Here is a 288,358-nt window from a genome sequence, read left to right as displayed (position 1 = left end):
GTTAGTATCAAATGGCATTGTCTGACCCTCATAGAGAGTCTGGTTTCCATTGGGAACAGTCATTTGACTACTAGAGTAGGTCTGATTAGCACTGACAATTTTCATGTTATCTTTGTAGACATTCTGGTCACTCTAGGTTTTCCCCTGATTTCTATAGATTGTCTGGTCACCAATGGCAGTAGTCACCTGAATTCTATTGACATTCTGCTCACTATTGAAGGTCATCTTCTGATGCCCATATTAAGTCTGATCAGCATTCGAAGTCACCATCTGACCCCCAGTAATGACTGAACATTTTTCCAATGAGGAATGGTCACCACTGAGGCTCACCACAGGGCCCTCTTTAAGATTTGCTAGGTGATTATCACAAAGGGTGTTTATCTGGCTGTCTTCAATAGGGACTGTCACCTTGGTTCCAGTGGCTGCTGTGTTCTGGTATGCAGTGGATAAGGACTTGGTGTTATCCCTGACATAGGTCAGCTGGGCGCTTGCTGTGGATAGCATGAGGTCAACAGGCACAGCTTGTTGGTTTACAGGAAGAGCCTTAGCTGGCTCTGCGGGGTAGGTGTGCTAGGCCTTTTCTAGGGAGAGTTACTGGGACTGCCTGGGGAAGAGGAGAGTAGACACAGGTCATCACAGAGGAACGGCAGGAAGTCATGACTCTGGGCTGCCTTGCATGGCCGTCCTGTACAGGGGCTCAGAGAGGCTGGAAGGAAGACCTGAAGCTAAGCTGGAGCTCTGCCCTGTCCTGCCACGGCAGGAAGACTTGGAGAAACTCAAGAGCCTCAGATGTTTGGAGGATGGAGGTAAGCTGTTGTGGAACTGGATTTTCAGTTGTAAGAACCTAGGAAGAAAAATCAGAAGGCCAATCAAGGGAACCTTAATTCCTAGACCTCCCTCTGCCTTCTCCCAAATGCCAAACTAAACCACTCACCATCTTCCATTACTCAAAAGCACCTTTTAGATATTTTAGTAGAGAAATTGTTATAAGAGTAATTCAAGTTTTTGTGGAATTTTATACCATTTCACCCCATGACACCAGGACACAGGAGTCATGGCTGTCCCTAATTTAAGGAGAAACAGATCCATAGGAAGTACACTCTACTATAAAGCTACAAACACATGGAAAGACTGGAAACACAAAACAAAGAGCTAACATTATTTACAATGGGTGGGCGGGTTCTATGAATAAAATAACTGAAAGATGGTAAGGTGCTCGGGTCCATCCTCGTCACAGGATCGGGGTTCTCACTGGAAGCAGGGATCTCTGGAAGCCGCCTGATAAATAATACACAGACTGGTTTTGGGGTACAAACTGACAGCCAATTTCAAGGCTAAAGTCAGTCTCTCTCTCTCTCTCTCTCTCTCTCTCTCTCTCTCTCTCTCTCTCTCTCTTTCTCTGTCTTTCTCTTTCTCTGTGTCTTTCTCTTTCTCTTGCAACTTGAGGGTACTCGAACTGCATTCTCTTGCGCACTCTGCTTTTTTATTATGGTTTTCTTTTCTGGACTCCCACACTCATGCACACCTCTGTTCATTACCCTTTCATTCTCACACACACTCTTCATCCACACCTCACAGTCTCTCCTCACTCACTCTTCCCATCTTCTCCTCATGCTCTCTCTCTCACTCTCACATTTGTTCTCAGACTCTCTCTCTCATCGCTCCCTCATGCCCTCTCTCATTCACTCTTCAGTCAGTCTTCACATGCTCTTCCCATGCTCTCTCACTCGCTCTCACATTTTCTCCCTCATGTGCTCTCTCATTTACTCTCTCATTCACTCCCTCATGCCCTCTCTCATTCAGTCTTCACATGCTCTCATTTACTGTTCACATGTTCTGTAGCCTTTCTCTTGCCCCAGCCTTTTATTGATAATCCAAAAGCAGGTAGAAAAATACATTGTATAATCATTACCAAATCAAGTTCAAAAGAATACCTACATCCCACAAAGAACTAAGAATTACAATGGTTCCCCAAAGTTTCAAGCTTCCCCTATTCCCAGGCCTGTTGCCAAAATAATAATAATTGTAAACTTATCATTATTTAAACTTTAACTTTAACTTATTATACTTCAGAGCTCAGAGCTCAGAGCTCCGAGGTCAGCTACTTGCATTTTCCTGTGAAGCTCTAATGATAAATGACATGGGCAAAGCTGCCAGGCAGTGGCCAGAAAGAATCAAGTTAACCCTTAGCTCAGTGGTTCCGCTAGCTTTCTGTTCCTTACACACAATGACTCTTGTAAGAGTCCCAGCATTTTGACTTCATTTACTAGTATATAATTTTACATATTCTATACTTCCTTACCCAAGGAACCACTCTCAAATGTTATATAAAACTTAATTCCTAAATTGTATCTGGAGGTCCTTGATCCACTTGGACTTAAGCTTTGTACAGGGTGATAAGCATGGATAGATCTGCATTCTTCTACATGCTGACCTCCAGTTGAACCAGCACCATTTGCTGAAAATGCTATCTTTTTTCAATTGGATGGTTTTGGAGCTTTTGTCAAAAATCAAGTGGCCATAGGTGTGTGGGTTCATTTCTGGGTGTTCAATTCTATTCCACTGGTCTATCTGCCGGTCTCTGTGCCAATACCATGCAGTTTTTACCACTATTGCTCTGTAATACTGCTTGAGTTCTAGGATAGCGATTCCCCCAGAAGTCCTTTTTATTGTTGAGGATAGTTTTAGCTATCCTGGGTTTTTTGTTATTCCAGATGAATCTGCAAATTGTTCTGTCTAACTCTCTGAAGAATTGGATTGGAATTTTGATGGGGATTGCATTGAATCTGCTGATCGCTTTTGGTAAAGTGGCCATTCTTAGTATATTAACCCTGCCAATCCATAAGCATGGGAGATCTTTCCATCTTCTGAGATCTTCAATTTCTTTCTTCGGAGGCTTGAAGTTCTTATCATACAGATCTTCCACTTGCTTGGTTAAAGTCACACCGAGGTACGTTATATTATTTGGGACTATTATGAAGGGTGTCGTTTCCCTAATTTCTTTCTCCGCTTGTTTCTCTTTTGTGTAGAGGAAGGCTACTGATTTATCTGAGTTAATTTTATACCCAGCCACTTTGCTGAAGTTGTTTATCAGGTTTAGTAGTTCTCTGGTGGAACTTTTGGGATCACTTAAATATACTATCATATCATCTGCAAATAGTGATATTTTGACTTCTTCTTTTCCCATCTGTATCCCTTTGATCCTTTTGTTGTCTGATTGCTCTGGCTAGGACTTCGAGAACTATATTGAATAAGTAGGGAGAGAGTGGGCAGCCTTGTCTAGTCCCTGATTTTAGTGGGATTGCTTCGAGGTTCTCTCCATTTAATTTAATGTGAGCTACTGGTTTGCTGTATATGTCTTTTACTATGTTTAGGTATGGGCCTTCAATTCCTAATCTTTCCAGGACTTTTATCATGAAGGGGTGTTGAATTTTGTCAAATGCTTTCTCAGCATCTAATGAAATGATCGTGTCTTCTTATCTTTGAGTTTGTTAATATAGTGGATTAGGTTGATGGATTTTCGTATATTAAACCATCCCTGCATCCCTGGGATGAAGCCTACTTGATCACGATGGATGTTTGTTTTGATGTGCTCTCAGATTCGGTTTGCAAGGATTTTATTGAGTATTTTTGTGACGATATTCATAAGGGAAATTAGTCTGAAGTTCTCTTTCTTAGATGGGTCTTTGTGTGGTTTAGGTAGAAGAGTAATTGTGGCTTCATAGGAGGAATTCGGTAGTGATCCATCTGTTTCAATTTTGTGGAATAGTTTGGATAATATTGGTATGAGGTCTTCTATGAAGGTCTGATAGAATTCTGCACTGAACCCATCTGGACCTGGGCTCTTTTTGGTTGGGAGACCTTTAATGACTGCTTCTATTTCCTTAGGAGTTATGGGGTTGTTTAAATGGTTTATCTGTTCCTGATTCAACTTTGGTACCTGGTATCTGTCTAGGAAATTGTCCATTTCTCCAGATTTTCAAGTTTTCTTGAATATAGGTTTTGTAGTAGGACTTGATGATATTTTGAATTTCCTCTGACTCTGTTGTTATGTCTCCCTTTTCATTTCTGATTTTGTTAATTTGTACACACTCTCCGTATCCTCTGGTTAGTCTGGCTAAGGGTTTATGTATTGTGTTGATTTTCTCAAAGAACCAGCTTTTGTTTCTGTTGATTCTTTGTATAGTCCTTTTTGTTTGTACTTGGTTGATTTCAGCTCTGAGTTTGATTATTTCCTGCCTTCTACTCCTCCTGGGTGTGTTTGCTTCTTTTTGTTCTAGAGCTTTTGGGTGTGCCGTCAAGCTGCTGATGTATGCTCTCTCCTGTTTCTTTCTGCAGGCACTCAGAACTATGAGTTTTCCTCTTAGCACAGCTTTCATTGTGTCCCATAAGTTTGGGTATGCTGTACCTTTATTTTCAATAAATTCTAAGAAGTCTTTAATTTCTTTCTTTATTTCTTCCTTGACCAGGTTATCATTGAGTAGAGCATTGTTCAACTTCCATGTATATGTGGGCGTTCCCTTCTTGTTATTGAAGACCAGCTTTAGCCTGTGGTGGTGTGATAGGACGCATGGGATTATTTCTATCTTTCTGTATCTATTGAGGCCTGTTTTATTACCAATTATATGGTTAATTTTGGAGAAAGTACCATGAGGTGGTGAGAAGAAGGTATATCCTTTTGTTTTAGGATAGAATGTTCTATAAATATCTGTTAAGTCCATTTGGTTCATGACTTCTCTAAGTCTGTCTATGTCTCTGTTTAATTTCTTATTCCATGATCTGCCCATTGATGAGAGTGGGGTGTTGAAATCTCCTATTATTATTGTGTGAGGTGCAATGTGTGCTTTGAGCTTTAGTGAGGTTTCTTTTACGTATGTAGGTGTCCTTGTATTTGGGGCATAGATATTTAGGATTGTGAGTTCAGTTTGGTGGATTTTTCCTTTGATGAATATCAAGTGTCCTTCCTTATCTTTTTTGATGACTTTTGGTTGAAAATCGATTTCATTGTATATTAGAATGGCTACTCCAGCTTGCTTCTTCAGACCATTTGCTTGGAAAGTTGTTTTCCAGCCTTTCACTCTGAGGTAGTGTCTGTCTTTGTCTCTGAGGTGTGTTTCCCTATTGGCAGCATAATGCAGGGTCCTCATTGCCTATCCAGTTTGATAATCTGTCTTTTTTTCTTTTTTTTTTTTGGTTCTTTTTTTCGGAGCTGGGGACTGAACCCAGAGCCTTGCGCTTCCAAGGCAAGCGCTCTACCACTGAGCTAAATCCCCAACCCCAATCTGTGTCTTTTTATTGGGGAATTGAGTCCACTGATGTTGAGAGATATTAAGGAATAATGATTATTGCTTCTGTTATATTCATATTTGGATGTGAGATTATGTTTGTGTGCTTTTCTTCTCTTGGTTTTGTTGCCAAGACGATTAGTTTCTTGCTTTTTCTATGGTGTGGCTTGCCTCCTTGTGTTGGGCTTTACCATTTATTATCCTTTGTAGGGCTGGAGTTGTAGAAAGATATTGTGTAAATTTGATTTTGTCATGGATTATCTTGGTTTCTCCATCTATGTTGAGAGTTTTGCTGGAAACAGTTACCTGGGCTGGCATTTGTATTCTCTTAGGGTCTGTATGACATCTGTCCAGGTTCTTTTGGCTTTCATAATCTCTGGTGCGAAGTCTGGTGTAATTCTGATAGGTTTGCCTTTATTTGTTACTTTACTTTTTTCCCTTACTGCTTTTAATATTTTTTTCTTTGTCTTGTGCATTTGGTGCTTTGACTATTATGCGACGGGAGGTGTTTCTTTTCTGGTCCAATCTATTTGGAGTTCTGTAGACTTCTTGTATGTTTATGGGCATCTCTTCCTTTAGGTTAGGGAAGTTTTCTTCTATGATTTTGTTGAAGATATTTACTGGTCCTTTGAGTTGGGAGTCTTCACTCTCTTCTATACCAATTATCCTTAGGGTTGATCTCCTCCTTGTGTCCTGGATTTTCTGTATGTTTTGGGCCAGTAGCTTTTTCCGTTTTACATTGTCTTTGACAGTTGTGTTAATGATTTCTATGGAATCTTCCGCTCCTGGGATTCTTTCTTCTATCTCTTGCATTCTGTTGTTGATGCCTGTATCTACCTTGTCACTTCCTTTGGTTTTCTATATCCAGGGCTGTCTCCCTTTGTGCTTTCTTTATTGCTTCTATTTACATTTTTAATTCCTTCATTGGTTTGATTGTGTTTTCCTGTAATTCTTTCAGGGGTTTTTGTGTTTCCTCTCTATAGGCTTCTACTTGTTTACTTGTGTTTTCCTGCATTTCTCTAAGGGAGTTCTTTATGTCTTTCTTGAAGTCTCCATCATCATGGTCAAATGTGATTTTAAATCTAGATCTTGCTTTTCTGGTGTGTTTGGATATTCAGTGTTTGCTTTGGTGGAAGAATTGGGCTCTGATGATGCCATGTAGTCTTGGTTTCTGTTGCTTGGGCTCCTGGGCTTGCCTCTTGCCATCAGGTTGTCTCTGGTGTTACCATGTTCTACTATTTCTGACAGTGGCTAGACCGTCTTATAGGCCTGTCTGTCAGGAGTGCTGTAGATCTATTTTCCCGTTTTCTTTCAGCCACTTATGGGATCAGAGTGTTCTCCTTTCACGCATGTTCTCGTTCCTGTCTACTGGTTTTCAGCCTCTCTCCTGAGTCCACCAGGCAGGTCACTTCGAGAAGAAAAGTTCCTCCCACCTCTGGTCTTGGGCCTGAAATCACTCCTCAGGGATGGGTTCCAGCTCTCCATGAGTGCAGTAACCAGAATGGCCTGCCCCTCCTTCTCTGGGGTCACTATGCACAGGGTCCCAGATGGCACTAGGTGTTTTCCTCTAGAGTAAGAAATATGGCCAGAGTGTAGTCTCTTCTGGTTTCCCAGGTGTGTCTGTCCCTCAGAAGTTCTAGCTCTCCCTCCCACGGAATTTGTGTGCAGGGAGCTGTTTGACCGGGTCCCTTCAGATCCAGGCACAGTCTAGATCACAGGGTTCCTGCAGCTTGAGTGCTCCTATCTTCCTGTTCCCAGAGGCCCCATATAGTTTCCTCTTGGGCCTGGGATGTGGGCAAAGGTGGGCAGTCCTAACGGTCTCTCCTGCCCTGCAGTCTTAGGAGTGCCCCCACTTCTAGGCAATGAATTCTCTCTCCCACAGGGTTTGGGAGCAGGGAACAGTGGGCCATCCTATGGCTATTTTCCTCCCTTTTAAGAACAGTGGGACCATCTGCATTTTCTCGTCCTTCTTCTTGAGCTTCCTGTGGTCTGAGGATTACATTTTGGATAATTCTAGCTTTTAGGCTAATATCCATTTATCAATGATTGCATACCATGTGTGTTTTTCTGTGATTGAGTAACCACACTCAGGATGATATTTCTAGTTCATTCCATTGGCCGATGAATTTCATGAAGTCGTTGTTTTTGCTAGCTGAATAGTACACTATTGTGTAGATGTACCACATTTTTTGAATCCTTTCCTCTGTTGAAGGGCATCTGGGTTCTTTCCAGCTTCTGGCTATTATAAATAAGGCTGCTAGGTACATAGTGGAGCATGTTTCTTTGTTATAAGTTGGAGCATCTTTTGGGTATATGCCAAAGAGAGGTATAGCTGGGTCCTCAGGTTGCGCAATGTTCAATTTTCTGAGTAACCTCCAGACTGATTTCCAGAGTGATTGTACCACTTTGCAATCCCACCAAGAATGGAGGACTTTTCCTCTTTGTCGACATCCTCACCAGCATCTGTTGTCACCTGAGTTTTTTATCTTAGCCATTCTGACTGTTGTGAGTTAGAATCTCAGGGTTGTTTTGATTTGTACTTCCCTGATGACTAAGGATGTTGAACACATCTTTAGGTGCTTTTTGGCCATTCTGTACCAAGTGAACCGCTGTGTGTGTTCAAGACACACAAACCCAGGAGCAATCTGGAACAGGACACACTGGTCTCTGCCTGCGCCTGGAAATCATAGGACCCATCGCTCTCTATACCCAATTCTCCTGGGGTAGAGACCTGAACTCAGAAGTGCAAAAAATCCTGTTAGTTCAGGGGAGACCTCCACTTCTGCTCACATTCCTGGTCCAAGAGGACCCTCCCTAGTGCTTCTGAATACAGGAATCTAGGTTCAGTCTGTGGCAGGATCTTTCTGCATTCTGCCTGCACCCAGAGCTGACAGCCAGTCACCATAGAGCTGACACACCTGAAACCAGAGGTAAGAACACCAATTCTGCTCCTAGGGACTCACCTGGAGCCCTCAGGCAAAGGAACCCAAGAGCACTCTAGGACAACACCCTTCTGCCTCCTGCCTGTTCTTGGACTTCACCCGATCTGACAGCTCTCTACACCCAGAACCGACTGAGAGAAACAAGTCCACAGTTGTGCTGACATACAGGCTCACAAGAGTGTCAAACAACTGTCAGAAAGAGCAAGACCAGGTAACTCCAGAGACATCCTATGGCGAGAATCACGGCCAGGAACCTAAGCAACAGAAACCAAGACTACTTGGCATCTTCAGAGCCCAGTTCTTTCACCAAATAAAATACTAGATATCCCAGCACACCGGAAAAGCAAGGTCTGGGATTAAAATCACATGTCTTGATGATGATAGAAGACATAAATAACTCCCTTAAAGAAATACAGGACAAAACCTGTAAACAAGTAGAAGGCCTTAAAGAAGAACTCAAAAATGCCTTAAGAAAATGCAGGAAAACACAAGCAAATAGGTGAAAGAATTGAACAAAATCATCCAGGAGTTAAAAATGGAAATAGAAACAATAAAGAAATCACAAAGACAGGAAACCCTGGAGATAGGAAACCTATGAAAGAGATCAGGGGACATAGATGAAAGCATCACCAATAGAATATAACAGATAGAAGAGAGAATCTCAGGGGCAAAAGATACCATAGAAAACATTGACACAAGCATCAGCACCAGCATACAAATCCATTCCAACTCTCACTAAATACCTAGTACTCTTCATTCCCATGGAGCTCAAGTCTTCCTGGACAGCTACCAACACCACTAGCATTTCTCCAGGTTGACTGTTTACCCATCCTTTTGATACAAAGAGGAAGAAGGAGAATCCAGAACCACACATGTGAGTCCCAGTAATCCTAGCACTTCGGAGAAAGTAGGTGACCATGGGAAGGCTAGCTGAGGAAGCTGGATCTTGACTTCGAGGCTTGCTTAGGCCAAACACTTAGCAAAACCTCATCTCAAAAAGAAGCAAGGAAACACTATGTAGGATATCATGTAAGTTATGAGTGACACTTTTCCTATTTTACCGGGGGGAAGAAAACACAACTGAAATCCACACTGTATTCTTACAACAGAAACTTAATATTTTAGCTGCTGTTTCAGCCTGGCTCAGGAGAGTAAACTCAAGCTTGGGTCTTTGTCACTGAAATCCCAGATGCACCCCTCAATCCTCAGGCCCTTCTGACAAATTGAGAGGGGCCCACATGTAAGGATACTGAGTCAGGGAACCCCAGGGACAGATACCTGCATAGCCTGTCACCTGTATACCTGCAATAATGTGACTGACAGGATTGTCATGAGTGAGCCCTGCAGTTACAAACAGGACATGTGTCTGTGTTTGTCCTTAAAAGAGGGGAAATACGTATGTATCTACTGTCCCTATGTGATTTAAGGTGGTTGGAAACAGCATTGTTTTTAAAAGATTTGCAAATGCTACACCAAAAGACCAGGTTAAAGGTGGTGAGCTTGGTCATGAACACTTTAGATTCTATAAAGGGTCCAGGAAAAGCCTAAGGTAGCCTAAAGGATGGAAACAAGGAAGTAATTCGTCATTTTGTTACTAAGCTTTAAGTATCTTCAAAAAGAACTGTCTCACAATGGCAGTGAAAGTCTGTAAAGAGTTCAACGTCTTAAAATTTTCTGCATCATTCAGGTTTCCTTTCAATGTTTTCCTTATACCCTCACTAAAAAAGCAGAAATGTTTTTTAAATTTACTTTTCGTTAGCATATATTCAGTGTACAAAATGGCTTCAGTATGACCTTTTCACTCAATGTTTACAATGTAGTTCTATGAGGCCCGAGTTGAACCTCTTCCAGGACCTCATGAATGAGACACACGGAGGCAGTGATCGATGTCAAAGCAAGAGGAGTTTAATTCCGACATGTGACCATAGCCCTATAATGAAACCCAAAAGATAAAGCAGTGTTCAGGAGGAGGTTGAGAGCTAAGATATGAAAGGGCCTGGGGGACTGTTAAATGTAAAATCACAATGGGCCGATCTGGGAGATAGGACATTGGGCAGCAGATTCTGTGGATTCCACTTTCAGGTCTGGGTGTAAAGGCAGTGACCTTAACAACCATCAGAGTAGGGAACCACCGTAGGGTCCTTTCTATGCAGGTCCCAGTGCGCCTCTGAATTTCTGACACAGATATCATCGGGCTCCAGTAAGGTGAAATATGGCAGAATTGTAGGTCGGCTGGGTCTCTAGGATAGTCTGATGAACAGCCTTGATGGGGACTAGCAAGACTGGAGGGAGGAATGGTTAGCGTTCTGCCACCTGCTGGTCTCCAATCCTGGGAAGCAATGAGCAAGGTCTTCCTAACCTAACCCCACAGTGGGCAAATCCCTCCCAAAGTGGGTTTCAGCACACCCCAAGGAAAGCAAAGGAAGGCGGTCAATCCACTCTTTGCTGGCCTCTTGTGTCAGCTTTGGTTTCTTTTTAAGTTTAGTACATTTTTTTTCTAGCTGCCCAGAACCCTGTATGTGTAACGAAGTTTGCAATCTCTGTGTAAATGTTTAACTATTATTTGAGAGCTTGTAGCTATGAAACTTAGGTCATTGTGAGACCTGATTGCTACGGGGAAGCTTCGAATCAGGAGGAGCTGTGAAGCTACTATGTGAGCAACTTCAGTGTCGGTGCAGAATGCTTCCACCCACCTGGAGAAAACATCTATAAAAACTAGCGAGTCCACGTAGCCTTCCCGGCCAGGCTGGTCTGGAGGAGGTCTGTTTCCCCAGGTTTCTCAGTGAGTTGGTCTCTCATTTGGACTCCTTCCTGGGTAAGGGCTCTCTGTTTAGGATTAGCTTGAGCACAATCCTGGTGTCCAGCTGAAACATCCCACATTAGACATCCAGACTTGTTATAGACACCTTAGTTTTAGCAACTCAGAAGGTTTGATGAACCCCAGAGGAGTATCCTGGTAAAGGTCAGTTAACAAGGTCCTTCCAGTTGGTTATGGGAGAGATTTGTGTCCCTAGTGACCTCCCTCAACCTGTAGGTCTGAGCTGTGTTTCTTCTTCAAAATGGAGTCTCATGCAGAACCAGGTAGGGGTGCCTCATCAGTTATCAATGGCCATCCATGGTCTTAGGGTCAACTGTTGGTCAGCCAGGTCACTGGCCCAGGAATGAAGGACAGCAATTTGTAGGGGCAGATAAATAGTCCCTTCGAGGGATAAGAGTTTTCTCTTTACTTTTTTCTTTTAAACGTCCTTTCCCAATGTAGTTGAGAAGCCCTCTTTTTCTATAGATCATACTGAGGACCTGGGTGTAAGTAAATGCACGACAAATGTCCCTGAATGGGTGGTGGGCTTTCCTTCCCTCATCTGAGAACCGGGGTCAGAGTGATCAATACTGTCCTCCCTGCTGAAGTACCAAGCATGAAGTCAAATCATAGCTTCCACATCCTGGATTTTATCTTTTATCTCGTGACAGTTATAGATGAACATCTGAGTGTTGTCATCAGGCAAGAGGGGAGCAGAATTGAGGACAGTTTTTGAAACTAGATTCTTGGGTGGGCCAGGTGTGGGGCATATTACTGGGTCACACAGGCATTAAACAGTCAGTGTTCTGGTTGTCTAGGAGAAGAGTCTCAACTATATTTTAGGACGTTGTCTGTGAGTATAAGGCCCTTTCACACATGTTATTGCCACTCTGTTTCTTCCTACCTGTCTCCTCACCTTGCATGCTCAAGATCTCTTTCCCACATCGCCTATCTGCCTCAGACTGTCTCCATTCCTGTCTGTGACTCTCTATCTGCTTTCTTCCAAGGGTAATGGGATCAGTTCTCCTCTATGCCTCATTTGGCTTCTGTGGGTAAGAAGCCTTGAGATTCTACTCTTTTGCCCTCTCCTAACTCTGTGGAGAGAATCAAAGGCTGTTGTTCTGAGTGGCCATTTCTACGCCTGATTGCATGATCCTGGGCAATGGGATTATATATTTGTTCAAAAATACTCACAACCTAGTGTATAATTCCATGCTTTGAGGAGAATAGTAATGCCACTGTGGTTGTGTATTGGGAAGCAGTAAAAGGCAGGTTTCTGAGTTTAGGGACAACCTGGTCTACAGACCGAGTTCCAGGACAGCCAAGACTCTAATTCTGGTGCCTCTGTATTGAGAGTGAGTTTGTCAGGATTCTCAATTGCTGCTCAGGGCAACTATAGTGCTAGGTGTCTGTAGTCTGCCTCTCTCTTTAGGGTTCTGAGTGGAAAATACATTCAAAGTATCCCACACAAATGAGTAATAGGCACCAGACAGTGGAATGAACCCAGATATTTAAAGAAAGAAAAAGCATTTGTGCTGCTCCTATATTAATTGGAGCACAACCAAAATGTGAGAGACCAAGCCATGAAAAGAAAGTGAGACTTTCCCCAACCCAACATTCCTGTCACACTTTTTAAGGAGAAGCCTCACTCCACTAGTTGGGGACCCCATGAAAACCAAGCTACAGGTATGCCACGTCTGGGCTGGGAGGTGGAGAAGGTTCCGTCCATGTCTGCTCTGTGATTGTTTTATTCAATCCTTACCTTTTACAGTCAGCTACAACATGGACCACGGATGTCTCCATGGCCTTCAGTATCAGCAGGGACCACAGAGCCCAGCATGACCCAGACCTTTTCTTCAGGAAATACTTCAGGGGCAAATGAATGTGAAGCTCTCAGGGCTCTCAGGGCTACACAAAGAAAACCTGCTACCCACTTCTCCTCCCAACAAAAAAAAAAATTTACAGAGAAAGGAAAAGAAAAAGTTCAAAGATGGGCTGGAAATATGACTCAGTGTACACAGCCCCCAAGTCCTACCCCTTGATGAATAGGGTGGAAATATAGGACTGACCTCCTGGCCTCAAACTCAGAGATCCTCTGTCTCCTAGGTGCTGAGAAAGGCTAACACGCCTGGTCTTTACAGAAGACCAGGGTGTTCACAGTGTATCCACAGTAAGAATTTATATGAATTTACTCGCACAGTGTGTGTACAAGGATGTCACAGACATGTGAATGTAAGGATGTCCAGAGACTCTGTGTAATCTTCCCAGTTAGTAGGAGTGTTTTACAACTGTGCACACGTCCTTACAGACTGAAGGGTTTCAGCGCTGGCCGGAAGTATGAGGAACTTCTTTTTTTTTTTAAAGCCAGATTTCTCTTTTTTTTTTTTAAGGCTCATTGATTTTATTTATATAAGTACACTGTAGCTGTCTTCAGATACACCAGAAGAGGGCATCAGATTCCGTTACACACTGTTGTGACCTAGATAAACAAGTTTTGGGAAATTGAACTCAGGAAGTCTGGACGACTACTCTGTTCTATTAACCACTGAGCCATCTCTAAAACCCAGGGGTGGTGTTTCTTTACATGCTCGTTTAGGTTATCTGATCGTGGATAGGTTGTGTAGCAGATCTGACACTGGTGGGGCCGATCCCCATTGTGCTTTCTCATGTGGCGTGCAAGCTCATCTGAGCGAGAGAACGTCCATGTGCATCTGGAGCATTTGTAGGGCTTCTCCCCTGGATAAGAGAGAAAGAGATGCTTGTTACACTCAGGGGAAGATGGGACGGCATCCTGACAGTGATGGAGCACAAGGTTCAACAAGGTGGATGGAGAGGACACTGAGGTATGCAAAGGAGTAGCTGGACAGGAAGAGGAGTGGGACAGCTGAGGAGAACATGGAGAGACAGGGAGAAAGAAGGAGCCACAATAAGAGGATAAGGAAGGGATAAATAAGGAAGGCAATGGAGGACTGAGTGAGAAGGAAGAGGGTACAAGGAGAAAATCCCACAGAGAGAGAGTCTAGAGTCTGAAATGGACATAAGTCAATAGTCCTAGCACCTTCACGGCTCAGGTGGCAGCATTTCTTGTACCTGAGTGTTCAAGAACAGTGTGGACAACATGGTGAGAACTCACCTATGTGAAGGGGAGACCAGGAACCTCCACAAGGCAACAAACTAATACCCCACTTATCCCATCATGCAGTGCAAAGACATCACAGAAGACTGTAGCACAGCACACACTACCCTACCGCCTGGAGGATCAAGAAAACTCCATACCCAATTTCAAACTTGCCAGCCTTCCCCACGTTATCCTCTGGGACAGAGCTCCAGGACAAGGCAATAGTTTAAATAGCCAACTGTATGCAGGCAGATGTGTGGCCACTTATCCCCCAAACCCCATATCCAGACAGATCCTCACTCACCAGTGTGTTTGCGAATATGGCCTGTGAGGTGGGAAGACTTTGAAAAAGAATGTCCACAGTAATGGCAGATGTAGGCCTTCCCTGTGTTTTGGGTTGGGGTCCTGAGGCCATTCTTCCTGTGTGGGAGATTTCCTGGCACCACAGGGAAGTCTGAAGAGCATTCTGATGTTTGACCCTGGACCATGTGGGAGATTGAAAAATCTAACACTGTGTCTCCATGGGGTATCTGACTACTAACAAGGGACATCATCCATCCTGTATTACAGGTCTGGTCACCATTGGTGGTGGTTGTCTGATCCCCATCGAAGGTTGGGTTACCCTCCGGGGCTGTCATATAATATCTGTAGAAGTTCTGATGATCATCACTGGGGGTCGTTTTCTGACTTCCACAGAGAGTCTGGAAACCAGTTATCTGAGCCCCGTCGTAATGACTGCTGGGATTCATTGGCTGACCCTTAAAGAGAGTTTGATCGCCGAAGCGGCTTGCTGTTTGTTCTCCATAGAGAATTGGGTTACCATCAGAGGGTACTGCCTGCTTTCTATAGAAGGTGGTCTCATCGCTGGCAGTGTTTTTCTGATTTCTATGGAGAACCTGGTTAGAATCAAAAGACATTGTCTGATACCCAGAGTGAGTTTGTTTAGATTTGTGGGCCATTGTTTGACCTCTATAGAGACTCTGGTTATTGTCAAAAGGCATTGTCTGAACCCCAGAGACAGTATGGTTAGGATCACGGAGCATGGGTTGACCCCTATAGAGAGTCTGGTTAGTATCAAACGGCAATGGCTGACCCCCAAAGAGTGTCTGGTTAGTATCAAAAGGGACTGTCTGACCCCCATAGAGATTCTGGTTAGTATCAGAAGGCATCTGGTGACCCCCATAGAGAGTTTGGTTAGAATCATGGGGAATTGTTTGACTCCCATAAAGAATCTGGTTATAATCATGGGCCATTGCTTGACCTTCACAGAGAGTCTGGTTAGTATCAAAAGACATTGTCTGATACCCAGAGTGAGTTTGTTTAGATTTGTGGGCCATTGTTTGACCCCTATAGAGACTCTGATTATTGTCAAAAGGCATTGTCTGACCCCCAGAGACAGTATGGTTAGGATCCTGGGGCATTGGTTGACCCCTATAGAGAGTCTGGTTAGTATCAAACGGCAATGGCTGACCCACATAGAGAGTCTGGTTTCCATTGGGAACCGTCATTTGATTATTATAGTAGGCCTGATTAGCACTGAGGATTTTCACCTTATCTCTGTATACATTCTGGTCATTGTACGTTTTCACCTGATTTCTATAGACTGTCTGGTCACCAACAGCAGTTGTCACCTGATTTCTATTGACTTTCTGCTCACTATTGAAGGTCATCATCTGGTGCCCATGGTAAGTCTGATTGGCATTGGGAGTCACCACCTGACCCCAATCAGAGGCTTGGTTACCCTCAGAAATGACTGAACAGTCTTCAAATGAGGATTGGTAACCACTGAAGCTCACCACGGGGCCCTCTGTAAGAGTTGCTAGCTGATTATCATAAATGGTATTTATCTGGTTGTCTTCAATAGGGCTTGTCACCTTGGTTCCAGTGGCTGCTGTCTTCTGGTATGCAGTGAGTAAGGACTTGGAGCTGTCCTGGCCCTGGGTCAGCTGGGTGCTTGCTGTGGAGAGCATGATGTCAACAGGCACCATTCCTTGGCTCATAGGAACAGCCTTATGTGGCTGTGCAGGGGGTTTACCAAGGGCTGTTGCAGGGTGCATTGTTGTGACTGTGTGAGGGACAGAAGAAGATTCAGAGGTCATCACAGTGGAACTGCAGGAAGTCATGACTCTGGGCTGACTTGTGCTGGCCGTCCTGTAGAGGAGCTCTGAGAGACTGGGATGAAGACCTGAAGCTAAGCTGGAGCTCTGTCCTGGTTCTTCTGTGGCAGGAAGACTTGGAGAAACTCAAGAGCCCCAGATGTTTGGAGGATGGAGGTAAGCTGTTTATAGAACTGGATTTTCAGTTGTAAGAACCTAGGAAGTAAAATCAGAAGGTCACTCAACAGAACCTTAAGACCTGGTCCTCATCCTGCCTTCTCACCAATGCCAAGCTAAACCATCCACCATCTTTTCTTAGTCAAAAGGGCCTCTGCAGACATTGCCATAGACAACCAGTTAGAAGAGAGAGTCAGGTCTCATAGAATTACATAAGATTTGCACCAATGACACCAGGACACAGGAGTCATGGCTGTCCCTGTTTTAAGGAGAAAACAGCTCCATAGGGAGCACACTCTACTGCAAAGATACAAATGCATGGAAAGACTGGAAATACAAAACAATGAGCTAACATTATTTACAATTTCGTGTTCTAAGCTTAAAATAAACTCAAACATGACAAAGAAGAACATTAGAGCAGAGCTAATACAGAAAAGTCAGCTGAAATAAAAATTGATCAAATTTTTTAAAGATCAACAAACTTGATGAACCTATTTGTAATCAAAAAGGGAGGAAGAGGCTGGCAAGATTGCTCTGTGGGTAAAGGTGCTGTCACCCAGACCTGAAACCCACAGAGTGAAAGGAGAGAACCTGTTCTTGTAAGGTCTCCTGAGCCCTACACGGATGCACTGTGGCACACGACAGCACACGTGCCTGCACACAGGAAACATACCACCTCGTGTGACAGTCTTCTAAGTCCAGCTACGTGGAAGGTTGAGGCAGAAGGATTGTAAAATCAAAGTGTGCTTGGACATTTAGGGGAAAAGTCATTTGTAGAAGCTGGAGACATGAGTCATTAGGTAAGAGCATTGTCTGCTCTTCAGGGGACCCAATTCAATTCCCCGCACCCACGTGGCTGTTCACAACTGTCTGTGTAACTCCAGCTCCAGACGATCTGATGCAATGCCCTAGTCCAGGATCAACTGGGAATGCATGTGTGTGGTGCACGGACATAATGGTGGGGAAAATACACTAAGGAAGTAGAAACCAAACATATCCTTTAAAGGAGATGGGGGTGTGGAGTTGGCTCGGCCATTGAACGGGAGGGTCACACCCAAAATAAAGAGATTGTGTTCCCAGCCAGGTCCAGTTTGCAGAGTGAGTACCAAGTCAGGCAAGATAACCACTAAACCGTTCTTGAAAAACCAAAGGATAAAATCATATCAATAACTGATTGTGTTTAAAACAAATAAATAGCTGGGCAGAGGTGGCAACTGGGAAAGCAGGTAGGTTAGGGCATGACATACACCAGGGCAGTGCACATCTTTATCCCTACACTAGGGAGGCAGAGGCAAGCCAAGACGCTTGAGTTCCAGGAAATTCTGGTCTACAGAGAACGATGCAGGCCAGTCTGGTCTATACAGAGTCCAAATACTAAATCTAAACAAGAATGGAAGAGAGAAGGAAGGAAGAAGAGAGAGAGAGAGAGATAGAGAGAGAGGAAGAAAGTGTTTAAAAAGAAATAACCAGGGTCCCACTGGCTGTGTCTGGTGCATACGTATGTGACATTCCTTAGTAACCAGTGACTCTTCCTGTGAGGAAGGCGGGATGTGCATTGCTGCTCTGGCTGGGTGGGAAAGTGGCCAGAGCAGATTCTTGGTTTCCAGTGCCCCACAGTTACAGCTGCAGAGAACATCTGGACAGAGGCAGAGCTGCCCTGGGGTAAGAAGGGCATCAGTTCGGGGCCATCAGGGCCGGGAGGTATGCAGAGACGCAGCAGGTGTGTGCTCTTGCACTGGAGTCTGCACACACATCAGACTTAGAAAACAAGCGTGCAAGGGGGTAACTGAGCCAGCGTGACAGTGGGAGAAGGTCAAGGCCGACTGCCTTCACGGTGTACACTTTGGCTCCACTGCTGACGCCTTCCTTCCCTGGAAGAACAGTAAGGGGCAGAGAGGCTGGCTGGAAAATGATACAAATTCACTGAACATCGTCACTTTCAGCAAACAGAGTCCCATGAACTGATGAGTGTGGTGAAGTCCATGCTGAAATTACCAGAAGAGTCAGGAAGCAGGACTAGGGCCCTGCATCAGATCCTCTGCAGCTGGAGTTACACAGACACTTGTGAACAGTCACGTGAGTGCTGGGAATTCAACCTGGGTCCCCTGCAGAGCAGACAATGCACTTAACTGATGACACATCTCTCCAGCCTCTCCAAACAACCTTTTTAAAAATTGCCCAAGCAGACTCTGATCCTACAATCCTTCTGCCTCAACCTTCCATGTCTGTCACTGTAGGACTGTCATACCACGTGATATGTTTCATGTGTGCAGGCACCTGTGCTGGCCTGTGCCACAGTGCACCTGTGTAGGGCACAGGACAACTTATAAGAACGGGTCCTCTCCTTTGACTTTGTGGGTTTCAGGTTTGGGTGACAGTGCCTTTACCCACTGAGCCATCTTGCCAGCCTAGACCCTCCCTTTCCACTCACAAATAGGTTCACCAAGGTTGCTGATCTTTAAGGCAGAGAATTATAATAGAATTCATTACCACACAGCATTGCACAGGAAGCACCCACCTAAGCTGTAATGGAACTCAAATTCCATTACAAATCCATTTCACTCTCACTAAATTCCTTCCTTCCCCTGGAGCTCAAGTCTTCCCGAACAGCTACCAAACCCACTAGTATTTCCCCGGTTTATAAGGGACGTGGAGGGACTTTGTTTACCCATCCTGAGATCCACAGAGAGTAACTCAGAAGGAGAATCCAGAACCACACATTTAGGGCCCTGAAATCCTAGAATTCAGAGAAAGCAGGTGGTCATGGGAAGGCCAGCCTGACTCTGTCTCAGAAAAGGACTCAAGGAATGGTCCTGGGCCTCCTGCCTCAACTGAAATGATGACGCAATGGCTTCAACCAGCTCTGCTCCAGTCCTGAGTCTCCAGCACTCAGAGAGCTGAGGAAGCTGCATCTTGATGTTGAGGTTTGCTCAGTCCCTATACTTTGCAAAACCTGATTTCAAAAACAACAGAGAAACAAACAAATAAGCAAAAACTATGCAGGATTTTGTGGAAGACCCGAGTGACACTTTTCATATTTGAAATGAAGTGTTCCTATTTTACTGGGGTAGGAAAGCACAACTGAAATCCCCAATGTTGTCCTAAAACTAAAACCTAAAATATTATCTGCTGTTTCAGCCTGGCTCAGGAGAGTAAACTCAGACTTGGGGCTTTGTCAGCGAAATCCCCGATGCCCCCCTCAATCCTCAGGCCCTTCTGACAGATTGAGAAGGGCCAACATGTAAGGATGCTGAGTCAGGGAACCCCAGGTGATGGATACCTGCATAGCCTGTCACCTGTATACCTGCATTGATGTGACTGACAGGATGGTCCTGAGTAAGCAGCACAGGTCACAAACAGGACAAGTGTCCATGTTAGTCCTAAAAAGCTGGGGAAATACATATGTCTCTACTGCACCTGTGTGATTTACGGTGGTTGGAAACAGCATTGTTTTAAAAAGATTTGCAAATGCTACACCACAAAGACCAGGTCATCGACTTGTCAGCTTGGTCATTAACACTTTAGATTCTCTAAAAAGTCCAGGAAAAGCGTAAGGTAACCTAAACGATGGAAAACGAGAGAGCAATTCGACATTTTGACACTAAGTTTTTAGTATCTTCAAAAGGAACTTTCCCAGGTAAAGTCTGTAAAGAGTTCAACCACTTACAAATTTCTGGATCCTTCAAGCATCATTCCAAGGTTTTCCTTATATACTCACTCAAAAAGTAGCAACGATTTTTTAAAAGTGTTCTTGTCATTAGCGTGTATGTTCAGGGTACAAAGTGGCTTCTGCGTGACATTTTTGGTCATGTTTATAATGTCCTCGGACCAGATATAAAAATAAAACTTTCATTTCCCAGAAGATAAAGAGACAGGCAGGGCTGGCACCTACGGTTAACTTCAGAGCTCAGATTCAAGGGATGGGAAACCCTGAACATGAGTCCAGTCTGGTCAGCACAATGTGTTCCAGAACACAGAGGACCACCGAGAAACCCTTTCTCCAACCAACCAACCAACCAACCAACCAACCAACCAACCAACCAACCAACCAAGTAAATAGTAAGAAAATTCAAAAGATTGTGCCTAAAAGATAAATAGCTGGGCGTTGTCTCCACATGCCACGGGGTCCCAACACTCGGGCTGTAGATATGGGTGAGTTTGAGGCCAGTCTGGTCTGCAAAGTGTGTTCCAGGACAGCCAGGGCTACACAGAGAACCCCCTGAAAAAAACAAAACAATAACAACCATCATAAGTAGATATAAAGGTGGGAGATTGTAGATAGTCGTAGACCAACATTTCCTACATCACTCCCAAAGCCCTGTATTCAACCCCACCACATCAAAAGAGTGGGAGGCAAGGGAAAGAAACACAGCTTGTGAGCAGAAGCCCGAGATTCCACCTCTAACAGCACAAACACAGAGAGACCAAGGACCCCAAAACATATCACTGAAGATACACGAATGAGTACCAAGCCAGGGACGATGCCCAATGTCAGCGTAGGAAATGAAAGGAGACAGAGCAGACAATTATTGGCATGGATAATATTTAAAGAGAAGCCCCACACACTAATAACTAGAGATGTTGAGCTATGAAGAATAGGAATTCTTGCCTACTGCTGGCACTGAAAAATGAAGGCCGGGACATGGTGATGGTGATGCTTGCCTTTGATTCCAGCACTCTGGAGGCAGAGGCAGGAGATCTGAATTCTAGGTCAGCCTGGAGTTCCAGGAAAGCCTGGCTATAGAGAAAGCATCTTGAAAATCCAAAAGAAAAGCAGAAAGGTGAACCTCACAACTGCTGTAGAGAATGGGGTTGACACACAGGGGCTGGTTTTGCTGTACAACCCCAGCAATCCATTTCTCGGCCCGTATCTCAAGAAAATTGGAAAGATAATTGTGTGTACATATTTATGTACATATTTATACATATTATGGTACCCACACCATGTAGTGTCTAGGAGTCTGTCTATCATCAGACAAATGGGTGATTAAAATTCAGGATTTACTGTGGAAGACTCACTCCGCCATGCTACAGACATGATCACTGAAAGACAGAAGTGGAAGAGATAGTTCTGAGATCTGTCCTCTCCACAGTCAGACAGGGTAGTTGGGGTTGCTCGAGGGGTTGTGAGGAAGGGGAAGCCTGAAGTGTTATTACCTAGGATAGGCCTAGCAGAGTTTGATAGGGAGATCTTTTTAAAAAAAGATTCTTTTTTTTTTAATTATATAAGTGCACTGCAGCTGTCTTCATACCAGAAGAGGGCATCGGATCCCATTACAGATGGTTGCTGGGAATTGAACTCATGATCTCTGGAAGAGCAGTCAGTGCTCTTAACCCCTGAGACATCTCTCCAGCCCCACAGGGAGATCTTGACTCAAAAATCCACAGCAGGCTGAGAGTGGAGGGGCATGCCGTGGACAAAACAGAGAAAATTAATGAAATAGAGAAATCCTGTCACCAACCAATCAACCATCCAAACAAACAAAACCCAATGTACAACAAAGGTTCCATCCCATATTATCAGTTTATTTGAGACAGGGTTCCTCTGTGTAGCCCAGGCTGTCCTGAAACTCCCTCTGTAGTTCAGGACGGCCTCGAACTCATAGATCTGTGTGCCTCTGCCTCCTGCATACTCGGTGAGTGAAAGAATGGACCACCAACCCCTGGCTCTTTATTTCACAAAGAATCTTTTCAGTTTTTGTTTACTATTTTCAATTAATTCATTATTAATATTTGTCTGTTTTGTTTTTGAGGCCAGGGTGTCTCTGTAGCCCTGGCTATCCTGGAAGTCCCTCTGTTGACCACTCCACGCTCCAATTCAGGGATCGGCTTTGTTTGCCTCTGCCTCCCTCGTGCTGGGATTAAAGGTTTCGTCACCACTGCCAACTGAAATTGTGTGAATAAGATAAAGTTTTGTGAGAAGCCCTGTGGGTGGGGCAGCAGGTCCTGTGGGTGGGGGCAGGTTGCATGATGGGATTAACTTAAACCTAGTGGTGGTGGCTCCGACTTCTAACCCCACCCACACGAGGCAGATGCTGGTGGTCTGTGGATTTGAGCCACCCTGGCCTAAAGACTAAATTCCAGATGGCCTGGGAGTCATTGAGATGCCTGCCTCGAGAAAAACAACAAACACAAAAATGAAACAAACACACACACAGCTTAACCAACCAAACACCAGAGCATAACTATTCCAAACCAATAGATCTCAAGAGCCATCTTCTGTGGCTAATGAAAGACTCCAGTTCAAGCGGACCCAACTCTCTCTTTTCTCCCTCAGAGACACATACACTCATTTTCATCAACTAGGAAACATGGTATTTTAATTATACAATATATAAAAAATATAATACTTAATATTCATATATAATATTATATATACTATGTATTCTATTATACATACTATATTTTAAAAATGAATATATATTAAAAACAAAAGATAAATATTTTAAAATAGAGACCCAGAAGAGCATCTTAAACTTCCTCTCTCATGACTCCAACTCACATTCCCAGACAGTCAGGCTGGGACTACTAGGGTGACAACACTAATTTGTACAAAGTGGACCTGCGAGATCTGGATGAGTATCTGAGAAAATGGAAGCAGGGAAGGAATTCTGGTGCACACAACAGCACAGGCTCTGGTCTGTAACCTTCAGGCCCTCAGGATGCACATGGTTCTGACCTCCTGTACCTGAGGGACCATTAACACAAGTACTTTCCTAGGCCAGACCTGGTGGCCCACAGCTTTAATCTCAGTCCGTGGGAGACAGTGGAAGATGTGTCTCTGTGTCTGAGGCTATCCTGGTTTACATAGCGAATTGCTATAGAGGAGAATTCTATCCCCAAAATGACTATGTGAATTTGTATTTATTTTTGAGACTGTGTGTCTACAAAGCCCCGGTTGACATGAAATTTACTCGGTGGATCAGGCTGGCCTTGATCCATCTGCCTCTGACTCCTCTCCGTACTTCAGAAATTAACGACATTGGCCACCGTGCCTGGCTTCATTTTATTATTTTAAAAATTATCATTTCAAAACTCCGTGTGCAGACCAGGCCAGCATGAAAATCATAATCTTCCTGCTTCTGTCTCAAGTGCTGGGACTTGAGTTGTGGTCACCACACTCGCAGCCTGGTCTCTTTCTGGATCATGAGTCCTGGCATTGTGGGCACCTTTGAGGCCTGCTGAAGGGCTGAGCTGGCACTGCATCTTGCAAAGACAGTTGTGATGATTACAATTGTTTTGATTACAATTCCACAGCACAGGCTCCAACACAGGCTGCGTTTTTCTCGTGCATAACACCCCCCTGGCTCTCAGCACACCTGCCCCTGACCTCTGCAGAGACTTCTCTCTGCCTCACTACTGGCAATTCTGACCTCCCCTTCTTTAGAAGTTCCAGCCCAGGTTGGTCACTTTGCCAATGAGAATGGAGACTTACCGAAGCCGATCCAGAGAGTGGTCTCCGATGGTAACCACGAGCTCAAGTGATCTAGGTGGATGGGAGAAACCCCTTCAGAAGGCTTTGACTTTTATGGGGTCTTGCGTGGACCACCCCCTTTGTGGGAGGAGCCTAGTGAAGTCCGTGTCTACCTATCAACGGGTCGGGGCCATGACATTTTTGAATTTGCTAGCAAGAAGCCTTGGGGCAGTGGTTTTTAACAGGTTTATGCAGTCGCTTTTGCAGGGCTGAACCGCCCTTTCACAAGGATCGCATATTTGATATCCTACATATTAGCTGCATTACAATTCATATCAGTAGGAAAAATTATACTCACGAACCGAAATAATCTTATGGCTGCTGGTCACCGCCGAAGAACTGTATTAAAGTTTTGCAGCCTGACGAAGGCTAACAGCCATGGCGTCTCTTTCCCGGATTGCACTGCAAACAGTTCGGCACATTGCCCGTTCCATCCCTCCTTGTGGGTTTTAAAGAAGTCATCCTGTGACGGGAAAGTTCAGAATGAAGGTCCTAAAGAACTGCCTATGAGTCAAGCACGATGGTGCAGGCCTTTAATTAGAGCTCTCCAGAGGCAGAGAGGCAGGGGGATCTCTGTAAGTTCAAGTCCAGCCTGATCTGCAAGACGAGTCCAGAGCAGCCAGGGATACACAGAAAAACCCGGCTCGAAAAACAAAAACCAAACCCAAGCAAAAATAACCTATTGGTTGTAGAGTTGAACCCAAGTAACTTTGTTCTCATGGGTTGAGTGTTTAGGTGAACCTATGACCCGAATTTCTAGTGTTCCTTCTACCGCTCAAAGAAGATTTCATCTCGAGGATCGTTGGTCTGGTAATCAAAACAGTTTCTAGTGAGAAATAAGGAGAATCCGGCTAGGTCCCCTCAATAATAACGCAGGTTCTCGGTTGTTTGTTAATTGATTCGTGTTTGCTTTTCTTTGTTTCTTTGCTTGGTTGATTGGCTGGTTTTTCTACACAGGATTTCTTTCTATAGCCCTGGCCTGCCTGGAGTTCGCTCTGAAGAATTCGCTGGTGGTGAACTCAAGAGATTCCCCCCTGCCTCTGCCCTTCTGGTGGCCGCACACCCACCAATAAAACCCTTCTGTTCTACTGTTTTCTTGTGTGGTTCAAACCCTCTTTTTCCGTGTCTATCGGGTTTGTTCTAGCCAGAATCGAGGGGGTACATAGTAGTCTCCCACTGCTGCAATAGACTTGTCTGTTTCCCCTTCAGTTCTGCCAGGATTTCTTCCAGTATTTTTCATACATTTTGTTGTTCATTAGATGCACGACTGTCTAGAACTGTTTTCATTTCTCTCCAGCACCTTTCATATAATCACTGGGGCTCAGAGGGTGGTGGCTCATGTGGTTAAAAGTGCTGTCTGTTGGGGTTGGGGATTTAGCTTAGTGGTAGAGGGCTTGCCTAGGGTGGTGAAGGTTAGACCACAGACTCAAACCCAAACGACAAAGCACAAGATTCAGGAGGAGGTTGAGATGCAAGGAGTAAAAGGGGCTCGGGTGCAAGTAAACCTTAATTTCAATGGTCCGTAATCTGTGACATTGACAGCAGATTCTGTGGCATTCCTCTTTCAGGCCTGGGTGTAAGGCCAGCGACCTTCATGGCCATCGGAGTAGAGAACCACTGTGGGGTCCTTTCTGTGCCTGTCCCAGTGCACCTTTGAGTGACTTTTTGGCACAGATATCATTGGGCTCCAGTAAGGTGAAATGTGGCAGAATTGGACATATGCTGGGTCTCTTGGATAGTCTGATGAACAGCCTTGATGGGGACTGGAGGGACTTGAGGAAGAAATGGTTAGAGTTCTGCCACCTGCTGGTCTCTAATCCTGGGAAGCAATGAGCAAGGTCTTCCTAACCTAACCTCAGAGTGGGCGAATCCCTCCCAAGGTGGGTTTCAGCACACCCCAAGGAAAACAAAGGAAGGCGGTCTATCCACTCTTTGATGGTCTCTTGTGTCAGCTTCGTTAGTTTCTTTTTATGTTTAGTTGATTTTTATTACCTGCCCTGAACTCTTTATGCACAGTGAAGTTTTCAGTCTATGTCTAAATTAAGTGAGCAGTTTTGCTATGGAACCTTGGCCATCGTAGGACTCCACTGCTAGGAGAGAGTATAAAGAAGGAGGAGCTTCGAAACTGCTGTATGAGTAATCTCAGTCTCGGTGCAGGATGCTTCCACCCTCCTGGAGAACGCATCTATAACAGCTACCAAGTCCACTTAGCCTTTCCGCACAGGCTGATCTCCATGAGGTGTGTTATCGCAGGGATTGCCAGTGTGTTGGTCTCTCATTCACACCCCTTCCTGGCTAAGGCTCTCTGTTAAAAATTTGCTTGAGCAGAAACCTGATGTCTGGCTGTGACATCCCACATTAGACATCCAGACTTGTTATAGCACGTTAGTTTGAGCAACTCAGAAAGTTTGATGGACCCCAGAAGAGTAGTCTGGTGAAGGTCAATTACTAAGGTCCTGCCAGTTGTTTCTGGGAGAGATTTGTGTCTCTAGTGTCCTCCATCAACCTGTAGGTCTGTGCTGTGTGTTTCTTCCTTAATATGGAGTCTCATTCAGCACCACTTAGGGGTGTCTCATCAATTATCATTGGGCCCCAGAGGTCTTAGTGTGAATTGTTAGTCAGCCAGGTCAGGGGCCCAGGAATGGAGGACAGCAATTTGTATGGGAAGCTAAATAGTCCTTTGGAGGGATGAGATTTTTCTTTCTTTTTCCTTTTCCATATCCTTTCCCACAGTAGTTGCAAAGCCCTGACTTTCTATAGATCATACTGAGGACATGGGTGTAGTAAATGCATAACAACTGTCCCTGCATAGGGTGGTGGACTTTCCTTTCATCATCTGAGAACCTGGGTCAGATTCATCAATACTGTCCTCCTTGCTGAAGCACCTGGCTTGAGTCTAATCATAGTTTCCACATCCCGGGTTTCATCTTTTATCTTGTGACAGTTGTGGATGAGCACCCAAGGGCAGGAGGGCAGTAGAATTGATGATAGTGAGTTTTTTAAACCAGATTCATGGGTGGCCCAGGAACGGGGCCTGATACTGTGTCACACAAGCATTAAACAGCCAGTGTTCTGGTTGTCTAGGAGCCTCAACTGTGTCTCAGGGTCTTGTTTGTGAGTATAATTTCCTGACCTAGTGCTAACTTGGTTTTTGTTTTTGTGGTCCATTACCCCAACTATCAGTCACAGCTCTTAGACAGGTGGGTCTGTCCTTGGCTCCATGGTCCAATCAATTCGTTGGGTGTTTTATCACTGGGCTTATCCATGTCCCCCGTGATTTGGAAAAAACTCTTTCCTGTTATGTTTCATGAATAATCAGATGAAAAGATTGAGAGACATCTGGAAGGGCTAGGGCTAGAGCCCAAGTCAGAGTTGTTTTTCAATCTTCAAATGCCTTTTCTTTCAGTCTCAGTCCAGATTAGCAGCTCAGTGTGACCCTTTCTGCTGGTTTAGAGGTCGTGCAATTTTCCAAACACGACTCCTAGGACATGGATATGAGTCAATGGAAAGTCTTGTCAGCCAGCCTGCAACTGCACTGGGTACTCAGTGGTGTTGCATGCATCCTTTCTCCAGATGAGATTTAAAGAACAAACCGTATTCTGGGTTGACACACTTGAGATTCTAAAAACAATCATCTAGGAACCTAACTGTAGAAGCCAACATGAGGGTTAGAACATTTAAAGATGTCCTAGAAATTATGGATGTTATGGATTAGGCATTTGTTTTCCTGGCAGCAGGTGGTGCTAGCTCTATGCTACGATGCATGGCCTGAATGGTGTCAGTTGTGCTAAGGTCTGTGGCCCTGTTACAGAAACAAGCCTGGATTGTTTTGCCCCAAACCCTGTTATCCAGATGCTGCATGGCAGACACTCTAATCATGATGCTGAGAAAGCGGGGACAACCAGGATCTGTTCAAGTCCATCAGAGAACTGTCTTGAACTAGCCACAAGCTAATCCCTTTCATAGATGGTGTCCCAGGCTGTCTGTCTTCCCACATGTCTTCTTACCATGCATGCTCAAGATCTCTTCCCCTCACTGCCTGTCTGCCTCAGACAGTCTCCATGCTTGTTTGTGGCTCTGTATGTTGTTCTTTTCAGAAGTACTGAGAGAAGTCCTCCTTGCTGCTTAATTTGGCTTCTGTGAGGGGAAAAATCATTGAGATTGTACTGTTTTGCCCTTCCCTTAAATCTGTGCAGAGAATCCAAGGCTGTTGTCCTGGGTGTTCTTGTTTAATCCTGATTGCATGACCCTGGGCAATGGGGTTGTATAGATGTTAACCTTGAAAAACAATCTAGTATATTATTCCATGCTTCAAAGCATGGAATATACCCAAGGAGAGTAGTTGAATAATGCCATCCTGTTTGTGTATTGAGAAGTAGTAGCAGGCAGATCTCTGTAAGGCTCAAAATGAGTCTTACTTACCTGGAAACCCTCCAAAGGAGAAAGGAGAGTGGAGTTTGCTGCAAATGCAAGAGTTTTATTTGCCAGCAGGTTAGGGGTCAGCTTTTTATGAATCCTTCATGGCAAGTGATTAGCGGGACACCCTGAATCTCTACAACACGTAGTTTTTATACTTTTTAGGGGTACAGGATACATCAGCAAGGTTATAGTTTAAACTTATTGGCTAAGCATATTGATGTTTGAATCTATTGACTAACAAGCATATGACATTCCTTTGAACTTTTATCTGGCACCAGAGAGTCAGGTGACTATCAGAACATTCTGTGGTTTTTTTTTTTTTTAAGACATTCCCTGCTCCTCCTGAGAACTCTGGGTGGAGAAAGGAACTTGTCCTAGCCTTGACTTGGGGGAGGAAGCTGCTACTAGACCTAATCTTGACCTGAGGCAGTGGCAGTGAGGCTTTCACACCCATAGGGTACTTCACTTGAGCCCTATAATCTACCAACTTTCTACCACGCCATGCCTCTTATTAGCTCTTATAATTCAGTAAGAACTAGGGTCCTCGAGGCCTAATTCCAGTGCTTCTGCATTGAGTGTGAGTTAGTCAGGATCCCCAAATGCTGCTCTGTGCAACTGTAGAATTAGGCATCAGTGGTCTGCTATTCTCTTAAGGACCTTGAGTGGAAAATACATTCAAAGTACCCCAAATAAATGAGTAAGTGAGACTACACACTGGACTCAACCATATCTTTAAGAGAGAAAAAGCATTTGTGCTGCTCATATACTAACTGAAGTAAAACTGAACTCTCAGTAGCCAAACCATTAAAGGAAACTGAGACCTTCCCCAACCCAACATCCCTGTAACACCCTTTAAGCATGAACCTCCCTCCACTTGTTGGGAACCCCATGAAAACCAAGCTACAGGTATGCCACATCTTGACTTGGGTGTGGAGCAGGTCCAGCCAATGTCTGCTCTCTGGTTGTTTCATTCAATCCTTACCTTTTACAGTCAGTTGCAACATGGATCCCGGACATGCACATGGCCTTCAGCATCAGCAGGGACCACAGACCTCAGCATGGCCCAGACGTTTTCTTTAGGAACTACTTCAGGAGTGAATGAATGTGAAAGACACCTCTCACGGAGAATGACCATATGTTTTGTGAAATTTTGCTCTACCCACCTTTGCTCTGGGAACGGGCCATGATACCAGCCTCCACCCAGCTTCCCTTGAATCCCACAATAGAAGACAAACACACAGAGTGGATCATTTACACCTTGTCTTCTAGCAGAATTTCTGGGCACCACTAACTCCCATCTGGAAATCTCACTCTTTATCAGTGCTTTGAGCTCTCCTCCTTCCCTAACTGAGTTGGTCAATTGAATCTAGTTCCTGCCAGACATTTCTGACCTCCCACCTAGAGGAGAACCTAGCCCACTGCGTCTCCTGAGCCCTCACACAGCTACCTGGGTACACGCTGTAGAGCATGGGGAACTCCATCTTTGCTTCCTGGTGTCCCCTTTTCCTCCCAGGAACCAGAAGTTCCATGAGTATCTTCAGACCAGCAATTGGCCCATGGCTTTTTTTATTTACAGATCAAGAATCAAATGGGGAATAGGACCTTAAAAAAAGAACAGCCCCACATGCCCAATTTTTTTAAGAAATCCATGTAGATGGAGATGTTCTCCCTGGGGTATAATAAGCAAGCCAGGCCCATCCAAGGACAGATGAGCGTCAAAGCCGTGAGAAAGATGTCATTATGGGTAGACATTAGTCAGTAAATGCAGTTGGCGAAAGAAACAATACCAAGAGTTGCTCTCCGATAACCACACTTGTACCTGCAGACATGGAGACATGCTAATGATAATTAAGAAAGGCCCAAAATAGCAGTGTCCATTCCCAGACACTGAGTTGAAGCATAAATAAATAGTAAACCTAATAATGCTCAATGAATAGCTAACCATACTTCTAAGGTATAGAGCATCTTACCTGACCCTAACTCTTTGTCTCTAGCCAGGCTGTCAGCCAGCAGGCCTCTAGTTTATGAGGTACCCTAACAGGGCTGGGGTAATGAGAAGTGAGAAGACCATGGCCACCTCTTTCCATGGTTGCTAGGTTCTGAACTCATGTTCTGCTTGCAGGGCAATCAGTTTTAACCACTGAGCCATCGCTTATCATTTCCCAGCATGGAAGGTCATTCTTTTGAATGCAAAAAGTAATTCATACAAGCTGTCTTAGAAGAATGGTCATGAGTCTGGGTGGTGTGGGCACAGGGTTTCAATCTCCAGCATTAGGAAAGCAGATGCAGGTGGATCTCTATGAGTTCAAGGTCAGCCTGCTCTACAGAATATGATTCATGACTGTCCTGGGTAAACAAAGACAGCCTGCAACCCCACCCCCATGCCCCACAGAGAGAAAGAGAGAGAGAGAGAGAGAGAGAGAGAGAGAGAGAGAGAGAGAGAGAGAGAGAGCACAAAGAAAAGAAAAAGATCAGGAGATGGGCTGGAAAGATGGCTCAGTGTGTACACAGCCCTCCAAGTCCTACCCCTTGATGGACATGGTGGAAATACAGGACTGACCTCCTGGCCTTAAACTCAGAGATCCTGTGTCTCCTAGGAGCTGACAAAGGCTGACACACCTGGTCTTCACAGAAGGTCACTGTGTACTCACAGTAGGAATTTGTAGGAAGCTAAGCCCTGGCACAGTGCCTGTCACAGGAAGTCACAGACACGTGAATATAAGGATGTCCAGAGCCTCCGTGTGATCTTCACAGTCAGTGGCAGCTGTTTTACAACTGTGCCCACATCGTTACCAAAGGAAGGGTTTCAGCCCTGGTTGGAAGTATGAGTAACCTCTTTTTTAAAAGCCTGTTTTGTTATTTATTTACATAGTTATTTATTCATTTTTTAGGATCATAAAGAGGCGTGGTTTTAATTGATAACTCAATCTCTTCATACAATATTGCACAAATTAAGGACATATCAACAATTCCATTTTGATACAAACTCATCAACATTCATATAAAACTATGAGTTTGTACAATTTGGTGGTCGGTACTTTAGTAAGGAGCACAGATATTAAACTCAGCTTCGTGAGACTCAGCCTCCACAGAAGAATTCACAGGTTCTAAGATGTCCGACCCACGTCCATCAAGACCACTTAAAGAGAAACTTGGGATCCAGGTGTGGTAGCACATGCCTCTCGACGTGAAAGCAGGAGGATTGTGGGTTCAAGGCTGGCCTGTACTATATAGCAAAACCGTGGCTTAACAAACTGGTGATGACCACTTTAAAAAGAAACTTAGAAGCTTCCTCCGGGAAGCAGGGAGAAGCTGCACCCTGGCAACTGTAAGCGTTTGCATGTTCTGCCCCACAGGTGCTGTGCTGAGAGGGACCCCTCTGCTGCAGATCTTGTGAAAGAAGACACTACTGTTTCAAATCTGTAAACACGATAGCCATTCAGACAGAAGGGTTACACAGGACTTCCCTTCAAAAGAAAACTAATGCAGTCTCTAAATTAAAGTGGTGAGAGCACTGGCCAGGCAGGATGTCTCCTCACCAAGTGTCTCAGACAGCACTGTCTGCTGTGACCTCTGAGGGGGAGAGCTGGGCAGAAGCTCTGAGAACTGCTCTCTCTAAGCAGGTCTAAGTGACCTACCTGGCTGCTCATCACAAGCGCTTCCAACTGAAAGGTCTAAGCAAACCAGCATGAAGCACGCCCCAGAGGACAGACTGACACCAGTCCCGTGATCCCCACCTCCTGATACTGGCATTCAGAGCTGAGATGGCTGGGGGACTGGCTAATGAGGTATCTGACAACACACACGTGGTAAACATGCAATGGGCCACGCCACAGGTGAGGGAAACGAGGTCCCACTGCACTGCTCCCCACAGCTGTCCTGCCTGAGGTGAGAAAGGGCCAGGAGACAGTCTCAAGCCGTTCTGTGATCCAGGTGCACACCGGATATCCCATTCCTCAATTCCCTGCAAAGCAAAGGTCAAGAGGCTGGTTCTAGCACAGAGCAGGCTACAGCATAAGAGCAGGGTAGGAGTTTTCTGTACAGGACAGAGGACTCAACAGTTTCTCAGTTTGTGTCCTCCAGAGAGCAGACACCATGTTCTCCCAGTTTGTGTCTTACAGAGAAAAGACACCATGTTTTCGGAACTCTAACACTCTGGCTTGATTTTCAATGCTTCACTTTATTCTCAACCACGAGGCAGCCACACACTAACTTCCGACACGGGACATCACATGATTTCTCCGGCATGCTCCAAGGCAGACCCAGCTCTCCTGGAGTTTGCAGTCCTCAGCTTTCAGACGTTAAAGCTTTCACCGCAGCCACAGGTTCCCTTGATGTTGGGGTTGTTGAACACAAACTCACTGGACAGTTTGTCTTCCACATAGTCTATCTCTGTGCCTAACAGGGTTAGCTGGGCTTTCTTCTCGATGAACACTCAGACTCTGTCTTGAATAACTTCATCAGCACCTCCTTTTGTCTTTGTATACTCCAGGCTGTAAGAGAGGCCGTTACAGCTCCTGGTCCGAATGCCCACTTTCAGACCCACATGCTCAGGCTTCTCTTTAAGAAGTTGTTTTATCTTGTTCACAGCAGAAGGGGTCAGTGCGAGCGCCGCCCGCGTGGGTTGCAGTTTTCTCTTGCTCACGGCCCGCGCGTCGGCGCAGACCAACAACGCCGACATGTCCACGTCGCAGCGCTGGCAGCCTCGGGCTGGAGCATGGGGCCTCAGCTTCTCTCCATGGACACGGCTTTATTCATTTTTACATTCCAGATTTTATTCCCCTCCCGGTTCACCCCCAGATTATTCCACATCTCACACTTCCCCCCAACTCTGGAACTACCCACGAGCAGTCTTGAAAAGGATGTCGCCATCCCACCCACCCAACAAGGCCTCTAAACTTCCTGGGGCCTCCAGTCTTTGAGGGTTAGGTGCATCTTCTCTGACTGATCCCAGACTGGGTGTCCTCTGCTGTCTATGGGTTGGAGGCCTCAGCTCAGATGGTGTATGCTGACTAATTGGTGATCCAGTGTCTAAGAGATCTCAAGGGTCCAGATTTATTGAGACTGCTGGTCCTCCTACGGGGTTGCCCTCCTCTTAGCTTCTTCCAGTTTTTCTCTAATTCAATCAGAGGTGTCAGCAGCTTCTGTCCCTTGGTTGGGGGCACATATCTGCATCTGATCCTTTCAGATTCTCTTTAGGTCTTTTGGAGATCAGTCCTGGTAGGTCCCTTTTTGTGACCACAACCTAATGGCATAATGTTTCAGAAATGGGGTCAGGTCTTGGGGCCTCTCATTGAACTGGATCCCACTTTGGGCCTGTTACTCGATCTTCTTTTCCTCAGGCTCTTCTCCATTTCCATCCCTGCATTTCTTTCAGACACAAAGAATTATGGGTCAGAGCATGGGCTGTGGGATAGCAACCCCATCCTTCACTTGATGGCCTTTCTCTCTGCTGGAGGTGGATTCAATAAGTTCCCTCTCTGGACTGTAGGCCCTTTCATCTAGGGTCCCCTTCCTTTGAGTCCTGAGAGTCTCCAAATTCCCAGGTCACTAGTACATTCTAGATAGTCTTCCAAACCTCCTTCCTCCCGAGGTTGCCCGTTTGTTTGCTTATTTTAAACAAACATTGATTTATTGTATTTATATAAGCACACTGTAGCTGTCTTCACACACACCTGAAGAGGGCATCAAATTCTATTACAGATTGTTGTGAGCCATGTAATGATGTTGTTTGGAAGTGAACTCAGGAACTCTGGAGGAACAGTTCAGGCTCTCAACCACTGAGCCATCACTACAGCCATTGAGGCTTTTTTGTTTTTTGTTTTTTTTTACTGCCCCTTTAGTTGATGTGATTGTCCATTGGTCACGTGGAAAATTTGACACTTGAAGTGCTGATCCCCAATGTGCTTTCTCACATGTCCGTCAAGCTCATCTGAGCGAGAGAACGTCCATGTGCATCTGGAGCATTTGTAGGGCTTCTCCCCTGGATAAGAGAGAAAGAGATGCTTGTTACACTCAGGGGAAGATGGGACGGCATCCTGACAGTGATGGAGCACAAGGTTCAACAAGGTGGATGGAGAGGACACTGAGGTATGCAAAGGAGTAGCTGGACAGGAAGAGGAGTGGGACAGCTGAGGAGAACATGGAGAGACAGGGAGAAAGAAGGAACTGGAAAAGAGGGGGTAAGGAAGGGCTGACTAAGAAAGGCAATGAAGGCGTGAGTGAGAAGGAAGAGGGTCCAAGGACAGAGTCCCAACACAGAGAGAGCTGAGAGCCTGAAATGGACATCAGTCAATAGTTCTAGGTCCCTGGTGACTCAGGTGGCAGCATTTCTTGAACCTGGGTGTTCAAGAACAGTGTGAACAACACGGTGAGAACTCATCTCTGGGAAGGGGAGACCAGGGACCTCTACAAGGAAACGAGCTACTTTCCCACTTATCCCATCATGCAGTGCAAAGACATCACAGAAGACTGTAGCACAGCACACACTACCCTACAGCCTGGAGGATCAAGAAAACCTCACTACCCAATTCCAAACTTGACAGCCTTCCCCAGGGCATCCTCAGGGGCAGAGCTCCAGGATGTGGCAATAATTTAAAATAATGGCCAACCTTATACAGGGCTGGTCTGTGGTGACTTATCCCCCAAACGCCAAATCCAGACAGATCCTCACTCACCAGTGTGTTTGTGAATATGGCCTGTGAGGTGAGAAGACTTTGAAAAAGAATGTCCACAGTAATGGTAGATGTGGGACTTCCCTATGAATTGGGTTGGGGTCCTGAGGTCATTCTTCCTACGTGGGAGGTTTTCTGGTACCACATGGAAACTTTGACCATGTACCATATGGGAGATTGAAAAGTCTAAGACTGTGTTTCATAGGGCATCTGACTACTAACAAGGGACATCATCCATCCTGAATTACCAGTGTGGTCATCATTGGGGGTTGTTGTGTGGCCCCCATAGAAGTTTGGATTACCATCCGAGGATGTCATATGGTATCCCTAGAAGGTCTGTTCATCATTGGGGATTGTTTCTGAATTCCACAGAGAGTCTGAAAACCAATTATCTGAGACCAGGTGTAAGATACCTGAGTGCTGGGATTCATTGGCTGACCCTCATAGAAGGTATGGTCACTGAAGTGGGTTGTTTGATCCCTGTGGAGAATTGGGTTACCATCAGAGGGTGTTGCCTGCTTTCCATAGAATGTTGGCTCTTCACTGGCCGTGGTCTTCTCACTTCTATGGAGAGCCTGGATAGTATCAAAGGGCATTGTTGGACCCACACAGAGAGTCTTCTTAGAATCACTGTACAAGTTCTAAGACCCATAGAGAACCTGCTTAGAATCAAAAGGTATTGTCTGACCCCAGAGAGAATCTGGTTAGTATCAGAAGGCATTGTGTGACCCCCATAAAGAGTTTGTTTGAATCATGGGGCATTGTCTGACCACCATAGAGAGTCTGGTTAAAAACATGGATCATTGCTTGACCCCCAGAAGTTCTGGTTATTATCAAAAGGAATTGCCTGGATCCCAGTTTGAATTTGGTTAGAATCATGGGTCATTGTTTGATCCCCATAGAGAGCCTTGTTAGAATCATGGGGCATTGTTTGACCCCTATAGAGTATCTGTTCATTGCCACAGGCATTGTTTGACCCCCATAGAGAATCTGGTTAGTATCAAATGGCATTGTCTGACCCTCATAGAGAGTCTGGTTTCCATTGGGAACAGTCATTTGACTACTAGAGTAGGTCTGATTAGCACTGACAATTTTCATGTTATCTTTGTAGACATTCTGGTCACTCTAGGTTTTCCCCTGATTTCTATAGATTGTCTGGTCACCAATGGCAGTAGTCACCTGAATTCTATTGACATTCTGCTCACTATTGAAGGTCATCTTCTGATGCCCATATTAAGTCTGATCAGCATTCGAAGTCACCATCTGACCCCCAGTAATGACTGAACATTTTTCCAATGAGGAATGGTCACCACTGAGGCTCACCACAGGGCCCTCTTTAAGATTTGCTAGGTGATTATCACAAAGGGTGTTTATCTGGCTGTCTTCAATAGGGACTGTCACCTTGGTTCCAGTGGCTGCTGTGTTCTGGTATGCAGTGGATAAGGACTTGGTGTTATCCCTGACATAGGTCAGCTGGGCGCTTGCTGTGGATAGCATGAGGTCAACAGGCACAGCTTGTTGGTTTACAGGAAGAGCCTTAGCTGGCTCTGCGGGGTAGGTGTGCTAGGCCTTTTCTAGGGAGAGTTACTGGGACTGCCTGGGGAAGAGGAGAGTAGACACAGGTCATCACAGAGGAACGGCAGGAAGTCATGACTCTGGGCTGCCTTGCATGGCCGTCCTGTACAGGGGCTCAGAGAGGCTGGAAGGAAGACCTGAAGCTAAGCTGGAGCTCTGCCCTGTCCTGCCACGGCAGGAAGACTTGGAGAAACTCAAGAGCCTCAGATGTTTGGAGGATGGAGGTAAGCTGTTGTGGAACTGGATTTTCAGTTGTAAGAACCTAGGAAGAAAAATCAGAAGGCCAATCAAGGGAACCTTAATTCCTAGACCTCCCTCTGCCTTCTCCCAAATGCCAAACTAAACCACTCACCATCTTCCATTACTCAAAAGCACCTTTTAGATATTTTAGTAGAGAAATTGTTATAAGAGTAATTCAAGTTTTTGTGGAATTTTATACCATTTCACCCCATGACACCAGGACACAGGAGTCATGGCTGTCCCTAATTTAAGGAGAAACAGATCCATAGGAAGTACACTCTACTATAAAGCTACAAACACATGGAAAGACTGGAAACACAAAACAAAGAGCTAACATTATTTACAATGGGTGGGCGGGTTCTAGGAATAAAATAACTGAAAGATGGTAAGGTGCTCGGGTCCATCCTCGTCACAGGATCGGGGTTCTCACTGGAAGCAGGGATCTCTGGAAGCCGCCTGATAAATAATACACAGACTGGTTTTGGGGTACAAACTGACAGCCAATTTCAAGGCTAAAGTCAGTCTCTCTCTCTCTCTCTCTCTCTCTCTCTCTCTCTCTCTCTCTCTTTCTCTGTCTTTCTCTCTCTCTGTGTCTTTCTCTTTCTCTTGCAACTTGAGGGTACTCGAACTGCATTCTCTTGCGCACTCTGCTTTTTTATTATGGTTTTCTTTTCTGGACTCCCACACTCATGCACACCTCTGTTCATTACCCTTTCATTCTCACACACACTCTTCATCCACACCTCACAGTCTCTCCTCACTCACTCTTCCCATCTTCTCCTCATGCTCTCTCTCTCAGTCTCACATTTGTTCTCAGACTCTCTCTCTCATCGCTCCCTCATGCCCTCTCTCATTCACTCTTCAGTCAGTCTTCACATGCTCTTCCCATGCTCTCTCACTCGCTCTCACATTTTCTCCCTCATGTGCTCTCTCATTTACTCTCTCATTCACTCCCTCATGCCCTCTCTCATTCAGTCTTCACATGCTCTCATTTACTGTTCACATGTTCTGTAGCCTTTCTCTTGCCCCAGCCTTTTATTGATAATCCAAAAGCAGGTAGAAAAATACATTGTATAATCATTACCAAATCAAGTTCAAAAGAATACCTACATCCCACAAAGAACTAAGAATTACAATGGTTCCCCAAAGTTTCAAGCTTCCCCTATTCCCAGGCCTGTTGCCAAAATAATAATAATTGTAAACTTATCATTATTTAAACTTTAACTTTAACTTATTATACTTCAGAGCTCAGAGCTCAGAGCTCCGAGGTCAGCTACTTGCATTTTCCTGTGAAGCTCTAATGATAAATGACATGGGCAAAGCTGCCAGGCAGTGGCCAGAAAGAATCGAGTTAACCCTTAGCTCAGTGGTTCCGCTAGCTTTCTGTTCCTTACACACAATGACTCTTGTAAGAGTCCCAGCATTTTGACTTCATTTACTAGTATATAATTTTACATATTCTATACTTCCTTACCCAAGGAACCACTCTCAAATGTTATATAAAACTTAATTCCTAAATTGTATCTGGAGGTCCTTGATCCACTTGGACTTAAGCTTTGTACAGGGTGATAAGCATGGATAGATCTGCATTCTTCTACATGCTGACCTCCAGTTGAACCAGCACCATTTGCTGAAAATGCTATCTTTTTTCAATTGGATGGTTTTGGAGCTTTTGTCAAAAATCAAGTGCACATAGGTGTGTGGGTTCATTTCTGGGTGTTCAATTCTATTCCACTGGTCTATCTGCCGGTCTCTGTGCCAATACCATGCAGTTTTTACCACTATTGCTCTGTAATACTGCTTGAGTTCTAGGATAGCGATTCCCCCAGAAGTCCTTTTTATTGAGGATAGTTTTAGCTATCCTGGGTTTTTTGTTATTCCAGATGAATCTGCAAATTGTTCTGTCTAACTCTCTGAAGAATTGGATTGGAATTTTGATGGGGATTGCATTCAATCTGCTGATCGCTTTTGGTAAAGTGGCCATTCTTAGTATATTAACCCTGCCAATCCATAAGCATGGGAGATCTTTCCATCTTCTGAGATCTTCAATTTCTTTCTTCAGAGGCTTGAAGTTCTTATCATACAGATCTTCCACTTGCTTGGTTAAAGTCACACCGAGGTACGTTATATTATTTGGGACTATTATGAAGGGTGTCGTTTCCCTAATTTCTTTCTCCTCTTGTTTCTCTTTTGTGTAGAGGAAGGCTACTGATTTATCTGAGTTAATTTTATACCCAGCCACTTTGCTGAAGTTGTTTATCAGGTTTAGTAGTTCTCTGGTGGAACTTTTGGGATCACTTAAATATACTATCATATCATCTGCAAATAGTGATATTTTGACTTCTTCTTTTCCCATCTGTATCCCTTTGATCTGCTTTTGTTGTCTGATTGCTCTGGCTAGGACTTCGAGAACTATATTGAATAAGTAGGGAGAGAGTGGGCAGCCTTGTCTAGTCCCTGATTTTAGTGGGATTGCTTCGAGGTTCTCTCCATTTAATTTAATGTGAGCTACTGGTTTGCTGTATATGTCTTTTACTATGTTTAGGTATGGGCCTTCAATTCCTAATCTTTCCAGGACTTTTATCATGAAGGGGTGTTGAATTTTGTCAAATGCTTTCTCAGCATCTAATGAAATGATCGTATCTTCTTATCTTTGAGTTTGTTAATATAATGGATTAGGTTGATGGATTTTCGTATATTAAACCATCCCTGCATCCCTGGGATGAAGCCTACTTGATCACGATGGATGTTTGTTTTGATGTGCTCTCAGATTCGGTTTGCAAGGATTTTATTGAGTATTTTTGTGACGATATTCATAAGGGAAATTAGTCTGAAGTTCTCTTTCTTAGTTGGGTCTTTGTGTGGTTTAGGTAGAAGAGTAATTGTGGCTTCATAGGAGGAATTCGGTAGTGATCCATCTGTTTCAATTTTGTGGAATAGTTTGGATAATATTGGTATGAGGTCTTCTATGAAGGTCTGATAGAATTCTGCACTGAACCCGTCTGGACCTGGGCTCTTTGTGGTTGGGAGACCTTTAATGACTGCTTCTATTTCCTTAGGAGTTATGGGGTTGTTTAAATGGTTTATCTGTTCCTGATTCAACTTTTGTACCTGGTATCTGTCTAGGAAATTGTCCATTTCTCCAGATTTTCAAGTTTTCTTGAATATAGGTTTTGTAGTAGGACTTGATGATATTTTGAATTTCCTCTGACTCTGTTGTTATGTCTCCCTTTTCATTTCTGATTTTGTTAATTTGTACACACTCTCCGTATCCTCTGGTTAGTCTGGCTAAGGGTTTATGTATTGTGTTGATTTTCTCAAAGAACCAGCTTTTGTTTCTGTTGATTCTTTGTATAGTCCTTTTTGTTTGTACTTGGTTGATTTCAGCTCTGAGTTTGATTATTTCCTGCCTTCTACTCCTCCTGGGTGTGTTTGCTTCTTTTTGTTCTAGAGCTTTTGGGTGTGCCGTCAAGCTGCTGATGTATGCTCTCTCCTGTTTCTTTCTGCAGGCACTCAGAACTATGAGTTTTCCTCTTAGCACAGCTTTCATTGTGTCCCATAAGTTTGGGTATGCTGTACCTTTATTTTCAATAAATTCTAAGAAGTCTTTAATTTCTTTCTTTATTTCTTCCTTGACCAGGTTATCATTGAGTAGAGCATTGTTCAACTTCCATGTATATGTGGGCGTTCCCTTCTTGTTATTGAAGACCAGCTTTAGCCTGTGGTGGTGTGATAGGACGCATGGGATTATTTCTATCTTTCTGTATCTATTGACCAATTATATGGCCAATTTTGGAGAAAGTACCATGAGGTGGTGAGAAGAAGGTATATCCTTTTGTTTTAGGATAGAATGTTCTATAAATATCTGTTAAGTCCATTTGGTTCATGACTTCTCTAAGTCTGTCTATGTCTCTGTTTAATTTCTTATTCCATGATCTGCCCATTGATGAGAGTGGGGTGTTGAAATCTCCTATTATTATTGTGTGAGGTGCAATGTGTGCTTTGAGCTTTAGTGAGGTTTCTTTTACGTATGTAGGTGTCCTTGTATTTGGGGCATAGATATTTAGGATTGTGAGTTCAGTTTGGTGGATTTTTCCTTTGATGAATATGAAGTGTCCTTCCTTATCTTTTTTGATGACTTTTGGTTGAAAATCGATTTTATTGTATATTAGAATGGCTACTCCAGCTTGCTTCTTCAGACCATTTGCTTGGAAAGTTGTTTTCCAGCCTTTCACTCTGAGGTAGTGTCTGTCTTTGTCTCTGAGGTGTGTTTCCCTATTGGCAGCATAATGCAGGGTCCTCATTGCCTATCCAGTTTGATAATCTGTCTTTTTTTTTTTTTTGGTTCTTTTTTTCGGAGCTGGGGACTGAACCCAGGGCCTTGCGCTTCCTAGGCAAGTGCTCTACCACTAAGCTAAATCCCCAACCCCAATCTGTGTCTTTTTATTGGGGAATTGAGTCCACTGATGTTGAGAGATATTAAGGAATAATGATTATTGCTTTCTGTTATATTCATATTTGGATGTGAGATTATGTTTGTGTGCTTTTCTTCTCTTGGTTTTGTTGCCAAGACAATTAGTTTCTTGCTTTTTCTATGGTGTGGCTTGCCTCCTTGTGTTGGGCTTTACCATTTATTATCCTTTGTAGGGCTGGAGTTGTAGAAAGATATTGTGTAAATTTGATTTTGTCATGGATTATCTTGGTTTCTCCATCTATGTTGAGAGTTTTGCTGGATACAGTTACCTGGGCTGGTATTTGTATTCTCTTAGGGTCTGTATGACATCTGTCCAGGTTCTTTTGGCTTTCATAATCTCTGGTGCGAAGTCTGGTGTAATTCTGATAGGTTTGCCTTTATTTGTTACTTTACTTTTTTCCCTTACTGCTTTTAATATTTTTTTCTTTGTTTTGTGCATTTGGTGCTTTGACTATTATGCGACGGGAGGAGTTTCTTTTCTGGTCCAATCTATTTGGAGTTCTGTAGACTTCTTGTATGTTTATGGGCATCTCTTCCTTTAGGTTAGGGAAGTTTTCTTCTATGATTTTGTTGAAGATATTTACTGGTCCTTTGAGTTGGGAGTCTTCACTCTCTTCTATACCAATTATCCTTAGGGTTGATCTCCTCCTTGTGTCCTGGATTTTCTGTATGTTTTGGGCCAGTAGCTTTTTCCGTTTTACATTGTCTTTGACAGTTGTGTTAATGATTTCTATGGAATCTTCTGCTCCTGGGATTCTTTCTTCTATCTCTTGCATTCTGTTGTTGATGCTTGTATCTACCTTGTCTCTTCCTTTGGTTTTCTATATCCAGGGCTGTCTCCCTTTGTGCTTTCTTTATTGCTTCTATTTACATTTTTAATTCCTTCATCGGTTTGATTGTGTTTTCCTGTAATTCTTTCAGGGGTTTTTGTGTTTCCTCTCTATAGGCTTCTACTTGTTTACTTGTGTTTTCCTGCATTTCTCTAAGGGAGTTCTTTATGTCTTTCTTGAAGTCTCCATCATCATGGTCAAATGTGATTTTAAATCTAGATCTTGCTTTTCTGGTGTGTTTGGATATTCAGTGTTTGCTTTGGTGGGAGAATTGGGCTCTGATGATGCCATGTAGTCTTGGTTTCTCTTTCTTGGGTTCCTGGGCTTGCCTCTTGCCATCAGGTTGTCTCTGGTGTTACCATGTTCTACTATTTCTGACAGTGGCTAGAAGGTCTTATAGGCCTGTCTGTCAGGAGTCCTGTAGATCTGTTTTCCCGTTTTCTTCCAGCCACTTATGGGAACAGAGTGTTCTCCTTTCATGCATGTTCTCGTTCCTGTCTACTGGTTTTCAGCCTCTCTCCTGAGTCCACCAGGCAGGTCACTTCGAGAAGAAAAGTTCCTCCCACCTCTGGTCTTGGGCCTGAAATCACTCCTCAGGGCTGGGTTCCAGCTCTCCATGAGTGCAGTAACCAGAATGGCCTGCCCCTCCTTCTCTGGGGTCACTATGCACAGGGTCCCAGATGGCACTAGGTGTTTTCCTCTAGAGTAAGAAATATGGGGGTTGGGGATTTAGCTCAGTGGTAGAGCGCTTGCTTAGGAAGCGCAAGGCCCTGGGTTCGGTCCCCAGCTCCAAAAAAAAGAACCAAAAAAAAAAAAAAAAAAGAAATATGGCCAGAGTGTAGTCTCTTCTGGTTTCCCAGGTGTGTCTGTCCCTCAGAAGTTCTAGCTCTCCCTCCCACGGAATTTGTGTGCAGGGAGCTGTTTGACCGGGTCCCTTCAGATCCAGGCACAGTCTAGATCACAGGGTTCCTGCAGCTTGAGTGCTCCTATCTTCCTGTTCCCAGAGGCCCCATATAGTTTCCTCTTGGGCCAGGGATGTGGGCAAAGGTGGGCAGTCCTAACGGACTCTCCTGCCCTGCAGTCTTAGGAGTGCCCCCACTTCTAGGCAATGAATTCTCTCTCCCACAGGGTTTGGGAGCAGGGAACAGTGGGCCATCCTATGGCTATTTTCCTCCCTTTTAAGAACAGTGGGACCATCTGCATTTTCTCGTCCTTCTTCTTGAGCTTCCTGTGGTCTGAGGATTACATTTTGGATAATTCTAGCTTTTAGGCTAATATCCATTTATCAATGATTGCATACCATGTGTGTTTTTCTGTGATTGAGTAACCACACTCAGGATGATATTTCTAGTTCATTCCATTTGCCGATGAATTTCATGAAGTCGTTGTTTTTGCTAGCTGAATAGTACACTATTGTGTAGATGTACCACATTTTTTGAATCCTTTCCTCTGTTGAAGGGCATCTGGGTTCTTTCCAGCTTCTGGCTATTATAAATAAGGCTGCTAGGTACATAGTGGAGCATGTTTCTTTGTTATAAGTTGGAGCATCTTTTGGGTATATGCCCAAGAGAGGTATAGCTGGGTCCTCAGGTTGCGCAATGTTCAATTTTCTGAGTAACCTCCAGACTGATTTCCAGAGTGATTGTACCACTTTGCAATCCCACCAAGAATGGAGGACTTTTCCTCTTTGTCCACATCCTCACCAGCATCTGTTGTCACCTGAGTTTTTTATCTTAGCCATTCTGACTGTTGTGAGGTGGAATCTCAGGGTTGTTTTGATTTGTACTTCCCTGATGACTAAGGATGTTGAACACATCTTTAGGTGCTTTTTGGCCATTCTGTACCAAGTGAACCGCTGTGTGTGTTCAAGACACACAAACCCAGGAGCAATCTGGAACAGGACACACTGGTCTCTGCCTGCGCCTGGAAATCATAGGACCCATCGCTCTCTATACCCAATTCTCCTGGGGTAGAGACCTGAACTCAGAAGTGCAAAAAATCCTGTTAGCTCAGGGGAGACCTCCACTTCTGCTCACATTCCTGGTCCAAGAGGACCCTCCCTAGTGCTTCTGAATACAGGAATCTAGCTTCAGTCTGTGGCAGGATCTTTCTGCATTCTGCCTGCACCCAGAGCTGACAGCCAGTCACCATAGAGCTGACACACCTGAAACCAGAGGTAAGAACACCAATTCTGCTCCAAGGGACTCACCTGGAGCCCTCAGGCAAAGGAACCCGAGAGCACTCTAGGACAACACCCTTCTGCTTCCTGCCTGTTCTTGGAGTTCACCTGATCCGACAGCTCTCTACACCCAGAACCGACTGAGAAAAACAAGTCCACAGTTGTGCTGACATACAGGCTCACAAGAGTGTCAAACAACTGCCAGAGAGAGCAAGATCAGGTAACACCAGAGACATCCTATGGCGAGAATCACGGCCAGGAACCTAAGCACCCGAAACCGAGACTACTTGGCATCTTCAGAGCCCAGTTCTTTCACCAAATAAAATACTACATATCCCAGCACACCGGAAAAGCAAGGTTTGGGTTAAGATCACATGTCTTGATGATGATAGAAGACATAAATAACTCCCTTAAAGAAATACAGGACAAAACCGGTAAACAAGTAGAAGGCCTTAAAGAAGAACTCAAAAATGCCTTAAGAAAATGCAGGAAAACACAAGCAAATAGGTGAAAGAATTGAACAAAATCATCCAGGAGTTAAAAATGGAAATAGAAACAATAAAGAAATCACAAAGACAGGAAACCCTGGAGATAGGAAACCTATGACAGAGATCAGGGGACAGACGAAAGCATCACCAATAGAATATAACAGATAGAAGAGAGAATCTCAGGGGCAGAAGATACCATAGAAAACATTGACACAAGCATCAGCACCAGCATACAAATCCATTCCAACTCTCACTAAATACCTAGTACTCTTCATTCCCATGGAGCTCAAGTCTTCCTGAACAGCTTCCAATACCACTAGTATATCTCCAGGTTGACTGTTTACCCATCCTTTTGATACAAAGAGGAAGAAGGAGAATCCAGAACCACACATGTGAGTCCCTGTAATCCTAGCACTTCGGAGAAAGTAGGTGACCATGGGAAGGCTAGCCGAGGAAGCTGGATCTTGACTTCGAGGCTTGCTTAGGCCAAACACTTAGCAAAACCTCATCTCAAAAAGAAGCAAGGAAACACTATGTAGGATATCATGTAAGTTATGAGTGACACTTTTCCTATTTTACCAGGGGGGAAGAAAACACAACTGAAATCCACACTGTATTCTTACAACTGAAACTTAATATTTTAGCTGCTGTTTCAGCCTGGCTCTGGAGAGTAAACTCAAGCTTGGGTCTTTGTCACTGAAATCCCAGATGCACCCCTCAATCCTCAGGCCCTTCTGACAGATTGAGGGGCCCACATGTAAGGATACTGAGTCAGGGAACCCCAGGGACAGATACCTGCATAGCCTGTCACCTGTATACCTGCAATAATGTGACTGACAGGATTGTCATGAGTGAGCCCTGCAGTTACAAACAGGACATGTGTCTGTTTGTCCTAAAAAGCTGGGGAAATACATATGTATCTACTGTCCCTATGTGATTTAAGGTGGTTGGAAACAGCATTGTTTTTAAAAGATTTGCAATGCTACACCAAAAGACCAGGTTAAAGATGGTGAGCTTGGTCATGAACACTTTAGATTCTATAAAGGGTCCAGGAAAAGCCTAAGGTAACTTAAAGGATGGAAACAAGGAAGCAATTCAACATTTTGTTACTAAGCTTTAAGTGTCTTCAAAAAGAACGTCTCACAATGGCAGTGAAAGTCTGTAAAGAGTTCAACGTCTTAAAATTTTCTACATCATTCAGGTTTCCTTTCAATGTTTTCCTTATACCCTCACTAAAAAATCACAAATGTTTTTTAAATTTACTTTTCGTTAGCATATATTCAGTGTACAAAATGGCTTCAGTATGACCTTTTCACTCAATGTTTACAATGTAGTTCTGTGAGGCCTGAGTGAACCTCTTCCAGGACCTCATGAATGAGACACACGGAGGCAGTGATCGATGTCAAAGCAAGAGGAGTTTAATTCCGACATGTGACCATAGCCCTATAATGAAACCCAAAAGATAAAGCAGTGTTCAGGAGGAGGTTGAGAGCTAAGATATGAAAGGGCCTGAGGGACTGTTAAGTGTAAAATCACAATGGGCCGATCTGGGAGATAGGACATTGGGCAGCAGATTCTGTGGATTCCACTTTCAGGTCTGGGTGTAAAGGCAGTGACCTTAACAACCATCAGAGTATGGAACCATCGTGGGGTCCTTTCTATGCAGGTCCCAGTGCGCCTCTGAATTTCTGACACAGATATCATCGGGCTCCAGTAAGGTGAAATATGGCAGAATTGTAGGTCCGCTGGGTCTCTAGGATAGTCTGATGTACAGCCTTGATGGGGACTAGCAAGACTGGAGGGAGGAATGGTTAGCGTTCTGCCACCTGCTGGTCTCCAATCCTGGGAAGCAATGAGCAAGGTCTACCTAACCTAACCTCAGGGTGGGCAAATCCCTCCCAAAGTGGGTTTCAGCACACCCCAAGGAAAGCAAAGGAAGGCGGTCAATCCACTCTTTGCTGGCCTCTTGTGTCAGCTTTGGTTTCTTTTTAAGTTTAGTACATTTTTTCTAGCTGCCCAGAGCCCTGTATGTGTAACGAAGTTTGCAATCTCTGTGTTAATGTGTAACTATTATTTGAGAGCTTGTTGCTATGACACTTAGGCCATTGTGAGACCTGATTGCTATGGGGAAGCTTCGAATCAGGAGGAGCTGTGAAGCTACTATGTGAGCAACTTCAGTGTCGGTGCAGAATGCTTCCACCCACCTGGAGAAAACATCTATAAAAACTAGAGTCCACGTAGCCTTCCTGGCCAGGCTGGTCTGGAGGAGGTCTGTTTCCCCAGGTTTGTCAGTGAGTTGGTCTCTCATTCGGACTCCTTCCTGGGTAAGGGCTCTCTGTTTAGGATTAGCTTGAGCACAATCCTGGTGTCCAGCTGAAACATCCCACATTAGACATCCAGACTTGTTATAGACACCTTAGTTTTAGCAACGCAGAAGGTTTGATGAACCCCAGGGGAGTATCCTGGTAAAGGTCAGTTAACAAGGTCCTTCCAGTTGGTTATGGGAGAGATTTGTGTCCCTAGTGACCTCCCTCAACCTGTAGGTCTGAGCTGTGTGTTCTTCAAAATGGAGTCTCATGCAGAACCAGGTAGGGGTGCCTCATCAGTTATCAATGGCCATCCATGGTCTTAGGGTCAACTGTTGGTCAGCCAGGTCACTGGCCCAGGAATGAAGGACAGCAATTTGTAGGGGCAGATAAATAGTCCCTTCGAGGGATAAGAGTTTTCTTTTTACTTTTTTCTTTTAAACGTCCTTTCCCAATGTAGTTGAGAAGCCCTCTTTTTCTATAGATCATACTGAGGACCTGGGTGTAAGTAAATGCACGACAAATGTCCCTGAATGGGTGGTGGGCTTTCCGTCCCTCATCTGAGAACCGGTCAGACTGACCAATACTGTCCTCCCTGCTGAAGTACCAAGAATGAAGCCAAATCATAGCTTCCACATCCTGGATTTTATCTTTTATCTCGTGACAGTTATAGATGAACACCTGAGTGTTGTCATCAGGCAAGAGGGGAGCAGAATTGAGGACAGTCAGTTTTTGAAACTAGATTCTTGGGTGGGCCAGGTGTGGGGCATATTACTGGGTCACACAGGCATTAAACAGTCAGTGTTCCGGCGGCTGTCTAGGAGAAGAGTCTCAACTATATTTTAGGACGTTGTCTGTGAGTATAAGGCCCTTTCACACATGTTATTGCCACTCTGTTTCTTCCTACCTGTCTCCTCACCTTGCATGCTCAAGATCTCTTTCCCACATCACCTATCTGCCTCAGACTGTCTCCATTCCTGTCTGTGACTCTCTATCTGCTTTCTTCCAAGGGTAATGGGATCAGTTCTCCTCTATGCCTCATTTGGCTTCTGTGGGTAAGAAGCCTTGAGATTCTACTCTTTTGCCCTCTCCTAACTCTGTGGAGAGAATCAAAGGCTGTTGTTCTGAGTGGCCATTTCTACGCCTGATTGCATGATCCTGGGCAATGGGATTATATATTTGTTCAAAAATACTCACAACCTAGTGTATAATTCCATGCTTTGAGGAGAATGGTAATGCCACTGTGGTTGTGTATTGGGAAGCAGTAAAAGGCAGGTTTCTGAGTTTAGGGACAACCTGGTCTACAGACCGAGTTCCAGGACAGCCAAGACTTGAAGAGTCTCATGGCTCTAATTCTGGTGCCTCTGTATTGAGTGTGAGTTGGTCAGGATCCTCGATTGCTGCTCAGGGCAACTGTAGTGCTAGGTGTCTGTAGTCTGCCTCTCTCTTTAGGGTTCTGAGTGGAAAATACATTCAAAGTATCCCACATAAATGAGTAATAGGCACCAGACTGTGGAATGAACCCAGATATTAAAGAAAGAAAAAGCATTTGTGCTGCTCCTATACTAATTGGAGCACAACCAAAATGTGAGAGACCAAGCCATGAAAAGAAAGTGAGACTTTCCCCAACCCAACATTCCTGTCACACTTTTTAAGGAGAAGCCTCACTCCACTAGTTGGGGACCCCATGAAAACCAAGCTACAGGTATGCCACGTCTGGGCTGGGAGGTGGAGCAGGTTCCTTCCGTGTCTGCTCTGTGATTGTTTTATTCAATCCTTACCTTTTACAGTCAGCTGCAACATGGACCACGGATGTCTCCATGGCCTTCAGTATCAGCAGGGACCACAGAGCCCAGCATGACCCAGACCTTTTCTTCAGGAAATACTTCAGGGGCAAATGAATGTGAAGCTCTCAGGGCTCTCAGGGCTACACAAAGAAAACCTGCTACCTGCTTCTCCTCGCAACAAAAAAAAATTTACAGAGAAAGGAAAAGAAAAAGTTCAAAGATGGGCTGGAAGTGTGGCTCAGTGTACACAGCCCCCAAGTCCTACCCCTTGATGAATAGGGTGGAAATATAGGACTGACCTCCTGGCCTCAAACTCAGAGATCCTCTGTCTCCTAGATGCTGAGAAAGGCTAACACACCTGGTCTTCACAGAAGGTCACAGTGTATCCACAGTAAGAATTTATATGAATCTTAAACCCAGCACAGTGGGTGTAACAGGATGTCGCAGACATGTGAATGTAAGGATGTCCAGAGACTCTGTGTAATCTTCCCAGTTAGTGGGAGCTGTTTTACAACTGTGCACACGTCCTTACACACTGAAGGGTTCTGGCTGGAAGCATGAGTAACCTCTCTTTTTTTAAAAGGCAGTTTTCTTTCTTTCTTTCTTTATTTATTTTTTATAAAAAGATTCATTGATTTTATTTATATAAGTACACTGTAGCTGTCTTCAGATACACCAGAAGAGGGCATCAGATTCCGTTACAGACTGTTGTGACCTAGATAAACAAGTTTTCGGAAATTGAACTCAGGAAGTCTGGACGACTACTCTGTTCTACTAACCACTGAGCCATCTCTAAAACCCAGGGGTGGTGTTTCTTTACATGCTCGTTTAGGTGATCTGATCGTGGATAGGTTGTGTAGCAGATCTGACACTGGTGGGGCCGATCCCCATTGTGCTTTCTCATGTGGCGTGCGAGCTCATCTGAGCGAGAGAACGTCCATGTGCATCTGGAGCATTTGTAGGGCTTCTCCCCTGGATAAGAGAGAAAGAGATGCTTGTTACACTCAGGGGAAGATGGGACGGCATCCTGACAGTGATGGAGCACAAGGTTCAACAAGGTGGATGGAGAGGACACTGAGGTATGCAAAGGAGTAGCTGGACAGGAAGAGGAGTGGGACAGCTGAGGAGAACATGGAGAGACAGGGAGAAAGAAGGAGCCACAATAAGAGGATAAGGAAGGGATAAATAAGGAAGGCAAAGGAGGAGTGAGTGAGAAGGAAGAGGGTACAAGGAGAAAATCCCACAGGGGGAGAGTCTAGAGTCTGAAATGGACATAAGTCAATAGTCCTAGTACCTTGATGGCTCAGGTGGCAGCATTTCTTGTACCTGAGTGTTCAAGAACAGTGTGGACAACATGGTGAGAACTCACCTATGTGAAGGGGAGACCAGGAACCTCCACAAGGCAACAAACTAATACCCCACTTATCCCACCATGCAGTGCAAAGACATCACAGAAGACTGTAGCACAGCACACACTACCCTACTGCCTGGAGGATCAAGAAAACTCCATACCCAATTTCAAACTTACCAGCCTTCCCCACGTTATCCTCTGGGACAGAGCTGCAGGACAAGGCAATAGTCTAAAATAATAGCCAACTGTATGCAGGCAGATGTGTGGCCACTTATCCCCCAAACCCCATATCCAGACAGATCCTCACTCACCAGTGTGTTTGCGAATATGGCCTGTGAGGTGGGAAGACTTTGAAAAAGAATGTCCACAGTAATGGCAGATGTAGGCCTTCCCTGTGTTTTGGGTTGGGGTCCTGAGGCCATTCTTCCTGTGTGGGAGATTTCCTGGCACCACAGGCAAGTCTGAAGAGCATGCTGATGTTTGACCCTGGACCATGTGGGAGATTGAAAAATCTAACACTGGGTCTCCATGGGGCATCTGACTACTAACAAGGGACATCATCCATCCTGTATTACAGGTCTGGTCACCATTGGTGGTGGTTGTCTGATCCCCATCGAAGGTTGGGTTACCCTCCGTGGCTGTCATATAATATCTGTAGAAGTTCTGATGATCATCACTGGGGGTCGTTTTCTGACTTCCACAGAGAGTCTGGAAACCAGTTATCTGAGCCCCGTCGTAATGACTCCTGGGATTCATTGGCTGACCCTTAAAGAGAGTTTGATCGCCGAAGTGGCTTGTTGTTTGTTCTCCATAGAGAATTGGGTTACCATCAGAGGGTACTGCCTGTTTTCTATAGAAGTTGGTCTCATCGCTGGCAGTGTTTTTCTGATTTCTATGGAGAACCTGGTTAGAATCAAAAGACATTGTCTGATACCCAGAGTGAGTTTGTTTAGATTTGTGGGCCATTGTTTGACCCCTATAGAGAGTCTGGTTATTGTCAAAAGGCATTGTCTGACCCCCAGAGACAGTATGGTTAGGATCACAGAGCATGGGTTGACCCCTATAGAGAGTCTGGTTAGTATCAAACGGCAATGGCTGACCCCCAAAGAGTGTCTGGTTAGTATCAAAAGGGACTGTCTGACCCCCATAGAGATTCTGGTTAGTATCAGAAGGCATCTGGTGACCCCCATATAGAGTTTGGTTAGAATCATGGGAAATTGTTTGACCCCCATAAAGAATCTGGTTATAATCATGGGCCATTGCTTGACCTTCACAGAGAGTCTGGTTAGTATCAAAAGACATTGTCTGATACCAAGAGTGAGTTTGTTTAGATTTGTGGGCCATTGTTTGACCCCTATAGAGACTCTGATTATTGTCAAAAGGCATTGTCTGACCCCCAGAGACAGTATGGTTAGTATCATGGGGCATTGGTTGACCCCTATAGAGGGTCTGGTTAGTATCAAACGGCAATGGCTGACCCACATAGAGAGTCTGGTTTCCATTGGGAACAGTCATTTGATTATTATAGTAGGCCTGATTAGCACTGAGGATTTTCACCTTATCTCTGTATACATTCTGGTCATTGTACGTTTCCACCTGATTTCTATAGACTGTCTGGTCACCAATAGCAGTTGTCACCTGATTTCTATTGACTTTCTGCTCACTATTGAAGGTCATCATCTGGTGCCCATGGTAAGTCTGATCGGCATTGGAAGTTACCACCTGACCCCAATCGGAAGCTTGGTTATCCTCAGAAATGACTGAACAGTCTTCAAATGAGGATTGGTAACCACTGAAGCTCACCACAGGACCCTCTGTAAGAGTTGCTAGCTGATTATCATAAATGGTGTTTATCTGGCTGTCTTCAATAGGGCTTGTCACCTTGGTTCCAGTGGCTGCTGTCTTCTGGTATGTAGTGAGTAAGGACTTGGAGCTGTCCTGGCCATGGGTCAGCTGGGTGCTTGCTGTGGAGAGCATGATGTCAACAGGCACCATTTCTTGGCTCATAGGAACAGCCTTATGTGGCTGTGCAGGGGGTTTACCAAGGGCTGTTGCAGGGTGCATTGTTGTGACTGTGTGAGGGACAGAAGAAGATTCAGAGGTCATCACAGTGGAACTGCAGGAAGTCATGACTCTGGGCTGACTTGTGCTGGCTGTCCTGTACAGGGGCTCTGAGAGACTGGGATGAAGACCTGAAGCTAAGCTGGAGCTCTGCCCTGGTCCTTCTGTGGCAGGAAGACTTGGAGAAACTCAATAGCCCCAGAAGTTTGGAGGATGGAGGTAAGCTGTTAGTAGAACTGGATTTTCAGTTGTAAGAACCTAGGAAGTAAAATCAGAGGGTCACTCAACAGAACCTTAAGACCTGGTCCTCATCCTGCCTTCTCACCAATGCCAAGCTAAACCATCCACCATCTTTTCTTACTCCAAAGGGCCTCTGCAGACATTGCCATAGACAGCCAGTTAGAAGAGTTAGTCAGGTCTCATAGAATTACATAAGATTTGCACCAATGACACCAGGACACAGGAGTCATGGCTGTCCCTGTTTTAAGGAGAAAACAGCTCCATAGGGAGGGCACTCTACTGCAAAGATACAAATACATGGAAAGACTGGAAATACAAAACAATGAGCTAACATTATTTACAATTTCGTGTTCTAAGAATAAAATAAACTCAAACACGACAAAGAAGAACATTAGAGCAGAGCTAATACAGAAAAGTCAGCTGAAATAAAAATTGATCAAATTTTTTAAAGATCAACAAACTTGATGAACCTATTTGTAATCAGAAAGGGAGGAAGAGGCTGGTAAGATTGCTCTGTGGGTAAAGGCGCTGTCACGCAGACCTGAAACCCACAGAGTGAAAGGAGAGAACCTGTTCTTGTAAGGTCTCCTGTGCCCTACACAGATGCACTGTGGCACACGACAGCACTCGTGCCTGCACACAGGAAACATACCACCTCGTGTGGCAGTCTTCTAAGTCCAGCTACGTGGAAGGTTGAGGCAGAAGGATTGTAGGTTCAAAGTGTGCTTGGACATTTAGGGGAAAAGTCATTTGTAGAAACTGGAGACATGAGTCATTAGGTAAGAGCATTGTCTGCTCTTCAGGGGACCCAATTCAATTCCCCGCACCCACATGGCTGTTCACAACTGTCTGTGTAACTCCAGCTCCAGACGATCTGATGCAATGCCCTAGTCCAGGATCAACTGGGATTGCATGTGTGTGGTGCACGGACATAATGGTGGGGAAAATACACTAAGGAAGTAGAAACCAAACATATCCTTTAAAGGAGATGGGGGTGTGGAGTTGGCTCGGCCATTGAACGGGAGGGTCACACCCAAAATAAAGAGATTGTGTTCCCAGCCAGGTCCAGTTTGCAGAGTGAGTACCAAGTCAGGCAAGATAACCACTAAACCGTTCTTGAAAAACCAAAGGATAAAATCATATCAATAACTGATTGTGTTTAAAACAAATAAATAGCTGGGCAGAGGTGGCAACTGGGAAAGCAGGTAGGTTAGGGCATGACATACACCAGGGCAGTGCACATCTTTATCCCTACACTAGGGAGGCAGAGGCCAGCCAAGACGCTTGAGTTCCAGGAAATTCTGGTCTACAGAGAACGATGCAGGCCAGCCTGGTCTATACAGAGTCCAAATACTAAGTCTAAACAAGAAGGGAAGGAAGAAGGAAGGAAGGAAGAAGAAGAAGAAGAAGAAGAAGAGAGAGAGAGAGAGAGAGAGAGAGAGAGAGAGAGAGAGAGAGAGGAAGAAACTGTTTAAAAAGAAATAACCAGGGTCCCACTGGCTGTGTCTGGTGCATACGTATGTGACATTCCTTAGTAACCAGTGACTCTTCCTGTGAGGAAGGCGGGATGTGCATTGCTGCTCTGGCTGGGTGGGAAAGTGGCCAGAGCAGATTCTTGGTTTCCAGTGCCCCACAGTTACAGCTGCAGAGAACATCTGGACAGAGGCAGAGCTGCCCTGGGGTAAGAAGGGCATCAGTTCGGGGCCATCAGGGCCGGGAGGTATGCAGAGACGCAGCAGGTGTGTGCTCTTGCACTGGAGTCTGCACACACATCAGACTTGGAAAACAAGCGTGCAAGGGGGTAACTGAGCCAGCGTGACAGTGGGAGAAGGTCAAGGCCGACTGCCTTCACGGTGTACACTTTGGCTCCACTGCTGACGCCTTCCTTCCCTGGAAGAACAGTAAGGGGCAGAGAGGCTGGCTGGAAAATGATACAAATTCACTGAACATCGTCACTTTCAGCAAACAGAGTCCCATGAACTGATGAGTGTGGTGAAGTCCATGCTGAAATTACCAGAAGAGTCAGGAAGCAGGACTAGGGCCCTGCATCAGATCCTCTGCAGCTGGAGTTACACAGACACTTGTGAACAGTCACGTGAGTGCTGGGAATTCAACCTGGGTCCCCTGCAGAGCAGACAATGCACTTAACTGATGACACATCTCTCCAGCCTCTCCAAACAACCTTTTTAAAAATTGCCCAAGCACACTCTGATCCTACAATCCTTCTGCCTCAACCTTCCATGTCTGTCACTGTAGGACTGTCATACCACGTGATATGTTTCATGTGTGCAGGCACCTGTGCTGGCCTGTGCCACAGTGCACCTGTGTAGGGCACAGGACAACTTATAAGAACGGGTCCTCTCCTTTGACTTTGTGGGTTTCAGGTTTGGGTGACAGTGCGTTTACCCACTGAGCCATCTTGCTAGCCTAGACCCTCCCTTTCTACTCACAAATAGGTTCACCAAGGTTGCTGATCTTTAAGGCAGAGAATTATAATAGAATTCATTACCACACAGCATTGCACAGGAAGCACCCACCTAAGCTGTAATGGAACTCAAATTCCATTACAAATCCATTTCACTCTCACTAAATTCCTTCCTTCCCCTGGAGCTCAAGTCTTCCCGAACAGCTACCAAACCCACTAGTATTTCCCCGGTTTATAAGGGACCTGGAGGGACTTTGTTTACCCATCCTGAGATCCACAGAGAGTAACTCAGAAGGAGAATCCAGAACCACACATTTAGGGCCCTGAAATCCTAGAATTCAGAGAAAGCAGGTGGTCATGGGAAGGCCAGCCTGACTCTGTCTCAGAAAAGGACTCAAGGAATGGTCCTGGGCCTCCTGCCTCAACTGAAATGATGACGCACTGGCTTCAACCAGCTCTGCTCCAGTCCTGAGTCTCCAGCACTCAGAGAGCTGAGGAAGCTGCATCTTGACATTAAGGTTTGCTCAGTCCCTATACTTTGCAAAACCTGATTTCAAAAACAACAGAGAAACAAACAAATAAGCAAAAACTATGCAGGATTTTGTGGAAGACCCGAGTGACACTTTTCATATTTGAAATAAAGTGTTCCTATTTTACTGGGGTAAGAAAGCACAACTGAAATCCCCAATGTTGTCCTAAAACTAAAACTTAAAATATTATCTGCTGTTTCAGCCTGGCTCAGGAGAGTAAACTCAGACTTGGGGCTTTGTCAGTGAAATCCCCGACGCTCCCCTCAATCCTCAGGCCCTTCTGACAGATTGAGAAGGGCCAACATGTAAGGATGCTGAGTCAGGGAACCCCAGGTGATGGATACCTGCATAGCCTGTCACCTGTATACCTGCATTGATGTGACTGACAGGATGGTCCTGAGTAAGCAGCACAGGTCACAAACAGGACAAGTGTCCATGTTAGTCCTAAAAAGCTGGGGAAATACATATGTCTCTACTGCACCTGTGTGATTTACGGTGGTTGGAAACAGCATTGTTTTAAAAAGATTTGCAAATGCTACACCACAAAGACCAGGTCATCGACTTGTCAGCTTGGTCATTAACATTTTAGATTCTCTAAAAAGTCCAGGAAAAGTGTAAGGTAACCTAAACGATGGAAAACGAGAGAGCAATTCGACATTTTGACACTAAGTTTTTAGTATCTTCAAAAAGAACTTTCCCAGGTAAAGTCTGTAAAGAGTTCAACCACTTACAAATTTCTGGATCCTTCAAGCATCATTCCAAGGTTTTCCTAATATACTCACTCAAAAAGTAGCAACGATTTTTTAAAAGTGTTCTTGTCATTAGCGTGTATGTTCAGGGTACAAAGTGGCTTCTGCGTGACATTTTTGGTCATGTTTATAATGTCCTCGGACCAGATATAAAAATAAAACTTTCATTTCCCAGAAGATAAAGAGACAGGCAGGGCTGGCACCTACGGTTAACTTCAGAGCTCAGATTCAAGGGATGGGGAACCCTGAACATGAGTCCAGTCTGGTCAGCACAATGAGTTCCAGAACACAGAGGACCACAGAGAAACCCGGTCTCCAACCAACCAACCAACCAACCAACCAACCAACCAACCAACCAACCAACCAACCAATCAACCAACCAAGTAAATAGTAAGAAAATTCAAAAGATTGTGCCTAAAAGATAAATAGCTGGGCGTTGTCTTCTCATGCCACGGGGTCCCAACACTCGGGCTGTAGATGTGGGTGAGTTTGAGGCCAGTCTGGTCTGCAAAGTGTGTTCCAGGACAGCCAGGGCTACACAGAGAACCCCCTGAAAAAAAACAAAACAAAACAACCATCATAAGTAGATATAAAGGTGGGAGATTGTAGATAGTCGTAGACCAACATTTCCTACATCACTCCCAAAGCCCTGTTTTCAACCCCACCACATCAAAAGAGTGGGAGGCGAGGGAAAGAAACACAGATTGTGAGCAGAAGCCCGAGATTCCACCTCAAACAGCACAAACACAGAGAGACCAAGGACCCCAAAACATATCACTGAAGATACACGAATGAGTACCAAGCCAGGGACGATGCCCAATGTCAGCGTAGGAAATGAAAGGAGACTGAGCAGACAATTATTGGCATGGATAATATTTAAAGAGAAGCCCCACACACTAATAACTAGAGATGTTGAGCTATGAAGAATAGGAATTCTTGCCTACTGCTGGCACTGAAAAATGAAGGCTGGGACATGGTGATGGTGGTGCTTGCCTTTGATCCCTGCACTCTGGAGGCAGAGGCAGGAGATCTGAATTCTAGGTCAGCCTGGAGTTCCAGGAAAGCCTGGCTATAGAGAAAGCATCTTGAAAATCCAAAAGAAAAGCAGAAAGGTGAACCTCACAACTGCTGTAGAGAATGGGGTTGACACACAGGGGCTGGTTTTGCTGTACAACCCCAGCAATCCATTTCTGGGCCTATACCTCAAGAAAATTGGAAAGATATTTGATGTTTCTACATATTTATGTACATATTTATACATATTATGGTACCCACACCATGTAGTGTCTAGGAGTCTGATCATCATCAGACAAATGGGTGATTAAAATTCAGGATTTACTGTGGGAGACACACTCAGCCATGCTACAGACATGATCACTGAAAGACAGCAGTGGAAGAGACAGTCAGACAGGGGACTCGGGGTTGCTTGAGGGGTTGTGGGGAAGGGGAAGACTGAAGAGTTATTACCTAGGATAGGCCTAGCAGAGTTTGATACGAAGATCTTTTCAAAAAAAGATTCTTTTTTTTTATTATTATTTAAGTACACTGTAGCTGTCTTCATACCAGAAGAGGGCATCAGATCCCATTACAGATGGTTGGGAGTCACCATGTGGTTGCTGGGAATTGAACTCATGATCTCTGGAAGAGAAGTCAGTGCTCTTAACCCCTGAGACATCTCTCCAGCCCCACAGGGAGATCTTGTCTCAAAAATTCACAGCAGGCTGAGAGTGGAGGGGCATGCCGTGGACAAAACAGAGAAAATTAATGAAATAGAGAAATCCTATCACCAACCAATCAACCAAACAAACAAACAAAACCCAACGTACAACAAAGGTTCCATCCCATATTATCAGTTTATTTGACACAGGGTTCCTCTGTGTAGCCCAGGCTGTCCTGAAACTCCCTCTGTAGTTCAGGACGGCCTCGAACTCATAGATCTGTGTGCCTCTGCCTCCTGCGTACTCAGTGAGTGAAAGAATGGACCACCAACCCCTGGCTCTTTATTTCACAAAGAATCTTTTCAGTTTTTGTTTACTATTTTCAATTAATTCATTATTAATATTTGTCTGTTTTGTTTTTGAGGCCAGGGTGTCTCTGTAGCCCTGGCTATCCTGGAAGTCCCTCTGTTGACCACTCCACACTCCAATTCAGGGATCGGCTTTGTTTGCCTCTGCCTCCCTCGTGCTGGGATTAAAGGTTTCGTCACCACTGCCAACCGAAATTGTGTGAATAAGATAAAGTTTTGTGAGAAGCCCTGTGGGTGGGGCAGCAGGTCCTGTGGGTGGGGGCAGGTTGCATGATGGGATTAACTTAAACCTAGTGGTGGTGGCTCCGACTTCTAACCCCACCCACATGAGCCAGATGCTGGTGGTCTGTGGATTTGAGCCACCCTGGCCTAAAGACTAAATTCCAGATGGCCTGGGAGTCATCTCGATGCCTGCCTCGAGAAAAACAACAAACACAAAAATGAAACAAACACACACACAGCTTAACCAACCAAACACCAGAGCATAACTATTCCAAACCAATAGACCTCAAGAGCCATCTTCTGTGGCTAATGAAGACTTCAGTTCAAGCGGACCCAACTCTCTCTTTTGTCCCTCAGAGACACATACACTCATTTTCATCAACTAGGAAACATGGTATTTTAATTATACAATATATAAAAAAATATAATACTTAATATTCATATATAATATTACATATACTATGTATTCTATTATACATACTATATTTTAAAAATGAATATATATTAAAAACAAAAGATAAATATTTTAAAATAGAGATCCAGAAGAGCATCTTAAACTTCCTCTCTCATGACCCTAACTCACATTCCCAGACAGTCAGGCTGGAGCCACCCTAGGGTGACAACTCTAATTTGTACAAAGTGGACCTGCCAGATCTGGATGAGTATCTGAGAAAATGGAAGCAGGAAAGGAATTCTGGTGCACACAACAGCACAGGCTCTGGTCTGTAACCTTCAGGCCCTCAGGATGCACATGGTTCTGACCTCCTGTACCTGAGGGACCATTAACACAAGTACTTTCCTAGCCCAGACCTGGTGGCCCACAGCTTTAATCTCAGTCCGTGGGAGACAGTGGAAGATGTGTCTCTGTGTCTGAGGCTATCCTGGTTTACATAGTGAATTCCTATAGAGGAGAATTCTATCCCCAAAATGACTATTTGAATTTGTATTTATTTTTGAGACTGTGTGTCTACAGAGCCCCGGTTGACATGAAATTTACTCGGTGGATCAGGCTGGCCTTGATCCATCTGCCTCTGACTCCTCTGCGTACTACAGAAATTAAGGACATTGGCCACCATGCCTGGCTTCTTTTATTATTTTAAAAATTATTATTTCAAAACTCCGTGTGCAGACCAGGCCAGCATGAAAATCAGAATCTTCCTGCTTCTGTCTCAAGTGCTGGGACTTGAGTTGTGGTCACCACACTCGCAGCCTGGTCTCTTTCTGGATCATGAGTCCTGGCATTCTGGGTACCTTTGAGGCCTGCTTAAGGGCTGAGCTGGGACTGCATCTTGCAAAGACAGTTGTGATGATTACAATTGTTTTGATTACAATTCCACAGCACAGGCTCCAACACAGGCTGCGTTTTTCTCGTGCATGACACCCCCTGGCTCTCAGCATACCTGCCCCTGACCTCTGCAGAGACTTCTCTCTGCCTCACTACTGGCAATTCTGACCTCCCCTTCTTTAGAAGTTCCAGCCCAGGTTGATCACTTTGCCAATGAGAATGGAGACTTACCGAAGCCGATCCAGAGAGTGGTCTCCGATGGTAACCACGAGCTCAAGTGATCTAGGTGGATGGGAGAAACCCCTTCAGAAGGCTTTGACTTTTATGGGGTCTTGCGTGGACCACCCCCTTTGTGGGAGGAGCCTAGTGAAGTCCGTGTCTACCTATCAACGGGTTGGGGCCATGACATCTTTGAATTTGCTAGCAAGAAGCCTTGGGGCAGTGGTTTTTAACAGGTTTATGCAGTCGCTTTTGCAGGGCTGAACCGCCCTTTCACAAGGATCGCATATTTGATATCCTACATATTAGCTGCATTACAATTTATATCAGTAGGAAAAATTATACTCACGAACCGAAATAATCTTATGGCTGCTGGTCACCGCCGAAGAACCGTATTAAAGTTTTGCAGCCTGACGAAGGCTAACAGCCATGGCGTCTCTTTCCCAGATTGCACTGCAAACAGTTCGGCACATTGCCTTTCCCATCCCTCCTTGTGGGTTTTAAAGCAGTCATCCTGTGACGGGAAAGTTCAGAATGAAGGTCCTAAAGAACTGCCTATGAGTCAAGCACGGTGGTGCAGGCCTTTAATTAGAGCTCTCCAGAGGCAGAGAGGCAGGGGGATCTCTGTAAGTTCAAGTCCAGCCTGATCTCCAAGACGAGTCCAGAGCAGCCAGGGATACACAGAAAAACCCGGCTCGAAAAACAAAAACCAAACCCACACAAAATTAACCTATTGGTTGTAGAGTTGAACCCAAGTAACTTTGTTCTCATGGGTTGAGTGTTTAGGTGAACCTATGACCCGAATTTCTAGTGTTCCTTCTACCGCTTAAAGAAGATTTCATCTCGAGGATCGTTGGTCTGGTAATCAAAACAGTTTCTAGTGAGAAATAAGGAGAATCCGGCTAGGTCCCCTCAATAATAACGCAGGTTCTCAGTTGTTTGTTAATTGATTCATTTTTGCTTTTCTTTGTTTCTTCAGTTGGTTGATTGGCTGGTTTTTCTACACAGGATTTCTTTCTATAGCCCTGGCCTGCCTGGAGTTCGCTCTGAAGAATTCGCTGGTGGTGAACTCAAGAGATTGCCCCCTGCCTCTGCCCTTCTGGTGGCCGCACACCGGCCAATAAAACCCTTCTGTTCTACTGTTTTCTTGTGTGGTTCAAACCCTCTTTTTCCATGTCTATCTGGTTTGTTCTAGCCAGAATCGAGGGGGTACATAGTAGTCTCCCACTGCTGCAACAGACTTGTCTGTTTTCCCTTCAGTTCTGCCAGGATTTCTTCCAATATTTTTCATACATTATGTTGTTCATTAGATGCATGACTGTCTAGAACTGTTTTCGTTTCTCTCCAGAACCCTTCATATAATCTCTGGGGCTCAGGGGGTGGTGGCTCATGTGGTTAAAAGTGCTGTCTGTTGGGGTTGGGGATTTAGCTTAGCGGTAGAGGGCTTGCCTAGGGTGGTGAAGGTTAGACCACAGACCTGTACTCAAACCCAAACGACAAAGCACAAGATTCAGGAGGGGGTTGAGATGCAAGGAGTAAAAGGGGCTCAGGTGCAATTAACCCTTAATTTCAATGGTCCATAATCTGTGACATTGACAGCAGATTCTGTGGCATTCCTCTTTCAGGCCTGGGTGTAAGGCTAGCGACCTTCATGGCCATCGGAGTAGAGAACCACTGTGGGGTCCTTTCTGTGCCTGTCCCAGTGCACCTTTGAGTGACTTTTTGGCACAGATATCATTGGGCTCCAGTAAGGTGAAATGTGGCAGAACTGGACATATGCTGGGTCTCTTGGATAGTCTGATGAACAGCCTTGATGGGGACTGGAGGGACTTGAGGAAGAAATGGTTAGCGTTCTGCCACCTGCTGGTCTCTAATCCTGGGAAGCAATGAGCAAGGTCTTCCTAACATAACCTCAGAGATGGCGAATCCCTCCCAAGGTGGGTTTCAGCACACCCCAAGGAAAACAAAGGAAGGCGGTCTATCCACTCTTTGATGGTCTCTTGTGTCAGCTTTGTTAGTTCCTTTTTATGTTTAGTTGATTTTTATTACCTGCCCTGAACTCTTTATGCACAGTGAAGTTTTCAGTCTATGTCTAAATTAAGTGAGCAGTTTTGCTATGGAACCTTGGCCATCATAGGACTCCACTGCTAGGAGAGAGGATAAAGAAGGAGGAGCTTCGAAACTACTGTATGAGTAATTTCAGTCTCGGTGCAGGATGCTTCCACCCTCCTGGAGAACGCATCTATAACAGCTACCAAGTCCACTTAGCCTTTCCGCACATGCTGATCTCCCTGAGGTGTGTTATCGCAGGGATTGCCAGTGTGTTGGTCTCTCATTCACACCCCTTCCTGGCTAAGGCTCTCTGTTAAAAATTTGCTTGAGCAGAAACCTGATGTCTGGCTGAGACATCCCACATTAGACATCCAGACTTGTTATAGCACGTTAGTTTGAGCAACTCAGAAAGTTTGATGGACCCCAGAAGAGTAGTCTGGTGAAGGTCAATCACCAAGGTCCTGCCAGTTGTTTCTGGGAGAGATTTGTGTCTCTAGTGTCCTCCATCATCCTGTAGGTCTGAGCTGCGTGTTTCTTCCTTAATATGGAGTCTCATCAGCACCAGTTAGGGGTGTCTCATCAATTATCATTGGGCCCCAGAGGTCTTAGTGTGAATTGTTAGTCAGCCAGGTCAGGGGCCCAGGAATGGAGGACAGCAATTTGTATGGGAAGCTAAATAGTCCTTTGGAGGGATGAGATTTTTCTTTCTTTTTCCTCTTCCATATCCTTTCCCACAGTAGTTGCAAAGCCCCGTCTTTCTATAGATCATACTGAGGACATGGGTGTAGTAAATGCATAACAACTGTCCCTGCATAGGGTGGTGGACTTTTCTTTCATCATCTGAGAACCTGGGTCAAATTGATCAATACTGTCCTCCTTGCTGAAGCACCTGGCTTGAGTCTAATCATAGTTTCCACATCCCGGGTTTCATCTTTTATCTTGTGACAGTTGTGGATGAGCACCCAAGGGCAGGAGGGCAGTAGAATTGATGATAGTGAGTTTTTCAAACCAGATTCATGGGTGGCCCAGGAACGGGGCCTGATACTGTGTCACACAAGCATTAAACAGCCAGTGTTCTGGTTGTCTAGGAGCCTCAACTGTGTCTCAGGGTCTTATTTGTGAGTATAATTTCCTGACCTAGAGCTAACTTGGTTTTTGTTTTTGTGGTCCATTACCCCAACAGTATCAGTCACAGCTCTTAGACAGGTGGGTCTGTCCCTGGCTCCATGGTCCAATCAATTGGATGGGTGTTTGATCACTGGGCTTATCCATGTCCCCCGTGATTTGGAAAAAACTCTTTCCTGTTATGTTTCATGAATAATCAGATGAAAAGATTGAGAGACATCTGGAAGAGCTAGGGCTAGAGCCCAAGTCAGAGTTGTTTTTCAATCTTCAAATGCCTTTTCTTTCAGTCTCAGTCCAGATTAGCAGCTCAGTGTGACCCTTTCTGCTGGTTTAGAGGTCGTGCAATTTTCCAAACACGACTCCTAGGACATGGATATGAGTCAATGGAAAGTCTTGTCAGCCAGCCTGCAACTGCACTGGGTACTCAGTGGGGTACCACGCATCCTTTCTCCAGATGAGATTTAAAGAACAAACCGTATTCTGGGTTGACACACTTGAGATTCTAAAAACAATCATCTAGGAACCTAACTGTAGAAGCCAACATGAGGGTTAGAACATTTAAAGATGTCCTAGAAATTATGGATGTTATGGATTAGGCATTTGTTTTCCTGGCAGCAGGTGGTGCTAGCTCTATGCTACGATGCATGGCCTGAATGGTGTCAGTTGTGCTAAGGTCTGTGGCCCTGTTACAGAAACAAGCCTGGATTGTTTTGCCCCAAACCCTGTTATCCAGATGCTGCATGGCAGACACTCTAATCATGATGCTGAGAAAGCGGGGACAACCAGGATCTGTTCAAGTCCATCAGAGAACTGTCTTGAACTAGCCACAAGCTAATCCCTTTCATAGATGGTGTCCCAGGCTGTCTGTCTTCCTACATGTCTTCTCACCATGCATGCTCAAGATCTCTTCCCCTCACTGCCTGTCTGCCTCAGACAGTCTCCATGCTTGTTTGTGGCTCTGTATGTTGTTCTTTTCAGAAGTACTGAGAGAAGTCCTCCTTGCTGCTTAATTTGGCTTCTGTGAGGGGAAAAATCATTGAGATTGTACTGTTTTGCCCTTCCCTTAAATCTGTGCAGAGAATCCAAGGCTGTTGTCCTGGGTGTTCTTGTTTAATCCTGATTGCATGACCCTGGGCAATGGGGTTGTATAGATGTTAACCTTGAAAAACAATCTAGTATATTATTCCATGCTTCAAAGCATGGAATATACCCAAGGAGAGTAGTTGAATAATGCCATCCTGTTTGTGTATTGAGAAGTAGTAGCAGGCAGATCTCTGTAAGGCTCAAAATGAGTCTTACTTACCTGGAAACCCTCCAAAGGAGAAAGGAGAGTGGAGTTTGCTGCAAATGCAAGAGTTTTATTTGCCAGCAGGTTAGGGGTCAGCTTTTTATGAATCCTTCATGGCAAGTGATTAGCGGGACACCCTGAATCTCTACAACACGTAGTTTTTATACTTTTTAGGGGTACAGGATACATCAGCAAGGTTATAGTTTAAACTTATTGGCTAAGCATATTGATGTTTGAATCTATTGACTAACAAGCATATGACATTCCTTTGAACTCTTATCTGGCACCAGAGAGTCAGGTGACTATCAGAACATTCTGTGGTTTTTTTTTTTTTTAAGACATTCCCTGCTCCTCCTGAGAACTCTGGGTGGAGAAAGGAACTTGTCCTAGCCTTGACTTGGGGGAGGAAGCTGCTACTAGACCTAATCTTGACCTGAGGCAGTGGCAGTGAGGCTTTCACACCCATAGGGTACTTCACTTGAACCCTATAATCTACCAACTTTCTACCACGCCATGCCTCTTATTAGCTATTATAATTCAGTAAGAACTAGGGTCCTCGAGGCCTAATTCCAGTGCTTCTGCATTGAGTGTGAGTTAGTCAGGATCCCCAAATGCTGCTCTGTGCAACTGTAGAATTAGGCATCAGTGGTCTGCTATTCTCTTAAGGACCTTGAGTGGAAAATACATTCAAAGTACCCCAAATAAATGAGTAAGTGAGACTACACACTGGACTCAACCATATCTTTAAGAGAGAAAAAGCATTTGTGCTGCTCATATACTAACTGAAGTAAAACTGAACTCTCAGTAGCCAAACCATTAAAGGAAACTGAGACCTTCCCCAACCCAACATCCCTGTAACACCCTTTAAGCATGAGCCTCCCTCCACTTGTTGGGAACCCCATGAAAACCAAGCTACAGGTATGCCACATCTTGACTTGGATGTGGAGCAGGTCCAGCCAATGTCTGCTCTCTGGTTGTTTCATTCAATCCTTACCTTTTACAGTCAGTTGCAACATGGATCCCGGACATGCACATGGCCTTCAGCATCAGCAGGGACCACAGACCTCAGCATGGCCCAGACGTTTTCTTTAGGAACTACTTCAGGAGTGAATGAATGTGAAAGACACCTCTCACGGAGAATGACCATATGTTTTGTGAAATTTTGCTCTACCCACCTTTGCTCTGGGAACGGGCCATGATACCAGCCTCCACCCAGCTTCCCTTGAATCCCACAATAGAAGACAAACACACAGAGCGGATCATTTACACCTTGTCTTCTTGCAGAATTTCTGGGCACCACTAACTCCCATCTGGAAATCTCACTCTTTATCAGTGCTTTGAGCTCTCCTCCTTCCCTAACTGAGTTGGTCAATTGAATCTAGTTCCTGCCAGACATTTCTGACCTCCCACCTAGAGGAGAACCTAGCACACTGCGTCTCCTGAGCCCTCACACAGCTACCTGGGTACACGCTGTAGAGCATGGGGAACTCCATCTTTGCTTCCTGGTGTCCCCTTTTCCTCCCAGGAACCAGAAGTTCCATGTGTATCTTCAGACCAGCAATTGGCCCATGGCTTTTTTTATTTACAGATCAAGAATCAAATGGGGAATAGGACCTTAAAAAAAGAACAGCCCCTGGAAGGTCATTCTTTTGAATGCAAAAAGTAATTCATACAAGCTGTCACAGAAGAATGGTCATGAGTCTGGGTGGTGTGGGCACACGGTTTCAATCTCCAGCATTAGGAAAGCAGATGCAGGTGGATCTCTGTGAGTTCAAGGTCAGCCTGCTCTACAGAATATGATTCATGACTGTCCTGGGTAAACAAAGACAGCCTGCAACCCCACCCCCATGCCCCACAGAGAGAAAGAGAGAGATAGACAAAGAGAGAGAGAGAGAGAGAGAGAGAGAGAGAGAGAGAGAGAGAGAGAGCAAAGAAAAGAAAAAGATCAGGAGATGGGCTGGAAAGATGGCTCAGTGTGTACACAGCCCTCCAAGTCCTACCCCTTGATGGACATGGTGGAAATATAGGACTGACCTCCTGGCCTTAAACTCAGAGATCCTGTGTCTCCTAGGAGCTGACAAAGGCTGACACACCTGGTCTTCACAGAAGGTCACTGTGTACTCACAGTAGGAATTTGTAGGAAGCTAAGCCCTGGCACAGTGCCTGTCACAGGAAGTCACAGACACGTGAATATAAGGATGTCCAGAGCCTCCGTGTGATCTTCACAGTCAGTGGCAGCTGTTTTACAACTGTGCCCACATCGTTACCAAAGGAAGGGTTTCCGCCCTGGTTGGAAGTATGAGTAACCTCTTTTTTAAAAGCCTGTTTTGTTATTTATTTACATAGTTATTTATTCATTTTTTAGGATCATAAAGAGGCGTGGTTTTAATTGATAACTCAATCTCTTCATACAATATTGCACAAATTAAGGACGTATCAACAATTCCATTCATGATACAATCTCATCGACATTCATATAATATTATGAGTTTTTACAATTTGGTGGTCGGTACTTTAGTAAGGAGCAGAGATATTAAACTCAGCTTCGTGAGACTCAGCCTCCACAGAAGAATTCACAGGTTCTAAGATGTCCGACCCACGTCCATCAAGACCACTTAAAGAGAAACTTGGGATCCAGGTGTGGTAGCACATGCCTCTCGACGTGAAAGCAGGAGGATTGTGGGTTCAAGGCTGGCCTGTAGTATACAGCAAAACCGTGGCTTAACAAACTGGTGATGACCACTTTAAAAAGAAACTTAGAAGCTTCCTCTGGGAAGCAGGGAGAAGCTGCACCCTGGCAACTGTAAGCGTTTGCATGTTCTGCCCCACAGGTGCTGTGCTGAGAGGGACCCCTCTGCTGCAGATCTTGTGAAAGAAGACACTACTGTTTCAAAGCTGTAAACACGATAGCCATTCAGACAGAAGGGTTACAGAAGACTTCCATTCAAGAGAAAACTAATGCAGTCTCTAAATTAAACTGGTGAGAGCACTGGCCAGGCAGGATGTCTCCTCACCGAGTGTCTCAGACAGCACTGTCTGCTGTGACCTCTGAGGGGGAGAGCTGGGCAGAAGCTCTGAGAACTGCTCTCTCTAAGCAGGTCTAAGTGAGCTACCTGGCTGCTCATCACAAGCGCTTCCAACTGAAAGGTCTAAGCAAACCAGCATGAAGCACGCCCCAGAGGACAGACTGACACCAGGCCCGTGATCCCCACCTCCTGATACTGGCACTCAGAGCTGAGATGGCTGGAGGGCTGGCTAATGAAGTATCTGACAACACACGTAGTAAAGATGCAATGGGCCACGCCACAGGTGAGGGAAACGAGGTCCCACTACACTGCCACTCACAGCTGTCCTGCCTGAGGTGAGAAAGGGCCAGCAGACAGTCTCAAGCCATTCTGTGATCCAGGTGCACACCCGATATCCCATTCCTCAATTCCCAGCAAAGCAACGGTCAAGAGGCTGGTTCTAGCACAGAGCAGGCTACAGCATAAGGGCAGGGTAGGAGTTTCCTGTACAGGACAGAGGACTCAACAGTTTCTCAGTTTGTGTCCTCCAGAAAACAGACACCATGTTCTCTCAGGTTGTGTCTTACAGAGAAAAGACACCATGTTTTCGGAACTCTAACACTCTGGCTTGATTTTCAATGTTTCACTTTATTCTCAACCACGAGGCAGCCACACACTAACTTCCGACACGGGACATCACATGATTTCTCCGGCATGCTCCAAGGCAGACCCAGCTCTCCTGGAGTTTGCAGTCCTCAGCTTTCAGACGTTAAAGCTTTCACCGCAGCCACAGGTTCCCTTGATGTTGGGGTGTTGAACACAAACTCACTGGACAGTTTGTCTTCCACATAGTCTATCTCTGTGCCTAACAGGGTTAGCTGGGCTTTCTTCTCGATGAACACTCAGACTCTGTCTTGAATAACTTCATCAGCACCTCCTTTTGTCTTTTTATACTCCAGGCTGTAAGAGAAGGCGTTACAGCCCCTGGTCCGAATGCCCACTTTCAGACCCACATGCTCAGGCTTCTCTTTAAGAAGTTGTTTTACCTTGTTCACAGCAGAGGGGGTCAGTGCGAGCGCCGCCCGCGTGGGTTGCAGTTTTCTCTTGCTCACGGCCCGCGCGTCGGCGCAGACCAACAACGCCGGCATGTCCACGTCGCAGCGCTGGCAGCCTCGGGCTGGAGCATGGGGCCTCAGCTTCTCTCCATGGACACGGCTTTATTCATTTTTATATTCCAGATTTTATTCCCCTCCCGGTTCACCCCCAGATTATTCCACATCTCACACTTCCCCCCAACTCTGGAACTACCCACGAGCAGTCTTGAAAAGGATGTCGCCATCCCACCCACCCAACAAGGCCTCTAAACTTCCTGGGGCCTCCAGTCTCTTGAGGGTTAGGTGCATCTTCCCTGACTGATCCCAGACTGGGTGTCCTCTGCTGTCTATGGGTTGGAGGCCTCAGCTCAGATGGTGTATGCTGACTAATTGGTGATCCAGTGTCTAAGAGATCTCAAGGGTCCAGATTTGAGACTGCTGGTCCTCCTACGGGATTGCCCTCCTCCTTAGCTTCTTCCAGTTTTTCTCTAATTCAATCAGAGGTGTCAGCAGCTTCTGTTCCTTGGTCGGGGGCACATATCTGCATCTGATCCTTTCAGATTCTCTTTAGGTCTTTTGGAGATCAGTCCTGGTAGGTCCCTTTTTGTGACCACAACCTAATGGCATAATGTTTCAGAAATGGGGTCAGGTCTTGGGGCCTCTCATTGAACTGGATCCCACTTTGGGCCTGTTACTCGATCTTCTTTTCCTCAGGCTCTTCTCCATTTCCATCCCTGCATTTCTTTCAGACACGAAGAATTATGGGTCAGAGCATGGGCTGTGGGATAGCAACCCCATCCCTCACTTGATGGCCTTTCTCTCTGCTGGAGGTGGATTCAATAAGTTCCCTCTCTGGACTGTAGGCCCTTTCATCTAGGGTCCCCTTCCTTTGAGTCCAGAGAGTCTCCAAATTCCCAGGTCACTAGTACATTCTAGATAGTCTTCCAAACCTCCTTCCTCCCGAGGTTGCCCGTTTGTTTGCTTATTTAAAAAAAAACATTGATTTATTGTATTTATATAAGCACACTGTAGCTGTCTTCACACACACCTGAAGAGGGCATCAAATTCTATTACAGATTGTTGTGAGCCATGTAATGATGTTGTTTGGAAGTGAACTCAGGAACTCTGGAGGAACAGTTCAGGCTCTCAACCACTGAGCCATCACTACAGCCATTGAGGCTTTTTTGTTTTTTGTTTTTTTTACTGCCCCTTTATTTGATGTGATTGTCCATTGGTCACGTGGAAAATTTGACACTTGAAGTGCTGATCCCCAACGTGCTTTCTCACATGTCCGTCAAGCTCATCTGAGCGAGAGAACGTCCATGTGCATCTGGAGCATTTGTAGGGCTTCTCCCCTGGATAAGAGAGAAAGAGATGCTTGTTACACTCAGGGGAAGATGGGACGGCATCCTGACAGTGATGGAGCACAAGGTTCAACAAGGTGGATGGAGAGGACACTGAGGTATGCAAAGGAGGAGCTGGACAGGAAGAGGAGTGGGACAGCTGAGGAGAACATGGAGAGACAGGGAGCAAGATGGAACTGGAAAAGAGGGGGTAAGGAAGGGCTGACTAAGAAAGGCAATGAAGGCGTGAGTGAGAAGGAAGAGGGTCCAAGGAGAGAGTCCCAACACAGAGAGAGCTGAGAGCCTGAAATGGACATCAGTCAATAGTTCTAGGTCCCTGGTGACTCAGGTGGCAGCATTTCTTGAACCTGGGTGTTCAAGAACAGTGTGGACAACATGGTGAGAACTCATCTCTGGGAAGGGGAGACCAGGGACCTCTACAAGGGAACAAGGTAGTTTCCCACTTATCCCATCATGCGGTGCAAAGTCATCACAGAAGACTGTAGCACAGCGCACACTACCCTACAGCCTGGAGGATCGAGAAAACCTCACTACCCAATTCCAAACTTGACAGCCTTCCCCAGGGCATCCTCAGGGGCAGAGCTCCAGGATGTGGCAATAATTTAAAATAATGGCCAACCTTATACAGGGCTGGTCTGTGGTCACTTATCCCCCAATCCCCATATCCAGACAGATCCTCACTCACCAGTGTGTTTGTGAATATGGCCTGTGAGGTGAGAAGACTTTGAAAAAGAATGTCCACAGTAATGGTAGATGTGGGACTTCCCTATGAATTGGGTTGGGGTCCTGAGGTCATTCTTCCTACGTGGGACGTTTTCTGGCACCACATGGAAACTTTGACCATATACCATGTGGGAGATTGAAAAGTCCAAGTCTGTATCTTCATAGGGCATCTGACTACTAACAAGGGACATCCTCTATCCTGAATTACAGGTCTGGTCACCATTGGGGGTTGTTGTCTGCCCTCTATAAAAGGTTGGGTTACCATCTGAGGAGGTCATATGGTATCCCTAGAAGGTCTGTTCATCAATGGGGATGGTTTATTAGTTCTACAGAGAGTCTGAAAACCAATTATCTGGGTCCAGTTGTAAGAAACTTGGCTGCTGGGATTCATTGGTTGATCCTCACAGAAGGTATGATCGCTGAAGTGGGTTGTTGTTTGATCCCCATGGAGAGTTGGGTTACCATCACAGGGTGTTGCCTGGTTTCCATAAAATGTCAGCTCTTCACTGGTCATGGTCTTCTCACTTCTATGGAGAGCCTGGCTAGTATCAAAGGGCATTGTCGGACCCACACACAGAGTCTTATTAGAATCACTGTACAAGTTCTGAGATCCTGGTTAGAATCAAAAGGTATTGTCTGACCCCCATAGAGAATCTGGTTAGTATCAGAAGGCACTGTGTGACCCCCATATAGAGTTTGGTTGAATCATGGGGCATTGTCTGATCACCATAGAGAGTCTGGTTAAAAGCGTTGGCCATTGCTTGATCCCCATAAGTTCTGATCATTATCAAAAGGAATTGTCTGGACCCCAGAGTGACTTTTGTTAGAATCATGGGTCATTATTTTTTGCCCATAGAGAGCCTTCTTTTTTTTTTTTTCCTTTTCTTTTTTTCGGAGCTGGGGACCGAACCCAGGGCCTTGCGCTTGCTAGGCAAGCACTCAACCACTGAGCTAAATCCCCAACCCCATAGAGAGCCTTCTTAGAATCATGGGGCACTGTCTGACCCCTATAGAGTATCTGGTCATTGCCACAAGGCATTGTCTGACCCCCATAGAGAGTCTAGTTTCCATTGTGAACAGTCATATGACTACTATAGTAGGTCTGATGAGTACTGAGAATTTTAATCTTATCTCTTGACATTCTGGTCCATGTAGGTTTTTGCCTGATTTCTATAGATTGTCTGGTCATTACTGGCAATAGTCACCTGAATTCTATTGACATTCTACTCACTATTGAAGGTCATCCTCTGTTACCAATAGTAAGTCTGATCAGCATTGGAAGTCACCATCTGGCCCCCAGAAATGAATGTGTAGTCTTCCAACGAGGAATGGTCACCACAGAGGCTCAACACAGGGGACCCTTTAAGAGTTGCTAGGTGATTATCATAAAGAGTGTTTGTAAGGCTGTCTTCAATAGGGACTGTCACCTTGGTTCCCGTGGCTGCTGTGTTCTGGTATGCAGTGAGTAAGGACATGGAATTATCCATGACATAGGTCAGCTGGGCGCTTGCTGTGGATAGCATGAGGTCAACAGGCACAGCTTGTTGGTTTACAGGAAGAGCCTTAGCTGGCTTTGCGGGGTAGGTGTGCTAGGCCTTTTCTAGGGAGAGTTACTGGGACTGCCTGGGGATTAGGAGAGTAGACACAGGTCATCACAGAGGAACGGCAGGAAGTCATAACTCTGGGCTTCCTTGCATGGCCGTCCTGTACAGGGGCTCAGAGAGGCTGGAAGGAAGACCTGAAGCTAAGCTGGAGTCCTGCCCTGTCCTGCCACGGCAGGAAGACTAGGAGAAACTCAAGAGCCTCAGATGGTTGGAGGATGGAGGTAAGCTGTTGTGGAACTGGATTTTCAGTTGTAAGAACCTAGGAAGAAAAATCAGAAGGCCAATCAAGGGAACCTTAATTCCTAGACCTCCCTCTGCCTTCTCCCAAATGCCAAACTAAACCATTCACCATCTTCCATTACTCAAAAGCACCCTTTAGATATTTTAGTAGAGAAATTGTTATAAGAGTAATTCAAGTTTTCGTGGAATTTTATAACATTTCACCCCATGACACCAGGACACAGGAGTTATGGCTGTCCCAATTTTAAGGAGAAAACAGATCCATAGGAAGTACACTCTACTATAAAGCTACAAATACATGGAAAGACTGGAAACACAAAACAAAGAGCTAACATTATTTACAATGGGTGGGAGGGTTCTAGAAATAAAATAACTGAAAGATGGTGAGGTGCCCGGGTCCATCCTCGTCACAGGATCGGGGTTCTCACTGGAAGAAGGGATCTCTGGAAGCTGCCTGATAAATAATACACAGACTGGTTTTGGGGTACAAACTGACAGCCAATTTCAAGGCTAAAGTCTCTCTCTCTCTCTCTCTCTCTCTCTCTCTCTCTCTTGCAACTTGAGTGTACACAAGCTGCATTCTCTTGCGCACTCTGCTTTCTTTTAATTATGGTTTTCTTTTCTGGACTCCCACACTCATGCACACCTCTGTTCATTACCCTTTCATTCTCACACACACTCTTCATCCACACCTCACATTCTCTCCTCACTCACTCTTCACATCTCCTCATGCTCTCTCTCTCACTCTCACATTTGTTCTCAGACTCTCTCTCTCATCGCTCCCTCATGCCCTCTCTCATGCCCTCTCATTCAGTCTTCACATGCTCTCATTTACTCTTCACATGCTCTCCAGCCCTTCTCTTGCCCCAGCCTTTTATTGATAATCCAAAAGCAGGTAGAAAAATACATTGTATAATCATTACCAAATCAAGTTCAAAAGAATACCTACATCCCACAAAGAACTAAGAATTACAATGGTTCCCCAAAGTTTCAAGCTTCCTCTATTCCCAGGCCTGTTGCCAAAATAATAATAATTGTAAACTTATCATTATTTAAACTTTAACTTTAACTTATTATACTTCAGAGCTCAGAGCTCAGAGCTCCGAGGTCAGCTACTTGCATTTTCCTGTGAAGCTCTAATGATAAATGACATGGGCAAAGCTGCCAGGCAGTGGCCAGAAAGAATCAAGTTAACCCTTAGCTCAGTGGTTCCGCTAGCTTTCTGTTCCTTACACACAATGACTCTCGTAAGAGTCCCAGCATTTTGACTTCGTTTACTAGTATATAATTTTACATATTCTATACTTCCTTACCCAAGGAACCACTCTCAAATGTTATATAAAACTTAATTCCTAAATTCAAAAACTTTTTCCTTTCTTAGGGTCCCAGTGTTGTCTCTAATTCATTTTTTTTTTCACAATTGAAACTGTTTTCATGTTGTTGCAACTAAAAAATGCAACAATCATCAGCTTGTGAAAGACCCAAATTTCCAAGTCATTTTAATTACTCCTTCATACCTATTTTCCAAAATAAAGGCAGAGACGTTTAAATCCTGCATGTCCTGATTGTACTATGCTCCTACCTTCTTTTTTAAATTTTTTATTAGATATATTTCTTTACTTACATTTCAAATGTTATTCCCTTTCCTTGTTTTCTGTCCACAAGCCCCAATCCCTCCCTTCCCCCATACCGGCATTCCCACATCCATCCCACTGACTGTCCCCCCCCTCCCATATTCCCTTGCACTGGCAATCCAACATTGGCAGGACCACTGGTGCCCCAACAAGGCTATTCTCTGCTACATATGCAGTTGGAGCCCTTGGTCAGTCCATGTATAGTCTTTGGGTCGTGGCTTAGTCCCTGGAAGCTCTGGTTGGTTGGCATTGTTGTTCATATGGGTTCTCGAGCCCCTTCAAGCTCTTTCAGTCTTTTCTCTGATTCCTTCAATGGGGGTCCCGTTCTCAGTTCAGTGGTTTAATGAAGGCATTCGCCTATGTATTTGCCATATTCTGGCTGTGTCTCTCAGGAGTGATCTACATCCAGCTCCTGTAGGTCTGCACTTCTTTGTTTCATCCATCTTATCTAGTTTGGTGACTGTATATGTATGGGCCACATGTGGGGCAGGTTCTGAGTAGGCGTTTCCTGAGCCTTTGATCTAAACTTTGCCTCCCTATTCCCTGACAAGGGTATTCTTGTTCCCCTTTTAAAGAAGGAATGAAGCATCCACATTTTGGTCATCCTTCTTGAGTTTCATGTGTTCTGTGCACCTAGGGCAATTCAAGCATTTGACCTAATATCCACTTATCAATGAGTACATAAAATGTGTGTTTTTCTATGATTGGGTTACCTCACTCAGGATGATATTTTCCAGTTCCATCCATTTGCCTATGAATTTCATAAAGTCATTGTTTTTGATAGCTGAGTAATATTTCATTGTGTAGATGTACATCATTTTCTGAATCCATTCCTCTGTTAAAGGGCATCTGGGTTCTTTCCAGCTTCTGGCTGTTATAAATAAGGCTGCTATGAACATAGTGGAGCATGTGTCTTTGTTATATATTGGGGCATCTTTTGGGTATATGCCCAAGAGAGGTATAGCTGGGTCCTCAGGTAGTTCAATGTCCAATTTTCTGAGGAACCTCCAGACTGATTTCCAGAATGGTTGTACCCGTCTGCAATCCCACCAACAATGGAGGAGTGTTCCTCTTTCTCCACATCCTTGCCAACATCTGCTGTTGCCGGATTTTTTGATCTTAGCCATTCTCACTGGTGTGAGGTGAAATCTCAGGGTTGTTTTGATTTGCATTTCCCTTATGACTAAAGATGTTGAACATTTCTTTAGGTGTTTCTCAGGCATTCGGCATTCCTCAGCTGTGAATTCTTTGTTTACGTCTGAACCCCATTTTTTAATAGGGTTATTTGTTTCCCTGCAGTCTAACTTCTTGAGTTCTTTGTATATTTTGGATATAAGGCCTCTATCTGTTGTAGGATTGGTAAAGATCTTTTCCCAATCTGTTGGTTGCCATTTTGTCCTAACAAGAGTGTCCTTTGCCTTACAGAAGCTTTGTAGTTTTGGTTTTTTTGTTTTTTTTTTTTTTTTGGTTCTTTTTTTCGGAGCTGGGAACGAACCCAGGGCCTTGCGCTTCCTAGGTAAGCGCTCTACCACTGAGCTAAATCCCCAGCCCCAGCTTTGTAGTTTTATGAGATCCCATTTGGTGATTCTCGATCTTAGAGCATAAGACATTGGTGTTTTGTTTAGGGAATTTTCTCCAGTGCCCATGTGTTTGAGTTTCTTCCCCACTTTTTCTTCTATTAGTTTGAGTGTATCTGGAGGTCCTTGATCCACTTGGACTTAAGCTTTGTACAGGGTGATAAGCATGGATCGATCTGCATTCTTCTACATGCTGACCTCCAGTTGAACCAGCACCATTTGTTGAAAATGCTATCTTTTTTCAATTGGATGGTTTTGGAGCCTTTGTCAAAAATCAAACCATAGGTGTGTGGGTTCAATTCTGGGTGTTCAGTTCTATTCCACTGGTCTATCTGCCGGTCTCTGTGCCAATACCTTGCAGTTTTTAATCACTATTGCTCTGTAATACTGCTTGAGTTCTAGGATAGCGATTCCCCCAGAAGTCCTTTTATTGTTGAGGATAGTTTTAGCTATCCTGGGTTTTTTGTTATTCCAGAAGAATTTGCAAATTGTTCTGTCTAACTCTCTGAGGAATTGGATTGGAATTTTGATGGGGATTGCATTGAATCTGCTGATCGCTTTTGGTAAAGTGGCCATTCTTAATATATTAACCCTGCCAATCCATAAGCATGGGAGATCTTTCCATCTTCTGAGATCTTCTTCAATTTCTTTCTTCGGGGCTTGAAGTTCTTATCATACAGATCTTCCACTTGCTTGGTTAAAGTCACACCAAGGTACTTTATATTATTTGGGACTATTATGAAGGGTGTCGTTTCCCTAATTCCTTTCTCCGCTTGTTTCTCTTTTGTGTAGAGGAAGGCTGCTGATTTATCTGAGTTAATATTATACCCAGCCACTTTGCTGAAGTTGTTTATCAGGTTTAGTAGTTCTCTGGTGGAACTTTTGGGATCACTTAAATATACTATCATATCATCTGCAAATAGTGATATTTTGACTTCTTCTTTTCCCATCTGAATCCATTTGATCTGCTTTTGTTGTCTGATTGCTCTGGCTAGGACTTCGAGAACTATATTGAATAAGTAGGGAGAGAGTGGGCAGCCTTGTCTAGTCCCTGATTTTAGTGAGATTGCTTCAAGTTTCTCTCCATTTAGTTTAATGTTAGCAACTGGTTTGCTGTATATGTCTTTTACTATGTTTACGTATGGGCCTTCAATTCCTATTCTTTCCAGGACTTTTATCATGAAGGGGTGTTGAATTTTGTCAAATGCTTTCTCAGCATCTAATGAAATGATCGTGTCTTCTTTTTTTTTTTTTATTAATTTGAGTATTTCTTATATACATTTCGAGTGTTATTCCCTTTCCCGGTTTCCGGGCAAACATCCCCCTCCCCCCTCCCCTTCCTTATGGGTGTTCCCCTCCCAACCCTCCCACCATTGCCGCCCTCCCCCCATAGACTAGTTCACTGGGGGTTCAGTCTTAGCAGGACCCAGGGCTTCCCCTTCCACTGGTGCTCTTACTAGGATATTCATTGCTACCTATGGGGTCAGAGTCCAGGGTCAGTCCATGTATAGTCTTTAGGTAGTGGCTTAGTCCCTGGAAGCTCTGGTTGCTTGGCATTGTTGTACTTTTGGGGTCTCGAGCCCCTTCAAGCTCTTCCAGTTCTTTCTCTGATTCCTTCAATAGGGGACCTATTCTCAGTTCAGTGGTTTGCTGCTGGCATTCGCCTCTGTATTTGCTGTATTCTGGCTGTGTCTCTCAGGAGCGATCTACATCCGGCTCCTGTCGGTCTGCACTTCTTTGCTTCATCCATCTAGTCCAATTGGGTGGCTGTATATGTATGGGCCAAATGTGGGACAGGCTCTGAATGGGTGTTCCTTCAGTCTCTGTTTTAATCTTTGCCTCTCCCTTCCCTGCCAAGGGTATTCTTTTTCCTCATTTAAAGAAGGAGTGAAGCATTCACATTTTGATCATCCGTCTTGAGTTTCGTTTGTTCTAGGGATCTAGGGTAATTCAAGCATTTGGGCTAATAGCCACTTATCAATGAGTGCATACCATGTATGTCTTTCTGTGATTGGGTTAGTTCACTCAGGATGATATTTTCCAGTTCCAACCATTTGCCTACGAATTTCATAAACTCGTTGTTTTTGATAGCTGAGTAGTATTCCATTGTGTAGATGTACCACATTTTCTGTATCCATTCCTCTGTTGAAGGGCATCTGGGTTCTTTCCATTTTCTGGCTATTATAAATAAGGCTGCGATGAACATAGTGGAGCACGTGTCTCTTTTATATGTTGAGGCATCTTTTGGGTATATGCCCAAGAGAGGTATAGCTGGATCCTCAGGCAGTTCAATGTCCAATTTTCTGAGGAACCTCCAGACTGATTTCCAGAATGGTTTTACCAGTCTGCAATCCCACCAACAATGGAGGAGTGTTCCTCTTTCTCCACAACCTCGCCAGCATCTGCTGTCACCTGAGTTTTTGATCTTAGCCAATCGCACTGGTGTGAGGTGAAATCTCAGGGTTGTTTTGATTTGCATTTCCCTTATGACTAAAGATGTTGAACATTTCTTTAGGTGTTTCTCAGCCATTCGGCATTCCTCAGCTGTGAATTCTTTGTTTAGCTCTGAACCCCATTTTTTAATAGGGTTATTTGTTTCCCTGCGGTCTAACTTCTTGAGTTCTTTGTATATTTTGGATATAAGGCCTCTATCTGTTGTAGGGTTGGTAAAGATCTTTTCCCAATCTGTTGGTTGCCGTTTTGTCCTAGCCACAGTGTCCTTTGCCGTACAGAAGCTTTGCAGTTTTATGAGATCCCATTTGTCAATTCTTGATCTTAGAGCATAAGCCATTGGTGTTTTGTTCAGGAAATTTTTTCCAGTGCCCATGTGTTCCAGATGCTTCCCTAGTTTTTCTTCTATTAGTTTGAGTGTGTCTGGTTTGATGTGGAGGTCCTTGATCCACTTGGACTTAAGCTTTGTACAGGGTGATAAGCATGGATCGATCTGCATTCTTCTACATGTTGCTCTCCAGTTGAACCAGCACCATTTGCTGAAAATGCTATCTTTTTTCCATTGGATGGTTTTGGCTCCTTTGTCAAAAATCAAGTGACCATAGGTGTGTGGGTTCATTTCTGGGTCTTCAATTCTATTCCATTGGTCTATCTGTCTGTCTCTGTACCAATACCATGCAGTTTTTATCACTATTGCTCTGTAATACTGCTTGAGTTCAGGGATAGTGATTCCCCCTGAAGTCCTTTTATTGTTGAGGATAGCTTTAGCTATCCTGGGTTTTTTGTTATTCCAGATGAATTTGCAAATTGTTCTGTCTAACTCTTTGAAGAATTGGATTGGTATTTTGATGGGGATTGCATTGAATCTGTAGATTGCTTTTGGTAAAATGGCCATTTTTACTATATTAATCCTGCCAATCCATGAGCATGGGAGATCTTTCCATCTTCTGAGGTCTTCTTCAATTTCTTTATTCAGTGACTTGAAGTTCTTATTGTACAGATCTTTTACTTGCTTGGTTAAAGTCACACCGAGGTACTTTATATTATTTGGGTCTATTATGAAGGGTGTCGTTTCCCTAATTTCTTTCTCGGCTTGTTTCTCTTTTGTATAGAGGAAGGCAACTGATTTATTTGAGTTAATTTTATACCCAGCCACTTTGCTGAAGTTGTTTATCAGCTTTAGTAGTTCTCTGGTGGAACTTTTGGGATCACTTAAATATACTATCATGTCATCTGCAAATAGTGATATTTTGACCTCTTCTTTTCCGATCTGTATCCCTTTGATCTCCTTTTGTTGTCTGATTGCTCTGGCTAGAACTTCAAGAACTATATTGAATAAGTAGGGAGAGAGTGGGCAGCCTTGTCTAGTCCCTGATTTTAGTGGGATTGCTTCAAGTTTCTCTCCATTTAGTTTAATGTTAGCAACTGGTTTGCTGTATATGGCTTTTACTATGTTTAGGTATGGGCCTTGAATTCCTATTCTTTCCAGGACTTTTATCATGAAGGGGTGTTGAATTTTGTCAAATGCTTTCTCAGCATCTAATGAAATGATCATGTGGTTCTGTTCTTTCAGTTTGTTTATAAAATGGATCACGTTGATGGTTTTCCGTATATTAAACCATCCCTGCATGCCTGGGATGAAGCCTACTTGATCATGGTGGATGATTGTTTTGATGTGCTCTTGAATTCGGTTTGCCAGAATTTTATTGAGTATTTTTGCGTCGATATTCATAAGGGAAATTGGTCTGAAGTTCTCTTTCTTTGTTGTGTCTTTGTGTGGTTTAGGTATAAGAGTAATTGTAGATTCGTAGAAGGAATTCGGTAGGGCTCCATCTGTTTCAATTTTGTGGAATAGTTTGGATAATATTGGTATGAGGTCTTCTATGAAGGTTTGATAGAATTCTGCACTAAACCCATCTGGACCTGGGCTCTTTTTGGTTGGGAGACCTTTAATGACTGCTTCTATTTCCTTAGGAGTTATGGGGTTGTTTAACTGGTTTATCTGTTCCTGATTTAACTTTGATACCTGGTATCTGTCTAGGAAATAGTCCATTTCCTGAAGATTTTCAAATTTTGTTGAATATAGGTTTTTATAGTAAGATCTTATGATTTTTTGAATTTCCTCTGAATCTGTAGTTATGTCTCCCTTTTCATTTCTGATTTTGTTAATTTGGACGCACTCTCTGTGTCCTCTCGTTAGTCTGGCTAAGGGTTTATCTATCTTGTTGATTTTCTCAAAGAACCAACTTTTGGTCCTGTTGATTCTTTCTATGGTCCTTTTTGTTTCTACTTGGTTGATTTCAGCTCTGAGTTTGATTATTTCCTGCCTTCTACTCCTCCTGGGTGTATTTGCTTCTTTTTGTTCTAGAGCTTTTAGGTGTGCTGTCAAGCTGCTGACATATGCTCTTTCCTGTTTCTTTCTGCAGGCACTCAGCGCTATGAGTTTTCCTCTTAGCACAGCTTTCATTGTGTCCCATAAGTTTGAGTATGTTGTATCTTCATTTTCATTAAATTCTAAGAAGTTTTTAATTTCTTTCTCTATTTCTTCCTTGACCAGGTTATCATTGAGTAGAGCATTGTTCAATTTCCACGTATATGTGGGCATTCTTCCCTTATTGTTATTGAAGACCAGTTTTAGGCCGTGGTGGTCCGATAGCACGCATGGGATTATTTCTATCTTTCTGTACCTGTTGAGGCCCGTTTTTTGACCAATTATATGGTCAATTTTGGAGAAAGTACCATGAGGAGCTGAGAAGAAGGTATATCCTTTTGCTTTAGGATAGAATGTTCTATAAATATCCGTTAAGTCCATTTGGCTCATGACTTCTCTTAGTCTGTCGACATCACTGTTTAATTTCTGTTTCCATGATCTGTCCATTGATGAGAGTGGGGTGTTGAAATCTCCCACTATTATTGTGTGAGGTGCAATGTGTGTTTTGAGCTTTAGTAAGGTTTCTTTTACGTATGTAGGTGCCCTTGTATTTGGGGCATAGATATTTAGGATTGAGAGTTCATCTTGGTGGATTTTTCCTTTGATGAATATGAAGTGTCCTTCCTTATCTTTTTTGATGACTTTTAGTTGGAAATTGATTTTATTTGATATTAGAATGGCTACTCCAGCTTGCTTCTTCTGACCATTTGCTTGGAAAGTTGTTTTCCAGCCTTTCACACTGAGGTAGTGTCTGTCATTGTCTCTGAGGTGTGTTTCCTGTAGGCAGCAGAATGCAGGGTCCTCGTTGCGTATCCAGTTTGTTAATCTATGTCTTTTTATTGGGGAGTTGAGGCCATTGATATTGAGAGATATTAAGGAATAGTGATTATTGTTTCCCTTTATATTCATATTTGGATGTGAGGTTATGTTTGTGTGCTTTCATTCTCTTTGTTTTGTTGCCAAGACGATTAGTTTCTTGCTTCTTCTAGGGTATAGCTTGCCTCCTTATGTTGGGCTTTACCATTTATTATCCTTTGTAGTGCTGGATTTGTAGAAAGATATTGTGTAAATTTGGTTTTGTCATGGAATATCTTGGTTTCTCCATCAATGTTAATTGAGAGTTTTGCTGGATACAGTAACCTGGGCTGGCATTTGTGTTCTCTTAGGGTCTGTATGACATCAGTCCAGGATCTTCTGGCCTTCATAGTTTCTGGCGAGAAGTCTGGTGTGATTCTGATAGGTCTCCCTTTATATGTTACTTGACCTTTTTCCCTTACTGCTTTTAATATTCTTTCTTTATTTTGTGCGTTTGGTGTTTTGACAATTATGTGACGGGAGGTGTTTCTTTTCTGGTCCAATCTATTTGGAGTTCTGTAGGCTTCTTGTATGCCTATGGGTATCTCTTTTTTTAGGTTAGGGAAGTTTTCTTCTATGATTTTGTTGAAGATATTTACTGGTCCTTTGAGCTGGGAGTCTTCACTCTCTTCTATACCTATTATCCTTAGGTTTGATCTTCTCATTGAGTCCTGGATTTCCTGTATGTTTTGGACCAGTAGCTTTTTCCGCTTTACATTATCTTTGACAGTTGAGTCAATGATTTCTATGGAATCTTCCGCTCCTGAGATTCTCTCTTCCATCTCTTGTATTCTGTTGGTGAAGCTTGTATCTACAGCTCCTTGTCTCTTCTTTTGGTTTTCTATATCCAGGGTTGTTTCCATGTGTTCTTTCTTGATTGCTTCTATTTCCATTTTTAATTCCTTCATCTGTTTGATTGTGTTTTCCTGGAATTCTTTCAGGGATTTTTGCCATTCCTCTCTGTAGGCCTCTACTTGTTTATTAATGATTTCCTGTGTTTCCCTAAGTGTGTTCATGTCTTTCTTGAAGTCCTCCAGCATCATGATCAAATATGATTTTGAAACTAGATCTTGCTTTTCTGGTGTGTTTGGATATTCCATGTTTGTTTTGGCGGGAGAATTGGGCTCCGATGATGGCATGCAGTCTTGGTTTCTGTTGCTTGGGTTCCTGCGCTTGCCTCTCGCCATCAGATTATCTCTAGTGTTACTTTGTTCTGCTATTTCTGACAGTGGCTAGACTGACCTATAAGCCTGTGTGTCAGGAGTGCTGTAGACCTGTTTTCCTCTCTTTCAGTCAGTTATGGGGACAGTGTGTTCTGCTTTCCGGCGTGTAGTTTTTCCTCTCTACAGGTCTTCAGCTGTTCTTGTGGGCCTGTGTCTTGAGTTCACCAGGCAGCTTTCTTGCAGCAGAAAATTTGGTCTTACCTGTGGTCCCGAGGCTCAGGTTCGCTCGTGGGGTGCTGCCCAGGGGCTCTCTGCAGCGGCAGCAACCAGGAAGACCTGTGCTGCCCCTTCCGGGAGCTTCAGTGCACCAGGGTTCCAGATGGTCTTTGGCTTTTTCCTCTGGCGTCCGAGATGTGTGTGCAGGGAGCAGTCTCTTCTGGTTTCCCAGGCTTGTCTGCCTCTCTGAAGGTTTAGCTCTCCCTCCCACGGGATTTGGGTGCAGAGAACTGTTTATCCGGTCTGTTTCTTTCAGGTTCCGGCGGTGTCTCAGGCGCAGAAGTCCTGCCGCTCCTGGGCCCTCCCCCACGGGAGCCCAGAGGCCTTATACAGTTTCCTCTTGGGCCAGGGATGTGGGCAGGGGTGAGCAGTGTTGGTGGTCTCTTCCGCTCTGCAGCCTCAGGAGTGCCCACCTGACCACGCGGTTGGGTCTCTCTCTCACCGGGTCTGGGAGCAGAGAGCTGCTGCGGGCTGGGATCCGCGGGTGTGGGACTTCCGGTAAACACAGACCGTGCCTCGTAGAGAAATTCTGCTTCCGTGTCCCAAGCTCACCAGGCAGCTTTCTTGCAGCAGAGAATTTGGTCTTACCTGTGGTCCCGAGGCTCAGGTTCGCTCGTGGGGTGCTGCCCAGGGGCTCTCTGCAGCGGCAGCAACCAGATGATCGTGTCTTCTTATCTTTGAGTTTGTTAATATAGTGGATTAGGTTGATGGATTTTCGTATATTAAACCATCCCTGCATCCCTGGGATGAAGCCTACTTGATCACGATGGATGTTTGTTTTGATGTGCTCTCAGATTCGGTTTGCAAGGATTTTATTGAGTATTTTTGTGACGATATTCATAAGGGAAATTAGTCTGAAGTTCTCTTTCTTAGTTGGGTCTTTGTGTGGTTTAGGTAGAAGAGTAATTGTGGCTTCATAGGAGGAATTCGGTAGTGATCCATCTGTTTCAATTTTGTGGAATAGTTTGGATAATATTGGTATGAGGTCTTCTATGAAGGTCTGATAGAATTCTGCACTGAACCCATCTGGACCTGGGCTCTTTTTGGTTGGGAGACCTTTAATGACTGCTTCTATTTCCTTAGGAGTTATGGGGTTGTTTAAATGGTTTATCTGTTCCTGATTCAACTTTGGTACCTGGTATCTGTCTAGGAAATTGTCCATTTCTCCAGATTTTCAAGTTTTCTTGAATATAGGTTTTGTAGTAGGACTTGATGATATTTTGAATTTCCTCTGACTCTGTTGTTATGTCTCCCTTTTCATTTCTGATTTTGTTAATTTGTACACACTCTCCGTATCCTCTGGTTAGTCTGGCTAAGGGTTTATGTATTGTGTTGATTTTCTCAAAGAACCAGCTTTTGTTTCTGTTGATTCTTTGTATAGTCCTTTTTGTTTGTACTTGGTTGATTTCAGCTCTGAGTTTGATTATTTCCTGCCTTCTACTCCTCCTGGGTGTGTTTGCTTCTTTTTGTTCTAGAGCTTTTGGGTGTGCCGTCAAGCTGCTGATGTATGCTCTCTCCTGTTTCTTTCTGCAGGCACTCAGAACTATGAGTTTTCCTCTTAGCACAGCTTTCATTGTGTCCCATAAGTTTGGGTATGCTGTACCTTTATTTTCAATAAATTCTAAGAAGTCTTTAATTTCTTTCTTTATTTCTTCCTTGACCAGGTTATCATTGAGTAGAGCATTCTTCAACTTCCATGTATATGTGGGCGTTCCCTTCTTGTTATTGAAGACCAGCTTTAGTCTGTGGTGGTGTGATAGGACGCATGGGATTATTTCTATCTTTCTGTATCTATTGAGGCCTGTTTTATTACCAATTATATGGCCAATTTTGGAGAAAGTACCATGAGGTGGTGAGAAGAAGGTATATCCTTTTGTTTTAGGATAGAATGTTCTATAAATATCTGTTAAGTCCATTTGGTTCATGACTTCTCTAAGTCTGTCTATGTCTCTGTTTAATTTCTTATTCCATGATCTGCCCATTGATGAGAGTGGGGTGTTGAAATCTCCTATTATTATTGTGTGAGGTGCAATGTGTGCTTTGAGCTTTAGTGAGGTTTCTTTTACGTATGTAGGTGTCCTTGTACTTGGGGCATAGATATTTAGGATTGTGAGTTCAGTTTGGTGGATTTTTCCTTTGATGAATATGAAGTGTCCTTCCTTATCTTTTTTGATGACTTTTGGTTGAAAATCGATTTTATTGTATATTAGAATGGCTACTCCAGCTTGCTTCTTCAGACCATTTGCTTGGAAAGTTGTTTTCCAGCCTTTCACTCTGAGGTAGTGTCTGTCTTTGTCTCTGAGGTGTGTTTCCCTATTGGCAGCATAATGCAGGGTCCTCATTGCCTATCCAGTTTGATAATCTGTCTTTTTTTTTTTTTTGGTTCTTTTTTTCGGAGCTGGGGACCGAACCCAGGGCCTTGCGCTTCCTATGCAAGTGCTCTACCACTGAGCTAAATCCCCAACCCCAATCTGTGTCTTTTTATTGGGGAATTGAGTCCACTGATGTTGAGAGATATTAAGGAATAATGATTATTGCTTTCTGTTATATTCATATTTGGATGTGAGATTATGTTTGTGTGCTTTTCTTCTCTTGGTTTTGTTGCCAAGACAATTAGTTTCTTGCTTTTTCTATGGTGTGGCTTGCCTCCTTGTGTTGGGCTTTACCATTTATTATCCTTTGTAGGGCTGGAGTTGTAGAAAGATATTGTGTAAATTTGATTTTGTCATGGATTATCTTGGTTTCTCCATCTATGTTGAGAGTTTTGCTGGAAACAGTTACCTGGGCTGGTATTTGTATTCTCTTAGGGTCTGTATGACATCTGTCCAGGTTCTTTTGGCTTTCATAATCTCTGGTGCGAAGTCTGGTGTAATTCTGATAGGTTTGCCTTTATTTGTTACTTTACTTTTTTCCCTTACTGCTTTTAATATTTTTTCTTTGTTTTGTGCATTTGGTGCTTTGACTACTATGCGACGGGAGGAGTTTCTTTTCTGGTCCAATCTATTTGGAGTTCTGTAGACTTCTTGTATGTTTATGGGCATCTCTTCCTTTAGGTTAGGGAAGTTTTCTTCTATGATTTTGTTGAAGATATTTACTGGTCCTTTGAGTTGGGTGTCTTCACTCTCTTCTATACCAATTATCCTTAGGGTTGATCTCCTCCTTGTGTCCTGGATTTTCTGTATGTTTTGGGCCAGTAGCTTTTTCCGTTTTACATTGTCTTTGACAGTTGTGATAATGATTTCTATGGAATCTTCTGCTCCTGGGATTCTTTCTTCTATCTCTTGCATTCTGTTGTTGATGCTTGTATCTACCTTGTCTCTTCCTTTGGTTTTCTATATCCAGGGCTGTCTCCCTTTGTGCTTTCTTTATTGCTTCTATTTACATTTTTAATTTCTTCATCGGTTTGATTGTGTTTTCCTGTAATTCTTTCAGGGGTTTTTGTGTTTCCTCTCTATAGGCTTCTACTTGTTTACTTGTGTTTTCCTGCATTTCTCTAAGGGAGTTCTTTATGTCTTTCTTGAAGTCTCCATCATCATGGTCAAATGTGATTTTAAATCTAGATCTTGCTTTTCTGGTGTGTTTGGATATTCAGTGTTTGCTTTGGTGGGAGAATTGGGCTCTGATGATGCCATGTAGTCTTGGTTTCTGTTGCTTGGGTTCCTGGGCTTGCCTCTTGCCATCAGGTTGTCTCTGGTGTTACCATGTTCTACTATTTCTGACAGTGGCTAGACCGTCTTATAGGCCTGTCTGTCAGGAGTGCTGTAGATCTGTTTTCCCGTTTTCTTCCAGCCACTTATGGGAACAGAGTGTTCTCCTTTCACGCTTGTTCTCATTCCTGTCTACTGGTTTTCAGCTGTTCCTGTGGGCCTCTCTCCTGAGTCCAACAGGCAGGTCACTTCGAGAAGAAAAGTTCCTCCCACCTCTGGTCTTGGGCCTGAAATCACTCCTCAGGGCTGGGTTCCAGCTCTCCATGAGTGCAGTAACCAGAATGGCCTGCCCCTCCTTCTCTGGGGTCACTGTGCACAGGGTCCCAGATGGCACTAGGTGTTTTCCTCTAGAGTAAGAAATATGGCCAGAGGGTAGTCTCTTCTGGTTTCCCAGGTGTGTCTGTCCCTCTGAAGTTCTAGCTCTCCCTCCCATGGAATTTGTGTGCAGGGAGCTGTCTGACCGGGTCCTTTCAGATCCAGGCACAGTCTAGATCACAGGGTTCCTGCAGCTTGAGTGCTCCTATCTTCCTGTTCCCAGAGGCCCCATATAGTTTCCTCTTGGGCCTGGGATGTGGGCAAAGGTGGGCAGTCCTAACGGTCTCTCCTGCCCTGCAGTCTTAGGAGTGCCCCCACTTCTAGGCAATGAATTCTCTCTCCCACAGGGTTTGGGAGCAGGGAACAGTGGGCCATCCTATGGCTATTTTCCTCCCTTTTAAGAACAGTGGGACCATCTGCATTTTCTCGTCCTTCTTCTTGACCTTCCTGTGGTCTGAGGATTACATTTTGGATAATTCTAGCTTTTAGGCTAATATCCATTTATCAATGATTGCATACCATGTGTGTTTTTCTGTGATTGAGTAACCTCACTCAGGATGATATTTCTAGTTCATTCCATTGGCCGATGAATTTCATGAAGTCGTTGTTTTTGCTAGCTGAATAGTACACTATTGTGTAGATGTACCACATTTTTTGAATTCTTTCCTCTGTTGAAGGGCATCTGGGTTGTTTTCCAGCTTCTGGCTATTATAAATAAGGGTGCTATGAACATAGTGGAGCATGTTTCTTTGTTATAAGTTGGGGCATCTTTTGGGTATATGCCCAAGAGAGGTATAGCTGGGTCCTCAGGTAGCGCAATTTTCAATTTTCTGAGTAACCTCCAGACTGATTTCCAGAGTGATTGTACCACTTTGCAATCCCACCAAGAATGGAGGACTTTTCCTCTTTGTCCACATCCTCACCAGCATCTGTTGTCACCTGAGTTTTTTATCTTAGCCATTCTGACTGTTGTGAGGTGGAATCTCAGGGTTGTTTTGATTTGTACTTCCCTGATGACTAAGGATGTTGAACACATCTTTAGGTGCTTTTGGGCCATTCTGTACCAAGTGAACCGCTGTGTGTGTTCAAGACACACAAACCCAGGAGCAATCTGGAACAGGACACACTGGTCTCTGCCTGCACCTGGAAATCATAGGACCCATCGCTCTCTATACCCAATTCTCCTGGGGTAGAGACCTGGACTCAGAAGTGCAAAAAATCCTGTTAGTTCAGGGGAGACCTCCACTTCTGCTCACATTCCTGGTCCAAGAGGACCCTCCCTAGTGCTTCTGAATACAGGAATCTAGCTTCAGTCTGTGGCAGGATCTTTCTGCATTCTGCTTGCCCCCAGAACTGACCGTCAGTCACCATAGTGCAGACACACCTGAAACCAGAGGTAAGAACACCAATTCTGCTCCAAGGGACTCACCTGGAGCCCTCAGGACAAAGGAACCCAAGAGCACTCTAGGACAACACCCTTCTGCTTCCTGCCTGTTCTTGGAGTTCACCTGATCCGACAGCTCTCTACACCCAGAACCGACTGAGAAAAACAAGTCCACAGTTGTGCTGACATACAGGCTCACAAGAGTGTCAAACAACTGCCAGAGAGAGCAAGACCAGGTAACACCAGAGACATCCTATGGCGAGAATCACGGCCAGGAACCTAAGCACCCGAAACCGAGACTACTTGGCATCTTCAGAGCCCAGTTCTTTCACCAAATAAAATACTAGATATCCCGGCACACCGGAAAAGCAAGGTTTGGGTTAAGATCACATGTCTTGATGATGATAGAAGACATAAATAACTCCCTTAAAGAAATACAGGACAAAACCGGTAAACAAGTAGAAGGCCTTAAAGAAGAACTCAAAAATGTTTTCAGAAAATGCAGGAAAACACAAGCAAATAGGTAAAAGAATTGAACAAAATCATCCAGGAGTTAAAAATGGAAATAGAAACAATAAAGAAATCACAAAGACAGGAAACCCTGGAGATAGGAAACCTATGACAGAGATCAGGGGACAGACGAAAGCATCACCAATAGAATATAACAGATAGAAGAGAGAATCTCAGGGGCAGAAGATACCATAGAAAACATTGACACAAGCATCAGCACCAGCATACAAATCCATTCCAACTCTCACTAAATACCTAGTACTCTTCATTCCCATGGAGCTCAAGTCTTCCTGAACAGCTTCCAATACCACTAGTATATCTCCAGGTTGACTGTTTACCCATCCTTTTGATACAAAGAGGAAGAAGGAGAATCCAGAACCTCACATGTGAGTCCCTGTAATCCTAGCACTTCGGAGTAAGTAGGTGACCATGGGAAGACTAGCCGAGGAAGCTGGATCTTGACTTCGAGGCTTGCTTAGGCCAAACACTTAGCAAAACCTCATCTCAAAAAGAAGCAAGGAAACACTATGTAGGATATCATGTAAGTTATGAGTGACACTTCTCCTATTTTACCAGGGGGGAAGAAAACACAACTGAAATACACACTGTATTCTTACAACTGAAACTTAATATTTTAGCTGCTGTTTCAGCCTGGCTCTGGAGAGTAAACTCAAGCTTGGGTCTTTGTCACTGAAATCCCAGATGCACCCCTCAATCCTCAGGCCCTTCTGACAGATTGAGGGGCCCACATGTAAGGATACTGAGTCAGGGAACCCCAGGGACAGATACCTGCATAGCCTGTCACCTGTATACCTGCAATAATGTGACTGACAGGATTGTCATGAGTGAGCCCTGCAGTTACAAACAGGACATGTGTCTGTGTTTGTCCTAAAAAGCTGGGGAAATACATATGTATCTACTGTCCCTATGTTATTTAAGGTGGTTGGAAACAGCATTGTTTTTAAAAGATTTGCAAATGCTACACCAAAAGACCAGGTTAAAGATGGTGAGCTTGGTCATGAACACTTTAGATTCTATAAAGGGTCCAGGAAAAGCCTAAGGTAACCTAAAGGATGGAAACAAGGAAGCAATTCGACATTTTTGTTACTAAGCTTTAAGTGTCTTCAAAAAGAACGTCTCACAATGGCAGTGAAAGTCTGTAAAGAGTTCAACGTCTTAAAATTTTCTACATCATTCAGGTTTCCTTTCAATGTTTTCCTTATACCCTCACTAAAAAAGCAGAAATGTTTTTTAAATTTACTTTTCGTTAGCATATATTCAGTGTACAAAATGGCTTCAGTATGACCTTTTCACTCAATGTTTACAATGTAGTTCTGTGAGGCCTGAGTGAACCTCTTCCAGGACCTCATGAATGAGACGCACGGAGGCAGTGATCGATGTAAAAGCAAGAGGAGTTTAATTCCGACATGTGACCATAGCCCTATAATGAAACCCAAAAGATAAAGCAGTGTTCAGGAGGAGGTTGAGAGCTAAGATATGAAAGGGCCTGAGGGACTGTTAAATGTAAAATCACAACGGGCCGATCTGGGAGATAGGACATTGGGCAGCAGATTCTGTGGATTCCACTTTCAGGTCTGGGTGTAAAGGCAGTGACCTTAACAACCATCAGAGTATGGAACCATCGTGGGGTCCTTTCTATGCAGGTCCCAGTGCGCCTCTGAATTTCTGACACAGATATCATCGGGCTCCAGTAAGGTGAAATATGGCAGAATTGTAGGTCCGCTGGGTCTCTAGGATAGTCTGATGTACAGCCTTGATGGGGACTAGCAAGACTGGAGGGAGGAATGGTTAGCGTTCTGCCACCTGCTGGTCTCCAATCCTGGGAAGCAATGAGCAAGGTCTTCCTAACCTAACCTCAGAGTGGGCAAATCCCTCCCAACGTGGGTTTCAGCACACCCCAAGGAGAGCAAAGGAAGGCGGTCAATCCACTCTTTGCTGGCCTCTTGTGTCAGCTTTGGTTTCTTTTTAAGTTTAGTACATTTTTTTCTAGCTGCCCAGAACCCTGTATGTGTAACGAAGTTTGCAATCTCTGTGTAAATGTTTAACTATTATTTGAGAGCTTGTTGCTATGACACTTAGGCCATTGTGAGACCTGATTGCTATGGGGAAGCTTCGAATCAGGAGGAGCTGTGAAGCTACTATGTGAGCAACTTCAGTGTTGGTGCAGAATGCTTCCACCCACCTGGAGAAAACATCTATAAAATCTAGAGTCCACGTAGCCTTCCCGGCCAGGCTGGTCTCCAGGAGGTCTGTTTCCCCAGGTTTGTCAGTGAGTTGGTCTCTCATTCGGACTCCTTCCTGGGTAAGGGCTCTCTGTTTAGGATTAGCTTGAGCACAATCCTGGTGTCCAGCTGAAACATCCCACATTAGACATCCAGACTTGTTATAGACACCTTAGTTTTAGCAACTCAGAAGGTTTGATGAACCCCAGGGGAGTATCCTGGTAAAGGTCAGTTAACAAGGTCCTTCCAGTTGGTTATGGGAGAGATTTGTGTCCCTAGTGACCTCCCTCAACCTGTAGGTCTGAGCTGTGTTTCTTCTTCAAAATGGAGTCTCATGCAGAACCAGGTAGGGGTGCCTCATCAGTTATCAATGGCCATCCATGGTCTTAGGGTCAACTGTTGGTCAGCCAGGTCACTGGCCCAGGAATGAAGGACAGCAATTTGTAGGGGCAGATAAATAGTCCCTTCGAGGGATAAGAGTTTTCTCTTTACTTTTTTCTTTTAAACGTCCTTTCCCAATGTAGTTGAGAAGCCCTCTTTTTCTATAGATCATACTGAGGACCTGGGTGTAAGTAAATGCACGACAAATGTCCCTGAATGGGTGGTGGGCTTTCCTTCCCTCATCTGAGAACCGGTCAGATTGACCAATACTGTCCTCCCTGCTGAAGTACCAAGCATGAAGTCAAATCATAGCTTCCACATCCTGGATTTTATCTTTTATCTCGTGACAGTTATAGATGAACACCTGAGTGTTGTCATCAGGCAAGAGGGGAGCAGAATTGAGGACAGTCAGTTTTTGAAACTAGATTCTTGGGTGGGCCAGGTGTGGGGCATATTACTGGGTCACACAGGCATTAAACAGTCAGTGTTCCGGCGGCTGTCTAGGAGAAGAGTCTCAACTATATTTTAGGACGTTGTCTGTGAGTATAAGGCCCTTTCACACATGTTATTGCCACTCTGTTTCTTCCTACCTGTCTCCTCACCTTGCATGCTCAAGATCTCTTTCCCACATCGCCTATCTGCCTCAGACTGTCTCCATTCCTGTCTGTGACTCTCTATCTGCTTTCTTCCAAGGGTAATGGGATCAGTTCTCCTCTATGCCTCATTTGGCTTCTGTGGGTAAGAAGCCTTGAGATTCTACTCTTTTCCCTCTCCTAACTCTGTGGAGAGAATCAAAGGCTGTTGTTCTGAGTGGCCATTTCTACGCCTGATTGCATGATCCTGGGCAATGGGATTATATATTTGTTCAAAAATACTCACAACCTAGTGTATAATTCCATGCTTTGAGGAGAATGGTAATGCCACTGTGGTTGTGTATTGGGAAGCAGTAAAAGGCAGGTTTCTGAGTTTAGGGACAACCTGGTCTACAGACCGAGTTCCAGGACAGCCAAGACTTGAAGAGTCTCATGGCTCTAATTCTGGTGCCTCTGTATTGAGAGTGAGTTGGTCAGGATCCTCGATTGCTGCTCAGGGCAACTGTAGTGCTAGTTGTCTGTAGTCTGCCTCTCTCTTTAGGGTTCTGAGTGGAAAATACATTCAAAGTATCCCACATAAATGAGTAATAGGCACCAGACTGTGGAATGAACCCAGATATTAAAGAAAGAAAAAGCATTTGTGCTGCTCCTATACTAATTGGAGCACAACCAAAATGTGAGAGACCAAGCCATGAAAAGAAAGTGAGACTTTCCCCAACCCAACATTTCTGTCACACTTTTTAAGGAGAAGCCTCACTCCACTAGTTGGGGACCCCATGAAAACCAAGCTACAGGTATGCCACGTCTGGGCTGGGAGGTGGAGCAGGTTCCGTCCATGTCTGCTCTGTGATTGTTTTATTCAATCCTTACCTTTTACAGTCAGCTACAACATGGACCACGGATGTCTCCATGGCCTTCAGTATCAGCAGGGACCACAGAGCCCAGCATGACCCAGACCTTTTCTTCAGGAAATACTTCAGGGGCAAATGAATGTGAAGCTCTCAGGGCTCTCAGGGCTACCCAAAGAAAACCTGCTACCCACTTCTCCCAACAAAAAAAAAAATTTACAGAGAAAGGAAAAGAAAAAGTTCAAAGATGGGCTGGAAATATGACTCAGTGTACACAGCCCCCAAGTCCTACCCCTTGATGAATAGGGTGGAAATATAGGACTGACCTCCTGGCCTCAAACTCAGAGATCCTCTGTCTCCTAGATGCTGAGAAAGGCTAACACACCTGGTCTTTACAGAAGGTCACAGTGTATTCACAGTAAGAATTTATAGAATCTTAAACCCGGCACAGTGGGTGTAACAGGATGTCACAGACATGTGAATGTAAGGATGTCCAGAGACTCTGTGTAATCTTCCCAGTTAGTGGGAGTGTTTTACAACTGTGCACACGTCCTTACAGACTGAAGGGTTTCAGCGCTGGCTGGAAGTATGAGGAACTTCTTTTTTTTTAAAGCCAGATTTCTTTTTTTTTTAAGGCTCATTGATTTTATTTATATAAGTACACTGTAGCTGTCTTCAGATACACCAGAAGAGGGCATCAGATTCCGTTACAGACTGTTGTGACCTAGATAAACAAGTTTTGGGAAATTGAACTCAGGAAGTCTGGACAACTACTCTGTTCTATTAACCACTGAGCCATCTCTAAAACCCAGGGGTGGTGTTTCTTTACATGCACGTTTAGGTGATCTGATCGTGGATAGGTTGTGTAGCAGATCTGACACTGGTGGGGCCGATCCCCATTGTGCTTTCTCATGTGGCGTGCGAGCTCATCTGAGCGAGAGAACGTCCATGTGCATCTGGAGCATTTGTAGGGCTTCTCCCCTGGATAAGAGAGAAAGAGATGCTTGTTACACTCAGGGGAAGATGGGACGGCATCCTGACAGTGATGGAGCACAAGGTTCAACAAGGTGGATGGAGAGGACACTGAGGTATGCAAAGGAGTAGCTGGACAGGAAGAGGAGTGGGACAGCTGAGGAGAACATGGAGAGACAGGGAGAAAGAAGGAGCCACAATAAGAGGATAAGGAAGGGATAAATAAGGAAGGCAATGGAGGAGTGAGTGAGAAGGAAGAGGGTACAAGGAGAAAATCCCACAGAGGGAGAGTCTAGAGTCTGAAATGGACATAAGTCAATAGTCCTAGCACCTTGATGGCTCAGGTGGCAGCATTTCTTGTACCTGAGTGTTCAAGAACAGTGTGGACAACATGGTGAGAACTCACCTATGTGAATGGGAGACCAGGAACCTCCACAAGGCAACAAACTAATACCCCACTTATCCCACCATGCAGTGCAAAGACATCACAGAAGACTGTAGCACAGCACACACTACCCTACCGCCTGGAGGATCAAGAAAACTCCATACCCAATTTCAAACTTGCCAGCCTTCCCCACGTTATCCTCTGGGACAGAGGTCCAGGACAAGGCAATAGTCTAAAATAATAGCCAACCGTATGCAGGCAGATGTGTGGCCACTTATCCCCCAAACCCCATATCCAGACAGATCCTCACTCACCAGTGTGTTTGCGAATATGGCCTGTGAGGTGGGAAGACTTTGAAAAAGAATGTCCACAGTAATGGCAGATGTAGGCCTTCCCTGTGTTTTGGGTTGGGGTCCTGAGGCCATTCTTCCTGTGTGGGAGATTTCCTGGCACCACAGGGAAGTCTGAAGAGCATGCGGATGTTTGACCCTGGACCATGTGGGAGATTGAAAAATCTAACACTGGGTCTCCATGGGGCATCTGACTACTAACAAGGGACATCATCCATCCTGTATTACAGGTCTGGTCACCATTGGTGGTGGTTGTCTGATCCCCATCGAAGGTTGGGTTACCCTCCGTGGCTGTCATATAATATCTGTAGAAGTTCTGATGATCATCACTGGGGGTCGTTTTCTGACTTCCACAGAGAGTCTGGAAACCAGTTATCTGAGCCCCGTCGTAATGACTGCTGGGATTCATTGGCTGACCCTTAAAGAGAGTTTGATCGCCGAAGTGGCTTGTTGTTTGTTCTCCATAGAGAATTGGGTTACCATCAGAGGGTACTGCCTGTTTTCTATAGAAGGTGGTCTCATCGCTGGCAGTGTTTTTCTGATTTCTATGGAGAACCTGGTTAGAATCAAAAGACATTGTCTGATCCCCAGAGTGAGTTTGTTTAGATTTGTGGGCCATTGTTTGACCCCTATAGAGAGTCTGGTTATTGTCAGAAGGCATTGTCTGACCCCCAGAGACAGTATGGTTAGGATCACAGAGCATGGGTTGACCCCTATAGAGAGTCTGGTTAGTATCAAACGGCAATGGCTGACCCCCAAAGAGTGTCTGGTTAGTATCAAAAGGGACTGTCTGACCCCCATAGAGATTCTGGTTAGTATCAGAAGGCATCTTGTGACCCCCATAGAGAGTTTGGTTAGAATCATGGGGAATTGTTTGACTCCCATAAAGAATCTGGTTATAATCATGGGCCATTGCTTGACCTTCACAGAGAGTCTGGTTAGTATCAAAAGACATTGTCTGATACCCAGAGTGAGTTTGTTTAGAATTGTGGGCCATTGTTTGACCCCTATAGAGACTCTGATTATTGTCAAAAGGCATTGTCTGACCCCCAGAGACACTATGGTTAGGATCCTGGGGCATTGGTTGACCCCTATAGAGGGTCTGGTTAGTATCAAACGGCAATGGCTGACCCCCATAGAGAGTCTGGTTTCCATTGGAAACCGTCATTTGATTATTATAGTAGGCCTGATTAGCACTGAGGATTTTCACCTTATCTCTGTATACATTCTGGTCATTGTACGTTTTCACCTGATTTCTATAGACTGTCTGGTCACCAATAGCAGTTGTCACCTGATTTCTATTGACTTTCTGCTCACTATTGAAGGTCATCATCTGGTGCCCATGGTAAGTCTGATCGGCATTGGAAGTTACCACCTGACCCCAATCGGAGGCTTGGTCTTCCTCAGAAATGACTGAACAGTCTTCAAATGAGGATTGGTAACCACTGAAGCTCACCGCAGGGCCCTCTGTAAGAGTTGCTAGCTGATTATCATAAATGGTGTTTATCTGGCTGTCTTCAATAGGGCTTGTCACCTTGGTTCCAGTGGCTGCTGTCTTCTGGTATGTAGTGAGTAAGGACTTGGAGCTGTCCTGGCCATGGGTCAGCTGGGTGCTTGCTGTGGAGAGCATGATGTCAACAGGCACCATTTCTTGGCTCATAGGAACAGCCTTATGTGGCTGTGCAGGGGGTTTACCAAGGGCTGTTGCAGGGTGCATTGTTGTGACTGTGTGAGGGACAGAAGAAGATTCAGAGGTCATCACAGTGGAACTGCAGGAAGTCATGACTCTGGGCTGACTTGTGCTGGCCGTCCTGTACAGGGGCTCTGAGAGACTGGGATGAAGACCTGAAGCTAAGCTGGAGCTCTGCCCTGGTCCTTCTGTGGCAGGAAGACTTGGAGAAACTCAATAGCCCCAGATGTTTGGAGGATGGAGGTAAGCTGTTTGTAGAACTGGATTTTCAGTTGTAAGAACCTAGGAAGTAAAATCAGAAGGTCACTCAACAGAACCTTAAGACCTGGTCCTCATCCTGCCTTCTCACCAATGCCAAGCTAAACCATCCACCATCTTTTCTTACTCCAAAGGGCCTCTGCAGACATTGCCATAGACAGCCAGTTAGAAGAGTTAGTCAGGTCTCATAGAATTACATAAGATTTGCACCAATGACACCAGGACACAGGAGGCATGGCTGTCCCTGTTTTAAGGAGAAAACAGCTCCATAGGGAGGGCACTCTACTGCAAAGATACAAATGCATGGAAAGACTGGAAATACAAAACAATGAGCTAACATTATTTACAATTTCGTGTTCTAAGAATAAAATAAACTCAAACACGACAAAGAAGAACATTAGAGCAGAGCTAATACAGAAAAGTCAGCTGAAATAAAAATTGATCAAATTTTTTAAAGATCAACAAACTTGATGAACCTATTTGTAATCAGAAAGGGAGGAAGAGGCTGGTAAGATTGCTCAGTGGGTAAAGGCGCTGTCACGCAGACCTGAAACCCACAGAGTGAAAGGAGAGAACCTGTTCTTGTAAGGTCTCCTGTGCCCTACACGGATGCACTGTGGCACACGACAGCACTCCTGCCTGCACACAGGAAACATACCACCTCCTGTGACAGTCTTCTAAGTCCAGCTACGTGGAAGGTTGAGGCAGAAGGATTGTAAAATCAAAGTGTGCTTGGACATTTAGGGGAAAAGTCATAGTAGAAACTGGAGACATGAGTCATTAAGGTAAGAGCATTGTCTGCTCTTCAGGGGACCCAATTCAATTCCCTGCACCCACGTGGCTGTTCACAACTGTCTGTGTAACTCCAGCTCCAGACGATCTGATGCAATGCCCTAGTCCAGGATCACCTGGGATTGCATGCGTGTGGTGCACGGACATAATGGTGGGGAAAATACACTAAGGAAGTAGAAACCAAACATATCCTTTAAAGGAGATGGGGGTGTGGAGTTGGCTCAGCCATTGAAGGGGAGGTTCACACCCAAAATAAAGAGATTGTGTTCCCAGCCAGGTCCAGTTTGCAGAGTGAGTACCAAGTCAGGCAAGATAACCACTAAACCGTTCCTGAAAAACCAAAGGATAAAATCATATCAATAACTGATTGTGTTTAAGAAAAATAAATAGCTGGGCAGAGGTGGCAACTGGGAAAGCAGGTAGGTTAGGGCATGACATACACCAGGGCAGTGCACATCTTTATCCCTACACTAGGGAGGCAGAGGCCAGCCTACCCTTGAGTTCCAGGAAATTCTGGTCTACAATGAACGATGCAGGCCATCCTGGTCTATAGAGAGTCCAAATACTAAGTCTAAACAAGAAGGGAAGAGAGAAGGAACGAAGAAGAGAGAGAGAGAGAGAGAGAGAGGGAGAGAGAGAGAGAGAGAGAGAGAGAAAGAGAGAGAGAGAGAGAGAGGAAGAAAGTGTTTAAAAAGAAATAACCAGGGTCCTGCTGGCTGTGTCTGGTGCATACGTATGTGACATTCCTTAGTAACCAGTGACTCTTCCTGTGAGGAAGGCGGGATGTGCATTGCTGCTCTGGCTGGGTGGGAAAGTGGCCAGAGCAGATTCTTGGTTTCCAGTGCCCCACAGTTACAGCTGCAGAGAACATCTGGACAGAGGCAGAGCTGCCCTGGGGTAAGAAGGGCATCAGTTCGGGGCCATCAGGGCCGGGAGGTATGCAGAGACGCAGCAGCAGGTGTGTGCTCTTGCACTGGAGTCTACACACGCATCAGACTTGGAAAACAAGCGTGCAAGGGGGTAACTGAGCCAGCGTGACAGTGGGAGAAGGTCAAGGCCGACTGCCTTCACGGTGTACACTTTGGCTCCACTGCTGACGCCTTCCTTCCCTGGAAGAACAGTAAGGGGCAGAGAGGCTGGCTGGAAAATGATACAAATTCCCTGAACATCATCACTTTCAGCAAGCAGAGTCCCATGAACTGATGAGTGTGGTGAAGTCCATGCTGAAATTACCAGAAGAGTCAGGAAGCAGGACTAGGGCCCTGCATCAGATCCTCTGCAGCTGGAGTTACACAGACACTTGTGAACAGCTTGTGATGGTGGGAATTCAACCTGGGTCCCCTGCAGAGCAGACAATGCACTTAACTGATGACACATCTCTCCAGCCTCTCCAAACAACCTTTTTAAAAATTGCCCAAGGGGTTGGGGATTTAGCTCAGTGGTAGAGTGCTTGCCTAGCAAGCGCAAGGCCCTGGGTTCGGTCCTCAGCTCCGAAAAAAAGAAAAAAAAAAAGAAAAAAAATTGCCCAAGCACACTCTGATCCTACAATCCTTCTGCCTCAACCTTCCATGTCTGTCACTGTAGGACTGTCACACCACGTGATATGTTTCATGTGTGCAGGCACCTGTGCTGGCCTGTGCCACAGTGCACCTGTGTAGGGCACAGGACAACTTATAAGAACGGGTCCTCTCCTTTGACTTTGTGGGTTTCAGGTTTGGGTGAGAGTGCCTTTACCCACTGAGCCATCTTGCCAGCCTAGACCCTCCCTTTCCACTCACAAATAGGTTCACCAAGGTTGCTGATCTTTAAGGCAGAGAATTATAATAGAATTCATTACCACACAGCATTGCACAGGAAGCACCCACCTAAGCTGTAATGGAACTCAAATTCCATTACAAATCCATTTCACTCTCACTAAATTCCTTCCTTCCCCTGGAGCTCAAGTCTTCCCGAACAGCTACCAAACCCACTAGTATTTCCCCGGTTTATAAGGGACGTGGAGGGACTTTGTTTACCCATCCTGAGATCCACAGAGAGTAACTCAGAAGGAGAATCCTGAACCACACATTTAGGGCCCTGAAATCCTAGAATTCAGAGAAAGCAGGTGGTCATGGGAAGGCCAGCCTGACTCTGTCTCAGAAAAGGACTCAAGGAATGGTCCTGGGCCTCCTGCCTCAACTGAAATGATGACGCACTGGCTTCAACCAGCTCTGCTCCAGTCCTGAGTCTCCAGCACTCAGAGAGCTGAGGAAGCTGCATCTTGATGTTGAGGTTTGCTCAGTCCCTATACTTTGCAAAACCTGATTTCAAAAACAACAGAGAAACAAACAAATAAGCAAAAACTATGCAGGATTTTGTGGAAGACCCGAGTGACACTTTTCATATTTGAAATGAAGTGTTCCTATTTTACTGGGGTAGGAAAGCACAACTGAAATCCCCAATGTTGTCCTAAAACTAAAACTTAAAATATTATCTGCTGTTTCAGCCTGGCTCAGGAGAGTAAACTCAGACTTGGGGCTTTGTCAGTGAAATCCCCGATGCCCCCCTCAATCCTCAGGCCCTTCTGACAGATTGAGAAGGGCCAACATGTAAGGATGCTGAGTCAGGGAACCCCAGGTGATGGATACCTGCATAGCCTGTCACCTGTATACCTGCATTGATGTGACTGACAGGATGGTCCTGAGTAAGCACCACAGGTCACAAACAGGACAAGTGTCCATGTTAGTCCTAAAAAGCTGGGGAAATACATATGTCTCTACTGCACCTGTGTGATTTATGGTGGTTGGAAACAGCATTGTTTTAAAAAGATTTGCAAATGCTTCACCACAAAGACCAGGTCATCGACTTGTCAGCTTGGTCATTAACATTTTAGATTCTCTAAAAAGTCCAGGAAAAGCGTAAGGTAACCTAAACGATGGAAAACGAGAGAGCAATTCGATATTTTGACACTAAGTTTTTAGTATCTTCAAAAATAACTTTCCCAGGTAAAGTCTGTAAAGAGTTCAACCACTTACAAATTTCTAGATCCTTCAAGCATCATTCCAAGGTTTTCCTTATATACTCACTCAAAAAGTAGCAACGATTTTTTAAAAGTGTTCTTGTCATTAGCGTGTATGTTCAGGGTACAAAGTGGCTTCTGCGTGACATTTTTGGTCATGTTTATAATGTCCTCGGACCAGATATAAAAATAAAACTTTCATTTCCCAGAAGATAAAGAGACAGGCAGGGCTGGCACCTACGGTTAACTTCAGAGCTCAGATTCAAGGGATGGGAAACCCTGAACATGAGTCCAGTCTGGTCAGCACAATGAGTTCCAGAACACAGAGGACCACCGAGAAACCGGGTCTCCAACCAACCAACCAACCAACCAACCAACCAACCAACCAACCAACCAACCAATCAACCAACCAAGTAAATAGTAAGAAAATTCAAAAGATTGTGCCTAAAAGATAAATAGCTGGGCGTTGTCTTCTCATGCCACGGGGTCCCAACACTTGGGCTGTAGATGTGGGTGAGTTTGAGGCCAGCCTGGTCTGCAAAGTGTGTTCCAGGACAGCCAGGGCTACACAGAGAACCCCCTGAAAAAAAACAAAACAATAACAACCATCATAAGTAGATATAAAGGTGGGAGATTGTAGATAGTCGTAGACCAACATTTCCTACATCACTCCCAAAGCCCTGTTTTCAACCCCACCACATCAAAAGAGTGGGAGGCGAGGGAAAGAAACACAGATTGTGAGCAGAAGCCCGAGATTCCACCTCAAACAGCACAAACACAGAGAGACCAAGGACCCCAAAACATATCACTGAAGATACACGAATGAGTACCAAGCCAGGGACGATGCCCAATGTCAGCTTAGGAAATGAAAGGAGACTGAGCAGACAATTATTGGCATGGATAATATTTAAAGAGAAGCCCCACACACTAATAACTAGAGATGTTGAGCTATGAAGAATAGGAATTCTTGCCTACTGCTGGCACTGAAAAATGAAGGCTGGGACATGGTGATGGTGATGCTTGCCTTTGATCCCTGCACTCTGGAGGCAGAGGCAGGAGATCTGAATTCTAGGTCAGCCTGGAGTTCCAGGAAAGCCTGTCTATAGAGAAAGCATCTTGAAAATCCAAAAGAAAAGCAGAAAGGTGAACCTCACAATTGCTGTAGAGAATGGGGTTGACACACAGGGGCTGGTTTTGCTGTACAACCCCAGCAATCCATTTCTGGGCCTGTACCTCAAGAAAATTGGAAAGATATTTGATGTTTCTACATATTTATGTACATATTTATACATATTATGGTACCCACACCATGTAGTGTCTAGGAGTCTGATCATCATCAGACAAATGGGTGATTAAAATTCAAGATTTACTGTGGAAGACACACTCAGCCATGCTACAGACATGATCACTGATAGACAGGAGTTGAAGAGACAGTCAGACAGGGGACTCGGGGTTGCTTGAGGGGTTGTGGGGAAGGGGAAGACTGAAGAGTTATTACCTAGGATAGGCCTAGCAGAGTTTGATACGGAGATCTTTTCAAAAAAAGATTCTTTTTTTTTATTATTATTTAAGTACACTGTAGCTGTCTTCATACCAGAAGAGGGCATCGGATCCCATTACAGATGGTTGGGAGTCACCATGTGGTTGCTGGGAATTGAACTCATGATCTCTGGAAGAGAAGTCAGTGCTCTTAACCCCTGAGACATCTCTCCAGCCCCACAGGGAGATCTTGTCTCAAAAATCCACAGCAGGCTGAGAGTGGAGGGGCATGCCGTGGACAAAACAGAGAAAATTAATGAAATAGAGAAATCCTATCACCAACCAATCAACCAAACAAACAAACAAAACCCAACGTACAACAAAGGTTCCATCCCATATTATCAGTTTATTTGACACAGGGTCTCTCTGTGTAGCCCAGGCTGTCCTGAAACTCCCTCTGTAGTTCAGGACGGCCTCGAACTCATAGATCTGTGTGCCTCTGCCTCCTGCGTACTCAGTGAGTGAAAGAATGGACCACCAACCCCTGGCTCTTTATTTCACAAAGAATCTTTTCAGTTTTTGTTTACTATTTTCAATTAATTCATTATTAATATTTGTCTGTTTTGTTTTTGAGGCCAGGGTGTCTCTGTAGCCCTCCTATCCTGGAAGTCCCTCTGTTGACCACTCCACACTCCAATTCAGGGATCGGCTTTGTTTGGCTCTGCCTTCCCTCGTGCTGGGATTAAAGGTTTCGTCACCACTGCCAACTGAAATTGTGTGAATAAGATAAAGGTTTGTGAGAAGCCCTGTGGGTGGGGCAGCAGGTCCTGTGGGTGGGGGCAGGTTGCATGATGGGATTAACTTAAACCTAGTGGTGGTGGCTCCGACTTCTAACCCCACCCACACGAGGCAGATGCTGGTGGTCTGTGGATTTGAGCCACCCTGGCCTAAAGACTAAATTCCAGATGGCCTGGGAGTCATCGCGATGCCTGCCTCGAGAAAAACAACAAACACAAAAATGAAACAAACACACACACAACTTAACCAACCAAACACCAGAGCATAACTATTCCAAACCAATAGATCTCAAGAGCCATCTTCTGTGGCTAATGAAAGACTCCAGTTCAAGCTGACCCAACTCTCTCTTTTGTCCCTCAGAGACACATACACTCATTTTCATCAACTAGGAAACATGGTATTTTAATTATACAATATAGAAAAATATATACTTAATATTCATATATAATATTATATATACTATGTATTCTATTATACATACTATATTTTAAAAATGAATATATATTAAAAACAAAAGATAAATATTTTAAAATAGAGATCCAGAAGAGCATCTTAAACTTCCTCTCTCATGACCCTAACTCACATTCCCAGACAGTCAGGCTGGAGCCACCCTAGGGTGACAACACTAATTTGTACAAAGTGGACCTGCCAGATCTGGATGAGTATCTGAGAAAATGGAAGCAGGGAAGGAATTCTGGTGCACACAACAGCACAGGCTCTGGTCTGTAACCTTCAGGCCCTCAGGATGCACATGGTTCTGACCTCCTGTACCTGAGGGACCATTAACACAAGTACTTTCCTAGCCCAGACCTGGTGGCCCACAGCTTTAATCTCAGTCCGTGGGAGACAGTGGAAGATGTATCTCTGTGTCTGAGGCTATCCTGGTTTACATAGCGAATTGCTATAGAGGAGAATTCTATCCCCAAAATGACTATTTGAATTTGTATTTATTTTTGAGACTGTGTGTCTACAGAGCCCCGGTTGACATGAAATTTACTCGGTGGATCAGGCTGGCCTTGATCCATCTGCCTCTGACTCCTCTCCGTACTTCAGAAATTAACGACATTGGCCACCGTGCCTGGCTTCATTTTATTATTTTAAAAATTATTATTTCAAAACTCCGTGTGCAGACCAGGCCAGCATGAAAATCATATCTTCCTGCGTCTGTCTCAAGTGCTGGGACTTGAGTTGTGGTCACCACACTCGCAGCCTGGTTTCTTTCTGGATCATGAGTCCTGGCATTGTGGGCACATTTGAGGCCTGCTGAAGGGCTGAGCTGGCACTGCATCTTGCAAAGACAGTTGTGATGATTACAATTGTTTTGATTACAATTCCACAGCACAGGCTCCAACACAGGCTGCGTTTTTCTCGTGCATAACAACCCCCTGGCTCTCAGCATACCTGCCCCTGACCTCTGCAGAGACTTCTCTCTGCCTCACTACTGGCAATTCTGACCTCCCCTTCTTTAGAAGTTCCAGCCCAGGTTGGTCACTTTGCCAATGAGAATGGAGACTTACCGAAGCCGATCCAGAGAGTGGTCTCCGATGGTAACCACGAGCTCAAGTGATCTAGGTGGATGGGAGAAACCCCTTCAGAAGGCTTTGACTTTTATGGGGTCTTGCGTGGACCACCCCCCTTTGTGGGAGGAGCCTAGTGATGTCAGTGTGTACCCACCATCCAGTTGGGGCCTTGGGATTTTTGAATTTGCTGGCAAGAAGGCTTGGGGCGGGGTCGGGGATTTAGCTCAGTGGTGCCTAGCAAGTGCAAGGCCCTGGGTTCGGTCCCCAGCTCTGGGAAAAAAAAAAAAAGTTAAAAAAAAACGAAGCCTTGGGGAAGTGGTTTTCAACAGGTTTATGCATACCGTTTCGCAGGGTTGATCCGCCCTTTCACAAGGGTCGCATATTTGATATCCTACATATTAGCTACATTACGATTCATATCAGTAGGAAAAATTATAGTTATGAACCAAAATAATCTTATGGCTTCTGGTCACCGCCGAAGAACCGTATTAAAGTTTTGCAGCCTGACGAAGGCTAACAGCCATGGCGACTCTTTCCCGGATTGCACTGCAAACAGTTCGGCACATTGCCTTTCCCATCCCTCCTTGTGGGTTTTAAAGCAGTCATCCTGTGACGGGAAAGTTGAGAACGAAGGTCCTAAAGAACTGCCTATGAGTCAAGCACGATGGTGCAGGCCTTTAATTAGAGCTCTCCAGAGGCAGAGAGGCAGGGGGATCTCTGTAAGTTCAAGTCCAGCCTGATCTCCAAGACGAGTCCAGAGCAGCCAGGGATACACAGAAAAACCCGGCTCGAAAATCAAAAACCAAACCCAAGCAAAATTAACCTATTGGTTGTAGATTTGAACCCTGTAACTTACTTCTCATGGGTTGAGTGTTTAGGTGAACCTATGACCCGAATTTCTAGTGTTCCTTCTACCGCTTAAAGAAGAGTCCGTCTCACCGGGTTGGGGATTTAGCTCAGTGGTAGAGCGCTTGCCTAGCAAGCGCAAGGCCCTGGGTTCGGTCCCCAGCTCCGGAAAAAAAAAAAAAAAAAAAAAAAAAAAAAAAAGAAGAGTCTGTCTCGAGGATCGTTGGTCTGGTAATCAAACAGTTTCTAGTGAGAAACACTGAGAATCTGGCCAGGTCCCTTCAATAATAACGCAGGTTCTCGGTTGTTTGTTAATTTATTCGTTTTTGCTTTTCTTTGTTTCTTTGGGTGGTTGATTGGCTGGTTTTTCTACACAGGATTTCTTTCTGTAGCCCCTGGCTGGCCTGGAGTTCCCTCTGTAGTAGCGGCTGGTGTTGAACTCAAGAGATCCCCCTGCCTCTGCTCTTCCCGGGCCAGCACCAGCTTCCAATGAAACCCTTCTGTTCTACTGTTTTCTTGTGTGGTTCAAACCTTCTCTTTCCACGTCTATCTGGTTTGTTCTAGCCATAATTGAGTGGGTAAATAGTAGTCTCCCACGGCTGTAACAGACTTGTCTGTTTTTCCTTCACTTCTGCCAGGATTTCCTCCAATATTTTTCATATATTTTGTTGTTCATTAGATGCATGGCTGTTTAGAACTGTTTTCGTTTCTGTCGAGAGCCCTTCATATAATCTTTGGGATTCAGGGGGTGGTGGCTCATGTGGTTAAAAGTGCTGTCTGTTTGTCACAGGAACCCAGATTGGATTCCCAGCCCCCACGAGGTGGGTCATGCCTTTGTAACTGTAATTCCAGATTATCCAACACACTCTGTCTGTACTCTGACATGGACAGACAAACTGGCAAAACACCCATAAACATAAACTAAAAACCTAATTTAAAAAAACCTTTCAGCTTCTTTCTGATTTTGTACTTGCAAATATAATTCATTTACATCTTAAAGTATTTATTGTCAAGAAGGAACATAATTCTATCATTGGCTACATCTTCTGTGGGCCTATGGCTTCTCTTCCCACACTATTTCCTTTTGTGCTTTGCCGTCTTTTTGTGGTCAAAGATTTTAATCCTATATATTGATATCTGGCGTATGAATACTCTCTCTCTCTCTCTCTCTCTCTCTCTCTCTCTCTCTCTCTCTCTCTGCGTACTTGATAAACGTGTTCCTTGGGGAGTTACACTTGACATCCTAGAGTTGTAATCCTACACTGAATTTAAGGCATCCTAACTTCACTAACAGAGAATCAGCTTTCCTAGTGCCCCGTCCCCATCAGGTTTTACTTTTATATGCTACAAAATTACACGTTTATGGGTAGTGTGTTCACAATCATGGTTTCTCATTTTTAATGGACGACTGGACTAATTGTGTGGCCTCTGGGTGCTGCTCAGCCTTCTCCCTCTCTTCCTGGGCGCTGAGGATCAAACACAGCCTTCCATTCCACGGAACTCCGTACCCTGCATTGCAGACCTGAGAATGGGGTTGCTTGACCGACTTTACTCCTTTGGAGAGGACCAAGTTACCGCCTGTTCCTTTGTGATTGCCCTCATTGAATCTGCCCCAGTGGCAACATTGGATCTCGGATCCTCTTTGCCCGGGGGGGACTGCTTTATCCAATCTTTGCTCAATTCTGCACATCCACTTTCGTCTTTGTCCTTTCTTATTCGATTGTGATGTATGATGGTCTACGTGTTACCCAGGACAGCCAGGGTTACACAGAGAAATCCTGTCGCAAAAATCCCAAAACCAAAAGCTGAAAAACAAATGAACAAACCAAAAAAATCATTGTTTTATGAAAAAAGGGAGGCATGGAAGGCGAGTAAACCATGCAGAAGGTCCTGTAAAGCCATGAGAGGGAGGGCGGAGAGACACCTCTGTCAGCATAGCGGCCATGTCAGCACATCTGCACTTGAAGTCAGTCCTTGCCTGCAGGCATTTGCTCACAGCTGGACTCATCTGCAGCCTCCCTAAGAACTAGGCCAGAGCACTGGCAGCATGGAGAATCCAGGTCTTGGTGCCCAGCTCGGGAACCCACTGAGCAGAGGCTGTGGGGAGTCAGAAGAAGCCTGACATGCGCAGATGAGCTCATCTCGAGTTCAGATAAACACTGCAGACAGCTGGAAGCTCAAGCAGGAAGCTGGGTGTGGAGGGGTCTGCCTGCCTGGAAGAGCTGCCCTGAGCAGTCTAGAGAGGCTAGGGAACGTTTGAGCAGGGATCTCAGCCAGAGGCAGGGTGCAGAGGTGGAGCAGGCTAAGAGCCTCCTGAAATGTGACATATAAAAGCATTACACAGAGCAGAAGGGACGTGAGAGACAGAGAAGCTGCACATGCCCAGGGCACTGGGTTGTCAACCTTTCCAAGGCTGCAATCCTTAGCACTGATCCAAATGACCATTGGGTACTTTCTGTCCTTGTCCCCCACTGAGTCATCATGGCCAGCAGAGGAGATCTGTGCCATCTCCAATGCCACCAGATCAATGGAACTGGCAAGTAGAAATGTCCCCGAGATGTAGATCCATGTCCTGCCTTTCTAGAGCAGACAGCCAGGAGCTAGAGCACTTGTTTCCTAGGCTTAGCATCTTTTCTCCTCCCGGTAGGCCTCTTCTTTCCCTTAAAGGGCTTTGATGTGCTTCTGATAAGCCATTGCCTCAGGCTGCTTACTCACCCTGGGTCCCATTCCCAGTGTCTGGCTCATTAGAGATCTTTATGGCCTTGGGCTCTAAAGAGCAGAGGGCAGATTGGAAGAGCTCACTGGGTGGATCAGTTGCATCCAAGAACAGGAAAGCTGCTCCTGGGGAAGCCTGAAGGGCTTAGCTGTCTGCCCCATGCTATCCTGTGTACACAGGGCCCAGGGTGGACGCCTTTATCCAGTCATTGCACACCTCTGAAGATTCACTTCCTGCTTCGTAATTTCTTATTTAATTGTGTTATGCATTGGTATTAATATATTCCCATCAGTTGTATTTCCATTTAAAATATCATGTATTTATCCAGACCGAGTGGCACACACCTTTAACCCAGCACTCGGGAGGCAGAGGCAGGCAGAACTCTGTGAGGTTGAAGACAGCCTTGTCTATAAAGATAATCCAGGTCAGCCAGGGTGACACAGAGCAATCCTACCCCAGAAACTTAAAGTCAAATGAAGAAACAAACAAATCATTTGTTTATTTTAAGAGGGAGGCATGGAAATTCTGTAAACAACGCAGGGGTTCCTGTAATTTCTCTTTCATATCTCAGTCCTCATGCTCTGACAATATCACTATTTCTAAGTTAAACAAAAGTCCGGGTCGTGGGCTACTGATAGTGAGAACAGAGGAATCTAACGGGAGAAACTAATGCTTCCAACACAGATCCTCAGTGGAAAACTGCTTATGTGCAGGCAAAGAGGTGTTTGGAAGAGGGGCGGGGAAGGCCTCAGTAGCTTGGCTTCTCTCATCACTGGATCCTGAATCAGACTATGTCTAACTCCCCATCCCTCAGGACCTGCATACTTGTGTCTGGTTTTGAGGTTGTCTTAACCCTCGGCCCAGGTTCCTCTGAATTCACCACTCTCTTACCCCATCCTCCTGAATTATATGAGTGTTCACCATACCCAAGGCTCACTCTGGTGTTTTGTTTTGTGAGACGGTGTCTCACTATGCAGCCCAGACTGGCCTTGAACTTAACAACAGCTCGGCCTCCAGCTTTACTGAGTTCTTAAGATTCTTCATTTGTTTATATGTGTATGTATGTGCATATGCTATGTCCATGTAGGTGCCCTTGGAGGTGTGAAGAGGGCGTGGGTTCCTCTGGAGCTGAAGTCAGAGGTCATAAGCTCTTCATTGTGGGTGCATGGAACTTGGCACAGCAAGGGGACTTGAGCACTGAGCATTGCTCTAGCCCTAACACGAGCTCTGATACACGGTGACCCAAGCAAGTGTCCCTAAGGCTGCATTTGGTGAAGGAAGGGCTCCCAGGAGAAGCAGTGAGGGAAGAGAAGCCAAAGTCCAGCTTGGGTGTGAGTTTAGAAGTTCTGGATTCTCAGAGGTCCTGCTAAGGGTCTTGAGGTTAGAAGACGGGCTGCAGGTATGAGCAGAAGCTGAGGGCTAAGCACACTCCCCACAGAAAGGAACAGGAGCCGTCTCTGACTCTGTTGCCTGCCTTTGGATCTCTTTCCCCAAACTGGGCTGCCCTGTCTAGGCTCAAAGAGAGAAGATGTGCCTAGGCTCCACTGCACCTTGATTGGCCAAGGCAGGTTGATATCCCCTTTTAAGAGGTAGGAAGGAGGGGTTTGGGGATTTAGCTCAGTGGTAGAGCGCTTGCCTAGCAAGGGCAAGGCCCTGGGTTCGGTCCCCAGCTCCGAAAAAAAGAAAAAAAAAAAAGAGGTAGGAAGGAGAGGTGTGTGTGAGTGTGTGAGTGTGTGTGTGTGTGTGTGTGTGTGTGGGTGGTAGGGGTGGAAGGAGAAAGGAAGGGACTGGGAGGAAAGAGAGAGGAAACTGTGATTGGGATATAAAGTAAATAATTTAAAAAAGAAATGTTCTATGCTAGCAAAACAAACAAAATAAAACTAACAGCAGCAGCAGCAACAACAAACCACAAGGAACTGAAGGTGTGTGATTTGACCTCTCCATTGCCACTAAATCTCTTATGGAAAATATCTTTATGTGCTACATTGTACCCAGTCTCCAAACCCACCCCAAGAGCCTAGTTCCCAGCATTTAAGTACATAACTGTGTTTGGAGTCAAGTTCTTCCATGAATTTAAATGAAGTTACTACTTAGAAAATGCCTGGCTCTGGGCAGGGAGTCGCACTGGAGGCAGAGGCAGGCAGATCTCTGTGAGTATGAGGCCAGCCTGGTCTACATAGTGAGTCAGTAGTTCATAGAAGCCTTGGATTTTTGATCCTCCTGCCTAAGAATCTGGAGTGGCTGGGAATGCCTAGGGCAGAGTGCCTTAACCTTGCTGGAGTAGCTGGGATGGCAGGAAGGGGAGGGTGGGGACACATCTCTGTCAGCATAGCGGCCTTGTCAGCACATCTGCACTTGAAGTCAGTCCTTGCCTGCAGGCATTTGCTCACAGCTGGACTCATCTGCAGCCTCACTAAGAACTAGGCCAGAGCACTGGCAGCATGGAGAACCCAGGTCTTGGTGCCCAGCTCGGGAACCCACTGAGCAGACGCTGTGGGGAATCAGAAGAAGCCTGACATGCGCAGATGAGCTCATCTCGAGTTCAGATAAGCACTGCAGACAGCTGGAAGCTCAAGCAGGAAGCTGGGTGTGGAGGGGTCTGCCTGCCTGGGAGAGCTGCCATGAGCAGGCTAGAGACGCTGGGGAATGTTTGAGCAGGGATCTCAGCCAGAGGGCAGGGTGCAGAGGTGGAGCAGGGTAAGAGCCTCCTGAAATGTGACATAAAAAAGCATTTACACAGAGTAGAAGGGACATGACAGACAGAGAAGCTGCACATGCCCAGGGCACTGGGTTGTCAACCTTCCCAAGGCAGCAAGACTTTGCAAAGTTCCTCCTGTTGTTGCAACCCCACTCCCAACCATAGATTCATTTTTGTTGCAGCTTCATGTCTGTAATTTTGCTAATATTATGAATTGTAATATAAATCCTGACATCCAGGGTTTCTGATATCCGATCTCTATGAACCTGTCATTCCAGATCATCTGCTTCCCAGGTTCACAACCCACCATGTTGAGAACTGCTGGTCTAGAGAGCAGACAGCTCAGCTCTGTCTGGCATTTGCCTTGCTGAAGGTGACTTGAGGAACGGGCAGCCTGTAGCTGTCTGACACACAGCTCTATGTTACAAGCGCAAATTCCTAGTTGAATTTACAGGGGCTTCCAAACAAAATCTGAGCATGTCCACACCAACCCCAACCCCATGTCCTCCCTCCCTCAGTGTCCCATGGAAAACACCGCTTTGTCTTAGAAGCCCCTCCCACATTGTTTAACCCATTGAGTTTAAGTTTGGTGATCATGAGCACGGGATGGCGTTGTTTGCTAGAGCTCATACGACTCTCCAGTTGCTACATTGGTTTTCTGGGGCTTCTCTTCAGGGCTAGAATGCTTGGCTGTGGTCTCTTTTGTGAGGACTCAGGTATACACACTCCATTTTATAAAAGTATGGAAGCCTTGTTAGGCCAAATTTAGTTTTAGTCAACCTTTTTTAACTTCGGCCCTGCCTTTTTCTGTTGAGAGATTGACCACACCTGTGGGTATCAATATTCTTGTGATCCACTAGAATGGAATTTTTGTTTGTTTGTTTGTTTCTTTTTTGTTTTTTTAAAGATTTATTTATTTATTATATGTAACTGCACTGTAGCTGTGCCCAGAAAAACCAGAAGAGGGCATCATATCACATTACAGATGGTTGTGAGCCACCATGTGGTTGCTGGGATTTGAACTCAGGACTGGAAGAACAATCAGTGCTCTTAACCACTGATCTCTCTCTCCTCCCTTGATCATTTGTTTCCGTCTAAGATTCACAAATATTTTTTCTCAGTGTGAGATTTACAGATTTTCATGGTGCCAGTTCAGTTGAATAACTGTTAATCTAGTCAAAGGGAGCCCTTTTAGTGCTTGATGGGTGACTTGTTCATGACCTAGGAGCCATGCTCCACAGGGGATCATGATGATAAATATCAAAGGACTAAAACACAAACAGAGATGTAGTTCAGAGGGCAGACTGCTCGCCTACCACTCACAGAGCCATGGGTTTGATCCTCAGCACAGGGCTGGGTGTGTGTGGTGCTAACAATACCAGCCAAGCAGGTAAGGAGAGAACGACCACACAGTCTTCCTTAGCTACAAAAGGAGAGGTTAGGCTGGGCTACACGAAGCCTCGTCTCATAGAAAGAAGGAAAGAAAGGAAGAAAGGAAGAAAGAAAGGGAAAAAAGGAAGGAAGGAAGAAGGAAGGAAGGGAGGAAGGAAGGAAGAAATGAGGAAGACAGGAAGAGGAAAAAGGAAGAAAGAAAGAAAGAAAGAAAGAAAGAAAGAAAGAAAGAAAGAAAGAAAGAGGAAAAGTCCAGCTACTTTTCCACATCACCTTTATCTCAGTACAAGGGAGTCAAAGGCAGGTGGATCTCTGTGAGTTCAAGGCCAGCCTGGTCTTCATAGCATGTTCCAGGACAGCCAGGGCTACAGAGACCCTGTGTCAGGAAAATCAACAATCAAACAGATGAACAAGCAAATAAGTGAATTCAGCCTTGCCAACACCGGGATGGCTGCAGTGTATGCCTTTGGGAACCATCATCACACTTGCAAACCCAGTAGCCTTCTCTTGAGACGTTTACTTAATGTGTTTGGTGGCAGTGTCTCTAGAAACGGCAATGTGAGTCCCTTTTACTTCCGCTTTCTGGGGAGTACTGGGGAGAAATGAGTTCACTACCAAATCCAATGCTCAACTTGAGCGGGAAGATCCGAGGTGACTTGCTGTCCCATTGGGTGTTTCTGTTGAGCGTGAAAGTCACTACCACCATCACCACACCACTACCTCCATTCTGAAGGTAGATCCTTGCTGTCTGAACTCCTGCTGAAGCTTTTCAAAAGGCAGGATTCAAGCAAAAGGGAATGGACCAATAACACACAGACACAATATAGGCCCCGCGAGCGCGGGTTAGGAACGACTGCCACCTCCTGGTTATAGCGGGAATACGAGCAATATCTCGGTCTGAAAATCTTAGCGTAACTTCAACCAAAAGTAGTGGAAAATCTTTTTGTGGGCCCTTCTGGCGTATATCAGGGGGCTGGCTGATATAAAAGAGCTGGCTGGGTTTTGTATGATGCCATTATGTTAGCAATTTCTTTCAGCCATCAAAGCACCAGTTGTTGAATGCAGTCTCTTGGTTTCAGGTATCACTAGATTTTTCTCTATTTGAGAGTGGTTACATGGTCAACTGGGGGTCTTGGTTAGCTTTTGAAAGTTGATACAGAGAAATAAGTTACGCTGATGTCCAGACTGCCAAAGGCCACTTTTCTTCTTCCCTCTCTCATCGAAGCACTGGCGCAACCAGAATTGCTTTCTGATTGTTTGGTATTAGTTGGAAAACCAACAGTTGCCCTAGTTTCGTGCTAAGGCACGAGCTTTATCTAAAACCACCCCACTGGCTCTGGACCCATGGATTCTCCAGGATGAAAAGGGGAAGATTAAGAGAGCAGGCGATGGTTTGTAGAAAGGTGATGACCCTCACAATAGCAGAATTCTTGGCCCGTGTCTTCTGCTGCTATTTACATAATATTTACATAATTATTTGCATAATATTATTTACATACTATTCACATAATTATTTACATAATATTATTTACTTAATAGCAGAAGTCTTTGGGAAACCATCCTCCACTAGGATGTCTGGGGTACAGAAAACTATTTTCTGATCAAATTTATCTGAACGTCTCCAACAGTACCAGGAACTTAGAGGGGTAGTTCGAGTTGTGAAATGTGAGATGTCGGTCCCTGGCTCCAGACCTTGAAGTTTTGCTGCAGTGTGCGTGCGCTGGACTCAGAATCTTTTGATAGTGGGGAAAGATGGTGTTTTCAGTCTTTGAGCTGTGGGCCATGAAACGTTTGATTGCACTCCATTAGCAGGCCACAAAAGGTGTTCTTTGCCTGAGAGTGTAGCCCAGTTAGGAGAGTTCTTAACTATTAAGCAAGAGACCCCGAGTTCTAGTCCCAGCACTACATAAACTGGCCACAGGCAGTCATTTCAATTCCAGCTCGTGGGAGGTGGAGGGTGGAGGATTATAAGTTCAAGGTCACCCTCTGAAATGTAGTTCAGAGACAGTTTAGGCTATGTGTCAGAAGAGAAAAAAGCTGTCTTAACGTGAAGAAAACAAATTTTAGCAACATGCATCAAATTTTGTTGTTTCAAGTCGCTAGGTTTCAAGGGAGCCGAGAATATTCTACTATGAGGGATTATGGTGGTTTCAAACCAAAATTCATTCAAACCCCATCGGCTCAGGTATTTGAACCCGTGGTCCCCAGTTAGTGGTGCTGTTTGGGGAGGTGCAGCCTTGCTGGGGGAAGTGTGTCATTTGGGGCTTTTACAGAGTTTATCCTTGTAGATAACACCCTGCATTCTGTGCTTCGGGTTGAAGATGTGGTCTCGTTGCTTCCTGCTCCGGTCACTGACTGTGCCTGCCTGCTGCCGGATCACCCCAACATGATGAACTTTAACCCCCTGACCATAAGCCCAAATAAACTCTTCCTTGGCCTTTGAGCTTGGCAGCAAATGCTTTTAATCCCCCTAAGTCCCTGCTGGAAGATCTTATTGTCTTTCCAGGATTTCAGGGATTAGCAATTTTAACAAGTTTAGAGCAGTAACTGCTAATATCTTTCAAAATGTCCTCGTTTGGTAGGTTCCACATTAAGTGGTGGGATATGGAGCTTTTGACAGTGGAAGGACCCGGTGCCCATCTGGACTAGCTGTAAGTAGACATCTTTTACGTACTAACTTTCTTTTTCCAAGTATTATGGGTTTTTGCTTGATTGATTATTTATTTGTTAATTTGACACAAACGGGGGTCATCTGGAAAGAGGAAATGTCAACTGGGGAATTGCTTTCGTGGGATGGACCTGTAGGTTGCTCTGTGGAGTGTTTTCTTGATTAAAGTGGGAGGGCCTAGGCCATTGTGGACAGTGCCACACCTAGGCAGGCGGCTCTGGGTTTTATAAGGAAGTGGACTGAGCCTGCTGTGGAAAACCCGCAGCATTCCTTATGACTCTGCTTCAGCACCTGCCTCTAGGTCCCTGCTTGAGTTCTTGCCCCCATTTGCCGCAGGGATCAACTTTGGCTGGAACATAGAAGCCAAACAAACCCTTTCCTCCCCAGGTTGCTTTTGGTCCATGTTTTTATCAGAGCAATGGAAAAGTGAGCTAAAACACCAAGCACACTTGGTAGGTCTGTCCCAATTCACAGTAGCAACATCTATACAATTCCGTCCATTATTGGATTCGGTCCACTCTGGAACCCAGCCCAGTCTACAAACACAGTTCACATGAACCCCAAGAGCTCAGGATGCAAAGTGGCAGGCTTGGACTCTAGGTGCCAAACACATCTATGGCTCTGGTTACTTCAGCAGGAGGAACAGATGCTAGTGAGTGCCTTGCTCGGCTGTGGGGTAGGAAGACCAAAGGCCGCTGTTCTACTGTGGGATCCCGAGTCTGGCACCAATCTGCAGAGAACAAATGTAGACAAGTCACATCGAACGCTTGAATTGAATACAGGAAGAATGTGTGATTGGGCAGAGGAGTCGAGGCAGACACAGAACTACTCTTGCTTGTAATGATGTCTGAAAAACATTTGCTGCAGATGGAAAGAGGGAAGTGGTGGCTATCAAAGGCCCGTGAAGCACAGAGAAAGCTGGGTTTGTTCTGGAGTGCCACTTGCCTTATTTGAACACACTTTGCACAGTTACTTGCCTGGCTGTGATTGGCTGAAGCTTGCTGCTATGGTTGGCTAGGACTCAGCTGTCTGTTTCCAGGATGATTCCTAACTTAGATTTTCTTTATTTTTTTAATTAAATTTATTTTTTTTAATGTACTAAAGTTATGTTGTTCAAGGTGGTTGACTTTCTTCCCGTCTGCATTTCACATAGCCCAGGCTGGCCTGGAACTCAGTTTGTAATAAAGCATGGTCTTGAAAGACTCTAATCCTCCTATTTCTACCCTCCAAGCTTGGGTGTGGTGTGTGTGTGTGTGTGTGTGTGTGTGTGTGTGTGTGTAACTCCAGTTCCAGTGGGATCTGATGCCCTCTGCTGGCTTCCTCAGTCAATACACATGGCTAAAAATGTCCCCTGAAGTTCTTCATGGGTTGATAGGTATGGGCTGAGGTTGGATGGCACAGACTGATCGACATTATGATGAGAATGTGGACAGACAGCTCAGGTAACTTACCTGTGTTTATGCATGTGACAGTAGTACTCTCTCTCTCTCTCTCTCTCTCTCTCACACACACACACACACACACACGTGTATTTACGAGTGTATATGAGTGTAGTAGTCCCCTATACAGACACACATATATATACATACATGTACATACACATATACCTACCCATATATATGTGTGTGTGTGTCTGTGTGTAATATATATATATATATTACACACAGACACACACACACAAAGCATTGCACTTTAGCAAACAAAAGAAAGAAACACTATTTGGGTTTTCCAGACAGAGTTTCTCTGTGTAACAGCTCTAGCTATTCTGGAACTCATTGTGTAGTCCAGGCTGGTCTAGAACTCATAGCATCCACCTCCACTTCCTCCTGAATGCTGGAATTAAAGTCATACAGACCACTTCCTGGCATAGCTTTTTTTAAATTCATTTATTTATTTAATGTATATGAGTACACTGTAGCTGTCTTCAGACACACCAGAAGAGGGCATCAGATCCCATTACAGATGGTCATGAGCCACCATGTGGTTGCTGGGAATTGAACTCAGGACCTCTGGAAGAGCAGTCGGTGCTCTTAACTGCTGAGCCATCTCTCCAGCACCACCACCCCCGCTTTTAATGAGATTTTGTTGTGTTTTTCAGGCTAGCTTTGTTCTTTTAGCCCCAAGCAATTGTCCTATTTTGGCTTTCTGAAAATCTGTAGAATGTTCTCTGTCTTACAGTCTAGCCCACTCGGGTTGCACATTACTGGCTATTTATTTCATATTTATTTCATAGATATGTTTGAGTGCAGTGCCCTCAGAAACCAGAACAGGGGATCCCGAGGTATCCTTCGCAGCTGGAGTTACGGGTAGTTGTGCACTTCCTTGTGTGTGGAAGAGCAGGAAGTGATCTTAACCTCTGAGCCTCTCTCCAGCCCTGGACATGTGTTCTTTGTGCTCCCATTAAGTCCAGGTGCTACTTCCTAGAGCACAGGGAGAATACGGAGCTCCAAAGGACACGCTCTTGATAGGGTAGAGGGAGCACTGCCTGGAAATTTCAAATGACATTACAGCTGTAATGTGCTTAAGTTAATGTTAATATCAAACCAGAACATCCTGGAACAAATGCCCTAAAGCTTCCATAAGCAATTTGCCTTAACTAGTCAAATAAATTACTTGGTGTCGTCTGGCCTTGGTAAACATGCCTTTAATCTCAGCACTTCAGAGGCAAAGGCAGAGTGATCTCTTGAGTCCCAGGTCAGCCTGGTCTATAGAGCTAGTTCCAGGACAGTCAAGACTACATAAAGATACCCTGCCTAAAAAAAGGAGGGGAGAGGGAGGGAGGGAGGGAGGGAGGGAGAGAGAGAAAGAGAGAAAGAGAGAGAAAGAGAGGGAGATGCAGGGGAGAGGGAGGGGGAGGGGGAGAGGAAGGAGAAGGGGAGAGGGAGAGGAAGGGGAGGGGGAGGGGGAGGGAGAGGGAGAAAGAGAGAGGTAGGGTGAGAGGGAGGGGGAGATGGAGGGGAGGGGGAGAGGAAGGGGAGAGAGAGAGAAAGAGATAGAGAAAGAGAGGGAGAGGGAGGGGGAGAGGGAGGGAGAGAGGGAGAGGCAGGGGAGGGGGAGGGGGAGAGGATGGGGAGGGGGAGAGGAAGGGGGAGGGGGAGGAAGAGAGAGAAAGGGAGGGAGAGGGAGGGGGAGGGGGAGAGGGAGATGCAGGGGAGAGGGAGGGGGGGGAGAGGAAGGGGAGGGGGAGGAGAAGGGGAGAGGGAGAGGAAGGGGAGGGGGAGGGGGAGGGAGAGGGAGAAAGAGAGAGAGGGAGGGGGAGATGGAGGGGAGGGGGAGAGGAAGGGGAGAGAGAGAGAGAGAAAGAGAGAGAGGGAGAGGGAGGGGGAGATGGAGGGGGAGGGGGAGAGAGAGGAAGAGATAGAGAGAGAGAGAGGGAGAGGGAGGGGGAGATGGAGGGGAGGGGGAGAGGAAGGGGAGAGAGAGAGAGAGAGAGAGAGAAAGAGATAGAGAGAGAGAGGGAGGGGGAGGGGGAGAGGGAGGGGAGGAGGGAGGGGGAGGGAGAGGGGAAGAGGAAGGGGGAGAGGGAGAGATTATTGGGTATCAGCCAGGTTTAGTGACGCAGACTTTTAATCTCAGCAAGTGGGAGGCAGAGGCAGGTAGATCTATGTGAATTTGAGGCCAGCCTGGTCTACAGAGTGAGTTCAAGGACGCCAAGGGCTTCATAGTGAGACCTTGTCTCAAAAACAAAGCAACAACAATTCTAGAAAGAATGAAAGAAAATCACTGGGTGTAACTCCGCAGAGTAATTGCCTGGAGTAAATAAAGTCCTGGGCTCAGTCTCTAGCGATGCAAAAAAGGGAAAAGGGCATTGCTTCATGCCTCTGTTTTTTCTTCCATCTGCCCTCGTTGTTTTAACAAAAAAACAAAAAAAGAGTAACTGGAGACTGGAGTGAGTGCTTACAGCCCGTGCAAAAGACCCATGAGGTCGCTCACAACCACCTGAAAGCCACTCCCAGTGATTGCATGCCATCTGCAGCTTCTGGGGAATCCTGAGCACACATGGAGCACATAAATTCACGCAGGCACATGCACATACACATGCACATGCACATACAGTTATTATTATTGTTATTATTATTGTTGTTGTCGTCGTTGTTGTTTTTTTGGTTCTTTTTTTTCGGAGCTGGGGACCGAACCCAGGGCCTTGCGCTTCCTAGGTAAGCGCTCTACCACTGAGCTAAATCCCCAGCCCCTGTTGTTGTTGTTTTAAAAAAGAATTAACAGAGGGGCTGGGGAGGTGGGCCAGCAGTTTCAGTGCTTCTGTAGATGTTTGATGTTCAGACCCACATGGCAGCTGATACCTGTGTGTAACTCCAGTTTCAGGGGATCTGACACCCTTTTTTAGCCTCCTGGTGCACCAGGCACTTAAATAATGCAGACAGACAGACAGACCACACACCCCTACCCTAACCGAACACAAAGGACGGTTTCTTGAGGGCCTGGGCCTGCAGTAAGAAATGTGGAGCTGCGTTTTGTCTTAAGTTTTTTTGTCCCTAGACTCAGAACTTCTACAACCCACAGAATTCATGAATGATAGGAGTGTTGGGGACATATGTCATTAAAAAAACACCCTTTAAGCCAGACAGGGGTGGCTCTATGTCTTTAATCCCAGCACTTGGGAGCAGAGGCAGGTGGATCTCTGAGTTTGAGGCCAGCGTGGTTTACAGAGTGAGTTCCAGCATAGCCAGGGCTACACAGAGAAACCCTGCATCAAAAAATCCAAAAACCAAAGCAAACCAAACCAAACCAAACCAACGACAAAAAATTCTTCACTAAGCTGCTTCTCTCTTTCCTTCCTCCTCACTCCATCTCTCTCTTCTCCCTCCCTTCAACCCTTCCTCCCTTCTCTCCTTCTTTCTTCCAGGATCTCATACAGTTCAGGCTGGTCTTGAACTCATGATGTTACTGAAGCTGCCCTTAAACTCCCAGTCCTCCTGCCTCTCCCTCCTGAGTGCTGGGACAACAGACTTGCTACCCCTGCCCTTTGCCTTATTTCTAACCAGCCAATAAGCAAATGTCAAGCGTTTCCCTGAGTTTTATGAGCCATTTAAACAAGTTATTAAACCTAAGGGGGGGACTGTGGGGACCTTGATTAGACTTGGTTGAGCGCAAGTGCAGAGTGTGGCCTGAAGTGGGTACAGTCTGGTGGGACTGAGCATGTCACTTGAGTCTGTGCTAACCCCAGGTAGTTTATATGAGAATTGAGTTCAGGGGACCCAGTGGCGTTTGGAGAGCTGGAGAATTGGCTGTTTGAGTAAAAAGTCTCCACACAAGTGTCTGAGGTGTTATGAGCAAAAGCAGTTCAGAGACCCTGTCAGGAACGGTCCTGTGTTGGGCCTCTGATCCTATAAAACTGCCATGTGACAATTTACCCTTCTCACGGGAAGCATATGGAATTAACAGACTGTGACAGTGGGCTTTTATTTTTCCACAATATTTTAACTTTTATCTGTTAAAAGGCTTCCAAGACCAAAGAAAGCAACTCCAGGAAAGTAATTTATATAAAATTTTATTTGATCTGACACTTGATCTTTAAAGTTCAATGGCTTCAAATGGGAAGATATATAAGGGAAGTCATACAATTTTATTATGGAGAATTGCAAACATGTCGGACCTGGAGGGAATGGTATCATAAGTCTCATGACCCTACCACGGCTTCCACAGCAATCAGGGCTCCTTGCTCTAAGTTATATACTATCTCCCCATCACCACTGTTGACATTTTTTTTTTTTGCTGGAGGTTTTTGTTTTGTTTTTGAGACAGGATCTCACACTATAGCCCTGGCTATCCTGGAACTTGCTATGTAGACCAGGTTGGTCTTGAATTCATAGAGATCTACCTGCCTCTACCCTGAAATCAAAGGTGTGTGCCACCACACTGGGAAACCTATTTATGGAGCATGTGACGTTTTGTACTTTGTGTATTTTGGATAAGATTACGTGATCTTAGATACCTACCTCCTCACATGTTTCTTTTTCAGACCAGTGAGCTCATCTTTCTATTGAACATGTTAACCACATAAATTTAGTCTGGAAGACCAAAGCCCGTTGTATCATGGGATTGCTCAGATTCTTCTCTTTGCTTCTGCTTCTCAGCTGGACAGCAGTGGGGACAGGGCATGGCCATCTGCTTTTGTGACTCCAGCCGCTGGTGCACTGGTGAGTGCCTGGTTTGCCATGAGGCTTCCAAATTGACACTGGCTGGGTGGGGCTTTGCAGAAAGGCAGGCCCAGAAGGCACCAGCTGCTTTAATGAGGGCACTTGCCTTACCCTCTGTGAAGGTCACCCAATCACTGCCTAGGATGAGGGGGTGAGTAGGTGCAGGCAATCAGGAGACATGGTTGCTGGGAGGGCTTCCCCATCCCAGTGCAGCCTGAGATTCCTCAGAACTGAACACTGGTGGCCTTTCAAGAAAAGCTGCCGATCATTTCTTAATAGTTGAAAACATTTACCCCCACCCACCCACCCAATCATTTTTCTTAAGTCAGCCAGTGGTGGCGCATGCCTTTAATCCCAGCACTTAGGGAGGCAAAGGTAGGTGGATCTCTGAGTTCAAAGCCAGCCTGGTCTACAGAGTGAGTTCTAGGACAGCCAGGAATACACAGAGAAAACCTATCTAAAAAAACCAAACAAAACAAAAACAACCAAACCAAACAAAATACCTAAACAAACAGACAGACAGACAGACAAGCTTTCCTTTAGTCTGAGGGCAGATGCAGAGGAAACAGTGTCTGGACAGTTCTTGATGATGGTTTTAACAAGGAAGCAAATTAGAAATAGAAAGGGGGTTGGGGTGGTGTAGCTCAGTTGGTGCAGTGCCTGAAGCCCCAGATCCTAACACGAGCCGTGCGTAACACTACATAACAAGTGTGCTTCAAGGTCATCCCTCCAGCACAGAGTGAGCGGGAGGCCAGCTTAGGCTAGACAGGACCCTTGTGAGCCATCTTGGTCTTTGATGAGATTTTAATTTCTATCCCGTTTTGTGGTATGAAATGGAGCAGTCTATGAAACTGAGCAGTCTTGTTTGGGAGGGAGATGGACTCTAGCTCTGGCCAGGTCCCAGAATAGAGCCTTCCAGAGGATCTTCCACTGTCAAATTCTTGATCGCAGTTTTACATAAATAATCTTCAAAGATAGTAACAGTCCCTGCCTTGTTTAAAGACATTTAATAGCCGTGGCTTTAACGTTTAGTCATTTAACTTGACGCCTTCTTTTAACTTCTGAAAGAAAAAAACTCTCCCCAGCCCATTTCACTCGGGGTTTTTTTTTTCCTACCAGAAATGGGTTTTTGTGTTTTCTCTGCTGCTACATAATGCGATTATGTAGCTCTCAATTTTATTTTATCAGTGTGATTAATTAGATTGATGGGTTTCCTAATAGTGAACTATCCTTAAGGAACTGACATAAATTCTCTTTTTAGGTTTGTTCTTAGGCACTTAATAGTTTTTGTTGCTATTGTGAATAGAATCTTATTTCCCATTACACTTTCTAATTGGCTATTGCTGGTATATAGGAGAGCTATTGATTTTTGCACATTGATCTTGTATGTAGTCACCTTGTTGAATTCTCTTATTAGTGGTAATAGTTTGTCGATTGATTTTTCTTAGGCTTTTCTATACCGGGAAAAGCATCAGCTGAGAGACGGCAGCTTCCCTCTTCTGTGATGTGCACCCCTTGCCCGTCCCCTTTGGCGGAATTGCCAGAACACCTGACACCATTTTGAACCGTAGGGTGGTTGACTCCAGTTCCTCCTGGGCTCTAACTCCAGCTGGAGTGCCCATGCTGCTTCACCAGCGCTTGTTAGCGTCCCACTGTCTTACTTCTCACGACAGTTATTTCTTTTCTGGTTGGTTGGGAGATTTCTTTTCTATTATGTCATCACTCAGAGCTGAATTTATCAAGACAGTCATATTTTACGTTGAATTTATGCAATAAATGAAGTTGATACCTGCTTCATTCAAGTGTGTATTGAATCCAAGGTAATGCATATCCTAGAAAACTACATGGAGATATACATGCTGGGGCTGATACATATCTTCTCATTTAAAATTTGTTTATTTGATCTCTCTCTCTCTCTCTCTCTCTCTCTCTCTCTCTGTGTGTGTGTGTGTGTGTGTGTGTGTGTGTGTGTGTGTTACAACGTTGCTCAAGTGTGCCTGGATATCAGCCACCTGAGTGCTGGGATTACAGCTGTGAGCCAGTGCATCAGGTTTTGCCTTGGAGTCACAGAGATTCATCCGCCTCTGCCTCTGAAGTGCTGGGATTAAAGATGTGTGTGCCACCATGCCCAGCACAAGTTACAGATAGTTGAAAGCCACCATACAGGTGCTGGGAACAGAACTCAGGTCCTCTGGAAGAGCGGCAAATGCTCTTAACCACTAAGTCTTCTCTCAAAGCCCTTGTTTTTATATGGTTGATGAACATCAGCAATAATCTTCATCAGAATATATTCACTATTATACAGAATCTACTCAGGAGTAGAGTTTCTGTGACAGGAAGTTTATGTATGTTTAATTTTAGTAGACAGAATCAAACAGTGTTTCTAGGTGGTTTAATTATTTAACTCCCACCAGCAATGTGTTGGATTTCTGTTACTCCACATCCTCACCAACATTTAATGCTGTCTGTCATTTTACTTTTAGGCCATACTCGGAGGGGGCAGGAGATCGCAATTACAAATGCTAGAGTCAAGAGTAAATAGACTAATAGGCTGATGGTTGTTAAGGCAGTTGAAATGACTCTTGCTCCCTTGTGAAAACAAAATAAGGGCCTCAGGTCACTCCTAAACATTGACAACCTAAGTACATAGACATGTGGCATGGTGTGTGTGTGTCTGTGTGTGTTGGTGGTGTTGGGGGTCCATTACACTGGCCAGAAAAGGAGTAAAGATTCACAATGTATTTTAGGCAGGGGGATTGGTATGAGTTAAGAGGCCACCCTGGGGTTGGGGATTTAGCTCAGTGGTAGAGCGCTTGCCTAGCAAGCGCAAGGCCCTGGGTTCGGTCCCCAGCTCCGAAAAAAAAGTTAAAAAAAAAAAAAAAAAAGAGGCCACCCTGGGTTGTGGGGAAAAAGAGGGATAGGAAGGGGGAGGCAGAGATAGATAGATGGAGAAACAGAGAGAGAGAGACAGAGTCATTCTATCTTACTCTCTTAGCAGCTGGCGAATCTAGTAAAGTTTAGCGCGCTGTTACAATTTTCATTTTGAAATAGGTTTGAGAAATTAAGTGACTTTCCAATGTCATAGAACTCTCTTTGGGCTTTCGTTTCATTGCCCAGGACACAACGGAACAAAATAGTAGGTAAATATCAAAATCAAGCCCTGCACCGCCTCGTGCTGATACCGGGAAGCACAGCAAGTGAGTCACTCAGCCTGCCCAGTAGCTTGCACACTGGGTTGCTAGCCGGCTCCTTTTTGGCTAAGCACCGACCGGAAGTGTTTCTGAGGGTTGCATTTCTACGACGCACAGCCGGAAGTTTCTATCCGTGGGTCTTCAGAAAGAGATAACCTGAGGAGTGGGCTACAGCTGGAGTACTCAGGTGTGGATCCCGGGGGATGGAGAGGCAGGGAAGACGGTGTGACCGTAAGGGGCACCGGCGCGGGGAGACGGAGAACGAGGCAGAACCCAGACCTAGTGTGGACCATTCTCCTGGCCGCTGGCCTCTTCACCCTGCCCCCACTTGGAGCTGGAGTGGCAGGGGCACCGCCCCCTTGACAGTAACACAGTCTTTTTGTAGGTACTGACCCTTGACCTCGGGGTGCTACCTCATCCCTCAGGCGTGATGGCTACGGGCGCAGATGTACGAGACATTCTAGAACTCGGGGGTCCAGAGGGAGATGCCGCTTCTGGGACCATCAGCAAAAAGGATATTATCAACCCGGACAAGGTAGCAGGGGTATTTGAAGGTGTTGAAGTAGAGCTGAAGGTGTTGGCGAAGAAATGGGAAGGGGTGTTACCAGAAGAGAGATGGTGGAAGTGATAATAAAAGGAGAACTACAGTGGAACAAAAAGTATGCCACCCTTTATGTGATGGAGAGGACACTGGGAGGTGATGGGAACTAAGAGAGTGGGAAACCACCAAAGGACAAAAGGATCGGGGGAACGTGACACTTTTAAGTTGTTGGGAAGAGAGAGAAAGTCATTGTGACAATCTTGAGGTGAGGGAAGGACTTTCTTCCCTGATAACTCAGATGAGAGTGGGGAGAGAAAACACCTGTGCAAACCGGGTAGACACACTCCCATGAGTGGGTTCCTGTGACTTTGGTTCAGCATTCATTTTTCAGATTGTGCTGGGCAAAAACTAAAGGTAAGGGTGGTCTAAGTCATCATTTTCCCCCTGTGGTTTTCTTTCCAGAAAAAGTCCAAGAAGTCCTCAGAGACACTGACCTTCAAGAGGCCGGAGGGCATGCATCGGGAGGTCTATGCTTTGCTTTACTCTGACAAAAAGCAAGTATTGGAATCCCAAGTTCCCCGGGTTTACCCTAGCTCACCTGGCATATCCCTACTTCCCTGTTTTCTCTTCTCCTGCTTTCCCTAGCCTGTATCCCCAACCAGGGCTCCTCCTGCAGGACTGCTCGGTGTCTTGCTCCAGGCCATGACTTCCTTATTCAGGGGTAGACTGAGCTTCTGGGCTTTAGTGGTTCTTCACACACCTGCTTCTAACCTTTCACCTCCACAACCAGGGACGCACCCCCACTGCTTCCCAGTGACACCGGTCAGGGGTACCGGACAGTGAAGGCTAAGTTGGGGTCCAAGAAGGTCCGACCTTGGAAGTGGATGCCATTTACCAACCCAGCTCGAAAGGATGGTGCTATGTTTTTCCACTGGCGCCGAGCAGCGGAGGAGGGCAAGGACTACCCTTTCGCCAGGTTCAATAAGGTGAGCTGCTAACAGGCAAAATCCAAGCCACTTGCATGAATTTTCCAGTCTCCGAGGGTTGGCTCCAAATGTGCTCGGTCCCAGCCATGCTTACCCACTCAGTTGTAGGTCAAGCTGTTGTTTGTGGATTTCTTCTGCCTGTTGCATTCTGTCCTTCTCTGGGTCTATGGTGGGCTTTAGTGGCCTCCCTTGGCCCGTCAGGAGCTGCTGCTCCTCAGAGCTGCATCCTAAGTGTTTCCTGCTTCTGCATGCTTCTTTACTGTTCTCCTTTAGCGCTGTAGCTTCAGTTACTCTTCAGCAGTGATGACCTCACCCCAGAAGATGATTTACTAGGATCCCTTTCTGAGCGTCCCATGGGCGGCTCACATCAGGACTCATAACCCTTCCTCAACTCCTGCTCAGTGAGAGATAGCATTTCTACACCACTGCGTGCATCACACACTTGGGACTCGTCTTTGACTTGGCGGTTTCCTCTTAGTAGTGAACAACAGGACAAAGAAGGGGAAGAGGATGGCATGCATGTAAAAAAACAAATTGAGTCCTGGCAGAGAGTACTGCCAATACACTGGAACTAGAATTTGAATGGCGGGAATGAGAAAACAGTGCACTTACTGGCAGTGCAGGAGTGGCCTGCACCTTACTCATTTATTTTGTTTGCGGCAGCATTTGTACTGTGGCACATGCCAGTAGACCAGAGGACAACTGCAAGACAGACTCCTTAGGTTGTCTGGCCTTCTGAGACACCCTGTCAACCCTAAGAGTGGTCAGGGAGGGCCTCTCTGGGAACTAGACCTTGTGATCTGTTCAGCTGATTCTATTGCCAATCAAATCCCTGCCTGTGTGCTTCATCCTTTGCGTCTAAGCACCCTAAACCAAGATCCGTTATTCTTTTTGGACTTTTAGCCTTGTCTAAAGCAGGGCCTTTTCCAGTCTCATCCAGCCATTGAGAGGAAGAGCTAGAGTAGGCTAGGATTGGATAGCCTGTGGCTAAGGTACTATACAATGTGGCTCAGAACAGTCTAGAACTGGAGCTTAAACAGCAGAAGGGTCAAACTCAGATTTTTCTCAGGCTGATGTATCTTTTGCCTGGATGCCCTCTTGGATGGCTTATAGACTTTTTCAGACTGAGCATAGCCCAGCGTGGCTCTATCACACCCATCCCAAAGCAGTTTCCTCCATCATACCATCATTCTTAGGGTGCTCAGGGCCAATTGCTACAAGACTGATAGAGCTCAGTGTAAAGGTGAAGTATTTGAGGGAGGGAGAGGGGGTGGAGAGACAAACATGTTCTTTTATCTTTAAAGAACACTCAATTTGTATTTAGTACTTACTGCTCTAGCATGTTGAAGCCTAAACATTGAGAACAAAAATCAATCAGACGAAGTATCTGTCTTTAAAGACGTCATGTTAATTGAGAGACAGAGGACTGTGGGGACAGTTGCAGTCTGGTAGGAGACAACCACTCAGAAGGCTGGAGAGTTATAGGAGTTTCCCCAACGATGGTACTAGGTACAGTGATTTTTTTCCCCCTTCATGAACGTGGAACATGGTGAAGAAAAATAGAAGAGTGTAAGGCCCAGAGGCTCCTGCAGGCAGGCCTATGGCCAAGGTTGATCCCTGGGCCACATGGTGGAAAGTGAGAACAGATTCTGACCTCCAGATATACCCATCCCTACACACCTGAAACATAGCTGCAACTTAAAGTGTAAAGGTTCATGTGTGTTTGGTACACTGGGCATTCCCATACTGATAAAGCCTAAAGCTCCATCCATGTAGGCTGATGTGGAGGCTGGTGTGGCTCTCTCTGTTGATCAACAGTGATCATGTCAGGTGGCCCTTGGCAACCAAGCTTAAAAACTTGGAGCCACCCATAGATTTTAAAGTAGAGTCATGTCAGGACTAGATGAGTTCTGGCAAGGTCAGATTCAATGAGTTCATGTTCTTCCTCTCCAGTTGCTCCTCTGAGGGGGGTGTCTTACTCTCCCTGACTCTCCCTCTGCTCTTGCTCAGACCAGGAGTCCACGAGACATTGATGGCATCCTCCCTGGCCCTTCACGCCCCATTTTGGGATTTCCTGTTACTGCAGCCTATAGGCCTGTGCCTTCTCTGTTGCTTTATCTGGGCTCATGGGCTGCTGAAGGTGGCTGCTTTGCTTATGGCTTCTCACCTCCACCACTGCTGCAGGTGCCTGCTCAGTGTCCTGCTCTCCTTTCGCCCATTACCTTCTCTGCTGCCAGGTGGTCTTAGGTACAAGAAACAGGACTTGAAAAGTGATTTTATGTACACATGTATGTTTGCCTGTATGTGTCTGTGTACCACATGGGTAAGAAGAGGAAGTTGGATCCACTGGAACTGGAATTGTAAATGGTTGTGAGCTGCCATGTAGGTGCTGAGGGTGGAACCTCGATCTAGAAAAGACCTTTAATCTCTTTAGAACTAGCCTCGTTGGATCTTATCACACCTACGTGAATTCTAAGCTCCCAGGAGGGGTGCACTCCCTGTAGCAGCTGGTTCTACTGCCACAGCAGACTCTTCTCAGCTCACTCAGTTTCCCTACCTGCTCCAGAAGCCAGGAGCACACTAGGGTATCTTCATCTCATGTCCTTGCGTTTCTCCCCCCGAACCTCCCATTCTCCCTCACTAGTTCACTTCTGTTTAGCCTTAAGGCTCAGTTAGCCTGGTGTAGTGGGGCCCACTTGTGATCCCAGTATTTGGGAGGTGGAGGCAGGAGGATCAGGAGTTCAGATACATACTGTCAGGGCCAGCCTAGGGTACAAAAAAACCAAAACCAAAAACACAGCACAGGGCTAGAGAGATGACTCAGTAATTAAGAGGGCTTATTGCTCTTCCGAACTGGTTCCCAGGAACCAGATTGGGTAGCTCACAGCTGCCGGAAACTCCAGCTTCTTCTAGACATCCAATGCCTTCTTCTGGTTTCCATAGTCACATCCCTCTATCCCTCTACACACACACGCACACACACACACACACACACACACACACACACAAACACAAACACACACAAAATTAAATTACTAGGAGGTATACACAGCCAAGTCTGGGAAACTAGAGAGCTTCTCCAGAGATGATGCTTGAGAGGTCGAAAGGATGAGAATGTTCTGTTGGTAGAAGGAATGTGGGATTAAGAGTAAAGAGAACTGGCCAAGTCTTGCTCTTGAACTTAGGAACCATCTAGAAGGCACTTTATTGTAGAGGTTGGTCTGGAACAGCCTTTCCTAGAGACAGGCGAATGGTCTTTCCCTGTTTGTAGTTCAGCAGAGACTGAGAAAGATACTAGGATTTTAAGAGAATACAAGGTCATGTTTATATTACATGAATGGGCACACAGTTGTGACAAACAAAAGTGCTTCTTTGTTTCCATTCTTATTGTAGGCCAGTTCTGACAGACTGCACTGTAAATAGCATGGTGTCATCTTGTTTGCAGATAGACTTGATTGGAAGAGGACAGAAAGGTGGTCTGAGTGGTCCCTCAATAATAGGGTTGTGCTGCTCTGAATGGGTTGTGGCCATTGAGATGGATGGGGATTCTGGAGGTAAAGCCCAGATTAAGTATAAAGTTGGAATGAAAAGATGCTTCCCAGTGCCAGGTGAATACTTGTGCTTGTAATCCCAGTGTGTGGGAGACTGAGGCAGGAGGACTGCTGTTAGAGCTAGTCTGATCTTCACAGAGTGCTGACCAGCCAAGGCCACTTACCAAGGCTGTGACAACAACAAAACAGAAACATAGGTCATCATTAGAAACAGTTCTGGGGGTTGGGGATTTAGCTCAGTGGTAGAGCGCTTGCCTATCAAGCGCAAGGCCCTAGGTTTGGTCCCCAGCTCCGAAAAAAAAAAAAGAAAAAAGAAACAGGCTTCTGATGGTGACTTTGGTGACAGTGGTTGAGATATGCATTGGGGATGTTTGAAGAAGAGGGATGAACACAGGATTGAGCATGTTAAGGTTGGGGATGTGGGACATGGTAGGAAGTGTCCAAGCAGCAGTTGGAAAGAGGCTGTTGTGCTTTTGAATCCATGAGAAAGTTCCTGTTCTAGCCCAGCACTGACCCCTCCTCATGTCTCTCACCTGTGACCCAATTGTGGCGAGGCTGGTGACTCTGAAAGGGCACCTGGGGTGGGAATGTGGGCCAGGAGAGGAAGGGGGTATAGGTAGTAAGATTCCCTGGAGGTGCCCAACTTTGAAGTACTCTGAGATGGACAAGTCCCACTGTCACCACCGGGTGGCAGTAGTGCTTCATACAAGGCTCTGGGCCTTTCTCTGGCTGATGGGTTTGTGACTTGAGAATTGACCCTTGGGTGCCTAGAAGTGCTTACAAATCAGATAGGAGCGTGTGGCCTGTTCCAAAAGATGGTAAGTTGTCCTGAAGTGACCCAGAGCATTATAGGGAGGGGCCTCTGGCTAATCAGACTGGGTCTTTCCTTCCTACAGGCTGCCCCTGCAGAGAGGGGTACAGGGGTTGGTAATAAACAGAAAGGTTTGTGGTAAATGACCAGTCTCTTGGACATATGCAAAGGAATGCAGTCCCCGTGTCTTTGTGCCAGTAGACAGTACAGGTGCCGGTGTACTCAGAGCAGGAGTACCAGCTCTACCTTCACGATGATGCATGGACTAAGGCAGAGACTGACCATCTCTTTGACCTCAGCCGCCGATTTGATTTGCGCTTCGTAGTTATTCACGATCGGTATGACCACCAGCAGTACAAGGTGAGCTGATATGCATTTGTGTGAGCATCCAGTCCTTCTGCCATTTCTTCCATGCGCTTCTCAGTGCTCCTCTCCATGTGTCTTGATCCTCAGAAGCGTTCTGTGGAGGACCTGAAAGAGAGGTACTACCACATTTGTGCTAAGCTTGCCAACGTGAGGGCTGTGCCAGGTACAGATCTCAAAATACCAGTATTTGATGCTGGACATGAGAGACGGCGGAAGGAACAGCTGGAGAGACTTTACAACCGAACCCCAGAGCAGGTCACAACCTCTTCTCCGTAACTGAAATCTTTTGCTCTCCACCCTCCACGGCCCTTCCACCTCCAGCCCTTTTCTGTGGTCCCCTGTTCTTCCTTTCTCTGCTGCCCTCATAGATAGCCCAGTGTCCCTTCAGCTCCTTGGCCACCCTGCTCCCACACAGCCCTCATGTGTACTGAGGCATTTCTTGCTTTTGCAGGTGGCAGAGGAGGAGTACCTGCTCCAGGAGCTTCGTAAGATTGAGGCCCGGAAAAAAGAGCGGGAGAAGCGCAGCCAAGACCTGCAGAAGCTGATTACCGCAGCAGACACCACCGCAGAGCAGCGGCGCACAGAACGCAAGGCTCCCAAGAAGAAGCTACCCCAGAAGAAGGAGGCCGAGAAGCCGGTGTGGAGGCTGACCCAGCAAGCTCAGGGTGGAAGGGACCCCAGCTTCAGTGGCATTCTGAGAGTACCCTGGGCTCTCTCTGACACCTAAGGCTCTTTAACTCTTCCTGCAGGCTGTTCCTGAGACTGCGGGCATCAAGTTCCCAGACTTTAAGTCAGCGGGTGTGACATTACGGAGCCAGCGGGTGAGCTACCTCACGCAGTGTTTGCTCACGCAGTGTTTGCGCCCTTGCCATTGTTGCTAAGTTTACAGCAATGTGGGAGGGGCTATGAAAAGAGGTGGCCTTGTCAGGATCTCATGACGTGGCCAAGCCTGGTCTGCCTTTACCATTGTCCACTTCTCAGCTAGTTCCCTCTTAGCCACAGCTACACCCACGGGTGGGTTCCCTGCATGCCTCACCCCAAGAGGTGGAAGGCTTAGCTAACTTGATCATTGCAGATGAAGCTGCCCAGCTCTGTGGGTCAGAAGAAGATCAAGGCGCTGGAACAGATGCTGCTGGAACTTGGTGTGGGTGAGTGATGCTGAGCCCCATGGGACGTCCCCCTCTCTGGGGCTATGCAAGGGAGTATATAGGTCGTGTTTCAGGCGTTCAACCACAGTCCGGCTTTGTCTTGCTTGCAGAGCTGAGCCCTACGCCCACAGAGGAGCTGGTGCATATGTTCAATGAGTTGCGGAGTGACCTGGTGTTACTCTACGAGCTCAAGCAGGCCTGTGCCAACTGTGAATATGAGCTGCAGATGCTACGGCACCGGCATGAGGCTCTGGCTCGGGCAGGAGTGCTGGGGGGCCCTGCCACACCAGCAGTGGGACCAACCCCAGCGTCTGCTGAGCCAACAGTGTCTGAATCTGGACTTGGTCTTGACCCTAGCAAGGACACCATCATTGATGTCGTGGGTGCACCGCTCACACCCAATTCGGTAAGAGCCTCAATAGGCTTGTGGGAAGTATACCCTGGCTCTACAAGGGAACACACTGTTTACAGACCCCATCCTTCCAGTGCCTTCAAGGGAATGGTTGCCATTGTGAGGGGTGAAGCTGAGGACAGGAGTGGGTTGACTGTTGGGCCTCTTCTCTGAAAAATGACACTAAGCCTTGAGTACGACCTCTGGGGGGGCCACTAACCTCAACACTTTCTCTATAGCGGAAACGACGGGAATCAGCCTCCAGCTCATCTTCTGTGAAGAAAGCCAAGAAACCATAAGGGGCCATCAGAGTTGGTGGTATGGTGTAAATAGAGCTGTTAAGTTGGACTGAGCTGATTCTATTTCCTTACCTCCTCATATCTTTGGCTGGACTGATAGTTTGATCTATCAGTGATCACTACAGCAAGTCCCTAAACGCTTGCTTGCAGTGCCCACCGTCAGGCCCTTAGCCACTTTTGTTGCCTAGACCCTGCACCTTGCACACCCGTGGTTTTATATTTAAGGTGATCTTGCACACGGTCAGGATCTCAACAGTTTTGGCAGGTCCTTGTGGTCCAGGTATTTCCCAACCCCCACCCCACCCCTGCCCCCAGGTGTATAACTTTAGTGAAGCCATCAAAGGTACTAACTATATAGTGCCAGCTGCTTACATGCTGATGGCTTTGTATGGAGTTGAAGCCTGGAGAATCAGCACACACACAAGGACATCTTCATTGCACACTAGGACCTTGTTTCCCCGACTTTATTCAAGTGGCACGTTCACAGCAGGGATTTTGGGGGTGGGGGGTGGACACAAGGTGGGGCCTGATCTGTCCTGGAGCCCTGGGGGCACCACACACCATGCACTATGGATGGGAGGGGCACAGGGAGGGCTTGGTGGCCCCAGCAGAAGCCTGTGTACCAGGGAGAAGGCAGTGAGTACCTGGGTTCCCCCTAGCCCAGGCCCATAATGGCAGGGGCTAATACTGGGCTGAGACTGAGGAATGGGAGTGGGGTGGGGCACAAAGTGTCTGCTCCAGAGGGGCCAAGTGGCCAAGCCCTCACACAGGGCACAAGCCTGTAGGGCAGCTGGGGGACACTCTGGGCGCAGAGCTGTGCCACTCTCCCTTTTCCCTCTGGTGAGGGAGAGGATGATTCTGGTTTGGGCCAAGCAGCTACCCTGTCCTGCCCCATCCTGTCCTCTGCCAATCAGAAGGGCTTTGATGTCTGCTTGAAGATGAAGCCTCGGTATGCCAATGTCTTCATGATGTTGGCAATGTTCTTGCAATCATCTAGAAAGAAAAGAAGACATTCAGATGGGCCAGATTCAGGAGCCATAGGCCTGAGGAGGGCATCTCTGGCTCTGATGGCAACATTTCTGGCCTTGGATTGGGCTGGGTGATACTGGGCCTGCAGGAAGCCTGGACTCGGTGCTTCTCAGTCCCATAATTCATACTGGAAATTGGCCGCTGTGTCCCATCCTGGCCCCAGCGGTGATGTATGGGCGCCGTCGCAGTAAGAAAAAGGCAGAGTAAATGTGTAATTTCTCCCTTGACGGCCCCTGGCCGCTGGGCGATCCTTCTTGTTGCCGCCACATGGGGACGGCCTGTCCGCCACACTCTGTCTTCCCGCCACCCGCCTTGATGTCTCCATTTCATTACTGTGCGGCCATTCATCACACCCACAGCCAGGGTGACTTTGTCGGCACTTGTGTGTGGGGGAGAACTGTGGCCCAGACCACACTCAACTGGTGACAAGGCACAACCCTTGGCATGGCTGTGCCATAGCCCTGGGAACACCTGTCCTGGATACCTGTGCCCTTATAGCTCCAGACAGGCTAGGGAAGGCCATGGTTTCTATGCTGTCAGCCTGCCAGACATGCAGTGGTCATCCTACAACCTGCCTCTGTCTGAGTAGGCTTGGCAATGGTCACCTTTAAGACCTTGACTCAGTCAGCTCAAACACCAGGTTAAATAGTATGTATGTGTCAGACCCTCAGTTTCTCTGGTTTGGCCACTGAGAAACTCCATGCTGTGAGCTACTGTAGTAACCTGGAGGCTGCAGGGACTCTGGGGCCTTTGCCAGGACAGGACTTGCTCCACTGCTAGATGTAAGAAGGGGAGCAACTGGGAGTTTGTCCTACTAGGGCAGTGGCTCCCAGTCTGTAGGTCAAGACCCGTTTAGGGTCGAATGACCTTTCACAGGGGTCACGAATCATACCCTGCATATCAGATATTTACAATTCATAATGGTAGCAAAATTACAGTTAGGAAGTAGCAATGAAAATAACTTTGTGGGGGTGGTGGTGGTGTCAACACAACATGAACCGTATTGAAGGGTTGCGGTGTTAGGAAGGTTGAGAACCACTGTGCTAGAGGAAGCCTACACAGAAACTGCCCATCTATCTAGGTTCAGCTTCCCAAAACAGTCCCTAACGCCTTTCCCATCTCCCTTCCTTGTCCCTGGGCCACAGCCTCATTTCATAGCTGCTGTGATGCAGAAGTACCATACATCGATGGTGTAATCAAGCGAGGGGCGGTGGGGAGGTCAGGAGGCCTTGAAAACTTTTCCTTCCATGGAGCATCTATGCATGCCCTCACTAAGACTGTAGCCTAAGAAAGGGTGACTCTGCCCCCTTTCCCCCCACCCCCAGTAATGAAATTCATTTAGCCAAGGATCTGGGGTAGGCCAACCATATGAGATCCTGTCTTATAAGGGTTCAATATGTATGTACCTATGGTGGACAGAGATGTGGGGAGTTGATATCGTGTTTCTCCAGGGACTCAGGAAACAAGTCAGGGCTGGTCTGCTTTGAGGCAGAATGGGGAGAAGACAGATGGGTGGGTAGTGGCGGCCATGGCAACTCCAGACATGACCCATCCCCGTGGTTTATGGGCCGGACACGCGCCCCGCTCAGCTGAGGCCCTGTCATTTGTCTCCCTTAGTGAGTGCGCCAGTGCTGTGGGGGTAGAGGGAGGGGTATGACAGGAGGAGCTAAGCAGTTGACAGGAATAGGACAGGAGGTGTGGGGCCAGATGCTGTGACGGCATTGTTGAGACAAGAGGCAACCTGGGACAGGGTATTTTTCCCCAAATAAACCTAGGCCTGTCAGGGCACCTCAAATCCTTCCTGTCTAGTACTCTGGAGACCATGGCTGCTGTGCATATTAAGAATAAGTCCCCTCGTTATCAGCAATTACCCAGCGGCCACACACCTCATTTCTTTTGGCAGAAAAGAAAATTAGTTTTCTATTGACTTCATCTGGCTCCTCCCTCAATGCTGGACAAATCACTCAATCTGCCTCCCCTTGGACCAAGTAAATGTCCTATTCTAGACCCCTAGGCCACCAATGAGCAAGTGTCAATTTACCTGTGCCAAGTGGTGCCTGCTCACCTCAGTCAGTCTCGCCCTTTCCCCATGCCATATGTGGCCAACTTCACCTAAATCATGAGCTCTGGCTGCTCCTGATGGCCATCCTCCCCCATCCAGGATCTTTCTCTTCAGTCCCACCACAAACTTAAATCTTCACAGTTCTTTCCAGATAAGCAGAATCAAAACATCCCAATACTGAATTCTCCCCAGGTTTTCTCTTCCTTCTGCATTCTCAACATCAGCACATGGCACTGTACAGTAAATCACCCGAAACTCCCAAGAGGCCAACACCTTATGCACTCGGTCCAGATCTAATCGGTCTGAACCCTCTGCAGGACTGGTTTTCTTATTCTTCAATCCAGTGGCCCTTAACCTGTGGGTCTTGACCATCGGAAAACATGTATTTCTGATGGGCTTAGGAGTTGAGACTGCTTAGCAAAATTACAGTTACAAAGTAGCAACAAAAATAGTTTTGTGGTTGGGGGGTCACCACACTATGAACTGTAAGAAAGGGTTGTAGCATTTGGAAGGCTGAGAACCACTGCTAATCAAATGCTTCCTTTTTCCAGTAGCCAGTCACCTGTATGTCCACACCCTGTAATTCTTAGATCGAAACAGTCTGGCTTGTCCCTCAGGTCCACACTCTTGTAGCCAATAAGGTCTTTACACAACAATCTTTTCATGTCCTTCCCTTTTTAAATTCCTTTAGTGGTTCTTCCTGCCTTGTTTAAAGTCTGCATTTATTTATTTTTTTTTTTTTAAAGGTAGGGTCTCACTAAGTAGCCCTTGGTAGCCTGGAACTCAGATCTGTTTCTGTGTCTCAGCACTTGGGATTAAAAGTGTACATGAGAATGCTTTATTAAAGTCTACACACATATACATGTATTTTAACTGTGTATGTGTATGTCATAGGACAACTTGTGGGAATTGGTTCTCTCCTGAGTGGTTCCTAGAGACCAAACTCAGGTCAGAAGGCATGATGGCAGGCGCATTACCCACTGAGCCATCTTGCATATCCTGTACTTTCCTCCTTTCCTCTGCATGGTCCTGGGTTTTAAACATAGTGGTCTGAACAAGCGAGATAAGCATTCTTCCTTTTATCCCCAAGCAGGGTCTGAGGTTAGATAAGGATAACCTTGACCTTGAACTCCTGGTCCTGCTTTCACCTTTTGAGAACTATAGTTATAGGTGTGTATTCAGAGGACAACCTATGGTGGTCATTTCTCTCCTTCCATCCTGTGGGTTCGTGGGAGTGGGGAAGAGTAAGACAGACCGAAGCTCTGAGATCATGTGGGTTAGTTGGCATCTTTGCCTTTATACCATCTCTTGTAGAGCTAGTTAGGCCAGCTTAAGGGTGCTGTGACACAAGTTGAGAGGTTGCTGTGTTGAGTCCACAATGGAGGCCTCTAAAATAGGTCTTTACCTTCAAGTTCTAGAAGGCTAGCTAGCCACAAAAGCTTTTTCTTTCGAAAGGCATTGGTATTTTTAGTGTTAAAAATATTTGGGGGGGAGGGGAGGCTGGAGAGATGGCTCAGTGGTTAAGAGCACTGACTGCTCCTCCAGAGGTCCTAAGTTCAATTCCCAGCAACCACATGGCAGCTCACAACCATCTGTAATGGGATCTGAGGCCCTCTTCTGGTGTGTCTGAAGACAGCTACAGTGTACTCACAAATAAAATAAATAAGTCTTTTTAAAAAAAGAAGTATTTTTATATCAACAGGCCCAGAATGGAAGGGTAACAGCTGTGCAAACCCACAGAGGGGATGAGTCAGGTAAGCACCCAGTAAGGAAGGCTGAGTGTAGTAGGTGCCTCCATCCAGAGTGGTCAGCGCTGCTTGGCAAAGAAGCTGCTACTGGAATGGTGGCTGCGATCCCTCATAAAGGAACCCACCTGAGGTGGCACTGAATGCTTGTTAGTTACACTAGTTTGAAAACTGAAGAGTAGAGCACAGGAAGGAAGCCCTAGGACACTGGCCAGGGAAGACCTTCATGAGAAAGGGGTCCAGGAAGCCCTTGGATAGTACGCAGGGGCTTTCATCTGTGTCCTCACTTCATCCAGCAAGTGCAAACCTGTTTTGTATGCTGGATGTGTTTGGGCCAGACTGGGTCTGGATACCCAAGACTAGCTCCCTGTACTTGCAGAGCTCAAAGACAGCCCCGTAAGAGGTGCAGTGCTATAAAAGAGAGGAGGCACGGAATTGCTTTCTTTTGGAAGCTCCGGAATGGATTCCCAGAAGGACAAAGCCATGCAAAGCCCGGAGGGAGCTGGCCCAGAAAGTTAGGGCTAAGGTGAAGAGGCAATACAGGCACCACTGGAAGCCATCTGTAGACTGCCAACATTAATTTAACTGAGATATGCCGTGACAAGATATGAATGGGTGGTCAAGTCAGCAATGACCGACTAGAGGAGATCCAAGGAACCCAAACCCCAAGATTCTGGCAGCACTATGAAGACATAGTGAGACCCCATGTTGAAGAGGAAGAAGAGGAAGAGGAGGAGGAGGAAGAGGAGGAAGAAGCAGAGGAAGAGGAGGAATAAGAAAAGATGAAAGAAAACAAAAATGACTAAAGGGGTAAATCAATTTGGATAATCAAGGGTGGAAAACTATTAAGGAGGCTATGAGGTAATGTGGTTAAAGGAGCATGCAGATAGATGTCAAGGCCCACCCCTGTAGCCTTCAGCCTGTCTGGTAATCTGTCCAGGGACTGGTAAGGGATGGAGCCTGAGCCCATGGAGCAGAGGCCAGCAAAGCTGGGGTGCAGGAATGGGCAGGGGAAAGAAGCTGCAAGGAGCAGGACCTGCACGTGAGAATGAGGAGACTATAAGAACTCTGAGCTGACCAGTCTAGAACCTCACTGACCTTATGCCCACATCTGTCTGGCTATCCAGCAGCAAGAATGTACTGAGCAAAAGTGCTGTGGGTTTCTTAGGCCAATCTGAAAGGACTGCCAGACTAAATGCTGTCCCAGATCAAATGGGACATACACTGAAAACTACTTGTTATTTCAAGTTCAAATCTCACTATTCCTCTGTATTTTGAGACAAGGTCTATCTAGTCCTAGCTGTTCTAGAACTCACTCTGTAGACCAGGCTGGCCTCAAGCTCACAGAGATCCACCTGCCTCCGCCTCTCTGCCTCTGCCTCCCGAGTGCTGGAATTATAAAGGCCTGTGTCGCACTGCCCGGCTGCTCTACATTTTCATTCGTCAAGTTTGGCCACTCTGTAGTGGGCCTGGGGCCAACACCGTGTTCAGCATCGTAAGGAAGATCAAAGGAGCCCAAGTCAGTGAATTTAGAATTTAAACAGCAGAGAACCTCAGATTCTGAGTTTAGTTCACACTCAGCTACTTAATAACTGAACCTAACCAAGTTCTGAACTTTTAACTTTTCTGTGTTTTTGGTTTTTTTTTTTCTCTGAAATGAAAAGAAAAATTACAGCAACTACTTCTCTTAAAGGATAATTTAAAAGATGAAATGAATTGTCTGTGAAGTATTTAAAATAGTGTCTATGTTACTTACCAGTTACTCTAATATAATATTGTTATTCTAAAATTAATATCCTGACACTCAGGCTGTGTTCCTTGGGCCCACACAGCCTCCTATGTCCCTCGCCCATTCATGGCCACTTTGGCCTTCATGACACTCTTTCCAGAAATCACTCCCCTCCTCCCCCACTCAGCACTCTTCTGTCTTCTAAACCTCCCAAGCAAGGTCTTATGGCCTCCACTCTAAAGTGACCCTGTCTTCCCGCCCCTCCCTGTATCACCCTCCACCCCACAGAGGTGCCTGAGGTGCCACAGGGCTGATGGTGAAGGATGACGGTGGTTCTACAATAAGGGGAAAAGGCAATTTCATCTTGATTAGCAGGCGATTTCTCTCTCTGTAATAAGCGTGCTCCAAATAATTAGCGTGTTTTACGTAATAATGAAATTACAGAAATGCAGTCCACTTATTCAAACAACTCACCATTACCATATTTTTAAATATTAGACTTAATTAGAGTTTATCACTTCAGAGAAGTATGCGGACCGAAGATGTTTTTAAAAAAATCCTCATAAAGTGTTTATTAAGCGCTGGTAAAGCTAGGATAATGATGTGTTTGGAAATTAAGGCAATCAAACACTTACCGCCGCTCCTGGAGGCCGGGCATGGAAATGAGGCCATTACACGCCCATTACCCGCCAGCTCACAGCCACTTGGGGGGTGGGGGAAGGATATGCCTGGCCGAGAGGGCATGGTGCCCGGAAATGCCTTTGCCAACCTCCCAGAGATGCCTGACCAGTAAGCACAGCCTCAGCCCCTCAGTCACTTACTCTGCATTTGGCTGTTATGAGCCCAACGCAGACTTGGCCAAGCCAATGACTGGATTGATCCCAAATGCCAAAGAAGACAACTCTGATCTGACCAACTCTGATCCAGACTCCCAGGCCTGGCAGGCCACATCAACTACTTCATTCACAACCAATGCAGAATGGGGACAGGAGCCAGGTCAAGCAGCCAGGGAGGCCCTTGAGAGGAGGTGGAGCTAGACCCCACTTGCTGGCTGCAGTCGCCACTGAGGAAGGGGCAAGCTAGACCCAGTGCTCACTTCCAAGAAGGGGGTCAGTGGAGCAGTGGGAGGAAGGCGAGGAACTGAGTTTATATTTAAAGAGGAAGACCTGAAAACAGACCCTGGGTCAGGGAAAGCAAGGGCAGGGGGTGGATGGTAGGGAGTGGGACTGTAGGCTTCAGACCCCATTTGTCCCAGTGAATAACTAATTTCAGAATTTATAGTGCTGGGTTTTTGTTCTGTGGCCATTTATATCTGTGAGGGGAGGAAATGAAGAGGCAGCACGGATGCCACATCTTTCTGTGTTATTGCTTGTCTGCCATTTGCAAATCATTATTAATTGTGGGCCCTGGTGGCAGGACGGGAGGGGGCCAGGCTGGGTACATCCACATAGCTCTTCATCAAGGACCCCAGCCGCTGCCCCAGAGAGCCAATTACCCCGCCCTGATTGGGATCAGATAAAGAGGGAATTTTTACAAATTAGGGAATAAATAGAATTTCCACACAGGGCGCGGGCAGGACCTGAGAGGCTATAATGAAAAACCATCCGTCACCATCAGCGTGGCCTGGGCATGGAGCCCCAACACTCCCTCCCTGTGGGCCCTTTCTGATGTTCAGGGACCTGAGCAGGCGGGTCTGAGAACTACCTAGCCCTTCTAGGGTGTGGAGACAGGAGAGAATTCCCAGGGGTGGGTGGAGGTTAGGGAATACCATGTGTCTGGGTGCTGACCCTGCCTCTGCCTGCCCTTGGGTCTCGGGAAGGAGATGTGCAGTCCTAAGAAAAGACTGAAGTTTGGAACCACAGGGCCCAAACTGCATCAGTGTCCCCTTGCCATGGCAGTCCTACGGCAGAGCCCCAGCCCAGCCCCCTGGACCACTCAGTCTGGGCTCCCATTAGTGCTCCTCCCCTTGGATCATTAAATATGTATATCTTATTACACGCCTTGTTAGAGTATTGAGCTCTATTGACTGATGATAAATCCTGAGCCTCGTCCTGGCCGTAAATTTATCTGGAGATGATGAAGACTCAATAATCTAGTCAGGCAGATAATATCATCGGGCCTTAAAAAAGATCATTACATTATATGTCAGAATTAAAAGTGAAATACGCTGTAGTAACAGGGCGATGTTCTGGCCATTACCACAGATGCCCGCCTCCCCCGGCCCATTCCTACCTAGCCCTGCTGGAAGGGCTGGGCCGCCAGGGACTGCCACAGCTGGAAGCGGCCGGGGAGCTCTAGGTAACCCATGGCCACGCCTGAAGTCTGAAGGAAAGAGCTGGCTGTCCAGAGCAGCTGAGCAGATCTAACAGAGTCCACTGAGACTCAGCTTCCCCTCCTTTCCGCTCTACTATCGTCACGCTAGAGCTCTACCACAAGGTTCCAGACAGGAGGAGGAATACAGAAAAGACAAGAACTTCCTTCCCTGACTGGTTTCCCTGTTGGTATCATTCCTAGAGTTCCCACAGACCAGATTTGCTTTTATTTCACTGGCAGAGATCAGAGACAGAACCATGCCTAACTAAACAAGAAACTAAAACAAGCAGACATCAGCCAGGCTTGGTGGCACAGCTCTTGGGAGACTGACTCTACAAAGTGAGATTCCCATCTCAGACAGACCCAGAGTCTGAAAGACAGCCAAACCAAGTACACACTGATGCCCTAATTTCAGAAGGTTCTAATCGGTCTGAGGATGAAGGGGGGATTGATTGATACCATATGTGTCCCAGGTACTTTTTAGAACATAATGGACACCTACCTTTAGAATGTGGATTTCAGGGTGCATCTTCTCAGACTTTTTCTTGTCAACATTCTCAACTCTGTCCACCTTTTCTTTGGGTAGGTATTCTGGTCTGAAATAACCCAAGTTGCTTCTCTAGGCTACATCTTGGTTTTGTGTGGAGAGAATCACAACCTTACAGACTAGTGTCACTACCATGAGATCCTCACCATTCCCTGTGGTATATAAACTGCCCAGCAATCCCAAGCCTCCTGCCAAGTGAGTGCTTACCTTTAGGCCTCAGGTCAACAAGCTCCTGCCCTCCCCACAGATCTCAATCTACCAGTCAAGTACTCTACCTCTGACTCACAAATGGACAGGTACTTGATCTATTTGCAAAAGGAGACCAATCCTGCTACCCCTTCTGAAGCTGATTTGTCCACTTCTCCTCATGCTGGAGTCTAAGCCTGCAGGCCCAATTTCCCGAGGCCTGGACTTGAGTGCCCTTGCCACTACTCCTCTAGGCCAAAGCAACACTACTGCCATCCTTTCTACAATGGTCTCTACCATGATTCTAGTCATTTCACTCCATCTTAAACCCCTTCAGTGACCCTGGAGTAGAAAAGAGAAACAATGGATGCCGTGGTCAAACTGAAGCAGGGCCTTCAGATACTAGCACATGGCCAACCCTGTTTGCTAATGCTGACAACTAAACTGTGGTTAACGATGTCAACAGGAGTTAATCGAGGTAAGGGAAGAATGGAAACTTGCCCACAAGGAGCCTGGGGATGTAGCTGGTGTTTGCTTATCACACATGAGGACCTAGGTTCAATCCACAGCATGGAATACCAGGTGTGGTGGCACACATCTAAATTCCCAATCCACGTGAGCTCAGAGACGGGGGGGGGGGGGGGTCACAGTTCAAGGCTAATCTGGCTGCATAGGGAGTTCCATAATCAGCCAGGGCTAAGTGATGAGATTCGAGATCCCATCTTAAAAACAAAAAAAAAAGGGAGGAGGGGGAGGAGGAGGGGGAGGAGGAAGAGGAGGAGGAGGAAGAAGAAGAGGAGGAGGGAGAGGAGGAGGAGGAGAAAACAGAAAAGAATTAAAGTCAGAGATGGATGTGGTGGTGCATGCCTTTTATCCCAACACAGGGGAGGCATAGGCAGGTGGATCTCTGCTATATGCAAGCCAGCAGACCAGTCTAAAGAGAAAATTCTAGGATAGCCAGGGTTCTCTAGAGAGACCCTGTCTCACCCCCAACCCTCATCTCGACCCCAACAACAACAAAACAAAAAACAAGAATGAATGAAGGTCAGGTATGTAGTCCAGCATTTGGGAAGAAGGAAGTCATAAATTCTAGGGATGGGCTACACGAAACATTGAAAGCAGCTACCACTTTCTCAGGTGGTTATCACCTACTTTACTATTCCTAGGAGAACATCTAAACTTCCTTACAAAACTGTGGGAGGCTGGCCATGTTTATCCCCCTGGCCTTGTCTCTTAGGTGGCACAGCCCCTTCCCATGCTCTTCTTTGTCTAGAAACCACTTCTCATCTGGTCCTCTTCTTAGCCCCTGGGACTCAGGCCTGCTTAATTCCCTATGGATGATCAGACCGTAGCCCCATGTCTGTGTAAGGATGGGCCCACTTGCCATGACTGTTCTGACACATGCTGCTAGACAATATACTACTTGAGGGATTATTTACACAGAGGCCCCTCCGAGAGAGAGGGAGTGCAGAGAATACATGTATCAAGTATAAGGAAGGGGGAAAGCATGGGCCCAAGGTTATAGATGCACCTTCTTCAGCCTGACATTTGCCATTCCAAACCCTTTACCTGCCAAGGCTCTGAGTATCAGTCATGGTCCTGTGTCCAGCTTCTAAACAGATAGATGTCTGTTCTTCCTTGCCTCCAGTCCTTCCTAGCACCTTGGTTTTCCAAGGCTATGCCAGCAGACTACTATGGAAGGACCCATCATCAGAGTGGGAGTAGTGGTGTTGGTGGTCCCCAGTACTAGGCAGAGATGCTCCAGAGAACAGCTTAGCTGTGCTTAGGGACTCTGGGGATGGGAAAGGGGTGCTGGCCTTTCTAAGCCCAGTCCCACCTGGTAAATATTTTATCCTCAGCTGCTCAGCTAATCCTTATTAATTTCAATACGCTGCCTGCCTGGCTTGGCTCCCAATGCATTATTTATCCCTTTGTTTGTTTGTCGCTAACAGGTGGGCCCCAGTGGAGGCACTGACTGGGGACAAGCCCACTCCATCACAGTGTGGCTGTGAATTAATCATGAGGACTAATGGGAATCACCTCAGCTACAGGCACTTCCCTAGTTACCTCAGCTTGTGCTAGCACCCAGGGGTGGGCCAGGGCCATTGCAACTCAATTCAAAACAGTACACTTTATTTATTATCCCCCTACCCTTGTCAGGCACTGTGCTAGGCTTTGGGGATACAAGATGAAAAACCCCCACAAGTTCCTGCCCTCAGGGAACTTAAGGTCTAGTGGGGAGAGAGGTGTCAAACAACTTCTAAGCCAGTGACTCTTAATTAGAATGGTGATTAAATGTTGTAAAGAGGGAATGCAGGGTGTTGTGGAAATGTGCATGTGGGAGAAGAGAATCCCACCAAGTAGTTAAGGAGGCTTCTCTTTTTTTATTTATTTTTTTTTTATTTTTATTTTTTCTTTTTTTCGGAGCTGGGGACCGAACCCAGGACCTTGCACATGCTAGGCAAGCGCTCTACCACTGAGTCTTTTTTTTTTTTTAATTTATTTATTATATGTGCACACTGTAGCTGTCTTCAGACACACCAGAAGGTGACATTGGATCCCATTACAGATGGTCATGAGCCACCATGTGGTTGCTGGGAATTGAACTCAGGACCTCTGGAAGAACAGTCAGTGCTCTTAACCACTGAGCCATCTCTCCAGCCCAAGGAGGCTTCTCTTGAGGAAGGAAACTCACACTGAGCCCTGAAAGATAGTCCAGAGTCACTTAGGCCAAGGGGGTAAAGGAAAATGTAGGTTAGAAAAAAAATCACTGAAGTGAAGTGGACAAGTGTACAGGAGGATATGGAATGTGGAAGTAAGAAAGGTCAGCAGGAGGCTGGAGAGATGGCTCAGCAGTTAAGAGCACTGACTGCTCTTCCAGAGGTCCTGAGTTCAATTCCCAGGAACCACATGGTGGCTCACAACCATCTGTAATGAGATCTGATGCCCTCTTCTGGTGTGTCTGAAGACAGCTACAGTGTACTACTAGACATAAAATCAATCTTTAAAAAAGTCAGCAGGTATACAGGGGATAAGATAGCCTCTTCAGCCAACAGAGCTCAGTGTGGAGCCCTTCCACGCACTCGATCAGCCTGTATCCTGTTGGTTTTCACTATGACCACCTGATTTTAACATCCATTCCCAATACCTGGGCTGATTTCAGAAGCTTGATTCCAGACTTTGTACTTAAGCCTCTTGTCTGTGCCATGAGGCCCACTCCTCCAAAGGTTCTGGTGTTCTGCTGGCTGCTGCTTGTGTGCCCTGGAAGCAGCAGTCGTCAGGATCACTACAGTTCAGCTGTACACAAATCAGGGAGTACAGGTGAGCACTCGGCCTGATCCTTAGGAGGAAGCTTATTGTACCTGTCAGCTCCTTCAAGGGCTCAATGTGATCCATTAGCCCAAGGGAAGTCCCAGGCAAAGATCAGAACATTGCAGATTCAGTCAAAAGTGCTACCCTCACCTCCTAGAAAGAGCTGCTCTTGGCTGAGGCTGTTTGGTGTGGACCCAGAAAGTTCTGGCAAATGTTTTCTAAATGAATTGAACGAAGTGGAAGCCCAGCCATCACCTATAAGGGTCTTCCCTAAACATTCCCCTCAGAGACCTTCACAGAACTCTAAGGGGCTGGCACACTTTAGGAGCTCTCAGTAAGCCTTCATGTAAACCTGACAAGTCCCTGTGGACCCCAAAGAGAAAGAAACGAGTTCTGATGCAAGAATGACTTGCCCAGAACCACTCGACCTGGAACCAAGCCTCAACCAGACTGGGTTTAGACTTGTCAACACAAGAGACCTACTGTCTATGTGGGCACTTCCCTAGGGATCTCTCTTGATGACTAAGGGCCCTAGCTCCTGAGAACAAAGCTAAAAGCCCTGGCTTATGAAGCAAGCACTGTTCTGTGAGAGCATGGGCCTCACTGTGCACATGCTCAGGGTTTGTAATTCTATTCAAAGTGGCCACTTGGAAAATCTATATGTCTCCAGGCTCCCCGTACATCATGGTGTCAAGTCCTGATGCAGAGGCATCCATCAGCAGCTCCCAAACGCCATGCATGGTCTGTGTACCACATTCCTGATCCCTCCTTGGATCTCACTGCTCTGTCTTAGCCTAACCTGATAAGGGCTTGGCCAGCCTCCTTTGCCACCCTCAGACTCAGCCTGTGGCTACCCTCAACCCAACTTCTGATGCCTCTTTTGCTTTGCTTTACCTGTCTCTGCTCTCTCAGAGCTAGGCAGCCAGCTTGGAGGCAGCTTCGATAACTTGCTAACATGCTGCCCATGCTGTTCTTAAAAATTTATGACTGTGCAACATGAAAAATCCGGCTGAGGAACCATCATTAGCAGAGCTGCCTCCCTCCCCCACCAGAGCTGCCCTCGTAAATTGAGATTTATGACTGTGGCAGGCGGGGGTGGAGGGGGTATATGCTGTGGTAAGGATGTTGTGGAAATGGGAAGAGACCAATGAGGCAGCAGTGGGGTCTGGGGCTCCCCCCTGCGGCAGCTTCAGCTCACCGCAGGCTGCAGTGATGAAACCTTCAAGGCAGGTCTGGCCAGAGGTGTCAGCATAGTATGGATGCTGGATTCTGCTGGGCAGTGTACCAGAAGGGGAGGGGCCTAAGCCAACAGTGGGTTTTCTCGTCAGGCACTCGTGCAGGAACAGATCCTGAGGTTCGAGGTGCTAAGCACTGGTTCCTTAGGATCAGGGAAGTCACGGAGGTCAAATCTAGTGGTGAGCATGATCCTTGCTGGGGTCAACCTGAGTCAACTTCCTCAACTGGGACTGTGCAACTCACTGGAGCTGTGGTTCTCAGCCTCCCTAATGCTGCAACTCCTTAATACAGTGCCTCATACTATGGTGACCTCAACCGTAACACCTTTTTCATTGCTACTTTCTAACTGTAACTTTGCTGCCGTATGACTCCTGATATAAATATCTGATATTCAACCCCTATAAAAGGATCATTTGACCGCACCCTCCCCCACAAAGAGTTGTGACCCACAGGTTGAGAACCACTAGAGAACTGAAGGGAGGCAGAGGTTATGAGGGAGCCTCCCTCTGTCCCATTCCTTGGTAAGAAGTATAGGGAGACTGCGGGCCTCATTCATACAGGAAAGACTATGGCTGAAAAGAGGTGATCCCATTGCGCCCACCCCCAACTCTAGGCCCTCTGTTGGCTCCCCTCCACTTACTCCCCTGCTCACTTAGCCCTGTCAGCAAGGCCATTATGAAATTGGGGTTTCATTTACAGACTAATTAAACATTACAGCTTGTTCACAATTACAACGCGGGGATGAGGGAGTAACTAATTACGGAAGAAATGAGCTAACATTTATCTCTGCTCCCACCCTCCCTCTCTCCACTGGCCCCCACAATCTGGCTTCATCTCTGTGGTCAGTACCAGCTCTGTTTATTTCCTAGGAGTGAGGAATTGGAAAATCCTACTTACTTCTCCTCAAATCCAACTGTTGTTCCCAATTATCCTGGGGATGGGGCTTGGCTCCTAGGGCTCTATGCAAGACAGACCCTGTGACTGTGACTGAAGCATGCTAGGAGCCTTGTGATGGCATGTGTGGCTATGACCCCTGGGGTGGAGGAGGCTCCGCTTTAGACTGCCAGGATGATCGTACTATTGGACTCTATGAATCTGTATCTTACACATGAGGATTTTGGAGTGATTGCTTAGATGTGTGTGACCACATATGTGCCTAGGTGAACCATGTTTTCACTCCCAGCCCCAGGACAGGACAGAAATAACTAAGTGACTGTAGGTGGCAATGGGCAAAGGCTGGCCCAGGACATACCCCAACAGCCTAGAGCCCGTTTCCTACTGGGCAACACCATGCAGTCTCCTAACTCTGAAGAGGGAGGAGAGGAGAGAGGTGGGGCTTCTCTACTCTAGAGCTCCACAGGCCTAGGCTTGGCCTCTAGCCACATGCTCCCTCTGAGGTCCAAGGAGCCTCCTAGGGGCTTAGAGTGCCCCCTGTGGGCAGGAGTCCTGGGGTCCTGCTGACCTGACACAGGGTTTAATATAGTAACATCGAGTATAAGCGTTTCCATCCTTCCTGCCTTTGGGCAGAAGAAGAAAGGAAAGAGGAGGGAGAGGAGGGAGTAGAGGGAGCCGGCTGAAGGGAGGCTTTGAGGCCTCAGAACTCACATCAAACAGTCGGATCTGGGCCTAATTGTCTGACCCCTGCCCCTGCCTTCAATCAGCTCTGCAGCTCCTGCCCGCCCCTTGCCTAACTAGCAGCCATGTTCTCCTCATTAGGACAAGTTCCCCTTGCACATATGTCCTCGGACATGTCCCCAGCACTCCCAGCTCCCAACTCTGCCTGGTGGGAGGGTACAGCAGGGACCCATTTTGGAGGGGCCTCTGTGACAACTGTACCCTAGCTGGTTCAAGCTGCATCAGCCTGTCCTTGGGATGTAGGGTCTAGTGCCACAGGCTATGGCAGGTTCCTAGGCTGTCCTGGTTGTTGGTACATTCTATCCTCTGTGTGTCCCTGCAGTAGTCCCACTATCTCAGACACATAGTCCCCATGGACAAGGACTGTACTGCTTTTAGCCCTGTAGCCTGGAATGGTGAGATCAGCTTGGCAGGGGATCAGAGACTAGGTCTGGGTCTATGTGCACAGACTGGGATCTGAAGAAACTCACTGCCTACTGCCCATGATGGTTCACTCAGTGGATCCAGCTGTCCGACATACCCAATGTGGGACAGGGATGGTGCTCAACTTCTCTAGGGGAGATCTGGGTTTAAATTCTAGCTCTCTTGGTTTTTGTTAGGCAGCCTGAGGTGAACAGCAACCTTTCTGAGATTCGGTTTCCTCACAAATATCCCTGCAGAAGGGTGAAAGCTGTCTCAGGGTACCTAGCTAATGCCAAGGCCAGAAGCACCTAGGTTGCAGCCTAGACTAAAGGCAGGGATGCCACACAGCTGCTCCAAATCAAGGAGCAGAGCCTCAGCTTACGGAAGGCCTTACGGTCCTGGGTCAGTTGAAACAAGTCTTAAGGAATGAGGTTGTCACCTGCGTACGAAGGGCTGGAGGACATAGCTGCAAATGCCCCTGAAGGTAGGCTGTATAAGATGCTCTTGTGATTAATTCTCAGGGTACAGGACCCATTCAGGACTCAGAGAGGGGTTGGTGGACTCTGGGCCCTGACATTGTCTCACCTTAACCAGTGTAATGACTTGCAAATATTGATGAAAGGCACAAACTACAGCGATTGTGTTTTTCAGGGAGTGAAGGTGGGGAGAGGGGATAAGGAGGAAAATAAACTGCAATGAAGTCCAGTTATCTCCCATCTGTAGCTGTTCCTAATCCCCTAGCCCAAAGGAATCCAATGCAGCCCCTTATCTGCCCTGTCAATCACTCAATCACCGCCCAGTGCTTGGTGGGCACCACACTCACACACATGCTCTCACACACACAGGCACTCCACTGACTCTTGCTCCAACATTCCCGCCCACCCCCAGCCCATTACTCTTCTGAGTAGGAGCAGCAAGCACGCACAGGTCCTGCCAGATGGATGCAATTTGCATAATATCAGCAGTGAAGGCTGCAAGATCACCAGGGGTCAGGGCGCTGACATCCTCGCACAGTCTATCTGCAAGTGCTAATTTGGCCAGCATTGATCTGTCTTTCTGATTTCTTTGTCATTTACGTCTGCGATGGTCTGACAGGAGATACAGAGAGAGACAAGGGGAGGCCAAGCCAGCCTGGGGCTAAGAAGGAAGGGAACAAAGATCGCACTTTCACTGCATCACCCACATGGTGTGTGTGCGCTCGTGCGCACAAACACACATGTGAACAGACCAGAACCTTCTATCCATCAATTCACCCAAAACAGTTCTAACACACACACATCCTTCGGGGTCCCAAGAAGGTCTTGTTCAAGGAGGAAATTGTCCCTCACTCCCAGGGACCATCCAGATAGGAAGTGGAAACTCTGTTGGCACCTGGGTAATTATCCCTTATGGCCACCCACTTTCTCCATCTTCACTTTCTCAAGGCTACATCAGAAAGGTAAGTATGGGGAAAGACTGAATAGGAAGCTGGCCCTCTGAGCAGTGACAGGGGCCAAGCCTGAAATAGTAATGGTGGTAGTTGTGAGACACAGTTGAGGACAGAGGAGAAGAGGGATGTCAACACGTACAGGGTCATCTGGAGCCTAGAGACTGGGCTTTCGAATGTCCACGTATTAACGTATTACCTGCAGACTCCTGAGCCAGAGTCCACATTTTCTCTGTCTTGTAAGGGGTTTAGGGCAGGGAAACAACACTGTCAGGCCAGATGGCTGAAAGGGAAGCAAAGACTGGAGCTCTTGAAAGCAAGAGTCCTCTGCAGAGAAGGGATCATGGTCACTGAGATGCAGCGGGATTTGAGGGGTGCAACACCCCTCCCCCATGGTAGCCCCTCCCTACTGTGGAGGAGCTGGGTGATCAGAAGGAACTCCCTGCTGGGCAAAAGGAGGGGCTGGTGTCCATGTGTGCTAATCCGGGCTGAGGTCTTCAGAGAGACCTGGGAAACTTCAAGGAGGGGAGCCAAAGCTGTACTGCAGCTGAGCTCATTAGCCAGCACCCCCTCCCCACGAGGAGGAGGGTGGGAGGCCCAGTGAGCTGGCGGCAGAGAAAAGGCTGTCACTGTCCTTTCTTCCTCTTGGTACAAGCGTCTCCCTGAGCCTACGATTCTCCTGCAGTGACACCTCTCACGGGCACTAATGAGATCCATGCCACAGAGCTAATGCATTCTGACTGGACTCTGATAGACACCCTACTCATGCGGGGGAGACCACAGGCTCGTACTTCCCCCCCACAGAGGGGGCACCCTCCCCCTGCCACCACCTGCCAGCTTAGCTCTTGCCAAAGTGTGCTGGGCAGCAAGCTCCTGAGAGTCCATTTGGTCTCTGGCCATGCCACCTGTGCCATGAGCCTCTGCAGGACCCTCCTCAGTCTCAGAACAGAGGGGCGAAGACTGCAGGGCCAGCCCACCCAGCTGGGTATGGGGACTATTCGGTCATTCTCCTAGCTGGCTGAAACCTACAGTCTGTGGGGTCTGTCACAATAGCAGATTTGACTGGTCTCTGCTGTGCAGACTTCAGAAAGGAAAGAAGGGAAGGGACCCAGGCTCTGCAGCAGAGCCCAAGCTTGGAAGAGTCTAGCTTGGTTTGTCCTTTATGGTACTAGAGACTGAACCTAGGCCTTGCTTTTGCTGGCAAGTGCTCTACCACTGTGTTACATCCCAGTCTAAAGGACCCAGTTTTACTGCCCACCACAAATGATACCAAGATACTCTTCTGTTTACTCCCAATGTAAGGGCCTGGAGATGGGCAGGATTCCTTGGGCCAAGAGGGAGAGAGCAAATTGTAATCATAGTAAAAACTTTCAGGACCAGAAAAGGATAGAGGTCAGCAGATGTAGGGCAAAGTGTTTTCAACAGAGCCTGGCTTTCTTTCTTCCGCTGTTGTCCATGCTTTGTGCCGGCCTAGAAGGTTCACATGATCTTAAGGAAAATAGGGAGAGCAGCATGAAGGGCAGGCTAAGGAGACAGCTCAGTAGGTAAGGTGCTTCTCTCAGGCATGAGGATCTCAATTTGAATCCCAGAACCCAGATTTTTGTTTTGTTTTGTTTTGTTTTGTCAGGGTTTCTTTGTATAACACAATCCTGGCTGTCCTCCTGAATTTTTGTAGACCAGGCTGGCCTTGAACTCAGAGATCCATGCCCCTGTCATGCATCACCACACCTGGCTTAGTTTTGTTGTTGTTGTTGTATTTTGTTTTATTTTTATGTTAAAATAATCACAAAGTTCAATACTGAAAAGCTGCAGCTGTGGCAGGGCCTGGGGGTTGAGACATTGGGCTGTGCACTTGGGTATTTACTTAATCCTGGCTCCTTAGTCAATTGGCTGTGGGACCTTAACCAAGTAAGTCATGCCAGTTTCGTAGGAAGGGAAAGACAATGCCTACCTTCGCATGACTGTTAGGAAAATGAGTTTATATAAAACAAGAGGAACACTTTTACCGGCTCCGATGAACTGAAAGAAAGGCAGACTACTGAGCAGTTGCTGGGAGGCCAGCCTGCCTTGGGGACGAGCTAACTGAGGCCCTCAGAGCCACATGGCTTTGGAAGTTCAGCAGCTCTGCCACTGTGGCCCCACCTTGTAAATCAGGCTTCCAAGGCCAAACCCATCCTATCCCTGCTAAAATGTCTTGTTCACAAGCCTCCAAAGCCTTCCTGCCCAGTGTTCCAGCATCTCGGGTCCCTCCTTAGCCATTCCTGAACTGTTGTCTCCTTCAGTCTCCAGTGCCAAGCTCAAAATTCTACCTGACATTTCTGTGGGTGCCAGGCACCATGTCATCTACACCAGTTCACTTGTAGCCCTGTCATAATTCTCGACACACAGGAGATGCAAGTAAGCAGTTGATGGCTGGAAGGAAGTTTAACCTGGTTCCTTGCCACAGCACCCTCTACCCTAACTGCCTCTAGCCCTCAGTGCTGCCGTGGCTCTCAATTACCTTTCTGTGCCTTTCTTTTGGTTTCCCTGCCCTGCAGACTCAGTCCTCCCCAAACAAACCAGCAGACCATTCTCAAAGCTCAAATCAGACCTGCCCCACAAAGACCTCAAGATACATAACTTGACTGACCTTCCAGCCACCTATGCCACCCCACAGCCTCTCTCCGTCTTCTTCCTGTCACCCTACTCTGCCAGCAAGCCTGCCTCCTTGCACTGTGAGCACCTATACAGCATCAATGTCAGATCCTCATGGCATTGTGGAAGAGCCAATCAGAACCTGGAGATGGCTAAGTGGTGGGATCTGCACAATTCTTGTCCAGCATCACCCAATGCCGCCTCACCCCCCACCCAACAATACACATTCATTTCCCTACTCCAGCCTGGCAGCTCCTCACACAGTTAATTAGCACCATGTCACTGAGGACCAGCCTGAGTGGCCAGTGACAGGAGCTGACCCCTGACCCCAGGGCCGGGAAGCAGTCCACATCAAACTCTTACAGCGCGACCCTTTTAGCACGCACAGTAACTCAGGGCACCGCCAGCTGAAGCTCATTAAAGCTGTCTCTTTGGTGCGAGGGCCATTAACCTCACTGCTCAAAACCCACGCCTCCCCTCCCTGCCTCTCCCAGCCCAATTAATGCCCTCCATGCTCCCTCCTTTCCAAGCACCCTCACCCGCACCTCAGAGCTAGCCAGGAGCTGGCAGGGCTGCCCTCTTCATTCAGACTGCAGAGACCAAATGCCAAGAAGGGCCAGTACTCTGGCAGCCCCTGCCATTGGCAAAGCCATAGAGAGGGCACTCCCTGAGCACCTACTTGGGATGGGCCTCATACAAGCCTTTCCCTGGGCTACTTGCTGGCCCCTCCCACTGTCCTAGGAGGCTGGCAGCACTGCCCCTCAGCTGAGGGCTCAGGGTTCTGCACAGTAGAGCTAGAACTATTTCTGGCTTCACTGTTATTCAGAGCCATGAGCCAGAGGGAAAATGCTCTTCATTAAAGGAAAGGTCACTTCAGGAGAACAGACAAAGGGGTGGGGGGTCACTCAAGAGGCAACAAAGAAAGAGTGGTGAAAGCTGTCCTCCCTACAGACACACTCTAGTGCAGACATACTGAAGCAGGACTTCCCTCAAGGCTGTGGAGGCTGTCTTATCATAGGCTACCATGAGATTCCATTGCTGCTGCTCTCCTTCCTTGAATTGACACAAGTCTTCTCAGTGGTTCTATTCTCCTTAGCCTCTCCCTTTTCTGCCACTCATCCAGAGTCATTTACTCACCTGCTTTTCACCCATCTATCTACGAGACGTTAATGAACGACTAGTAAGAGCTAGCTCTGTGCGGTACAAACTACTGTACTGCTCTGAGTCGGAGCTCCGCCCATGTCACTCCTTCATCTCCTCACCCCAGTGAAGACTCTAGGAAGAAGCACTGCCTTTTAACTAGCTAGCATTCAAGGTCCTGCCTCTAGCTGTTTACTAAACTAAACTTTCTAATCTAGTCTTAGGAAACGACTTACTGATGTCTAAACTTGTCTTCTCAATATTCTGGACTCTCCCAGGTCTTCAGGCTTTCTTTGTACACACATTTTCTCTGTTTTGTTTTTTTACCTAGAAAACTTATTTATCATTCAAAGATCTCAATTCAAGTGGGTTTGGTTTTTGTTTTGTTTGTTTTTTTGTTTTGTTCTTTTTGGTTTTTGGGGTTTTTTGGTAGTAAACTTCCTGCTAAATCCTCAAGATTAATCACTAGTTAGGTCTGGTGTCTCCTTAGGCTGCATGGAAAAACTTGTGCAGGATAGAACAACAGTTATAGCAGGGAACCTCCAGAGCCCCAGGCTTCCTGGTCCCCTGGTCCCTAAGAATGATAGAGGGCATCCCAGGAATCACTGTGATACAGGTAAAATAGTGGCTACCCTGGCAACTGAGGACAGGGGAACTTCCCAGCGGTAATCCAGACACGTCTGCCATAGCAGCTGAGCACCTGGCTGGCAGCACCCACTTCAGGCTCTGTCCCTCCTTAGCAAGTTCAGCACCTACTGGGCACTGAGGGTGTGTAATGGGTAAAGGGGCAAATGTGTACCAAGTGCTGGGACCCTCTGCCATTCTGATGTCTCTCTCTAGCTCTACTGATGATGACACCTTGTCAAAAGTTAAGCAAGTTCCAATAAGGTCACAATACCACCCACAATCACCCTGGCTCTACAGCTGGTTTTTGTTCCTTGGAAGCATCTGCACACATACACACACAAGAGACACAGAGACTTTCTTCTGACAGTTCGCCACAGGCTGGTGGTCGTTTCCATAATCAGACACAGGCCTTCAAATCAACATGGATGTACTGTTAGGCATACACTCTTCTAACAGGCATGCACAAAGACACACAGACATAGAGGTAAGCTGTCACACACAGACAGGCATGATACTCACACAGACATATATTCACACTGATGTATCAGGAGCTTACAGAGCTGCCAACTCTGTGAACTGCAGCCACTCCAGTTTCTCCCAAGCAGAAATCCCAAATGCTCCCCCACCTGTTACCCCCAAGTGGCCCCTCCCACCCCAGGCACTGCTCAATGGAGGCTGCTGATCCTGAGGGGGAGTCAATACCCTGTGGACGAAGTCATCGGTCAGAAGGACCTAGACTAATTAAAAGCTGGTGAGGTTTAAATAATTCATCTCCTTAACTCCCATTGATCGTCCAGTTTAGTGGCCACAGACTTGAAACAATATTAAACAGCCTCCTCTAGCTCCATGGGCTGGGGGGTGGGGGGTGGTAAGCTGACATGTGCCCAATCCCTGAAGACACTGTGCAGGAGGGATAGGGGATAGCACTCTGAATCTAAGGCCACCTGTGAGTCACCTAAACCTCAATTCCAGTCTCCTCTGAAATGTTTTGAGAGGTCCTTTCTATTTGCCCCAGTCTATAATGTCCACACTCTGCCCTCCCTACCCTCCTCCCTCCAGCCAATAATGAGAACTCTCCACAGGGTTGGGCTAGTGAATGAGAGAGGGAAACCCTCTGTTTGCCAGGGGACTGAGGCATGCGGGCAGGGGACTGACAAAGCTGCAGGGAGATTTGTGGAGGGACTGACCAATGCCGCTGTGGGGCCGGCCTATGTGTTGCAGGCTGAGGCCCTTGTTCATGTCTAGTAGTCCATTCTTGGGCCAGCAGCCCATGGCGAAGCTGTAAGCCTGGAAGACAGGAGGTAAGACTGGTTAACAGAGGCCCTGACCACTGAGCAAACCCCACCCACCAAGTCTTCCCCAAGGCCCCACTTCTTCCCCTCAGAGACCTGTAAGACCACCTCATTAGGGTCCGCTCACACATTCCCTTTTCACCAAGGTTCTTCCCCACCAGCAAGACCCTGCCTTCTCTGATGTCTTCTTTCTCCTAGGCCTTCCCTTTCAGCAGCTGCACCTTTATGAGGTTCCCCTTGCAGGGCTCTTCTCTAGAATTCTGGCTTGCTAAGGTCTTCTTGAGTCCTCCCCTCATTGGAACATCCCCTTCACCAAGCACCTCTCCACTGACTCCTGTCCTAGAGCACCACAACTGTGCTGGGCTCCTTCCCTCGGGACTCCTAGACTAGACAAAGACTAGTCTCAGGTAGGACCCAGGAGATTAGTGTCTCCAAATTTCACTCCATAGACAGAAACAAATGAAACAGGAGCTGGCCTATGGTCACATTGCTTTTGATTCTGCACAGGCAAGGCTGTGAAAGGCTTAAGTCTGTGCAAGAGCTCAATGAAAAGGGACTTAAGGTCACCAGGTCAACCCAAGCACCAGTGAAAGAAATACTGGGTGTGTTGGTGGGGGTAAGGAAGGGTGGTGGTGGTGGTGGTGGTGGTGGTGGTAGTGGTGTGTGTGTGTGTGTGTGTGTGTGTGTGTGTGTGTGTGTGTGTGTGTTCTGTTGAAGGTCAAGTGCTCACTTATGCATATTCAAAGCGGCCGTCCATTGATCTGTACTTAATTGTTTTCCTGGGGTTGGAGAAGGAAGTGCTGGGGGCATCGATCTGCTCAGGCCCCCAGCAGCTCCACTGCTCCTTCCCATTCTCTATCACACCATCTGGCCTCCAGTGATCTCCATCTGTGGGGAACATGTGGCAGGACAGGACCTGTCTTCCTCACTGGGGACTGGACCAGCAGCCTCTACCCTCATTGGCATGACTGGCCAAATGTCACAGATGAGGAAACTGAAGCACATTAGAAAGTGACTTTGACCTATGTGGGTTAGACCTCTACAATGTGGCTGAGGTGGATTTCTCCTTAGCTTGCCAAAAAAAGTCAAGGGCTTCTGGCAGTGGGCCTGAAATCAGATTAAACATTTACCCTTTTCTTCACTTCAGAAGTTAAATACCAAGCTGACCCTCTTCTAAACAGCATGTAGGACAGTGGTAATAGGAACAAAACTTAGGTGAGTTGAGTCAGGTGATAGAACAAAATGCCTGCCAGCCATGCTCAGATAAGCACTGCAGTGCCCACCTACTTCTGGGCCCAGTACTCCCACACAGAGGAAAGGACCCAGAATAAGGCCAGAAACAAGATGTGGGGGTTGGGTGCGTGTGGGGTTTGGTGTGTGTGTGTGTGTGTGTGTGTGTGTGTGTGCGTGCGTGCGTGCGTGCGTGCGTGTGTGTGTGTGTGTGTGTGTGCGTGGGCAGAGGCAGAGGGCCAGTTTTCTTTCCTTTCCAGATTCAGGTTGGGTGCGTGTGGGGTTTGGGGTGTGTGTGTGTGTGTGTGTGTGTGTGCAGAGGCAGAGGGCCAGTTTTCTTTCCTTTCCAGATTCAGGAACCAAGCCCACAGACGGGCACTAGGAGACTAAGAGCCAATGCAATTTAAAACTCAGTACTTTCCAAAGCCATTTTCCTTGATCACAGAGGGACCAGCCACAGCTCAACTCCAGCCAACCTTCCTCTACCTTCTCCCAGGTCCCAGCTATAGCCACAAATCAGAGGCTGAGTGTGGACTCAAGGCTGGGGTTGGGAGAGAGTATGCTGGCAGAACATGGATATGGCAACAAGAGGATACATGCGGCAAGAGGATGCAGACAGACGGGACGGAGCCAGTAGGTGGGCACAGCTGGGGGAACCGCTAAGCATAGCCAGCTGACGCTGGAGCTCAGTGGGCCAGAGAGCAGTGGCGGCTGCCTTTCAAGTACTTTAAAATCACTTACAAAGGCCGGATTAAACGATCAGAAATTCCATTTAATAGGACAAATAAAGAAATAACAATCTACTCTATCAGCCTGGAGAAGGCAAGCTGGATGGGTTTTTCCCCTTGAAAAAGGAAAAAGGGAAGGAAGGGGGAAAAAAGAAGGATAATGTGTGTTTACTCAAGCAAAGAAAAAAATATTTAAGTGATGTCGGGGAGAAGATTGCAGTAACTAGTGAAGAATAACATCGTCTACTTTGCTGTCAAATCACACCCGAATTTCAGTAATAGATTCTCGGCTGACACTCAATTCAATTCGAAGGTGATCCTGCTTTATCCCAGCCCATCAAATATTAAACACTTGCATTAGCAGGTGCTGCCGCTTCCCGGCTTAAAGCGACGAGCACGCGGCAGGGCTGTGGCGGCCCCTCGGCTCTGCCTGTGGCTCGGGGACAGGGCATCTCAACGTTATCTGCACGTCATCCTGAGCCTTATCGTACTTAAGCGGGAAGACTACTTCAGATAACATTAGATAGATGCTTGCTCCATACGTCACTATGATTAGGTTATTACTATAGTTATGGCTCCCCAAGATCTTCACAGGCTAGGATGTAGAGAAGGGGAATGAAGGGCAGCAAAGGGCAGCAAAGACCAGGAGGCCAGGCTGGACCAGGGCAAGCTAGTTTCCCAAGTGGGAGAGAAGTATCTGGCAAGGGGCAGCCTGGTCCCACCTGACGGATGCCTTTCAGGAAGGGCAGTCAGTGTAGCTTGTCAGAGCAAGGGTGAGATGAATTGGCGTCTCCACTGAGGCTGTGGTGTCATGCTGCACAGTTTCATATTCCTAGATAAGGCATGATAACCAATTGCTGCTGAGACACGGCCTCATCCAGCACTTCCTCAGGGGGTCTGGGCCAGGAGGAGGGGTGGCATGTGCACATGGGTCTGCCAAGCTCCTAATAAGAGGGATTTAATTTTTACAAATGCTGCTTCCAGCGGGGCCTTCACATACCAGCCAAAGTCCAAAATGATATTAAAGACGGTTAATTAAAACTGCTCTCCTTCAGCCTGGGATCCTCCTGCTGCTCCTGCTGAGAACACTGGCATATCTCCCCCAGAGCTTACCCTCTGACATGGCCACCAGTCTTACAGAAGCAGCCTAGGTCCAGTACCTCGAATATCGCCCCACACCCCCCAAAAAAAACCCTGTCATCTGGAAACCTATCAAGCACAGCTAGCAGTCACGGTCACAGACAATGTAGACACTGAGGCTCTTACAGCAATGCAATTTATGTTTCTGTCACCGTGTACTCTGGACCTCCCATCTGCTGCTCCTCTGCCCCTGGACCCACACCTTGGTATTCCCTTTGGAAGCCTCCCGTCTCCAGCAATATGCATGAGGAAGTAGCTCCACTGTGTACATGCTCACCCACACATGCCTTAGCCACTCCCTCCAGTGACTGCCATCCTGCCATCCTCTAAAGGGACTGCGTCAGTAAACAGCTTTAGCAGAGTCTTCCAGGAGTCCTGCTCAGGGCAAGGTATACAAGTTATGTTGCAAGGACTCTGGTTGGAATACAAGGTTGACAGCTGGCAATCAATCAGAGCAGAGGGCTGAGTCTGTGTGGGGCTGTAGGGGTAGGAAAGCCTCCTGGAGGAGTATTACTAGAAAGCCTGCATATAGCCAACAGGAAGCACTTTAGTACAGGCAGAAGATGCACCCAGGACAAAGGAGAACGGAAGGAGTAGGCTGCCTCCTCTTGCTCCCTTCCTTTCAACTTGTAAAGAAGAGTAAGGGGACAAGAAGCGTCCTAATCTTGATCAGTGTGGGGCAGGAATCTGCTCCAAGAGCTCTCTCCAAGTCCCTGTACCTGAGTTATTTCAAATTATCTGGCTGCTGCTTCCCCATTGCACCTCTCAGCCATTATGGTCTGTCTGTGCAGCTGTGCAGTTAGCACCTAACCCCCCGGGATTCCCAGTCAGAGGGGAGGTTGGAGCAGGTGGAGGATGACTACTAAGGAGAGGAAGATGACTTCTAAGGACAGTAGCTTTTAAGATCTATCCATAACAGGCACTCAAATGCTGAGCCAGAAGGACAGGTGGAGTTGGACTGAAAGATGTTCTATCTACTGAACCAACCCACCCTACCCTGTCAGGCAGGCACGCACACTTCTCTTCCCCTGGGCTGCTGTAATTTCCATGCGCAGGGAAGCAGGTGCCGAGCTGCTCCCGGCTGGCTTTCCCCTCTTGTGGCTCTGCCTGCCTTGGCTGCTGCCCCATTAGCTTAGTGGCCAGCCATCTGCGACGGGCCTGCTGCACAGCCCTGCTGTAGGCGCGGCGGGTGGCCCCCTGTGTAACAGGGAGCTTTGCCATTAGCGCCTTTAATATTCTGACACCTCAGCACAGCCTGCTATTACATGCAAACGCTGATCGCCCTGTGAAATTACATTGCTGGGCCCGCGAAATGGAATCGTGTATAATCAGCCTCCTCCATGCACTGTCAGTCCCATCACAAACACGGCGCCCGGCGGCTTACGGGGGCTTAGCAGCTGCGACAAGTGTATTGGGTTTAATAGATGAAGTAGCCCTCAACGGCAGCAGCATCAGATCCTTCAGAGAGGAAAGAAGAGGCATCAGCAGCTGCGCTGGTGTCCCTGCCCACCCATACACTACCTGACAGCCAGTGGACAGGGCAGGAAGGAGGTTGGGTAAAAGGCTCATACTGCAGACAAAAGTAGACTACTTAGTAACTTCCAGAACACCATGTACCAACATATCCAGTCCCCCACTGACAAGGAGAGGAGTAGGCCTTTAACACCTCTGGATAACTTGTCACCCTGCATACATGCCCAATGGTAAGCCATTTCTCAAAACTAGCAACCAAATCTAGTCTGTCACTGTCCTAACAACTGCCAGAGAGGAAGGTGAAGGGAGGTTCTTCAGCATGAGAGTTTGTCAAATGAAAATACTACCTAAATTATCACCAGGTGATCATTTAAAGCATCAGAGATTGGGACCAGAGCCTTGTGTACGCTAATAGGGTATTCTACCACTATAACACAGTGTTGGCCTTCCCAGCACTCAGCCAGTAAGCTGAGTACCGGAACCACAAGTAAACGCAGATTGGGTATGCCATGTGTACTTAGGGCATATCCAGCAGCCCATGCCTTGCAGAAGGGCAGTGCACTTGGGAGCTCAGGTGTCAAAACAAATCTGCACTTGACTCCACCGGGTCTGTAAGTCAGCACTATAAACCTGAGTGAGTTACTACATTTTCCCACAGTTATCTGTACTACAAAAGAAGACGAGGAGGAGGAGGAGGGGAGGAGGAGGAGGGGAGGAGGAGGAGTGGGAGGAGGAGGGGAGGAGGGGAGGAGGAGGGGGAGGAGGAAGAGGGGGAGGAGGAGGAGGAGGGGGGAAGAGGAGGAAGAAACAACAATGATGACGGCACTTGTCTGTGATGTCATCACCCAAGGCGTGCACTACCTTTAGGAACACTACTCTTTCCTTTTAAAGATTTAGCCTAACACCAATTGTATTTTCCAAAGATGGCCATAGTATCTCCTATCTCTTCACCAAAAGTTTGGGTCTCCTCCTCTTCCTTGAAAACAGGATGGGTTTTTATGACTGTTTCCATGGTAGTGCAGAAATACTGTTACTGTAAGGCTACCGCAAAAATGCTTAGTCAGAGTCCACCCCAGTTGCTGGAATACTTGTCCAGGCCCTGAACTGCTATCAAGTAAAGACCAGCCCAGGACACCCATATGAAATAGTGAGACCGTCCTACCTAAGACAGTCAAAAAGTGAAGAAGTTCAAAACAACCCTTAGAGGTCACAGAGAAAACCTAAGATATTGGTTAAGAAGGGGAGAGCCAGCCTGCCAGCCCTCGACACTGCATGAGAGCCAGGGCTTTTACATATAACTGAACTTTCCAGAATTTGTTGGGATCCTTAAATTTGGGAATGACCAGAAGTGGGTGATACTTGCAGGTCCAGAACCTCCTTCTTGTCTGCATATATCCTGTAGGTATCTTCAAATTCCTCTCCCCTGTAGCTTCCAGACTATTTCTCTCCCTGTGGGACTTCATTGCAAATGATCACCACTGTGGGCAACTTCAATACATACAGAGTAACACAGTACAGAAAATCTGCCCTCAACTTACTGACTCTAGGTTCTCACTAATGACATTCTACAATGAACCATAACTGCTCCTTCCACCTCCCCACAGCTATAACCTGGGCCTCATCACCAACAGACTGCTTCCTTTCTGAACTCTCATCTTGACAAACTGCACTGACCTCTGATACATGTAACTTTTGTACTCTCTGTCTCTAACTCTGCTTTGGCCTCCACCCCACCGTAGTCTATCCATTCCTTATGACACCAATCACTTTCCTAGCAGACCTGGATCTTTATTATTTCAACTACCCATCTCCCAGTCTTCAACTTCCCTAAATACTTGTCTTACACACCTTTCCTGAAAATGCCCAACAACAGTGTTTGGCCACATTGAGCTTGAGCTAAGTGTTTACAAAAAGTCAGACTTCTATACAGGAAGTGGTCACTATGGATCTATGATCACTATCTTAGCACACACTCCACAGCACCCCAAACCCTACTCTTTCTTAGTTACACAAAGATAATAAAAGTCACTGGCAAAATTCCTTCAAGTATTTGCGTTTACAAAGAGGCTGTTCTTGCCCACCTGCCCTCGCCTCTCCTTTCTAAGAGGGTGCACTACTTCTTGTCCACAGCCAGTCCCACACTTGAGCTTTACAAGTGAACCCTTCCTACCCCCTCTGGCTCTTGCTCCACTCTAAATCTGTAGCTTCAAAATGACAGGAGAGTAGGAGGGGAACTTACTGAAAAGACAGGGTCCAGAAGGAGTGGGGTGGGGACGAGAGAATATAATAGGGGAATATAGCCAACATACATATGTACATGTACAAAATTGTCAATGGCTTAGTTTTATTAATAAAAAAAGAAGAAAAATTTTAAATTCTTAACCCAATCTTCTATTAGCACCTTTCTATTTGCATTGAAGCATTTGCTTAAGTCTACCATATTCACAGGACGTCAGGGTACCAATTTTGTCTTTGAAGAATAGTTAACGGCTCCGATTCCACACTGTGAGGATTGAGTGAACTAGTATATAAGGTGTTTACAAAGCATACCTGACTCCGGAAGACGAAAAAACAAAAACAAACAAACAAAAAAAAAACCCAAAACATACTTTTAAAATATTTTAAAATTTTATTTACATGGTGTTCTACCTTCATATATGTTTGTGTGAGGACGTTGTAGCCCCTGGAACTGGAATAACACACCATGGTAAACTGCCACATGGGTGTTGGGATTTGAACCTGGGTCCTTTGGAAGAGCAGACAGTGCTTTTAACCACTGAGCCACTTCTCCAGAGCCTATCCTTTTTTTTTTTTTTTTAAGCTACGATTTATTTCACATCCTTAGCCCATATGTTAACAACGAAACTTGTCAAAACTGTTCCTTTCTCTTGCACTTACCTCCCTACCATGCCCAAACTCCCCGTAATTGCTTTCCATTGCTGTCCTGTCACTTCGCTCCTACTGAGGTCAACAATACTTGCCTTGCTGCCCTCATCTACGGGCAGCTGCAGTTTCTTCAGAATCTTCAGCACTCCATCTTTGAACACCTTCTTCCCATGCTCTCCTTGACATCTGGGTCCCTCAGTTTCTGTAGTTCTGCCATGGTCCTCACACTCCTGCACAGTGTCCTCTACAGCTGGCCATCTGGTATGTGACACACTTGGTTCTCCTTTCCTAGCTTTTCCTACTTGCTACCTCTCCTTTGGTGAGTCCTCAATTCTTTTGCTTTCAACCTATCTACCCTCCGCATGTGCATTTCTTTCTTTTTTTAAAGATTTATTTACATATATAAGTATAGTGTAGCTGTCTTCAGACAAACCAGAAGAGGGCATCAGATCTCACTACAGATGGATGCTGGGATTTGAAATCAGGACCTCTGGAAGAGCAGTCAGGGCTCTTAACCACACTGAGCATCTGTCCAGCCCCACATGTGTATTTTTTATTGCTACTAAATACCAAACACACATATTACTCACTTAGCCTTTTCATGTGGACTTCACACATGCACTTGATTCTCAGTATGTTTAGAACACAGCTCACCATCTATCCAAGCCACACCTTCTCCTGGGTTCCCACCACTATCACCAAACCAGTAGGCTAAGCCAGAAACGAATGGGTCAGCCTGAATCCCATCAGGCTCTCTGGTTCTCACTCCATGACTCACGCTCAGTCAGCAGCCTAGAATACCCTCCTCCTTTGCCTACATTTTGTTTCTATTTCAACACTCCACTCAAAAGTGCCTTCCTTTAGTCTTTCCTGACTCTAAATCTACCTACAGTCTGATCGGCACCTGTGACATTAGAGTTCTTTACCAATCTACTGCTAACTCACTGGAGACACCTAAGAACAATAGCCATACTGTTATCTCCTGATGCTGTACCAAGGGAAGGAGAGGGAGAAAAGGGGAAGGAAAGGGGAAGGGTACAGTCTCTGGCTGTGCAGGAGGCTGTAACTCTCTCCTACCCAGTGCCCTTTAAGAACCATTTCTCCTCACCCAGTAGAGTGTCAATCCTTCAGCCATTCTTGGAACTGTGTGAAACGTGCCTGTGTGAAAACTCCTGCTGCCCTTCTCTCTCCCTGAGCTTTTCAGTTATGGGGAGCCCCATCCATTCATTAGGCCCAGCAGAAGCTTGGCCAAAATGCCTACAGCAGCAGTAGGATGAATTGACTCCTGTGTTAAACAACAGGAACTCAATGTCCCCAAGCCCAGCTGGAACTTCTGATGGTGCCCTGTGCTCTCTGGCTAACAACAACATACTTCAGGGGCCTTGTAGTTGCCTCCACCTCTGCCAATCAATAAAACGTAAGTAGACTACTTGGCTTCTCCATCTCAACTGTATACTGCCTATACCACAGTAGCTGCCTTTTGTGTGCTAGGCCACACCCTACAGCAAGGGCAGGGGTTGTACCAAAGGTCTTCATTGCACAGCGTTTGGTACTGGTGTCCCAGGACGAGAAGATGGCTGCCAACTCAGCTGATGTCATTAGGGTCCTAAGTGCTTTCAGGTGGAGTAACATGCTGAGTCAGAGGAGACTTGGGGACACCAAGGTTTATGGAAAGGAAAGAATAAGATACTCCTGAGCTACGCTGCCTGGGCCCCTGCAGAGGACGATAGCCTGTCCAGAGCTGCCTGTGCACTGTCACTGTCAATGGCAGATAGGCCTGTAGGATCCACCTGCCTGGAGTAAGACTACATAGTGAGTTTCCTTTGTTTTCATTACAATTTCCTTTCTCACTGCTTCTTTTTAGCCAGCCCTTTTCCTCCCTGGGGTGCTGGGGATTGAATGAAACACCACCCCCGGCTCCAATAAGTGTATTTCAATTACATCTGTCACTGTATAACGATATAATGATATATCATGTGATATTAAATCCATGGTAATCATATCAGGGATTTTTTTTAATCGTGCACTAATCACATTATTACATCTCTATAATTAACAACAGGAGGTATGGAAATCCAGTTAAGGCAGTAGGCTCGATGTAGTTTCCCCCACCCCCATCTTAGTTACCCAGATTAGGGCCAGACTAGGAGATGCAGACTGCAGGGCAGTAACCCGCTGAGCCAGTCCTCACCTCCTAGTGCAGGTGCCTCAGTCATGGACAGGACCTTCAGCATCCAGGGCTGACAGTGATAATCTACACTGAGATCAAGATGTTGACCTTGTAGCTGCTCAGGAAATAGGCCACACAGCTCAGCTGAATCTTCTGCCTGCACCTGCAGCATCAAATAGTCACTATGGAGAGGGCTGGAGGGGTAGAGGGGGTGCTATCTTTCCTTCAAACCAGCAAGGCCCAGGGCAAGTCTCTGTCTCCCACACTAGGACTCCTCCTGCCACTGTTGCACATACTTCCCTCTGACCTGGCCTCTGACAGCTCTAATATCACTGGGTCCAGCAACTGTGAGTCTTTGTCTCTTGGTCTCATCAGCCCTGATGACAGCAGAACAAAACCCAGCACTTCCTGGGGCCATTCCCTCTCAGCTCTTCCTTTGAAGAGATGCTCTTCATATTACATGACTCGTGGGCTTCTGATAACCACTGGATTGCTCTCATATCCCCTAAACAGTGTAATAAGTTCTTATGTTTCCCCACCCAAGCCTAGATGGAGAGGGGAGGGGCTATGGACAGAACCTGAACTATGTCAAATGACTGACCCTGTCTTTCCCACCTTCTTTCCCGATACTGAGCTGTTGGGGCCAATCCCCTCAGGGGTGTCAGAACCAGTCTGCAAAGCAGAATTCTGTGTTTCAAGTCCAAAGCTTTGAACCTGGCATGTAACTAGTCCTCAGTAAGGGGCAGGCATTTTGCTAAGTTTGACTCTCAGAAGTTGGACAAGCCTGAAGATAAAAGAGAAAAATCATGTCCTTTTTCCTAATAAAAAGGAGACACTAATAGCAGTCAGCACTTAGGCAAAGCACTTTAAGTTTCTAAAGTGCTTTCCAAATTAAAATATAATCCTTTATTGAGTGTGTGCCACCACCATCTGCCCACCCTTCACACACAGCGCACACCTAGGCAAACAGAGAGGGCTGCAGAACATCCATCCCAGGCCCTCCTCCCTCTTGTCTGTGTTGCTCATATAGTGGTTTTTTGTGTGTTTGGTTTTAGCCAATACTCTGTGCTAAACACTATACTGAAGATACCCAAGTCTAGTGGACCACACGAGTGCCCTCAATGAGCCTGGAGCCAAAAGGAAAGACACGTAAACACACTTGCCAAACAAGCAATGGCCAACATCCTCCAAAAACTTTGGTGAAGAAATGAAGCCTAGAAGACATCACAAGGAGGGCCCAGATGGCCTACAGAGGTACTAGGCAGATGCCGTATAGGCAAAGAGCTCGTTTGCTCCAACATGACACAACAAAGTCCAAAGAAAGCAGCTGAATACAGAAGAAGTTGGGGTTGGAGACGACTGCTCAGGAAGATGAAAATCTGTGGAGTCAGGTGAGGCCTCCAGAGTTGGGACCCAAACAACCTCCTATCTGAAACACCTACCATCCTAGCCACCATCTCTCCCTTTGTCAATTAGTCTGCCTCTACCCAGGTGTAATAGAACGGAAGGATCTAGGCTTCAAAACCATACTGGCACACTGTCAACATCTACTGCGAGCCTGGATATGTCAAGTTAGATGCCTGCATACAGCAACGATAGTTCTGACCTCACAGAAATGCAAGTCTACTGGACAAGGTACGAACTATAAAGCGACACAAGTGATCCTTAACTCATAGCTATAGTAAGAACTCCAAGAAGAAATGTAAGCTGTTACGATGGATGAAGGCAAGAACAGGATGCCGTACAGAGGCTACCGATGGAACAGTAAATGTGTAAGGGAATCCTGAGCCAAAGATCCTGGAAGAGTCCAGAGACCAAGCAGCTGAAAATCTAAGTCGGGCTCTTATGATTAAGGCTAAAAGACCGAGCTGGGCATGTAGCTCAGTTGGCTGAGTACTAACTAGCATAGCATGTACAAGGCCCTGGGTTCAAACTCCAACACTGCCAAAACTGCGCAGAGGTGTAAGGCATGCATCTCCGCGCTCTGGAGGTCAGAAGTTCAAGAGCATCCTCTGCCTCACACTACATGAGACCGTGTGCAAAGGTAAAGGGTGTGCACAGAAGTTGGTAAGAGCACTTGCTGCCAAGCCCAGTGACGTAAATGTGACACCCAAGACCCATAAGGTGGAAAGAGAGAGAAGACTCCCAAAAGCTGTCCTCTGTCTCCACAGGTCTGCCATGCTATGTGCCAAGACCTACAATAAACAAACAACATTTTTTTCTAAAGATAATGACTGAAAGTAACAGAAGAGAGTATTGAGAGTCTGAGGCCAGTCTAGGGAAGGTAGCAAGACTGGCTCAAAAATAACAAAGAACAAGCAAGAGGGCACAGAGTGGTCTGCGGAGGGAGCTCAGCACTTGCCTAGCATGCACAAAGCCCTGGATGTGATCCACAGCATTGCTTTAAAAAAACAAAAAAACAAAAACAAACCCCCTACTGGATATAGAAAAATCACTTCAGGCAAGGCCATTCCGGTCTCGGGACCTTAGTTCTCCTATGGAACTAAATAATTACCCACAAGGTAATTTACTAATCATCTCACTTCCTAATCTCTTTTGTCCACTCCTCCCAGTCCCTTCTAAACTGCCCACCCCAATCCCCCAACCACACTTCCTTATCATATACCATATACAGTTTGGTATCTGACTTGGTCAGTCTAGACTGCTTTGTCACTCCTTGATCCCTGACTGCTATTTCAGAGACAGGACAGAAGCTCTGTGTACAGGCCCCAGAAGTAGGCAGGTACTCTCCCAGCCTGAAGTCTAGGTCCCCTTCCTTCTGCCCACAGTCTGAGAACTCCACAGGCCTCCACTTGAAAAGGGTGCTAAAGGCAATGATGTCTCCAAGTGCGATGGGAGATATTTGTGTCTGCTTTACCCTTGGCTTTTTGCTCCGGTTCAGGTAGGAGCGGGGTGGGCTGGCTGGCAGATCTGAGAGCGTGGCACGCCCCAGCGGGCAGGGCGCACAGCGCGGAGGAAGGCGCGAGTCAGTCTGGAGTGCTCCCCATTTATCAAGCTCACGCAGGCCGCCAGCCGAGCGAGTCTTTCTATCATTACACCTCTCAAAATCCGATTCATACCACTAATCCTGCCTTCATTCTCCCAGATTAATAACATCTCTTTCAACCTTCACAGTGTGATAAATAGACAAAGAGAGAACAAAAGGAGAGACAGAAGAGAGAGAAAGAGCTGGAGCAAGTCCCCATAATAGAGAGAGCCGAGAAAGAGGAGAGGGAAAAAAGGAAAGAGAGCGTGAGCAGGCAGCAGCTAGAGACTGCAGCTACCTCAGAGAGCCGCTCTGAGGAGAGCTGGCGGCTGCACCCCGCTATGCTCTGCTCTATCCCCAAAGAGAAAGAAAGGCTTGTTAACAGCTCCTTCCTGCCTGCACTTTTGTTCAAATTCTTTCCTTCCCTTCCAATCCCGCTTTAGGTCAAATTCTAGTGAAAATGAGTCTCCTGGCTTCCTGGTCTCCCTGATGCAGCCTAGAGAACCAGCCTGGCCCTTCCAGAAGCTGAGTCTGGGTGCACGATGGGCCTGAAATGGCTTTGGCAAGGGGAGAGCAAGCTTGCCCCAAGTTTCACCAAGGCTGTTCCCTTAGTCCAAATCCGAGCCTTTCCCTGTTATCTTGGAATAATGAAAAAGAGTCAGGAGCAGGGGAGGCCTGGGGTCCAATCCGTGAGGCACAGTCCTACACATCTGTCACCTGTGCTAAGGCTCCAAGTGGCTGAAATGCAGGGCACCTAGCCCCCAGTGGTCAGACCAACCAGACGGTGAATGATGGCCATCAGGCTTGCTAAAGTACAAGTATGGCCATACCTTCAAATGATGGCAGAGAAGTGTGTCAGGGACAATGAATTCATCAGACCCAAGTCCTATAATACAATCTCTGTCCTTTCTTCTCTACCTGGAAACTTAGCCACACACGTCTCTATAGCATACTCCCTTTGCTCTGCCCTGACCAGTCCTCTCCTGGATGCCACTCAAGTTCTTCATGAGTAATCCAGTCACTCCTACTTACAGGCTCTGGAAGGCAACACCACTTCATCACCCTGGAGTGACTATGTCTCCCTCACTCAGAGTAAGGTAGGGAGATTGTCACAAGTCTTCTATTTCCAGGTCTGAGCTGCTCTAAGAACCTCCATTCTTCCTTTGCTTAGCCTAACCAGCCCTATACTCAGATGACTTAACATATGCTCTGGACTATATAGCATTCCTAGGCTGCTGGCTGGCTGGTCTGGCTCAGAGGCCGGAGCAGACTCACACCACAGCAGGAAGCTCCAGGAGCACTATGCATCCATTGCCTTCATAATCCATCAGAACTGAAGGAGGGCTGCAGCTCCTTACAGTACAGCAGTTCTCAACACACTCACAAGTACGGGGGAGAGCAAGGGGCAATGCACTGTCCAGCACCTGTTCTGCCCAGCCCAACCTATAGAAGCAGCTGTCTAGAACACTCAGGCTTCTCCAAGGGCAGAGAACAGGTAGCCAAAAACACCCTGGGCAGACTGTTAGTAAAAAGCTGTTGGTTGGTATGCTTAGAGAATGCTGTGGTCCATAGTACTGTATAGGGAATTGGGGGCGGGGGCAGGCATTCCTCCAGCGCTTTCCTCCAGCAAGCTCCCTCTTCCTTCTCCCTGATCCTGTCACACACAACTCTCCTTTGGGGCCCCAATGGATATTGTCCACACACACACACACTCACTCTTGGGAACCCCATCACTTCTAGCCCCAATTCTTCAGTTTTCTGGTTGCACCTTCACTTGAAGTAACTTGACAGTTCAGAAGAAACAAACCAATAAGACAAAACAAACAAACAAACCCCTAGTTTTGCAGGGCCCAGAAAGAAACCCTAAGGGAGTAAAGCTGAAATGGACAGATGGTAGATCCACAAAACCCCGAAGCCTCAAAGGCCTCCCTACACTTCCTTCTGCCAGGCCCTGGACAGACATCTGCAACAGCAAGCGAGTCAGGATGACAGAGACTGGTGTTCCAGCATGGGATCAAGTGCCCAAGGAGCTGGGAAGAAGGGTCTGAGGAGCAGCAGCAAGGAGGAGAGACTACATAGTCCTGGTGAGGAGGATGAGTCCTCCCTACAGCCTACTGGGCCTACTGGGGCCTTAGCCTTCCAGGCAGTAGATCCAACTGGCAGTCCACGCCCATACTTCCTTCAAGTCCAAGGTCATGGCACAGTTCCAGAAACATGGCCACAGGCCCTTCCGCCCTTTCCTGAGTGACTGAACCCTTCTCCTGCCTGTATTTAAAGCTCTCATCCACTAAGTAACTGAACGGCTTCTCCGAGCCTAGAAAGGAGCTCCATCCTGTGAAGCCCCGTTTCTGGCAAACCAAGGCTCAGAAAGAGAAATCACTTCCGTCCCTTTATCTTCTGCCTTTACTGCCAATCTTGGTCTAACTTAGTCTTGCCCTCACCCTGCTATGTCCTCTAGGCTTCTTTGAGCCCTCCTTCCAAGGTAAGTCATCTAAGTCTGAAGGATGAGCCTTATCTCCTAAGGGGCTTTGCTTTTCCACAGAGAAACAGGCCTAGACCTCAGGAAAGGATCTGCTGGGAATCACAGAGGGCTGTCAGTGTCACACAGAAGGGCCTCTGGGAGATAAGAAACCAAGCCAAGTATTATTTTCTCCTTGCTCCCTAGTGTCTCCTAGAGCTGACTCTTCCAGGCAGTCAGTGACACAGAGCAGGGAAGGAGAAGTTGGGTCCTAATGTGTGAAAAGCTAGAGCAAAGCAAAATCATTTACTCTTTGGTGCGACTGCTCAGCACAGCTAATAAATCTTGCATGAGCAGGGCCAATTCTAATTTCCTAATATGAAAAGGCATTTGGATTGAGAGAGAGGGGGAGATAAAAGTGATTGAATCTCCAATAGTCCAGGTTACTGACAAGAAACATCCTGCTCAGCCCTGAGAGAAGGATGGCAGCACCCGCCTGCTGCATACACCCATCTGTTCTGCCCCCCTCTTGGCGCGATACATCTCAGTCTCTTCTATTGACAGGACGTGGCTTTAAACACAGTTACACAAGTTATCATTTCTGCCTTCTGATCAATCTGAATTTTCAGGACAATTACCCTCTTAATCAATGATTGCTATCAGCAGCCCCGCGCCTGGACGGATTTCTCAGCAAGGTAATCATGCCGCCAGGCTGGACGGTGCGTGCATAGGCAATGAAGCTCCGGGTGGGGTCTCCTCCCTCCTTCTTGAGCCCCCATATCCCAGCATCGGTGCCAGCATCGAGGACAAGGACGGCAAAGTGTGAAGGCCACTTCAAGGAGTGGTGGAAGAAGAAGGAAAGGGAGGGGCCCAGCCCAGCTTTCTAAGCCATCTGATTATGAAATAAGCCTATTAAAACTCTAGATTTACTGCCCACTACCCTGATGCATCTTCACATGCCCTCCTGCCATCATTCTTACCTCCTAATTAGCCCAATAAAGCCCAAACTAATTAAAGGCTCAAACTATGAGGGTGAGTAAGTACAGAGAAAAGAGAAATATTGGCTTTACTAATCTCTCAGATGCTCCATGGATCTGGTCCACACTGGCTACTTACTGTTTGGAATGGCTAGGGCAGCTTCTCCTCCTCCCTGGAAAGCTGGATTTTGAATGGTCATGAAGTACATCCGGCCTTGAGCCGATGGCAACCCAACCCAACACTGTCTGTCCTTCTTGGGTTCTTCCACAGATCCAACCCTCTGTGTATAAATAACCCAGAGTCCCTCAGAAGAGGGGAGCAGAAGGAACAGCGGAATCCACTGTCCAGCTAAAAACAAAGCCATATCTGCTACACTGGACACAGCTCTGAGATGTTCTCTCATCACATTGTTGAGCAAGAAGCCAAGAGTACAATGACAATTACTTGGTCTAAGACACTGATGTGTGTCTAACCTCACTCCAGCTTGGGGCCATGTGCCATTATACACTTTGCTACTGTGCCCTGAAGGGAAAAGAGAATGAAAAAGGGCGTTTTCCTTTTCCCCAAGTGATTACAGAAATATGCCACTGTGCTCCGATATGCATGTCTTTATTCACTGACATTTACTAAGTGCTACCCATGAGATAAATGAAGAGGATTCAGTAGTGATTTCCTACTCTCAGGAACCTCACAATACACACACACATACATATACAGAGAGAGATAGACAGAGAGAGAGAGAGAGAGAGAGAGAGAGAGAACATGCAGAGAAATGAAGAGAGTCAACTTGCATATGATATTCATGGAAAAATTATTTACAGCAGTCAAAAGGTAGGAAAGACCCAAATGCCCAATAATTAATGAGGAAAATGTAGGCTGACTATAATGGCATGAGCCTGTAATCCAAGCACTCAGAAGAGTGTAAGTCAGGAGGATAACTATAACTTTGGTTTACATAATGTTTTCCAGGCTAGCCTGGGTTACAGATAAGAACATGCTTTAGAATATATAAATAAGGGCTGGAGAGATGGCCCAGCAGCTCGGAGCACTTGCTACTCTTGTAGAAGACCCAAGTTTGGTTCCCAGCACCCAAACCAGGTATCTTACAACCATTGGCAGTTCTAGTTCCAGAGATCTGACACACTCTTCTGGCTTCTGTGGGTACTGCATTCACATGGTACACACAGAGACAAGCAAACACACATATACATAAAGCAAAAAAGAAGAAAGAAGGAAATGAAGAAGAAAGGGAGAGAGGGAAGTAAAATACAGCATATATATACAACGAAATGTATTACTTGCAGTAACAACAAATAAAGGACTGATTGATTTACTGTAAAACATGGATGAACCTTGGAAATTGTGCTAAGTGAAAAAAAAGCTCATCATAGAAGGCCACATGTATGAACCCTGTAGAATAAGTAAATCCACAGAAGATTAAAAGTCAACTGGCTTTGCTCATGGATGGGATGTTTGGGCAAGCAGGAAGGAGGAGGAAGTAGAAAATGATTACTAGTGGAGTTTCTTTTAAGGAGGACAAAATATTCTCAATTTAGGTAAAATTGGCTATAGAGCCTTACAAAGACAACAGTAAACTACAAATTATATATCTTAGATGAGTGAACTATATAGTACATGCACTATATTTCAATAAAACTACTTTTAAAAAAGTATAATGGGGGGGCACTAAATTGATGGCTCAGTGATTAAGAGCATTGGCTGCTCTTCCAGAGGACGCAGGGTTTTGGAGGATACAGAAATTTACTGAGCAGGTGTGCAACAAAGGCCTTTCCAGGCAAGTGCAGCAATGTAAATGTAAGGCTTGAACGTACACCACACAGGCAATCTTGGTGTATGTGGGAGGTATACTGGAGAGTCTTAATAATAGGCTAGAGACTTTATACTTCATTCAGTAGACATGAAGATATTTGAAGTGAAAAAATAGGTAATATAGAATATTCTAGGGGTTTAGATGGCTCGTGAATGAGAAACAACATGGCATAGTTGGAAGGGCATGGTTTAGAAGTCACAATATCCCCTTTTTCTGTATATATGATATGCTTATGTGTATATGCATATGTGTGTATGAGAACACGTATGTGAATACAGTCCATATGTTTACATGCATGTAGAAGCCACCCAAGGTTGAATTTGGGATATCTTGTTGAGTCAGGGTCTCTTTGCCATATGAAGAGCTAACTGATATGAAGAGTATCTCTGGCCAGTTCACTCTGGGAATTCCCTGTCTCTATCTTCCAAGGGCCAGTATTACCGGTGAGCCACTAGGCCCACATAGCATTTACATGGATCCCAGGGACCCAAACTCCAGTCTTCATGCTTGTGCAGCAGATGCTTTAACCACTGAACCAGTCCCCTAAATATATTTTTCATAACTATTGAGGGCTAGAATTCTGTCTATCCCACTCATTATTTTCTCAGTGCTTGGAGAGTGAAATACCAGTGCATACCAGTTCAATGGGATGGATGGATGGATGGATGGATGGATGGATGGATGGATGGATGGATGGATGGATGAGAGGACAGACAGATGAATTAATGACTTCACTGAACTCAATCTCATTTGATAGACATTCTAGACACATTTCCTGAACCTTGGCACTATAGTTATACAGTGTGAAGTCTTCAAGGTTGAGTCTCTGAGTTCTGACCTCTGACCTCAAATAGGTTGCTTTGCACAGGACTGATGATCTATTTGGTTACTTCCTTTTCCTGCTCTAGAGGGTTTCCTTACGTCTCAAACCAGAAAGCATCACCTTGGCTAGCAGGAGGGCTCCTGAAGCTGTAGGGAGGAAAGGCTTCAGTAGAATAAAGGAGGCAGGTAGCAATACCCATATCTTTGCCTTTTATTGAAGCCAGCCACAGCGCTGTCAGAGGCAAGCACACAGTCTGAGTCATAAGGCTGGAGGAGGAGAGACTATTACAGCCTCTTCTCAGACCCTGGAGTGCCCTGGACCAAAGACAGAGGCCTACACTCAGGGAGGAGTCCACGGAGGTGAGGTAGAAACTAAACTACAACACTTGCATGTAGGTGGGGAGGGGAAGAGCTGGTCTTATTTCCTGAGCATTCTCTCCCCATTTAAGACCTGCCAACTTCTATTATCTCTGTTCTGGTCAGTAGAGTTCTTCAGAGCATAGTATGTAGGGTCTCCTCAGTCTCCCAACCCCCAATTCCTACAAGGCCTCCCCCTCCCCTTCTTCATCCCTCCCTTCTCTTCCTGCAGAGCTTCCCTGGAGCCATAAAAATAAAATAAAACACAAACACCCACAGTCCAGGAGGAGGGCGTCAGACAGATAATGGGCATTTTATATCTTTTTATGACACTCCCCATAGGCAGCTTGGCAATCACAGTGCAATAAAGGCAGGCATGCAGCTTGCATAGTTAAACAACTGCCGGGTAATTAGGCACAGCAAACACACCACTGGGGAGGCTTAGGGCCTGCTCTGGGATCTGCCTGCAGCCTGCCTGCCTGCTTATAAGCAAGTAGGTGCCAAGGCCAGGGCTAACACCAAAAGAGTAGTTGTGGTGCTAGAAACAGTCCACTAACAGCTCCCTGAATGCACGCCAGGGCACATGTCTCTGAACATGCACATCCCTGCTCATTCCCAAGAGTGTCACTCCTTCAACTAGGACAACCTAGGGTAGTGTGAACAGGCAGGGACCATGTAAGCCTGTCTGCCTGTTCATATGGCCCCTCTGCCTCTTGTAAACTTTGACTCAGTGAAGAATTTCATTAAACATGAATTTGCTGTTAAGAACACAGGCATGTAAACACACCTTCTGCCCCTGTGCTCACCACTTCTGTTACCTGAAACCCCTGTCCCCCCCTCTGCCTATGGCCCCACTGATCTTTTCTTTTGGACTAGGAGTTCTGTACAGGTAAAGACCAGGTCTGATTCACCTCTGAGTCCAAATGCCCTAACACACATGGCTTTGGAGTCCTTGGTGTCTAGCAGATGACTGCAAATACAGATGTCCTTGAACAGGCAGCACATAGGCCACCTACTACCAAGGCTTAGGTCCGACCAAGTCAGAAGTCCTCACAGAGTAAGAGCTCTGAGGTGCCCAGTCCACACACATGCTGTCTAATCCTGCTGTAGGGACCCAGCTAGTCAGCCCAGAACTGAGAGGGAACTGAAGGCTAGCTAATGGGTCAGATCCCTGCTAAAATCCCACTTGAAGATGGAAAAAGCCAAAGCTCCACTTCCAAGAGTCATCTGGATCAGCTAAGCTAAAATTAACGAGACAAACAGAAGGGATCAAAGGCCAAAGGAAGGCCTGATCTCTCTGCACGTATAGTACTGAGAGCCCTTTCCCTGCCCCTTCCACCCCTCAGAGGATCCAGCTGACAGCAAGCTTCTAGCCTACACATTCCTAGTAAAGCCCACACTAATGGCTCTCTGTTCCACTGACAGCCACCTCAGACTCTTGACAGGTACCATCATCAGCCAAACTTCCACACCACCTTTGGCCCAGCTCTTGACAGATGCCTGGCTATATCCTGCCTCTCCTGAAGTAGTTCCAATGTTACAGAGTAAAGCAAGAGACAGGAAATGAAAAGCTTCCTTCTCTCTTCTGCCTTGTGCTTGCTAGTTTTATGACAACACAGCATAAGCTAGAGTCACTGCAGAGGAGGGATCCTCAAATGAAAATTTTTTACATATAAGGTTAGGCCGTAGGCAAGTCTGCAAAGCCTTTTCCTAATTAGTGACTGACAGAGGAGGGCCCAGCTCACGGGGGTGGCAACGCCTCTAGGCTGGTAGTCCTGGGTTCTAGAAGAAAGCAGGCTGAGCAAGCCTTAAGGAGCAAGCCAGTAAGCAGCAATCTCCATGGCCTCTGCTTCAGCTACTGCCTCAAGGTTTCCGACCCATTTGAGTTTCTGCCCAGACTTCTTTGCTGATGAACAGTGATGTGGAAGTATAAGTAAAATAAGCCCTAGACTGGAGAGAGATAGCTCAGTGGTTAAGAGCACAGACTGCTCTTCCAGAGGACCTGAGTTCAATTTCCAGTAGCCACATGATGGCTCACAACCATCTGTAATGGGATCTGATGCCCTCTTGCTCACATACATAAAATAAATAAATAAATCCTTAAAATAAAAACTTTTTTTAAAAAAAAGTAAAATAAGCCCTTTCCTTCCCCACTTTGCTTCTTGTCATGGTATTTCATCCCATTGATAGTAATCCTGAGTCACTCCCTTAGCTCTCTGCTGTAGCAAAAGGAGGACCCTCAGATGCCATGAACATTCTCATACTGGCAATGGCAGACAGAGGGCACTATGAGAGAAACTGCTCTAACTTCTTTATTCATTGGCTAAAAAAAAATCCCAAAGCCTCCAGAGCAGGCGACCCAACAGCAGAGAGGGTCCACTTTAAGGTTTCACCCAGGCCTTTTTGTACTGCACCATGCTGCCCTCTAGAGTCAAGGGCCTCGTCTGCCTCTTGCTGGTACCTGGAGATAGATCACAAACCCCCACCCATCCTTGTGTGGGTATGTGCACATATCAGCATATACACATATGTGGACATGGGGAAACATACTTTTCTAAACACATGTGTATAGACACATATATACATGGGCACACCTTCTTACACTCAAAAATCCCCATAAAACAGGTATCACTCTGTAGGGACTGGAATGTGAGGCCAATCCTTATCCTTCCCACAGCCCTGGCTTTTACTGACTGTCTAACTTTGTGGTGGCTGCCGTGCATTTGTATCCAGCTTAAACCAGCACAGATAGCGAGCTGCCTTCAGGCAGTATTTGCTACTGGGCAAGTGACACGAGGGAAACTATAGAAGAAAAGAGCCTGGCTTATATCTTCCTGGTCACCTGGCCTCAGGCAGGCTTCCTAACTTAAGTTTCTACTTCAGCACCATAAGACAGGGCCTAGCACTCCTTGCTGAGTAGCTGTGAGGCTCCTGTGTGCTATGCTGAACTGTGTGCTGTGTGGGCTGGCACCAGCTGGGGCCCAGAGCACTATCGCTCCACTATTACTGACCCTGACGGCCATGTTCATGTCCACCTTAGCAGGGAGACTGGAGGACAGTGTGGCAGGCACACAGGAGGCAAGATTGTGCCTCCTGAAATTCCAGCCTTGACTTTTCTACAACTCCTCCCAGTTTTCAGGGTCCAGAATAGCAACAAAGTAAAGGAAGGGAAAACAAAAGCCAAACCCAAGGAAAAGGCAGAATGACAGAGCTCCCTTGAGAGCCAGTGGAGGAGCACTGAGCCCTTCTGGCATTCTCCTGCAGAAATGCCCCACCTCTCCCAAAGAGTCCATCACTCTTCCATAGTATGGACACCCAGAGTGACTCCTGAGATTCCCTACTGCCCTCTAGTTCTGTGAAAGCAGATCAGATTCAAAGTGGTCCCTTCTTCAGGAGGCTCAGGGTCTCCCCCAGTGATGGACTAGGTTACATGAAATGAGGAGGACACATGGATTCGGAGCTATGCTGGACTCTGGTAGCTGGCCAGAAGTCTAACAAAGTCTGTTAGAGAGGCCCTCAAATAAGCAAGCAGAACTCCCCACTCTGTGTTCCAGAACAAATCCAGAATGGTCTGAAGGACACAAAGAAAATGTTCAGTTGGGACCTAGACTAGGAGACAGGATACAGACAGAGCTGCAACCAGGAGGGACAGACAGGCCCAGAGGCAGGCCCAGTTTAACCTGCCACAGATGCCACTACAAGAATTCTGGGGTGAGGTCCACTTCAGAGAATGCAGGGACCTTGGCAGAAGACAGACTCCTGCCACCCTAAGCTAACTCCCTCTCCTATTCTTCCACCAAAGATGCAGAACTAGGTAGGCACCCAGCGACTGGCTTGACAAGGTGCCCATCCCACGCAGAAGGATGTGGCACCCTTCTAAGAGCTTTACAGACATGCTCACATGGATTCCCCCAACTCTACCCCATATGCTAGAGGGAGGCAGCCTTCTCCCCAGCAGGCTCAGGCTGCTACCGCTGATATATCTCGGAGCTCCCTGGCCTATAGTTCTCCTCCCACCACCACCCCCTTGCACAGACAGACACGGTGGTTTCTTAGAGCTACTGTCCTGGCTCATGTGCTCTCCGCTCTCTCCTGGTAAGAAGTACACATGACAAGCCCACACTGGTAGCCAACCATGGAAAATCACTGCTGTACTCCCTTGATCTGGCCAGCAGTAGACATTCCTCCCACTGCCCCCTGAAAACCTACTCATCTTCAGAACTCACCCCAGGAGGCTCCTTGCTAAAACCTTTCCTAACTTACTGTCTCACTACCCAACCCCCAGTAAAAATAACTCAGAGCATGGGCTCTGGAGTGCGGGCCTTCATTCCAGTGCCTGCGCTCCACCACCCAGTGCTGCTGGCTGTGGGAGGTATAAGCACTCAGGCTTCCATTCCTCCTTCCCCTGTAGGGCAGCTTAAGGCGCTGGTATCGGTATTTAGAGCCACATCTGGTGTTGTTAATTATTCTCTCCACTTTACACACACAGAAACCAGTGTTCAGGAAAGGTTAAGTAAGTATCCTGATCTTGTAAGGTGACAGTTAACAATCGTCTAAGCTGAATCTAACTCCATTCCCACTGAATAGCGAGGCCTGAGATGGCAGGCTGACTGATGCTCCATGTGCACTGAGGGCGACACCATGCAAGGGGGTGCTGACCCCATCTTGTCCAGGATGAACCTGCTGCAGAGCTCTTCTCCATGGTGCCTGAGGGCAGACTCCCACTGCATACCTGGACTTCTGTCTCCTTGATGTCTCTTCTCCTTGGAACCTGCTCGTCTCAGCTGGGTTTAACAAGTACCGAGGCAACTCAAGTATGCTCATGCCTCACTCACTCTCAGGTCAACTCTAAGACAAGGATACTACGTTTCTTATTTTAGAGAGGATGCTGGGGCATGATGAAGTTAAGTGATTTTCCTAAACCCCCACAACTACCAAGTATCAAGGGAGGATGCCAAGACAGTAGTTTTCAACTGGTCCGGGGAAGGACTGGCTCCAGCTCAGAAGGGTGGTTGACAGGGACATTACAGGGCCCGTCTGACCCACCAAGCTCCAAAGCTCTTTCTAGCATGATGGTCTCTGGCTTGTGAGCCACACCCCTACATCCCTAAGATCCAGTATACTCACTAAAGGAAGGGCACGTCTCACAGATAGACAGCACAACTTTTAAACCAATCCAAGTCCTCTCTCAGTTTGGTAAGCACAGTACATTTCTCTACCAATACATTTGTTAAGTGCTGTGCCCCAAGGCCTGCAGGGAAACCAACGTCTGCAATATTTTCAGACATCCCTGAGACCCCAGGTATTCTGCCCACCTCACAGCTTTCCACAGCACACTGAGGTGTCCTTTCTGAGCCACTGTTCTGATACTTGGCTACAAACTCATAGTAAAGAAGTGTCTTTTGAGTGGAGAAACTGTCCAATGGTTAAAGGCAACAACAGAAGGTCTCATTCTCTCCATGCTCAAGTCCCACAAATATTCAGGACCAGAGAGCCCGAAGCAAAGAGGACTACATTACAGGGATCAAGAAGGATGGGGGTGTCTGTGCACTTTACCACTAGCCCTTCCCCGCCCACCTAAGACCCATACACTTGACTCAGGATTTACCTCTTCCTGGCTGTTTGCCTGCAGGAAGATGCTTACTTTCTATAAGCCCGTTTGCTTGGCAAAATCTGACAGATATCTGTCTACAGCTGCCTGACTAATGTGGATTCAGATAATATCCTCCAATGCCTACTGTTAGGGTCCAGGGCTGGGTATTGAAAACAGAGACCACAAGGACCTCACAGGCTAGTAGAAACACAAATGTGCATTGTATGATACACCTTGTACAAAGTTCTAAGCCATAGGGAAAGAGATGACAGATTCCTTTCTACTAGAGAGGTGTGTGTGTGTGTGTGTGTGTGTGTGTGTGTGTGTGTGTGTGTGTGTGATAAAAGGGCTCACATAATAGGGTTCTGAAGGATGAACAGGAGTTTTCTAAATCCATAAAAAGGAGAAAATAAAACATAAGGGAGCAACATAAGAAACAGAGGTGAACAACTATGTATATTTATATTTGAAAAGCAGTAAGAAGTGTGCTATGTTTTGGGAAGCAGTGAAGTATAGATATCAAGACAGCAATGAGCTATATATCATCCAGGACCTTGCTCTATAGCTGAAGAGAAAAAAAATGGGCAAAGCCTCAACGGCTACCCTCTTGGCTCCAGTGCTCTTCCTGTCAGAATGAGCACCCTGTGACCACAGTTTCCTGTGCCTTTGATTTAAGAGTTCCTCTCCTGGCCCTGACAGTAAGGCATTTCTGTCCCACAGATTATAACTCACTCTGGGCTATTATTCAGCTCCCCAGCCCTGGCCCTGCTGCAGTTAGTCCAAACATAATATCCTTCATGCATATATTATCTGTCTCCCTATTATCTGGAATCATTTCGGAATTAAATTTCAGTCCTGCAATATTGGCTTCAGGAGCGGCGCGCTTTATGGGCTAGTCAAAGGTTAGAATACCAATCAAAATAACAGTGCCGATGCAGCGAGACATTTTAATATTCCAAAACCCGGTAATTGTAAAAGGACATAATATTTTTTCCCTGATTACCCCAAAGGCAACACATGTTAACAAGGCAAGGGAAGGAGTGAAAGGAATTTCAGAGTTCAGACAGCTGTAAGACATATTTAAAGGAAAAGCCCAGGCTGGGCACTACACCATGGGGGCAGGGAGGCAAGAAGAAAGGAGACATTCCCTGTGGCTCTGGTGGCAGATACTAAACACCTTGTTTTCCCTTCTACTTCTGGACTAGACTTCAAGAGCTTAGCCCCAGGCATACACAGTACAGAGAGTGGGCTGAGAAGAAAGAACTCAGAAACAGGAGTCCTGAGGCCTGGGTTCTAGGTTCCACTCACAGGTCAGCAACCGCTGCTCAAAGCACCCCAGGCACCTTCTACAAGCCAGCTTCTGACCCCATACCTGTGCTCTACCATGCCCTCATTCCCACCTGGGGCTGTGCATTCTGCACCCTATGCTTAGTTAGCCTGCTTACTCTTCAAAGATGGCCAGAAGTCTTGGGTGTCCAATGGGACTGTCCACTGGCCATGGGCAGCAAACTGCTTTTGGACGGTCCCAAAGACCTAGACCACAATCCCCACCTGGTTCTGCCCATAGAACTCAAGAGCGAGTCTGCCATTAGTGCAAGCTTCCCTCTCAGAGCACTGCAGGGCTTCTAGGTACTCATGGCTTATTTCATCTTCCCTTGAGGCTTGCTCTTGTTTTATCAAATGAGCTTTTCAGCAGTCCTAGCAGAAGGGCTCTGCTAGGCACCACTCGGCCCCTTCTACAAAGAATCCAAACGGCAACCTGAAGAGCGCACTCTGGATCACTCCTGACTGCTGGCTTCCCTGCCGGCTCAGATACTCACTGAAGCATCGAATCCACAGCACCAAGACCTGCTGACCTGCTGACGGCCCCCAGCAAAGAACTTCATTAAGGCGGAGAACTTATTCCTCCAAAAGCCCTTAATTTATTACTGCACTGATTGGGACTCTGAATGCTCCAAGGTCAGAAAAAGTCACACTCAATGGTAGACTCCATTGCTCCCTTCAGCAGTTTCTCCTGCTACCCCTCCCAGAGACTGTCAGAGACACACTGCTTCTTGGAGAGACTGCAAAAGTTCTTTCTCCTCTTCCTCTCCAATCTCCCTCGATGTCTGGCCCTACGCTCACCCTTTCAGAGCACACAGAAAGCACAGCGGGAACTGGAGTACAGGTAGCAATGGGAAAGTAGAGCTACAGTCCACGCCCTGCTTTTATCTGACTATTCAATTCTAGACAGCCCCCATGTCCCAATTGCCAGATGGGACTGGATAACCAGCCTGCTTACTTTCCCACACAAAGGCCACCCAGGCAGGTTGTGACAGTTATGAGTATGTGTACACACAGCTGCACAGCTTAGTCTGCATATAGGTGGACTGTTTACATATGTGTAGGCATGCATCTAGACATTCATTTGTACCTATGTGTCATGCATAAGCACTGGCTGGGTAAAGGCCATTTTCTGTATTCAGGTGTATATCCACGCATCTTTTTTTTTTTTTCTTTTTTTTTTCGGAGCAGGGGACCGAACCTAGGGCCTTGCGCTTGTTAGGCAAGTGCTCTACCACTGAGCTAGATCCCCAACCCCCCACGCGTCTTTCTGGATGTACGTCAACCAACCTTTTTGTTTCATAATTCCTTCTTTAGAACAACATTCTACTTCTGTGGCTGTACTTTAGAAATTGCCAATATCCCATTTTTAAAAAAATCATGAATTCAAATATCCTAATTTTTTTTTATTTAAGTCGGAGTCTCATGTAACCCAGGCTAGCCCCAAACTTGCTATGGATTCAAGGATCTCGGATGACCTCCAGCACCTGATCCTCTCTTTGCCTTTCCCTTCCCAGCACTGAAACTGCAGTTGCGCAGTGCCATACTTGCCTTTTTACATTAGTGCAAGGGATCTTCATGCTGGTGTGGCAAGCACTTTACCAACTGAGCCACCTCCCTAGTCCTTTTTTGATTTTCTGAGATACAGTCTCACTCTATAGCCCAGGATAGCCTGGAACTTGCAGCTAACCTCCTGCCTCAGCCTCCTGGGTGTTGGGATTCCAAGCACCAGCCACTACACTCCACTGTTCAAGCTGCCATCTCACCCTCCCGTCTGGCACCCTCAGCTGAGCCTACTGCACCTGCTCCTCATGTCAGCAGGGCCCACCTGCTTTGTCCACATCCGGATGAGCCTTCCTCTTTTCAATATCCATCTTAGATCCCCCAGTCTGTCTTGTCAACTGCTGTCTTGACAGTTATCTTTTAATTCCCTGTTCTTTTTTATCACAACTCCTTACAGAAAATCTCCACCCCAGAAAAACCTAAGTCCTCCTTTCTCCACACCTACCACCAATCTGCTAAGCTCTGCTAAGAAAGATCAGACCTCTGCACAGAGTGGCTCTGCTACAAACTAATGTCATCGACATGACTGGACCCTCACCTCAACACTGCCTATAACTCCTCTGCCCTCAAGTTAGCTTCCATAGTTACTTCCCAAAGAGACGGCAATCCTCTCCTACTTCCTGTTAGCCCTCACAGACCTCCCAATTAGTTGCCAGCAAATGTCTCACAGGGAAAAACAAAAGTCACCAAGCCATCAGGTTGTTTTCTGCTTTTTTGGTTTTGTTTGTTTGCTTTTGCTTTTTGTTTTGTGAGTTTGAGACAAACCTACATATCATGGGGAAGAAGGAATTCAAACTAGGATAGAAACTGACACCAGGATCATGGGGTTCTGCTGTGATAGATGGAGCTATGTTGTCTGTGGGAGGACTGTAGAGAGACTTTTGGAAGTTTGGGTTGAAAAGGCCACCGAGTGCTCGACGCTCACTAACCCGTTCTGTGAGCCTGGAAGAAGATTTGAGAACAGTGCAGATAAGGAGGATTAGCTTGCTTCAGAGACAAGTCAGGGAAGCTTTAGAAACTTTAATGCAACTGTTTATGTGATACTACAAAAATTATTTTATTATGTTAAATTTACTTGTTACATTTATTTGTGTTTGTGCACATGGGGAGTGCAGCTAGAGGACAATGTACAGCAGCTGGTTCTCTCTTTTCACAATGCAGGTCCTGGGGATGAAATTCAGATCATTAGACTTGGCCAGAGTTACCTTAAACCACTAGACCATCTCACCAGCCCTGTTAATGTAGTATTTTAAATTGAGTAAATGTAGTTCTGGTCATCAGGGGCTAAAGAGTCAGCTGTGCTTAAGATGAGATGAACATCATTGAGACAAAACTTTCCGAGAGTATTTCCTCAGGGCAATACTTTCCTGGCAGGCACACGGTAATGTTAAAGAGTCTCTCATGTGTTTCTGGGTTTGGGAGCATGGAAGCTGAAGAATTAAAAGGGCCATGAAGAAAAGCTAAGGCTTGGTACTGTGTGTCAGGGTTGGAGTCACTGAAGAGGTCACTGGTGAATGGACAGCCTCACCTGGAGTAGAGCCCAGCATATTGAAATGCCAGAGTTGTGGGATGGACAAGAAATACAGGCATGCAGCAGAGCCGGCATAAGGCTACCAGATAAGTTATTGGTACTGTGGATGGCAGAGACTGAGACATGGTCTGCCAAAGTGCCCCTAGAGTCCAGAAGATCCTGAGTCCTGGACACAAATAGATTCAGAATTATTTACACTACTGGAGTTGGGTTTGCCCTTATTGTGACTGTGCCCTAGTTTTTCCTTCTTGAAGTAAGAAAGATATAACTTACTTTATATTTTATAGGAGCCCACATTATAGGTGCTGGTCTAACTGGATGTTTGCATGTAGAAGAACGCATACACACCTGTATCTATCACCCTACAGAAAACTCAAGTCCACATGGATCAAAGACCTCCACCTAAAACTGGAGAAAGTGGGGAATGGCCTTGAACTCATTGACACAGGAGACAAATTCCTGAAAAAGCACCAACAGCTCAGGAACCAAAATCAACAAGTTTAAATCCGACTTCATGAAACTGAGAAGCTTTTGCAAGGCTAAGGACATCATCGATAGGACAAAACAGCTGCCTGCAGAATGGGAAAGTTCTTCACTAAGCCTACATCTGCCAGAGGGCTAATATCCAAAAAACATAAAGAACTCAAGAAAGTAGATACCAACAAACAAAATAACCCAATTAAAAAATGGGGTACATAGCTTAACAGAGCATTCTCAACAGAGGAGTCTCTAAATGCCAAGAAGCACTTAAAAAAATGTTGCACGTGCTTAGACATCAGGAAAATGAAAACCAACAGCAACGCTGATATCCATCTTACCCTCATCAAAATGGGTACACTCAGAAGCTCAAGCAGCAGCAGGTGTTGGCGAGGACGTAGGGCAGGGAGAACACTCCTCCATTGTTGGTGGGAGTGCAAACTGGTGCAACCATTCTGGAAATCAATTTGGCAGCTTCTCAGGAAACTGGGAATAGTTTTACCCCAAGACCTAGTACACCACTTGTGGTGGTTTGAATATGCTTGGCCTACAGGGACTGGTACCGTTAGGAGGTGTGGCCTTGTTGGACGAAGTGTGTCATTGTCGGGGTGGGCTTTGAAGCTCTGCCCAGTGCAGAAAAGTCAGTGTGTCTCTTTACAGCAATGGAAACCCTAACCATTGACACCATTCCTGGGCACATACCCAAAAGGTGTGCCACTACACCACAAGGACACTTGCTCAACATTGCTACCTACACAATGGAATACTATTCAGCTATTAAAAAACAAGAGTATCAAGAAATTTGCAGGCAAACTGACAGAACTAGAAAATATCATGCTGAGCAAGGCAACCCAAACCCAGAAAGACACATGCGGTATGTACTCACATCTAAGTGGATATTAGCCATAAAGTTCAGGAAAACTATGCTACAATCCACAGACGCAAAGAAACTAAGTGATAGGAGGGCTCAAGGGAGGATGCCTGAATCTTACTCAAAAGGGGAAAGAAAATAGTCATCAGAGGTGGATGGAGGGAGGACGAGGAGGGAGAATACAGATGGAGATCAGGTATGGGAAGAGGGGGTTTGGGAGAGGACTGGGAGTGAGAATGGCTATATGGACATCTCTGGGACAGGGGAGGTTCTGGGAGTCTATGAGGGTGACCACAGCTGAGACTCCCACAGCAGGGGATATGGAGACCTCCTGTAACCAGTCAGGTCTTCCAGTGGATAGAGGGGTACACCAACTAGCCCACAAAAATCTTCAACCCAAAACTTATCCTGCCTACAAGATGCTCAGGGATGAAGAGGGAGCAGAGATGGAGGGAATGACCAACCAATGACTGGCCCAGCTTGAGAGCCATCCCATGCGAGACAGCCAACCTCTGACTCTATTACCGATACTCTGCTGTGCCTGCAGACAGGAGCCTATTCTAACTGAGAGGCTTCACCCAGCAGCGGATGGAGGCAGAAGCAGAGGCCACAGTTGAACATAAAGCAGAGCTCAGGGAGTGCAGAAGAGTGGGGGATAGAACTGAGTGAGCTGGAGGAGTCCAGGACACCAACAAGAAGACCTAAAGAGTCAAATAACCTGGGCCAGGGGGTTCACAGAGAGTGAAATACCAACCACCGAGCATGCAGTAGCTGGACATGGGTCCCCTACACCCTGGAGCAGGGGCTATCTCTGGTTCTGCTGAATACCATTAGATCCCCTTCCCCTAACAGAACTAGCTAGGTGGACTTCAGTAGGAGAGGATGTACTCAGGCCTGCTGTGACTAGATGCCCCAGTGTGGGGTGGTACCCAAGGGGGAGTGGGTCTTCCCCTTCTCTGAGGAAAAGAGGAAGCAGTAATGGGAGGATGGGATTGGGAGAAGGGCTAGGCAGAGCACAATTAGGATGTAAAGTGAATGAATGAATGGATGGACGAATGAATGAATACTTTGGATTATTAAAGAGGCTGTGGATATTTTAAAGAAAATGAACTTTTACCATGTTGGAATTTTTAAATACTGGGACTTTTGAAAGTTGGAATGTGCTTTTTAATACTGATATGAGATCTTGGGATAAACAAGACAGGAAGGGTTATGGTTTAATAAGTAATGTGTTTGTGTATCAAGTTGACAAGGGGACAATTGCGTTGATTAGCTTGACATCTGAATTGGAAAAATGCCTATAGATTGGCCTATAGGCAAGACTGTGGAACATTTTCTTGATCAAAAATTAATATGGGAGGGCCAAGCCCACTAGGACAATACCATCCCTGGCCCCTGGAGTGTGTAAGCAAGCTGAGGAAATGTGGCAGTAAACAGTGTTCCTCCAGAGCGACTGCTTCAGCTCTTGCCTACTGTTTCCTGTATCGGCTCAGGGGACTGTGACTCAGTGTATGTGAGCCAAACAAACAATTCCCTTCCCTAAGTTGCTTTTGGTTTTTGGATTGTCTGGATTTTGATTTGTTTTATTTTTTATTTTTCAAGACAGGGTTTCTTTGAGTAGCCCTGGCTATCCTGTAGATCAGGCTGGCCTCAAACTCTAAGATCTCACTCTGATCTCCATGCCTGTGCCTTCTGAGTGCTGGTTTTAAAGATGTGCGCTACCACTGCCTGGCCCAAGTTGCTTTTGATTACTGTCTTAGTCACTGTTCTATTGCTGTAAAGAGACATCATGACCAAGGCAACTCTTCTAAAACAAAAGTTTTTAATTGGGGGCTTGTTGACAGTTCCAGGGATTCAGTGCATCCCGTTATGGCAGGGAGCATGCGGCAGCCAAGCGTGGTGCTTAGCCAAGTAGCTAAGAGCTACCTCCTGGTCGGTAGACTGAGAGGGAGAGACTGACAGCCAGTCTGGCTTGGGCTTTTGAAACCTTAAAACACACTTCACTTCCTCCAGTAAGGCCACACCTCCTAAACCTTCTCAAGTAGTGCCACTCCCTAATGACTAAGCATTCAAACATAGGAGCTTCTGAAGTCATTCTTATTCTAACCACCAGACTCATCATCTTCATCACAGCGACAGAAAGCACACTGAGCCAGGTGAAAATCACCTCAGCTTGCCATCACAAATCAGCAAGCCTGCTGACATGGACCTGCATCCATCTTTGCTTTTTCTCCTGTCAGGATGAAGTAGGGGGCTGTCTTCCATCTCCTCTCCCCTTCTTAGAGGCATCCTTAATGAGTCCCTCTCCTCTCTGCACCTTCAGACTGGCTGGCCTTCTCCAAATAAAGCCTTGCACATCAAATTTCACCTCAGACATGTAAGGGCACATCATACCTCTTGCCTGTTTTTCTTCTTCAGAGTTACAGCTCTGAAAACATTAAAGCTCTCTTATCTTCTTGTTTCCTTATCTATGCCCCAATCACTTGCTCTATCCCCATCCTTATTCTGTACTCACAGGCTCTCGTGAGCATCAGTAGTGCTCAAGTCTCATTATCCATATGATTGTCTTCATGTTACCTACCTTCCCCGCCACCCTCTAACACCTATCTTGGTCAACTGGGATGCCACCCTCAAGGCTCCTGTGTCTGTACCATGAAGTCTTGGGTTTTGCCATGTACTGGTATGAAAGCATCATTGCTCTATGCTCAGGAAGGCTGTGAGGATTAGACAATGCAGCACTGAAGCCAAGTATCTGACCCACGACTGTTCAAATACAAACACAATGCAAGTATACAAGAGAGTTGAAGTTTTATAATGGTCATTATGAAACATTAAAAGACAAAACACATTGGTGCTGGAGACATGGCTCAGTGGTTATGGCCACTGGCTGATCTTCCAGAGGACCTAGATTTCTCAGTAGCCCCAGGGGGCTCACAGCTATCTGTAACTCCAGTTCCAAGGGATGAGGCCCTCTTTTGGCCTCTGTGGAACCAGCACACATATGGTTCACAAACGAACATGAAGCCAAAACACCCATACATACAAAAAAAAGTTAAAGGCTTAAATTTTTACTTTAAATATAACATGAAATTATTTAACAATTAATATATCCAAATATCATTTTAAACATGACAGCAGTATAAACATTAAGGAGATATTTTGTCTTTTCTCAGACTAAGTCTATTTTCAGATTAAGTCTATTAATATTTAATTTCACATCTCAGCTAGGAAACAAAAATCTTTTATCAGAAATGTTTTAGATTCTGAAAAATTAACTGCTTAAAATATAGCATCTCTAACTCAAGTGCCTTTAAACATACTCAAATTTTCTCAAATTTTTAATTCAAATTGATTAAAACTTGATACAAATAAAGACTCATCTCTCAACTACACTAGATATATTCCAAGTGATCTACTGCCACACGCCAGTGAAAACCCTAATGGGCAGCATTGGGCATTAGGCAGATGCTAATGTCCGAATTTCAATCCTCCCGAAACTCCATGCTAAGACTTAACTCCTACTGTAACACCATTAGGGCATGGGAACTGTCCATGTGAGTTGATCGGTACTATTGTTCCAAAAGGGTACTGGTTTAAGAATGGAGCTCTTGACCTCTCTGTCTTCTCTACTCTCCTGTCATTTGAAGCCTTCCCATGATGCAACAAGAAGGTCCTTACCTTACCAGATGATGCCTCTGGAGCTCAATTGTCCCAGCCTCCACCACAACTGTGAGCCAAATAAACTTTCATTGTAGTGCTTTGTCAAAGCCGCAGAGAATGGATGCACACAATGGTATAGAATATAGCGCACCATCAGTAACCAGTGTCGGTTTCTAATAGACAGCTTTCTCCTGACTCCTTCTCCACCTGGCTAATGTGCTAGCTATCTCAGGGCTCCACTTTGCTCTCATTTCACTTTACATGCGCTTCTCTGGCAATACCATGTATCTCCATGTTTTCACTAGTTATTCATATGTCTTATCTGACTCATACCTCTTACCAGACCTTATCCTTTAGCCCTAGGTGGTCAACCACCTCTTCAACAGAGCATAAGAATTGCTCAGACATCTAAATTTAACAGTCCCAAATCAAGTCTTTATCTTAAGCTTCTCCTCCTCCTCACAAAGAAAGTTCATTATAATTTACCTACACGCTCAATCATAAACTCTAGGGCCATATAGACTACTTTTTTTTGCCCCTAACTCTATCAACCAATCACCATTTCCTGTATGTTACACTGTCAGTATTGCCATAATACTCACTTTCAAAGAACAAACTTGTTCCAATGTAACTGATGTTATTAACCAAACAGAGAACTCTGTGAAATCATTTAAAATGCATGCATGCACATCTACAATATCTAACAGCCACAAAAACCATCATACATTTCCTAGTTGATTTCAATTTTTTTTATCCCACCACTTCACTATAACTCACCAACTATAGCCCTTCTTATATCCATTTCTACATACAAATTCTAGACTTTTTTTTTACCCAAAGCAAGGTGCTATATTTATGTATTTTTTAATCATTTAACTATGAGACTCTAGTATCTTGGGTTGTTTTTTTGTTTTGGGTTTTTTGGGGGGGGGTTTGTTTGTTTGTTTTTGTTTTTGTTTTTGTTTTTCAAGACAAGTTTTCTCTGTATAGCCCTGACCATCCTGGAATTCACTCTGTAAACCAGGCTGGCCTTGAACTCAGAGATCCACCTGCCTCTGCCTCCTGAGTGCCCCACCACGTAGTTGACGTCTATCTTCCTTTGCTATATTACTACAGAGTTTCCGTGTGCTACACTCCCTAGGTCACTCTACTGCATGACTTCCCTGGTGTAAGAGGTGGTGTTGTTTGGTTTGGATTTTGAGACAAGGTCTTACTCTATAACCCAGATTGGTCTTTAACTCTCAGCTCAGGCTGGCCATAATAAAAACAATTCTCCTGTCTCAGCCTTCCAAGTGCTGGGATTACAGGCCGGTGTGGCCACATCCAGATAAGCTACAGAATGAGACTCTGACTCAAAACAAAACAAAAAAGCAAATGAGATAAAGTTTTCTCTCAATACCCTTTTAGTAGCTCCTATTTATCCTAAAAAAGAGCCAAAATCCAACATGGTCTCCAAGCTCCAGCTTCATCTTCTACTTGACCTCACGCAGCTTTCCTCTTCTCACATCCCTAGGCCCTGGTGACACTCATTCAGTAAATGACAGTTAAGATCTCTGTACTACGAGCCATCCAATGTGTCAGGGATAGAACCATGAACTAGAGGCTTTTATAAAAACAGCAGGCTTCTCTTTACCTCAGGGCCTCACCATATGCTGCTTCCTAAGCTTGGCCAGCTCTTCCTTCAATCTATAATTTAGATCTCCTTCCTCAGACTCTACCTCAATAAATTCAGTTCTTAACTACATGATCTACAACTCTGAATTGTCCTGAACACGTTAATGAACACGTCATGTGCTCTATAACACCTCCCTTTTCTGTTATAGTCCTAGAACCTAACACAATACCTAGTACACAGAAGGCACTTCAGAATGTGTTCTTATAGATGGATAGATATTATGTCTTCATGCTTTATGATATATGTATGTAAATACATTGATGTCTACACGCATTTTCAGTGTTTCTGCAGATGGACTATTTATGTGAATGTACATGTACACGTGTGTGTGTGTGTGTGTGTGTGTGTGTGTGTGTGTGTGCGTGCGCGTGTGTGTGTGCACGAGCATATGCATGTGTGTTCCCCTTATTCCCTGGTAATATCTGTAACTTCCTGGAAAGAGCTGGGAGCAGAACTTCAAGTTTTCCTTAAGTTGACAGCTCAATAAAAATCTAAGCTCATTCAACAACATCCCAAATGTCAGCCAACAGGGGCCTTTGCTACTCTGCTACGGGGGAAGTAGGTAGAGGTAGGCGATGTCAAAGCACAGCTGTTGAGAAGTTACTCTTTTCAAGGCAACCCACAGTTTCTAAAGAGGAGAGGAGAACTGAAAAGACAGTATTTCAGTTCTTCTCAGATTAGAGGCCTTAGGAAAAGTGAGATGCTGAGTTTATACCTAGTGACTGACATAGTCACAAACCTGGACACAAAGTAGCTGGGGGCTAGAGAGGAAGTCTCCTTGTTTTCTCAGGCTTCTGTGACTGCCTCATAAGAAGAAAGCACGGGGTCCTCAGTTTCCCTTCACACCCATTCCTTCCATATCTTATCAGTGGAGAACTGACTGAAGAGTCTCACGATGGCCTGAAGCACCAAAGTGACCCTAGTGTTACCATATGGGTCAGCTGCTCCTCTGCCTAGAAACCTAAAGGCAGAGAGATACCACATACCAAAAAGTCTAGTGAACTTCAGAGTAATTGTTCATGGTCAGTGCCTGCCTCGCCTGGTCGGGCATTCACATTGCATTTGTTGAGACCAGCAAGCAGACTCAGATAAGCTCTGACAGCTGGCACACTGTTTCCCTGGACAGCATGTCTATCTACACAAGCATGCCTAGCCCCACTCAGGAGGGTCTCTATGAAGCCAGTTCTCAATAAGGAGGTGGCCAGCAAACATACATACTCTAAGTCTAGCAGACCCCAGTCCAGTCACTGAGAACACAGGCAAGAACCAGGCTCTGTCTCTGCACTCCAGCCTGACTGGAAAAAAAGCATGGGCCTATTTCCAACTGAGTTAACTGATGTCCCAAGTCCAGTGAGCCTAACATCAACAGAAGCTTAGCAGAAGTGATATCTGAACCGCATCTTCAAGGGGCAGGCATATGCCTGACGATGACAAGGGGGGCTTTTCACACAGGGAGTCAGCCAGATGAAGGCTCAAAGGCAGGACAGAGCCGAGCTTCTTCAAAGAAGAGAAGTAGTGTCAGAGTGCAAAGGACACACACCAGGAGAAAGCAAGACAAAACATGGAACCAATCCAAGGTCTTCTCAGTGCGGAGTAAATACTCACAAAATTAGTTGCCCCGCTCTTCTTCCATGTCAGCTTCACCACACACACCAAAGGCAGTCTGCTCTTTCTGCCTCCAAGCCAGTCTCCTCCCTGCATCCCCCTAATCGGAATGAAACCCCCATCTTCACAGTACCTATTGTGACCCCTCAGTAGCTCCCGCTTTCTAAGATTACAGCTCTGGTCTCCCTTCTTCTAGATTCCTAGGATCACTAAGCTGACTGGTAGCATCAAGTAGTCCCAGAAGTTACTCCAGGGCTACTTTTCTCTATCTTTCTTCTAATAACCTGGGCCTCCTGGAGCAGCAACTCCTCTAGGGCAAGGAAGCAAGAAGCCATTCCTGTGTTATCCCTTCTACTTATCTCGGACCCACAGCATGTGCCAGGCAAGGACGGTCTTCTGGGTGACTCATTCTCTATCAGGGAACTACCCTAGCTATCAAGGTCCTTCAAGGCCCACAATCCCAGGCTAGCTCTCTAGGTCTACAATTACTACAGTTAGTGCCCAGACCCTCTTCCTTCATGCTCCAAGGCTTCCACTGTCCTCCCTTACATGAACAAGGCCCTGCTAGGGTCAGGGGAAACCAAAATCATTGTAGGCAACTCCTTTTCCTAAATAGAGGCGCAGAGACCACATTCACAAGTATATATACAGACTGCTGTAGCACGTGGGTCTGATGCTAAGGTCCTGTCCCCAACTGGTTCTTAATCAATCAATAAAGATGCCAGGAGCCAATTGCTGGGTGGAAGGAAAGAGTCAGGACCTCTGGGTCCCTGCAGGAGGTCCAGGAAAGCAAGAAAAGAAAGGGAGATTTCACCATGCTTCAGAGGGGGAAAAGGTGACCAGCCATGTGAGATCTTAGGGGAGTGGCCAAAGGCTGCTTCCCCAGGTGGGAGATTAGAAACTCAACTAAATGGAGGGCAGTTTTAAGTTGCTGATCAAGAAGAAGGAGGTTGAGCAACTAAAGCCGAGGGCAGATTTAGGGTACTGAGCTGGGAGTGAAAAAGAAGAGTAGGAGATACTTGAGGAAGACTTAGAAGAGCCCAGCAATTGAGTCAATAAGGCAGGTTGAAAAATAAGCCTCTGTTTGCGCGCGCGCGCGCACACACACACACACACACACACACACACACACACACACACACACACACACACACACAGAGAGAGACACCTGGGCAGGACCAGTAGCAAGGTCTACCTGGAGCTTAAAGAAGAGTAGCAAGAACTATACACAACAGACTGCCTTCTGAAAGGCTCAAGTAGAACCATATTTCTTCTAGTGACAACACAGCTCAGCCCAGAAATTCAAAAGAAAAAAGCCCTACGTATGTTTGGAAGACACCAATAGTACTCCACCCAGCAGCCTAACCCTCAGGCAGATCCCCACTCCCCAGAAATATCAATGGCTCAGTGCATATTACTGAGAAAAGAGAAAGAGGGATACTGAGAAAAGAAACAAAAAGACGGGGCTGGGGATTTAGCTCAGTGGTAGAGAGCTTACCTAGGAAGCGCAAGGCCCTGGGTTCGGTCCCCAGCTCCGAAAAAGAACCAAAAAAAAAAAAGAAACAAAAAGACACAGGAGGGAGGCTAGAGAGTCAGCTCAGCAGTTAAAAGTAGTCTTCCAGAGGTCATGAGTTCAATTCCCAGCAACCAAATGGTGGCTTACAACCATCTGTGATGGGATCTGGTGTGTCTGAAGACAGGGACAGTATACATAAAAATCATTAAAAAAAAAAAAAAAAGACAGAGTTGGAGGAGAGGAGGCATGTAAAAGACAGGAGAACTGAAGGCTCTGGGTAGAGCGCAGATGATACCTTTTTTAGATTAATCCACTGCTTGAAGTAATCCGCCACTGGCAAGCCTAAATAATGGCACTGGCCTGGAAGCCTACAAGAAAGAGAAGAAAGAACAAGTTAGAAATATGCATGTCCTAAATGTGGAGTCTTAAACTACAAAGACAAAAAAGTCGGGGTTGGGGATTTAGCTCAGTGGTAGAGCGCTTGCCTAGCAAGCGAAAGGCCCTGGGTTCGGTCCCCAGCTCCAAGAAAAAAAAAAAAAGTCTATGGAACAGAGAGACCACAAGGATCAACAAAATCAGCAGGGGGGCCACCTAAGGAAGATATCCCACCTCCAGCACCATGGATACTGGACTTAGAGCCATTCCTCAGAACCAAATATGAGTTTGAAGAGATACTACATTGAATAATATCAGCTGCTACTATTTCCTAATTTGCAAATTCTGTTTTATATCTATCCTCAAACTGACCTTGTGAGGTAGGGACTGTTATCTATTGTGGCCTCCCTGAGGCCCCTACAAGTGTTTTAGATTTTTTTCAATATGTATGAGTGTTGTGCTTCTATATATGTCTGTGTACCACATGTGTACCTGGTGGAGAGCATCAGATCCCCTGGAACTGGAGTTACAGATGATTGTGAGCTGCCATGTGGATGCTGGGAACCAAACCTATATCCTCTGCAAGAGCAACAACCACTCTGAACTCTTAACCACTGAGTGATCCCTCTCACCCCTGTGTTTGCTTGCTTGCTTGCTTGCTTGCTTGCTTGCTTGCTTGCTTGCTTGAGATGGGATCTCACTATGTAGTCCTGGCTGACCTAGAACTCACTATATAGACCATGCTAGCTTCAAACTACCTGTCTCTGCTCTGTGATGGGATCAAAGGTGCACGCCACAATACCCAGCTCCCTGGTAGTTTGCTTTCTTCTGTTTTTGAGACAGGGTCCCATGTAGCCCTCTTGACATCACCTCCCAAAGACTGGAATTAGAAACCTGTGCCATACATTTCGTTTTAGGCAGTGTTGGGGGTCAGACCCAGAGTATCAGTCGTTCTAGTTAAGTGCTCTACCAACTCTACCATTCCCAGTCCTCCAGAAGAGCATCAAGAAAAGAGTCTCAGGTATGTGTCAGTAACAGAAAATTGACTAACGAGGGCCCGAGAATGAAAAGAAATTACAGAACACATTAAATAAAACATGGTAGCCTATGCATTTACTCCCAGCACTTGAGAGGCAGAGAGGTAGGTGAGTTTGAGCCAGCCTGGTCTACACAGCAAGTTCCAGGGCAGCCAGGGCTACATAATAAAGAGATCCTGCCTCTAACAAACAAAGAACAGAAGTTACAGATAATAAGACATCCACTTCTTCCTTGTAGAACCTTGCTAAGATCCAAGAGCTCAGAAAGCTTCCTATCTGCTTCCCATCTCCAGGCCAAAGGCCTTTGAATCTCTGTGTGGTTCCTTCTAAGAAGGCAGTGCTTCATGAGTCAAGGACCTTTTCATGATAGCAAGCACCTGGGACTGCATATGCCCCTTTTGATCCCTCTACCTATTTCTTGTGATCAGCCTAAATTCTGGAAATGTGTCCCTTTCTTGTAAGATGTAGAGCTAACTTTTTTTTTTTTTAGCTTAAAATCAAGTTATGAGTGTCAAATGTCACTGAGTGTCCTAACAAGATGAGAAGTGAGAGAACCCAATAAAGGACCCATGTGACCTTGGTTGAGTGGAGTGTGAATGTCAGCAGACCAGGTAAGGAATGACAGAGGGAGGAGTCACTGAGAGACAAGAGAATAGAGAACACAAGTATAGACTCCTTGTCTTAGGAACTGGGATATGAGAATGCAGTTGAAATGACAAGTTCAGCTCAGAAAGTTGAAGGGAAATCTAGCCTCCCTTCATCACCCTTCAAATACTTGACAGATACTAACAGGAAGCTGACCTCCAAGTTTCAGGAAGTAAACTAAGAATTCACTTTACAAGATACATAATGTCTTTCTTTTCTTTTGAGACTGGGTCTCTCTACACAGCCTTTGCTATCCTAGAACTCACTTTGTAGACCAGGCTGGCCTTGAACGTACAGAAATCCACTTGCCTCTGCCTCCTGAGTGCTGGAATTAAAGGCATGTACCACCACACCCAACTATGATGTCTTTCTTGTAAAGCAGGCTCCTTTCAAATAGGTGGCACAGAAACATTACCTATAACTTGCCAACATTCTGGAAGAGAATTTCTGGCTGATACAAAACGTATGAAGAAGCGTCCAGAGATGGTAGGCCCACATAGGGCCAAGACCAAGGATCTGAAACCTTGGATCAAACAAAGCTTCTAAATCAAGTTACCTAAGAAACAAACTATAACTGAACTTTCTGAATTGTATTATTTCCTTTTCTTTCTTTGACATTCCTTATCCTTTATATCTTAGAAACTAATTGCTAAGCTCAGTATTTCAGAAAAATCACACTGAGCTCTGGGTGTAAAGAGGCCACCAGAAGCAAGAGGAACACAGGGGGCCTGGTCAGAAAAGGGCAGGTAGCCCATGTCTTATCTTCCTGTAGTTAACCTCAGCGACCTCCTGATGACTTTACTTGACATAGGTCAGGAGTCCTGTTGGCTCTGGCTAGCTGAGGAGAAAAAGGGATTCCCCTTTCTGTTGGATTTCAGTGGTGCCTGATGGCTCTAGATATCACTCTGGTTAGCTCAGTGGGAGCCTGCCTGTTTCTCTCAAATATCTATACCACAGGAGCTCCAGCGAGAACAACCGGAAAGGAAGATCACCTAACCAGTCATTCATACCCAAACACGGCCCAGCAGGAATCCTGGGTGCCTCTCTAGGGTTCATATCTGACTGAAGTACGGAGGGGGAGATACCAATCTTATTCAGGAGCTCCATGCATGAACATGTGCAGATTCAAGAAGAATAAATAGGGTTGCTGAGTGCTCCCCGGATGTTACAGCCCTTTGTCTCCACGCACATGCAGCACAGAGACAGCGGTGCCCAAACTCATCCTCACGAGAGGCAGAACCAGAGCTGGAACTTGACATCCTGGTGTCTCCCGGGAAGCCAGCTCTACATCTTCATCACATAATCCTCCCTCAGAAGAGAGCACTCACGGTGGTTAAATGCTCACCACTGCTTATACAGACAAGGAAACAGTTTCAGTAAAGAAAAAGGACTTGCTCAATCATGCAACAAGCCAAGAACAGAACCAGAAATGGACTCTGGGACTTCTGAACGGCAAGTGTCAATTGCACATACTCATCCACAGACCTTGACTCATCCCGGAGAAGGCAAAGCTTGGAAGCTGGTAGAGGGAGGTAGGATGGAGTTTACTGCTCAAGGTTCTGGTTTTTTTGTTTTGTTTTGTTTTGTTTTGTTTTGTTTTACTCAATATTCTTAGGCATCTAGGGCTAAAGTCAGCAGGTACCAGTAGATACATGGTTCCACTACTTGGCAAAGAAAAGGGCAAAGGTTCCTGGCACAAAGGGTAAAAATGCTGAGTTCCTACCAGATACTGATCCCAAGGAAAAGAGCCACTGGCAGTGGGCCCTGAACTAGCCTGCGGGCATAAACGTGCAGGCAAGTTTATGGTGCCCAGGTCTCCATGCAGCTGGATTCACTGGGCACAAAGCTCCCCAACTGCCCCAACATCATCTGGTCATGCTTATTACTGTTGCCCAATGAAATTTTATGCACCGAGTCCACAGGTGTGATTTCCCCTTCTTTATGAGGGGTCGGAATGACATCACTGATGGCCAATAGAAAAAACCCAATTATGTCCAGGCCATAAAAAGGAATGGGATTTTTTTCCCCCACCAAATCAAAACTTCCTTCAATTTCATGAATACAAGGGGCCCCTTTTAAGGACACCCCTCACCCCCACACATGCATGGCAGTCCTGCCTATGGACTCTAAAGCAGAGTCCATGATCACTCTTCAGATGCTATGAGCCTAGAGTCAGAAGGTGCCCTACTTTTGCATCTACCGTGGTTTTGCTCTTATCAAACTGACCCTTCAAGTCACCAGAATGGAATCTCAAACCTATCATCAGATGCTTCCCAGGATCCTTGCTTCTAATTGGCAGAAGTTAGAGAAGGTGAGGTACTTCTTAAGTTTCCTCCCGCTGGTCTTTTAAATAACAAAAGGAGAAATTCTACTTGGAAAGAAGAGAACAATATGGGAGGATAGGGCTGTTAGAAAATGTCTCTCCCCACAAACAGACAACAAAGCAAAGAGAGCCCCACTTTCCCCACCCCAGCCCTCATTCAGGCCTACCACCTGCAACTGAAATGCTCTGGTTTGGCCCAGACAGCCTTGATAGCAAACAGGTGTGGCTAGCTTGGCGCCAGTCAAAGCAGCTCCCTCATTAAGGGAGCTCCCACACCCACCCCTTGCTAATGGGTATGGCCAAGGTGGAACCACTGTAAGAAGGAACTCAACTTTGAAGGTAGGTGAACAGAGCATGGAGGACCACTGCTAGGTTTGAGTCAAGGAGACCGTAGAGGTTTGACAGACAAAGCCCAAAAGGCAGGTCCAGCAAGAGAGCAGACACCTGTGCTGAGAAAGGTTGGACATTATTCCTTAAATGCTTTTCTCTCTTCAAATTTTAACCAATTAACCCACCTAGGGAGTGTGACTTAAAGAGGAGGGGACCAGCAGTCTGAAGTCATCATCTACGTCCTGTCTGCCTGGCACCTGGATCTCAGAGCGCCTTGGACAGTGAGTCCCGGTGGCCAACAGCACTGAAATGTGTACACAGCATTGCTCATGTGTAGAAACCATTGTGTTCCTGGGACATATAGGCAAGGAATGCCTCAAGTCATCAGTGGACCATGAAGGCACAAAGGCCCAGCTATCGAAAAGAGTGGGTTAGGAGAAGCCAGAGCAGACCCTGCAAAGGAACACCTCTGAGGTACACACAGCTCGTTCCCATGCAGCTTCCTCATTTGCCCACACAAACAGTCTCAAACAATCTCAGAGCGTTGTCACCAGCTGTCCTCTGGTTCAGAACTGCCACAATTCTATTATCGAAGAGGCTGAGCCTCAAGAAGGACACCACACCCCTGGAGCCAGGTCTGGCGTATCACCTAGTCAGAGTGCCACAGTCTATGTGGCATAAGTCTGCACCCAGCATATGCCAGTCACACCAACCCAGGCATCACTGAGCTGGGGACATGGCTCTTTGTCTCTCCTGCTTCCATTCCACACCCAGAGGAGACAAACAGAGCTCGGGTGATGAACAGCCCAGCCCGCCTTTCACGATCACTTTTCCTCGAGTTGAGGAGAGTGGCTAGTGATGGATGGGCTGGAATTTGGTTATCAGGAAGGGCTGTCAGCCAGAGGTGCCCATCTCCTCCCCCACTATGCAGGGCATCATTACACTGTGGCATAGAGGTAAAATATGACCAAGGGGAGGGAAGGAAGAAAGAGGGGAAGGCTGGGCTTATACACGGAGCAAATTGAGCAACAATGAGAGCAGGCACGAGGCTGGAGCGTTAGTTATCTGCCTGTGACACCTTTTATCTCTGCACAAATTGGTCCTTCCTCCCCCACTACATCCTCTTATACAAACAGAGGCAGACACAATGTGTCACCACTGCAATAGCACAGCAATTTAACCCGAATTAGTAAGGGGGTCAAGCTAGGAAATAGGGGTTTCTCCTTTCAACAGGTTCCTTGTCTCAACTCTGAACCACCACATCATAGAAAGGAGGGTGGAAGAAAAAGCAGATTCATAATTGAATTCACTCATTTGGCCACTGCTGATGGATAAAAAATTAAAGCTCAAACCTCTAAATACTTATCAAAGCTAGTTATCTTCCTTCTTCCTTGTGATTTGCCATGTCAGAGACAACACGAGCCTGCCCCAACAGGCCTAGCACTCAGGACTAGGAATCAGCAACAAGGAACAAACAAAAGTCACCCTAGCCAGAAAATGAGGGCTAGAAGCCTACAAAAGACAGGCTGCAGAGAGTGCTAGATGTGGGAAAGAGCGGGATCTGCAGGATTACAGTGCTGATAACTCAAAAGTGGACCTTGGGGCTGGGGATTTAGCTCAGTGGTAGAGCGCTTACCTAGGAAGCGCAAGGCCCTGGGTTCGGTCCCCAGCTCCGAAAAAAAGAACCAAAAAAAAAAAAAAAGTGGACCTTGACAGCTCACAAACACACACATGAGCCCAGAATGGTGGCGCACATCTTTACTCTCAGTGTTCACAAGGCAGAGGCAGGTGGATCTCTGAGTTCAAGTCAGAGGGAGTTGCAGGATAGCCAGGGGGCTACACAGAGCTATCCTGTCTTGAAAAACAAACAAACTCAACAACAAAAGAATAAACTTATGTCTATAGACCTCCTACCACCACCAAAAAGTTCTCTTGGTCTACCCTCCATTGGAAGGGTTAGTGAATTTTATGAGTCACCCTCTGACAGACCAGTCCATCGTGTCTTCAGTAGCTGCACTTTTGACAATGACAAGACTTGATGAGGAAACAAGAGAGGAGCCTGGCCTGTTCAGTGACCTCCAGCATGGTGGGACCTGGTGCTGCAAAGGCCCTCAATGGGTAGGCAGTGCACCACACCCCATTCCTCACCCCAGTCCTGCTTTGTGGCTCTACTGCACTAATGTACAACTTAGTGAGTGGACGTTGCCCTTGAGCAAGCAACATCACCTCCATCACCAGGCCAGATGAGGCCAGGTAAGGAAAAACACTAGAAAAGTGAGCTACGGGTAAATGGCAAAGGGAGACATCAATCCTAGAATCACTCAGTTGCTTCAAAAATGGATTGAGGGGAGGAGTTACAGCTAAAGGAGGAATCTAGGGACTCCTCTTTCAAGTTTAAAGACAAAGCACCAGGTGCAAAAGCCAAGAGCCCCCTGCCCCCTCTAGACACAAAGTAGGAACACAAAGTTGACCACCGCACAGTTTTGTTTTGTTTTGTTTTGTTTTTTGGTTTTTTTTTTTTTCTTTCTTTCTTTTTTTTCCGGAGCTGGGGACCGAACCCAGGGCCTTGCGCTTGCTAGGCAAGCGCTCTACCACTGAGCTAAATCCCCAACCCCCACCGCACAGTTTTATGAGCACTGTGGAAACCCCAAACATGCTCAAGTTAGAAGCTACTCAAATCCGGTTCCTATATCCAGAGGCCCCCAGGTTTACCTGGAAGATAACACAGCAGAGACTTAAGAGGTAAAAGCAGCTGCTGAACAAGAGCTTCCTGGGAACCGAGGGCAACATCCTGTGGCATTTACAGAGACTCAACTTCAGTTCCCTGTTCAACAAGCACGTGCACTGTCCCTCCACTGCTCTCTGACTGCCCACAGCCCTGGAAGAATGAACTGCTGGCTTATCAGCCCAGTTTGCCCCCACATTTGCCCCATCCTGTGGGATATCTGCAGGTTACAATTCCAACCACAGGCTTCAGAAAGATGATACACTTGCCAGAGCCTGCAAAGGGTCAGGAGAGAGTACTGTTTGAAATACCAGCATGACAGCTGGCTCCTTGTCTGTCTCCTCCTCTCCAACCCCCTCCCCAAACTTGTCATGGTACACGAAGTCTATAAGCAGCCCATCAGATTTAAATATCAGTGTGCGAGAAGCAGCAGCATGAGAGGGTGAGGGAGCGGGAAGCAGACAGTGAGTGCCTCTGTCGCCACTGCTGTCAGTGAGCACTAATGAATTTCACCACCAGCAGCCATGCTGCAGCTGGGGTGTAGGGGTGACGTGAGGGTGGGGAGTTTTCCTGGGAGAACTATGTCAGTACTGAAACATCTTTTCCCAAAGCCTTGGTAAAATATGTTATTAAGGAACTGAAAGAACTATGGCCCACCTAGAACTTAAAAAGGGGAGGGGAGTGGGGGGGGCAAATCCTAATGTCCTCTAAAACAGGAAGGGACATGCAGGTTTGAGGCTGGAGAGAGCCAGCTAAGCTCCCACTAGATGGGTGACCTCTAGCAGGTCTCACACCTTGCTTTACCACCATCACCCAGACTTATCTCAGAGGCCTTGGGCTACTCAGTTGGGAGGACAAGGAAAGGTAGGGCCCAGGCAGCAAAAGGCAGCCTGCTGAGTCTTCCTGGACAACTTACTGATGCTCTACTTCACAGCAGCTGTAGCTACCTCCACAGGGAGGCCCTAATGACCACGTTACAGACTGGGGAAGAAGGGGTGAGGAGGGCCCTACATCTGTTCTAAAAAAATTACTTCCCACAGATGTCAGGGAACACAGATGACGTTTACCGAGTCCCAAAGAGGTTGTGAGTTCTTTTCAGACTTTTCCAAGATCCTCAGCAACAGATCCACAACCTGAATCCAGGTCGATTTGCCGCTTCCTGTGTATCCTCTCCTGCCAGACCCTGCCCTTCTCACTCCTTCCCACTGGTATACATGCTTCTCTGGCATGGCACAGTCCACAGCTGCCATACAGTATTAGGCTGGGCTCTAGTCCAGGGTGAACCCAGCCAGGAAGAGAAAGCTGTGGGACTGAGCCAGGCCATCACCTGGGAGTCGCCACAACTCAGAGGGCATGGATGCAGCGGAAGACTTCCCTTGGGTGCCCTTTGCACAATCAGATCAACAGTGTCTGATCTGGCAGCGACCTGCTGTGCAGGGGGCAGATGACATTTAATTTCCTCTTGGTTTCCCTACAGTACAGACGAAAGGCCGTCACCTGCGTCTGGGTCTGGCAGCACAGCTGGAACTGTTCCCAGCATGCTGCTAGGAGAGTTCCCAAACTGAACCGGAGTGCAGGCGGGCACACTGGGATGCCCCTTAGCCTATGGTACTAGTTTTCCCAAGGAAGACCAACCTCAAATCCCTAGGGCGAAACCATTGCTTAATGACTCTAAAGAAACCATATGTAGAGTATTTCCCATTTCTGTTCTAAAAAAAATTACTTCCCACAGATGTCAGGGGACACAGATGACGTTTACCGAGTCCCAAAGAGGTTGTGAGTTCTTTTCAGACTTTTCCAAGATCCTCAGCAACAGATCCACAACCTGAATCCAGGTCCATTTGCCGCTTTTTTAAAAAATGAATTTATTATTTTATATGTATGAGTGTTTGGTCTGCACATGCACGCGAGTGTGCACACGCACGCGCGCGTGTGCACACACACACACACACCCCACACCACATGCATGCAGTGCCTGAGAAGGCCAGAAGGAAGTATCAGATGCCCTGGGACTGGAGTTACAGAGGGCTGTAAGCCTCCATGTGGGTGCTAGGAACTGAATCCGGGTTCTCTAGAAAAACAGCCATTGTTCTTAACCAATGAGACATCTTTCCAGCCCCAATAACTTATATTATTATGGGTATGAGTGTTTTGCTTGCATGTATGTTGCATGTATGTCAGATACCCTAGGACTGGAGTTACAGAAGACTGTGAGCCATCGTGTGTGTACCGGGAATCAAAGCCAAATCTACTGGAAGAGCAGCAGTGTTCTCAACTGTTAAGCCATCCTTCCAGCTCTTTCAGGCAGGCCCTAGCTTTTACAGCCTACCTACTGACTATCTCTCCTGCAATTCCTCCCCCATAGGAACTCACAGATGCACATGAACATTACCTACACCCTGTGGGGAAGTGTAGCATGCACCTCTCTGGTGCTATGAATGTCCTGAAAATGCTATCCCTTATACCTCCCAGTACCTGTTAGGATAAGCACCTCTCCAGTGCCCATCCCATGGCACAGTGCTCACTTGTGTGGGAAGCACTGGGGCTGCTACCAAGTCCTGGACAGAGCTCCTTAACACACAGACTATCAGGGAGGAGGGTAAAGGAAGGAGGCTGAGCACCACAGAGGAAGCTTCTAGGGTACTCTGGCCAGTGCCTTGGCAATTGGCCTATTTTATTTTTGGATAGGGAAACCTGAAGCTAGCGGCTTAAGCTGTCTCCAAGATGCCTAACAGATCCGAGCATAGTTTCCCCCTGGCCTGTGGCCATATTGACCTTATGCCTGAACCATGTTTGTATGGCCTACAATGCCCCCTGGAGGCTCTGCAGAGAGGCACCTCTTGGTACTCAAGATCTGGGATGTAGGCCTGCCTCTGCTCCCATATAAGTGCACAAGGACATAGCTGTTGCCTTTAACTTCTGGTTGGTCCTTTCTGCCCTGATTCAGCTCTCCTGATTATTTCAAGATGTGCAAGCACTCAGGCTATACAGAGTCCTGCTCCTGGCACAATAGCACTAGAAGCAGCTTAGGGAGTCTCAAAAAGTGTGTTCTAGGAAGTCTAAGACCTAGGGGTTTCAGGAAAGAGATCAGGCTATTTCCTGCACTAGGAAAGAATTGGGCTATGCCCCAGCTGTAGCCAGTACAGCTCTGTGTAATACTCTGTTATTTTAAAAGAGTTTGCCACTAAAGATTACAGCCAATTATTATGCCCCCCATACAGTGCTTCTCCCTTTGTTTGGTGTCTTTTGTTTACTGTATTTTCGGTCTACCTTGCCCTGTCACTAGCTCTGGTCACTTGGTGCTCCCACAGTCCCCAGTACACTTCTTACTTGGCCCAGAGTGGGTCCCAGTGGCTGGTTTCAGGCCACTGCAGACTGCCTCTGTCTTCACTTAACACCTTCCATGGCAGCGTCCAACAGCAACACTTTGGGAAGAAGCACTACAGTGGAACTGACATTTACTGCGAAGTCCTGGTGAATATGGCTGACGCATGCCACCCTTAGCAGGGGAACACCTGCTACTATGAACCATCATCTAACACTGACACCCAAAGAACCAAACAAACTGCTCTGACCAATCTTTGAGCCAAATGTAGCATATTACTACAGGAAATGCCACTCCCTAGACGTTTCCAATTCTTGTATGTGGCAATGTTGAGGACACAGAATAATATTCCTATCAAGGGTCTACCCCCAGTCCAGGTCCAGGTAGCATCATGAGTCTGGTTACAGTCAGAGTCAGCAGTTCTGACTACAGAGACTGAAAATGGGTGAAGGTTCTTGGTGCCAAGCACACTGCCTCAAACTCCTCCAGCCAGGTTTGCAAGGGGTAGAGAGGGAAGCCAGGCACGGTGTCCTTCTGGCTAAAGCCACTTGTTAACAGGCCCTGGATTCCTTTATCTCTAGGGAAAGGAAGGTAGCAATGAGCACTGCCCCCTCCCATGCCTCCCAGCAGGGCCAGGAAGGACAGCCATTAGTGTGTACCTCAGCAGACAATGGGGAGGAGAAGTCTCCAGAGCAAAGGACAACTGCAGCAATTAGAATGCAGGGAGGTTCAGAAGCTATTTAACTGGGTGACCCCTGAGGTCGCTGCATCTGACTCCCATCCCTGGATAAATATTGTATGAGAGGGGAGGGGGCGAGCAACGGAGCCAAGTCGTCGTCTCAGCTCCTCCATCCCCTCCTTTCCCACCCCATGTGCTGCTCCAGCCACACACAACAGGAACATTATTTACAGCCCTGACAGTCAGAGCAATCACTCTGCTAACCAAGAGGGAATGGACAAAGTCGACTTACCAAAAATTGACTATGGCAATTGAAGAAGAAACCAGAGCTGGTGGGGGGAGGGAGCTGAGCTAACACAGACACAAGGCTTCCCTCACCCTCTGGGTCCTGCTGGAGCAGGTACTACCACCCGTAAGCCCTAAAGCATGGCAGGAGAAGCAGGTCTGGAGTAGCAGAGTGAGTCAGAGAAACGGGGCACCCTTTCACCTCTCCACATTACCCAGGTGCCCCTGGCAAAGACAGAGCTCTGGCCATCTGCCCAAAGGAATGCAGACCAGCCACAAGCCACCTGCAGACCCAGCTGGCCCTCAGCTGACCTGACAGGCAAAGGCCAACAACATGGCAGTAAGTAAGATACAGAAAGCAGAGGCCAGGGTGGGGGAGGCCAGGGGAGCCTGAGTACAGACTGCGGCTCGGCCGTCTTTGCCGCTCCTACAGTCCTGCTCTAATGCACCCTGACATGCCTCTGAAGACAGAGAGCTGTTTGCAGTCAGCACCGTGATTTGTTAGTAATTATTTCCATGGTGTCACATTGCTGTCACTCTGTTAACAAAGAGACAGGCTGCCTCGGGCTGCCTGCAAGAAAGACTTGCAGAGAAAAAGGCCTGTCAGACTCCTGGGATTCTCGGGGCTGGCTAGCTTTCTTCCCCAAACCAGCATTCTCGCAGGCTTTGGAAGAATCAGCCTTACAGAACTATGAAGTCTGAGCTGTGTCACCCTTTAGCCAGGGACACTGAGAATTTATCCTACCCACTCACAGCCGCTCTTCCCAAACCTCTACAAAGCTAAGCCCCACAGTCCACAAATCATTCAGGCACAGGCCACCATGCCAAATGAAACCCAAAGCTCCCTGGCCTTCAACCCCCAAACTCCGTGCTCCTTGACTCTCCCTGCCTCACAGCGGAGTCTGCCCTTTGCAGGTGCTGTTAGAAGCCTGACAAAAGAAACCTCATTTAGACCAACGGATACAGCCCCCTTTCAGCACGGGTAGGGTAGGGTAGGGTTGGGTAGGGTAGGGTAGGGAAGGACAGGATTACTGAGGATCTCCCTTTTACAAATCCAGCGACTGCGGTTCAAGAGCAAAGCCACTCAGGGGCCACGCCCTTCTAGTCCCCACAAGCCAGAGCCTGAGAGGAGTGATGGAAGCTGATCTGTCTTTCTTTCCTAGGGCCTGGATCTGCTCAGCATCTTCCAGGGAGAACTGGTGGTTTGCTTAGTACAAAATGATGTCCCCATTACCACGGGGAATTAGAGGAGCAGACTGGCAAGCATTGACAAAACAGAGGTCACTCACCTTTGCAAGCACAGAAAGTTGAAGATTACTTCCCTCCTCTCACAGAGGGAATCAGGCTTCAGGACGGCGGAAGAGAAACACCACTACTGAGAAGCTCAATGCCACATAGTAGTAGCAGAGGTGGCATCATGAACAGAAAAGGCACAGAGCTCTAAGACCAAGAGAAGCCCTGTCAAAGCCACTGTCACCCAGCTCCTGCAGAACTTCACCAGACAGAAGAAACAGGACAGGACCAAGATTTTTTTTGGCATGGGAGTTTAAATGGCAGACAGCAGGTCAGTTACATACTGCAGAATACAAACTGGATCAAGGCAGGCTGTTTGAGAAGGTCTTGGTTTTCTGTTTACTACTATGTTCTCAATTCTGAAAACAGTGGGTACTTAACTCATCTACTGAAAGAAGAAATAAATGAACCAGAATGCCTCAAAGGCTACTTCCATGGGCTCAGGGTCAGTTGTCTCCCTACCTGTACCTCAGAAAGAAGGGAGACCAGTGTGGATTCCAGAATAGAGACGTAAGGCTGCAAGGCTGACTTACTAGAAATGGGTTTTGAAGAATGACAGGAGTTGAAAGAAGTCATTAGGCATAGGGGTATTTATATAACAAAATAAATACTCATATACTCATTCAGCAAATTTATGCTAAATACCTAAGGGAGGCAGATGCTACAACAAAGGGCAAGTAACAGTGGACTAGAGCAAAACAGTGAAATACTAAAAACAACACAAAAGCCAAACTCATCTATACAACTACATGGATTAGCTGCTATTGTACTGTGCAAAGTAAACCAAACATACAAGAGTACATTTTGGCTTGGCCAGGCAGTAGTGCCCCTCCCTAGTTAGTAATTAGAAGCAGAGGCAGGTGAATCTCAGAGTTCAAGGACGGCCCAGTCTACAGAGCAAGTTCCAAGACAATCAGGGCTACACAGAGAAACCTGGTCTCAGAAAAACAAAAAACAAACAAACAAGCCAGAGGAATACATTTTGTATGACTTAAATTTCTATGAGGGTCAAGAATAATACCCTATGTAAGTCAAAACAATGATTAATTGTAAGGGTAGGTATTACTAACTGGGGAGGGGCACAGAGGGACCTTCTGAGACACGGAACTCTTGAGGGGATGATGGTGACACAGGTGTAGACATACATGTATACAAGCATATCATGTTAAGATGGCATATGTTTATATTTACATGCTTTATTATACCTAGATGCTTTGATTTGGGGGTGAGGGGATAACCAGGGATGAACCTAGGTTTTCAGGCATGCCAAGCAAGCAATCTATCAGTGAACTACATAACCAGTCCTCTTTTTACTCTTTGACATGAGGCTTCACATGACATGAAGTTTTGACATGAGGTTGCCTGGGTTGGTCTTTAAACTGCTCTGTAGCCCATCCAGGTAAGCTTTGACCTTGCAAATTTCTGACCTTAATCTCCTAAGGAGTTGGGACTTTAGGCCTGAACTACAAGGTCTGTGGGATCCTATCAAGTTTGTCTGTTTGTTTGTTTGTTTGTTTGTTTGAGATCAAAAACAAACCCAAGAATTGGTATTCAAGAGTCACAAAAGTGACAGCAAGTCTTTAAAATACCGTACACAAAAGAAAGAATTAATGTCTTCCAAGAACACTGGTAGTCCCCTTTACTCAAGCAACAGCTCCCCCAGCCTTCACTCTGACAGAGAACATACAGACCTTAGAACAGACTAAGATTCAAGAAGATTAAAATGTTGCACACAAAGCAGACCCCTAGGGTCTCAGCCTAGGGGCAGTAGCTAGGGGGGCGGGGTGGAGGGTGGGAGGGTTTTGCAATCCATGTCAGGTGAGCTCAAAGAGGACAGACAGACTAAACAGCCCGACCATGCTCCAGATGGTTCTTAGGCTCTCTAAAGCACCCTATCTGTTAGGCTCCACCATGAGAATAAATCTGCTCTAGAGCCACAGACATGGGATCCGACTTGCCTTCCTGACAATCCAGGCACAGAAACTGACTGGGTTATCCCAACTCTGGGCTGCTAAAAGGAAGATCTCAGCGGGTCCAGGCCTGCCACCACCAAAGAGGAAGTGCTAAAGATGCTCACAGATGGCCCTAGACAGCTCTATATATTAAGTCCTAGGGCTAGAATCTAGACAGCAACACTTGCTTCTAGACCACATTTAAAAAGTAAAGAACCATTCAATCACCAATTCTGCATCAGGTCAGTGAGGCTACTACTACTTCCAACATCTTTCTCTTTACTCCGTTTAAAACTTCAGTCAGGGGTTCTGAAATCATGACAGTGAGTTACACCCTCCACACCTTCCCAGAGGTGAGACAGTGAGGCTGTCAATGGAATGTCACTGTTACCCAAGCCAGAAGTACTCAGAAAGGAGCAGGAAAGGCTGACAGACAACAGAGTTTCTCTTCCAGGGCCCCTCCACCCGTAAAGTCCTGCCAAGGCAGACTACTGTCCCAGTGAAAGGTTCCAGGCGAAGGTGGCCTGGTAAGAGCCTGTTAACCTGCAGATCTAGGACTTCATGAAGAGTGCAAAAGGAGCAAAGGCTGGGAACCAGGAGCTCCAGCTGCAGTTCGGAAATAAGATAATCCCTTTAATGCTGGGTCTAGGCCCAAGACCCACAGGAGGAGCCTTCAGATGTTTCTGAGTAGGCCAGCTCCAGGGTGTCTGTGCTCACAGGAGTGGGGTGGGGAAGCACCTCTCACTCCTCCAAGCCCAAGAACCCTCAAGCCCAAGAAGCTGTCAGGCTAACGCGGCTACCCCACCACCACTCCATCTGAGCGTGGCAGGCTGCACCGCACGACTGGCTTCAGGTGGCTCTTCTTTAATTAATGGCATCCCAGGCTCTGCAGGGAGCTTCACCCCACAATGAATGGCCCTCTCTCATTAGAGGCAAGCCTGCCATGATGTATTCAGGGTGAGGGCCAGGATTCATTTCCCTGTCTGTGGTTGGCGATGGGAGGGAGGAAGAGGCAGCAGGGAGATTTATATCGAGTGACTTGGATTAGCTGCAGCTGAAACATGACCCCATCAACTCAAGCTGCCTTCTTGGGGCTAACCCAATGTACCTCTGATGACGAGAGTGCTCTAGGGAAACTGAAGGGAGGGCAGGAGGTCTGGCTGCCATTCTCTCTGACTCTCTCTGAGCTTAGACTCTAACTTGAGGGTCCAGAATTCCTCTACAACCTCTGGGACATCCTCTCCCCTACGCCCACACATCTCATGTGCTTGAGAGCCTGTGCTGACGGGGACAATCTTTCCCAGCAAGAGCTCTGTCATGACTGGGAAGCACTAGGACCCTATGTATAGGATGGAGGCTCTACCCTTCCACGTTCAGTTGACTCTCCTGACTTTTGTAGTAAGGAATACGCAGATCCCTTACTTCAGAAAGAGTCTGTAACATGGCTTGCCTCTTAACTGTGTGGAGAGAGGACCCAGGATATTGTACCACAGCGCATCGCAGACATCAGACTAGCTGGCACTAGAAAAAGGCAGGCATGAATTTGCCACAAAAGTGTGCAGACAGCTGTCACTTTACTATGGTGATCTACTGGGCTGAGCTCCACTTCCAGTGTGGAAAGATTCCGGACAACTCTGTTCTTAGCATCTATCTTTGCCTGCTGAGTCAGCTACTGGCCCAGCAACTTTACTCTGCTTCCTTCCACCTTTCCCAGGAAGGTACCATTTTATAGGGTCACGGAAGACTGAGTCGGGGAAACACTTTGGCTTTGAGCTGTTCCTGTTTACAGAATTGTTATACTCTTAATGAGAAGGCCAGACTGTGCTCTGCTTGCCTTTACCTGGTAGGACCTAGAATTGAGGTGACCAAGACTGCACAACTGAGACTGTCCACTGCTCACAAAGATCCCAGTAAACTCGACTTTCAGTTCTGCTTGTACAGAGAAAGAGCACACTTCAAAGCTCATGTTCTTTCCACTATAAGCCCTTAGAATGTCAATTCACCAACTGTGCTGGAAGGAGGGCCTTCACATGAACCTGGGAGCTAATCCAAAGGCTGTTTTGCTGGAACCCTAGGAGAGCTAGGGCAGGTGTCCATCATCTGCATACACACTCAGGTAGAGAGAGACATGCTTCTCTCTGGTCCACGAGGGGAATGTTCATATACCCTTGCTTCCCTACTCAGAAAGAGATGTAACAGTTCCGCTTTGCTAAGCACTATTTGGCAATGTGTCTAAATACATGCAAACTTAATTAGTTCAGGAGGGGAACCCAAGTGCTTGCAGTGACAGATAAAAGTAACAGGGAATGAGACAAGTCAGGACTGGCAGGGAGTTCTTACTCCAGCCTGTTCCCCCAGCAGGCTGCTAATCAAAGGTGATGCAGCTCAGAGCCGGAGATTAACTGGCACTCTCTTGGGCAAGGGGTAAGGCTCATAAGCTCAGGGGCATGATGAGATGCCCTTTGTGCTTCCAAACATAAACATGAGGCTCAGATGTCCAAAATGGTACTGGCTGTAAGTTCCTTATAACTGACCCAAGGAGCCAGGTGGGGAGGCACACAACCTGGAATTCCAGCACTTCAGAGGCTGTCAGGACAGTGAGCTCAAGACCAGCTTGGGCTACAACACTGAGACTCTATCTTAAACTAAAGCAACACAACAAAACAAAGCACAGATTAGAGGATTCATTTACTTGTGGCCTTGCAAGAAAGCTCTCTGACAGTGCTAAATCATCCCCTCCACATCTTGGACAACCATGCCTTCATTCCAAAATGAACGTGAAAGTCTAGAGCTCCGACACCAGATGAGATAACAGCTCAGGCTCTGACCCTCGGAGCAAACAACAGACAAGGAAGATGGGTGTGACTACCAGATCACACAGTGTGAATCATGAAAACAAGGACTGAAACAGATGGTCACCAGCCATGGTCCAACGTATGGTTCTAGAGCTCTGCAAACGAAAAGGTTGTGTGTCCTGGACAGGTTCCTTATCTCTTTTGAGCCTTAGTTTCTCAACTTACTTTGAAAACTTTTGAAAAAGTATTATTAAAACTATTTCCGGACAGTGAGGTGACTGAGCAAGTAAAGGCTCGGGCTCTGAGGTCTTACTGAGTTCCGTTCCCAATGTCCTCCTCTGACTTTCTGGTTCCATGGCAGAGCACAGACACACTCGTTTTAAAAATAACCTAACTGATCGGACTGTGGTAAGACTCGACTGTGTAAGCAGCACAGAAGACTGCTGGTAAGTGCTCCGTAAGCAATGGCTGTGCTTGTTCTCTGCTTCTAAGCCTTTCAGGAGGCCCAGCCTCCAGCCCCAGAGGCACACACACTCAGATACAGTACTTCTCATGGGCACAGGAACAAGCTCCATGTCCCAGACCCAGACAGACTCGACACTCCACCCTCTTCCAGAGCTGGAGTCCTCCAGGGCTACTCAGCTGTCCTTTGCTTAACAAACTACTGGCCTATGTGGCTTGTTGGCATACTTCAGTGACCAACAGTGTACTTAGCAAACGTGAGGTCTTAGGATGGTCCCCAGCACTGCAACCATCCCCAAATTCTAAATATTTACTACACAACTACTACACATCAAGCACTGTCTGCAGACAAGCTGCAATAAAATCCATGAAGGAATAAGAAAACAGGCCCCAGGAACATGAAGGCGGGGGTGGGGGGTGGGGGGGGTGGTGGTGCACAGCACTGAGGGAAGTAAGCAAGAGTCTCCATGGTCCCAACAGTATAGACTTGACCTTGAAAATGAGGGTACCTTGACAAGATGAGGCAGAGGTGTGACTTGACTGGAGTCAGAGCCTAAGAGAACAGATCACCTGGAGAAACCTCTGGTTAGAGTGGTCAAAAGGACTTGGAAATTAACTGGCTGTGGCTAAACGAAGAGTGGTTCTCAGGTTTCTGGCAAGGTAGCTGAGTGATGGCACCAGGCATCACAGGAGGGTGTGTGGAGAGGACGGCAAGGGCAGTGGAGGTATAGGAGGCACCTGAGTACAAAGCTTGGCTTTCGACAGGTGATGGAGAAGATCTATTGTCTCTGGCAGGGTCACGTTAGTTGAAATTTCTCTTGGGAAAAAAAAAGACTAGACTGAAGGAAAATGAAAGATAGGACAGGGATAGAAGCAACACCAGTATTTTAGAAACACCAGCACTGTGGAGCATTCTTCTAATCCCAGCACTCCGGAAGCAGAGAGATCTCTGTGAGTTCAAGACCAGCCTAGTCTACATAGCAAGTTCTAGGACACCCAGATATATACACATACACATACACATACACATACACATACACATACACATACACATACATATACACATACACATACACATACACATACACATACACATCCCTGTCTCAAAAACAAAAATCACCAAGACTTAGGAAAAACTAAGGAAAGAATGAACTGCAAAGTGACTAATGGGGAGGAGTCGAAGAATCAGAAGATACAGGTTAAAGACTACTTCAGGCTGACTTGATTGGCTTTACTGAATGAGCCTAGAAGACCCAGCAAGACCCACAGCCAACACCCTCTAGCTCAGAGCTCTCACAAGGTCTCTCATTGTATCACTTCATGTCAGGTACCGGCCGTCTTCCTCTTCAGTCTGACTACAGCCCAGTGCACACTCCATATACCAGCAGCAGGGGGCAAGAGTACAGTGAGCAAAGCCCAGTCCAATCTCCAGACTTTCTCAAACCTCCAGTGCTCTAGGATCACCCCTACAGAATGCAAGCACAAGGTATAGCACGCACACTTCAGAAGTCATGTAGCCAACTAAAGAACTTGCCCTTACCTGTAGTATAAGGATCCCCTTAGCCAACTCTGAGCAGGCCTCAGTCTCTCTTTTACTCAGAATAGTACTCAATTTTACAAAAAGGGCCTCTTTGCAAATTGCAGAGAGGGCCTGTGCCTCCCTCCGGTCAGCCTTGGCCCCCAAGTCTTGCTCTGTCCTCTGTCCATCTTCTTAGAGCAAAAGCCCCCCTGAGAAGCATCTTGTGTACTTCTCACACACACACTGTTCAGTGGGTAAGCCTAGAGCTACAGACTGCAGGCTAGAACTCAAGTTCTTCCAATGGCCACTGTACGGGTCTCACTCCTCCTTATCTACATGGCTACCTGCCCTCCACCCCAAGGATGCACACTCCCCAACTGGCCAAGCAGAGGAACAAGAATCCCCTTGAGGAGTGTCAAGGAAAAGCAGGTAAGATGAGAAAAGGACAGTCAGGGAGAAACAGGGAGCTAAATAAACTAAACCCTATTAGTTATCTTTACTATAAAAAGTGTAGAAGAATACTAAAACCTAGTGGTGGCAGTGGTGGCAGTGGTGGCAGTGGCGCACACCTTTAATTCTAGAATTCGGGAGGCAGAAGCAGAGGCAAACGGATCTCTGAGTTTGAGGCCAGTCTGGTCTACAGAGTGAGTTCCAGGACAGTCAGAGGTGCACAAAAAAACTGTGTCTCAAAACAACAACAACAATAATGACAGGAGGAGGAGGGGGAAGAGGAGGAGAAGAGGAGGAGTGGGGAGGAGGAGGAGAGGAAGAGGAGAAGGAAGAGGAGGAGGGGAAGAGGAGGAGGAAGAGAAGGAGGAAGAGAGGGGGAAGGAGAAGAAAGAGGGAAGGAGGGAAAGAGGGAGGGAAGAGGAGGGGAAAGGAGGAGGAAAGGGGAAGGAGAAGGAGGGGGGAGGAGCAGGAGGAAGAAATTAAATCCATGTCCACTAAACTAAAAACTAACATTAATAGTACCCGAGACTTCAGCCTCAAGCCCTACAAACCTGGAGTATCAACTCATCCACTTCAGAAGAAAGATGGACACAAAATGATTTTGTCACGACAAGAGCAGGTTTCTTTGCTGCGGTGGGGTTTCTCCTGCCACTTCAGTTCCCATTTCTCAGTGCTGCACTAATCAGACCTTTTCTAACAACCGTGATGTGAACAGCTTGGGGGCTGGAGGAATAACAGCAAGGAGACGGAGCGGGGCTCCCGAAACGGGCGTGCGAAATGAGAGCATTTGCTGAATTCTTTAGACTTAGTTAACTCTGGAAATGCATGTCAGAATACAAAGCCAGCCATACACTAACAAGTTATGAGTGTCAGTTTAACACACCCTTGTCAGCCACAGCACAGCTTCTGCCAGGCGCACAGTACAGGGTGGCTCAGCTGAGAGCCACTGACAGCCGCTACCAAGGTTCCAGAACAGCAATAAGCAGTGCACGGTCACGCCGCGCTACTTACCTTCTCTCTGGCTGCTTTTATTTTGTTACACATTTAATTAAGAGCTTTCCCAGCAGTTATGTGCAGTCCTGCTTCTTAAAGGCAGTCAGTCAAAGGCCCTCCTCCCCTACCCTGTTACCTAGAAGCAGCTGCCTCTGGTAGACCTTTCTCCAGAGCCCCGACTTCCTCACCAAACTCAAATCATCACAAACTGTGAAGTGTTAGCATTCCTTTCTCTTTAGTGGAATCTTTATCTCTGTGAGCCCCAGAGTAGTCTACTTTGTTTTGTTTGCTGTTTATAAAAGGTAGACATCGCCTCCTACCAGAGACAGTGGTAGTACACACTTGAATTCTGCAACCCAATCTAGGCACTGTTTCTCATGAAGTCACAGAATGGCAGTGCAGCACAGACCAGAAGAGGCTTGACCAACAAGTACAGTGCCCCTTAAAACTGCCCCTCCATCTCATGGGACAGCTCTAGGTAAAGGAGGCCCAGCAGCACAGTGTCTGGTCCCATGCACATCAAGTTCTCTAATGCATGCATGTACACACAGTTCACAAGTGAGAGCAGAAGGCTCCGAAGCACCAGCAGAAGGAGGACGAAGACACCAGTGAGGAACACACTGGAAGGGCAGGAATCTGGGAGAGGCTACTTGGAGGAGCTGGGCTCTGGACCAGGTCAAAGCATCTTCCATTTGGGAACAGCTTCTCCTAGGCTGCACAGACCCCACATAAGACTCTCTAGGCTTCAAAGCTACTTAAGAAACACAATGAGAACAGCCTTCCTAGACTAGAGATGTAGCTCAGTGGGTAAGGTGCTTGCCTAGCATGCACAAAGCCCTGGGTTCAATCGCCAGCACCACATATACCAGGTGTGGTGGAACACACCTATAATCCCAGCAGCTGAAAAGTAGAGGCAGGAGGATCAGTAGTCATCATATACAATGAGTTCAAGGCCAACCTGGGTTAGTAATATACAAAGTCTTGTCTCAAAGAAAGGAATACTCTTGCCCTCTCGTCTTCGCCATTGATGTTTCTAATTCTCATCTACTTCCAGATTCCAGACCCAACCCATAGAGCTGCCCTATCAGGTGGGAGCGGAGACCCTCTGGAACAAGCCTATCGGTCTGCAGCTAGTCTGTGTGCACAGCATACAGGGCATGCGAGTGTTGTGTGCCCATGTGCTCTGTACATCATTCTTCCTGACTCCCCAAAGAGCTGAAGTCCAACAGCAGGCCCGACACCCAAATGGAGGTCTAAGCTCACCTCAATGACCAGAGTCTAAAAAACATACAAGGGACAAGGAACCCAATTGAAAAGATAAAACCTGATTTGAAAGCAACAGTCACCAAGACTCATCTTCTGTGTGTGTGCGTGCGCGCACACACACACACACACACACACACACACACACACACACACACAGAGAGACAGAGAGAGAGAGAGAGAGAGAGAGAGAGAGAGAGAGAGAGAGAGAGAGAGCTTGCTGCTGCTTTAGTTACAAAGAACACAGTGGTATTGATTCCATCACTCCTCAGCAAACAGCGCCCCCACCTCCTTTAGTCCCCAGGGGCTGTCTGAAGTCAGGTATCCATGAGGACAGACAAGAAGCACAAGTGTCAACCCAGCAAAGGAACCTGTTCTGCCTTCCACAACCAGACAAAGGAGAAGAAGCAGTGGGAACAAAGGGCAAGAGAGGAGGGTGACTTGGGCAACTTCCCAGAAGCAGCCTCTCAGCAGACACCAGGCTCTCAGCTGATAACCAGGGTCTTACAGGCCAGATAACAAGGCAACAAAGTAACAGCTAAGAGAAAGGACCCTGAGGCCAACTGCTGAGTCTGCATCCTGGCTGTGTGGCCTTGGGAAATGTACTTCTCTGTGCTTTAATTTCATTAGTTATAAAATAGAAATAAGAATAATACCTACTTCACAGGATAAGTGAAATTCTTAAGAGAACTTTGAATATATACTATGTACTGTTTAAAAGGTTTTTTCTTCAAGACTCTCTTTTAATGGCTTCCTCCTGGGTCAATAACACACAGGCCAGCAATTGGAAGAACTGCTGTGAGTAGTAAGACTTGTCAAAGGCAGGCAGGGTTAACAACAGCAGTCCTCGCAGGGCCCCTAACTTGTGTCTGCCCTGTCCCAGAGATGCCTAGAAGCCACAGCTCCCAGCTTTCTTCTACCTCTGGTGGCCTCAAAGACCCAAGGACCCCTGCTGCCCCACCATCTTGAATGCTTAAGCCCTAAAAGGTAATGCCTGGTTCCTTAGATGCCAAGCCCTGAAGCAAAGAAGCCCTGGGCATACTCACATGACTTTCAAGTCCCAGTCTCCACAGGTGACAAAGATTGACTTGACGTTGGGATCTAAGAGGCCTTCCTTCGCCATCCACTCATCGACCCTCTGGAAAGTACACAAGAACAAATGAGACCGTCCTTTTCCCTGAGTCCAAGAACAGCGCAACAGTGACACACAGCTAAGCAGCTTGTAACCGGAGCATGAGGAATGGTAATCTTGCCCAGGCTTGCTCTGCTTCCCTCTGTACGCTCAGCCTTGGCTGGGGACTACAGAGTTCTTCAGGGATGATCTCTCAGGGGAGATACCACAGTCTGTGTGTGTGGAAGAGGAAGCTCCTCTACCTGTCTCTGTGTGACAGCCTGACCATGATCCCAACTGGCAGTCCAAACACCTTTCTGTGACTTAACTGTCTCTTTCCTTGGCTGTCACACAAAGGCATACTCCACTGCAGATCAGGTGGTCCTGGGCCCTAAGAACAGGGCAGAAGTAAGCCGAGAGCAGGAGCTCACCTGCAGCCTTGTTCACACTTCACGGTTACAGGAAGTGCTTAATAACTGTTTATGAACCTAGTCCTTCATCAAGTAAGATGAAACCCACTTCCTCTTCAAAGGAGGCCCCACTGATGGGCTAGAGACCCTCCTAGCAGTGAGGCAACACTGCCTGATCTAGGTGCTCAAAGCTTAACAAACCAGCTCAAGGATTCAAATTCAGCAGAGCAATCTGAGGACTGAGCCCAAGTGCTACACAGGCAAAGAACCCATTCCTAAGCACACCTAAGTCCTTCTCTTCATGCCTCCAGCTGGGTTTTACTGTTTGCACTTACAGTGGAGTACAAACACAGACACTGATATATAACAAGAGAATTATCATAAAGAATTCATGAAGCACTGCCTATTTTTCAGAAGATCCCAGGCACAGGGAAGGAGTACAGCCAATCACACCATGGCTTCCACTTGCACAGGAGGATTATTTTTTAAGTCTCTATCATACAGTAGTTAGAAACACAGAATTAAAAGTAAGATACATCTGGTTCCAATCCTTAGCTCTTCCTTATCCTGGCTACGTTGTTGACTGGAAGTCATTTAAAAGTCACTGAACACCAATGAACCTTAGTTTCTTTCGTCTATACAACCGAGTAGGTTGGCAATCCTTACTGAGTTGTTATGAGAATTAAATGTGATAATATACCAAATGCCTCCCCGAAAATAGACAGGAGCTGAGAGGAGAGAGGGGTGGTGAAGAGTGAGAGCAAAGCCTACATGGCAGAAAACTGCAATGGAGGTCCAGTTGGACCAGACTGCAGAGGGAGGGGCGTGCGATCAGTGGTAATGGAGAGCATGTGTGGGCCCTAAGGAAGAATGTCCGTCTAGCAGGGATAGCTAGCTCCCATCATCCCCAGACAAGGACCCTCCTAAGCAAGGAGGTTGGGTATTCTGCGGCTGAATGATCTGCCTCCCTCAGCTCTCTAGCTTAATCCTTTATGCACATGTGCACACATGTGCAGTCACACACTATCACGACTTCATTGAAGAGGAAAGATAAGATCAACCCAGAGCTTCCTAAGTCCACAAAACCTCGCTGGCTCTATATATTCAAGTAAGTGTCCCACATGGTAACAGCCCAACGCCCCAACTCACAGTGGGAAAAGAGAGCAGAACAGAACAGAACTGTCAGAATGGCTCAGCCAGCATAGCCCTGGCTTGCCCCAAGAGGCACTTAACACTTCGCCATGTGGCAGAGACTTAGTGAGCATCTTCCACTGTGTGCCTGCTCAGACACACAGGCCTGACCTCCCCTGTGCTACCTAAATGAAAAAGGCAAGAGGAACCACAAGACAACTCCGCTCTGTCAGCAGCCCGCCCATCACTAACAGTATACTGAGACCAGCCTGCACTCTACTCGGAATACATAAATCAGGCAAGCATCTTGCTAGCTGCCTTGGTAGGACAAGATTTTAGTCCTGTATCTGACTCAGAACTATCAGGATGGGTGTGGTGTGCTTGTCCTCCATAAACTCTACTCAGATTGATGCTAGAAATCTTCCTCCTCATCTACAATATACCAGAAGTGGACTACGTTGAGAACACTCTAAGCGCCCCACTCCAGGGCTGGCCTGGGCTTGTCAGAAAGGTGTCTTGTGAACACCACTTCTACCCCAACTCAGACCATTACTTTAATGACCGGGTTTGGAGCTGCCGGGACCTAGTAACAGACACTCCCAGGGAATGCTGGCAGTCCTCTGTCCTCCTTTAGAGCAACGCTGCTTGGGGCTGCTGCTGGCAAGGAGCAACCATATTGAAAGAATCCCTCAGTCCTAGCAATGGACTACCTCTCAAAAGGGCAGAAGGTCAGGGAAGCAAATAGAAGCTACCTTACCTTACCTTCTGCCATCAAGTTTCCTCACCATGTCCAAAACTGAGCTGACATACCTAGACCTCTACACTCCAGAGACCAAGAGTACCCACTGTCACCAAGGTAGCTAAGCCTGTCTCTCAGACCTTCTCCATGTAGGTGGGTCCAGGATGTTCAGGCCATGACTCTCTCCCGGGGACAGGATTCTTAGCTAAGTGGTGGTGTCTCCCTTTTGATGCCACACCTCCACGTCTTCACTGTCCACCTGGTATGCAATTGTGCTCTTGATATTCCTCATGAACACTGATACGGTCCAAGTTTTGGATTTATGAGGCTTAAAAATAAATAAAGCACCTAATGAAATCCACAGGCTTGTTCTTATCTACCCCCCTCCATAGAGAAGTGCTGTCAAAGAACCTTTCTTAGAAAACCCTGAGGCTGGAGGGGGGTTGGGGGGGGGGTTGGCTGAGACCAAGCAGAGCCTCTTCCTTATTCCCTGTAGCTGGAGCACAGGAAGCAGCGCCTTAACCTTTCCCAGTTCCCTGAGGAGAATATCCAAGAAGTGTGATCTCTGCCAAGAGTTCTAAAGTCTTTAATTTGATTTCCCTCACATAGGCAATTGTTGTAATTATTCTGATTAGGAATCATTACCCAGTGCAGCCTCTGCACCCGACAGGCACATCACATCCAGAGGCAAGCAGCAGTGGGGCAGGCGGCGACTGCAGCTCCTGGAGGAGCCGACAGCAAACAAAAGCCATCGATGGGGAGTTGTGGGTGAGTTAATGAAGTGCTCACATGCCACAGGAAGCCAACGCCAAAGCTAAACAAAAACACCTCCAGTCCCGGAGCTAATCCCGTAAGGCTGCAAAGGCAGCTCCTCTGCCCCAGCCACCCAGCACAGGCCTTGGCTGCGGCCAACACAAGGCCACAGGCCAGGTGAGGAGGGGTGAAGGGGCTCTGCCTGACTCCTGGCAGCACTTGGACATCTTGTCAGTAACCCTGATGGGAACAGCTGGAGATGACAGATCAATGGTTCAATACTCTCAACGGCATGTCACTGATGTGACAGCAAATGTTATTCTAATCAAGCCATAATCATAGTCAAATTATACGGCAACATTCTCAGGAGGGGAGGGAAAGAAAGGCAGCAGGAAGAGGTCAGAGGTCAGGAATTAAAGGTCATTCAACCTACCTCCAGCACTTGCTGCAGGCTTGGCTGGCCATCCACCATGGCTTGAATGATCCCAGTGAGCTGTAAAGAAAGAAAAAAAAAACAGCCTTTGGGTAGAAAACCAAGGCGTAAGGGAAGGAAGGTCCATTCTGTCCCCTCAATTCCTCCTCCAATGTGAGGGCTGGGGGCCTCAATACTTCAAGCTCAGAGGCAGCCCAGGAGCTTGGGAGTTGTGTCCTAGGATGCTGTGAAAAGGTCTCCAGCAGCAACCTAGTCTGAAATAGGCCCACACACATGCTAACAACAAGACAGGCTCTGTGCATGTTTACACTTTTATTTGGGGGATTTTTTCTTTTAATTTTACATGTCTTTTGTACTCAACAGGGTCAATGAGATCCCACAAATTAGTCTTAAGTGCATTAGACTCCGGCATCACAGAAACTCCCGTGGAGCCTGGTGAGTTCATGCTCTAGCTAGGCATACTTGGTTCTGAGTCCTTCCCTTTCTCCGAGCCTCTGTCCATTCAGGACTTCCCCATTTACACTTTTAAGAAAGTGTAAGGACCACTTATTTTATATTCCAGAAACTGTTTTTATATTAATTGGGTAACACAGGACAAGACTCAGAAATCTGGACACCTCAGTCCTCTACACTGCCCAGCCAAGCTAGGAGGCCACCTGTAAGCAATGGGGAGGAGAGGCCTAATGTATAGGCTCTTGGCCTAGAGACTGGCTCACAGACATAGGTTCTGCCCAGGTCAGGCCTAGTTTTAAGCAAGCTTGTTGTTTTGCTTTGTTATTTCTGAAGTAACTGTATCCCTCAAGCACAGAGTAGGCACAGAGCTCCTGCCTTCTCTGAATCCTGAGGCCCTATTCTGAACACCAGCTCGGTATCACAATGCCATCACACCTCGGACACCAGTAGACGACACAGTGCTGTCGCGCCCTACTATTCTCACAAAGAGTGTGTCAGCTGGCTTGGAAACAACTTCTTTTGTTGAAGTGGGGGAAGGGGTTTAAAACTCCAATTAAACTATAATTACATTTAATGAATAGCAAATACCTAACTCACAGAAAGTGCCAGCTCTAAAATGGAAGGTTATTTTCTCATAGTGACTTACATGGAATGGTAATACACACCTTTTAGGGAAGATATTTTCATTTTAAGAATGCTGAGTTCCTCTAGGTGGGTTTCTGTAGTTCATCAAGTCATTATTAGGTGGTATTTTAAAGAAGTGTAAGGACACAGCCACTCTATTTTATATTCCAGAAACTGTTTTTATATTAATCTGTATTTTAATTGGGTAACAGCTGCTGCCTACAGACTTCCCATGGTCTAAAAGGAAAATAAATTAGAAAGATTAACTACACTGTTCTTTCGCAAGGTTTTAACCCACAGCATGCCCACCCGGCTGGCACCTCCACACCCTTTCCTTGCTTGGGAGACCAAAGAACTGCCCAGTAGAGGGAGGGCCTGAGTCAAAGAGAAGAAAAGACTGGTCTCCTGCTACATGCAGTGTAGAGGGAAGGGAGGGAGGTTTTAATTTGACAACAGAGCACTCCTCTTGTTCATTCTCCTAGTACCTACATGTGCCAGAGAAGCAGGAGCCTGCATAAGCACATTAAAGCCTCCTCGGGGAATCCCTCCTCACCACAGTGCTCTACGCCCAGCCTGGCCAGCACCCAGAGTCGCACCCAAAGCAGGCAGGCAGGCAGGCAGGCACCTTGGATTTTCTGTCAGGCGCATAGGGACCAACAGCAAGAAGTAGACTCTCGCTCTCAACTCCAGGTCCACCTTCTATAAGTCTGACTGACAGCCAGACTACAGCTGTTCACTCCAGGCCCATTCCTTCTGCTAAAGTCTTCCAGGATAGAGAGATGGTAAGGGTCAGGACTGTGGCAGGAAAGGCCCAGAGCCACTCCCACTTCTTGGGAAACTCCAAGGTCCAAGCATCAGTCTGCATCTAACATGAGTCCTAGGGCAAGGCCTAAGTCTACTTCTCTGGCTCCCTTCTGGGGTAATTCAATAAAGCCTAACACCAAAGATCTTTGGAAAGTCTTACATGTGTAGACAAAGGCACAGAGCAAGAACTTTCCTTCCTCTTACCAGGACTCAAGTCAGCACCCATGCACCCCTAGGCCCTGAGGAAATCAGAAGTAGGTAAGAAACACATTATACCTATAGTTTAGTAGCACAGCACTTGCTTAGCACACTGAAAGCCCTCGGTTCAAACTTCAGCACAAAAAATAATTAATTTTTAAAAATCACATCACCTAAAAGAAAACCTGGGCCACCCCAAATATCCTGCTGGAAGGCTGTAGTACTCCCCACTGCAGGTCAGACCCACCTCTCCCCACACTAGGACTAAGACTGGGGCTCCAGCTCAGCAGCCGGGCATCACAGACCTGGCACGGAGGTCAGCTGTGCTCTCCAGGCTTCCTAGAGGGCAAGCATTGCCAGAGTGGCCAACCAGGATGGCTCACCACTAAGTTCCTGGAAGACTGAAGCCAGCCTCAGAGACAAAGGCTTAAACAGAAATCCAACTAGACATGGCCTTCTCTAGGAAGCCTTCTAGCCCTTAAGGGACTGAGGGAGTTCTTGGAGGGAATAGACTTAAAACCCAAAGAATGAGTCAGCTCTGCCACTGTGCACTGGCTGAAGGGGGCTAAAACTGAGAAAGTTAGTCCCTATACTTGATACATAGTCAAGCTATAAAGGGTGAGGAAGAGAGACTACTATATAAAACTAACTGGGAAGTTCTACCTTAGGCCTAACTTAAATCCTTCATGGTATAGTTTTAAGTCCATCCCACTTAAGACTAATATATGTTTGCAAAAGGCTTTCATAGCCTGACAATGAAAGGTACTAGAGCAAAGCCAAGTATTAGTTAAGCTGAGAACCAGGGCTCAGAGGCTAAACAGGGCTCAGAGGCCTTAACCACTTAACATAGGAGAGGTGGGAGAAAGAATTAATGTGTGTTCTCTGATTCCTTTCACTGGGGAATTATAGATTAACTCCCACTTCTCCAGATCAGAAACCACAGGAAGGGACTTTTGACCTGACTGATAGTTCCCAATGCCCCCTACCTATATGACGGCTTTGTCCAGGGATGAGCTGGCTTCATTGGAAACAGTAGCAACTCCAGAGAACAGCCAGGAAACTCAGTGCCAACAGCATGTCAGCGGCCAGGCGATCTCCTTTCACAGTTTATCTCCAACACAATCGTATTCTGACACCAAGACAGTTTGTTGATTACATAAGCACTTGTCTCTGGTGTGCAATCTGATAATCAGGCCCACTCTTTCTCCTCACACAAAGAGGCCAATAAATCTCACCCTTTATAAGTACAGGTGCAAGACAAAGCCCTTTACTGGCATTTAGCAAAATGGGTATTTCTCTGTGTTTTTTTTCTTCTTTTACAGCAACAACAAAGACTGGACATGGCCAAGGACAGCGGCAGCTAGCTGCTGAAGCACAAGCTCACAGGATTGGACAGACTCCAGAAGTCACAGGAGAGGGACTCCCATGCACAGCTCTACTAGAACTTTGCTCAGAGTGAATGTCAGTGAACTGAGGTGATGCCTCAGGAGGCTAAGACCCTTCTCACAAAGCAGCATGAGCATTTGTGTGGGACTACAGACCTGTTCAGGCCAAAGTTGCCTCTCTGTGGTCCAGCGCTATACAAAGATGCTCACATATATGTGCACATCTATACATTAGAGGTTTTGTTTGGGTAGTTTTTTGGTTTTTTTAAATTTATATCTTTTTGAAACAGAGTTATTACATAGCCCTAGGCCTTGGTATTACGGCCTTCAACTCACAAGGTTAATCTAGGATGGCCTCCAACTCCCAGCCTCCTGTCTCAGCCTCTTGGGTCATCATGCTGAGCCATTTGCTTGTCTGAGACAGCCTCACGTAGTCCAGGCTGGCACTGAACCCCCTGTCCTCCTGTTTCTGACTAAAGAGTGTTGAGGTCATAGGTACATGCACTACTCCTGACCATACTAGGGTTCTTAAGACTCTCTGTGCACTTCAGAAACAGACTCTGCTAGAGAAGCCATCTGGGTCAAAGCTAGAGGTATAAGACTACTGCTCACACATTTATTGATGAGGGATTAACAATAAATCTCTGGGTAGGTTAACCCCACTGCTATCCTAAAACTGGCTACTACCAGGGCAGGTGAGGCCTCCCCCTGTATCCATACTTCTTTTCAAGACCTACTTATAGCTGGTATGGAGTCAGGGCAACACTTGGGTAACATAGGGTTTTCCAAAGAGACTTATCTCACTCAAAACAAGTCAGAGACTACCAAGATGGCTCATCCAACAAGGGCACTTACCATCAAGCCTGAGAACCTGAGCTCAAACCATAAAAGGTACAGCAAAAGGAGAACCGAGTCCCACAAGCTGCCCTCTGTCTAACACCCATCGAAGCATGTGTGCATTCCCTCCCAAACACAGAGACTTTTTTGTTTGTCTTTTGTTTTGTTTTGTTTTGTTTTGTTTAAAAAACAAAAGGCCAAGTCAGCAGTCTAGTAGCTTACCTCCTTGGCAATAGTTCCTGTTTATGGAGTGCACATGGAATGAGACCCTCATAGGAATAGAGGCAAAAACAGATCAGGTCTACTTCAGCATTCCAAGAACTCATTATAGAATAGCAAAACAGATAAATAATCAAAATACAAGCTATTGGATCAATGTGAGTTGAGGTAAACATGATCTAGGCTGTGCACCAAGAAGGGCTGTAAACCTAAGCAGGCCTGGAGCACAAGAAAGCACAGAGCACACTGCAGTGGGTGGGGACAGAGGAGGAGCCAGGGGTTTGGAGACCACTGAGATCTCAACCCAATGCCTCACAATCAGATCTTTGCCTTCAGAACAGTTGTGCAGCCAGGATCCCACCATAGGACCCCACCCCCACTGCCTCCAGTTATGGATGTTCTTGGGTACAACTGTCAAGAAGAAAAGGATGCTTTCTGGGCACTCCCATCCCCACTCTGGAGGATGTGTCCCATTCCAGAGCATCTACTCTTGCCTAAGGCCAGCCCCAGCAGCACCTGCCACACCAGTCTAAATGTCCCCAGATCATCTGTTCCCCAAAGCTAAGCTAACCAGGGTGGTCTGGATAGTACCTAGATGGGACGAGGACATGGTGCGGCTTCCAGGCTGATGGGGATCTTAGGTGGTGGCTAGTGTAACCATCCACCAGTGACTTTCCAAAAGAGTGCAAAGGGCAAATTAGTCACTCACCCTGGTGGGAAAGCCACTTTCCAGGGGAAAGGAGGACATGACGGAAAGCTTCAACATCATGAGCTGGAGTGAAAGGCTGAGGAGAATGGACATCTGGGCAGATGGGTACTTGCCATAAATGGCCCACCTGGATCAGATGGCAAACACTGGCTCTGAATTCAGGAGCAGCTCTGGAGACCTCATATCTGGGTTAGTCAGCCTCAGGACCCATTCAAACACCCATGCAACCTGCAGGCCCTTCTCCGGTCTCTCCACAACAAAGCTGCCCAGGCTTCCTCAAGTATTTCCTTCCCCTATTTCACTTATGTGTAGAAAGGAGGTCTTTATATGAAGGCACAAAGGCTCAATATATCTCAGCTCCAAATTAATGTTTCCTGTCACCTCTGCTGCCATGCATGCCTGACTGGTGATTCTACCACAGAATGCCTGGCAGGGCACATTATAGGAGAACAGCCATAGATGGTGTCTCTGCAACATTCTGAGAGTTAGCCCTCTCAGGAGCTGCACTCCCTCCATCCTGACAATAGCTCTTCTAAACCTCCAGCAATTATCAAAATCCCAGCTCTGTAAAATGGGGTCAGTGCTAATCTGCAGACAAGGTAGCCAAGTACAGTACAAGCCCAGATAAGGACACTCAGCCTTGGCCAGCCTATCTTCTCTGTCCTTGATGGGGAAAGCATGCTTTACTTTGCAGGACGGAGCAACATTAACATCTCAGGAAGCTAAGAAAACCTGACCATGACAATTCCTTCCAGGCTGCTGAAGTCCTCAGTGCTGCAAAACAGGCCCTGTTGAAAATGGAAGTACAAAGAGCCCGAGTCCCAGAAGCCGCATACTACTCCAGATCGACTCCAAGTGCCCGGTTGCCAGGCATTCTGAGAACAAGAAGGAAAGGGGGATGCTGGGGAATCTGGGGCCAGCTGTGCCACTGCTGGCCCTGGGGACAGGTACTCAAGCATCACAGACTAAAGTCAAGTGAAAAGCCATGCTGGGCCCTAACCACTGATTGGGCCTAGCTTTCCCTAAAGGGCCTGCATGAACCAGCAATCCCAGAGCTCCTCTCCCAGCAGCCCTTACCTCTGTACAGAAGGGGGTAAGCTGTGGGTGGACTACAGGCTGGACATACATGTGAAAGGTAGACTCAATTTCCATGGTCCGGCCATTTAACTTCAGGATGGGGAACTCAATGATTTCCTAGAACGCAAAAGAGACACAAGAGAAGGTAAATTATTTTGATCAACCATTTCAAATAATTATGCAAAGGCAAGGAAGAATGAGTGTTTGTGGCTCATTCCTTTTGCCAGCTCAAACCCAAGGCTAGAAGAAGTGATGTCAACATTTATAATCCCATTGCTCACACTGGTAAAGCCTTCCCATTATTTTAGGGAAGGAAGACAGTGGTACACTCTGTCTGTTTCCCTCACAGAGGCCCATTTGGTGATCCTCTAAGACAAAGAAAGGCCTTCCATCTCTTGCCTAGGCTGCTGTCCTGAAATGTTTGACTCTCCAGGTAAGCAAGCGGACATCACTCAGCATGCGGACTTCCTTGTATGATGCTTAAACACTGCCAGTGGTGGAGTGGGATTGGGGGGAAAGGGGAGGATTCAAGGGAAAAAAAAGTAACCAAGAAATAAACTCCCAAAATAAAGCCAAGGGGGATATCAGAGAGAAGAACATGGAACACAAGTTAATAGAGGCCAGTGCCTCCCACCTTTCCCTTCAAGCACTGCACACTCCCCTTTGCCTGCCCCTACCCGCCCAACCGCTTAGCAAGCCCTTCCCAGTCTGCTGGAAGGTAATGGAAGAGAAGGAGGAGGAGTGACAATTTGTTTGGTGTCTCTAAGATTAATTTGTCTCCGTTATTTAATAGAGATGCACAGCACCAAGGTCCTGGTGTGCAAACAGGCTTGCAGAATGCTGGCTGTGCAGCACGCCTCATACATCGTTCCTGGAAAGGGAGGGATGCACCAGAGGGGGGAGAGGGCAGGAGAGAGCACACGCACCAGAGAGAAGAGGGAAACCAAGGGGAGAGAATAAAAAAATATATTGCTTTTTAATATTCAAAAACAGTTTGCAAAATTTAATCAAAGCAGAGGAAAAGCTAACATTTTTACCACTTTGACATTTTTATTAGCGCTTTCATAAATTTTTAAAACATGAATGGAATTAGTTTACAACACCCACACACAAAAAAACTGCCCTGAAAACATCTGGAAGAGACAAATAGGAAATAATAAAAAAATAAATAAAAGCAAAATCTTCCAAGTAAAATTAGCATGTGAAAAAGGCCTGCACTGCAGAGACAAAAGGGAGTTCTGCCCACACAGGGCCCCAACCATCAGCTCCAGAAGCGTGCCTACCCCAGAACCCCAGAATTCTAGAGAAGAGTCTCCTAGAATCATCAAAGCCAAAGCAGAGACAGCCTGGAAGAGCAATATAGAAACCAGCACTGCTGACTACTCCTAACCACACTCAGGGAATCAGTGCAGGAAAACAGAAAGTGGTCAACTGCCTTACATCCCAAGGAAGACAACTGCCATCCTTGTGAAATACACCCACTGACATTATGGACTTACTGTTTCAAGTATTTATCTCAGTCCAAAGCACAACAGTAAGGGCGAAGAACAAATCAATGCGGTTAGACTTCGTCTCAGAGAAATGTAAAGCTCTGGCTGCCTGGTCCCTCTAGAGCAGTGCCTCTCAACCTTCCTAATGCTGTGACCCTTTAATACAGTTCCTCATGGTGTGGTGACCCCAACCATAAAATTATCTTTGTTGCTACTTAGTAACTGTAATTTTGCTACTGTATGGATATTAATGTAAATATCTGAGAAGGAAGATACTGATATGTGACTCCTGTGAAAGGGTCATTCGACCAGACTCATTAGCTGATGGGAGCTTACCTGGTCCTCAGAGATGAAGAAGCTGGAGAGAACTTATTACCAGACACAGGAAGGGCAAAATGGCTGCAAGGTAAGGGCAAGAAGGCCCGAACTGCTCCTTAGGCCAGCTGAAAGACACCTCTTCTCCCCATGGAGTGAAGGACTCATTCTCTAACAGGTAAGCCTTTGTTCCCATAAGGTACTATAAAGCAGGCCAAGCCGAGGGAAGTTTTGCTATGTAAAACTAATTTGAGCATTCGCACATATCCATACACACTGTTCCTAAAAATTCACATATCCACAATTCCCAAGGGCTGTGGCTTGAGTCAGACGCCAACTATAACCCCTGAATCTGTAGTAAATCCTTCCTCCCTGTCTAAATAGGAGAAACACTCCCCCCACACCCCTAGGAAAGTGCTCCACAGCCTGGTGAGTTTGGCTGCCCTGGTGTCCAAGGAAACAAATACAGCAGCTTCTCACTAACAATGTTAGCTAGGCCCGAAATGAGATTTAACCTGTGACACAACTGTACTTTTCATTTAAACTTTCATTTGGAAAAAAACAGTGTTTGGAGACCTGCAGTTTGTCCTGCTAATAAAGACAAGTGTTGGGACCTTTAAGGATGCCATTCATCTTTGGCTTTTATTAAATTCAATTTTCTTAAGCCTGTGATACATTATGAAATTAGGAGTTGACATTCCTCTGGAAACAAAAATATCTATCAAACATAAATAGGGGGGGGAAACCTCTATTACCAAGAATGTATGGCTTAAAGTTGATCTCTTTTTACTTTTATACAAGCACACGGTTTGTTCTAGATATGTGAAATGCTATTACAAATCTGGAATTTCATTAGTATTATAAAACAGAACGTGCTTCAGCTCTTGCTCTGACCATAACTGTATCAGCTTTCTCAGCAGGCTTTAAAGCCTCAGGTTGGGTCTCCCACGGAAACTCAGCATTCAGACTCTCCTGCTAATGGTTTCTTCACTCACAGGGACACAGAGCTAGTAACCAGATTCAGTGACACCTTACTAAGACCTGTCTCAGCTCCTATGGGGGAAAAGAAGAAAAATAAAGAAAGCAACCCCCAAAATGCCTAAACCCAAGGCTCAGAACACATGAGATCGGCCTGTCAACAGGGCCTAGTCCCTCAAAAATCAAGAGGGACTCACAAGAGCCACATACCCAACATGGCCACTATTCTGGAGTCTTTCCTCAGAAGCATTAAGACCTGTAACAACATGACTATACAGGATCTATTCCTTTGAACCACTGAGATCAAAGAGGAACTTGTGACAGAAGACTCTTTAAAGATTCTTCAAAACGAAACAAAACAAAACAAAACAATAATTTTAAATGGAGCTGGAGAGATGACTCAGCTGTTAAGAACATGTACTGCTCTTGCTGAAAACCTGAGTTCAGTTCTCAGTACTCACATCAGGTGGCTCACCGCCACTGTAAGCTCAGGGGATCTGAAACCTCCAGCCTATAAGTGCACTTGTACTTATATGCATATACTCACACACACTCACACATAATTACAAATAAAAATTTAAAAAGAAGATCCTCTGAGGGGTCAGAGCAGAAAGACCTTATGAGAAGGAAAGAAAGACTTCTTTCCTTCTCATACTGTCCAGCAAGCCCCACATACTGGCTCAACAGCACAGTCATGGAGAAGAGTCCTCTGCATCAAGCTGGCATACCCATGCACCAGGCGTGCCTGAGCCACGCCAAACATTTTTACTGATAATGGTCAAAGACAACATACACACACACACACACACACACACACACACACACACACACACACACACACACACACACACACACACACACACACTGCTATAGGTAGATGGTATCAATTCCAACCAAAACTCTATGAAGATGTGTCTAAGTGCTAGCTTTTAGCTCTAGTTGCTCTCAGAAATGACAGCATTATCCTTGCCCCTCTTCCTTTTCCCTTTCCCAATTTTATAATTCCTCCAGAAAGAGGAGGGTTTTTTGATTTTCCTCTCAGGGACAGTTGTGTGCTTCTGCTCCAGAGGAAGGAAGACCCAGACTGTACTTATAAGGACTCTTTCCAGCTTCTAGGAATAGCTCCATAATTCCTTTATCATCCTATGCCATTCACATTCAATTAACTACTAAGGGCTACTATGCTAGACAGAGTGGAGTTTAAGAGATGAGTATCTTGTGCGTGCCTTGGAGAAGTGCTTGAATTAGTAAGTAGATATGAGCACACGATGGGACAGTGGAGGGACATACTGAGTGTTAGCCTTTTGTTCTTTCCCATTCTCTTATTTTAGGCTCACTAACCGTGGGAGACGGGTCATGTGTCAGCATCAGATCATAAACCAATACTCTTTTTTTTTTTTTTGGTTCTTTTTTTTCGGAGCTGGGGACCGAACCCAGGGCCTTGAGCTTCCTAGGTAAGCGCTCTACCACTGAGCTAAATCCCCAGCCCCATAAACCAATACTCTTAAGCACCTACTATTTAGCAGACAGGCTAAGCACAGGCACAGGAGTGAGGCACGTTCAAGAGTCTGGGGAAAAGGAACAAAAGGAGATGCTCTGCCAGGTGGAGAGCAGAATCATTCCGTTCCCTCTGCTTCTTGTCTCCTCTGTGGTAGACATTCTAAGTGCTAACAGAAATTATCTTACCCCGCCAAACAACTTATTAGGTGGAAATCATTACTGTGATATTTCACAATAAATTAAGGCTCAAAGATGTTTTGGTCCCTTATCAACTATACTGCTAGGAAAGGATGGAGCTGGGACTCCGAAAAGGGAGGGGAGGGGAAGAGACAGGTAGGACTGGCCGTTCTGTAGGGAACTCAGCACACTCTTCAACAACCCCATGGCAGCGTGTGTCGATGGCCTAGGCAGAAGTCCTACAGGGATGTTCCTGAAGAGTCTCCTCCATGCTGTAGCCAGACAGGTGCCACCAGGCTGAGTTCAAGAAGAGAGAAACCTGAGCCTTCAGTCTGCATCTCTGGCAGCTGCCTCTTCGGCCTCCCTTTCTCAACTTTTGTTGTATTCAAACACGGAGGAACTGACAAATAGGAGACAGAACTAGTTATCTGTAAACCAGAAAACACTTTGCTTTCTGGGATTTTCCACAGGATCCAGGAGGTGATCTGCCTAAGATGACATGGTAAACGGTGGCGCAGGTTCAAGGCCAGATCCGGAGCACTCCACAGCAGTGTTTTGGTTCTTTTTTTCGGAGCTGGGGACCGAACCCGGGGCCTTGCGCTTCCTAGGCAAGCGCTCTATCACTGAGCTAAATCCCCAACCCTGGATTCATCCATTCTTTATGCACTGTCTCACTCAGTAAAATGCCAGCAAGGAAGCGCCAAGCAAATATCCATTTGCTTTTTCCCACATAAGTGAGCTAGAACACAGGTTTTAAGACCATTTGGTTTAAAACTGATTGACTAAGAGCCCCCGTGGTTCCCTTAATAAACAAGACAAGACTGCAATGGCCCTTCAAGAGAAAGTTCATGCCCAATTTGAAGATTATAGGAAATAAATCTGTTGGCTTTGTTTTTAGAGTATGAAAACTTCCTTCAACTAAATTATCTGTAGAGATTAGGTTATGTTTGAAGACAGTAGGACAACAAAAGTCAAGTCAGCAGAAAGGACTCAGGTGACCACTGGGATTGGCAGCAAGGGTTACTACAATAGTAGTCTATCCTATTTTCCCAAAGTACAAATTCTTCTCAACCTGAGCTGATGTTTCTGTGATCCTACCTGAAATACGGGACTGAGAAGAGCATGTTCATACCTTGCCCAAATGAATCTAAGAAGAGCGAACAGACATGTCCTCAATTTAGACATAGTAGTAAGTCATCTATCCCTTCCTTCTACCCCTGTACTAAAGAAATTGCTAAAAATCCAGAGGCAACCTAACCACAAACAGTAAACATACAGGGCTTATCCAGTGCCTATTAGATCTGGACATAGTCTGATATGGAGGTAATAACCTTCTGGGGGTGAGTGGGGGAGGCTCCTGCTCCCTGGGAGGAGCGAGGACGCACTGGGCATGATTTGCCTAACAGTTTCCTGGGGTGGGGGGCATTTATGCACAAGGAGCTTATTTCTTAAACAAACACTCGTGCTTTTGATTTACACCACAGCCTGCTCCTAAATAATTTATGGCGGGTTAAATTTATTGCCGAGCCCTGGCTGGCTGCAAATTCGAATTGCCAAATAATTAGATTTTAGGGCAAAGCTTATAAATTACCCGTCGATTTGTCCGGACTTGTTTGTCAGTTGCTTTGTGCTTCGGGTCATCTTTGGCATTTGGCTGTTTGGGTTTTAATTGCTGATTTACACTTTGACAGATGAGAGCTGATGCTCAAAGTTTCGGGACAAGCATTGGGGGGAGAAACCCCTGAGCTTCAAAAGGCTGATTTTTCACCTATATGTTCCCCTCCACCCATCTCCACAGACCCCCACAAAGCCATTAAAATGTAAAAACAAGGCTGAAAGTAGAAAGTGCTATTCTTTAAGGAGTGGGAGTACAGTCTGAATTATAATTTACCTTTACTAAAATCTGAAATAAAAACAAAACAAAAAACAAACAAAAAAAACCCCAAACAAACCAAAAATGAGCCTATATATCAGTACGTGAAGGAGATCAAGTGTTAAACCTGTATCCTCACCCTGGCATATACACACCTTCTCTCTACAGTACACATGACTCAATTTGAATATTTTTACATGTTCTGAGTAACGTCAACTGTCAGAGCTCTGCGAAGCTAACTTTTAGGGCAGCAAACAACGCAATCACTGTGGTTATATACATACATACATAAGTTTGTATTACAATCACGTAATTAATAAAAACAAGTCTCGGGTTATGCGAAGGGGGAGTTCCTTGAAGTCAGTTCTAAGTTTGTCGTGGTAGTAAAGCAGGGTAGAAATCTGACTTACCATTCCAGCACAGCCAGGGGCAGGGTGGGGCTAACAAATCTAAGTAGCACCGTGCATGTACCTAAGAGTCTGCACAAAGCCAAAGAAATAAGGCTGGCCTCCCAGTCAGCTGCTCTACAGCCTCCTATACAACCATGGGTCAGCGGTAATAATTCTACTAACTGCTGACATGTACAGCTACATGCTAGGCACTGCCTGAAGCACAGACATGTATTTTTAGTTCACTATATCCACCTATAAAGTCAGAACTATTACTAACTGCCCTTTGCCAATAAAGTGACTGAAGTACAGGGATGTAAGCCACTTTAGCCAGCATCACACTATTCATACTTGGTAGAGACAAAACTCAGTTCTAAACAGCCCAGTTCTGACGCCTATGCTCTCAGCCACTATGCTATCCTGTCCTGCACAGAATAGCCTCTACCTCAGCTCTCTACTGTGGAGGTCCAGAGTCCTCACTTTGGGGCTTGGACACGTGCAGGCAAATCCTGTCCAGTCATTCTTGTGATAAACTGCAGAAAAGTCATGTAACTTACTCAGAATTATAAGATATATCAGAGTTTGGTTACACAAAGACTCATTTTTTCCAATCAGTTATAGACTGCCCTGAAGACACACTAGCCTGGTTAAAGGGATGAAGGATAGCAGAGTGAAGAAATGATGCAGATGCTGGCCCACTCAGGTAATTGGGTAGGAGGCCAGAGAAGCTGGCTGGGCTAGGTCTCAGGAGACTGTTCAGAGAAATCCCATCACAGCCCCAGATACCACCTGTGTAAGGCTAGAAGCTTCATTCCTAAGGAGTAGCTCATGGGTTCCCTGCTCTTTGTCCACACGTGACAGCATGGCAGCTATGCTAGCAGGATAGACTCGAAAGCTTGGACAACTAGACCCATCAGTCCTTTTCTCCCTGGATAGCTAAGGTGTTACAGCTCCCTAAAATGGCAAGAACCACTCCCTATCTTATGAATGAAAAAGCTAGTACCATAGGCAGCATCCCAATGAGAATCTGTTTAACATGTAAACTCCTGGGCCAGCAATGCAACTGAGACTGTGCATTCAAACCCCAGCACTAAAAACAAACAAAATCACCAAAAGCACATAACTGTGCCTTGTAAAGAGCTGGTGTTCTTCCCAACAACAGATGCTTTTCTCCATCTTGCTTTGTTAGAATTCCAAGGGGCGGGGGGGGGGGGGGTTAGGTTCCTGTTATTTCTTCAAGAGAAACAAAACAATTTAGATCAGTGGTTCTCAACCTTCCTAATACTGTGACCCTTTAATATAGTTCCACATGTTGTGGTGACCTCCAACGATAAAATTATTTGTGTTGCTCCATAATGGTAAGTTTGATACTGTTATGAATCATAATATAAATACCTGTGTTCTCCGACAGTCTTAGGTGACCCCTGTGAAACAGTCTTTCGACTCCCAAAGGGATCATGACCCACAGGTTGAGAACTGCTGATTTAGAGAAACAAAGCAAATTTCTAGCTTTTACCACAGATTTTGTGAGCCCAAAGCCCTGGTGCTGGGGCCAGTGATCCTGGCTTTAAGCAGTCGTCTAGCTGATTCTGATGTTCACTGCAGTTTGCAAACCTCTGGAAGTACTCCTCAAACTGAACTTCAAACTGGTCTTGTCAAAACTGAAGGTCTTATCAAACTTCAAATCTATTTAGCTCTGTGTGGCCTGACACTCCATTTCTAACAAGCTGGCAGATGGTGTAGACACTGATAGTTCTTAGGTCACGAGTGTCAGGCGACTTTCCCAAAAAAATGCCTTGCCCAAATGGCATGTGTGATCTTGAGAGACCCTTCCCTGCTCTGCCCTATCAATCCCGTTCATCTGACCAGTTGGCTTTTCGATGCTGCTGGTGCTCGGAGATGCATGGGGGAAGTTAACATGGTAACAAACGAGACTTGGTCCTGAACTAAGGAGGGATGAGATCAGGTCAGAGCCTTAAGCTCTATAACAATCTGGGAGAGCAGGATTCTCAACTTTCTACCAGTTGTCATTAGTAGCTACCTCTTCTAGGTCAATGCCAAGCAGTACCTCAAACATATCTCAAAGGGACAGCCACCTACCTTACCTTAAAGGCGCTTACCTGTAGTTCTTGTCCCTGTATGCCTTTCATGTGGCTCTTTAACTCAGAGTACCCATTATGACACCTATAGGTTGTATATTCCCTTCCTTACCAAATCACTTAGCACCACGCCTCCCATGACGAGCACTCTCCAAACTTCTTACCCAGCACAACCTCCTCCACTTCCCCCATAGCCACCATAACCCAGCCTACTAACATCTCTTAAGTACTGTGTTTTACAGGTTTTTCCATGTCCACTTTTAGATCCTTGGAACATCTATCTTTCGTTCCCAGGGACTGTAGCTCCTTCTGTTTTCTCCTTTCACTCAACAACACACAAAAATTCCATTTCTGGCTTACGAACATTGCTTTTACCCTCCCCCACGCACACTGCACTATGAACTTTTTTTGTTTTGATTTGATTTTTTTTTTCCTGAGATAAGCTCTACATGGCTCTAATTGTCCTGGATCACTAAGCAGACCAGGCTGGCCTCAAACTCACAGAGCTCTGCCTGCCTCTGTCTTCTGAGTGCTAGGATTAGAGGTAAGTGACACTGTGCCCAGCTTTTACTATGAACTCTTTACCTGTAGCAATATGGGGATTTCCAAATAAGAGTTCCTGCCACAATTTAGCCCTTGGATGAGCTCTTGACTAGAATGGCTCCCCAGAACTAAACACTGAGCACAGCCTCCAGAAGAAAAGCAGAGCCACCCATATAATAGCACTGTTCTACTAACCAAAAATCGGCATACCTCCATTGACGAACCGTATCATCTGGGACCAGGACCCAAGCAGCAGACGATTCCAAGGTACCTCTACTGCACTGCCAAGGATTCCTGAAATGAAGTCTCATGCAGAGACTCCTTCTGATTCTCTCATTGCCTGCTTGCCATTTTCTGTAGGCTACCAGCCTTGGGGGAAGGGAAGCACTACTGTCAATCTAGGAACACTCACATCATGGGTTTTTAGGCTATGGCTCAATTTTTACAGCTAGAGCTCAGAACTCATCACATAAATGTAACGCTGTGGGGGCTTTTTAGCATCGGGAACACCAAGGATTAAGAGGATAAAAAATAATCATCCCAATAGCATCTTAATCAAAATGATGCAGAATCCTTTTTTCCCAACAAGAGACAGCAGAGAAAGCATCTCCTAATATCAGTTTTCTCTTGTCAAACAACTGAGACAAGTCTGTAGGAGAAATGTAATCAATAGGAGGAGTCCAACACCCCTGGCTGACACTCCCCACTATACCCTTCTCCTTGGCTTCCAGTTACCTCAGCTCCTCTTCATTAACCCTTCTTTTACACTCCCTATTTGAGGGGTCTAAACCTCCCAGGTCTGTTTAAGGTGTGCCCTAGCAGATCCAACTGCAAATTCCCAGTACTTTCTGTAGAAGATGTCCTATCATTCTCCAGAAATTACCTTTCTCTTGAGATCTAGCATTCTACCCAACTGCTACCTTCAATGACAGCTGACATCCAGTATGGCTTCCCTAAGAATTCCTCAGAGCCTCAGTTCTTGAGCTCCTCCACCCCCAGCAGCACCATTCCTTTGCTGACTTAGTTGATTTTGTCACATCCAACAAAAGCTCTAATTTTTTTCACTTTGATCCTCACCCTTTATGTCCAGACTTTATTGATTCAATAAAGCTCTTCCAGACTTAGTCCTCTCACTTACAAGCATCCCAATAGGAGCTTCTAACTTGAATGTGAGAAAGAACATGTAACTAATACAAACCATCCAACCAACTCAATGGTGAACCTCACAATGACCTCAAACTCACCTATCACCTGTTTACTCATTTTCAACATTTTGACGAATTAGCCTAAAATTTCCCTGCTCCAAGAACTAAGCCAATTCAACATATTTTCTTCTGCTAAAACCCTGTGGTTTGGGGTTTGTTTTTTTTTGGGGGGGGGGTGTTAATCCCTGCTCTAACAGTTGTGGGGCCTCAGGCCTACATGGCCCTTGGGATCTCCTAAATTTCTCACAATATGAAGCCTGTCTCCCCGCCTGCAAACTGAGTTTGTAGAGGGCTCCCACCCATTGTGGGCGCTACACCATGCTTTCCTGTAATGGCAGTGCACTGTCTGTTGGTGGTTGGTTACACATGCTCCAACTCTCCCTGACTCAGCCCCTGGAGAGCAGGAACTAGTTCCTACTTAGCTTTGCTATCCAAAGAGCAAAAGAGGCTTTCTCATTACCTCCAAGGTGGTTAAAATGAGCTCCTCCCCATTCCTTTGCTGACTGAATTGGTTTAGTCACAGCCAACAAAAACCTAAAAGGCAGCTCAGTGTCACTGTTACTTAGCAGTCCCTGATGTCATTTGCCACATATCAATGTTCCTGTTCTTTGGAGCTCTTCCCTACCAACAAACTTAGCCCAGTTCCTAACAAATCTGCAGCCCAACAGCTGCCTGCGCCCTGGAGAGACCACCGGGATAATAAGAGGCTAGGGGAGATGCTTCCTGATTTGCACTAAATTATGTGGTGATTTCGTTACCAATGACCCAATGCTCCCCAAGGGAAGTTCCTGGCTCCACCCCAAGGCAACTCCACAGCCAAACTATACATCATAGCAGCTTAAAGGTATAAACCCTGGGGAAAGTAGAGAAGCAATCTGAATAGAGCAAATAAACCCATGTCGATCTTGTCTCTGCTAATGCCAAACACACAAGGCAGCACCACCATGCATCAGTGCTTCACTCCTGAAATGTATATTTTACTTCTACATCGCTATGTCTGTTCTAAATAAAAAGGGATCCCTTGGCTTTCACAGGAATTACAACATAACCAAGACACAGTGAAGCTTGTTCCTATTCAGGGAGACCTAGTGAGGAGCCACAGGGAGTCAGGATGGGGTCCATCCCTATAGGGACCACAAGGAAACAACAGGCTGATTGGGGGGCAGGAGGCACCACTTTTATGGAAGCAGTGACAAAAGGACAAAAGGGTCTAGTGGGCCACCTCATTCTCCCTACAATTACTGGCTAGTAATAGTGGAATTCATTTATAGTGACCCTAGAAAAGATGTGCTAAAGCAGAAATATAACTGAAAAGAAAGGCAATAATTGTTCTGATGGGCAGGGAAAAAAATTATTCGAGGAGTCAGGAGCCTGTGCAAGAACACTTACAGCTCACAGAGTCATCATAACTCAGCCCCCTCAAGCATTTTGTGCTCTGCTTATGGTGTTAACTTTAATGTCTTAACATATAACACCATCCACACTAACACAAAATACTACACACGCCAGATGAGGCTGAGTTATAGTTGCTGGGGGAAACATAACTTTGAATTTCCTGATTTTGGTGCATTTAATCTCAGCCATAATGTTACATTAACGTCGGTTTTGCATTTCATTTCCCAGTTTAGAATAGCATCAGCATCTCTTGCCTGTTTGTACAAAAAAAAAAAAAAAAAAAAAATGCAGGCTGACTGAAGCTGAAGACAGGGAACAAAATTCTAACAACTGAGCCCTGCTAGAAAGTGGGCCTGGTCCCTTCCACATGGAGAGGCTGCAAACACAGGAAAGGAGGGGAAAGGGTATTTTTTTTCTATCGGGTACTTTCTTTTTGACCACTTAGAGACTGCATGAACCAAAAACAGAAAACAAGAAGGCAATTATGGAGCAAAGAGCAATTCCTGGAGGGAGGGGGCTATCTTTCAGCCTCGAGGGAGGAGAAAGAGAATCAATACAGTTTGACTTGTAGTGATCTTAACCAATTTGCTGTAAACTTTTCTACAATGTCTCCTTCACGAAAGACCTGTAATGGTGCCAGTTCGAGGTTCTACTGAAATACTTTAAGTGTCTTTCTTCTATATTAGTTCTAGTCCTCAGCCATCACCAACCCTGTCCCCTATCCTGCCCTCCAAAATAAACCCAAGATCTGCACAATTATCTATACAAGAAAAACTCATTTGGTCATAATTCTAACTCAAATGCAGATAATATTTCTCCAAGGTTTCTAAAGGGAGGTGAGGGTGGGGGCAGCAGGCAAAGAACAACACTAGAAACCTCAACCCCGAAGGTTGTGGTTCTAACATTATGGGCGCTTAAATATAGATGAGAAGGGGAACAGGAGACAGGGCTACTTTGAAGCAAAGAGAAAGACTGCCCAGAAGACCAAGGGACTGATGCAGGCCCGGCAGCAGCCAGGACTTAACTCCCCACAAACAGAGAGCTGTGCTACCCCTCCTTCCCAAGCCACGCAGACAGCTGAGGTTACTTCATCTTCCCTACAAGCTGTGGCCTATACCTCATTTTCCTCACTTACATTTGCTTTGGTCTCCTCTGAACACTGAGGTGGTGAGAGAACTTGCCCCGAGGTTAAAGATGCACAATTAAAGAGCCACCAAAGCTTTCAGGCTGCTCTCGGGGGCCCCAGGGTCACAGCAACCATCACATCATGCACATCCACACCAAATGAGCAAAGCAAACTCCTGCTAGAGAGGACAAAGGAGCCACTGTTCCCTAAATCGGATAGAAATTCACTTCTGTATCGAAAAGCAATTCCTAAGACAAGAAAAAACCACATTTCTGAAATTTAGAGTCTCTAATACTTTAAATCATCTAAATTAACATTTGAGAGAAAAAATGTTTTCCAATGAAAAAGTCTCATATTAAATAACACTTATCACATTAATCTAAATAGAAACACATAAACATAAAATAAGCACAAAAATCACAACATGAAAAACCTATTACTAGCAAGCCAATCCCCCCAATGGAGTGGATGAAGAAAGTCCAGTTTCACTTACTTGAACAAAGTACAAAAATAGTCAGTGAAAAAAGATGACAAATTGAAAATACCAGATGTTTTACTGTATTTATAGCCAATGTTATTACGCACCCAAGCACTAGAGAGTACACAACTATCAGTTTCTCATGGAGGTATTCCTTTAAGATAGTCCCAATAAGCTGACTCAAAGAAGTTTGAAAATGAGAAACAGGTAAGAGAAATGGACTCTACGCCAAGCCTCTAACAACAGGTCTCTCCTAGGCCAAAACTTGTTTCTGCATCACATACCTGGAAAGTATGTCATGCTCTAAATTTTAGGGTCTAAAAGATCCAGAAGTGAGCTATGCAGAGATCTTGGAGTATTGAAAGCAAAAAAGGCAATCAGGAGAGTTCTAGTTCTATCCCTGGAACACATGCAGATTTTCCCATAAAAAAGTGTATAACAGAACGGCTATCTCACACTCTGAAAGAAGGCGCATTATAGTCTAGTGATTGATTTTACTGTTTCTTTTGAAAGTTTCTTCCTACCACAATCTCAATCTTTCCTCCTTCCATTTAAATCTGGGTGGAGTTTTTGTGGCCGTTGTTAAAATACACAGCAAGGTATTATCACATTTACTATAAACAAGAAATAGTGGCCTAAACTATCTTCCACTTACTTGCTCTCTTGTTAGGCTTGGTTTTTTTGCCTATAGTCATTTCTGTGTCTCTACTAGGAGCTTTTCCAGTTTCCTCCCTTCCCTTGCTGACCATTCACCTAGGCAGCAGGTGGCTCCCTACAGCCACCTCTCTACAAGTACTATCATATCTGGGACTGAAAACTTCTCCCATCCATCTTCCAAGCTTCCTCTGAATTCTATCAGAATCATGACCTAGAGACCTTTAAGATTCTCCGTCCCCCAGATGGAGTGGGGCTGCCTTCCCTGCAAGGCTTAATGAAGTTGGGCTGCGTTACATGTATCACTTTCCCTGGACCCTCTCGAATCCATCACTTTGTCACACCAACAAGTTAGATTGATCTGACAGGATTTGCTCTTCTTCAGGAACCCATGTAAGTTATTACTCAGTACCCCACATTCTTCTAGCTGTTTGCTGATTGATTATCTGACGATCAGGTCAGCTATCTTCTCTGGTATCACAGTAAACTAACAGGTCTATAATTTCCGAGATCATTCATTTGTATTCCCCTCTTCAAGATAAGCAAGACAGCAAATGCCTCTCTCCAAGTTCTCTAAAGCAAAAGCTAGTGCTTAGCTAATGATGCACTTTAAGTGCCCTTGGAACAACATCATCAGGGTTCACTGATTCCGCAACAGTCTTTACTTAGATGCAGGCCCTCGTAAATGAGCACCAAGCTCCTTACCCAGTGTGGGTCATGAAAACCTTGGTGCCTAAGTCTGGGAAGCAAGTCAGTAACATAGATGATTTAAATCCCTACTGCATAATATCTTCAGTGTGACAATGGACACAGACAGACATGCCCTTGAAAGAAAGACAAAAGATGACAGTGACCAAGCAGAGATATAAATCAGGTTCCACCTTCAAGAACACTGGCGAGACCTTCCACAGGCCAGGCAAACAGAGCTCCATAACTGTCCACCTTACAATCCAAGTGGAAAGCTGAGAAGCACATACACAAAAGCTTGTTCCAGGAAGCAGCAAATGCCATGAGGAAGTGCCAAGCAGGCAGTTACGGAGATCCAGAGAGGATCAAGATGAAGCACACGCAGCAGAGGTGTGTTGGATTTACAGTCATGCCCCACAGGGCCTACTCAGGACTGAGACTTAATCTACAAGGGAAATAATGTGGAACATTAGAATCTGGATCCTGGATTGGCAACTTAACAGACCTCACAACCAGGATTCCCATCCAACACTCAGCTCCTCGCACGGGCAAGAGCAGGAGACAGAAAGTGAAACATAGCTTGGAGAGCTCCTAAGCAGCACTCCCTCCCATCTAACTCGCCTAAAGTTCCTTCCCTTAGAGCAGCCACCATTCTTGTCTAGGAGGCCTGATTTCAAAGCCCCAGAGGCAAACCTCTAGTTTAACAACAAACAGGAAAGAGGGAAGGGGGAGGAAAGAGGGTATTGCATCGGGACAGGCAAAACATTCTACAGACATGCCCCAAGAGAAAACGCTAACCAACCATAAGAAATGAAGACTTCATCTTTTTGTGGTCCCCAGCAGTCCCTGCCTCCCAAGTCCCTATTGTGAGGTCTCCCCCTCGGGCCTCCTAATGAAAGCTACTCTCACCAAAGCAATGGATCTGCATATTCCAACAGTGCACACTAGAACCTAAGCACTGCTGTTGCCATCCTAGAGCCATGCACGCCCGGGTCTCCACACTTCAGTGAACTACCACACTGGCATTCAACCATCCCCTCACATACCCAGCACAGGCACCTCTCTGCTACTAATCCAGGCTCCCTAAAGATGGTACCTTAAAAGATAAAAGGTCTCCGTATACAAGGAAGGGCTTTGTAACATTTTCCTTTCTAACAGACTAGCAATGGCACCTGTGCAGATCCTCTAATGCTACATAACATATTCCACTAAACCAAGTATAGGAGCACACACCTATAATCCTACCACTTGGTAGGATGGCAAGTTCAAACCCAGCCTGGGCTACAGAGTGAATTTAAGGACATTCTAATCAATACTGTGAGATACTTTATAAAGGAAAAACAAAAAAATCCCCAATGTGTGGCTTAAAGCATTAAGAACCAATTGTCCTGTCACAGTTCCTGTGAGTCAGGAATGTGGTGGGTGCTTGGCTGGCTGAGGGTCTCTCCTGGGATTGAAGTCAGATATCCAATAGGGCTATGGTCATCAGAAGGCCTGGCTGAGGCTGTCAAATTCAATACCACAACCACTAACATGACTGGTAAAGTAGTGTGTTGGCTGATGGTATTACAGCCTCAGTTTCTATACATGAGTCTCTCCGCAGTACTGTTTGAGTATCCTCGTAGTGTGTTAGCTGGCTCTGCCAGAGCAAATGATCCAAGGATCGAGCCAACTATTGTTTCTTCTAACCTAGCCTGTGACCTTCATCACACTGTCTCTACTACTACATCCTATCAATGAGATAGGGTTATCTATGAGTCAAGGTAAAAGTGTTAACACCAGGAGGTAAGGTCAGGCAGGAGCTGACTACCACCATACTCCTTAGAAAGACACACAGCAATGGCAAGAGAAAAGAAAACAGAATCCAAAGGAAAGAGGAAGGCTGGAGTGCAGCATTCGAATTCCCAAAAGCTGAGGCTAGGGAGAAACAACGTATCCAGTTTTCCACAGAGACTAGACTACATAGTTCTGCCTTGCCCTAGCACACCTATAACCAATCTACTAAAAGCCAGAAGATATGAGAAAACTCTGGGTCCCAAGAAGCAAGAGTCTTCTCCCTCCCTCTTGCCCACCCAACCTTTTCTGAAGCAATGATACAACAGTTACCTGAGGATGAATCTGTGGCTTGTCGCATGTGGCCTCAAAGTCCAGCACTAAAAAGTAGTGATACCTCTGGGGAGGGAAGGGCACCATTGCCGCCATTGACGCGCCAAAGCCGTGGGCCGCCAGCTTTCTGGTGGATATGGAACAGAACTCCGGAACACCACAGGGAGAAAATAAGTGGGAGCCCAGCACTTTTCTTGCTCTTGAAAGTAAATATGAAGAAAATCGAGCTGCTCCAGTCTGTAAAGGTGCTAGCATTGAACATCCAGAGGCATCTAAAACTTAGGGAAGGAAAGTTAAAAGAAAAAGAAAACAAAACAAAAACAAAAAACAAAAAACAAAAATAGAGAGCCTGGGTTACTTCCCTCCCACTGTTGTCCTGTTCCATCCAGTCCTCAGCACTCTCCGAGCAACCTGAGCCACTCCCCACCGTTTCCAGGCCTTTCTCTAAATCATGGTTTTTGTTACCGAAGTTTAAGGCCCTGATACTAGCACCTGCAGTGTTATTACTACAACTGTTTCCCAGATCTTTCTAAAGCGACACACAAAATTAGCTTCCTTTGTAAATGGAGCACTAGTTCAAAAGAGAGCCGGGAGGACTTCCTCAGTCACTTCTCAGGTGGCAACAGTTAACTTTAACCCAAAGGATTCCAAAGCAGTTTGAGGTGACCAACTGCACTATCAGTCCTAGAAGCAGACTCACGTCCCTGAACACTCTCCTCAGCTCTGATACATCATCTGCCCCTGGCTAATCTGCCTGTGACTTGGTATCTCCACATGCCCTCTAACTTCTCCCAGCAAGACAGTATGAAAGCCAGCAAAATCAACGCCAGGGGACTCTGCTGATGGCGTTCTGATGATTTCCAATCCACACTGGTAAGTAGCACCCTAGGGGAACGACAGAGCACAGCTGGCAACAGCCTCAGGCATCCTCATTTGCAGCCTTGGGCCTCACTCTCTCCTAGAGGCACTGGATAACTATAAGGCCTTTTAAATAGGAAGGGGAAAGAGAAAACCCAGATGTGGCAGTAATGGGAGTATTCCTAAAAGTCTAGTAAAGTTTTCTGAGGGAACATGTACAAAAAAAATTTTTAAAAAAAGCCCTGAATTATTTTTCCTTTACATTCTCTCTTTAAATTCGCACATATCTGGCCTCCGCTGAAGGCTAACTAAATAGAAAACTCAAAGCCTATGTTTTACTGACAAATAACCAGATCTGTGAGAGAGGGTAACAAGGCAGCGATGTAGAAACATATCCTTCAACAGTACACTTCTGTGTTTGAACATTTCTAGATGGCTTACATCTAGAAATTTACGTCATGTTTAAAACATATCTTCAAGTCATAGAGTCAGCTGTGTAGGACACCATTGTCTTTTGGAGTATTCATTCCCAGACTAATGTAACATGCAGCATCTTATTTTTAATGATTTTGAATCGTTTTAGTCAGCATTGTAACAATATATTTGTCTCCCATTGCCAAAAGATAGCAAAACAAATAGAAATAATTTTAGAGATCTTAAAAATACGTGATTTAGGGGTTGGGGATTTAGCTCAGTGGTAGAGCGCTTGCCTAGGAAGCGCAAGGCCCTGGGTTCCGTCCCCAGCTCTGGGGAAAAAAAAAAAAAAAAACGTGATTTTTATTTCTTCAAATTTGGGTAGTTTTGTTTGTTGAATACCGTTGTATCAATTTCTGTCTTGTTCATATGTGAATGCAAGGCTCTTTCATAGATTAAAAAAAAATGAACCAGTAATAAAGTTTTACAAAGGCAAAAAAAAAAAAAAGAAACATATCCTTCCCCGCATTAAACTCAATATGAAGTTTTCCTCAACTTTAGTTCTCAAACAAGAAATCTCATCATTCCATACACAAACTGCCATCAGTCTATGCTTCCTAATGCCACATTCCAACACAGCCAAAGGCTTGCCTCTGACTAGCTATACTAGTAGACACTGTCTCCCCATGTAGGATAGGAGGACAGCACCCTGTGACGCACACTCCGGTACAATGAGGTTACTGTCATCTGAACAAAAGAGTATAATGCCAAGGATGACTTCTCTTCCCAGCTCTCTCCTGACTCACTGAAAACCACGACCACTTGCCTGAGTACCTTAGGATACACACTAGTGTGACTCCTGTGTATTCTGTATTGAAACATGAAATGTCTTAGAATTACCTGAAGACTGAAAAGGATTCTTTCATGGCTCCTACACAAGCACAGCACTTGTTTTCACCATTGCTTTACAGCCTACCCCAAACCTCAAAAGTCCAAGACAACAAAAAGGCAAGCTTGAGTTCACTATGTAATCATTTGCAAAAGCAAAAGGAACAATGTCCCTTTGAAAACCAGAATCCCAAAATAAACCCATTCTATCACTCACTTATCAATAGTACAGGAAAACTTCAGTGGCTCTGTTATCCATTCTCGTTTAGAAGCAAAGTTCTTCTGGACCTTAGACCTCCTCTAGCCAGTTGAGCCAGGTAGAAAGACTTTTGAAACTCTTAATATGTCTATAGTATATATAACTCAACTAGAGTCTGCCTGCCATATACAACAAGCAACTGTCTTGACTAACAAGGACTTCCTGTTTGTGTTCTGACTTCAGCACTTGGCCATGGCACCATGGCACCATGGCACCATGGGCATGCTCTATTTTTCAATTACCTGCCTATATAATGGCAGTAATAATACTATCTACTTCTAAAGTGAGAATGGAATGAGAGCAGAGGTAAAAATATCAAGGGCAGTGAGTGTCTAGTGCATAATGACTCAGAGAGTCACTAGCTTATCATCACAACTGTGAAACTGGCTCTTCCTTCAGTGAACAAGGCTTACAGAGTTGTCTTCTACATTCCTATAATTCTCTAGACCTCCCAAAGGGCAAAACAGACATATCCTATTACGTCCTTCCTTGAACAACACACTGATAGCTAGAGGGCCTCCTTGCTTACAGGCTTGGTTTTCCCACCTGACTTCATACACATCAGAAGAACCGCTTGGAAGAAGTCTTAAGAATAGACATTAGGGCCTGGAGAGATGGTTCAGCATCCGAGTACAGGCTGCTCTTCCAGAGCACCTGAGTTTGATTCCCAGCATCCACATAGTAGCTCACAACCATCTGTAGCTCCAATCCCAGGAGACTGGATGTCATCTGGCCTCTGCAGACACTGCATGCACATGGTGCACAGACATACATGCAGGCAAGCAAAACACACATACACACACACACACATATATATGAACAGACATTAGGATTTCAGGCCTCCACATATCAATACTAACTGGGTTCCATACTGCTCTAACAACCAAAGTCAGATTAAGTCAAAGGACGGTAGGTAATGCTTTCTCATCTTTTTGTAAAACCTCAAGTCTAAAACCTTAGCTAGAGGAAAGAAAAACAAATATCTGCACCATTTGGAGTTGGGAGAAGCAGAAGGGTCTGAGATGAAGGGTAAGAACGCAGGCAGGTGAGAAGGGCATCCATGCAGAGGTGGCAGGTGCACTGTGTAGACTATGTCTGAGCCTAGAGCAGCACATGTCAAAGGAACTGAATAAGATTCATGGGCAAGACAACAAGGGCTCTCCTTAGAGAGGGGTAAAGGGCCAGTAACAACTGCAGCTACATACAAAAAGGATAAGCAGACAAAAAGGTAACAGAAACCAGGGTTTCCACAAAAAAGAAAAGAAAATCTTTGGTGTTGTTTTAGACTGGACAGTAAGAATCATGATTTCTGGTATAGACATGGTGGATAGGGATATACAATGTAGCTGTACATAGAAGTATGATTACACAGAGGGGGAGGTAGGGAGGGAGGGGGAGGGGGAGGGGGAAGAGAGAGACAGAGAGACAGAGAGAGAGAGAGAACGAGCTAAGGATGAGCTCAGCAATGAGCACACCTCACACACCAGTGCCTTCCAAATACCACTGTCCACTAGAAGAACCATTCTCCTTGGAGAAATGCTAAGAAAAGTACAAGATGAGCCTAAGATATCCTACAAGAAAGGAAGGAATTCTCAAAGAATAGTAGAAACAAATCAAAGGGACTCGAAAGCCACCTTGAGGGACTCCTGCTGGCCAAAAGAAGATGGTGGTAAATGACAGTGCAATGTCTAAGCTTGGAGACCACAAGTCCATAAAGATTCAATATACAACTAAAATCTACAGAGGGATATAAAAATGATTTCAATGTATTTCTCCATAGATCCCTTATTAGTTACTACAGGAAGTAATTTTAAAATGGAAAAGATGAGCCAACATCATCTTACACAGCTGGTCAAAAATAAGCATTCCTGCTAGATGTGGCGGCACACACCTGTAATACCAGCACTCGGGAGGCAGAGACAGGAACACGAGGCCAGCCTGGTCTATACAGTGAGCTCCAGGTCAACAAGGGCTACACGGTAAGACCCTTGTCCCCCATCCCAAAAAAGGATCAATAATGGGAAAATCAAGATTCATGCCACTTGACAGGATACAATGAGAACAAAGAATCATTTTTTATATTCCTGCTGAAGAGGCATAATATGAGCCCACCTGTAAGGAAGTACTAGACAAACCTAACAGAGGAACATTCCACACAAAAACCAGTCCATAGTCTTCAAAAGTATCCAAGTCATGAATGTCAAGGGAAATTTACCAGGAAAAGTCTAAAAGAGACTACAGATTTGATAACTAAATACAACCCACAATTATCACCAACCCCCTTTTGCTACAAAGAACATTCCTGGGACAATTAGCAAAACTTGAATGGGATCTGTGAACTAGAGAGAGGTTAATATATCCATGCTAACTGTCTGATTTTGATAGTTATATTGTAGTTAGGTAAGAAAAGTCCTGTTTATAGAAAATATACATCAAGTATCCTTAATAATGAGACATTAGTTCAGGAATTTAATCTTCAAATGGTTCAGAAAAGAAAGCATTGTATTGCACTTCCAATTTTTATGTAAATTTGGGTTGTTTCCAACTTTTTGTTTTTTAAAATACTTTTAAAAAGCCTGTGCCAGGCTAAGAGTATAGCTCTGTGGTAGGGTACTTGCCTACCATGCAGAAGGCCCTGGGTTCAATCCCTAGCACAGTAAATTAAATAAAATCCATGTGCAATGTAGCTTTAAAAACTGAATATGAGACATATTCTGGAAGGAAGGAAAGAAGGAAGGAAGGAAGGAAGGAAGGAAGGAAGGAAGGAAGGAAGGAAGGAAGGAAGGGAGGGACTGCTCTCACAGCATCACATCTCAGCCACAATGCTGGAGTCCCAACTGGAAAAGCCATCGCTCAGGGCCCTTTAACTCTCATTCTGGCCTTACACAGCCCCACTGCCCCCTCAGACTCTCAGAAACATCCCCTTAGCTCCTGCAACTGCATCCAGCCTGTTCTTGGGTCTGCTAGCAACTTGAGGATTTCTTTTCATTGATGTCTTTATACTTTAATTACAAGTGTGCAGAATTTAAGTCTATAGCTCCAACATCAACTAGGATTTTGGTATCTGGTCAAGGGGAAGAACTCAAAAGAATTTATGATTCTCTGTATTTTTAATTAGAGACCAAGATTTATTCACATTTAGCCTCAAGCATCTTTTCTGTATGGTAAATTTAAAAGTAGTAAGCAGGCTATAGCAAAAGAAAAAATGGATGACTTTCATCTCAAAATGAAGGGCTAGCTCCCCAATGGGGACAGGAGGGGTAAGCAGGGACTGCCCTGAGGCCAGCCCGATTTGGAGAAACAGGCCTGCGGCACAGCCCCTGGAGGATGGTCTCTGTGCAGAGTATTTACACAACAGACACCAATGGTTCCTCTGCAGCCATTACTGTCTATCAGGTAAATAACACATGTGCCAAGACACACATTTAATGAGGGAAATAATATGCCTTTATAAAAAGACTCAATCTGTATTTACCTGAGAGACCAAAGAAGCACCAAATCACCAGATTAGTGGAACCACAGAGGAGTCGTTCTGGTGTCTTGGGTAAATAGACATTTTATAGCCTCCATTACTGGAAAGCGAAAGGAGGGAGGGAGGAAGGAGGTCATCCTTCAATATCCACATACTGGCTTGGGAGCTTCAGAGATAGGACAAGCTGAGAAGCCATCAGAAAACATGTGGTCTCCTACCATCCCACTTCCCCAGCCACATACACTTGAAATCTCTGGGAGCACATAGATCAACGCCATCTCTAGACCCACAGCACATCGCTAGCACCACACTGAGAGACAGAACTACATCCCAAAGAAATTCCAACTGACTCAAGACCCTGGACCACCATGCTTTAGCTTCCCCATCCTGGGAAAAGACCCTTGTCCTAAATGATCTTAGCAATTATACTCAAATACCTGAGTCAGAGAAACAACAAAGACACCTGTCTGGAACCTATTTGGTCCCAGGTTTTGACTTAGGCAGCTAAAATTAGCCTGGGAAACATGTAAATAAACTGCATGCCTTCAAAAGTCATACTATTCAATCAAATGAATAGTCTTTACTGTCGCAGTACTTGTATGAAAATCACAGTCAAAAAGGAAGAAAACCTTAATAGGCAGACACAGGCCAGCCAGCCAGGGAGAAGCCCAGGAAGAGGAAAGACTACCTACACTCAGTAGACAAGAAAGATAAAATAGCCAGGCATGATGGTACATAACCTTCATCTCAGCCGGCAGGAGGGAGAGGCAGACAGATCTCTGTGAGCTGGAGGTTAGCCACATGGTGAGACCCTGTCCCAGACAAAAAAAAAAAAAAAAAAGAATGGAGAAAGGGAGGGAAGAGGAGAGAGGAAGAGAAATAACAGAACCCAAGTCTCCAACTCCAACAGCACTGCTCACTCCAATGCAAGAAGCAGGCTTCACACTCATCTCCAAGCTTTTCTCCACTACCACAAGAGACAAGAACCCAAGTGCTCTGGCTGGCTTGCTAAAGGATACATGTTTATATAGAAGCCAAAAATTTGGGTTCGGTCCCCAGCTCCAAAAAATAGAAAAAAGAAAAAAGAAGCCAAAAATTCCTGGCAACTTCAACAGCTTTTGATTGGTCCAGAGTGGGAAGGAAGCAGCAGGAACTCTAATAGGGTCCTTGTTTCAATAAAATACTCTCTTCTCTGTACTGTATCTCTGCCCTGGCCTACTGCTTCCGGGCAGAGCTCTCTGACATCAGAAAGACCTCTCAAACCGCCAGCAGTGCTAAAGTCACCAAAAGCTGTCAGGAACACAAATTCTGATACATCAATCAGTCCACATCAGTAGCTCAAGGCGACCAAAAAAGCAATTCTTGAGGATCTGCCTGCTGTTTGCTAAACTACCAGCCATTCCCACTCACAAACTCCTTCTGGAAGCCAAAGTCCCGTAGCCCAGATAGCTCTTCACGACAAACCTTCCTTCCTAATCAACAAAGCTAGAGATGAGGAAATAAGGCTTCCCCTGCCCCCTTTGTAGATGCATATACGCAACAGCGGTATCCAAATCCTTCCATTCTAGATAGTAAGCTAGTGTTGAAGCAGGATCAGGACAGCATAGTTACTAAAATGCTGGCGCTGGACAAACCTGTATTTGAGCCCTAACTCTACTACACATTCTTATGAATATTACCTGTATCTTTTCTCATTCAAGTCAACCACCCACTGTATACAGTGTTCTGCATACTAGCATATGCTCAATCAAAGAGAGTCACTATTGTCAACACATGACAAAGAGGAAAGGAAAATGCCTTTCCGAAAACCTATTACAGACCAGGCTCTATGCTGATAAGTTACATCTTTTACCTCGTCTAATCCTCTAACAATCAAGCAAAACAGTAACCATATTCCCGTCCCACACATGAGAAACTGAGGCATTCAATTTTTTTGTGGACTCTACTTTCCTCTTCTGTGTCCAATAGGTCTTACTTCTCTACTGGATTGATTTCACTATTTTACAAGACTAATTCATATTGACTTCAATTCTTCTTTTGAGGTATGATTTTTAAGCAAAAATAACCTTAAGCAATAATAAAATCTAAACCATCCAGGTATAATTTTATTCATATATATGGAGAGAGAGAGAGAGAGAGAGGGAGAGAGAGAGAGAGAGAGAGAGAGAGAGAGCTTTTTCTACTTGACCTTGAGCACAAAGCACCATGGGTTAGAATCACTGCAGTGTGGTGCACAGACCTCAAAGCCTCTTCCCATGTACACTGGCAGAAGCGTGACTCTTCCCCTTACAGAGTGAGACGCTCTGAAGAGGTGGAGAAACAGACAGCTCTTGCTCTTGCCTTGGCAAATGCTGCTCCCTCTATATTGGAAAAGAACTGCAATTTTTCACCAGCAAATTAGCACTTTCTTTAAAGCCCAGCTAAACCCCACCTTCTCGTAGATCTCTGATTCTTCATGATAAAGTTAATGGCGTCCATGTGATCCAGTAGCACAGTTTATTCAATTTCATGACTCATCTTCTCACTAGTTGGTGACACATTAACTGTCTCTTTTGCTACTAACAATTTTCAGACTTATGGGGAAAGATGGAGAGCAGCCACAGAGGCACACCTGTGCACCAAAAGGAGGCATCCATGCATGCATAAAAAGCAGACTTTCTAACTATTTTCTCGTCAAGTGCTTTTTTTGCATTTTAAAATTTCACACAGCTTGAAAGAGAAGCCTAGAGTTTTAGTCTAAATGGCACATGAGTTTTGGAAATCTGAGAAACACAGTTGGTTTCTTAAAAGCAACAACTATATTTTATTCACTTCTTTACTCCCAGCACAGAGCCAGGCACAATTAAGAAAGTAAAGACTTGCTAAACAAATTAATATGCACAAAGCCATGATGCCAACTACTCTACAAGTAGAATATGCTAGAACAGAGAAACCAAAGCACACCAAACAGCTAGCTAGCTTCCCTCATCCCTTCTTTCCTTTTCTGCCCTTCTCAGAAGTGGGGGCAGGGGAGGGGGAGGGGAAGGAGGGGGAGAGGAGAAAAGGGGGGAGGAAGGAGGGAGGGAAATATATAAAAAGGGGGGTGGGGGAGGGGGAGGGAGAGGAAGAATGAATATTGCTTTGGTGCGGGAATACTATTAAAGGATTAATTTAGGGGCCAGTGTTTGGACTGTCACACCCAATCACTGCACACAGATCTACAGCTTCCCAAATCAGGCTCATGCAGAAAGGAATCAATCGCAAGGACACAGAGGGTCTGAACAGGCATACTAATGGCCTCCTGAGGTGCCAGCGGCCAGCTTTGACACTCCCATAAATTATCCGCCTTTTGATTTTACCTGTAGCTGTGGGGCACAAGGCACAATTTTAAACATATCAAAGCAATCCCTCCTAACCCAAGCTTCCCCAAGGAATGTCCCCCAAAGGAGGAAGATGCTAAAAACAACAACCCAAAGGGAATCTGCTTCCCAAAAGGTCTGGTCCTCAAAATCATCTAATAAAACCCAACAGAACCAAAGAGACAAAGCAGGATTCAGCCAAGCAGACATGGATGGGGCACGCACCTCTCACTCAAGGGAAGAGAATCACAACAGTCAACTGCACAAGCCCATCTGGAGGTAAGTCTGCGCTAGCTTCAACAGTGCCTTACTGACACTGTGACCCTGGGCAACCCAACTTAACCGTCTTTGGCCCCAGTTTCCTCACTTGGTAGCAAGGAAGACAGAGTGGAGCACATGTCCCACTTCCCATCGTGGGAGGAAGAGTAGGGAGCTTTCCATGAATGTAGGGCAGTAACGTGACAACACTAATAAATGAGCCCAGGAGTCAGGCTAGCAGAAAGGGTGCATCTGTACTGGGAAGCTGCTTACTCTGCTCATATTTCTGATGGTGTGGGGCCTACGAAATTCCTACTATGTGCACATTTTCCACAATAAAAAATGTGTCTTGGGGCTGGAGAGATGGCTCAGTGGTTCAGAGCAATGTCTGCTCTTCCAGAGTCCTGAGTTCAATTCCCAGCAACCACATGGTGGCTCAGAACCATCTGTAATGGGATCTGATGCCCTCTTCTGGCCTGCAGGTGTACATGCAAATAGGGCACTCATGTATAAAATAAAATCCTAAAAAAAAAATTTTTTTAATGTGTCTTGCTTAAGTTGTAACTGTGTCCTGTAGGCCAACTAAGCTTTCACCATATGGACACAATGAAAACTTGGGCTCAGAGTTTATGAAGACAAAAAACATATCACCCAACTACTTCCTGCTCTTGTTCAGAAACGTAGAGGTAGCACCTGCTTTTAATCCTAACACTTGGAAGGCAAAGGCAGATCTCTGAGCTCCAGGCTGACCTGGTCTACATAGTGTTTCAGACCAGCCACAGTGACAGCCTGTCTAAAACTTAAAACAAAGAACCACCACCAGCACCTCAACAATAAGACAGTATCAATACACTGCTAAGAGTTTTATCACTGTTGAAGCTTTAAAAGGCTTCAATGCTTTTAAATCCACTATCTCCATTTTAGACAGCAAACTGAAGCCCAGAGAGGTAAGTCACTTGTTTGAGGTCATTAGAAATCTGTAGGCTTCCCTCCATCACTGCAAATACATTACGGTTTATAAGAAGAGAAAGAAAGAAAGAAAGGACAGAGTGGGATTCTCAGCTTTAAACTTTTCACACTCAACCAAAACTTTATTGGGCCCTCTGCTTGAGACACACCATCACACTGATCAGGCAGACTTTTACAAAATCAGGCATGGGTTATCAGTACGCTACAGTCAAGGAAAGAAGAAACTAAGTAGGACAAATAGAATGAGGACCACACCTTGACAGCCTAGGAACATGGGCCAGTTGCTGTATACACAGCCAGTTCCTAGCTAATAAGCTAGGAGCCTTAAAACGAAGATCCCTTCAAGGGCTGCATTCAGTCCATCCCTCCTTCAACAGAGCATAGTCCACTGTATGCCCACTCTCTCCCTTTATCTTTTTGCCTTCCAATCCACTCTTCACACTATCACAACAAGCTTTCTACAACACAAACCTCATAATTATAATCTTTTATTTTCCCCTTTTATCTCCACTTTGTTATGTAGCACCGGCTGGCCTTGAATTAGCCACTTTCCTGCTTTAGCCTCCCACTTACCGAAGGATGCCACCACCCTGAGCTGCTTACAATCTTTTAACGGTTTCCTACTGTTCTGATCCAGATAGACAAACCATGGTCCATGAACCAAATTCAGATGCCACTTTCTTTTATAAATACATTTTTTTACTAGAATACAATCATGTTCACCTTCACAGATCCAAAGCTGCTGAAATGCTCATTACAAGCTGTACAGATGTAAGTCACAAACCTTTGTTTGAGTGAAGTGTTTAGCCTGTCCTAGAAAAGCTTGCTAACCTGTAGTCTTTCACCCCTCCGCCTACCCATTCTCACTCCACCGGCTGACTGGACTTTCTAAGGCCCTAACCTCTGCGCACTGCTCCTGCTTCATTGCCCCCTGCCTTTTAATCACACTGACCTGCCTCACACTTACCAAAGCTGACACTTCATCCCTCCCGTGTATTTACTTCTAGGTAAGGGGTGGATTCCTGAGAAGCCACCTCAGAGTCGGAAAGTTCACAGTAAGAACAGTGCAGTCTCAGAGGACTCGGTCCCTTGCTGCAGCACTCGTAGGTGCACCATCACTGCTGCACGGCTGAGGGTTTCACCCCTGGATCAGAAAGCTGTGGCTATCACAGGCAGTCTGCTTTCCCACCTTAATCCTAGCAACCAGCAGTGTCAAGGCCTCAGTCAGTGAACAAACAACTTCCAAGTCCCTGGATATCAACCATCAAAGGCCCGCCTTTTTAGTCAGTCTAGGTGGAGGTAGGTGGGGACCAATCAGTCACTCAACGATGACATAACTCAAACCCAAATCTGAAAGGTTTTGGTCAAATATATCACAAGAGTGACATGAGAGGTGGTCTTCCTGTTGAATTAAGATGAGTATTTCTCAGAATATAGGGCTCTCCCAGCCCTACTCAATAACCCTAAAGGCAAGGTACTCACTCATCAGGTGTCCATTAAAAAAATCATGGCTGAGCATGGTAGTCCATGCTTATCATCCCAGTCACTAGGTAGAGCCTGACGCAGGAGGGCTGCCAGTCTGAGGCCAGTCTGGTCAATTTAATTAAGATCAAACATAAGTGAGGGGAAAAAAGAAAAAGAAAAGACTTAAGAATATTGTTCAGTGCTGGCATGCTTGCCTAATGTGTTGCAAGGTCCTGGGTTCATTCCCCAGTACTAAGGAGGGGAAAAAAAAAAGAGTCTAGAACACTCATCTTCTCCAACTCTTTCTCTAAAGATTTTGGTCAACTTGTTTCACTAAGTTTGAGCATATGCTACCTACCATACCAGAAGCTACAAGAAAATACACTCTGCACCAGCCCCCATCCCATGCCCACCAAACCCAATCTGTCAGACACTGATCATGCAACAGGGTTCTCACCTCTCCTTACTTCGAAGATGCCAAGACTGGCAGCTGGAGATGCTGATGGGTCTGTGAGAGCTGGAAAGCCCCAATGCTGTGGACAAATACACATCTCTGCAACAGGTATATTTCAATTCAAAGGTTTACATACTCATCAGAGGTCACTCTTCAACTCATAAACTCAAACTTCGGAATTTAGCTATTTCTGTGGAAAGACAATGGCCCCACAGACCTTTCAGATGCTATTAACTAATATTACGTGTGTGTGTGCTTTCATATGAATTATGGACTTCGTGTTCTCTAGTACAGTGTTCTCCTTAAGGAAGTTTATCTTCTAGAAATACCAAATACTCATAATATGTGAGCCTCAACTAAGAATGATGGTCATGAGGGTCACTGGATAATTTCAGAATCCTATCAGAAAAGCACACAAGGCTTGCAATATTCAGAACTCAGGAACTGGGGCCGAGCCAGGACTAAAGAGAAGGGTTCATTGCCACACACCCATAGGCAGTGACTAGAGTGGAAACGCACACCAGGAAACACTTTCAAAACACTTCCAAGTTTACCTCAAATTCTAAAAGGAAAATCAAGCTAATCAAACCCCAAATCAAGACATCACGGAAGCCAATCACAGGCAGCACGTGTGGGAGAGGCCAGCCAGGGTTACACAGCAAGGCCATCTAAAAATAAAACATTTTAAAAGGAATCAAGCAATATCTATCATATGTATCACCTAATTCAGATGTTCTAAGGGATGAGAACTCACAGACATGACCTTGTAAGCTAGTGAAGCCTTCTGCACAAACATCTACGATTGGAACCAATATAATCCTGTCTACCATTCCACACTTAAAACTTTATTCTATCCTGATCCCCCGAGAACAGGGCACTCCCCAGTTTATCCCATCAGGGAGTAAACTTCAAAATGAAATGGAATAAAAACACTTTTACTTGGAAATTTCAAGTTGAAGGAATAAAAACACTTTTACTTGGAAATCTCAAGTTGAAGGGAGCTCTTAGCAAGCTCTGGGACCTAACTAGCTGATTATTTACAGGATCTTTGGGCAGGAATTGTTAATGAGCTTTTAATTTGGAGTGCTTAAGTTGCCAAAGTGCTCTGAGCTCCAGTGAAGCACCACGGAATCCATAAAGGAAACCTTATCAATCACTTCCCGGCAGCTCCCTTCCCCCACTCAGCACCCGCCGACAGGCAGCCAAGTGGGTTTCTAACCAAGATCACAGGCACACATTAGTGGTGTCACACTCCAAGTCACTGTTTATAAATTGGCTTTTAAATGGTGGGGGATTCAAGTATAATATACTTAAGGTCCAAGACCGAGCCCACTAAAACAAGGTATACTGTGTATGATAAAGTCAGAATAAAGCTGAATTTGATGAAGCCAGTTTTCTGGCACCAACTCTACAGTCAAAAGCCATTCGGCCAATCTCAACCTACTATAGTTAAACAGATAGGTCTTTGGCCAATGGAATTCATGTTTTGCTGCCCTTATGCTGGGAAACTGATGAAATGCACTAGCAAATGCATACCACAGAAATGGTCAGAGACAATTGTTGGCCCAGTCATTGTAAAATCCAGCCTGAGGGACAAACTCTGTATCTCCAGATGAGGGGCCCCATACCCAGCATCTTCCAGGTCAACATGGAGCACCTGACATTTCACAAGAACTCAACCCCAGTCATGCTTTCTTTGTTTTAAGAAAACACCTGTTGCTGGGCCATTTGCAATAAAGGCATACAAAAAGCTACCTGGGTTAAGGCTCTTTCTCCCCTCTGTCCACCATTATTACCCATAGCTTGTGACTTAAAAGTAAAATGCTAATGTGTGCCTGTGCCAAGATGCAGAGGGGGTAATCTATAGACAATTCCTTAATCTGCTTTTACTTTATCTGGTCAAACCTCTCTTCTCCAGTAATCTCAAGCCAGGCCTTTTCATCAACTCACCCAATCTCTCTTGCAAAGCCAAGCTCTCCTACCGCCCTCCCTAGCTACCCCTTCGCCAAGAGTTATAACGTGCATCCAGGGTGAGCATCAGGCCAATATCCAGGCTGCTTAAGTGTGCACGCCACGACCCACACCCCGCATGCATCAACCAAGGCCCAAGCTGGGGGCCCTCTCGATCTCACCCACCCCAGGGTGTTGCCCCCAGCTCGGGCCCATCCAGGTCCAGGGGAGCGTAAGGGGAGGGGCAGGGGGCCAGGAGACCAGCCCTCCTTCCCAAGGCCGCCCCCGCCCCCCGTCAGCTGCCGGAGAGGCTGTCGCCATGGCAACGCCCCCTCCTCCGGGCCAGCACGGCAGGCTCTCTCCAGGTGCAGGCCCCGGCGTCTCCCTCGGCCTCAGCAGGCGCTCCGGGAAGTTGACGGCAGCGGACACGGCCCGCGCCGCCTGCGGCGCTGGCCAGGCAGAAGCAGGGCCAGCTCCGCCCGCTCCCCACAGCCCGTTCCAGGCAGCCTCGACAGCGGCAGCCAGCACCACGAGTCCACAACACACCGACTCACCTCCGCGCACTCTGACCCCGACCGACGCGGTGGACGGGCGGGCGTAGTAGCCAACCGCTGAGCCCGCCGCTAGCGCCTTTGGCCAATGAGCTGGAATAAGGCGGGGCTACTCGTCTCCAAATGCTCTCTCTCCCGCCGACATGCGCGTTAAGGTGTGTCAAGATGGTGACCGTTGGCTCTGGGCCTTGTGGGACTTGTAGTTTGGAGGAGCCACGTATTCAAAAGAGAAGGGGAGGGTCACTTCTAAACAGTGAAAGGGATTTTTCTTAAAAATAAATAAATGATAATAATAAAATAATCCGAAAACTAGAATGGCCCAGAATGACCCAGATGCTCTACTTGTTTTCACCACCTTCACTGTAGGCACTCGGTGAGTATGGGCTTAGGAGACATTCTCTTTAGGCGACACTTTCTGTGATTCATTGTCAACAAGTAATCGTTATCTACTTTCTGATGCGGGCCTGAGGGAAATCTGGAAAGAAGGAAGGCGAATTCGACTAAAAAGAAAATGCTTATATTTCTGAAGGGCCTCTCTAAGGAAGAAGCTTTTGGCTTGTTGAGGCCCTCAGAGGAACTGTCAGGGTTAACAAGGTTTCTGGTCACAGTCTCTCCAGGCAGCTGAGAAGAACTTCACCTAAAACGATGGGTGAGTGTCTCCATCTTAGCTGTGCTTCTCTGGGAATTCATTACGAAATGGAAAGCATCAGTCCTAAGCCACTGGTGATTTTGACAGCCTCTCAGTCAGATCCACCTTAGGAGCCATCTTCAGTTACCAAGCTCCTCTGTCTGCCACCTGCTATTTTCCCTTAAGGCAGCTAATATCAGTTCTGGACCCTGCCACCTCTGAGGTCTTAATAGAATGGTTCCTGCGGCTGGAAATGCCTGTAATCCCCATATCAGAGAATGCCTCCTTTAATCTCATGCACATAATGGGTTAGACGGTTCTACTGTAAACCTCCAGAACTGATCACAGTGCTTTACAATTGTCTTGTCCCCTTGTCATCTCTCTCCCAAGGAATTGAAACTTGTTTAAGCTAGGTATTATTTCCATATTGTTCATGCTGCATGGCTTACACCCAGTATGGCGTCAGGCGTAGAGCAGCTATGCAATCATGTTTCTGACAAATGAAGGAATAAACTGGAGCAAAGAAAGACATCACTCATCCCCAACTGAGAAAAGGAGAGGCACGATTGCCTCTCCCCAATTCTTGGGACTGAAACTAGGGCTCCTTCCTCTTATCCTTACACAAACATTGACCTAGGACGGCCCATTAGTCAATATGTGTTTATAATTCAGAATCGGGCACTGTCTGTTGCTGATGGTTACATGGCAAGACAGACAAAAGCTGCATCCTCAAGAAGCTTTTCTATTGGAAAGGAAATGGAAGGGATGGACAATGAAAAAAAATAATATAAAAAGTAAGACAACTGAGAAGCCATAAGACGGTATCTTCCTTCACGTTTCAATCGCTGTGCTAGAACACCATGACTAAAAAGGCAACTCGGAGAGGAAACAGTTTATTTCACTTATACTTATCACAGTCCATCACTGAAGCCAGTTAAGGCAGACCCTCAAGGCCCTGGAGGCAGGAACTGAAGCAGAGACCGTGAAAGAGTACTGCTTCCTGACCTGCTTCCAGTGGCCTGCTCAGCCATTTTCTTATTACCCTAGGACCACCTGCCCAAGGTGGCACTGCTCACGCCAACCTTTATCCAAGAAAATGCCAGAAGATTTTCCCACAGGCCACCTCACAGAGGAATCTTCTCAACTGCAATTCCTCAATTGAGGATGATGCTTGTTCGTTTCAAGTGGACCAAAAAACAACCAGGACATATGTCTAGCACCATTTCAGAGATCACTGAAAATTTAATGATTCTGTTTTTAAATTATCCATATAAAACTCACGTCAGCCACTCAAACAACAATTTTTAAAATCAAACATTCTAACACAATACAATCCAAAGATGAGCTACTTTAACATTTCCACGATAGGGAAGAATGCTGGAAAATAGTACACAAAGTTTTTTGAGACAGGGTTTCCTTGTGTGGCCCTGGCTGTCCTGAAAGACTCACTCTGTAGACCAGGCTGGCCTCAAACTCGCACAGATCCACCTGCCCCTGCCCCTGCCCCTGCCCCTGCCCCTGCCCCTGCCCCTGCCCCTGCCCCTGCCCCTGCCCCTGCCCCTGCCCCTGCCCCTGCCCCTGCCCCTGCCCCTGCCCCTGCCCCTGCCCCTGCCCCTGCCCCTGCCCCTGCCCCTGCCCCTGCCCCTGCCTGCTCTGCCTCTGCCTCTGCCTCTGCCTCTGCCTCCCCAATGCTGGGATTAAAAGTGTATGCCACCACTGCCCAGCTGATTGTTTCCCATAATTAAAGTGTTCTGTTTCTATAAGAGCACCATACTTTATATATGCAATTAAAACACTACAGCTCATAGCATACAGTAGTCTTGAATGTGAGCTGAGATGTTTCAGGCAGCATGTGTTGGTGTTTGGTGATAGCAAAAATATGTCATTCTAGTTACTGATTGCTGTGATAAAACACCAGTACCAAAAGGAGCTTGGGGAGGAAAGGACTTTTTTGTTTTACACATCTCAATCATAGTTCATCGTGAAGAGAACTGAAAGCACACAGGCTCAAGGCAGGAACCTGGAGGCAGGAACCTGGAGGCAGGAACTGAAGCAGAGACCATGTCAGTAAGCACAGTGCAAAGTTGTACACTGTGTCTTTAAAGCCAAGGCTGCAGTTTAGTCCCAACTTTTTTACTGTTGTCATTTTATGTATCCCCCCCACTCCCAGAAATCTATTATGCTACCCACATTTGGACTCATAACTCACAGTTTAAGAATCTGGATTCTAGGACTATCCTAGAGGATCTGGATTTAATTCTCAGCCCCCATAAGGCAGCTCATGACCATCTATAACTCTGGTTTCAGGAGATTTAATGCACTCTTCAGGCTTCCTCAGGCACTGCATATGAGTGGTGAACAGACATCCATGCAGGCAAAACACCCACAGAAGAAGAAGGAAGAGGGGGAGGAGGAGGAAGAGGAAGAGGAGGAGGAGGAAGAGGAAGAGGAGGAAGAAGAGGAGAAGGAGGAGGAGGAGGAGAAGGTAGCAACTGGGCCCTAGAAAACAGAGCAGATCTAGTGACTAAGCTTATATACTTAGACTTAACTGGGAAGCCTAAGCCCAGGGAAGAAAGAAGTGAGGCAGGAAAGGAGGGTGTGTATATACAAGGCAGTGTATTACCAAGTTGGCTAGGGTAGTAAAACAGTTTCTCTTAGCAGGTCCTATTCCAGATAGGACATATAGAATGACCACATTAGAAACAGAGAGAAAAAGCTGGGTGTGGTGGTGAATGTCTTTAATCCCAGCACCAGGGAGGCAGAGGCAGAATGATCTCTAAGTTTCCACACCAGACTGGTCTATAGGGCAAGTTCCAGGACAGCCAGGACTACACAGAGAGACCCTATCTCGAAAAATCAAAATGGAGAAGAGGCAGAGGAAGAGGAGGAGGAAGAAGAGAAGGAAGAGGAGATTGAGAGAGAGAGAGAGAAACAGGGAAAAGGAAAAAGGTAGTTCCCATCATTCCAGTAGCTAATGGAGTGCCAGATCTCACACCATGGAGGGCAGTGGCACATCTGAGACTAAAAACTGTGTTGAAGACTCTGATCTGATCACTTGGGCTCACGGCAACCCCAACACAGAGAGCACAGTCAAAACCTAACCTTCACTCCCAAAGGAAGGCAGAATAGCCAGATGAGGGGACAAGAACGGCATGTGGACTGTTGACTAACAAGTGGCCCTGAGGTTTACATCGGATGGCAGATGAGCTGTGTCAGGTATATCCTGGACAGTCTCCTGGCTTCCAGGCTAATGGACTAAGACCAATGGAAACAAGATCCCAAGGACAAGGCAGCCACCAAGGAAAAGAACAGCAAAGTGGCCACCAAAGCTGGGACCTTATGTGGCTGTTGCCTGTAGGGGGCTATGATTATAACAGTCAGAGCTGCTGGGATCACCTACCCAAGGCACTCATGAGATTGGGCTTGTTACAAGCACTTGGAAAGATGAAGGAGGGCTCTCCAGGGCCTGCCCCTCCCCAGGGCTATGTGAGAGGGTTAAGTAATTGCTGAATAGAGTCCCGTGTGATTGTGTGATAGCCCCTAAGTTGCCCAAGGGGTGCTCAAGTGACATAGCTTTTCCGAACTGGGGTGGGGTGGTGGGTGAGGCAGCTGTCTAAGTCTTCCCTATTCTTCTACGTTAACTCCTCATTCACGTCCTTGTGTATAATAACCCCAGTATGTTCATTGGTACATCAAGCAAGCCTTGGATGGAATTGTTTCTTTGGTGTGCCATTACCTTCCGTATCTAGGGCAAACAGAATAGACTCCCTGGGAAAAGTCACACAAGAGACAAGCATTAAAAGGGCAGAGAATGCTGACCCCAGTGACGGTGCACGGCAGCCCCCAATTCTGCAGAGCTAGGAGAACCCAGGCTAGATGTGCAATCCCTCTATCCAGAGGGTGGAATAGCTGCTGCCACCAACTAGGCCCTATAATCTGCACAGCATGGCACGGTACAGTCATAAGGACGGTGGGTTCCTAGAAAGCCAGGGTTTGAGCCCTGACTGCAGCTATGACCTTAGACAAATCAAATAACTCCCCGGGTTTGTACATTTGCATCTCCAGGGTGGAGCTAGCACTAATACCCACTGTTAGAATTAAATCCAAGGGGTTGGGGATTTAGCTCAGCAGTAGAGCGCTTGCCCAAGGCCCTGGGTTCGGTCCCCAGCTCCGAAAAAAAGAAAAAGAATTAAATCCAAGATGCTTGGTGCATGGCATTGAAGAGCTCAGTAAATGGAGGCTGTTGTTACGTTTCTTGTCTCCACCGCATTCTCCAACTCCTCGTGCCACTCGGACCACAACCCCCTACCTCTTTCTCTTCCCCGCCGGCTGTCTTCTACCAGATCATCGGTGGGGCCTGAACCTGGCCATTCCCTCTTCCCCCCTGCTTGTTCGCCATAAGCCTGTACCATTCATCCCCCTGGTGACCCGAATCTGAACTAAGAGATGGATGTGAGGCAGTGGAGGCCAGGGTGGTAATGTGCTCCCTTATCTCTGGGCCCTTCACCGGGGCCCAGTTAATTTTCTCTTTGATTTTAATATAGATTTATTGAAAGTTTCAGTTATCAAAACAAACTGTAGCAGCAAATTGGTGTTCTTTGCAGGCCTACAAGTACCTATAAAGCTGCCACGCTTGGGGACGGATGGCGCTCTCCAGGAGGTCAGTCATGGCAACAGGAAGTCCCTGGGGACACACACACTGCAATTTAATATTTTTCTTATTAGCCTTTTTCTCCTTGCCTAGCTAAGCCTCCCCCTTTAAATGGGAAACCAAATGGAGCCACTAGCCCAGGGAGGCTGTTCCCTGAGCTGCCCCATTCTCCGTGTTTTCTCTGCCCTAGCCTCCTCTTTGTGAGTCCTCTGATCTCCCCCTCTTTCCCCACTGACCTAGGAAAAACTCATGATGCACACAGCCCTTCCCCACCTATCCTATGTCTGAGCTAGTCAGAAGCAGAGGACCCCCCAGAAGAGGTTGGGGTCCCAAACACCTTTCAGATCTGGCATTCTATGGGGGGGGGGGGAGGGAGCAAAGTTTGGAGTAAAGGAGAGACACTTTCCGAAAGGAATACTGTCCTGCCAATATCTACTAGACTAAACTGAAATAAAATGAAGACGACAGAGCTGGAGAAATGGCTCGGTCAATAAAATGCTCCCTGTGTAAGCATGAGGACTTATGTTCCAATCGCCAGCACCCACTTAAACAGCCAGGGTTGGCGGTGTATGATAATCCTAGAGCTGAGAAGGCGGGGGAGTTCCTGGGGTTTGCTGGTGAGCTGATCCAGTCAAACTGCTGAGCTCCAGGTTCTGTGAGAGTCTCTGTCTCAAAAAATATTGTGAAGATGCAGTAGAGGAAGGCACCCAGCGTTGACTCCTAGCCTTGACATCCACAAACACATATATCTGCCCAAGCACACATAACCACAGACATACACACTCAGGGTGATAGATTCTAGAAAGTAGTCACGTTCTGATATCAGTACAAGGGTCATGTGATTTCATTATGACATACCCACTGCCATTTTCAATATGACCTCTCCTCTCAGTCCCAATGTGGTATTTGATACTCTGTTCTCAATCCATCCCTAAAGGGCAACCTGGTTTTTCCCATCTCCAATGGCTCTTCCACACATGCCGTAGTTCAAACCACTTACTGGCATTTACTGGTACCTCTAAGCTATAGAATCAGTTCTGTCCAGGGCTGGGTCTTCATGGCCCATTGAACTTGACAGTACCACCATTCATCGTCTCTAGCTCTGTGGTACTAAGTTGTCATACCATATCCCAATTCTCAGTGTTCTTTTCTTGTTCTTTTTTTTTTTTCTTTTTTCTTTTTTTCGGAGCTGGGGACCGAACCCAGGGCCTTGCGCTTGCTAGGCAAGCGCTCTACCACTGAGCTAAATCCCCAACCCCTCTTTTCTTGTTCTTAAAAGCACCTGCCAGCAGCTAGGGCCACTGCCCTTCCCCAGAACTCTGACTATGACTGAGCCTCCTGACCACACTTGAATCCTGGCCCCAGTACTTATTGCTTCTGTGTCTTTGGAGAAGCTCGTTGTGGTCTCATGGTACCTTGGGTTCCTATGTCCTCTCATCTAGGCTTCTCTCTGAAATAAATGGCTTGCCTGGAGGATCTTCCTCTGAGATCCTCCAGGAAAAGGACTGTGTCTTCATCTTCTTCATAGTAGTCTCTGTGTATAGAGTTGAAGAACAGCCTCTGAGTCTGCTCCGTCAGCCGTAAGATAGGGATAACGCCTGCATCAGGATAAAGGATAAAGAAAGCACCTCTCATGGTGTCAGTCAGTGCGGAGTAGGGATTTAGTGATTGAAGTAGCCCTCGTCTGCTTTTCCTTGACCTTGGTCATCAGCTATCCACACCTCCACTTTTACTTCCTCCCACCTCATCATCAAGTTCCGCTCTCTCCAGCTGCCTACTGGGGATTACCTCTCACCAATCACAGGCCACTGCTCACCCTGGCCCCTTTGGAGTGGTGCTGATGTCCCCCCTCTAGGCCAACCTCCGTTGTCTTTCCAAAAACCATCCATTGATGGCTGCCTCCTAGTGACTCTTCCCTGTGCTCCCTATAGTTTGTCTTAAGTGCAAATGTTCCCAGGCTTGCCCTCTATGCTAGCCAGCAGCACAAGGGAGTTAGGTTATGTTCACTGTCTTTCTAACGCTAGACCCCAACCTGCTCTTGGAGAAATACCAATCCCTGGCAAGGCTCTCCCACCCCCAAACTTCCATTGCGCCCATCAGCACAAGCTACTGGGTACCACTGATAACTATCCCCTAGGGTGATCCCACTCATATCTACCACCTAGGGTGACACCACTGATATCTACCACCTAGGGTGATGCCACTCATATCAAGCTTTGTCTGGACTTCCAGACTACTTTCTTTTCATTTCTTTCTTCAGTGCTAGGAATTAAATTCAGGCTGTCATTCATACTAGTCAAGCACTGGACCACTGAACTCTGATCCCCTGTTTACTTTTTCTGCATTTTTCAGACAGGGTCTAAGTTACCTACTTCTCTAGCCCTGAATTCTCTCTCTAACCTAAATGGGCGTTGAGCTTGTGATTCTCCTGCCTCAGCAGCATCTTGAGTAGTGGGTTATAGTCCTGTACCACCATGCTGGCTTCTTCTTATTTAACTCCTCCTCTAGCCAAAGGAACGGGTATTGTTCATGAAGGCGCTTTGCACGAGGGAGCTTCAAGCCTTCGGTGACAGTGGTCTCTCTACTGGGAGTCCTTTCCCCATCCAGGAAGCCCATCTCGCTGTTCCACCCTGGGCAACACTCACCACTCCACAAGGCAGGAGCTTGTTCTGCAGCCTCGCCTCTGGGGATAAGACCCCAGGAAGGACTTTAGGAGGACATCCTGAAATGTCTCCTCCAGGAACTCCAGCTGAGTGTATATTCCAACCAATTTTTCAAAATTCAACCACACTTTAAAACATATATCTGCTTGGTGTCAGGCTCTTTGAAAGCACAGGACAAGGGCATGAACAATAAAAACAGCTCCTGCCTTCACAAAGCTTAAGTGTAGTGAGGAAGACACAAGCCACTGTCACATTGAAGATCTGAAGATGAGGTACCGAGCACAGCCTGGAAAGATGGTACCTAAGTCCAATCTTTTTTTTAAAGATGTATTTATTTATTAATATATAAGTACACTGTAGCTGTCTTCAGACATACCAGAAGAGGGCATCAGATCCCATTACAGATGGTTGCGAGCCACCATGTGGTTGCTGGGATTTGAACTCAGGACCTCTAGAAGAGCAGTCAATGCCCTTAACCGCTGAGCCATCTCTCCAGCTCCCTAAGTCCAATCTTGAGAGTTGGATAGGAATTTCCTAGAGTAACAAAGAAAGAATAGAGGGGTGAAAAGGCTGGGACATTCTAAGCGAAGAAAATAACATGAGCCAAGTGTAGCAGAGAAACCTGTAATCCCAGCACTTGGGAGGTTAAGGCAGGAACCATCACAAGTTCAAGGCCAGCCTGAGCCACACAGCAAGTTCAAGGGCAGTCTACACAACTTAGTGAGACCTTAAAATGCAATTATAGGGGTTGGGGAGTTGGCTCAGTGGTTAGGAGCACTGACTGCACTTCCAGAGGGCCCAGGTTCAATTCCCAGCACTCACATGGCAGCTCACAACTGTCTGTAATTCCCAAGATCTGATATCCTCACACAGACATACATGCAAGCAAAAAATTAAAGTAGAAAAAAACAAGGGGAACCTTAAAAATGAAATTGTAAAAGGACTGGGGATGCCAGTCAGTTGATCGAGATAGCAGCCAGAAAGCACTTGATCAGCACATTCAAGGCCCAGGGTTCAATGTCCAGGACTGCAAAACATAACAATATAAAAGCCAGCCTTTTATATTGATGGACACTGGTAATTGAAGAAGCTAAAGCAGGAGGCTTGCCATGAGTCAAGGCTAGCCTAAGCACATATGTGGTGAGTTTTGGCCAGCTTGGGCTTACAGAGAGTAAGGCCAGAAAATCAACAAACAAATAAAACAATGTAAGCAAAGGCATTAGGCAAAAGTATGGCCAATGTGGGGTTAACAAGAACCTGAAGTAGAGAATGTGGCCAAACAAGTTGCGATGGAAGATTCTAACTCCATAGGCAAGAGTTAGAGATAGCAGAACCTTCTAAAGCCTTCTTTATAAATTTTTAAATTTGACGTTAGGGTTTTGCGATATGAGCCAAGGTGGCCTTCAACTCCTGACTCTTGGGTGCAAGCAATCCTCCCCGTAGCTGGGACCTAAGACATTCTTAAGGTTTTGGATTTGATTTCGTGGAGAACCAAATTAGAGAATAATGAGGCCAGTCCTGTGTTAGACTTGAGCGGGCACTTGTTCCTATCACCTTGTGTAAATGCAAATCGAGATCAATGAGTCTGCATTTCCAACAAGTTCCTTGGAGAAGCTGATACTGGTGCCCCTCGGTCCACATTTGGAGGAGCAGGCAGTGGATCTCAACGTTCCTAATGCTACAACCCTTTTATATCCTGTTATGATGACCCCAACCATAAAATTATTTTTGTTGCTACTTTATAACTGTAATTTTGCTACTGTTATGAACCCTAACATAAATTCTGCTATGTGAAAGGGTCATTTGACACCCACAAAGGGTCACAACCCACAGGCTGAGAACTGCTTACTAGAGGCCTGAAGGGAGGCAAAGAGAGGGATACGAGGGGGCCTCCCTCTGTCCTACTCCTTGGTAAGAAGTACAGGCATGGGGCTGGAGAAATAGCTCAGCAGTTAAGAGCACTGGCTGCTCTTCCAGAGGATCTGAGTTCGATTCCCAGCACACACATGGCATCTTACAATGGTCTGTAATTCCAGTTCCACGGGCTCTGACATCCTCTCACAGACATAAATTCAGGTAAAATACCAATGTACATAAAATAAAAACAAACAATTAAAAAAAAAAGAAGTACAGGGAGAGAGTGACAGCATGTGTGTGTACACAGGGCAGGCCTCACTTACACAGCCTGCTCACATGTGCTTTAGAAAGTGCCGTGTCTCCAGTCCAGCTTGTCCTGCCTGTGTCTACTCCTATCAGCAGGGCCAGCACCTTTTCCTGCCTGCGTAGTCTGGTTGGAGGCTGCTGTGGTGCTGTAATTTTATTTAGTATCTCTATCTTATGAGCTGTTTATTAAATACTTTCCATCTCCAGAAAAGAACCAGGTAAGGGCTTGGAGGAATTAAAAAAATACATATTCCTGCCTAAGAGTGTTTGGTGTCACTTCACAAGGGGTAGCTTCTCCTGCACTGCCCTCTGCCAGACCTGTCATAAACACACTAAATGAGGCCTGTCTCAGCTAGGCTCCCTGGGGCTCAACGGCCTCCGCAGCCCTAGCCAGAGATGAGCCTGTTTATCCCCAGATGTTTTCTCTGACCTCTAAATCAATCCCCCTGACTCAACACCTCAGTCTTCCCCTACCCTCCTCCCAGTTCCAAGCTAGATCAATTTGTAACCCTGGAGGCAGTGAGCTGTGACAGAGTTATGGACACAGGTTCTGAATCTGACTGCCTGGGTTCATAGTCCAGCTCCATGGCTTCCTAGTGGGTCAGCTTGGGGAGATGGCCTCACTTCTCTGACCTGCAGTTTTCTCATCTGAAACTTGGTGAGAGTCTTGAGCCTGTTTGGAAGATCAAATACGACCATGCACACAGCAATTTTGTTTTATTTGAATTTGATTTAATTTAATTTTTTTTTGGGGGGGGTCTGGCCTTTTTTTTTTCCTTTTTTTTTTCTTTTTTCTTTTTTCTTTTTTTCGGAGCTGGGGACCGAACCCAGGGCCTTGTGCTTGCTAGGCAAGTGCTCTACCACTGAGCTAAATCCCCAACCCCTGGGGGGATCTGGCCTTAAACCCATGACTTACCTGCTCCTTGGCCTCTCAAACATTGGGATCACATGTACTACCATACCCCACCTTCAGACAGTATTAAACACTCCTTGGGAAATCTGAACACTGAACTATTATAATCTGTCGTTTGTTTGCCTGTTTGTGAGAGAGTCTTACTGTGTATCCTCAGATGGCCTGAAAATTATGTAGACCAGATTGACCCCTGATTTACAGAGATCTGCCTCCTGAATTCTGGGACTAAAGGTAGGCACCACTACTTTTGGCCTTACACTGGAAATACATATAATTAGGAAAATCTTCGAGTACCAAAGCCCTTGGAAATCCTGTTTAAGCCACATGTACTGTTCCCTTGTGTGACCACCACAGATCCTGCTGGATTCCCTGGGGTTTGGGAGGCAGGAGGAGGCTGGAGATGCTCAACCGAGGAACCGGCTGGAGGAGACATTAGTCAGGGAGCACTCCGGGAGCACGTTTCAACCCTACAGGGCTGAGACTCAATGTGGGAGGGGAATACCTTAAAACTACCCCACGAGTCCCCTCTGCCCAGGGTCACCCAGGCTGCCCCTCCTTTCACTGCAGTAAGAGGCAGCCTCAATCACTCATCCTAATGTCTCTATTAAGCAGGGTTATGACCAGGAAGAGACAAGAAACAAGGTCTTTTAGTGTAAAAACATAGCTCCTAGGGCTCAGTCCCAAGGGACTTCTCCTTAGTTTGCTATTTACACTAGGGCTCCTGCTTGCAGGAGGAGGCCGGGGAACCAGATTGGGCAGGATGGTTCTGCCCTGAGTTCCCTTTCTTCTCTTTTCCTGAAAACCGGATAAGGCTCATTAGCTTTCATTTCCAGTGAGAAGTCAGAGGCTCTGCATCCACTAACAGCTGTGGGGGGCCTTGAGGCTGTTTCCGTGTTAGGCTGGTATCCAGGCTGGGCATCACTGAGCTCATCACACCAGCAATGGATAAGCAGCTATAACCATGTCCTCTCGTGCCTGAGCTCCATAGGGCCTGGTCGAGAGTCTCCTCAGAACTGAAGCGGTAAGACTGGTTCCTTTGATAAACCCCACCTTCCAGGCTTAGTGTAGTGCACGAGTAATCAGACCCGGACCTAGAGTCTGAGTTGGCAGTTGTTGGTTCAGAAGCCCATGCTAACTGATACTTAGCTGTTACATGTTAAGGTCTGTGAATGACAGCACGGCAAGCCCACTTACTATTAGAGAGAAGGACTGAGGCTCCCGCAGAACCAGACTCAAATGCAACAACTCAGAACACATCAGGAAGGCATCAAAGGGAGTCAGGTCAGGTACCCAGGCTTGTCCTTCAGAGGCACAGAAAGGGTGCCAAGGCAACTGTCCTTATATGTCTGTGATGTCACTATTAGAACTTTAGCTAATGGTTTGGGAGAATCAGGACATGGGAGACAGGGATACAGATACTGAAGGTCAGTCAACAGTTTGCTCCTGCTAATCCCCAGGCCATGTTTATTCCCACTGTGCTTCTGTCTTCTTAGGGTCCTGGTTTCTCCCTCTCTTTAAAGAGTCATCCTCATGGCCAGCCAAAGTGGCCCATGCCAGTAGTTCTTAGCACTTGGAGAAAAATAACTAAGGCCGAAGGGTCATGAGAACCAGGCTGACAGGAGCACAGAGCAAAACACTGTCTCACAACCACATCTTAATAACTGGGGTGGGCTGGTGTGGAGGAATGCCTAAACGGTGGAGCCAGAGAAAATGGGCTTCACATTCCGACGATCCCTCTTCTAGGCAACGTGACCTTATTGCTGTTTCCCAGAACTCAGTTTCCCTGAGGTTTGAAGGATGGAAACTACACGTGTCAGCTAAATGTTAGGACTGCAAACACACTGGAGACAGGAGAGTTCTGGGGAAGGAAGCTTCTAGGCCAAGAATATATAAGGTGTTCTCTACTGCTGTCTTTGCAGGCTGTGAATGGAGGAGCCTTGATCAAGAAGGGCTTCAAGAGCAGAGGAACATGGGACAGGCTGAGGGAGGTGGAAGGAGTCCAGAGCCGCTGAGGGCAGCACAAAGACAGAGTGAGTTAGCACTGGTCCCAGGGGCTGCATGAGCAAGGCAGGCTTTTACATAGATATCCAGGGAACAAAAAAATACCAGTAAGGAACTTGCCCCATTAATAAATAAGAAGGCAGAAAATTAACGATGGTCTGAAAATGGCTGAGCTACTGAACTTGTTCCTTTAAATCTATCTTTAACAAGAAAAATAAAAAGAAGAGATTTGGCCAATTAGGAGGTAATGAAGACATTGTAAAAATAGTACCTGACAAGAACACATGGGCTGGGGGAGCGGGGTAGCCGAGTGAATCTCCCATGACACCTTCTCAAGACAGGAGTAGGGTACCAAAGGAAGGAGCCTCCCAGATGGGGTGAGTGCCAGGATCATTTTGGCCCTGGGAATGAATAGGGACGAGGTAAAGGTCGGGAAACTCCAGATGGCACCTGGTTCTCAATTGGTGTTTTAGATGTTTGTGTGTGTGTGTGTGAGTGTGTGTGTGGTGTGTGTGTGTGGTGTGTGTGTGGTGTGTGTGTGTGTGTGGTGTGTGTGTGTGTGTGGTGTGTGTGTGTGTGGTGTGTGTGTGAGTGTGTGTGTGGTGTGTGTGTGTGAGTGTGTGTGTGGTGTGTGTGTGTGGTGTGTGTGTGTGGTGTGTGTGTGTGTGGTGTGTGTGTGTGTGTGGTGTGTGTGTGTGTGGTGTGTGGTGTGTGTGTGTGTGGTGTGTGGTGTGTGTGTGTGTGTGTGTGGTGTGTGTGTGAGTGTGTGTGAGCTTGCTTCTCCCCTTCTACCACACCTTTAATCCCAGCACTCAGGAGGCAGAGGAAGGTAGATTCCTGAGTTCGAGGCCAGCCTGGTCTACAGAATGAATTCCAAAACAACCAGGGCTACACGGAGAAACTCTTGTCTCGAAAAAACAAACAGCTCAGGTCATCGAGGTTGGCAGCTTCACCTACTGAGCCATCTTTCGGCCCTTGGCAGAGCATTCTATGAACCAGGTAATGTTCTGGCACCGGCATGAAGGTGAAGAAGGGGAGTGTAAAAGCACTAGAATGTGAGCAAGGGTGGCTGGCGGACAGGGGCCACAGCAAGAAACCTGCTTGGAAGTACAAAGGATTAGACCTCTGGTGTATTTGATGTTCTCCCTGCTAGGAACTTGTGCTTGGGGTGAAGGTAAGAAAAGAACAGGAGAGGAGATAGACCGAGAACCTCAGGCTTAGGAAGGGGAAGATGGGAAAGAAAGAAACTACAAAGGAAAGACAATGAATTGGTGATGTTCAGATGGAACTTAGAAACAGAACAGGAGTGGAAGATGGGAGGGAGCGAACCATGAAAACTGCACTGCTTACCATCCTGGCTTAACACTACCGAGGCCCAGAAGATCCAAAAAGGGAACAAAAGAGACCTCCCCAAGGAGAACAGAAGGGAGTGAGAATTCATGTGCAGTTGAAGCCTGGCCCTGTACCCACTTGACCTGCTGGCTGGCTAGAAGGGACTCTATCCTCCATTAGCCTTTCTCATTCTTTTCTAGGCCAGAGTCAATCATCATCTGTAGCCCTTAGCACTATCTTTGGGCTAGCCCACTGTGAAGGAAAGCCAAAGCCCCTAGCCCACCAAGGTCAAAGGGGACTGGCCCAGAAAGCTTATCAGCTCTAGGCACTGTCTCTAAATTTGGTTCCAGGATTCAATTCCAAGTGGTTAAGCCATGCTAACACTGACGGTCTCTATGCGGGGGACAGGGCGATGCAGGAGAGGGGAAGGGCAGCCAGTGATGAATAGGGGCAGCCAGAGTCTTCTCGTTAGAGGGGATGTAGAGAGGAGAGCTGCTACAGGGACTGGCCCAGGGTCTGATTTATCATCTTCAGAGCTATCTGAGGGAGAGGGGTTAAGTAGCAAGTTAATGAAATCTGCAGATCCTGCTAAGTGGGAAGAGCAGGGGGACGAGGGAATACCAGACAGGAGGCAGGCGGGACGTGGAAGGAGAGAGCATCAGGACAGGAGATCCAGGAAAGGAAATCCAGTTTGGGCAAGCAAAGTCTGAGTTCCTATCTCATGGAGGACATCCCTGGTCAAACCTCCCAGCCCCTACTCTAGTCTCCATGAGCTTCTTCAACTACTAGGCAGCCCCTGAATCCAAAGACATGGAGAAAATGAGACGCCCTCCCCAACCCCCGGGCCTTCTCTCCAGGAGTGTGACCAAACAAGTGACTATAGCTCCCTGGGATAAGTGCCGTTGAACGACACAAAGGAGGGAGCAATTAATCCTGAGAGGGTAGGGCAAGGGAGGTCAGCATGACATTAAAGCTAGGCTTGAAAAATAAGGATATTTTGCAAGCAGAAAAGGGGAAGTGGGGACTCTGGATAAAAGGAGCAGCACATGTCAAGACCAGTGAAGGATCAAAGGAAGAAGAGGGAGAGGAAGCAAAACTGTGGATCGGGGAGACACGGATGGACGGACAGACGGACGGACGGATGGATGGATGGATGGATGGATGGATGGATGGATGGACGGATGAATATCTGTTCCAGGGAGACAGTGCGTAAGTAGAAATCAGAGGCTAGCCAGAGCAACAGTACAGGTCCACAGAGTCCTGGAGACACAGGGTAGGAAAAGGAGGCCACAAATGCTGGCCAAGGGCTGCCTCTACTTGCCAACCATATCCTCTACCTCCAACCTTAGTTCTGGACTCAATGAAGGAGTTGCCATGAAAATAAAAGAAAATCATTCCTGTGCCACACTGTATTTGACACTCGGTCTGGCACGCAGTAGGTACTTCCAAGATGCAAATTGCTGATCTTTCCAGGAGGAGCTTGAAATCATAGGCCACTGAGGGAGAAATGACTCAGTGGGTCATGGTGCTTGCCTCAAAAGCATGGTGACCTGACTAGAGCTCACAGTGGGAAGAGAGAATTGACTCCTGAAAGTTGTTATCTGACTTCCACAAGTGCACTGTGGCACAGGCACACTGGCACGGCCGCACACATGCACGCACACAGGCACACGCACATACTAATAGTAGTAATAACTAATATAATACTATTATTAATGATAATAAATAATAATATAATTTATTGATTTTAATAATGGTAAATAATTTAATAAATAATAAAATGTAATTTAATCTTTAAAAAATTCTAGGCAATTTCCAACTATTCATGGCTGGAGTGGTCATAGACCCTAGAGGAGAACCTGAAACTGTTATTGTTCTAAACCAATATACACGTACATACCAAGCAATACGAGACAGGTTCAGTTACACGTATGCACACACATATAGTCTATGTGTAGCAATTGTAATTATCATGTGTATGAGAGAATGGTCATGGGAGGAGTTGAGCGGGAAGAAGAAGGGTGGAAATGAAGTGAATGTGTATGAATTCTCTAACCTTTTTTCTTTCATTAAAAAGAACCCTAAGGCCAGGGACCTGGTGATTGTAGTTCCGCATGTAGCCAGGGGAGATGAGGGGTGAGGTATCAGGTACGGTTCATAAGTATAAACCCAGGCTCCTGTGGCAGGAAGTGCTCATGGTGCTGCTGAGATATTGGACCAGAGACCTCTGAGAAGGGAAAGCTGACATGCATCCTGACATCACAGGACCTCCACATCTCCGCCCAGACCTCACAAGGGGCAGCTCTTGAAAGCCAGGAAGAAAAGCAGTTTGGATCTTAGAACTGAAGAGTCACAGCCTTCCTCTGGGTCTGAGGGCTGGTCTGGGCAGACATGCACACTCTTCTCTACAAAGCACCCCGTTGTCTTAAAATCTGAGTGGCAACCTCCCTCTTTCAGGGAAATCCTCCCTAAGGTAATATGTAAGGGCGAGGTGGGAAGACAAGCTCCTTCGTAGTCTGTGTCAACTGGATATTGATGAGTGCTCCTCGAGCGAGAAATTGACCGAAGAAAACCCTGACACTCAGCCTAGCACAGCCAAAAAATGTCTCCTCTACTCTCCGTCCTAGACAGAGCCGTCTCCTCACTCCAGTCTGTGGGAACCTGGCATGAAGAAAAGGAATAACGGAATGGCTAGTTAAGCCAGGCAGTGCCAGGATTCAGTCCTGTGTTTCCACACTTACCAACTCCTTACCAACACCACGCTGCTCAGGATGTTTCCCCTTCTCCCTCTGTACTTTCCTCTTCTGTAAAATGGGTACAATAGTAATCCCTACTCACCATCCCAGGGGATTAAATTCAACAGCACAGGTAAAAGCACACAGTAACTGCTATGCAGATTGAAAAGCGTTTAATAAGATTAGAACAGAAAGCATCTCTCAGCTCTGCTGTATTTCTCCAACCCCGTGCTTTCCCTGCTCCAAATGATTTTTTTTTTTTAGATTTATTTACTTTACCTGTGTGAGTGGTGTGCTAACATCATATGTGTGCCTGGTGCCTGAGGAGGTCAGAAGAGGGTGTAAGATCCCCTGGAACTGGAGGTTTGGGGGGTTGGGAGCTGCCACATGGCTGCTGGGAATCAAACACAGAACCCAAGGATTGAACTCAGGTCATCAGGCTTCAAGGCAACATCTTTACTCAGTGAGCCACACCACTAGCCTTTAAGGCAGATTCTTTAAGGGTTTCTTTAATTAAAAAACCGAGTTCTTGGGCGGTGTTAGAACACAGTTAGAGTGGGCAGGCCCAGCAGCACCCATCTTGAAATGGGAGAGAAGTAGAAGACACTGAGCACGCAGGATGAGAAGGCAAAGCAAGCTGCAGGGAAGGTGTTTTGTGCCGCGGTGTCACCAGTGCCTCTCCTCCACTCACACCCATTCCTCATGATCGGGAAAGGAGGCAAGGGCCTTACTTTGGCTCTTGGGTGAGCTAACCCAACGTGCCACACATTGAAAGTGGATAGCTGTTTCAGTGAAAGGCAGCAGTGAGGTGGAAATTCTCCCTGCACTTAACAGTGTTGGTCATCTGCTCTATGTGCTTAGAATGTACCTAGACCCAGGAGCAGTGGTTGGCAACTGAGCTAACTATCCAGGGACCTAAGGGAACAAGATTAGAAGATCACAGACAAGGAGTTCAGAGTAGCAATAGGTGAATGGATCAATGAACATGAGCACAATGCATGAAGGGCTCCGTAAACCACATTAACGCCCATCAGACAGCAGTCAGTATGGGAGGGGATCTAGGCCACCAGGCAGACAAAATGAGTCGTGCAGTTACCTTTGCCATTGTTGGTACAGTGGATATATAGGTGAAGCAACCATAATAGTAGGGATGGATGGATGGACGGACAGACGGACGGATGGATGGATGGAAGTTATTCAGGGGCATATCTGCACAGATTCCATTTATCCAGGTTGATTCCACTTCTGCAAAAGGTTGGGGGTCTCAGTAACACAGACCAGGGTGACATCATGCTCTTGGAAAGCAAGTTGACTGGGACTCTATTCTGGAAGGAATAGAAACTTACATGGATAGGGACATATTCTGTTACGAAGTTGTCTTTTCCTCCTAAGGGAATTAGCTAGCACCACCGATTGAAGGCTTACACCAATGTGGAATTTTATGTAGTGCTCATCATGTCCTGCCAATGGAGCTGATCAGCAAAGGCGATGCAAGAGTGAACCTGTGACACGGGCCTCATTGATTAGGTCACACAGTCTAGCAACAAGAGCTGCCAGCCTAGTAGAACAACAGATGACCTATGGCGGGCACAACAGAGTCACTAATAAGGAGGAGATAGTACAGAAGAATGAGGTAGCATGTTCTTGACTGAGTCAGTTTTGTCCCCTAGGTTATATGTGGCATTGTCCATGGAGTGACAAACAGGATGGTGTCAAAGAGGCCTTGGTAAGAGGACTTGTGAGAAAAATCATAATGAGAGAGTCAAACAACTGTGTCTCTGGAAATACTACAGGAAATGGGCATGGCAAGAACACAGATAGGAGGCACGAGCCAGTGTGCTTCACCCTCCAGCCAGAGAAGCAAGAAGGGTATGAAGGTTTGTATATGCTTGGTCCAGGAAGTGGTACTATTAGGAGGTGTGGCCTTGTTGGTGTTTATGTGTTACTGTGGGCCTGCACTTGAGACCCTCATCCTAACTGCCCGGAAGTCAGTCTTCCCCTAGCAGCCTTCGGATGAAGATGCAGAACTCTCAGTTCTTCCTGCACTGTATGTACCTGGATGCTGCCATGTTCCCACCTTGATGATAATAGACTGAACCTCTGAACCTGTAAGCCAGCACCAATTAAATTTGTCCTTTCTAAGACTTGCCTTGGGAGTTGGGGATTTAGCTCAGTGGTAGAGCGCTTGCCTAGCAAGCACAAGGCCCTGGATTTGGTCCTCAGCTTTGGGGGGGGGGAAGCTTGCTTTGGTCATGGTGTCTGTTCACAACAGTAAAAGCCTAACTAAGACAAAGGGAAATAAATACCCAGCTGAGAATTAAAATTAGAGAGGGAAGACAGGAGTGAAGAATCAGATTTCAGAGGACACTGCAGAGAGGAGGGGAGGGCATTTTAAAGATGTTAGCTTTTGCTTTGAGTAAAATAATATTGTAATTTGTCTCTGAAATGTCCCTCAAATCATAACACTAGCATTGCTACATGTTTGAACAGTTGGTCCTCATCTGGTAGCACTGTTTTGGAAAGTTGCAGAATCTTTAGGAGGGGGTAACCACAGGCTTCTCCACCTGTGCCCCAGTTTCTGGAATAACAACTCTGAGACTTATTATTTATTCTATTCTATGAATGCCATGTAGCTGGTTACCTCTCCTCAGTTTCACGTGTCTGTCTTCTCAGTGTTAAGGGTGAATCTCTTCCTGCACCTGACTATCCCAGAGCTGTTCTCTCCCTACCGGAACTCCCATTTCCTATTTCCTGCTTCAGCTAACAGGCATCAGCTTTTATTGACAGGTGATACTTTCATACAGCACACAGGAGATTCTGTCTACAGAAGGCCTATCTGGAATAAGTGAGTGGGGAATGGACATTGACAGGTCTTTGTACTTCTTGGTCTGCTGAGATTTAACAAGTGCCTCAAGTTCTTTCCACCATGTACAGAGTCAGCCATCATACTTTCCTAGTCTCCTCAAACTATATGCCCAAATTGATCTTGCATTCCTTAATGTTAAAGTGATGAAGAAATAAGTTTAAATTAATAAATGATTTTTTTCGCCTCTTAAATCTCTGGTGCTTCCTCTTGCCCTAGAATACCATTATTGTTGGAGATCTATCTTTGTTCCCACTTGTTAACGCTATGTGGATATGTTGTGATGGTTTTGACATCACATAGGATGTCATTGTGAAGAGATAGATAAAAATAAGGAAGTCAAGACATTTGGTCAGACTTCACACAGACCACCACAAACCTCTGGAATTGGTCATTGTCCAAAATACACTCCTCCTCCTCCTCCCTCTTCCTCCTCCTTTCTCTTCTTCCTCTTCCTCCTCTTCCTCCTCCTCTTCTTCTTTCTTCTCTCTTCTCCCTCCTCCTTCCCCTCCCCCTCTCCCTTCCCCTCCTCTCCTTTCCTCTCCCTTTCCTTTTCCACCTCCACATCCCCTACATCCTCTTCCTCCTCCTCCACCCCTTCCATATCCTCCTCCTCCCCTCCTTCTTTTTCTTCCACAAGACAAGGCTTCTCTGTGTAGTCCTGGCTATCCTAGAACTCACTCTGGAGACCAGACTGGCCTCAAACTCAGAGATCTACCTGCCTCTGTTTACCAGGTGCTGGGACTAAAGACATGTCCCTCCATGGATGGCCAGCTGCAGTCCAGTTCTTTAAAGTAGCTGCCTTTCCTGTGTTTTCATCATTATAATCACTTAGTATTTTGTTCTTGCTTCCTAAAGATTTATTTATTTGTATGTAATGTATGTAAATGTCTGCATGCATGTGCACCATGTTGCATGTCTGGTACCTATGGAGGCCAAAGGAAGTCATGGGATGCCTTGGAACTGAAGTTATTGATGATTAGGAGCTGCCAGGTTGGTGCTGGGAACTGAACCCAGGTCCTTTGCAAAAGCAAGTGCTCTCACTCACAAAGCCATCTCTCCAGTCCTGCTGTCATTACCATAGAATATGTCATCTAACACTTTCATGGATCCTTGGGTGAGCCAAAAGATTGGCTGTCTTTGGGTCAAGTCAGGTACCCACACCTGATCCAGTTAGATGTAGCCAGGGTGGTAAAGCCAGCTGGTGCTAAACACAGTCTTCGGTGCATAGGAAGGCACTCAGGCCCCTTTTCTCAGCAGGGAGCAGTGGTTGTTGCAATTACCCAGGGGCTAATAGATTCCTCTTTAGTACAGTTTAGTACAGTGACTGGCAAATGGGAAATATCAATAAATCAATCAATCTCATCTAAAACACAGAGCCTGGCACGGTGCTTATTTTGGGATAGAAAGCCATTGTATTCAGCAGAGCGTGGCACAGAAGGAAGCAGTCTACAGCAGTGACTGTGCATGCTGATTCGTGCATTTGGCTGCATGAGTTCAAGTTCCAGCTCTGCTACCTAGCAACCATATGACCCCAAGCAAACTACGTACCTATGAGACTTAGTTCCAGCATATGGAAAGTGAAGCCACAGATACACCCAATGTCTAGAGGATAATAGGTTAAACGGGACGGTAGACATAAAGTGTTTACCTATAGCCCTCAGCATGGTGCTAGCAATAGATGGCGATGCTGTTATTATCGCTCTGTGGGAGTCAAGCTGATGAGTATAAAGTGATCCGTGTCAAACATTGCTCTGAAGATAGAAGTTGTGTGTTACCTTAGCTGAGTGAAGCATGGTCCCCCTGTGCAATAAACTTCTGACTCACATCAGCTTCTTAAGTGCACACTAATTCTGAAACTGGCAGGGTCGTGATCAGCCAGCTCGATCTACTGCCAAAATATTGGCTGTCTTTGGGTCAGGTCAGATGTCCAACCCTGATCCAGTTAGCTGTGGCCAGGATGATCCTACCAGAATGCAAGTAGCCTAGAGTTTATGGGTCCTCCAGACAACTGTTGCTGGTTTTGGTAAAGAAAACCACTGTGAGGAGGTTATGTTGAAAACCTTTCTGGACTGGTGATAAACATAGTCATTATTGGACAAACTGAATGCTATTCCTCCTGTCTCCTGAAATGAAGTGAGGTACAGACAGAGTGAGAATAAGACAGACAGACAGACAGACGGACACACACACACACACACACACACACACACACACACACAAACAGAGTCGGGGAGGGAAAGAAGGAGGGATGGAGAACATCAATCCTAGTCAAGGACACTGTAAGATAGATTTATACCTCAGTGTGTATCACAGCCAATCAATATGCCCTGCACAGAGAAGCCATCTGGTCACCACCTCTAAGCACACACCAGTCAGTGAAGAGGGTGAAGATGGAGATAGATGTCCACGCATCTGTGTGGATGTAGACAGGTAAAGTTGAGGGACTCATTCAGGGCAGGGGCAGGGCTCAACCTGGCCTCCTTGAGCTTCTCTCTGAGCCAGCGGACAGCCTGTGATGGTGGGCAGATGCTCCTCTTTTGAAACTACTTAAAAGGAAGCAGTCCTGGAGAAGATGATGGAGAAGTTTGGAGAGGGAGGCTCCCTTGGCTTTGGACTGTGTTGAGGAGACAGGGGGATGATGGGCAGGGAGAAGGAATAGAGGGGACAGAGGGAAGGTACTGTCTTGCTTGCAGCAGGACCCTCAGCAGACAAGGTAGAGAGCAAGGCCGGTGCCACGGTATTTGGAGCTGTGCTGCAGGAGCCTGAAGAGCTTTTCCTTGGGGCTTTCTGGAGTATGACAGCCAAGCCTCTGAATTTGCCCCCGTCCTTCGTTCCACCCCCAGGGTACCCTCTTCCACCCTCCAGCCTGGTTGGTGATCTCAGAAGATCACATGGCCGTACCACCCCCCTTGCTTTGCCTAGCATGTATATTTTGAGACACTCTTGTCAAAGGAAATGTTTGGATCCTTGAGACTAGTTTTCTCTTTGCTCCTCATGGGGCTGTGAATTTCCCTGGAGGAAATGGTAGTGTATCAGGCACCACCAGAGGGCACCAGGACCTGTAGGCTCCAGGGGCCAAGGAAGAGGAAACCTTCGAGCCTCCCGGCTAGGTGGAGGACTGGGGCTGAGTCTCCTGCAGCGGCTCCCTCAAGCCAAGCCTTGGTGCCACAGAGAGGGAGAACATATTGCTGGCTTATCTAATGAGAAATGAGAGGACTGGGCCAAAGAGCCCTATTTCTGTCCAGCCCTACAATACCTGCCATAAAATTAAATGATCACAATGAGTACATTAATTACCTGACACGAATGCTTTAACATAACAAAATTATTAGCCATTCTAGATTTAGTGTTTGTACAGCGCTTTATATTTGTAAGGGCATTGCAATAACTTACCCGGCTAAAGGCACATTTCAGGGCCCTGAATGACATCCAGAAGGGTTGCTTCTGGCCAGCCAGCTGTCTGGCCCCAGACACAGCTGGCTCCCCCAACCCCCACCTTTTCTTGCATGTGCTAACTGCTTTTCTTCTGCTCCAGCTGCTGCCCGCCATCCCCTCATGGAGACCTTTACCTGCTCATGAATCCCTTTTGTCTCAGAGAGCCATGGGCCCAGGTTATCTACCCGATCCCGCACCAGAATGCAAGGACCCAAGGATGCAGCCCTGGGTGGGGGTTGGGGGCTGATCTTAGGGCCTGTGAAGTCCCTCTCCACTTCTGTCATCTGTGGCTCTAGTTATGAATATAGAATGATCAGTGCCACAGGAGAAACCCTAAGTCTGGGACCCAGTGCTGCTCTAGAACAGACTGTGTTCTATAGAAAGTTTACCACTCCCACAGCAGAGAGACTGGGGCCCTTGACGAGCATGGCGTTGGTGAGTCTCACAAGCATGAAGATTCCATTCTAGACTGGACAGGGTAGCATAGGAGACCCCACTAGTAAAACATGTTGCAGTTGGCTTGGATGTGAAATCTGCTTCCCGGGGAAGAGAGATCAAAAGCTCAAGTTGATGGATGTCTGTGTACCCAGCTTTCATCTTCCTTCCAGAGAGAGGAGTAAACATTCAGCTAGGGAGCACCGCAGGGGTTCCCTTGAGGAGCGTGAAGAAACATCACTGAAAGCAGACAGGACCACCAATGAAGGTATCCATGGGGACCCCAAGGGCCTTGCGGAGGATCACAATGAAGGGCATTTGAAGGAGCAGTCTGGCGTTTCCGTGTACGAAGGTCTTTAGGGGAGAGGCAATTTGGGTGAAAAGCAGTGGGGAGAAGACAGCATTTGTATAGCCTGTAGGATACATCAGTAAGGGTCCCTAACACGCTCAGGGACAGGCTGTGTGACAACTGTGGAAGCATCTGCTGTCTAGGCTAAGTTGATCACCCTGCTGGATGCAGAGGTGAAGAAGAGTCGAGCTCTGGAGGAAGACTGCCTGGGTTCAGATACTAAGTCACAATCAACCAGGTGACCTCTTTACACGGGCGACTCGGGCTGACTTCAAAAGATAAACTTCTCATGACTCAGCTTCTCATTTATATATAAGATATGATAATGATAGTAGCTTGCTCTATTCAATGACTTGTGGGGGCTGAGGGCAGGAGTTACTTTTTTGTTGCCCACCTTGGGCATTTGAGAGTAAATTTGCAAGATATGCAAAGAGAGGAAGGTAGAGAGATGAAATGAAGCTTCACTTAGGTTAGGGGTGGTGCGTGAGCATAGTGTTGAGATTTCTAGTCAAGTTCGCACAGTTCTACCTCGGAAGGGGTCATGGAAGGGAATGGTTGACTTCCAGATATCAGTGACCCCGAGTCTTAGCTAGATGTGGTAGTACACACCAGGGAGGAGGAGGATACAGGAGAATCAGGAGTTCAAGGCCTGGGCCAGCATGAGCTACTGGACACCCTGTCTCAAGACACACAACAGAACGACCTTCGGCCCTGTGGTGTGCAGGGACACAGAGAGGGGTGCTGCCTAACATGTCCTTTGACAGAGCAGATGCCATATCAATGAGTAGCAGGGGGCATGGCTACTTCTTTTGCTTTTCCAAGCAGAATCTGAGGCACCTGTGGAAGGGGCCAGTCACCTGCAGAAGAGGTTGGGAAGAAGTTATCAGTATGGTGGGAGGGTGATACTGTACCCCTGTGCTGCCTGTCCCTGGACTACTCACTGCCTGACCCTACCTGCCCTTGGGGGTTGGAGGTGAGGTGAGGGTTGGAGGTGAGGTGGGGTGGGGTTGGAGGTGAGACGGGGTTGGAGGTGAGGTGAGGTGGGGTGGGAGGTGAGGCGGGGTTGGAGGTGAGGTGAGGTGGGGTTGGAGGTGAGGTGAGGTGGGGTTGGAGGTGAGGCGGGGTTGGAGGTGAGGCGGGGTTGGAGGTGAGGTGAGGTTGGAATTGAGGTGGGGTTGGAGGTGAGGTGGGGTTGGAGGTGAGGTTGGAGGTGAGGTTGGAGGTGAGGCGGGGTTGGAGGTGAGATGGGGTTGGAGGTGAGGTGGGGTTGGAGGTGAGATGGGGTTGGAGGTGAGATGGGGTTGGAGGTGAGGTGGGGTTGGAGGTGAGATGGGGTTGGAGGTGAGGTGGGGTTGGAGGTGAGGCGGGGTTGGAGGTGAGGCGGGGTTGGAGGTGAGGTGAGGTTGGAATTGAGGTGGGGTTGGAGGTGAGGTGAGGTTGGAATTGAGGTGAGGTTGGAATTGAGGTGGGGTTGGAGGTGAGGTGGGGTTGGAGGTGAGGTGAGGTGGGGTTGGAGGTGAGGCGGGGTTGGAGGTGAGGTTGGAGGTGAGGTTGGAGGTGAGGTGAGGTTGGAATTGAGGTGGGGTTGGAGGTGAGGTGGGGTTGGAATTGAGGTGGGGTTGGAGGTGAGGTGGGGTTGGAGGTGAGGTGAGGTGGGGTTGGAGGTGAGGCGGGGTTGGAGGTGAGGCGGGGTTGGAGGTGAGGTTGGAGGTGAGGTGGGGTTGGAGGTGAGATGGGGTTGGAATTGAGGTGGGGTTGGAGGTGAGGCAGCATGGAATCAATGACAGACTCCAGGAGCAGGTGAGAAATGCTGCTGCAAGCTCATCTGAGCACTGCTGCAAGCTCCTTTACTGTCCTCCACCCATGCCCATATTGGTCCTAGGAAAGCATCTCTTCTAAAGAGCAGTTCCCAATTCACTGACATTGTTTGCATCAGCAATCCTTGGTCTCCCAGGCAGTCTTCAATTAGGTCCTCCCACAGGACATGCCTTTGCAGCTGGGCTGTGTGGCCCCCTGCATTCATGTAAAGGTGATGGCTGCTGCTCCTCCTAAACCCCTTGACCCACATGGGGAGCATTAGCAGCACTCCTTGGAGCAAAGGCACTACCCCTAAGTTAAATCATCGACCCCTAGGATGGCGGGACCTACCTCCTCCTACCCTCCTGTCTGTCACCTCCTAGATGCTCCATGTAGTAGCTACACCAGTAAAGGAGACAGACAAGTACTTGGCCCTAACCCTGAGGAGTAATGGTGTGGCCATATATCAGATATGTGGGAAAATGTGGCTCCTAACATGGTGGGTATAGGTAAGTCCTAGGTCCACAGCTCCCACTTCAGTGACATGTGGTCTCTTCTGAAAGTCTCCTTCATGCACAAGTCCATTTGAGATTCTATCTCTTCTTACAGTTGCCAACAGAAAAATATGAATAAGCAGGATTGAGTTCTGGGGCCTTAAAACTGAGAAAGACCATACTGTGATCCCACACTCAGATTAGCTTAATCTACCCTGCTGATGGGCACAGGTCTTAGTCTGTTTTCTACTGCGGTGCTAAACACCCTGGGCAAAAACATCTTGAGGAGAAAAGGGCTTATTTGCCTTATGCCCTGATCACAGTCCATCAGAAGGAAGCCAAGGCAGGACCTCATGCAGGGCAGGAAGCAGGAGCTGATGCAGGGGCCATGGAAGGATGCTGCTTACTGGCTTGCTCCCCACGGCTTGCTCAGACTGCCTTTATATATCACCAGGACCACCTGCCCGGGGTGGTCTGAGCCTTCCCAGGTTCATTAATCAAGACATTCCCTGCAGGCTTGTCTGTATTCCTGATGGAGATATTTTTGTAATTAAGATCCCTCTTCCCAGATAACTCTAAATTGTGTCCATTTGGAAACAGACAATGCAACAACACTAAAAAAAAAAAAAAAAAAATCAAAACAACCCCAACCAACCAGAGCTCCCACGGACTAAACCACCATTCAAAGAGTACACATGGACAGACCCATGGCTCCAGCTGCATATATAGCAGAGGATGGCCTTGTTGGACATCAAATAGGAAGAGAAGCCCTTGGTCCTGCCAAGATTGGACCCTCCAGTGTAGGGGAATGTCAGGGCAAGGAGGCGGGAAGGGGTGGGTGGATGGGTTGGGGAGCAACTTCACAGAAGCAGGGGGAGGGGGGATGGGATAGGATAGGGGGTTTATGGATGGAAAACCAGGAAAGGGGATAAAAAAAAATCAAAACAACCAGGAACAAATGTCCAGGCAGGGATGAGCAAACTTCTCCCTCAGAACAGCATCCTTAGGAAGACTCTGAATTAAGAAGGATGGCACCCGTTTGAAGATTTCTAACCATCTATCTGAAGCAATCCTGTAGGCGATATGTTTTCCAAAGATAATTCCTTAGGCAAGAAAAGGAAATCCTAGCTAGAACTACACTTTATATATCTATTCCTAATGTAAAAAGGAAGTGGCTGGAGTTTTGTCGATTAATACACACAGCAGGACAAGCACCCTCACACAGCAAGTCATTCAGTTGCCTGTCACGGTAGAGATAATGCACTCTGAAGGGACACAGGGATGCGGAGAAATGCAGGCCTTCCCGATCAAGTTTCCTTATCTGTTAAAACAAATAGACAATAGGCAGACTGATAGGAGAACACACATGTATGCATAGGTGCACACACAAAGGATTAGATGACTGGGGTGTCAATACCCTCTTTACAGCAGACAGCGAAGGGCAAGGCTGCAGGCAGGTTCAGGGGACAGCAGGCGAGAGACGGAGCCCAGAAAACAGATACCAGTCTGAGGTAAAGCTCCTTTGGGCTTTGACTATGAGCTTTTTCCCCTGAGATGTTAATGATGGTGTCCCGTGGTTCGTGAAGTTTCAGTAAGACATCTGAAAGCCACGATGCTCCTGTTGGTGGATTCGGTCTTTAGGAAGGTAAATGGGACTTCCGGGAAAGCCTCTTCCTAATGGCCCCTAGTGCTCTCCACTTCAGGTGTGAGGGGGCATACTCTGGAGTATTTTTCTTTCTGCTCCCAAAGACCTCAGCACTATAAGGGTTACACTGTACACTGAGGACAGAGAGAATGGGTTATAGATCTAGAATGTAGAGTTGTCCTCATCTGTGATGGCTGTGGCCACTTCCTGCCTAGTCTCCCGGCCTCACTGTCTTTGCCTTTTCCTGGGCTCCAGCTCTCCCTGGTATGGGACTGACCAGCCGCTCCTCCTCATCCCCTGCACCCCTCATTTACATCCCTAAAAGCTTTCAGAAACACTTGTACCATCAGTTTTTCTTGTGCTACTCATTGTCATGTATTACTCACCTGTCTCTTCAGTCCGACCTGTTTCCCCAGATGAAACTACTATAGTGATTGTGCATAACTCACCGATCCAAAGTCCTGGAGAGAACTGAACTTAATCAACAGGTGATGAAAGGGACTCCAAGCTTCCTGGGCCCCTGGGAATCACTCTCTGACTTGAGCATTGACATATCTCAGGAAAGGGTGATCTATGGAGCAACTTGGTAGATAGCTCGAGGCAAAGAGATAGCCCTCAGCTGGCCGCATCCTGCTCATGGGAAAAAGACACTAGAAGTGAGGATCATGAAGATTTCAATCATGAGTCTTAGGGTCATTCATTTCCTCTGGCCAAAGAGCTGTCCTGGTCCACATAGGTTACCCATATCTAGCTTGGATACTAGCATTCCTCTCAGTTTAGATATGGATGAAATAGTCTTCCTCTTTTTATTACTAATTCTGGAAATTCTATGAGGGTGCTGGTTTGCTAATCTTTTTATTTTAATTTTTAAAGATTTATTTATTTCATGTGTATGAGTGTTTTGCCTGCATACATACATGTGTACCACCTCTATGCCTGGTGTCCATGGAGGCCAGAGCTCCTGGGACTGGAATTGCAGATGGCTGCGAGCTGTCAGGTAGGT

General features: G+C 46.3%; 2 protein-coding genes, 6 long non-coding RNA genes and 2 pseudogenes across 35 annotated transcripts in view; 4 read left to right on the top strand and 6 right to left on the bottom strand.

Moving 5' to 3' along the window:
* Positions 1 to 13,384: 13,384 nt before the first annotated feature.
* LOC148006003 (uncharacterized) lies at positions 13,385 to 30,879 on the bottom strand. The gene is made up of 5 exons (XR_015620447.1): positions 29,756 to 30,879; positions 29,291 to 29,394; positions 24,192 to 24,352; positions 16,017 to 16,454; positions 13,385 to 13,760 (listed from the first exon to the last, which is right to left on the bottom strand). It is a non-coding gene; the product is annotated as an uncharacterized LOC148006003 (long non-coding RNA).
* Positions 30,880 to 32,460: 1,581 nt separating this feature from the next.
* Positions 32,461 to 33,084, bottom strand: LOC148006002 (iron-sulfur cluster assembly 1 homolog, mitochondrial pseudogene; annotated as a pseudogene).
* A 13,825-nt stretch (positions 33,085 to 46,909) lies between these two features.
* On the top strand, positions 46,910 to 61,113 carry LOC148006001 (uncharacterized). 3 transcript variants are annotated; one of them, XR_015620445.1, is made up of 4 exons: positions 46,910 to 47,051; positions 48,865 to 49,252; positions 52,379 to 52,492; positions 60,978 to 61,113. It is a non-coding gene; the product is annotated as an uncharacterized LOC148006001 (long non-coding RNA). The 3 variants fall into 3 exon arrangements; XR_015620446.1 differs by lacking the exon at positions 60,978 to 61,113 and adding an exon at positions 56,393 to 56,619; XR_015620444.1 differs by having other exon boundaries at positions 46,916 to 47,092.
* A 6,977-nt stretch (positions 61,114 to 68,090) lies between these two features.
* Positions 68,091 to 68,587, bottom strand: LOC148006000 (iron-sulfur cluster assembly 1 homolog, mitochondrial pseudogene; annotated as a pseudogene).
* Positions 68,588 to 72,080: 3,493 nt separating this feature from the next.
* Positions 72,081 to 122,372, top strand: LOC148005999 (uncharacterized). Its single transcript, XR_015621082.1, has 5 exons — positions 72,081 to 72,445; positions 96,359 to 96,472; positions 114,309 to 114,377; positions 120,375 to 120,552; positions 122,001 to 122,372. It is a non-coding gene; the product is annotated as an uncharacterized LOC148005999 (long non-coding RNA).
* A 1,494-nt stretch (positions 122,373 to 123,866) lies between these two features.
* Dmap1 (DNA methyltransferase 1-associated protein 1) lies at positions 123,867 to 131,885 on the top strand. Its single transcript, NM_001015006.1, has 11 exons — positions 123,867 to 123,930; positions 124,129 to 124,278; positions 124,747 to 124,838; positions 125,075 to 125,270; positions 129,834 to 129,992; positions 130,086 to 130,253; positions 130,450 to 130,635; positions 130,748 to 130,819; positions 131,074 to 131,146; positions 131,257 to 131,552; positions 131,777 to 131,885. The coding sequence occupies exons 2-11, from the start codon at positions 124,174 to 124,176 to the stop codon at positions 131,834 to 131,836; spliced, it is 1,407 nt and encodes a 468-aa protein (NP_001015006.1). The 5' UTR covers positions 123,867 to 123,930; positions 124,129 to 124,173; the 3' UTR covers positions 131,837 to 131,885.
* A 382-nt stretch (positions 131,886 to 132,267) lies between these two features.
* On the bottom strand, positions 132,268 to 259,282 carry Eri3 (ERI1 exoribonuclease family member 3). Of its 26 annotated transcripts, none has more exons than XR_015619732.1 (11): positions 258,884 to 259,270; positions 256,751 to 256,826; positions 244,374 to 244,651; positions 227,359 to 227,475; positions 222,171 to 222,366; positions 221,053 to 221,112; positions 217,522 to 217,613; positions 194,320 to 194,392; positions 164,800 to 164,941; positions 155,047 to 155,146; positions 132,268 to 132,829 (listed from the first exon to the last, which is right to left on the bottom strand). XR_015619732.1 is itself a non-coding variant. In XM_087549249.1 (11 exons), coding segments are annotated over exons 3-11 (900 nt in total). In that variant the 5' UTR covers positions 256,349 to 256,419; positions 256,751 to 256,826; positions 259,252 to 259,282; the 3' UTR covers positions 132,268 to 132,828. The 26 variants fall into 26 exon arrangements, 21 of the variants coding, with proteins under 21 accessions (XP_087405375.1, XP_087405376.1, XP_087405379.1 ...); XM_087549249.1 differs by lacking the exon at positions 222,171 to 222,366 and adding an exon at positions 256,312 to 256,419 and having other exon boundaries at positions 259,252 to 259,282; XM_087549250.1 differs by lacking the exon at positions 222,171 to 222,366 and adding an exon at positions 256,312 to 256,419 and having other exon boundaries at positions 244,374 to 244,645; positions 259,252 to 259,282.
* LOC148005998 (uncharacterized) lies at positions 143,827 to 150,723 on the bottom strand. The gene is made up of 2 exons (XR_015621081.1): positions 144,434 to 150,723; positions 143,827 to 143,972 (listed from the first exon to the last, which is right to left on the bottom strand). It is a non-coding gene; the product is annotated as an uncharacterized LOC148005998 (long non-coding RNA).
* Positions 259,283 to 267,503: 8,221 nt separating the features above from the next.
* Positions 267,504 to 271,579, bottom strand: LOC134486975 (uncharacterized). Its single transcript, XR_015621080.1, has 2 exons — positions 271,461 to 271,579; positions 267,504 to 267,724 (listed from the first exon to the last, which is right to left on the bottom strand). It is a non-coding gene; the product is annotated as an uncharacterized LOC134486975 (long non-coding RNA).
* An 8,275-nt stretch (positions 271,580 to 279,854) lies between these two features.
* LOC148005993 (uncharacterized) overlaps positions 279,855 to 288,358 on the top strand; it is a 1,435,680-nt gene continuing 1,427,176 nt past the window's right edge. Inside the window, exon 1 of the long non-coding RNA XR_015621077.1 lies at positions 279,855 to 279,923. This is a non-coding gene — a long non-coding RNA (uncharacterized LOC148005993). The remainder of the gene's footprint in view (positions 279,924 to 288,358) is intronic.

Source organism: Rattus norvegicus, chromosome 5 (assembly GCF_021556685.1).
Source record: "Rattus norvegicus strain SHRSP/BbbUtx chromosome 5, alternate assembly SHRSP_T2T, whole genome shotgun sequence".
Classification (NCBI taxonomy): Eukaryota; Metazoa; Chordata; class Mammalia; order Rodentia; family Muridae; genus Rattus; species Rattus norvegicus.
Note: the sequence above shows the minus strand (reverse complement) of the source record. Positions and strands in the feature narration are given on the sequence as shown.

What these genes read in the sequence shown, in the direction of transcription:
- Dmap1 (NM_001015006.1), top strand. Translation starts at nt 124,174, where the DNA reads ATGGCTACGGGCGCAGATGTACGAGACATTCTAGAACTCGGGGGTCCA. An exon ending in ATATTATCAACCCGGACAAG is followed by an intron (nt 124,279 to 124,746) that starts GTAGCAGGGGTA and finishes TTTTCTTTCCAG; the next exon opens with AAAAAGTCCAAGAAGTCCTC. An exon ending in AGAAGGAGGCCGAGAAGCCG is followed by an intron (nt 130,636 to 130,747) that starts GTGTGGAGGCTG and finishes CTCTTCCTGCAG; the next exon opens with GCTGTTCCTGAGACTGCGGG.
- Eri3 (XM_087549246.1), bottom strand. Translation starts at nt 259,018, where the DNA reads ATGGCGACAGCCTCTCCGGCAGCTGACGGGGGGCGGGGGCGGCCTTGG. An exon ending in AGCCACAGATTCATCCTCAG is followed by an intron (nt 227,476 to 244,373) that starts GTAACTGTTGTA and finishes TTTGCGTTCTAG; the next exon opens with GAAATCATTGAGTTCCCCAT. An exon ending in AGTGGATTAATCTAAAAAAG is followed by an intron (nt 164,942 to 194,319) that starts GTATCATCTGCG and finishes TTGATGCTGCAG; the next exon opens with GTGCAGGCAGAAGATTCAGC.